Source organism: Apteryx mantelli, chromosome 1 (assembly GCF_036417845.1).
Source record: "Apteryx mantelli isolate bAptMan1 chromosome 1, bAptMan1.hap1, whole genome shotgun sequence".
NCBI lineage: Eukaryota > Metazoa > Chordata > Aves > Apterygiformes > Apterygidae > Apteryx > Apteryx mantelli.
The window spans coordinates 155,334,739-155,623,096 of record NC_089978.1 but is presented as its reverse complement, the minus strand read 5'-3'; the positions used below and the strand labels follow the sequence as shown (position 1 = coordinate 155,623,096).

Below are 288,358 nucleotides of genomic sequence, written 5' to 3'. Positions count from 1 at the left end.
TTTTTGTGGTGACTGCTTAAAATCTATTCATACAAAAGCAGTCACATGAGTTTAGAATAATGCATATTACTAGTTTGTGAAAAATAGAAAGAGAAATTAGTCTCCATTTTCTGTGTAAGATTTAAAAGTTTCATTTATAAAGCCAGTAACAGCATCTAAGTAACCAACAGCAGGCCTCACATACGCCTTGTTTTGAACTTTTGCCAATTTCTCATATCTGTTTTTCTAGTTTTACTAGAACAGCCTAGTAATTCATGAAAGTTATATCAAGTATATGTTACTGCCAGAGATACAGCAACAAAATACACCACTGATTTGTTCTAATACGGTATCACCTTTGTTTCTCTAAAGGAAAAGCATTATTAACTTTTCAACATGAGCCTGTGTTTTTAGTTAAAGTTTCTAATCAGGTGTAAAAGCTGTGCATCTCACTAACATTTGTATCATTGGACCAAAAGACCCCACAAAACAAAACAAAAAATTGATACCAGAATGTGACATAGGACTTTACAATACATAAGGGTACCTTAAATTCAGATGCTTGTTTCAAAAGGGGAGAAATATTTCTCCAGAGCTTCAGAAACAAGGTGAGACAGACTCATAATTTATTATCAGTAACAGTTTCAATATAATATGTGTATATTTCTTTTAACTTGACACCATCTGGTAATGAGGAAGTTCACTTTAAGGGAAGCAGGATGCCTGATTTTTTAAGAGTAGAAAAAACATTCTGTAGGCAACTGCAAGGGCTGAAACTCACCAAACTTCCTTGTACTTGTCTAGAACATAAAAACTCCCAAGAATTTAAGTTTTCCATGATCACCATAGAGGGGTTAAGGCCTCCACGCTCATCCTCAAAGATCCTTTTGTATGACAGACGTGCTCTTCTAGTCTTACCCATTTTTCTCCCAAATTAAAGGGCACTGTACTTCACAGAGAGAGAGAGAGAGAGCAATGAGTTAAATCTGCAACCAGGAAAAACTTCCTCAGCAGTATCTCTGCAGGTATGAAACAGCTGGACTTGCCGCATGGTTTCAGAGTCATTGACTTTCAACTGGCTGACACTTCCTCAAAGAAGGACACCTCCTTCACAAGTAACAAAACCGAATTACTTCTTCTTTCACACTGTGCTCCTGTAGGCTGGGAGTGTGTGCATGCTGGGTGTGGGAGAAGGGGCAGAGTGACTGTTTTGTTGTTGTTCTTAAGGCCACTGTTTAATTAAATAATATTAACGTTATGAGCAAAAGCCCCTCCAAAGTCTTACTGCTTGTAAAAACAGCATTCACAATATGAGGATGAGCTATCTCCTTCTCACCAGTTCAATGACTTTGACACTCTCTTCTCTGCAGCAAATCATTCTTCCAATGATTAAAACAGCTGTCTGTGTGGACGTCCATTTCTGTTGTCCCTTAATGATAGTTGTCAAAGAAACATGGACAGATTTCATACTAAGGTATCTTAGAGACCTACAAAGATTTGGTATAGAAATCTGAAAGTTATTCTTCTTTCTTAGGCTGCCCTCCAGAATCACTTTCAAGTAGAATTAAATACAGAAGGATATCTTACAGGAGGAGAAAAATAAGACTTCTGCTGTTATGTCTCCAAATATAGTCATTTTCAAATTAGGAGCAGCACCAGCCCAACACACTGAAACACTTATTTCATAAACTGGAATTACTTCAGTTTCCAAACACTTTCTTGTACCTCTCCTACTGAGCTGTATTAGCAGCAGCATCAACTTAGTAATGCCTGTAGGGAGGGACAGTGCTTTCTGTTTAAATCCAACAGCAGAGCATATCTACAGAATTGGCCAACTGTACTGATTAATGTCATTTCAAAATATTATGGAAAGTGGATTAAGCAAAATTTAATTAGAAGAAAATCCATCAATCTAAGGCCCTATATTACAACTCCTTTCCATGGTAGAGGAAAACCTCTTGGAAATACGGGGCACAAAGAAACAGTTACTCTAACAAGATATATATATATATTTAAACATTGAATTATTTTTACGTCAACAGAAAGTCATGCAAGGTAGAGGTGTTAAGGAAGATGCATGATAGCATAGCTTCCCTGAAGCGGACACCAAAGCTCCAGCCTTGCACGAAGAGCCTATAGGTATGAGACAGCACATATTGGTAGCACCAGAAGTAAGAGGTCTGGAGCTGGCTTTGCAAGATGTACATGAACAGAGGGAAAGGGACAGTAAACACTGAGGGGCTGACATTCCAATAGCAGGGTAAACTGTGACACTAATACCCATTAACATTCAAAAAAAGCAAGAGGGATGACAAAAAAGCAGAGTTGGATCTTAGTTGAAACTTCTGCTTATGAAAGTAAGACAATTCAATTCAGTGCCTCGAAGCATCCAACAACAGGGCACAGCAACCACCAGACAGGCTCAATTATTTCTGCAATTGCAGAGTGTTTCCATGGAAAGGAGGCAGCCTTCTAGGTTTGACACATTCAACGTCTGACAGCTGAGCCAGCCAGTGCTCAGCAGCAAAAGGCTCAAACAGAGATCACAGACAGTTCTTCAGACATTGTTCTGAACAATGCAAGAGGAAAACAAGGTCTGCAGGAGGCACAAACCCCAGGGGCTCTGCCCTGTGCTCTTTATTTACCAGTTAAAATTCCAGTGAAAGCAGAGCAGACATCAGAGTAGCACGGGGTGGGAATTGTGGCCATGGGGCCTTCCTCTCTCTTTAGGCTTCACGAAAGAGATTGAGAAGTCTGGACAGGAACCAGAGGATTGCTATTCTAGTCTGGCTTTGAGAACTCCAGACAAAATTTGTAGGCAAAGATATAAACAGAAAGATATGTTGGAAGAAGCACAGCCTCCCTCTATAAAATATCCTTCGATAAAAACCATGAACCATAAAAGAGTAATAAACCCTAAAGAAACCATGCTACTATAAAATAATTCAAGATGTTAAGAATACTAAGTGTGCTAGTTGCCTCAGTGCAGATATGGGAAGTTCTTGTTCTTTAAAACTTAAACTTGGGAAAAAAAAGATTGTTATAACTCAAGAACTTTAGCTGAGACTTCATAGAGGAAATCTAAGGTACAGCAGAAGTGATGATGTTTTGAGCTGCACTAAATTTTACATCAGCATCCTTGTGCTTAGGCCATTACAGGTGGCTAACATATTAGTATCAAAGAACCCAGAAAAATACTTAAAATGCATTTTGCAGACCCACCGACATTATATACTGATTCAATTTACATTCCTCTCCAAGCTCAGCAAGCACCACTTTGCCACAGATTTCTAAGATTTATAAACATCTGTGTTACATCCAACACAAACAGTTTTCTGAGCAGTCTACAACAGTTCTCTGCCAAAGTGACAGATTAATTTTGCAAAACATCTTCCTTTTTCCCTAGCCTGAAGCTCCTTCAACAGGTCAACAGATCAGCCAGAAGCAAGCCATATAAATAACTAGGTTTTGGCATTTGATCATGCAATTGCGGAGTGTGCCCCATTCATGCCTACAGATATTACCTCTATTGCTGAGTAGAAGGAAAAGCAGTATCACAAAATTTACTGGTAGCTGCCAAGGCCACACCAATGAATGAATGCTCAAGGGCAAACTGGAGACCATCAAGCAGGATTTCCGAGCTCTGGGGACGGTGGTCAAGGGTCTGGGAGCCCAGGTCATCTTCTCCTCAATCCTGCCAGTGAGGGGGATGGATGAGAGGAGGAGGAGACGGACTTTCCAGGTTAACGACTGGCTGTGCCGCTGGTGTTGGCAACAGGGTTTTGGTTTCTATGACCATGGGACCCTGTTTGAAGATCGACAACTGATGGCGAGAGATGGGATCCACCTCACGAGGCGGGGCACGCGGGTCTTTGCCAACAGGTTGGCCAACCTGGTAAGGAGGGCTTTAAACTAGGTATGATGGGGGAAGGGGAGAGTTATAGTGACAGGGTAGTTGGCAAAAGACTGCTCAAGTCAGGATGCCTCCAACAGGTGAATGCAGCCAGGGAAGCGTGCATGGGATGTGGCTATGGAGGACCCTCTTTTAGCCCTCCTGGGAAACCTGCATGCTCGATCACCTCCCTGAAATGCCTGTACACCAATGCACGCAGCTTGGGGAACAAACAGGAAGAACTAGAGATCTGTGTGCGGTCGCAGGGCCATGATCTCATTGCCATTACAGAGACATGGTGGGATAGCTCGCATGACTGGAGTGCTGTCATGGATGGCTACGTGCTTTTTAGGAAAGACAGGCCAGGAAAGCGAGGTGGTGGAGTTGCTCTTTAGGTGAGAGAGCAACTGGAATGTATTGAGCTGTGCCTAGGGGTGGATGAAGAGCGAGTTGAGAGCTTATGGGGAAGGATGAAAGGGCAGGCTAGCATGGGTGACACTGTTGTGGGTGTTTACTACAGGCCACCTGATCAGGAAGAGGAAGTTGATGAGGCCTTCTACAGTCAGCTGGAAGCAGCCTCATGATCCCAGGCCCTGGTTCCCATGGGGGACTTCAACCACCCCGATATCTGCTGGAAAGACAACACAGCTAGGCACAAACAGTCCTGGAGGTTCCTGCAGAGCATTGGTGACAACTTCTTGACGCAGGTGGTGGAGGAGCCAACAAGGAGAGGTGTGCTGCTGGACCTCGTACTAACAAACAAAGAAGGACTGGTTGAAGATGTGAAGGTTGGGGGCAGCCTTGGCTGCAGTGACCATGAGATGGTGGAGTTCAGGATCCTGCGAGGAGGCAGCAGGGCACTAAGAAGGATCGCAACCCTGGACTTCAGGAGAGCAAACTTTGGCCTCTTCAGGGACCTACTTGGAGGAATCCCATGGGTTAGGGCCCTAGAAGGAAGGGGCGTTCAAGAGAGCTGGTTAATATTCAAACATCGCTTCCTCCAGGCTCAAGAGCCATGCATCCCTATGAGTAGGAAGTCAAGCAAAGGAGGTAGGAGACCTGCATGGATGAGCAAGGAGCTCCTGGCAAAACTCAACCAGAAGAAGGAAGTATACAGAAAGTGGAAAGGGGGACAGGCCACTTGGGAGGAATATAGGAACGTTGTCAGAGTATGCAGGGATGTGACGAGGAAGGCTAAGGCCCATTTGGAATTAAATCTGGCTAGAGATGTCAAGGACAGCAAGAAGGGCTTCTTCAAATACATCAGCAGCAAGAGAAAGACTAGGGAAAATGTGGGCCCTTTGCTGAATGGGGTGGGTGCCCTGGTGACGAAGGATGCAGAGAAGGCAGAGTTACTGAATGCCTTCTTTGCTTCAGTCTTTACTGCTCAGGCCAGCCCTCAGGAACCCCAGACCCTGGAGGCAAGAGAGAAAGTCTGGAGAGAGGAAGACTTTCCCTTGGTGGAGGAGGATCGGGTTAGAGATCATTTAAGCAAACTTGACACCCACAAATCCATGGGCCCCGATGGGATGCACCCACGAGTGCTGAGGGAGCTGGCGGATGTCATTGCTAAGCCACTCTCCATCATCTTTGAAAGGTCCTGGAGAACAGGAGAGGTGCCTGAGGACTGGAAGAAAGCCAGTGTCACCCCAGTCTTCAAAAAGGGCAAGAAGGAGGACCCAGGGAACTACAGGCCAGTCAGCCTCACCTGCATCCCTGGAAAGGTGATGGAGCAGCTCACCCTGGAGGCCATCTCCAAGCATGTGGAGGACAAGAAGGTGATCAGGAGTAGTCAGCATGGCTTCACCAAGGGGAAATCATGCTGAACCAATCTGATAGCCTTCTATGATGGAATGACTGGCTGGGTAGATGAGGGGAGAGCAGTGGATGTTGTCTGCCTAGACTTCAGCAAGGCTTTTGACACTGTCTCCCATAACATCCTCATAGACAAGCTCAGGAAGTGTGGGCTAGATGAGTGGACAGTGAGGTGGATTGAGAACTGGCTGAATGGCAGAGCTCAGAGAGTTGTGATCAGCGGCGCAGAGTCTAGTTGGAGGCCTGTAGCTAGCGGTGTCCCCCAGGGGTCAGTACTGGGTCCAGTCTTGTTCAACTTCTTCATCAACGACCTGGATGAAGACACAGAGGGCACCCTCAGCAAGTTTGCTGACGATACAAAACTGGGAGGAGTGGCGGATACGCCAGAGGGCTGTGCTGCCATTCAGAGAGACCTGGACAGGCTGGAGAGGTGGACGGAGAGGAACCTCATGAAGTTCAACAAAGGCAAGTGCAGGGTCCTGCACCTGGGGAGGAATAACCCCATGCACCAGTACAGGTTGGGGGTTGACCTGCTGGAAAGCAGCTCTGCCAAGAAGGACCTGGGAGTGCTGGCGGACACCAAGTTAAGCATGAGGCAGCAATGTGCCCTTGTGGCCGAGAAGGCCAATGGTCTCCTGGGCTGCATCAGGAAGAGTGTTGCCAGCAGGTCGAGGGAGGTGATCCTCCCCCTCTACTCAGCCCTGGTGAGGCCACGTCTGGAGTACTGCGTCCAGTTCTGGGCTCCCCAGTACAAGAGGGATGTGGCACTACTGGAGCAAGTCCAGCAAAGGGCTACAAAGATGATTAGGGGACTGGAACATCTCTCTCATGAGGAAAGACTGAGAGAGCTGGGCCTGTTTAGCCTGGAGAAGAGAAGGCTGAGAGGGGATCTTATCAATGTGTACAAGTATCTGAAGGGAGGGTGTCGAGAGGATGGGACCAGACTCTTCTCAGTGGTGCCCAGCGACAGGACGCGAGGCGACAGGCACAAACTGAAACACAGACAGTTCCATCTGAACATGAGGAAAAACTTCTTTACTGTGAGGGTGACAGAGCACTGGGACAGGTTGCCCAGAGAGGTTGTGGAGTCTCCTTCTCTGGAGATATTCAAAACACGCCTGGACGCAATCCTGTGCAACGTGCCCTAGGTGACCCTGCTTGAGCAGGGGGGTTGGACTAGATGATCTCCAGAGGTCCCTTCCAACCTCAGCGATTCTGTGATTCTGTGAAATTCCACCTACACCCTGTGCCAGCTTACGCAAGTGAGTTAGCTTTTTTAAAACCCCACTTTAGAGTATTGTTTAAACACACAGTAACTGTGTGCTACGTTGGAGTCACCCAAACTACTTCCGTATTTTTAATTTGTATTTATTTCAATGGCTCAAATTTCCCTTTGCAGTGTACCTCCTCCCAAAAGGACGAGGAACCAGTTCCACAGCTGCAAAAATCTAGGTTTTGGCAAAGACTGTTTAGACAAGTCTGATAAGTATTTGGGGTCTTGACCACATCTGGGGCTTCCAGAAGGACCCATGATAAATATACTACATTAGACGCATACAGCATGAAATACAGGTAATCTCTTTTTCAAATTATTTTCAATACAAGTAATAGGCTCAGTACAGCCTATTACCGCACAGCATTTTGCTTACTTGAAAGGATATTGTGGAGATTTACATTATTATTAACATGCAAGTGCAACAAAAAGGGAGCCATGGCTTTCAAGGATTTTATTCTTTTGCCACAAAATGAAAAAAAAATAGATATTAGCACATGGGCTGGTCCAATATTGTGCATAACCTAGACTTTTTATAGCTTGCCTTTAATAGCAGAAGTGCTTACTACACATACATACACATACATTCAGAGAAGTTAGGTAGTGACTGATATGGATGTAAACAGCAGAACTAAAAAATACAAAAAACAAAAAACCCCCCACCTCACTCACTAAAAACAGTTTAGGAAATGTTTCTGGAGCATTAATTTTCTTTGCTGTAACACTGATGAGCTCACTGAATCAAAAGACCGTGCAGTACAAACAGGGATGTATATTGAACAGCATTTCTATGACCTTCAGGTAATATAATATAGTGCAAGTGTTATATATGTACACCATATACAATGTAGTGTTATACTCTCCGTCCAGTCTGTCTATACTTACATTTTAAACAGCCAGAATATAGGCTCACTAGTAGATACAAGTATTGTCTAAACTTCAATTTCAAGAAAATACAGAATATTTGAGGAGGCACTGCTAGCTTATGATGTGTGCTCTAGCAACGTGCACCACTCCCACCATCCATAGTCTAACAAAGGTAATCACTATTCTCAGGCTGCACGTGACAGAAGAATAGAAGGAAAAGTTAGGAAAGTATCAGTGAATTGGCTCAAATTTGAACACAAATCCACGGTGTGCTGTGAGGAAGGTCTCAAGATTCTACTTCTCTTTGCAGGGCTGTCTGTCTTTGATCAACGAACCCATGTCCTACCTCCTCCACTGGTCATCCAAGCAGTAAGAAGCAATTCAGTGCAACTGCCTCAGTATTCAAAGCCCTTGGGGGCTGACAGATGACTTCTGCTTCTTCAGCTACAGTAAGAAACACTTTTTTCTTGTTGGCATAGCAGAGAAATTAAATCTAGACTACAGAATACACTCCTGCATAGACAAGTTTGACCACAGGCTAATAAACTTATTTGACTCTTGCTTTCTTCTAATTCTTTGAGATGTATAAGCATATCAGCTACAGACCAGGATGAAAAAACTATTTTTATCTTTATTTTCAAATCATCAGGAGACTCTTACATAGGTCATTAATTTACTTCAAAAAATAGAGAACTATTAAAAAAGTCAGGCAAAAAGAAAAGAGAGGTTAACTTACAGCCACCCATGCCTCATATAGGAATGCCATTACTGTGAGCAGAACTCCTTACATACCAACATATCCAGGTAGTCCTTAAACTGGGCATAGAGTGAGCATTATCAACTCACCATGTAAAAAAGGAAGTTCTGAATTTCATAACTCACTGATGCATCTCAGGAAATACGCAGCAAGAAATATTTCAACACATACTAACAGAAGATTGTACTTATAAATATTGGACATATAAATTGAAGTAAATGTTTCTTTAAAAAGAGAAAATACCTCCATATTGGATAAGATCCACTGGACTCAGTACCACCAATAATCAGAATTCAACAGCTATGTTCCATTCCACATTATAATTCTAGCTGTATCTTTAAGAGTCCTTTAAGGGCCTCTATTTCTTAAGAAAATGATAGGTAACTCTGGCAATGCAGAATGACTGTCACTCATCATAAAAGAGTGGTTCTCTGTTTTAGTTTGTGAACAATGCGAAACATCTGAATGAATTCAGAGAAAGAATTTGTGCAAGTTGTTTCCACTTGTAGTTTTACTACTCTCTGCTGGCATTAAACTGGCTGGTAAGTTAAGTATTATCTTTCAATACCAGGAAACTGACAAAATGACAATCGTATAATCTACATTTTGTGCTCCTCCATTCTTGCTTTCCATTTGTATGAGAGCTGCACCCAACTTCAGCAGAAGCCATCCGAACCCTCTACTGCTACATGTTCCAGTCGTACAAAACTCAGCACAGAAACAAGCAAGCAGTGACTGCCAACACCTTCTGACTCTTCTGTGTAGACTATTACATTACTAAAGTTATACTAGAAAATTCTGAAGCAGACTGAATGACTTGACGTATCTCTGACATGCTAAGAGAGTAAAGCCTTATAAAATCCTATAGAATTAGGCAGAGCTGATGCCAGCAGCTTTCTTTAGAAATTGTTCTAGGCAGCCAGGCAGTTATCTGTCACACTATCCATTACATACAGCTTCTTTAGAAGTCTATTAAATACTCTGTAGCTCTTTTTAGGTACATTACATAGAGAAAGAAAAATCTATTTCAACAGATTTCTTAATAAATAAGGAGTAAGGTAGGTCATACAAACCTCTGCGTGTAACTAACTGCCTCTTTCAGGCAGTCGTCTTCCCTTGAAATTGTGATGTGTGAATCTCTTCACGAGCACCACTTAAAAGCAACAGCTGTAGTAAAGAATTACTTGGGTGACAAAAAAAAAAAGCAAACAATCACAAACAGTATTTTCAGCAGTCCTAATTCCTGGCAACAGAAGGATAATTAACGGCACATCTCAGGTTCCACATTAAACAACAGTTTCTCAGCCATCACAGTTGGGAAAAGTTTGGAATCATAAAAAGGTGACAAAGCAAATATGAAGAAATCTTTTACAGTTTTCTAGGTTTTGGGCTGAAGATTCCCTTGACTTTAGCAACAGAAAGATATACCCAAAGTGCAAAGCAGAAAACCAAATGGACAAATGCTTGCGAACTCAAGGTAAATTGCCCCATACATGCCAGGAAGACTCCAGGGATTCCCAGTGTCATTACCTCCTCCTCAAGTGTTTTTTTGAGAACAGGCAGCACCATGAGCTAAAACAAAAAACTGAGTGCGTGTCTACTGCACTACTGCTCTATTAAGCGTGAAAATTTAGATCTCAGAAAGCTGCCATTTCATGATTAACATGGCAACTATTACAGAAATAAATGACTGGAAGAAAACATAGGAGACTGCATAACTCAATGGTCAGCCCTGAAACATAATCGGTATACCTAACCCATCCTGGGAAGATGGCCATGACAAGACAACATCCGCAAACACACACCATACTTATCTCAGACTAACAGAAGAGAAAAAACATATAGCACAACCACACAGTTCAGCTGATGAATTTGCAATTTGTTTTTTAATGCTTCCTCACCAAGGAAGTCATTTGAAGCTGCTAACATAAGTCACCCATTTACTTGTTTTCTCCACTACTAGTTGGGCTCCACAGCACTCCTAGAAAAATGAAGTTTAAACACCATTTTCCCTATCGCTGTCCACTTTCTCACTCAGAAACACTCCCCACCCTTTCCCTCAAGCTCCAGGGCTAGTATTTGAAAACTGTAGGAATTATAACTACCATTTTGGTCATGTTAGTTCTGCCAACCTCCTGCCCCTTATAGAGCAGAGACAGTGAATGTTTACACTCTATTTCTTCCTACAATTTCAAGTTATAGAAAGAAGTGGTATCTGAAGACACATGAATGAAACCACCACAAAAACTCTGCTTTTCATTTTGCAGAGCTGCATTTCATTTCAGCACTGTAACCATTAGGAGTGATTGCTGTCATCAATAACAGGACGAATGTCTGTATGTGACAATCTACAGAGCACTCGTTCATCTGGACCACAATTACCTAGAACAGAGTAGCAATACATCATCTATTACACTGCCAGTACACTTTATTTAAACTTATATTAAACCTTCTATGACACTTAAACAATTAAGGCTGCACTGTAAGATGGTGACTTTTCTGTCTCTTCAAGTAATCCATTTTTATTGTTTCTGCAAGTAATAATCTAATTTTAAGGCATTCCCATGCTATGATGAGACACAATGTAGCAAAATCCTTAATTCTAGTCTTAAAGGTTTCAGACTAAGCTATTAATCAGTGAGTCTATTCTGTAACAAATAGAGACTTTAATAAAGTCTCTGACATTTATACCTGAAAGCTGGAAAACTGAGGCAGAGCACCCCAACTACATTTTTAATTCAATCCTACATGATGCAAAACAAACTAATCTCCACTCCTCAGTTCAACAAAGAAGATTTAGCACATCAAAATCTAAGACACTCAGTTATCAAACCCAAGACATCTGCATTTGAGATTGGTCAAAAGTAATGCTAAAAATGGACATAAACACTTCAGTTGACTTGACACAACATAAAAGCGGTGGGAGGTACTGCCAAATTGACCACCAGTTTATTTCCCTGAACACAATATACATCCTATACGTTTACCACATCCCTATAAACAAGCAGCTGGCAGCTGGAAACACTTCTATTGCTTGTTGAATAGAGGGAGAGACTGCTCAATATTTTCTTTTAAAGAGGAAAATTCAACCATTTTGTTTTCACCAAGAACCCAGGAAACATTAAAGAAATAGTTGAAAGGGACTCTAGTCATAGTTATTTAGACTATGAAGACACTGTAAACCACAAGAAGCCTTACTGTCTTCCTCCACAATCTCTCAGGAGATTTGAGGGATTATACTATTTAGATTTGTGAGCAGAAAGATCTGGGAAGTTCTCTTGGAATATGCAAGAAGTACAGCACAGAATGGTAAACATCTTTGCTATTTTCCCCTCCCTTTCGATAGCATACATCTTCACTGAACATGGAAACTGCAGGGTGCCAAGGAACTACATTTGAGAAAGACTACCAACCTCTAACACAAAACAAACAAAGTAGTTATGGAATTTTTCCCTGTTCAGACCACAGACTCTCCATTTCCAGGGATTAACAAAACAAAAGCCATATTTGATTATATTCAATAAACATCTTTTGGAAAAAATGAGAAAGAATGAGCATTTCCTTTTTTAGCTTCTGCTGCTCATGCATTACCCTGCAGCCAAAAGACAAAGCCTCAGGTATTCTGGAAACCGTGGCTTTGCAGAATTTTAGACTCATTTCCCCAACATCCAATTTAAGTAGAATAGCCACAGGAAGAAAATGTGAACTCTATAAAATAGAAAATTTTGGTAATATAAACACTGACGTTCACCCAGTCTCACATTTCACTAATAAATTTGTAAGAAAGAAAGCTAAAGGAAAAGAGCAGCTGGTATAGGTACACTGACATGTTCATAAGCCACACAAGTTTGTTTTTGTTTCAGAGGGTGATTTTTTTTCCACCCCTCTCTCTCTTCCCCCCCTCAAATCTGAAAACAAGCCAGACCTGCATGGTATCACTAATCATGTTCAAATCACATCAGGTTGCCAACATCTGTCCTTAGACTTTTACCTCCTGTACATGTCCTTCTGAATTAAAACAGTAAATTATATTTATCAGCAGTGGCACCACACAAGACAACTTCTTCATGTGATAAGAGCTAAGTAAATTGGAAAACAGCTTGCAGAGCTGAACAAGCACAAAAAGCTCTTTACTCTGTCAAAGTTTACTTCATGCCAAAACCTTCATGCTATCCACGCTACTATTTAGCAAATACATACTGGGAAGATTTTTTTAAATTTGTTTTTAAATACAGAAGTGTCTAGGTGATCAATATCATAAAAAGCCCCCAAAATAACAAAAAAAAAAAAAACCCCAACCCACACACTTTCATTTGGGTCCCTCTCTACTCCAAATTCTGAACAGAAGCCCTGACTTTTGCCAAGCCCTTAGCCACATACACCCATGACTGACTCACTATTTTAGAGTACAAACGTCACTACTTATTCTTTAGCTGCTTCCTACCATGTCTTTATGGTTTAAGACATTTCATCATGAATTTGAAACCAGCTACATTTACAAAAAAATATTCCTGTCTAGAAGAGCTCCACCTTCTATGCTAATACCAAAAAAAAAAAAAAAAAAAAAAAGTACAAAAAACATGACAGCTTTGCCTCTCTTCAAGAATTTCTTTAACCTTTTCTGTATGGAACTCAAATATGTTTATGGTAATGCAATATGTCCTGAGCATTGGTAAGAATAGATTGTTGATCTTTTCTATAAACTACCATGACTGACTGGAGCCTGAGGGGAAAAAAAGCTGATGACTTTTAAGTTCTTCCAGAACTTCTATTATTTGCCTGTATGACAATACTCATAAAAGATTTCTAAAGCAGATGATTGAAGTTGGGCAGTCAAGTCTTAGCGGGGCATTCAGCAGGAAGATTTTAGCAGACATGAGTATTTGCTGCTCCCCATTGAGGAATCCTCTTTTGCAAATTTTGGCTCATCTATCATCTAGAGCTCGCTATCACCTTGTCTAGCATTCTACTGTGTACCTGGACATCTAGGAGGCAAAATGAAAAAAATCATTTTTCAAGAAGAAGAATCTATGGTTCCATTCAGGAGGGATGATCACACCAACTAAAAAGCCAAGGAACATCTCTTAAAATATAATCACTGAATGCCTTTCTACAAAATGAAGATGTGGGAGGGGGAAAAAAAAAAATCACTATCCACAGGAGAAAAGTTCTTGCAGCTAAGGTGTTGGATCAAGGGGGCCTTGGTCCATGACCACATCCTTTTTTAAGATTTCTTTGCAATCCAAGACATAGGAGTTTGCACTTCTTTCCTGTTGGTAGGAGATGAGTAGAGCTACTTTATCCATCTTACCTAAAAGAGCAGCCAAAAGACATGACTATCTCAGGATTAGCTTTATTTCAGTCCAGCCCCTATTGTATTGCATATTCTTACTCTCTTACTGCTATAAGACAGTGATTGCTGAAAGCGTTACTGCATAACGTACGCAGTAAGAAAAGGGAAAGAGAGAAAAACTTTCTCTATGTGTAGGGCCACTTATATTTCCACCAAAGCATTCAGGCATCTATACTGTTACAGGAATAGCTGCCAATCAGCTGATCCAACAAATATGGTTCAGTCTCCCTGCCCACACACACACACACACACCCCACCCCACCACACACACCTCAGTTCCTAGAGTAATTTAGGTTTGAAGAGCCCTCTGGAGGTCATCTGGTCCAACTCCCATACAGTAGGGCCAGTTTAGATCAAGCTGCTCAGAGTCTCGTCCAGTTGAGTTCTGATACTCCCAAGGATGGAGGCTCTCCAGCCTCTCTGGGCACCTCTGCCAGCATTTGATTACCCTCATGATGAAAATTTTTTTCCTCATAGTGGGAACTTCCCTTGTGGTAAGTCATGTCTGTTGCCTCTTGTGCTATCACTGTGCATCTCTTCTGGCTCTATCTTCTCCAAACCCTCCCATTAGATAACAGAAAATAGTAGTAAGACTTCTCCTGCTTGTCCTATGAGAAGTCTCCTTTAGACTTCCCTTCTGGACAAACCCAGGTCTCTCAGGTTCTTATGTGATATGTTCCAGTCCCCAATTGTTTTAGTGGCCCTCTGCTGGACTTGTTCCAGTTCGTCAGTGTCTTCCCTGTACCAGGGAGCCCAGCACTGGACTCAGTAATCCAGATGTGATCTGTCAGGTGCAGAACAGAGAGAATAGTCACTCCCCTTGACCTGCTGACTAAACTTTTGCTAATACAGCCCAGTATGCAGTTAGTTCTGCTTCACCACAAGGGCACACTGCTGACTCACATTGTCTATTAGCTCCCCGCATCCTCTGCAGTTCTGATTTCTAGCCACCAGCCTGTACCACTGCATAGAGATGTTCCAGCTCAGATGCCAAACTTTGATTTGCTCGTGTTGAACTTCATGAGCTTTCTGTCAATCCATTTTTCCAGCCTGACAAGGTCCTACTGAATAGCATCCCTGCGGTACCTATATCACCTGCTTCTCCCAGCTGGTATTATCCATGAACTTACTATAGGTGCACTTCATTCTGCTGTCCTGGTAGTTAATGACAGCTCAAGTTAATGATCAACCCCACCACTAACCCAGGAAAATGGAGTTCCTCCCCTTCTCCTGTCTCCTAAGTAGTAACCATAATTTGGCTGGCCTGTCAATTGACCAGTGTTCTCCAGAGGATTAATAAAATTGCTTTGGAGGCCAGAACCATCCCCAGAAATCAGTGGCTGACCATTTTCTCCCTTCCCAAACAGCAACATTTCAAAAACATAAATATAGCAGGATAAGGTGACTTCTCCTCCAAACTCAAATACCACAATAGGTTAACGCCATGCAAACTGCTTTACCCTGAGCATAATTTAAAGCATCACAGGAATGTAATCTGTAACTGTTAGATGTTATCTTCCTTCATCTGCTGAGTTGCAAGGGTTCTAAGTTTTTCCTTACCCTGAATTGTTTGCATACGTGACAGGAAGAAAAACATAAACAAGAAAGAGTCAAGAAGAACCTTACAAAACTGTTGTGGTGGTTTTATTTCCCAAAAGGTCATTTTAAAAGTTTTAGAGTTCAGTAACCTTATAGAAGGGCAAGGATTTTTACATGTTTGATGTATGAAGGCATGACACAACAACTATCTGTATGACAAGTAAATGGCCATGCTAAAGGTCAGATTGACATTTTAGTTTTGGAATCTTTGTTTTTTGTTCATTCGTGGGGTGGGGGAAGGAGAAAACAGGAAGAAACAGGAAAGAGTAAATTTAACAATACCAATTTATCATTATTTACAGAAAATGAGTTTGCAAACAAGTTCCATGGATGAAATACACCACAACCTTGGACCTTAGCTCAAGTCACTAGCAAATTCTCTGGGATAACATGTGACATCAGTTTGGAAACTAACAATACTTGTATCTGCTAAAATATCCCACAGAACAAAGCAGTTCATACCTCAGGGAAAAAAAAGAAAAAGAAAAAAGAAAAAAGAAAAAAGAAAAAAGAAAAAAGAAAAAGGAAAAGAAAAAGAAAAAGGAAAAGAAAAAGAAAAAAGAAAAAGAAAAAGAAAAAAGAAAAAAGAAAAAGAAAAAAGAAAAAGAAAAAAGAAAAAGAAAAAAGAAAAAGAAAAAAGAAAAAGAAAAAAGAAAAAGAAAAAAGAAAAAGAAGAAAAAAGAAAAAGAAGAAAAAAGAAAAAGAAGAAAAAAGAAAAAGAAAAAAGAAAAAAGAAAAAAGAAAAAAGAAAAAGAAAAAAGAAAAAGAAAAACTACTTTTGTACCCTTCTTCACTTCTAGAATTTTTCGCTGTGTCTAACTATTAATGATTATATAGTTTATTTTGGGTAGAGAGAAATAACTTATTGGAGTAATATGGGGCAATGGAGTTAAAGCCTAAACAAGAGATCACAGAAGATCAAGACCATACCATATAAAAAAAAAGTTAGTTTGATGAACTTACTTATCAACTCAGAAAGGTGGCTTCACTTTCCCTAAGTGAGCTCCACTAAAAACTAAAACGGAACATAAGACATCTTAATCCTTAAGAAGAGAGCTCACTACAACACTGCATCCTCCTCCTATTCAAGGACACAAGCAGCTTACGAAAATCTCCATTCGTATTAGAGATGCTTTAGATTAAGAAAACAGAAAGCTCTCCATGACGAAACAGGGTAACACTGTAATGAAATAGGAAGTACTGAAAGAATTACTAAGTTATCTCCCAAATGATGGATTTAACATACCAAAATTGCATGGTGAAGGAGAACAGTCTGATGGTAAACTACTGAATCACTTTAAGAAACTTCAGTTCAAATTCACTGACTCTACAATTGATTTTTTGGCCTTAACTCATTCCTTAATTCTCCATGCAGACTTCTGCACGGGTAGCCACAGAGCTAATAATCTCACTGACTTTGAGGATATTAGGAGGTAACATTCATTACTTACTTGAGGTTATGCAGATATTTTAGAGCAGGGAATACAAACAAAGAAAACAAACACGCAGTTCTGGATGGTACCCATGGTATTTATAAGTAGCTACATGAGAAAAAAAAAGTGACCTAGAAATCAAAATAAAATTAGACTTTGTTCTAATATGGGATGGAGGAAACTGCTTCCCCATTACAGAACAAACAAATATCATCAAGGAGCTGACACAAAGGGGAAAAGGAAAACAACAGGAAAACTTGCTAGCTGGGAAAGGCAGTAATCAACTGCCAGGGATCACTTTTGGGTCGCAGCTGCTTGTGTCTGCCAAGTTTATAGAGTTAGCTGTTCTAAAAGTATATTAGAAAGAGGCTGCTAGGGAGTTACGTACTGACCTTGTAAGGAAAAGTTCCATGGAGAAGATTGAATTTCTGGGATACTGGGAATTCGGTTAAGAGTCATCTTGAGATTTCCCAGGTTCAACATAAAAACAGCTATTCCAAAAATCCAAACAATGTTGCTTTTTTGTTGTTGTTGTTGTTGTTCACATCCCTAGTGACAGGGTTGCCAGTTCCCCACATGCCCATCTAAATTCACTTTTGCACATTCCACTCCAAAGGAAACAACTTCTAGACTGAGAATGTTGCTACAACTATATCAGCACAAATCTGTTTTTACAGTGAAATGCATGGTGCTGCTGGGAAGAGGATGGATATTAATTTTTCCCTCAACATTTTAATATTGTTCATTTCTGTTTCCTTTTCAGTAAAGTAGTAGCAAAGATTGATTTTTTCAGACAGGTGCTGTAATTAGCATGTTAAGACACTTCATGCCATTTTATAAGTGGCAAAACCTTCCATTAATGATACTAGTTCAGGGCTCACTGCAATGCATCTCTTGAAATTTTTAGGGAAGCGCTGGTGATGAGCATACCGCTATGTATGTTTAGGACTTAAAAGGGTGGGGAGGAGGAATCTTATTCCACACTGAAGATAATTATATGCCAGGAAGACCATATGACTAGCATCAGTTATTGTTATAAAAGCTTAAATATCTATGTAAAGCATATTACAATAAGTAGAAGACACTTAGAAGCACATGACCTTATCTAAAAGAAAAAGGCAGGAGAATTCTACTGCTATCCAACACTTCATTGTTTTAAAGGATTCCTCTCAGACATTACAACAGAAGCAATAAAACTTTGGCCTCTTCAGGGACCTACTTGGAGGAATCCCATGGGTTAGGGCCCTAGAAGGAAGGGGCGTTCAAGAGAGCTGGTTAATATTCAAACATCGCTTCCTCCAGGCTCAAGAGCGGTGCATCCCTATGAGTAGGAAGTCAAGCAAAGGAGGTAGGAGACCTGCATGGATGAGCAAGGAGCTCCTGGCAAAACTCAACCAGAAGAAGGAAGTATACAGAAAGTGGAAAGGGGGACAGGCCACTTGGGAGGAATATAGGAACGTTGTCAGAGTATGCAGGGATGTGACGAGGAAGGCTAAGGCCCATTTGGAATTAAATCTGGCTAGAGATGTCAAGGACAGCAAGAAGGGCTTCTTCAAATACATCAGCAGCAAGAGAAAGACTAGGGAAAATGTGGGCCCTTTGCTGAATGGGGTGGGTGCCCTGGTGACGAAGGATGCAGAGAAGGCAGAGTTACTGAATGCCTTCTTTGCTTCAGTCTTTACTGCTCAGGCCAGCCCTCAGGAACCCCAGACCCTGGAGGCAAGAGAGAAAGTCTGGAGAGAGGAAGACTTTCCCTTGGTGGAGGAGGATCGGGTTAGAGATCATTTAAGCAAACTTGACACCCACAAATCCATGGGCCCCGATGGGATGCACCCACGAGTGCTGAGGGAGCTGGCGGATGTCATTGCTAAGCCACTCTCCATCATCTTTGAAAGGTCCTGGAGAACAGGAGAGGTGCCTGAGGACTGGAAGAAAGCCAGTGTCACCCCAGTCTTCAAAAAGGGCAAGAAGGAGGACCCAGGGAACTACAGGCCAGTCAGCCTCACCTGCATCCCTGGAAAGGTGATGGAGCAGCTCACCCTGGAGGCCATCTCCAAGCATGTGGAGGACAAGAAGGTGATCAGGAGTAGTCAGCATGGCTTCACCAAGGGGAAATCATGCTGAACCAATCTGATAGCCTTCTATGATGGAATGACTGGCTGGGTAGATGAGGGGAGAGCAGTGGATGTTGTCTGCCTAGACTTCAGCAAGGCTTTTGACACTGTCTCCCATAACATCCTCATAGACAAGCTCAGGAAGTGTGGGCTAGATGAGTGGACAGTGAGGTGGATTGAGAACTGGCTGAATGGCAGAGCTCAGAGAGTTGTGATCAGCGGCGCAGAGTCTAGTTGGAGGCCTGTAGCTAGCGGTGTCCCCCAGGGGTCAGTACTGGGTCCAGTCTTGTTCAACTTCTTCATCAACGACCTGGATGAAGACACAGAGGGCACCCTCAGCAAGTTTGCTGACGATACAAAACTGGGAGGAGTGGCGGATACGCCAGAGGGCTGTGCTGCCATTCAGAGAGACCTGGACAGGCTGGAGAGGTGGACGGAGAGGAACCTCATGAAGTTCAACAAAGGCAAGTGCAGGGTCCTGCACCTGGGGAGGAATAACCCCATGCACCAGTACAGGTTGGGGGTTGACCTGCTGGAAAGCAGCTCTGCCAAGAAGGACCTGGGAGTGCTGGCGGACACCAAGTTAAGCATGAGGCAGCAATGTGCCCTTGTGGCCGAGAAGGCCAATGGTCTCCTGGGCTGCATCAGGAAGAGTGTTGCCAGCAGGTCGAGGGAGGTGATCCTCCCCCTCTACTCAGCCCTGGTGAGGCCACGTCTGGAGTACTGCGTCCAGTTCTGGGCTCCCCAGTACAAGAGGGATGTGGCACTACTGGAGCAAGTCCAGCAAAGGGCTACAAAGATGATTAGGGGACTGGAACATCTCTCTCATGAGGAAAGACTGAGAGAGCTGGGCCTGTTTAGCCTGGAGAAGAGAAGGCTGAGAGGGGATCTTATCAATGTGTACAAGTATCTGAAGGGAGGGTGTCGAGAGGATGGGACCAGACTCTTCTCAGTGGTGCCCAGCGACAGGACGCGAGGCGACAGGCACAAACTGAAACACAGACAGTTCCATCTGAACATGAGGAAAAACTTCTTTACTGTGAGGGTGACAGAGCACTGGGACAGGTTGCCCAGAGAGGTTGTGGAGTCTCCTTCTCTGGAGATATTCAAAACACGCCTGGACGCAATCCTGTGCAACGTGCCCTAGGTGACCCTGCTTGAGCAGGGGGGTTGGACTAGATGATCTCCAGAGGTCCCTTCCAACCTCAGCGATTCTGTGTGATTCTGTGTGAAACCATGGTTATTGGATTTCACTGCCTTTTCAGATTGATCAGCATGGTTGATACTTCCAGCAGTGGTCAGACAAAATTCTAATGTTGCATATACTTCCTGCTGCAAAAGCAGCCAGCCAGCTATTTAGTTTTGTGCTTACAGAATAAACTGGCCCACAAAATAAGAACTTCAAAATCCTACCTGAGTCTCAAGAATTACATCTAGGGACACAGTACATTTAGTAGGAGGGAGGAAAACTTAAGACTGTGAACAGAAGACCAAAGAGGTTTGTCACAAATATTTTGAAAAGTGTAGAGTCATTGGACTGAATTCAACAGCAGTTTTAAAAGTCTTTAACATTCACACTGTACAAATCAGTACAAAATTGCCTTCTTAACAAAAGAAATGTTTCTAAGCCAATCCTGTCCTTTGGTATACATACATACACAACGATGATATTTAAAGATCAAGTCTCAAGATGAGTAAAAGCTCAAAGAAAGTTTTATCAAGTTTAAAGATATCTAGTAAATAAATAAATAGTAAAGTAATCAGTATCTTACTGAGGTATGAAGATAAGAATATGCATCTCGAATACATTTAAGAGAAGGAAAAAAAAAAAAAAAAGGAAGTTTCAAAAATAAACCTAACTGCACACAGGGTCATTGGCTCACCAGTTTCACTTTGACTAGTACAGGGAGATAAAGTATTATTGAGGAACATTTACTTTTTCTTTTTTTTCTAGACACAAGTTAAGCTTAATAAAGGATCAAGTTGTTCTCTTAGATACATATATGGTCACTGGGAACTTAGACTACATAAAGATTGTGTTTCATCAGAACCATTTTGCATTACACATATAGTGTTGTAGTCTTTCTGCTCCACAAATCTCACTGTTACAGTACAGTCTGATGGGGGGGGGGGGGGAGACCATAAGCTATTTCAAGGCAAACAGGATCCTAAGAGCAAGGAATAAAATTCACAGGAGGCTCACCTAACATGGGAATGGACAAAAAAGAGGGCTGGGACTTTGCAAACTGTGGCAGGCAACTTGGGTAAAAGGACTAATAGCCCCAGGAAGCCAGGAGAGAACAGTAACCTTAAGTGAGCTAGTGCCCTGCACAAAGCAACATCTAGTCAGCCCTGAAACAGATTGTTAAAGAAATCAAAAGAAAAAAATCTGGAAGATCTGGAAGATTGCATTCTACAAGGTGTTATTACCATGTTCTGTTTTTACTCAAGTCAGAGTCTATTCAAGAATTTTGATTTCTCATGTCTTTTCATATTGAGGAATCACTAATATTTTAGGCCTAAAGCTCTTTACCTTAGTAGACTAACTGTAAGAGGATACAACCTTTCAGAAAAGGATGCAACCTATAGGATAGCAGGCCTATCTTACATAGGTGATTCAGCTGCACGGAAGAATAATCAAGCTGCTTTAATGGATTCTGCAACAGTTTGGGGAAAAACTTAGTGAAAGCTGAGGGGGATACGGAAACTGAAAAGGCTTTGTGCTATAAGCAAGTCTAGAAACAACACTTTTCAGTACTTCCTATTACCAAACAAACTTGGCATGTTTATCATTGTGTGTAAGTTATTTAGAAACATAAGAATTTTTAAATTCCACATGACAGTCATTTGGGTTGTGGTAGCAGTGTGCAAAAACATTTAGCTGCTGAATTTAGTGAAAACAGGGTAGACACGTTCACATCCAAACCAAAATTCAAAGGAAAAAAACTTGTTTTATAAAGAACAGCCAATTCAAAACAAAAAAAACCTTTCACAAATATGTCCTTTCTTCCTTGACTTTTGCAATATCTTCTCTTTTTTCTATTATTCTCCTGTAAAGTAAAAGTATTTCCCCACTTTTTTTTCTGACATACTGTCCACCTCCTTTCCTATTTCACTTACCCTACAACCTCTCACAACCTTTTCTGTTCTCTTTCATCTTTTCTTTCAACTCAGTCTACCTCAATAACCCTTACTATGGGCCTGTATGAGTGTCAGTCTCATACAAATACATGCATAAGGACACCCACTCACTATATCCAACTTGCACTATATGATCTCTCACACCCCTTCTACTCTACATTAAGCAGTTCAATGAAAGAAAGGGTGGAAGAAGTATGGCAAAAAACAACACTTAAGCCTCTCAGGAAGACCTTGCTCAGCAGATTACAGATAGCACCACCCCCAAACCAGTGTAGCATCCATAATTTACTAGTTTCTTAAAACCTGCAATCTGCCTTTGCAAGGAACTTGCATTTTTCCTCTTCCCTCTCCCTTTCCTCCTTAAGGCATATTATGGCTGCAAATCACAGTTGACAACTGCGGTGTTTACAGTTTTACTGAGACCATTACATACCCTGGGGGTCATATAACTATAATACCAAAACTGAACATTTCTAGATTATCTCTCAAAAACTAATACATAAATAATGGGTGCTTTTTATTAGGAATCTTGAAATTCCCATTTGATAAAGTTTATGAAAGAACAGAGTAGAGGACTGGCACAAATTAACATTTTTGCAGTTTTCTGAACACAGGTGGTTTGGTTTGTCCTGGTTACATTAGACACATGAGAAGCAGCTTAGGAAGACAGGAAGGTTTTTTTGGGTGACAGACAACACTTCATCTAGAAATGATAAATGTATCAGTGTGGTATGCTTTGTTCTTTGGATTTTAAAATGGCAAAATTGAACTCTCTCTCTTCTCCCTGTGCCTGGGTTCCATAAGATCTACAGAACTGGAATTATCAATATAAATTTAATATATTTTCTTCTAAGCAAACATTTTTCCTTGAAAAAAATGCATGGATATTTCCCACTCAGAACATCAGTTCTTTCTGCTGTGTTCCCAGAACTGCTACAAGAACACAAACACCTTGTTTAAAGTATCATTTTCTTCTCTCCTTACTTCAAAGCCTACACAGTCTCTTCTATGGAGAAAGACTTCACAGTTCCATCAATGCAGAACAGAGGAAGCATCTAAATTTAAACAAGGTCTTTCATCTGTCAGACACAGTACAAACAGACAGATCCAGTACAGCTTACTCTTTAGGCATACAAAACTTGTGCTTTGACATTAAGCTTTTCCAAAAAAGACCTCAGTTTCATTTCAAGTTACATACTGTAAAAAGTTTTACCGGAGAGAGGAGGATTTAAAGAGGAAACGATAGGCCTAAAAGGCAACATGCAGTTTTGGTTCGGATCCTCTCAGTGGAGTCAGGTGTACTCAAAACCTTGAATTCCTGCTCTCTCTTCTTTCCCCGCTGCTATCACTGTAAAAGATACTACATCTCCTATGACCAAGTCTGGCTCAATTCATAAACCTGTGTTTATGAACATAGAAACATTACTGGCAATAGCCTCCACCTTAAAGTCAAGACCACACCGCACTAAGGTTAGCACAGAAAGAGTAAAGGATTGTAAACTCTAGAACACAAACCAGCTACAAAGAAAGCAATTGATAAACACAGATCTAGAACTGGTTTCAACTTACCAGAAGTTCAACCCACTAGGAAGTTTATGTAGGCATCCTGTAAACACCACAGCAAAGCAGTTTTAAATGTCTGTAGGATTAGGCTGACAATCTAAAGACCACCATTAGCACCAGTGGTCTGCCACTTTATCATCTTGCAACTATTAAGTTAGAGCAATCCTGACAGAAGTTACACCCAAAAAGTCTTTTCCATTATAATATTAGTAAGATCGGTCATTGTTTTCAGTGTTAACTGAGACAGAAAGTATCTTAAACATCTAAAGCTTTTATAAAGAATAAAGTAGTAAAGCCATATAGGTCGACATAGGCTTGCAAATGACAGATTCAGGAATCAAGAACACTCTAAGCCCAGGAGTCAGGCAAGGAACATTTTCCTTCTTGCATAGCCACTTTGGGAAAACAGCACTACGTGATGAGCTTACTCAGCATGCTTATGGGCTGCTACAAGAGTTTCTGAAAACAGCCTTGATCATTTCCAAGTCATGCTAATAAGCATAACAAGCATGATAAACTGAAGAAGCAGAATTAGTTTTTTGAACTAGTTTTTCTTGCTCATGGCAGTGCACCTACCTTGAATAAAAATGATTAAAATGAGCTATTAGTGTTTCATAGAGGAATTCCCAAAAGTTATCTATTTCATCACCTCGCTCCAAACCAAAAAAGTAATAGCTTTCCTCCTAAAAAAAAGGAAGGGCTATTTATCTTTGGTACTTTCTCTTGTAATTGTGAAATTAAATAGGATAACCAAGACCTCAATGACATGTTCTTTGTGATTTAGAAGAGCTTGAACAGAAACACTATGCAAAGACCCATTTTCTAATAGAAACTATTCACCAGCTTTGATCCTGGCAAACTTGCTCTGACAACTGCAGTAATGAAGAGGTTACTTCCATCATCTGTCTATTCTGATCACCTCCTAGAAGCTGGCATCCCAGGAGAAAGCAGTAAAACAGCTCATGGGAACTGCACAAATGAAGGAGTGGACACAGTGCAAATTAAAGTACGACAACATGCCTGGCTGCTACAGGGTCATCCCATACAGGGGCATTCCGTATAGTTAATGGAATTATGGGGTCTTTCAGAGGCAGGGAGGGTGTTTAAATCACTCAAAGAAGAATCTCTGAAGTTTGTCTGACAAAGACCTCATCTGTCATTCATCGTTCAGCAGCAGCAAGCAGTTCACAGACTAAGTGTCCCTCTTCAAAGTTATGAGGTATAAAACCCTGTGTTAGACTGACCTATTGAACAAAAAACAAAGCCACATAAAAAAAAGGTAAAAATTATTCTTAGAAGACAGCCATTGGAGCCTGTAAAACCCCTCATAATTGTGCACACAGATTAATACCCGGATGTATCCCATGCAGTCACAAAAGTCTTCCATTCTTCCTGAATTACTTACAGTTCTCTTGGAGAACAGATTATTTATTCTTAAAGGAAGCATGCCAATGCTTTTGTGGATGAGCCATGCAAGCAGACAGAAGCTGCTGGAGCAGGTCAGCAAGGGCACCACAGGAAGAGCAGTGTTGCTTTGCTCCTTTAAAGACCGCTCACAAGCCCTGGCTTTGTTAACAGGTATTGACTCCTCTCTCTAATTCCTGCATTTTAGACCTTACAATTTTACTGGACCATGAAACTCAGCAGTCTGTAGACGCCACTTGCCCAGGTTAGATTTTGCTCTTACTCACTATTTAAGACTCCAAAAAGGAGCAGGCAAACTTTTTCTAGAACATACATATTTGTCAAATTTCCAAAAATAGCCATAAGACCTAGGAATGTAGTTACTGATACCCATCAAAGTAAGTTCCCAGAATCTGTTGGTTTGCATGCCTAAAGTTAGAAAATACAAATCCAATATTTAGCCTTGCAAATTAGCAAACGGGTTTTCAGAAGAGTGCATGAACTCAGTACCTTGGAAAACCAGACTATTTAGCTATTAAAGCTGTATAGAAGATCCTGGCTATAGAAGTGAACACTTTCAGCCTTGTTCCCACAACTCTCTAATTAATCACACTGAGTAATACTTTTGCTTTCCTTATGCATGATTTATTTAGAAACAGACACTCGATCCTAATTAACTACAGGTGGGAATTTAAAGGCTTTAATTCTGAATAACATTGTCAGCAGGATAGAACACAGTTTAAATGCCTTTTATTTTTTTTTTTTTTTACCATTTTTCCCCATTGATGTTCCCAGGTAGACAAACCCCTGATTACTGCTTCACTCAAATTTTTACCACATTAAATATCTGCCTTAAAAAGAAGGCTCTATAGAATATTGTGATCCTCCATTCCCTTATTGTTCTGAAGCATTTTTGTCTAACTGAAGTAATTTATTAACTTACCAGGGAAGACATATAAAGCATTTGTTAAGAAATGTATGGATTCATTTCTTCTGCTTAAAGTCAAAACGTATTTATTTCTTCGACAAGCTCACTTCCTGTTCATATCCTCAATATCGACACCCAAGAAGGCTGTGCAGTTCTGAAGGGCTAGCTGTCTTTCACTTCCTTTTGAGGCTTTCAAGACCAAAAAAAAAAAGAGGGAGAGCTGTTGTTCACCAGAATACCACAGTTATAAAAAGCCAGCACGTTTATAAAATAACCAGCCAAACACATTTGCACAAAAGCCAAGTAAAGTGAGGGCCTCTTTTCTATCTTCTGGTATCTTTAACAGCAAAGTGGTCATCTAATTTTAAAGAGCACAGTTACTCTTCAGGAAGAAAAGTAAAACAGCCCTCCGGTCTGAAGTGCACTGCATTGCCAAATACAAATCAGGAACAACTGTTTGTTAACCTTCAGATAACAGTTAGGCTTATTGACAGTGAACCATCTGATTAACAGGTGACTAACACCCTATAGAGCAACAAAGACTTTGTCAGATACAAACGAACACCTGAATTTTATATATTGAATATCTGTTAGTATTCCCCAGAGATCTAGGCTCTCAGACTAATTTGCTCCTATCCAGGGACAAGTACCAGGATGGCAAGACTTAACACATGATCAGACTGCTTCCCCTGCATCCCTGCTGTTGCGCACTGCATGTTTAACTTGCAGTCAGGAAAGTACTTATCCAGTAATATTCACTTAAGTTAATATTAAAAGTCTGTCTAGATGAATGGAAAGCACATTACTGCAGCTACCAGAAGAATACCTAGTTAGGCTGCACTTCATTCCTTACAGAGTAATGTGGTTGCCTACTAAGCATTGCCTATTATTTGTATAGGAAAGCCTGACTCAACATCAATAGCAACAGTGGATTTTTGTCACCTGCCTGAGGGCCATCATATGTCTTAAAAAGACATCTTCTCAAATGGCAACACTCCTACATGTATATAAAATTAGTACTGATGAGTGAAATGCAAACCACCAAGCTACGCTGCCAACATACATAGACAGTTTAAAACAAGGTGTCTACACTGAAGATAATACAGGATTGCTGTAAATACTCCTTAGCTTACTCAAATTGTTTGGCTGGAGGGAGAAATCATTTCTGTAGGAGATCCAAAATAAAAGACATCACAGCTTCCAGTAGTTTCTGCTCAGTTTCACAAAGGTCGGAGTAAGAGGATCATATCAAACCATTCTGGTGTAGCCCTACACCTGGAACATTTTGTATTTATGTCATACAATGTCACTGCTTTTCAAGGACATCTGCCAAAGTGCTGCCGAAGCGTTCTGAACACCAGCAGCAGTCTCAGTGTAGTAACTAGCTAGGTAGCTCTGGTCTTCTCTACCCTGTAGTCTGTGATGTGAAAACAACCTTAGTTTGTATAGAGAAACACCACCTTTAATCTAGTGCAACATATTCTTTTGGAGTGGTTTATGCAGCAAACATGCAGCTTCAGCACCTATTTGTCCAAGTAAATGGATGTATCAATTAAATGAAACACAGTAACATATTTGTGGTTTTTTTGAGAGTAGTGGGAGGGTTAGCTTTTTCTTTCAGCAAGTAGACTTTGCATCTGATCCTTTCATATATCATTTACTTGGAAGACAGCTCTGGAGGTAAACAATACCCTTCATACATACTATAGTAAATGGGTCAGAGTATTTTATAAAAAGAAATACCTGCAAAACCTTTGAAGGCTGATAAATTGCTTCTGAGATAAAAAATACACATACAAATGAGAATATTCAAAATGGAAATGACCCTATTTTTGAAGATACAAGTTCTAAAGAGTCTCAATCTTTTCAAAATTGTATTATCTGCTATACAGAGCTGCTTGAAAACATATTCAAAGTTTAGAAATTATATTATTAAGACAAGTTTCAAGTGATTAAAACAGACCCAATATCTGGTCAAAATCCTGAATATGTGTAATAGGCTGGGCTTTTTTATTTTTTTTTTAAGAAAGGGAAAAAAAAAGCTTAAAACATGAATCATTTTCTGTTGGAAATATCAAGGCTTTTACTTTAATAAGACCTAAAAAATTACCATTTTCCATGAATACATTTCACTTGAAAAATACCCAATAGTGTTTACTTAAAATCCCAGAAATTTAAGAGCAGCCTGACAACCTCAAGCTGCATCTATGTTCTGTGGACATAAGATTTCAGTCTTCTGAAATGGTCAATCCAACAACATCCTCCATCTTACAGTACTGTGTGATACCACGTCTTAGAGAACTCCATGTCACCTTGAGAATCATGGTCACTGTACAGAGGGCTACTGCTGATCACTCAGTATAATAATTTAATAAAATTAGGATTGACTTTCCCAGTCAGGTCAATGATTTGAAGTGAGCAACAAGATATAGATGGGAGAGAGAAACTATTACTTTTAAGAGACTTCATATGGTGGCATAGGTAACAAGTAATTCAAAACCACAGGCCATTAGATGTTTTTACTAACAGTGGACACGATATAGTAAAGAATCCAATGTTTTGGCCTACAAAACAGTCCTATGGACCATTCGTTCTCATTTAGGGGAAAGAACACTTGACAAGTACAACATCTGCTTAAGTTGAAAATACAGCCATTAACATGTACATTATTCCTTTTGATGCTGCTCACCAGTAAGAAGGAAGGACAGGAAAGAGAGTTGCTGAGACCGTGTGAAAAAATGTACTCTGCCAACCATCAGCAGTTCAGAGCAGGGTTCACTAAAACTTTCAGCAAATACACGGGAAATTCTAAGTTACTTAAAACCTGGGAATATGAGAGGAAGGTTGAGTTCTCACCATTTTGTGTAAAGTCATCTACTGCCATGGAAGCAGAAAGCAAATTAAGTTTTTGAAAGGTTTTACTATTCTGGCATTGGTAACTGCAATTCACACATGAAAAGGACAGTACAGTAATGCTGAACATTAAAAGGTTAAGGGTCTTTTACAAGCATGTCATTACCTTTATCCAGTTCCACAGAAAGTTCATTTTCAATTCCAAATTTTTGTTGCTGTCCTGTCCCTTGAAATAAGGGCAGAAAACTACATGCTAAGCAACCACTTAGTATAAACATTTTATGATGCAACTACAATCTTTAACAAAAATGCAGTCCAAACAGATTTATCTAGAAAGGGAGATCTTTCAAAAAAAAAAAAAGAGAAGCCTTTACGAAACAGATCTATGGTCCACCTTGTTCACACTTCTTTCACCTTGAACACAAAAAAGACCAGGTTTGATTAGATATAAATATACAGCAGATTAAGCAGAAGTCCCTTTACCTTTCATATCACATGGCCAATGTACTCAACACAATCATTTCTATCGAATCACGGCATTACCAGGCGCAGAATATTTGCAAATGAGTCATAGTTAAACTAAACTGCAGAGAAACTAAACCCAATTTACTCATTATGGATCACTACTCAAAAGCTTCAGAGTTCAAAAAGTTTAACATATGAACACTGGTCTTGGATATGGTTCTTGTCTATGCCACTGAATTTTCTGACATGTTAAAACTGCACTGAATAAGGAGCTTGACTGGAACACATGGAAAAAAGGAAGGTATGGGGAAGCGTGCAAAACAGTCTCCTTTGATAACAAACAGACGGGATGACCACAGTGCTCAGCAACATATTCTGTAATGGATTACTACAGGTCCATATGTTCCTCAGTGTAGTCACAAGCACTTTGCATATGACCAGTACTGTCATCAGTATACCTTTTCCACTGGGTATGAAAAGCTTATAGTCTCAGAGGAGCTTTTCTGGCTTTTGAAGTTACACCCCTAGAAATTGCTAAATCAATACTACACAAAAATGCAATTTGTAGTCCAGGAACATAATGGCTAGTAGAAGTAAAAAAATAGACCAACTTTACTAAATCAAAGGTAGCTGCAAATACAGCAGTAGCCCCTAGCAGCAATATTTAGCACAACCCTCCCAGGTCTCCCAGTGATGGGAATGGACCACTGCCTGTAATTCTACAGAGTTAAAGCATACGAAGAATATGACTTTTTAAGTTCACCTTCCTGTTTTTCATGTGTATATAACCACTGTGGTAAAAATACTGAAAAGATAAGAAGAAAGGTTACAGCCTCTGCATTCTAGTTTCAATAAGGAAGCAATGTTTTATTGAAGTTAGTGAAGAATTCAGTAAGCTGCTATGAGGAAAATAAAGCTGTTTTAAATTCAAATATGAAGTCGAGGAAACTACTGTATCAGCTTTGCCTGCCTGGTCTGAGTCTAATAGTGCAGGATCCCTACCTAAGCCCATGTACTGGATCCAAGTTAAATATTTACCTTTCAAAACTTGCTTTTATATTATTGGACCTCATATAATGTTATATTAATGTTTATCAATAAAGAAAAATATACAGCTGCTCATATTTTAAGTCTCCATAGGTATTATGTACTAACATGGAGTTTTCAAATTTTCAGCATGGCAAAATAGAGCTCTACATGTTACCAAAATAGTTAAAGTTTTGAAAGAAACTGATAATCTTAAATTGAATAAAACTCAACTTCAGATTTCAAAATTAGATTTTTTGTCATAAGGTTAGAATATAACCTTACCTTCATTTTAGGCTCTGAGGATTCACAAAACACACTTTTTGTTTTTATAAACACCTAAATTGGAATAAGTAGAACAAGTACATACCTGTCTCCTATTTAGCATCAGATAGGTAAATCTGCAAGGACAGGCATACATTCTCCACAATCCACTAATCTGGAAACAAACATTATGCATCTTTTCAGAAAGTTATTTTGTCTGTGCATTACTAAGTGTCCCTGGTAAGTCTTAATTAGGGAATAGGATAAGAGAGAAAAAAAAAAATCACTTTCCAAGTTAGTAAGGAGCGAACAGTAGAAGAGCTGGCTTTACTCTTCATATGATGCTTTTTGCTGAGGGAAAGTAACCACAGGGAGTGATCAGTTAAAGGAATTATGCAAACCAGTCTAAGGTAACATCAAGGAAAACCTCTCACTGATTCGATATGCTATACAGATCTTCAACAGATTTCTTTTACATAATAATCACTGTAGGAACAACAATACTGGAATTAACAAAGGCAGCCTGTAGTAGTTTGCTGCTAAAGTAAATTCTTAGTAGTGAATTCTTTGATCATTTCCTGTTGCACTCAGATGGATTTGGATCTCACCATGCTACACAACATATAAACAAAGTAAGAGGCGATCATTCTGCAGAGTTTTCTGCAGTGTTTTCATTATTCATTCCATTTGCCGAGAACAGAAAGAGCTTGTTTTCTTTCTAAATAGTGCCGAGGAGTCAGGGCAGAAAGAAGGAGCAGAAAGCCAATCTCAGTGGACAAGGTTCCACTGCAACAAGAACTGCTGCCTCCTGTGCTGCTTCCTTGGGACCCTGGGGAAGGCAACAGCTCCCGCAGATACTGCTGTTCAGGACACCTAAAGAAAATCAGCCAAAGAGTATACTGTGTATTGCACTACTCTGATAAAAGTGCTGTTAAAATTATCATTTGAAAAAGGGAAAACTTCAACTCTGGACAACATTAAAGGGCCCAGAAATATTCCTATATTTGATTTCTGTAGTTATAAACAAATACAAGTCTCTCTGCTGAGTTAGGACAAAGATTTTTAATAAAGTGCATGGAAAAAACACACCCCACAAAACAGACATGAAAAATCTGACTGCTAGGAACTTTCCTAAGATCTATTAAGTTATCGTACAATAGCAGATATGCATCATCTATTAATTTCAACATTCATTCTGTTTATATTTCATAGACAAGCACACACATTTTCTAGTCAAATTCAATATGGTGTGTAAAAGAAAAATTGGTCTTTCTTTCACACTGTCATCAACAGAAAATATTTGAAAGCCTATACTAAAAAACTCACGGGTGAATTAGAACAGATTCCAGTTCATTGTGACACTGTTTGCTAATTTTGGCTTAATGCTTACAAAAGCCGCATTGCCAGCAGGGTGGGCAGACAGCATTATTTAAACATACATGAATGCAGATAATCCTAAAAATCAATCAGTCTTTGCAGCCCTTTTCCCTGTTACTCTATAAACATATGGCAGACATGATTATATTTAACATTAATTTTAGAAACCAATACAAGACAAAAAGCATTTGCTGAAAGCCTCTGAATGATCCAAAATTAAGATCACATTAAATGTGGCTAAGAGGCATTGCTCCTGACCTTTACTTGTTAATATGAAGAAGAGTAAGCCATGATTAATGTATGAAAATCTCATGCTCTACACTTGAAGGTTAATACTTGAAGGTATTGACCATATCCAAATGCAAAAAATAAATCCAAACTGTAGCCATATCCAACCACATCCAAATGCTTAGGTCAAGTTTAGTCTATCAAATTACAGCAGGGATTAGATTGGCCCACTGTTGTTTTAAACACAGGGCATTTTTTCAGATTACCAACAAAAGCTGCTTAGAAGAACTGCCTGAACTGCAGTGCCTTTGACAAAGCTGGCGCACTGAGAAATCACTCCCTTTGCTACAACAAGGCAGCGCGGCAGCTCCCTGAAGCAGCCTGGGTGATAAGAGCACTGGCCGACACCTAGCATTGGAAACATTCTCCTCTGAGATGTTTACATTTTCTTATTCATAGTTTTTGGTTCCTTATTTTCTACTTTAAGTTTTAAAGGTGTTCTTTATTGTCCAGGAACAGTTATTAGGTAACATCTGTGTACGTTGCCTTTATGTCATAAATGGTTAAACACTTACTCAATGTTGTTAAGAAAAAAAAAACCAACCACACACAGGTTTTTCTCTATGGTAGTTTTACGTCTGTGGGAAGTCACTTCCAGTCTTCTGAAGGAAAATATAGATATCACACTGCCTTATTTTATATAATACTAAAGATTCTATAGACTCTCACTATGCTTCAGCAATATATTTTAATAAAAGCAGGAGCTTTCATTTCACTTAACACAAGGACCACTAAAACATAAGCTTTCATTTCAGCCTACACAGTCATATTCATGCAAAAGGCATGCGTTTACAGAACAGTATTTTTTTTTAATATATATATTAAACCTCTCTCTCTCTCTCTCTCTCTCTCTCAAAATGCTAAAGTACTACCCACATCTACACTGCACATTCTCTGCTACTGCACGGTCCATTTGCTAAAAGATTTTAATTCAACTTTTAAAAAAACCACTGTTTTACATACAGGAATAATTATTCTTTTTACACTAACAGGAACCATGCTACAGTTAAAGATCACACTCAAACATAATTCAAACAGCATATCATTCGGTGTTCTAACATCCATATAAAGGAACAAAATAGGGGTTAAGATGCTAAAAAGTTAGTGCAAAGATTTGAGAGTATATATCCCCACAGAAACATGGATCATTTGCTCATATGCACTTGAATATGCATCATTCAAAGGTTTATGGTAAAAACGGAGATTCCTCTTCACTAGCGCTGGATTACCTAGTTTTATTTTGTGTGGCTTGTTAGCAGCTGCTGTAAACCTGTTTGATAGTTTACATTTGAAGTTTAACATGCTTACCAGTTACCAGAATTCTCCTGCCTCCCCTCAGAAATATCTTCAAATGTGAACCCACACACCAAGAAAAACAAAAAAGAAAAAAATCTCAGTATAAAGAGAGTTCTTCCAGCACCATGCAGTCAGCTTGCAGTCCTCTCTCCTTTCTTCCAGTCACTAAATTGTTCCTGCTTTCTACCTCCTTGTGTAGCATACCTGGAAAAATCCCCTTATCAGAAAGCTGATCCTGCTTCTACACCCACTGCCTGTGTAAACAATGTTAGGTTTTAACTTCAAACAAGCTGCTTTTCCACACTTACAAAAAAACCTTTCCAACTGTAATACTTCAGACATTTCAGTTCTGTGTATCCCCACGTCCAATTCTGCTAGCCTTACCCACATTTAGTGATTTAGTCTGTCATCTTGCCGATTATATGAGAAACTATACAGTACTACTCAATCTGAGCAAGAATGGCACGTTTGTGCTTTCGATATTTAAGAAGCGTTTTTCCTTCTCGGTGCTGAAGGTAACATTTGACAGTGAACAGCTACCTTGTTTGGTTTCTTGAGAAGGAATGGTGCCTAGAGAAATACAATGGGACTCCCTCCCTTTCCATCCCGAGCTATGGATTCAGGGTAGCAGGTGGGCCCAAAGGCAGCCCAAATATTAGTGCCATGAAAGTGTCCCTAAAACTGAACGTACAGGAAGCAGAGAAGGGGCAGGCATGTTTCTTCCTTCTGAGGTGTACTTTTAACTAGCAGAAGTGAACAGAGCAGTGTGCAAGACAGAAGACTACTAAATATATACACTTTGATAGCCTACAAAGAGCACAAGTCACCTACTTCTGCTCAGTTCTCTAATCTCCTTCCTTAGGACCAAAGGAAGGAAACAGTGAAAAAGGGGCTGGTTTTTGTTTTTTTTTTTTAATTTTAGGCCAGTATTGGTGTGAGCAAAAGCACTCTACATTGCAGGGCAGCAGACAGAAGCTGAATTTTCCTCTGCAGCAAACTCTCTCTGAAATGTTACTCTAATGGAGAACTCCTATAGTTTTTATGATCTGTAGTCCATCTCCAATGCACCTCCAAGTAAAAAGAAAACAATCAGAAAACCAGGCAGAGATGGCTGCAAAGTGGCACTTACTAGGCATGAGCAACATAGCTTGAGTTTTCATTTGCAGTGCTGTGAGCACAGCTAACAGAGGCAGCGAACAGACGCAGCAGTTTGCGCAGCAGTGTTTGGGCTCTGACTAGAACTTGAGGATCTTGTTGGAAGTTGTGGGCTTTCTGAGAACCCCTGAGGAACTAGAAGGTGATTGCTGTGAACAGGAAAGGGGAAGCTAGGCAAGGACAACTGCAGGAGGCCTTGACTTCTCCTGGGAAAAGCTCTAGCTAGGTGTAGCTAACGAGCTCTGTTGGTTGCTCCTGACCAGAGGGAGTTGGGGCCTTTGATCCAGGTGGCCCTTGATTAGGGCAGGTCAAGCACCCTCTTAGCCAGTGCTAGGGAGAGGCCTATATAAGAGCCAGGCCTAGAGTGCAGCTAACAGATGCAGCAGTTTATGTGTGAAGGTACCTTTGTTTCTGTTCTCTGTGGTGTATGCTTCCTCAAGTATGGTTGTGACAAACGACAGAGTGCGTTCCCCAGTGGCTGTTGGAGTTGCTGTGTCAGAGGCTTGGACCCAGACCGACCCTCTGACAGTAGATGCAGCTCTACAGGTCTCAGGCTGCAGGGAGTGCTTGGGGCCTCTCCGGGAGGCCTGGGCTGGCAGCCAGCTCTCCTGCAGGAGGTGTGCTGCTGTTGACGAGTTGTGTCATCAGGTAAGGGAGTTACGGGAGGAGGTCAGTAGGCTGCGCAGCTTCCGAGAAGCAGAGCAGGAGATAGGGTATTCTCGGAGACTGTACAGCTCCAGGAGTCCCAACCCCCTGCAGCAGTGGAGTTGCCAGAGGGCTCTGTGCCGTGTGAAACGGTACATCATAACATCACAGAAGAAGGCTGGAAACTGGTCACTGCTCGTGGGAGGAGAAAGGCTCCTACTCCTCCTGAAGACCTGAAGCTGAAGAACAGGTTCAGTGCCCTCCAGGATGAGGAGGAGATGGGCATGGCTGCCAGGGAAGTACCTGGGACAACAGACCCTGTGCCCTGCCGGAACACCCGGAAAAAGCGGCGGGTGATTGTTGTGGGGGACTCCCTGTTGCAGGGGACGGAGGCATCTATCTGCCAACCTGACCTCTTGTCTAGAGAGGTTTGTGGCCTGCCAGGGGCTCATGTGAGAGATGTCATGGAAAGACTGCCGAGGCTTGTCCACGCTTCAGACGATTACCCACTGCTGCTCTTCCATGTGGGTGCTAATGACACCAAGGGCAAACTGGAGACCATCAAGCAGGATTTCCGAGCTCTGGGGATGGTGGTCAAGGGTCTGGGAGCCCAGGTCATCTTCTCCTCAATCCTGCCAGTGAGGGGGATGGATGAGAGGAGGAGGAGACGGACTTTCCAGGTTAACGACTGGCTGCGCCGCTGGTGTTGGCAACAGGGTTTTGGTTTCTACGACCATGGGACCCTGTTTGAAGATCGACAACTGATGGCGAGAGATGGGATCCACCTCACGAGGCGGGGCACGCGGGTCTTTGCCAACAGGTTGGCCAACCTGGTAAGGAGGGCTTTAAACTAGGTATGATGGGGGAAGGGGAGAGTTATAGTGACAGGGTAGTTGGCAAAAGACTGCTCAAGTCAGGATGCCTCCAACAGGTGAATGCAGCCAGGGAAGCGTGCATGGGATGTGGCTATGGAGGACCCTCTTTTAGCCCTCCTGGGAAACCTGCATGCTCGATCACCTCCCTGAAATGCCTGTACACCAATGCACGCAGCTTGGGGAACAAACAGGAAGAACTAGAGATCTGTGTGCGGTCGCAGGGCCATGATCTCATTGCCATTACAGAGACATGGTGGGATAGCTCGCATGACTGGAGTGCTGTCATGGATGGCTACGTGCTTTTTAGGAAAGACAGGCCAGGAAAGCGAGGTGGTGGAGTTGCTCTTTAGGTGAGAGAGCAACTGGAATGTATTGAGCTGTGCCTAGGGGTGGATGAAGAGCGAGTTGAGAGCTTATGGGGAAGGATGAAAGGGCAGGCTAGCATGGGTGACACTGTTGTGGGTGTTTACTACAGGCCACCTGATCAGGAAGAGGAAGTTGATGAGGCCTTCTACAGTCAGCTGGAAGCAGCCTCACGATCCCAGGCCCTGGTTCCCATGGGGGACTTCAACCACCCCGATATCTGCTGGAAAGACAACACAGCTAGGCACAAACAGTCCTGGAGGTTCCTGCAGAGCATTGGTGACAACTTCTTGACACAGGTGGTGGAGGAGCCAACAAGGAGAGGTGTGCTGCTGGACCTCATACTAACAAACAAAGAAGGACTGGTTGAAGATGTGAAGGTCGGGGGCAGCCTTGGCTGCAGTGACCATGAGATGGTGGAGTTCAGGATCCTGCGAGGAGGCAGCAGGGCACTAAGAAGGATCGCAACCCTGGACTTCAGGAGAGCAAACTTTGGCCTCTTCAGGGACCTACTTGGAGGAATCCCATGGGTTAGGGCCCTAGAAGGAAGGGGCGTTCAAGAGAGCTGGTTAATATTCAAACATCGCTTCCTCCAGGCTCAAGAGCGGTGCATCCCTATGAGTAGGAAGTCAAGCAAAGGAGGTAGGAGACCTGCATGGATGAGCAAGGAGCTCCTGGCAAAACTCAACCAGAAGAAGGAAGTATACAGAAAGTGGAAAGGGGGACAGGCCACTTGGGAGGAATATAGGAACGTTGTCAGAGTATGCAGGGATGTGACGAGGAAGGCTAAGGCCCATTTGGAATTAAATCTGGCTAGAGATGTCAAGGACAGCAAGAAGGGCTTCTTCAAATACATCAGCAGCAAGAGAAAGACTAGGGAAAATGTGGGCCCTTTGCTGAATGGGGTGGGTGCCCTGGTGACGAAGGATGCAGAGAAGGCAGAGTTACTGAATGCCTTCTTTGCTTCAGTCTTTACTGCTCAGGCCAGCCCTCAGGAACCCCAGACCCTGGAGGCAAGAGAGAAAGTCTGGAGAGAGGAAGACTTTCCCTTGGTGGAGGAGGATCGGGTTAGAGATCATTTAAGCAAACTTGACACCCACAAATCCATGGGCCCCGATGGGATGCACCCACGAGTGCTGAGGGAGCTGGCGGATGTCATTGCTAAGCCACTCTCCATCATCTTTGAAAGGTCCTGGAGAACAGGAGAGGTGCCTGAGGACTGGAAGAAAGCCAGTGTCACCCCAGTCTTCAAAAAGGGCAAGAAGGAGGACCCAGGGAACTACAGGCCAGTCAGCCTCACCTGCATCCCTGGAAAGGTGATGGAGCAGCTCACCCTGGAGGCCATCTCCAAGCATGTGGAGGACAAGAAGGTGATCAGGAGTAGTCAGCATGGCTTCACCAAGGGGAAATCATGCTGAACCAATCTGATAGCCTTCTATGATGGAATGACTGGCTGGGTAGATGAGGGGAGAGCAGTGGATGTTGTCTGCCTAGACTTCAGCAAGGCTTTTGACACTGTCTCCCATAACATCCTCATAGACAAGCTCAGGAAGTGTGGGCTAGATGAGTGGACAGTGAGGTGGATTGAGAACTGGCTGAATGGCAGAGCTCAGAGAGTTGTGATCAGCGGCGCAGAGTCTAGTTGGAGGCCTGTAGCTAGCGGTGTCCCCCAGGGGTCAGTACTGGGTCCAGTCTTGTTCAACTTCTTCATCAACGACCTGGATGAAGACACAGAGGGCACCCTCAGCAAGTTTGCTGACGATACAAAACTGGGAGGAGTGGCGGATACGCCAGAGGGCTGTGCTGCCATTCAGAGAGACCTGGATAGGCTGGAGAGGTGGACGGAGAGGAACCTCATGAAGTTCAACAAAGGCAAGTGCAGGGTCCTGCACCTGGGGAGGAATAACCCCATGCACCAGTACAGGTTGGGGGTTGACCTGCTGGAAAGCAGCTCTGCCAAGAAGGACCTGGGAGTGCTGGCGGACACCAAGTTAAGCATGAGGCAGCAATGTGCCCTTGTGGCCGAGAAGGCCAATGGTCTCCTGGGCTGCATCAGGAAGAGTGTTGCCAGCAGGTCGAGGGAGGTGATCCTCCCCCTCTACTCAGCCCTGGTGAGGCCACGTCTGGAGTACTGCGTCCAGTTCTGGGCTCCCCAGTACAAGAGGGATGTGGCACTACTGGAGCAAGTCCAGCAAAGGGCTACAAAGATGATTAGGGGACTGGAACATCTCTCTCATGAGGAAAGACTGAGAGAGCTGGGCCTGTTTAGCCTGGAGAAGAGAAGGCTGAGAGGGGATCTTATCAACGTGTTCAAGTATCTGAAGGGAGGGTGTCGAGAGGATGGGACCAGACTCTTCTCAGTGGTGCCCAGCGACAGGACATGAGGCGACGGGCACAAACTGAAACACAGACAGTTCCATCTGAACATGAGGAAAAACTTCTTTACTGTGAGGGTGACAGAGCACTGGGACAGGTTGCCCAGAGAGGTTGTGGAGTCTTCTTCTCTGGAGACATTCAAAACCCGCCTGGATGTGATCCTGTGCAACGTGCCCTAGGTGACACTGCTTGAGCAGGGGGGTTAGACTAGATGATCTCCAGAGGTCCCTTCCAACCTCAACCATTCTGTGTGATTCTGTGAAATCTACTTCTCTACAAGTGAGAGTTTGGATTCTGTAATTTCACCATACTTAACTATTCATGACATAATGCCCAGACACATTATCTGGAAAAGAGTTGTGTTGAACTGCTGGATCCCAGATCCCTTCCCCCTGCTGATACTTCAGCAGCATTACCAGATCAGTCATGCTGACACTGGCCTTTTTTCTTAGTGTCAGCTCTAAAGCCATTTGCCTTTTTGAAAGGACTGCTTCAGTATTCTTCCACAAAGCACCAGTGAAAGTGGTGAGTTTTACAGAATGAGAGTCTGAATTATTTGTATCAAAGAAATTCTAGAAGACTCAAATGGCTTTCTGATGCCACATATAAAGAGGTTCATGGTCCTGCTCTCAGTTAGCATAAACTGCATATTATTCCACATGAATGCTGAATGCACACACCTTTATCCAAACCAACAGAACAGAAGCAATGAATAAGGGAATAAAAGCAAATGCCTTTTAACATCACTGTTTAACTGTGTGGGAACAAAAAAATAATCTGACAATTTGAGACTCATGAAACAAATTTAGGAAAAGGGCTTCAGTGATGTCATTGTACAGGTTTTATGACTTGCTGATTTAAATATTTACCCCATTTAGAAAACTGAAGTTTTTCTTTTTCATTTAGGACCTAAAAACCTTCCTACCTCAACATTTCTGTAAATTGTCAGACATTTAAAAGAAAAAAAAATTAGTTTGTCAGGATTCAGTCCAAAAGAACTGCTGAATGGTATTTAGGAAATAATGAAGAGGATAAAATATTAATGATGGTAAGATTCACATGTTTTATATCACATTTCAGCATATAGCTGAGAATCAGTTTCAAAAGGTAAGCGTACTTTTCTGTTGCAACTCAACTACATTTGCAGAAAACAGAAAAGCATATAATACCCGCTAACCACACAGTTGGCATTAGCCACATAAGAAAAGCAGAAATTATACAGTTACTGGTAAAAGTTACCAATTGTTAAAACCAGGAAGTTATAATTCTCCACAATTAAGATGAACAGACACTTGAATAAAATAAAGTGTTTATTTAAGCTATATAAAAATCCTTGGAAAAGGTAACTGGTTCATTTGGGTTCTGAAGTTCCTTTAAATTCCTTATTAATATGCACAATGTGAATATTGTTCTCACTTCCATGAAAAAAAGGCTTTTAATATCTTCCGCACACCAGCAGTAATGTCCTTATACAGAAACTAACATAGCACTTAAAGCGACATTCTTGGCACTGAAGTTGAATACCAAGAGCAGCTCATGCTAATACTGGCTAGGTCTCTTGCTAGCTATATACAGCACATGCTTTCTTTTTCTCTCTTTATTTTTTTTTCTTCTATTTGATTGCATGTTAGCAATGTTATTCTGAAGGTATCTTCTATACTTAACATGGAATGGGATTTAAGGAAGTTCAGAAACAGACTACCTGCACAGCCAACCACTAAACTCAGACTGTTGTGTTCTGACTTCCCTACATGACTTTAATACAACCTGACCACAAAACCACCGGAGTCCTACTGTAACTAGCTTTTGCTACCTGACCTAGCTCTAAACAGCATGTTAACAATGAGCTCAGTTGTTAGCATGCCCTTCATTTGTAAGCCTGGTGAGCATATTTGTTCATTGGATCAGATACAGATTAATAAATTATAAGGAACACTGTTTACTGCATTATCATTCATTACTTGAGAGAGTGCAAAGGTAATTACTGAGCAGCAGTTGACTCAGATTACCAGGAGAACCTTATGAAAGTCAACTTAAAAACCTTCTGTATTAATGACCACTTTATTTTCTAGTAGGGACAATTATTTTCATTGCTAAATAGATGCAACTTATCTGCATTTTAATAAAGCTCATACAGTTCTGTATTTAAAAGTTTAAACTGAAACACAAATGTTGAATGACCTCACACACTGATAACAATTCTCCTTTTATTGTATATACCACAAAATCTGGCGTTTCACAAAGCCTCCCCTAGAATCACGTCTTTACCTGAGAATTTCTAAGCTTTTGTTTTAAACAGAAAAAAAGCCTTTTTTAGACTTCATAAGTTACAGATATTCAAAGGGCAAATAAAAAGAATCCCCAACAAATCTTGAAAACCATCCTCAGGTATCAGCCACCCAACATAGCTTTCTTAAATGCCATAGTGTAGCTAGTCCACAGGAGAAGGGCTGAAGTAAGGAAGGATTCTGCCCTTATAGTCAGAAATGTAATTTCTTAGTGATGGGATGTCAGACTGAAAAAGGGGAGGGTAAAGTATGTCTATATGAAGATAGGGGTGTGGCAAGACTCAGCTGACGAAAGTCTAGAAGCATAATTCCATAAAATTACAAAAAGGTTTCAATTCAATCCAAACAATTTACTTTTCTGTATCAGTGGCTTTGTTTTGATTTTCAAATTCTGAAGATGATTCTCCCCAATTCTGAAGATGAATGTAATTAGCCAAATAGTTTTATTTCCTAATCATTTACATATATTAATAAAAATAATGAGTATCTTAATATTCAATTAATAAACTGAAGCATCACCAACAAGACAATGAACTGAAGTACATGAGGGCACAGGGAAAAATATTCTGATTACTCACTTCAAGAAGATACCATCAAGCCCTTCTGATACAAGAGAAAGCATTTAAATGGAAAGTTTTCTTAGAATAATATTATCTGCTTTAACAATGTGACAATTCAGGTCACAGAATCACACAGAATGGTTGAGGTTGGAAGGGACCTCTGGAGATCATCTAGTCCAACCCCCAGCTCAGGCAGGGTCATCTAGGGCACGTTGCACAGGATCACATCCAGGCGGGTTTTGAATGTCTCCAGAGAAGGAGACTCCACAACCTCTCTGGGCAGCCTGTCCCAGTGCTCTGTCACCCTCACAGTAAAGAAGTTTTTCCTCATGTTCAGATGGAACTGTCTGTGTTTCAGTTTGTGCCCATTGCCTCGCGTCTTGTTGCTGGGCACCACTGAAAAGAGTCTGGTCCCATCCTCTTGACACCCTCCCTTCAGATACTTGTACACGTTGATAAGATCCCCTCTCAGCCTTCTCTTCTCCAGGCTGAACAGGCCCAGCTCTCTCAGTCTTTCCTCATGAGAGAGATGCTCCAGTCCCCTCATCATCTTTGTAGCCCTTTGCTGGACTTGCTCCAGTAGTGCCACATCCCTCTTGTACTGGGGAGCCCAGAACTGGACGCAGTACTCCAGACGTGGCCTCACCAGGGCTGAGTAGAGGGGGAGGATCACCTCCCTCCACCTGCTGGCAACACTCTTCCTGATGCAGCCCAGGAGACCATTGGCCTTCTTGGCCACAAGGGCACATTGCTGCCTCACGCTTAACTTGGTGTCCACCAGCACTCCCAGGTCCTTCTCCGCAGAGCAGGTCATTTATCGGCAATTTTTTTTTAAGTCTATTTTAGACTCTAACTTTGGTTTTGGATTTAAAATTCCTGTTTTATAGCAGAAGCGAGCCTAGGAATCTGAAACAGAGTTAACTACTGCCTCAGCCTAGTGGACAAATAAAGGCTACCTGTGTAACCATTAACTTAAATAAATGAATAAAAAGCCACCCTTCCCCTGCCGTACTAGCTGGAGCTTAAAGAGCAGACAGTCCCCAGCAGGAACAGGCCTGACCAGCCAGGACCTGCAGCCAGGACCAGGAGGAGTGGCAGAGCACTGTACCTTCTCCCTCCCTCTTCACCTCCAGAAGTCACTGGGTGCTGTCAGGAGTGCAAAACTGCTCCCAGGTTTGCAGATTTGTCTAAATCTATACCTCTCATGCTTCATAGAAGCAGAGGATATGTGCACCAAAAATCTGTTTAGACAACTCTTGTTGACTCTTGCTTCAAGTGCTGCAAGGTCCCCAAAGAGATCACACAGAAGCTCAGACAAAAATCCAGTTGGTTCAGAGAAAGCAAACAAAGCTAATGCATAGATTAAAAGGGAGAGGTTGCACTGCTAATACCGGGCCTAGGACAACTGCCCACAACTAAGCCACTAGCAACCCTGAGAGAGACCTAGTATTGCAGCTCTAGGGGTAGCCCTCAGAGGCAGTTCAAACCCTGCAGGTTTGAAGTATGCAGGAATATAGTCATAACATAATTACAGTTATAAGGCTGGATATTATTTACAACAGCTGAAAGTCGAAACCTGAGGACTTGGTCACAGCTGTAACTAACAGAATCAAATAGCCTAGCATCAAAACATCACATGCCCAACTAACAAAAAGCCAAATCTTCAAAAAGGCCAGAGGAAATCCAGCCTCTAATTCAGTCAGAATTACTTTAGCAACAGCCAACAATTTCTCTCCCCAGTACTCCTCTATATCTGGGCACACTGGCATCAATTTGAAAGGGAGGTATGCTCCTGCAATTATTCATGAGGGGAAGGCTAAACCTATAAGTCTGACGCATTAATATCTATTCTGTTCAGAAGTCAAGAATAAATCCCAGGATTTCACATCTCAGATGAAATTTTGAGTTCCGCCCCATTTTTCCTTCTTTCTAGGCTATTTAACATATTTTACATTAACGTCTGTGACACACTTAGCAGTAATACTTAGTAACTAACACCATTTCATAGCTCTACTCTTGCCTCCAATTTTAATCCATTTTATGCTCCATGTTATTGCGTTCAGTGCAATCAGAGGCCTCAGTCAAATTGCTTTGAAGCTCAAAAAAAAAAATCTTTCTTTATAGGTCTCACTTTACAAACTACTGTATAATTTTTATTTTTTTCCCTTTTCTGCTTTTACAGATTTTTCAGTATCTTCTGATATTGCCTTAACTGTTGTATATTTGTGTCAGAGAAGACATCTCTGATTTTAAGGTTTACTTATTTGGTTCATCAACATCTCAGCACAGCCCCATCCTCCCCCTCCACATTAATTTCAGAAGTAGTTTCTTCTGCTAAAGCCATTTCTGTAAAAACACCACTTACAAGGCAGCCATTCAAGGAACCATTAAAATTTCCTCTTTCAATTTCCTCCACTCACTTGGGTTATTGACAAAACTACAGCTCTGTGGATGCCTCCTCAAAACAGAATTCTATCTCTAGTTGCCTAAAGTACCTAAGTTTGTTGATAAATTTGTTGAATATATAGAGATGTCCACAGCCACACGGGTTATTAAAAGGTTTCTACCATCAAGAGCTGGAGGCAAAAGTTTATTCACAGATTTTACAGGACAGGGGGGATCATTATGATCATCTAAGTGTAACTATACACCCTATATCGACTTATGGTCAGGAGAGATATTACATACAGTATCCAATAATGGAACAGGATGCCTGTTTTTTCCTCACAGAAAAGGAGTGTCACATACAAGATTTGCAGTCAATAATTTGATTAATCTAATCAAATTATTTGACAATACTGTTTTTCTCTTACATCAAAGACTAGAAGACAATCTACCCAGAGCTAATAGAGAACAAAACCCAAACATCTCATTTTAAAATTTGCTTCATATTTTTGCTCTCCCTCTGACAGATCTTTCCTCTTGGAAAGATAATTTGCCTTATACACCAGATACATACTACTACTTAAAGACATAACAGTGCAAAATACAGCAGTTAAAATACCTTTTCACAGATCACACTGTACTCAAGACGAACTGACAAAGAGCATCAGATAAAAACACTGCCCCAGTTATAAACAGGATTTTGACTGAAATGGTGTGACATTAGGTAGTCCATCACTATGATTTAAGAAGTGGGTGAAGCCTGACAACTGCAATTTTAAGAAACATAGATATTGACGGACATGTGACAAAAGACAAAATAAGAGCCCAAGTGAAAATCATTACTTTTTTGTATGAACAGCATGCTTTTTTTAATATTTGTTTTATTAGTTGCCAAAGGTGGGACATTCCCTGAGCGCATCCTTTCTCTCCAGTCCAAAATCTCAAGTCTATTTATCTGCAAAAGCAACCTGCTCCTGTGACTTTGCATAAAAACTGATTAGAAAAAGTAACAGCTTGCACACACAGTCCAGTTTCAGCTATGTCTAAAAGCACTTCAGGAATGGCAGTTACCAGCACCTCTCCAGCAAGGAGCATATTTATACTATTTTAGCACATCTGTGTCCAGCTGTAACCTTTCTTTGTAATCCTTTGTGTATTATCATTAGCAAGACAAGCAGTTATGAATACAAATTCTAATTTCTTTAAGAAAATTACCATCCTGATCTCCATGAAGTCAATGTTCCAAGATCAACAACAATTATTTGGTAAAGCAAGTGTTGTGTGACAAGGGCTAAATAGCCAAGCCAACCCAAAATATACACACACAGGGGACTTCCCTAGATAATCTATGAACCAAACAGTACTTTCTTACTGGCTTCAAGAATATTGTTTCAATCCTAAATATTTGGAGGAGAAGAGGGAGGAAAAAGGAATAAAGTAGTAGTAAAATTACATTCAGAAAGTTAAGTTTCGTTTCCCGGCATTTTTCACACAATACATTTACTTCAATAGAAGGCACATGGGATTAATTTGGCCCACAGAAACAGTAAATCAACTAATAATAACAGACAGGGAAATTTAACAGCTAATATATTTCCATGTGAGATCCTCATAAAGGAACTGTTTATACCTTACTTTCTCTCATTTTTGAAGTGAGAGGAATATTTAGAAGTAGTTTCCTATATACTCACCCTCCTCCCCCAATATTTTCAAGTATCAGGTCTCTTAGATAAATTGCAACTTCAGAAAAATTTTGAAAACACTGCATTCACTACAAAAATCAACAAGGCAACCAGTTTTCTTCTGCAGTGGTCTCTATTGCATCTCAAGGTTCCCGTTGCTGCCTAGATTAGCCCTAATGGTCATATAGGTTTTCCCCTAATACACTATATAGCAATCAGATATTCAGTCACTATGGTCCAGTCAGCAAAATGGAGCTGGTGACACAAAGCCAGGAGAGCTATACCCTGAAGTGAATTACTTTACCAATTTCCAAAAGTAAACCAAACAAAAAAAAAAATCATCACCAACAAAGAAAAACAGGCAGGGCATAGTTCTTGTTCAAGGTTTCAAAAATAAGAAAAATCCTGGACAATAAGGACATTTTTCAAATACCACAGCAGCATGCTATTAGAGTCTAATCTAGTTTATCTCCCACTGCAAGAAGCAAACCCAAAAAACTACTGTTTGCATAAACCCATAAAACCATATTCATTTAACAGGCAGAGATACAGCAGCAGAAGAGGGGACTTTTTTTTCCCCCTGTTAGTGTTTGCAGATACCTTGCTGCAGTGAATGCTGTCTTGAATGCAAATTACCTCAACTCTCTACAAGCCACACTGCAATGTCTGAGACTGCCAACATACAGTACAAGGGCAGAAGACATGTATTTGGGAAAAAGGGAGCAGGGGAAAAAAGTTTGGAAAGGGTGTAACTTGCCTTTAAAAGAACAAAGCCAAGGAACCTCTGCAAGGTTTGAATTTTTCACAAAAGGTTAACCTAGTCTATGTGTAGCAAGGAGAGAGCTGAACATACTAATAGCAGAAGGAAGCTATTTATTGATTGCTATGAAAACAAGTTACTGTGCCTGTATGTCCTGAATGATGCCTTACACAGCTAAACCAAGTCAACTAGTTGGAGGGCACAGCCTTCTTGGATAGCTTAACCTGGTGCAGAATCACAGCACTGCCAGCGCTCACACTTTGCAGAGCCATTGGCTTGTAAAAGGTGCAGAACAAGAAGCCCTACTTCTTGGCACGCAAGCTAATTTTGAGTTAAAGAGCATACTTGCATTTAAATTAAGGATTTGCATGTGTGGACAGGGCTTGAGTTGGTATCAACACTGAATTCTAACTAACAGCAGGAAAAACAAGTCTCTATTAGTTATTCCATGCATAAAACTGATTAATCATGCTGCTCCACTGAAATCTCTTCTCTAAATTGTCTCCAGTCCTGACATTTTCCAGCCATTTCAAAGTATCTCTGAAGATTCAAGTACTCTTTTGTCCAAGCCTTCAAATTAATGTCAACTTCTAATAGGAAGTTATTTCTGCTTGTTCCTGTAGGCAGTTAAACACAGCACACTTTTTTATGCTTCAACATTAACAGAATTTGATTGCAATTTTGCAAATGAAAATGACTGATGATTTGGTCTATAGTATGCTTAAGAGCAGAAAGATTTTCCATTAAGAGTCACACTCCTGGTTTTCAGTGCACAACAAAGACTGACACCATAACATAATCCTTAAGTAGCCCATTTCAGTATTACAAGGGTATGTCAAAGCAGCACCAAGAACAGAATACTCCCAGACTGCTAGACATCCATCAGCAATCTCATGTCTGCCAACCCAGATAAAACCTGTTGTATTCCCTAATTCAAAAGGCTGATGTCAAAGGTTGTGAGGGAACTATTGAATGTACAGAAATTACAGTAGGTCTTACTAAGTTTTCTCATAAGTAACACACAATTTACTAGTCTAAGAATTCTGATATACCTGCCATATACAAAATCCAGAATTTTTTCTAATGTATATTTAAGGAAAAAGAGCTCATATGTCTAGTTTCTTCAGTTGCTTGCCAGATACAGATCTGAGACAATCATAAGAGTTGTTCTGTCCTCAAACAGTAATGTAAATAACTAGCATATTTCACAAAACTTGGCAGAGAGTATTGTAGATGTGTGGGCTATGTTAATGCCTTCTCCCTTCCCCCAGAAATAAATTCAAACAGGTCAAAGGCATACTCCATCATTAAAAGACTCAGTTAGCATTTTATTAGCTGAAAACGGAAACATAAACCACCTGGAAAAATAGTATTTTTTTTATTTATTTCTTTTGCATGATAGGAGAAACAGCACACCCAAGTTTGCACCTGGGGATTAAGTTTATGCTTCCAGAATTGAAGCAGTCTGAATTATAAATCACTTATCAGCGACAGAAGCAAGTGCTGACTACAGAGGGGAGAGAGCAAGGCTAAAAAGCTATCTTCATATTATGGGACACAGAAGCACATGTCACAGCACCCACTGCCAACAGGAGGAGCAGATAGAGAGCTAGAGCCCTACTATGAGAAAATTAAGTTTCTACACACAAGGTTCCTTTATGTCATTTTATATGAGAAAAGGATTATGAGTGAAAAAAGGGAAGAATTTAGGTAGGTACCTACAAGAGAAAAGCCAAAGAGTAATCTCTGAGTCTCCCTTTTATTTCCCACAGCTCTTGACTTCATTTCTTCATCTTCAGTGTGCGAGTTCCTCATATTACAATCATATTTAGCAATCACAGTGCAAGAAAGTACTATGAAGTTGGCTACTGCAGTGCAGAGCCATTTGATAAGCAGCATGTTGCTCTTGTCATCGCCCTCATTATCGTCCTGCTACAAAAAGCCATCAGAACACTGAATGAATGCTCACACAGAAAGCTATGCATTGCATATACATTTAGTAAATACTAATCACCTTGTGGGTTTGGTGTGTGCATTTTGCACAAAGAACAGGAGGCTACAACAGAGAGCAGTGGATGAGCACAAAACTGTTACCCAGGAGTATGGGGTAATGGAGAGCGACTACAGAAGTCTAATGTAGTAATGAAAAGTAGTAACAGCGAACATAGGGTCCCTGTTCTAACTGCTCCTCTGGTAGGCAAGGATGACATCTGTTAAGCCTACTACTACAAAAACAGCTGCACATTCCTCTTTCCAGATGTATATAGGCAAGTGAAGCCTTGGGGGGAAAAAAAAAAAACCACATTAATAAAAAATTATGGATTCATGCACAGAACCAAAGTCACTACATACTAACACTAAAATAAAGCATGCTGTGGATGGCATCATGAGGATATATTCTTATCTGTGCATACCGATTTTTAAATTAAGCACGCCTCTTGCTTGGAAATTCATGAAAAGACAATCCCAGAGCAAAACATCCCCTCTCTTTCATTCAGCATGTACTCATTCCCAACAATATAACAAGAACACCTCAGAGATTTCAGGCTTTATCATTACCATTTTCTCCTACCCCATCCACTAAACCAAGCTGTTGTGATAGCATAAGCATGAGCATAGCATGTCATACTTGCTGGAGTCTTCACTGCTGTCATACCACAGGATCATGGGGGTTTATATACATATATATTTTAATATATTTTATATATATGTGTATATATATGGAGGTGGGGGGTTAATTTGTTCACAAACAATAACTTTTTGACGCTCCAGGGCACCACAGTAAGCCTGGAATTTATGATAGCTTATTTTTCAGGGTGGCCAAGGTAACACATGTAACCGGTCTAACTTGACTGCACCTTTTAACAGCAATGCTTCAACTTTATGGCAGCTGCCTTCTAAAGCATGACATGTCAAACAAGTCTAGCACAGGTTTGTTGCGGAAAGAGGCAAGGAAAAAGGCAGGGGGTAGGGACAGGCATAGGGCACGGGTATGCCTGTCACAGTGGGGAGACCGCTTTCCCGCAAGCCTAAGAGCTGTCGAGAGTATTACTTAATGAACACGGATAATCAGGTTTATCACGCCAGCATTTCCTACCCAGCCGGGGGCTCGGCGCACGCACCAAGCGTGTCCAGCCTGACGCCCCCGGCCAAGCAGGTGCCCTCTGCTCTGTGCCCACCCCACGAGGAGCAGCCGCCACTTGCCACCGCGGGGGCGTCTGGGCAAGCCCCAGGCTGCACCGCACAGGCGAGCCGGGCCAAAGTTTGCTAAGCAAGTGCCCTCGCGGACGTGGAAAAGGAAACGCCGCCGTCCGCCCCTTTAGCTCATACAAACAGCCCTGGAAAAGGCCCCCGGCCCCAGCGCGCCCGGGGCGCCCGGCGACGCCGGCCCCGCTCCGCCCGCGGCGGGCGCGGCCTCGGCTCCCTCCGGAGCGGGGCGCTGAGAGGGAGCCAGCCTCGCCCACGGCGGGGAAGGGCCAGGACGAGGGGGCAACTTCTGGGCGGCGTCCCCGGGGTGGGACGGGGGCGGCGGCGGCCGTTACCTGCGCGCACCCCGGGGCAGGGGGGCGGCCATTACCTGCGGGGGTCGGCGGCGGCAGCGGGGGGCCCGCGGGGCGGGGGCGCGCTGCTCCATGGGCCGCGGCGGCGGCGGGCAGGCCGGGGCTGGACTTCCTGCGGATGGCCGCCCGCCTGAAGGGGATGCCCTCGGCTCCGCTCATCCTCGCGGCGGCGGAGGGAGACGGGGTCAGCGCCGAGCCGCCCGTCCGCGGCCCCCGCGCCTCGGGCCGGCGTAGCCCCGGGGGCAGCGGCGGCGCTTCTGTCCCCGGCCCGCGCTGCGGCTCCGGCCGCCTCCCGCCCGGCCCCTCACCTGCCCGGCCGTCCCCGCCCCTTCCTCCCCCGCCGGCACCTCGCGGGGCGGGCGCCTCCCCGCCGCGCCTGCCCAGCGGCCGCCGGCCCCCTGCCCGGGGCCGGGCGGGGAGGAGGTCGCGTCGCGGCCCCGGCCCCGGCCCCGGCCCCGGCCCCGGCCCCGGCCCGGAGGGAGACGCCGGCGCCGCGGCCGCAGCACCTGCCTCGCTTCCTGCCGGCAGCCCGGGGCCTCACTCCCTGCACCTTCCCATGTCCTTGACAGGGTCTTCCCCCCCTACACTTTACGTCTGTGTGTTTCTCCTTGCAGCATGCTGCCTTCTGTCATCATTCACCTCTTCAAACGTCTTCCCTGGAAGGAGGCCCAATTCCTTTAGGATTTATCTGCCTATGTAAAAGAAATTGGATGCAACTTGTTACCCCTCTTCCAACAAGAAAATTCACAAAGGCATCTGAGTCCTGGCACTTGAAAGTGCTCACTTGAAAGTGAGTTTTGATGTCAGGGATGGAGCTGCAATACTTGCATCAATAATAATCCAAGCTAAGATGATTCTTTCAGACCAGAGCTGTTGTTTCTCCCTCTAAATTTTAATTAATGTTAACTGAGAAAAGCAATCAGATGGCTATGCTGCTGTGGGACCTGGGATTAGGGTGACTTACATAGCAACAGCTTCTGAAAGCACCTACTGTATTTACCTGCTTAATTGAGACATGATGTTTAGAGGCAGGACATCTGCACCTCTGCCACCATGAGACCTGGTAACCGCAGTCTGCTGTGTGCAGGATGAGAGCTTGTGAATTTATCAGGAAGCCTAATGTGGTGCACTCAGTGGCAAACCACTTGTGAAGTGGTGCTCTGACACTGCTGGGATTTCCCTGGGTTTGGAAACCCCAGGTTTTAGAGTTTCCTTAAGAGGTAGCTTCCTCCTCTGTACCTTGCTGCCTCATTTGCCACCAGCAAAGCTTGAACTGTTTGATGATAAAAGAGAGGGAGTGCAGCCGGAGTACACTTCGGGATGTCCTTCCCTTGGTGATGGTCCAGCACAACAATCCTTAGTGAAGCGCACGAATTGCTGGAACAAGACTGTCCTGGGGAAGTATTACTCTGCACTTGCACTGCTCTCATATCTTTTTGTGGCTACTGTCAGAAACAGGAAGTGGGCAAGAGAGACCTTTGGTGTGACCTGTACCGTTTGACCTAAGCCATTCTTACGTTCTTACATCTTCAGTAGTATGAGTTTATGGACCGCTCAGGCAAGTTGTTGACTTTGCAACTGTCTTGTTCCATTGCAACTTTCATCAGTGCGCACAGAGTGCTGCATGGGATGTGGCTACAGCGGCACATCGAATCACATGATGAGGCATCACCTTCCCCCCAAAGTCAGATCAGGTGGTAATTTGGCTATGGTGTGAGGCTCCTGCTGTGTCATCTCCAGCGGGCTTCCTTGGAGTGCAGGACCCCAAAGAGTAACACCCCTCATCATGATGCCAAGGGACTGCCTGCTTGGGGCTGCAGCTGGGTCTGGCCCATGGGAGACATGGAGGCAGAGAGGCCATGGTGGTACTGCATGTAGCACACATGCAGCAGCAAGGCATCATGAGGTGGAAGGCAACTGAGTGGGTCTCGTGCTTTAAAGAAGTCAGCAGCTAGCGGAGTGGGAACTGGCAGTGAGCCAACATGGTTATGGATAGGCCATCTACCACCACGTGTCAAGGATCTCGTTCTTTTGGTCTCTTTGTGATATTGTTCTTTTTCAGGAGAAGGTCAATGTCTTACAGACCCCTCTTTCATTTCATTTTCCATTAAAAATGAAGTATTCAGATCACCACCTGGATTTTATTTGTGTTCTTTCAAACAGCAGAATTTACTTCTGCAAACTAATAAAAAGGCTGTGACTTGGAGGTAAAAGACATATATTTATTTCCTGACTGCAGTCAGCTGACCTGACCTGACTTGAGCATATGAAGATGAATATACTTATGTTATAAAGAGCATGAGTACCTGCTGACTTTATTGCAACAGGACGGCTACAAGTTCTTGTAAACTGAGCTACAAACAGTTAATGGGTGTGTACGAAGGTTAGGTCGTGGAGCAGGAACAATCATTAACTTGTTCAGATAAAAATCTTCTTCCAGATCACTGGTGCATATTTGAATCTTCATCTGAACTTGTTCTGCTTCTTCTTTAAAGACTTGATAGTACTAAGTTATCTTAAATATTACTGATTTAAATGTGGAAAGAGCAAGAGAGGCAGAGAATGTTTCATTAATAATTCTCAGAGTACTTTACAAAGGAGACAAGTATTAGTCTCATTTGACAGAGAAGAAAAACGAGGTATTAGGGGGAGAAGTGATCTGCTCAAAGTTTGCTCAAGGTGCCTGTGGCAGAGCCAGCAATAGAATACAAAATGTTGACTTATAAGAACAAAAGTAAGCTTGAAAATAGAGGGCCTTTCCCTCTTTCTCTTATATACTATAACTTAACTGAGATCAAACCAAATAGAAGGCTGTTGCTCAACCACAAATCTTCAGCTAGACATATTTAATCACTTATTTTTAAACTTTGTACTTGCCTCTTTAAACTTGGAGTTCTGCTCCTGGAGATAAAATAAGGAAGCAAGGACAATGCACACATCCCACAGATTCTAACCAAGCGATATGGACTATGTTAATTTTGTTTTCTGTGACACAGTGATTTTCAGTGAGCAGTAATTTATTACAATGTCATTCTGGAAAATAGATGTCACCTTAGAAAAGTGAATTGTGATAACTCTGTGCTGTGGCATCAGGAGACTGGCACACAAAAGCTCATTTCCTTGAGAAAATCCTTTTGAAGCACATTGATGTATTTAAAGCAGTGAGGTGACATTCTGTAATAGAAGAAAGTCATGCAGTCAATGAATTTATGGAAATTTCATAGCATTTGTACACTTCAGTGCAGTGCAGGCTTCCCAGAGGAGCTAATGGTCTCACTTCCTTTCAGTTAGTTACAGTGCAGACCTGGACCAGCTGCTTCAAGCTGGCTCTGAACTGCTGTATGGCAGCAACAGGTCTGTTCTGCCTGCTTTAATGCAGTGACACTGGCCTCCCCTCCTGGAACGCCCTTCCTTCGTTTTTATATGCTGCTCTCAGTCTCTCTTGTTTTCCCTCTCCACCGAGAGACAGACTTTGGGCAATGTCAGCAAGAGCAACATTTGTCTAAGGCAATCTGAGATAGATACTACCTTGGAAAACATCAGCCTGAATGATTAAAATTTAGCATAATAATTGGAAACAGGATCTGAGAACAGAAAATATTGAATAAGCTTAAACATTGACAGTGCTGCCAATTCTGCTTAAAATATGTGAGTCAGCAAATCACACACATTCACTAATTGAATGGTCTTGCATGGTATCTCCCACTCCCAGCAAAGTGAGGGAACAGTTACTTACCTCTTTGTTTTATGATAACTGAGGTAACCACTAAGCAACAACTAGCCCACATTCAAGTGTGGGCAATAGCTGTGCCATCTGGCTCAAAAACTTTCTGTGGGAGTGGTGAGAAAGGCAGTGGTGGAGAACTCCTCTAATTATACCTATCTGTGTGCTGGAGAAGCAACAGGAACCTCACGGAAGCAGGCAGAGGTGCAGAAGAAAGTCAAGGACAGCCAGCAAAGTATGACCCCAAGAAAAAATTGAAAGCACACCTCTGGTAAGTAACAAGCTTGAAGCCACTCATTTCATCGCATGCTGTTGGATCCCCAAAGCTTTCAGGGAAACAAGACTTTATCGTCAATCTTTGTTTACTTTGTAAGAAAACAAATACTTCACTTTGTATGTAAAACAGATTGTTCCCCCTATAAACGTCTTTGTATTAACCATTTCTTCTCCTAATAGAAACAACCTTCAGAAGCCTTCATTTTGACTAACTGCTTGAGTAAGACTGTTTCTGTTGCTGCCTTTGGTCAAGCTTCTTTACTTCTGCAAGGGTTTGACTTTACTTTCAGCTCAGTTACAGTGTAACTCTGTTCTTGGATTCAGTTCATGGACTCTAGCTTTGGTTTCCCGGAGTACTATGCTGTGCTGTACCCCACAGTAAATTTGGATGAAATAATTTTTTCATATCTTTTTAGAGAGTTAATCTGCAGGACCCTGAGAAGGAAGATACATGAAACTCAGATAGTGCCTAGCACAATGCAAGTATAATGTTTCAAAAGATTCAGAATAGCTTATTTAGAGCTGACTTGGACAGTACCTTCATTGAGGCCCAACAGAAAAATGCCATTCTCTGTTAGATACAAAACTCCAAATAAAATCTAAAATTAAAATGCAACTTGCCATACACAAAACCCATACTTAACTACATAGCCAGCCAAGTCCTGCCTAAGTTAGGGTACATCATACGTTTTGAATCTTCTGTGAACAGAATACTGTGTAACCCACAAACCAGTTCTGCCAGCAGGGAAGTATAATGTAGAACAAGACATGATATATCAAAGGATAGAGTAGGATACTAATTAGAGAAGAATCTCTCTCATCTCAGGCATTCATGCACTTTCCAGATGAAAAGTCTCTCCCATGGCAGCCTCAGTACAATGCACAAAGCAACGGCAGTGTGTGCAACAGAGGTGCACAGAGCAAGCAAGTAAAGGCAAGAGAGAGAGATTTAACCTCAGTTAAATCAGCAGGCAAACACACAATCCAACATTCAAGGTCATTATGGGAATTTCAGCCTGAGGCTGCAGTCTTAGGCTTCTTAGTCTGGGGAATGGTTTACAGAGATCAGAGGGAGTCAAGCCTCTTCTTTTCCTCACACTTCTCCCCTGTGCAGCACCCACGGTGTATGGCAGAACAGGTCGGGGGTCACTGGATTTATAGCATTATGCTGACTTGCACCAAAAATGCACCCAGCTCTTTTGTTACTTGCTCCCCACCTCAAAGCACACTACACACATGATCCTGGGAATGGTTTTACTCCCAGGTGAGAAGGAGCTGCGGAGTCAATAGCATGAATTACAAGTCAAACATCAGGGGGAAAAAAAAAAGACAAATATTCTGCAGGGTATTTAGACAAATCCCAGGTATTAACTGCTGGACTAACCAATGATGGGTAGATAGCCATCAGAAGAAAATCCATGGAAGCTTCTTGTAACCCAAGCAATAGTGTTTCTAACATAGATTTCATGTTTTGTCCCACTTCGCTGTATTTATAAGATAGAATGCTGTCTTGTTTCAAGTTCCTCCTGTTGTCATTTTAACCCATGTTTTTCAGGAGAAACGATACATTTTGAACATTGCCCAGGTCAGATGACCCTATGTGCAGCTGGAAGGAGTATGAGAAAGATGAGTACTACAGAGAGGCTCATTTTGAATGATGGTGTGTACAAGCCTGTGTATTACCCAGGTCATATGCTTTTGTGGGGCTGTTCAGTTGGTTGTCCCTTCCAGAGCCGAGTGCTGCAGGACAGATGACCTGGAGCCACTAGACTTACTGTGGTGACTGATCACTGGGCTCTACCTAGCAGCAGGTTTCATCAGCTTCCAGCCACCTTAATAAAGAATCTTCTTTATACCCCTTACAGCCAGCATTTCTTTCTCCACCACAGAGAAGACCACCAGATGAATGCTAACATGTAGCTCTGCAAGAACGCAACAATAAAAAGACTAACCATTCCGGCTACATATTGCTCTGTGGCTAATTTTGTCTTACCCCTATTTTTCTGCATGGAGGTATTTTTTCTGTTGCAAGCAAGTTCTTGGAATTTATTGAAATCATGTCGAGATAAAGCTATCACACATATCCCTTAGTTTTACTGCAGGAATGCTGCTTAGAGGGAGGAATTACTACTTCATCAGTTTTGTTAGCTAAGTCTCCTAGGATGGTATTCATTTAACAGAGACTCTGATCACCTTCAAAAGTCTAGGAATGTTATCACTACCCTGGTTAATGAAACGTTTCACACTATCTCATTAATGTCAGGCGTTGAGATAGCATTAGTGACAGTGCTTTAGCTTTGGATTAACTACAGGTGAAAACAAACTTGCATAAGATCTTGTTAGCAAAAAGGAGAAAGAAAGCTGTGCTTGAGAAAAATGTCATACTCTCCTCCTGTTTCTTAGCTCCTTCTGCTGCAAGAGCTGACAGCCACTATGAAAGCCAGGTTAAAAACCAAGGTTGAAACTCCCCATTTGAGACATTTTAGTGGGCCTGATTCCCAGGAAAGGAGTGATCACTTTTTAAGGTGTGCCTCACATCCAAAATCAACAGTCACTCTGGCACTTCACCAGATCAAATTAAATTCACTGTTGGAAAAATGTGACAATATGTTAGCAAAGCTGCTAGGCCCACAGGTCACTTGTGGTCTGCCAGGAAAATACATGCCAGCGAGCTCCTGGGAGAGCTTTTCCGGGGATGGCTGGGAGCTGCCCGTGGGCTAGCTGCTCCATTGGGGGCAGCCAGCAGCTCCTTGCTGCCAGCTCTTCTGCACCCTGCAGCATCTCCCTTTTCTCAGAGGGACCCATGTCCGGTTATATGACTGGAAAGCTGGCAGCGGCTCCTGGGGAAAAGATGACAGGAGCTGGTGGCTGCTCTGAGCTCTTACTCCAGTGTGCCTCTGCCCAGGGCCTAGGATCCCCGGGGAGGGCTGCAGCTGGGAGCAGCTGCTCCGTCTGCATGGAAACGTGTGAATATGAAACAAGTGCTCCTTGCCATAGCCTGGCAATTATTCCCAAAGCTCAGCCTTAGCCCCACTTGCCTTCATTGGTGCAGTGATGTACGAGATGGTAAATTCATAGAAAAGGTGCTTTGTTTAAAGAGCCATTTACTGTTCAGGTGCTGCATACATTAAATATTAACTGTAGTCCCTCCATGAATGCTTAGCAAAACAGCAAAGCAAAATGTTGTAGTTCTCTCCTTAACAAATCATCATTTAAAGAGCAACAAGCTGATCAAACATGCTGTAAAAAGAAAGGCATAATTACTAGCCCCAGCTCTAGAACAGAATATACCAGTCTCAATATTGCTGGTAACTTTATTCCTACAATCTGCCAGCAGTTCTCCCTTAACTTTGTTTCATTTCCTTACTGTAAAAACCAAGCTGTCAGGTATTTAGCATTTCTTCTAATGAGGCATATGGTACATGCACAGGAGTTTCAACATGCTTATTAATAATTTATAATGACTTAAAACAGAGAGACTTCAAAGCAGTTGCTGCATTTGCAGACTCCTCTAAGTTAACTTCATCTGTTCTTGTTCTCATCCATTCTACTGCACATTCCACAGTCTCTCTTGGATATTTCTGGGCTGAAATTTGATTATTTGGAGCAAAAGCTGTGAAAAGGAAACAAATGCTGCTCCTGTTCCACTTAGACTCTCTCTTGCACCCTGAATCTCAAAAAGAGAACTCCATTCATATTTATAATTTTAAAAATGTGTTTTTGGATATGTCACAAACAGACCTTACCTCCATAGATCTAATGCTGTCTAATTTTGGAAGTCAGTACTTTAAGCTAGCTTTACTGCACGCACCCAAGGCTCCATGCACTGCAAATGGTTATGCCTTTATTGTACTGAAACATGCCATGCTTTTATATTCAAGCATAACTGCATAGGAAAGGGGTGCTCTGAGCATGGGTTGAGACTTCAGAAACCCCAAAATCTTAATTCGGGCTCTGGCATGGATTTATATCCATGAGTGTGACGTTTTTTTAAAGAGACACAGTAAATTTAAAGGAAATTCAAATTCTCTACCAGAGAAGAACAGTTGCATTTTACTGAGCTAACACTGTTGGTGGAAGAAACATTTTCCCATGTTTGGGCAGTGTTTTCATTTCAGCCTAATCAATCAATTTGCCTTTTAAATTGGCAGGTCTGGCACACAGTCAGAAGCTGGGCATAGGACTAAAGAAACTAAAACTAAAAAGTGGATGCTAAACCTCATTTTTTACCACTATTTATAGTGAGGCTCTATTAATACCAAGCACTGCAGACACAGAACTAGCTCTGAGCTCCCTCAAACACTAGAGACATGTAGAGTATGTAGCATGGTATACCACATGGACTAACACACCTTGCTGAGGGTACCTGGCTACTGCGTCTAAAACCACTTTGGTATTCCAGTGTGCGCAGTGTGGATGTATGTGGGGAGACAGAAGGTTACACATAATGGAACTTGGCTCATTTTATTGACTGCTGAGGATGTTTTCCAGGCTCTCCGTCTCAATTTGTCTATCTGTAGGTGAGAGATAACAGTACCCATTTTGCAGAGATGTTTCAGGATGGAATTAATATGCATAGAGTGCTCTGAAGATAAAAAGAGCTAATTTGCATTTTGCTTAGATAACAAGAACCTTTGAAAGCAGTGGTGTCTTAACAGAGACATTCCCTATTTCAGCAGTGTAGGACTTCATTAAGATTGCTGGTAATTTGCATGCAGTGAATTTATTTAAGTTCTAATTTTACATTTTGCATGGTGGCAGTTGAGTCACAAGTTGGTTACAAAAGCACTCGCCAGTCAGTTCTTCAAAATGCACTAGCTACTCCATGCTGTGCCAACAGTCTTGTAACGTGTTCTGTAGAGGTGAGTGCCCAGCATCCACATGGAGCCCTCTGAGGTCAGAGGAGCTTTGCTCTAACCCAGGCATCTCTCTGCATCAAATTACAAAGGAAGGAGCTGGATGCCGGGTCCAACATTCACTCAAGCTTCCCAACCAACTTTGAATCAGACTCTGTGTATGACATGGGTCAAACTCCACCTGGTTTCTAAAGCAGCCCCCTGTCCTAGTGCCCAATGGGAGCATCTGTATCACCATGGAGGAGAACTATCACTTCATCTTGGACAAGCAGAGCACTAACAAGTTGTGTTGCAGGGGAACAGCTACCTTGCACCGATCAGTATTGAGCCATCCAAGTTTACAGAGGTTGTCTAACCTCTATTAGCAAAGCCATTTAGTCCTGTATAGGCAGACAGAAGAAGATGCACTGCTGTAAACACAGTAACTGTTTTTCTCCCACAATCACTTTCTCACGTTGGGGGGGTGCAAAATGCAGGGCACATCCTCTGCATTCGGAAATCAATCTTCAAGGGAGCTCTGCACTCACGTAGCTTTCCGTATTATACTCCGAATCTGATTACATAGCCTCAGTTTTAATATCTTAACCAATATGATGGCATTAAACAGCAAAAGTCAATTTCCCTGACAGAGGTAATCAGCAGCCCTGTGAATTCATTTAACTGCACACAACTGTCTGCTTCCTCTTTTCCAAAGTTTCCTGGTAAGTCATTTGTAAGTCATTTGATCAAGGGGCTTCTTTTCCCCTCCTACGGCGTTTATTCACAAATAGCAATTTCTCAATAGTGCATGATTATAACAGTAATTTAAAAGTTATTTTTATTTCTTGCTACCAGCCATCAAACCTTATTACTCGAGTTAGATACCTCCAATATGATAAAAGAGAATTTATTAATAGCAATGAGTGAAATGCGTGTTTTCTAATTTACTGCTGTAGTCAAAAAGGAATCACTCTTACAAAGGTCAATTTTTTGTTACTGAGCTATTAAGTTTCTGCTGAATTGTCAGCTACAGTATTGAGCCTTAGTTTTGTGCAAAGTTAGTGCTTTCTCCTTTCATTCAAGCAATCACTCAAACCTTCCACTGAGTGGAAAGTTGTTGTATCTGTGCCGTTAACATACACAAATAGTTGAGATCTGGTCTTATTCCAATATTTTTTTCCCCCCAGGATTAATGTAATTATTATCTATTTTAACTCCTTTTTTCTCTGTTTTTTTTTGTCCTATATATAAAACCTCATTTATGTTTCTCAGTCACAGACTGTTAGAAGATGTGGATTTCAGGCGCTTTGATATGGCCCTCTTCATAATTAGGGCTTCTGTTCTTACTAACAGTCTGATGAAATCTGTGTTTCAACGTTGTTCAAAATTATGCAGCAATTCTGTGTGCTCGAGGTGCCAGTGGCCTGGTTTTGTATGCAGTCAGTATTTATAGTGTTTAGGCAGTCAAAATAAGGCTCCTGCTACCTTTGGGCACAACTGGGAGTGCTCTGCATCTGTCTACATACATCTGTGGGCTTTATCAAGGGAGGTACCCAAAAATGAATACATGCAATGCAGTGGTAGTCACCTGAAAACTTTAGCTTCAGGATCTTTCTGGCATATTTTATAGGAAAAACAGGAGTGCATTTGTCAGAAAATAACTTCTGTTCCAGAACAAGAGGTAATGGTGCTTCTCAAAGGAGACATTACACAGATATTTCTTTGGAAGCAGAAGATACATTTTTGATTTTCTTTTTTTAACCCAGACCACTTCAGTGACCTTACTCACAACATTGCCTCTCAGAGAGCTGCACAGGACCAGCTAAAGGGATGATACAGAGGAAGGGGCAGGAGCAATAAGGGTTAGAAGTCTCTTAAACCGACTTTGCCGTGAGACTGTTCACGCAAGCAGTAACTCTCTTTGAAACAGCTATCAAAACAAATATGCTGAGGAAGAAAAGCCTGTTTGCCCCTCAGTCTCAGAAACTTTTCATTAAAAATGTAAGGGGAGGAACACTCAGCATAAGAAAATTCTGTCTTGAGCAGTTCCACTTTTGCAAAAAATGATCATGCAAAGCTTTTCCCATTGGCACTTCCTGCGATGAAAACAGATGGTGGGCCGAGACAGCTCTCCCTGCTTGACAAGAAAAAGGAAGAAAATAGAGAAATGGGAAGAATTTAGACAAGCAACAACTTGTGGACTGCATTTCCACGTTCAGGCACAAGTCCTGTTACTATTCAAAGCCCCTCGCTCGTCAGCCAGCCCAAGCCAAAGATAGTCCTATTGCCTCCAATATTCCCCACTGAGTCAAACGTCACTGAGGCCGAGCAGGCTTGGGAGGCACAACCCCTGTCTAGGCTCTTCCTTCTTCCCAGCCACGTCCCCCGCAGGGACCCTGCCACCTCTAGGGTTTAGCGGAGCTGCCGCGGCGGTGCCTGCCTGCCATGGCCGCACTCCTGGGGACCTGAGAGCCCAGCTGCTGAGGGAGGACTGGGATGCCCTGGCTGGCAGGGCATGCATGGGCGCTTTGGCAAGGGAAACAGATGTTTCTTGCTTTGAGAAGCAGGTATGGTACGCTGTACTGTACACCGCACTCCTAACCCAATTTTCTGCCAACTTCAGCTCTTTCTTTGCTTCCTCATCCCCTGAGGCTGAAGATTTGCATCTTACACAGCAGTCTTGTACAGAGACCTTATTTAGATATTGGAGCATATCAGAGATTACTCAAATCTGTTGGAAACAGTACGTGGGGAATCAGCCCATATTTTATTATTCTCTCCAATCTCAGAAAAGAAAGGAAGCATCTTTCCTTTAATTCTGATTTCTTTTTCTTTTAATCTTGATTGCCTTTTTCAGTTTCCTTTCCTTTAATTCTGATACCTTTTAAACTTGCAATTATGTGTCTTTAAGAAATAAATAAATGTAAAAGCACAGGCCAAGACAACGCACTGCAAACTGACAGAGGCAGACCAGAGAGCACGGAATTAAATGAACAAAAATGGCCAGTTTATTCACTGGAACAGTTATGCATTACACTGTAATTTTAATTTGAACATAAAGATGTAAGAATCAGTATATTGGCTTCTTTTAATTATTTTCTTCAGCACTAGAGTGTTTTTCCCAACCATTTGACTGCATGATCATATTACACATGTACAAGCACAGACTTTATGAATCCCTCACAAGGCATTAACCTAGGATTGTCTACAAGGACAAGGAAGAGTTAACATGTGAATTACTTCAATTTTAAAAACAAATTATGCATTTTTTGGAAACAAGAATTATTTAACTTTTTTGCTTTTAGCATAAAGTAGCAACAAGAAGAGTTTCCAATATTCAGTCTTTAGCAAATGAACATATATACTTCCATATTCTTCACCACCTAGAAACACTCCATCATTTAACCCCAAGAAGGTAGGACAACATAATGTCAGTTCAACATAGGAGTAGCTGAGTTATTACAGCAGTAAACATACAGTATACAAATCTGTGTTTTTCCACAAACACCACCAATGTGAAAACTCTTCTGAAAGGAACACAGCAATCTGTATGGTTCATTAGATACAGAACATCATGCAAATGGAAACATTCAATAGATTACAAAAGTCACAAAACATCAGTTTTCCTTGTTTTAAATTGTTTACAAAGGATCAAGTTAATTAACCCTTTAACAGTCAAACCACAGGGCTTAAGTCAACAGGGCAATTACTAATAAAATGAACTTAAATTATCCACTGGCATGGCACACAAATGGCCATATCTGTGAACAGGAAAATAAAAAGCTAGATTACTTTTATTTCTTTTTCATAGCTGATGAAATAACAACTCAGCTATCAAACCAGTCTACTTGAAACTTGTATCAACCTCTTGTGTTCATTATTTTCCAAAATATTCTTGAAATCAAAACAACTGTAGCTTTTATAAAAAAACTGTCTATTTAATTCAGTTTACTAATGCTGAGAAAAAACATACACTCTTCTCCACTGTTTCTGCTACAGCTAATAATGGTGAGCAAAACCAACATAGATCTTCATAAAAAGACACTTTTTGAAACACAAGGCCCTATCACCCAGAGTCTACCTGCACATTATCTCCAGTCATGGAACACAGGATTTTTCCTTTACCTCTTGTCAGTCTGTCACTTGGGTGCTGTTAGATTTCATGGAGTGGATTTTCAAGAACTCCACAGGAAACAGATTAAAATCCAGTGAGGATTTAAGCCCTGTATCTCAGAATGAAAGATACAGACTCTGTGTGATAGTCTTCTTGCCTTTCTAACATGAGGAATATGCAGATCACACAATAAATAAGAATTTTCTAGCTTAATCATGGATACAGAAAAGCTACATGATGTTAAGAATCTCATGCACGCATTTTACATTGCATATTTAGATGCATTCGCGCCTTAAGGCGAAAGGCAATTGCTTTTTTGTTTCTTTCCCACAGGTGCTTAATTCTATTAAAAAAAAAACAAACTCTCAATGGTTAAAAAAGTCTGAATATTGTGTATCCCTTTCAGATGCACTGCACACACAACGAAAGAAAACTGAAGAAAAGCGATGACTGTAATTTTTTAAGAGGTAACTATAGCAATGATCATACTTCAAAGGTAAAACATCAGTCCCTGCCATTTTCAAACAAAGACTTCTGAAGTACAGAAAGAAGTAAGTTCACTGTAGCCTCTGTGGATGTGCATCTACTGCCAGAGAAAGGAAACAGACCTCCAAGGGGCTGATGTGATCTACACCTTGTGATGATCTCGATCCAGCTATACTGGAACGGGCAGCACAACTCCTACCGACTTCTGCGCTGCACACCGAGTAGCAAGGTTGGTATCAAAATATGGACCCAGACTTGTGGGGTCGTCCCCAGTGGGTCCCGCTTTCCTAACAGCTCTACTTAAGCATTTGCAACAGAATTATCATGAGCAGCCTTCAGAGATGAGGTCTAGACTGTATTTCATAATATAATCTCCTTTTTGTTTACACTTAAATATGGCAAATGGCTAAAACAATTTCAGAATCCTTTTTAATTGAAAATAAACTGAAAGTCATCTTGGCATTAAAACTTGCAGCGTTACCTTAATTCTAGCTTCATTCTATGAACCCTACTGTATGGCTATAATTACATTAATTTACTGGAAAAAATTTGGATGGAGCAAGCACAGAGATGCCAGCCTGTCAATCAGATCAAGCAGAAAGAATCTCACTATCGCCTCCATCTACAAGGCAGAAACTTCTGTATGGTTAGCATGAAAAATGACAGTATTTCCTCTTTCTGTGAAAGCCTCCATTTACCTTCTGACTGATAGAAAATATATTTTCCATACTATCACATTTTGCAATTTCTTGTTCATTCATCTTCTTCTCCCCTTATATTTTAATCTACACATTTGTTTTGTTATTTCACACATTTCCTATAAATTGGATTTCCAGAAGTGGATCATTTCATTGAACAAGGAATATTTTTTTTTACCTGTGTGATAAAATAAAGCCCAAAACAGACTGCCCCAGATCTGAACAGACTATTCCAAACCCAAAGAAATTTCAAGGCCCTCCTAGAGAACAAAAGCTGCATTGCAGACATGAAAGACAAAGCAGGATTTGAAAATTGCTTCTTTTCTGTGTAGGACACACTTCAGCATTTTTAAGTAAATCTGTCCTTTAGAAAATATATGCATCTTTTTTCTTATTTTTTTAATCTTTAAAAATCAAAATAGGTATCAACACACTGGAAATTAATTCTAAATGGGTGAAATACAGTATTTTGCAACTCTTGAAAAAACATGCTTTTGTTCGTTTTTGTCTGCATGTAAATACTTCCTTTGAAATCTCACACAAAGTTGTAAGTCATCAATCATAAAATAATAAAGAAGAGTTTGTCATCTCAAGTTCAAGATGTATATTTTATTTTGTACTGATTAACTGACAAAAGCTGTCCTGGGGACCTACACAGTTTTATAACTTACAATGCAGTAACTACAGTCATTTGTACATTTAAGCTGCTTTGTTTCTAGTTCTCTTAACTTTCCAACACTTATGTTTTATTATATTAAAAAAATATAAATTGAAAAATTAGAAATGAAGAGTTTAAAGTTTAAGAGAATAAAAAATTTAATAAACCCACTGATTTCTACAAAACATGGCCACAATCTCTAAACCACTGGATGCTGTTCTGTAACTCTTGATCCACATGGACGTACCAGCATAACGTTTCAATTTCCCAAAGTTGCTTTGCAAATCACAATTGGAAGCAAATACATTACTAAGCAAATGTTTCAATACAAGGAATTTTTTCCAATAAATTCATATGTAAAAAGGAAATGTATTTCACTGATTTTCTGGTCAATTTAACTTTTAAATTGAGGGAAAAATGTTTGGTTTGGATATGAAAATAGGTAAAAATATTCCAAGTAAAGCTTGCAGTAACTGTATTCAATGTGCAATGCAAATTCCTTTCCCACTGAACAATACACAGTAGCTGTCTTTGTTGGACATAGACATCACCACTGTAGAGTATTAATGCAGCAGTCTGACGAGGTCAGGAATTCGGAGATGCTTTTTAAAGGCAACATTTACCTCAGGCAAAACGTTTCTTTAGTGAAAATCAAAATAGCAGCTAATCTCAGTGCCAAAAACATGATAGAGCTAAACAAGTTTTACTTGACTTTCCTATGACAAGACAACATGTAGATTAAGTAGGATACTAAATAGTTATGTAAATGTATACAAGAATCATGTGAACTGCACAGAAACCTAAGCAGAAACACTGCCAAGTGTTGTCTTTGATCTGATCAGAATTTGATATCAGTTTGCTGCTGTTTTCTCCACCTCTGACTCTGAATGTTTCGTTACAATAGCTCAGCTGCTTTGCCAAGGTTACATTACATACACTGTTGATTACATAGAGTATTTCTATTTACAGCACCTTCATTACTGGTACTATGGTGATAAGGATAGTTAGGCACACTGATTGGTCACTGATTCTTTCCTCTGCTGATGCTCTGTGTATCACAACATTTGGTTAGCACTGTTAATAACAGACGACTGAGTTTGTTTTCTCAGATACAGGCAAAAATATGAAGGAATTATTCCAACCGTCTCTGCAGCAATTTTTTTCAACTGCTCTGCACTTTAGGCTGTACTGTCTTTCGAGCTTGTAGATCATACTTACGCTGCAGAGAAGGAACAGAGTGATGTGGAAAAACCTAAGCCTTTCATCTGTAAAGAAATTAAGGCCACCTGACAAAGAGCAAGGAGTCTGCTAATTACCAACAAGTGGGCAGTACTGAGGACTTCTTTTCTATTTGATAACCAGATGGGAAGCCCATAGATGCTAAAACATTACATCTTGCTTAGCCACTTGCCTTGCTGTCAGGTATTGTGCAAAATAAATTCTGCGTTCCTTGATTTTGTTCTGAAATTCACTATTTAAAAAAAAAAAGATTTATTCAGCTTTTGCAGGAAAGAATCTTTAACTAGGAACACTGTGCACTGTTGCAATAGAATCTGTGTAGCGTAGATCACCTGAGTATTTGTCATAAACTGACATGAGCTAAGGTTCTGTATCTGTCAATTTTTGGCAAGGAAAAAATGTACTACAGTAAAATCCTACTAACGTCGATCCACACCGTTAACCTCACCTGCAGGAGTTATTTTACCACAGAATACTTCACGCAAAATGCACACAACATCGCCATTCACGCTAGCCTTTCACGGTAAGGCCTCGAGCTAGTATCCTGAATATGGGAGCAGGAGGAAAGAATGTTTTTAATTAGCACACAACATTTAACTTGTTTTAGATATTCTTTCTCAGATACCAAATAGAAAGTAACTCCAAAAAACAGCACCAATTCATCTACTTGTCTGAAATGCAAAAATATAATTACGATGCAAGCAAACAGTTGAAAACAAATCAATACACCATCCTTCCATCTCCTTCTTAGGCTTAATAATTATCTTTCAGTGAAGAGCTACAACAAAACCAGAAGCTAGCGTAATAAGAATTAGAAAATAAGTGCATAAACAATATCAGTGCAGCAGCAAAATACACAGTCATTGTTAACTTTTCAGTTCAACCCATTTCCAACATTTTTGTGCAATACAAATTGGCCATATGCTGGCCAATGCAACAAGCCTCTCTTTTTAATATTAAACTCAGTCATTCTTCACTTAAGCTATTTCTGCTTGTTTTTTAAAAAATAAAATGAATTAAATACAACTCTCAAAAAAGACTGTATTTCATAAACGCAAAATTATGATGCAAATAAAGTAAGAAATAAATACCACACCCTTAATGACAAAAGGAAATTTGAACTGGTTCCTATGGCTGAACTTACAGGATGGGAGGGTAGGATTTTTGTAACATACTTTTTTAAATATTGGCTTAAGTCTCTCAGTATTCCAGAGGTAAAGCCAAGCAGCTGAGAGGAACATTTTGTCGGGATTTTAAATTTCACTACACTGTAATTGTGATAGCAAAGTTTGGATACAATCAGAGGAACCATAAAAAGTCTTCTTGATAGGTTGGGCTCTGTGCTTTGTGTTCTTCTTCTCAACCTTCCCTCCGTTGCCAGAACAGTGGATTTGAATCCAGGCTTGTCAACGCAGCAACAAGACAGGATTGTCTGCCGGCTCGCTGGGAACAACCCGACCCCTTGTTGCATCAACTCCGCTCTGTTTGCATTTTCTCTTACGCTGCATATGAAGATTAGGGGTAAGGAGGAGGCTTAGAGAGACAGTTGAGAGGGGCACACTGAGAGCTGGAATGTGGCTGCTCTTCTGGAAGAGCATTAGGACTGAAAATTAAAAAGAAAAGAGAAAAAGGGCTTAAAAAACACAACAAACTTTTCATGTGCACATAAACAGTACAGGGATGGAAATAAACTCCAAAAGGTGATGAAACCTCATCTCTAAATCTGCATCCTCAGATGCATAGTATGCATATAGTTTACATACATAGTATACATAAGGCAAATTCTCAGTGCACAAGTGTTCAGTGACACCTGGACATATACACGAAATGCTGCAGATATCCTGCTTGCCAATTCATGTATACAACTGCCGTTTGCATGCCCTGATGAAGAATGGAGAAATGAATGCACATGCAAAATCAGAGAGTGAATTTAAAGGGCAAAGTACAGGTGCCATTTTTAATGTGAGTGTTAAAGATTTTATATATGCAACCAATTAATTGTTCTAAATGAAGAAAAGTGCCAGTCTGGAAATCAGGTTTCATCACTTTGTGAAAACATGGTCTCTTACTGAATGCAATCTATCAACTAGTATGTCCATATAAATACAGGGCAAACTTCCTCAGCAGGCAACACAACCATTATACATCTTGTAATTCACCACTTCCAAAGGTTCCTAGTTTTTTCAATGTGCTCCTTGAATCCTCTTCAGTTCCGTAATATTGTTTGATTGTTTTTCCATAAACAATTGTTCTGAAAACAGCATTCACCCCTTAAACCTCTAAACATGCATATATGCATTTATAGGTGGTGCATACCATCATGTAATACAGAGAGGTCGGAACCAGCTTTCAGCAGGCTAGGTCTGGTACGAATAGCAGCCTAGCTGTGGCAGCACAAAGATAAGGGCCGGCTGCCATAAGCACACCTCACTTCTTGGTGCAGAGCTCCAGGATGCTCCTCCTAGAAAACTTCACTTTGGTTTGCTCATTTAAAGCTAGCTCAGTTATCCACACTACATTGCAATATGCAATGCAGGCCCAGCTTAAGCTCATCCCCCCCTATGATTCCTCAGCCTTGGGCTGCTCACTTTTACAAGGTTGAATTTCAGCTCATAGAGCTGGTGTCGAGCTGAGTGACAGCCACTAATCTTTCAAGGAAAGCATGCAGCAAACCAAAATGTCGAAACAGAATACAAGTAAACACAATTTATAAACAACTGCAGTACTTAAATGTGTCTGGGAAAAGTTTTTATTTTCTTAATGTCTCATATATTTTACAGTCTTGGAGTTATTCCAAGCTCAGCAGTGTATATATGATGAAGCACAATCATTTATGTTCCTGTCCTCAAGAAAACTTGCTTTTTCCATTTTCCTTCCTTTAGAAACCATGCTGTTACATATTATCTCTCCCATACAGACTATGGGAATGTTGAAAGGAAAGCAATTAATCTATTCCTGGAAATGAATCAATTTGAAATGCCAGAGGTATTTGAAAATCTGCAATTGGAAATGCCAGAGGTACTGCAAATGTCTGTAGTTACACATACAGCATTTAAAATTAGGAAAACAAAGAAATGACATTGCATTTATTTGAAGACAGAAACAAGTGTGTACCATCACTGTTAAGAAATTAGACAAGGATATCCATGCTTTCAAATCAGAGGAGCTTAAGAGATCATGACCACAAATAGATAGGTATTACAATTCAGCAGGAGTTAAGAGTCCTTGCACCTCTGACTTATTTGAAGATCATGAACTTGCACGCCTTAAGTTAGACTTTGTTTCACATTTATGCTCCTAAAGAGTAGCTGGCTGACTGCAAAATGCCTGGTCAGTGTGGGTTGTAGGTGTTCTGCACCTCAAGTTTTGCTTTATGCTCAGCTCTCTGAGTAGGTCGGTCACAAAGTATTTAGTGCTTTTTAGGACTATGACTCCTCAGTTTCTATACAGATTTAGAACACCTACATATAGGTGTTAAGACTAAATCTAAGCACCTAGATATAAATATTTAACCCAAAATGTTTTTTTGAAGCTTAGTAGTTGGACTGCTTTAAACAAAAATCCTGAGAGGACACCAAACGTGTCTTCTCCTGGTATTTCTTTCTGTGGTTGTAACCCTCCTTTTGTTCTGCTCTATTACACAACATACAGATGCAGATACAGCACCTAAAGTAGGATCTGAATGAGATCTTTGCCTACAGCACTCAAAAGAGTATGTCAGGAGTCACTGGAGAGGGACCTAAAGATTTTAGTTTACTCTAAAACTTATCCACCCATCAAGAGCCAGCTCCAGACTTTGGCACCTCTTACATTTTCAAGATAGACTTAGGAGAAGCGCTAGATTTCTTAAGTCCTTAAGAGAAATAAAAGCAAATCGCAACTTTAATGTGGCATTTGGGGAAGATGAAAAAGGTGGTGCTCATGTTACCCTACAAAGGCTGCCTTTCCCCTCCTTGCTCCCCCATCTCTTCTTTCGAGGGCTTCTGTGATTATCGGAAAGGAATGGAAAACTTGACATACATTTTCCTTGCTCATTAGCAGAAATATATTTGCCTTTTGGGGCTTCCATCCTAACTTTAAAAATAAACAACACAAGATGTTCATGCTTTGGGTGAGAGGACTGGTGAGGAAATGGCCATCATTAGGACTAATTATGTGCAGGAATGGCCTGAAACAGGGCCTCTTTGAAAGATAAGATTCACCTGTATACATATACGCCCACCCCTATTAAAGTTCTGGCATCACCTTCAGTACAAAAATCAGTGCTGACTGAAGATAATGTAATACAAACTGTCCCAGAATATGCTGAGATTAGGAAACACTCCGCTTATCACATTCGTTTTCTCAGTAATTCTGCATTGCTTCTCACTTTGAAATACAAGCACACTTCTACATGACAGAATAGATATAAAATTTGGTCTCACCATTCCCTTTTCAACCAATAATAAACATTAGGGGCATTAGGAAGAGAAGAAAAAATAAAATCACAAGGTTATCAGTACAGGCACCTTTGCAGCAACATATATATACACCCATCACTTGCAGTCCTAGTGGGTTTGACTCCATGGAGTATTTTCCCTAACACTCCATCGTTATACCATCCTCTCTCCAGAAAAACAATATATCCAGTTCAGTAGTACAGATTGCTATAGCAGTATAAGAACAGAAAATACATCATTCATCAGGCAGAATCAGCAAGTGACACACGGCATGCAGTGTGTGTGCTTTGTATGGCCGTACAGGTGATGGTGGCAGCAGGTCCTGGAGTTCAGCTATCAGGCATACCGAAGGCTGCAGGTCGTAGGGGGTGGCAGGTGGAGCAAGAACACGAAACAACAGAAAGACAAGGAGGAACCTGAAACTGTTGACTATTAACTGGGAATAAGTGAGAATACTGTTACAGTCCACACATAGAATACATGCCGCTCTTAAAGCATTTGGTTTTAACAAAAATTTTGTAAACCTTTGTTTAATGGCTGGTATCATTTGGGGAACCTATTCGTTCAGTTGATGAATGAGGTCCATGTAATTTCTGTGTTAGTACTATTGTCTGTTTTTAAGCCGTTCCCCCCCCCCTCACCCCCAGCACTCAAAATGCAAACACATATTTTTAAAATCAGTTGGACAGAACCATGCAAAGCCTTTCAGTGTTAGTAAGTGCTCTTTTCTTTCTTAAAGATGTCATTCACATGCAATATTGTCTAGCATAGATTGTAGCTATAACCACTCAGCATAGGGAAATATAAACAAATCAGTGATATTTTCAGAATGGAGCCATTTTGCATGCAGTAATATTTTATCTTATTTTTACTTTATTTCCTTTTTATATAAATAAAAGCACTATTTCTTATGAAATGATGAACATTCATTTTATCTACAGTATTGGTATTTTTTTTTATAGTTAACTTGCAACTACCTTTTGACTTCTGATAATGAACATGAGGTTTTCACTGGATTCAATAGAAGCCTGAATACAGCCCAAAGACACGTGCTTTTTAATTTTGGATTATGGTTAATATTTTAGTCTTGTCCAATATAACACATTGAACAAGAAACTACAAGTGATTGGGGGGGGGGGGGAGTGGAACATGACAACATTACCCAGTAATTTTCTGGATAGGCCTACATTTGGTTGCTTGCCACATGATCTTGGAACTAGAAATTGAGGTGATGCATGGAAGGCACAGTGAGATTTTCATGCAATGTCACATTAGAAAAATTTACTTAGAAAATCTCTTAAGAAAAGCTCTCATAGAATCCCCAGATCAAATTCTAATTTAAACATGCAGACACAAGTGAAAAGACTGAAATAAGTTGACTAGATGTTTCTCTAGCATCAGCATTGGGATTTGATTGGCTTGAATCTCTTCTTAGCTTAACCAGTGTGGTTCACCAAAACTTACACACTGGAACCACTGCACTTTCACAATTACCAGATAATCCATGGAGATACACAAGTCCCATTTAAAGTTTGGTATAGATAACAGATTAGGAAAAACTCTCTATACGTGATACATATAGAGTACAAAGTGAATTTATTTGTGTAATGGTCCAGCATATAAATCTAGTCTGAGCATGATTAGACACACCACAGGACAGAAAATATTTGTGTGAATTACAAGTCTTAGCATGCTGTTGTTTGATCCTCAGTGAAACACCACTGAGAGGTCACATTACTGCAAGAGTGATAATAGAGACTTAAAAAAACAAACATACCTCTCTCTCAAAATGGGTGACTTTAGGGCTGGGCATGGCTTTAATCTGCCTCATTTGGCATCATAACACAACTGAGAACGTGTGCATTATACCAGTAGGGACAATCAGAAGAGACAGAAGGGCATTACAATCTCCTGTCTTCCTCCTCTCCCAGATTTGGTAAATCTGAACCTCAGTTAAATCTAAGTGGTTCTTTAAATGCCTTTAGTTTTCACTCCAGATTTCAATTACTTGATTTAAAGCACTCACAAACTCATGCCATCATGCTGACTCCTATTAAATCTGTTGTTATGCTTCACTGCTTTATGAGGCTATGCAGCTATGTGGCTGACACAAGCAAGGCATCGTAGATAATACATCAAAAGCAGTGTGTGTTTTCACTTAACCAGAAGAGTATCAAGGTAGTGATACTGATAGCCATTTAAAGGTCAATAGTTAAGCTAAGTATACAGTACATATTGTGCATAGGATGACTGATCTGAATTTCTAAAGTATTGAACCATAATTTTAATTATCATTACTATTTCCTATATGCCATTCTTTTGGTTTGGAAATGTGGCAAGAAATGCTTCTTGAACATGACTCCCAGTTCTGGTTGTAGCTAATGATATCTCTCTAACAAAGGAAGAATTCAGGGACAAATCAGAAAATCCTGAAGCTTCCCTTTGGAACCTACCCCTTTCTGTGGGTTTGTTTGCTGAACAAAGTAATGCTTACAGACAAATATGTAGCAGTGGTAAATTAGCTAGGTCTTCCATTCTGACAAGAATCTCCAAAATTGCAGGAGCAACTGGTTGTTAGTATTCAGAGTGGGAAGGTAAAATAGCATTTTCCCTACAAGGAGAGCTGCTCTGGAAGGAGCACTCAAATAGGCTTTGTTTTTGTGATGCTAAATGAAATGGATTTAAAATAAGATTTGTAGATATTAAATCTCCATATACTCAAAGCACCTGTCTAATGATATTATCAAATTTTCATCATATCTAAGATATAGCAGAAAATGCTTTATAGGGATTTTAAATGGAACTAGTAACTTCTTTCATTGTGCTATAATACTCCAAACTGGTAAGTGGTACTTATTGCTTATAAAGAACTTTCACCAACTTTTTATTACAAATATTATTAAATATTTGTAATACCTGTATGTAGTAAAGAAGTTAATAATACTTCCACTTTACAGGCAATAAAAGAGAGGCACAAATTAAGGGGCTGTCTCAAGGTCACTGAGAGACTGCCCTGTGACCTAGCAGAATTCATGGCCAGCAGTGCTTGACCTGCAGCCTGAAAGCCGTACCACGACCATTCCCCAGCGTGCTTATTGCAGACTTCCATAAGCCGTAAGTTTACCACTGGGGAGGTGAGGGGGAATATCTTCATTATATGTAGGGCTTTAGAGCAACTCGGTCACTATACATCAAGCTAAAAATAATATAAGCTATTTCAAATGAGAGGGTATGGTCATAGATGAATATATGCACAGAACATACAGTGAACTGATTAAAAAAAGTACTGTGAAGTCTTTTTGCTTAGCTTGTTTTTTTGTGTACTTTGATTTACTCAACTGTCTGGGAAGCCTGATTTGGCCTTTGCACTGCCCATGAGCAAGGACACCAGCAGTTTACTTTTAACAACAAGGCTAAGAACCCACTGTGGTGGGACAGAGTTGCCAGCAGCAGGAGAGCTCTCTGCCTGCTAAAATCTCACCAGTGCCTTTAAAATACTATCTTACAAAAAGAGAACCTGCACCTAGCCCTAAAATCAAAAGCCCCCCCACTTAAGTAAATTTATCTAGCAAGAAAATAAAATCACTACTATTTTGACATCGTTGAGAAAGCGTCTGCATAAAAAGACCAAGTGAGGGTTGCAAGATTCAATTTTGCATTCTTGTCTATATTTTTACATAGATATAAGTGCATGAATTTTGTGATCCATGTCTATACTGTCACTGCAGAAATTATCACTGCTCCTCAAGCTGTTAAAAGGTGGCTGTTTGTGAAGACTCGTACAGATGGGAAGAACTTTTCTAAAAGGAAGGCAAGGGGAGTTGCAGACTTGCTATAACATGCAGCTATGTGCAAAGAAAAAAGAGTTAGTTAAGTTTACCTGACAGTCTGGCAATCTGGCCCCCTGGCTAGTTGTGAGCCGTGTGGCGGTATGGAGGCAGCAGGCTGCTGACAATCTACAAGAAACTGATAAATTAGACATATATACAGAGAGATTACAGAGCAAGGGGTTAGTAACAGTAATACACAGGCTATGCATCTGATGGAGAGATTTAGTGAGGAATGTTTGCTTGGTTCCTTATTTGACAGAAACACCTTTTTTTCCTGATAGTAGTAACAATAGTTGTTGGCTTTTTTCTTTCTGCAAGTAGCAGTGAAGACATTTTTGTCTTCCCTAAACACTGGCAAATGTTTTGTTTAAACTGACAGCAATAACGGGTCATATTCAGAATCTGGATTTAACTTTTGTACCCATCATTCTTCTGCAGGTGAGGAATGAAACTGTTTTGCTTACACCTAATATAAAAAGTGTCAACAAAGCTACTCAAAATTTCTCCAGAGATCTTATATCTTACAATTACAGATGTCATCTCATTATGGTCTTTGAGGAAAAGCTTGCAAGAAGTTTACATCTTCTAACTAGTGCCTGTGAGATTATTTTGTATAGAAAAAGAAGGGGGGAATTGATGCAGCTGGTTTTTACTGTTTTGTCTAGACTATTTTATCAATTCTCTGCCAAAGCAGTTTCCACACAAATCACTTGCAAAGCTGTATTCTAGTTCCCAATTTAATAAAAGTAAAGCCAAGTGATCCTTTGTTGCTATGTGTTTACTGTGACATTTCAAATATAAAAACAGTTTTAAACTCAGTATTATTTGGGGGACTTCAGAAAAGTAGCTGAACAAGACACAACCCTGCCTCCTAGCTCACTAGGTTCTAGTCAGATTTCCAGATCTCAACATTTGCCTAACTTCCCCCACATCAGTCTGGCCCTTCATGATAGCAATTATCTATACTTTCCATGGCCTGCAGGATTCAGCCTGTCAGACAGCACGGTTTTCAGGGTCCTTTAGGACATTAAAGTCTGTGGGTGAAATTCTAACTATCTGGAAATCAGGTGGAGATTACTTTTTGACTCCAGCCGCGTTTGCAGAGCTAGCGACCTCTCTGACTGCTACACCCTGATTCTCAACCTTACTCTTCAGGGGAAAGAAGTTACTTTCCCATGAATCTTAAAAATGAGTTCACTAGACCTCACGGACTAGGAGACAATTTGATAATTTGATTTTTTTTAATTTTTTTTTAAACTAGCTGCTACTTGAAGCTCAACACCAGTAATCATCTTTTCTCTTTCAAATATGTTTGCCTTTCAAAATTCACTTCTATTCTTTGCATAATTCAAGTGAAGGAACCTGTAATAATGTGCTGTAAAGATTTTTGAGATGACATCAGGTACAACGCAGAGCAACACACCTTCCTAGCAACACTGAATGTCATATCCAGTATTATGGTGTTTCCTTTTCAGACAGGCCCAGAATGCTACTTCCTAGGAAGATCTATGCTGACCTCCTGTGGGTGGAAGCAAGTGCACCCAAATCGCTTACTACTTCCTGCCTCAGCCAGTAGGCGATGATTTTGGACCTATTTCCAAGTGCACAGGTATCTACATCATAAAAAAAAAATATATATATATATACACACACACAGTTTGAGCTTACACCATTGTGTCAGGAGGCAGAAATGGAATAAGGAAGGACACTGCCATTCTTTCATATCCCAGGATGGTCACTCTTGTCCTTACTACATCTTTCAGCAGAGGAATGCAAGAGTTTACAACATATCTGAGCCACAAATAGAGAAGTCTATCACTTCAGCAAAAAGCTCAATTAAAAGAAAAGGTGCCTGAGGGGGACAGACAGAGCCAGCTAACTGCAGAAGGGAACTTAACGTTAAAAAAAATAATAATTTTTTTTTAAATTTCTTATTCTAAATAAACTAGTTTGCAGCAATCCAAAGCAAAGTTGTCCCTGACAGCTTATAGAAGGCAGTCAGTGAGAAAAGGAAGACAGAAGTCTGCGTGATGGAGAGGTTTGGACAGGTTTCATAAATGTAGAAGAAATTGTTCAGACAGGCTTTGCCAGAAAAAATGCAAACATTTGATTTATGATCCTATTCTAATATCTCAGCCATCCTGCAAACATTTTATGATACCTCCTCATCTGCTAGATTTAGCAGAGTGCATGAATAGGGAGCCAGATTCTGCAAGCATTATGCAACCTGAATAATGACTCTTCAATGTGAGCAAATTCCTTGGACTTCAAATGAAACAGTACTACTTAGCATCAGCAATACACACAATCTGGCTCAGAGTGAGTTACATCAGTATGAAAGCTAGTGATCCACATGACTTAAAATGGCTGAATTTTCCTCCTACATCCTCCAGGAGTGAAGTTCTTGAGGATTACGCTAGGAAGAGCTAAGCACAATGCATATGACTTAAACATATACATTGCAGATTCAGAGAGGCTCAGTTCTACTCATATTCAGGCAGCTGTGCCAGAGCTAGATTTATTCCTTTTATATTTAATCCTTCTAAAGTTTGAAGGACTTGTTCCCATCTTCTCTAATGACGTGACAGTCATAAAATGACTTCTTATATTGTGTTCAAAGGTGAAAACTGGAAAACTGCATTCGGTCCTTCTGTTCTGCTAAGGAATCCCTGCCTCTATCAAGTAAATGGTTGTTTCTTTCTGAAACATTCTGTTGAAGGTCAAAAGTTTCAAAGATGTCTTTTCTGAGTCTGTGGTCAATGTCACATACCATGAAGACAAGGAAGGAAAGACACGCTCTCTTGTACTAGAAAGAAAAAAAAAAGTGATTACACTGGAAGAGGCCTGTTCCCAATATTTTTCAACTCTGAGGGAGTGTCAGTCAAGCTATGAATGAAAGGACAGTTTGTCATTTGTGTAGAAGACGCTTGGGTAACAGATACAGACTGTAACTTCATGTATGTTTGTGCAGACGAACATCAACAAAATGGTTCATAAAGTTATTAAACAGACTATCTTATTTCTCTCATCTCCAGTTGCTGTGAGGAAATAAACTACTGTGGGGCAGGGGACATGGTAGCTATCTCTGAAGAACACTTTCATGATTCTGTGAACCTACAACAGAGACATGAAATTCAGTGACCACTGCAAGCACAAAGTGCAAAGAGGAGCTATTCTGCACAGAAGGGTCATATTCCAGGTTTCACTGAACTCAGCAGCACTTGAAGCTGTGCCAAGTCATGCAGCAGCAACCCACAAAAACTGTTCAGCGAAGCATCCTTCGGAGCTTTAGGTGCATAACTCATACTGCACATTGGGCCTGCCCAGATTATTCAGTTCTTTCCACTTTAGCCACTTGCTAGCGACAGAGATGTAAAGGGCTCAGAGATTTCCTCTCTCACAGATTAGCCTGTGCCAATTTTCCTTTGGCATTTCGTGCCCAGTCCTAATTCGGTTAATCAGCTCCTAATGTAAGACCATTAAAAATATCAAACTCGGTGAAGCTACATCTGTTGTTTACACAAGGACTGAATGCACTACTATAAACTTTTTGCTGAAAGCAAACCTCTTACAAAAACAAAACAACCCCCCCCCCCACACACACACACCAAGAAAACCACCCAGCTTTTCCTGTTCCTCCCTTTCGCTCAGCCCCCAGAACAATGTATTTCCCTAGTGTCACAAGGTGTGCTCTGCCCTCCAGTCTATGAGCTGGGCGACTCCCATCAGCACAGCCTTGCTTAACTGGGTTGCTAGTGTCAGAGAGATGGGCATGCCTTCTGCTGACATCAGCAATGTCCCCGGTGAAAATCCTATGTACAAGCATTTTTAGTCCCACCTGCTCTGGACCCAGCATAATGCACTGGAATGTTTCAGTATGTTTTGGCACTTAAACTTCTACTCTCTACTTACTGCTGTCAAAGTCCAAGAGTAGTAAGGATCCCAAGACAAACTAGTGGGGATGCTCTCAATGAGTAATTAACATATAACACACTTTTAACTGTGTCTAGTTATAACTGGTCAATACAGAGCTTTTTCTCTCTTATCTGAAAGGGTAAAATTGAAAGTCAAGCAACAAACCAATCAAACATGATTTTTTACAGGGATTGTTACATATTTGGCATCACTGATGTGAAATAAATATTGCGAAAATTGGTTCTTGATAAAAAAAGCTCTCAAGAAATGCTTATGGCAAAATTCAAGATTGAGACTTTGTCCAAGTCTTTTAAACCAAACTTTCCTCAGTATCCCACTGAATACCCCAGGCTGACAGAAAGGCCTTCCTTCCTAGCTAAAAGTTTTAGAGTATCTACAGCAATCACACTTTGTGTCATGCTACCCAGTGTCAATTGAATTTGCTGAATAAAGTCTGGGGAATTTGATAACATGCCCTATGAAGACGTTATTGACAATTTACTTGAAAAGAGAAGCTGTCTCCATTTACATGGTAATATATTGTTTGCTTCCTTGAGATGTCAAAGCAAAAACAACAAACATTTAATGGGAAAGAATGAATGGCTAACAGGATTATTCAAAGGTATCGGGCAAAAAACAAATCAGTAGTCTTCTGGTTGCGCAGAAACATGTTGCATCGCACTCTGCAAGTCCTATAAAGACGATCAATCAATTCTCACTACTAAAACATTGGAAAATGAGGAAAACTGTCAAACTCAAAAGACACACATGATATGTCAAGAAGAACAGGACAGGTGGCATTAAACACTTGCCCACTTTGCTGAGATGAGAGAGGTTTTTTTTAAGAGATGCCTTTAAATTGTAGTCTAACAGGCTGAGAAGAGTCTTTGAATTTTTTATGTCCAGGAAAAAAATAATTCATCTTTGCTACATATATTGTCTTCATACTTTGTGAAAAAATCTTTATGCTGTTATTTGACTAGCTGGTTTAATTTATCATCGTTTATCTCTGTTTTTCTATGGGATGCCAGAAAAACTTTGAACTTCTTCAAGGCTAAGAGGAACTTAAAGTGGTTAACGGTTATCACAGACAGTAGCTGGTGAGAGGAGAGCTGTGGTTTGCCTTCGAATAAAGGCATGAACAATGGTACAGGTCAAAGATTAGAAAAGTCTCTCCCTGCTCCTGCCTCCAGGGTCAGTTTGGGTCTGGAAATAACACAGTGACTTCTGCACATGCACAGCCCCAGCTAGCAAGTCTCTCAAATGCAAAGTGGGTGCAGCTCTGTGTTTCTGCAAGGAGCGAATATAGTGGAGTCACCGCACTGGTTGTGTCCTCCTCTTGGAGCAGGACTGACTCTGGTTGTCCTGGCAGCAAAGCCAACAGCATGAGGGTAGCATGGTACAGTGCCATTGCTCCGTGAGAGCCAGCCCCATCGCTCTGGTCCGGCTAGCACTCAGGGAGCAAAAAACAAAAAAACAAAAAACCCCCCCAACCAACCAACACCACCTTAGCCAGGTGCCAATTAGCTCCTGCACAGGCATTTTTCAGTACTCAGTGTCTCTGGGCTTTCCTAGCTGTCTGGGCTTTAACTCTGCTCCCATTAAGCGAATAATGGAGAGTTGATTGAAACTTGTTTGATAAATTTGTCTATCTACGCTTTTGGCATATTCAATGGTAAAGCTGACTTATTGTGAAATTTCTGTGTCAAGTCTTGCAAATATCCAGGTAAAACATATCTTAAATTTGCTGTTCAGAGAAATTTGGAAATTTGGTCCATTAGATTATCTCAGGTTGCAGTTGTTTCAGGAGTGAGCAGGGGGAAGGATTTATTTCATGGCACATATTTTAGTCTTCTAAAAAAATTATTTGAAGAATAAAGGTTAAGAGATGCGAGTGTGCTGCCGAACTCCCATTTGCACACACAGCTGAAGGAATCAGCAATATCTACATATTGCATCAATAAGCAATAGGTTAACGGGAGGATGTATCTCCGATCTCCAGTCACCTCCGCATGTTCTCCCTTTTTTTTTTTTCTCCAGAGACTGCTCAGGAAAGTCCAACTGTTCCTAACACTCCCAAACTTCTGACACAGGCCTCTTCCTCCTGTCAGTGGTTTACCTTCAGGAAGAGGCTAACCAGCTAGTTAAGCACATAAAAACCTCACATTTTTAGCCTGAATGCTTGGCCTGACAGCCACAACAGGTCCTTGCAGATGACTCATTTCTCAATACTCCAGCTTTCCAATAGTCCAGCCTCTCAGTATTCCATCATTGTGTGGTGGTCTTATAGGTAAATGATTTGAAACATTATATTTTAGGAAGTTTAGCATATGCCATTATTTATTTTGAAAAAAAATAAAGACTGTGAAGGGTCTCTTGCAGACTGGAATCAACCTATGCCAGAACTGCTACAGGGCCCAAGAACAAGGGAGTGAAAGGACTTTTTTTTTTTTTTTTTTTTTTTTTTTTAAATCTCACAGAACTGTACACCTTGCTTCTACAGGATGCCCAGACAGCATAAAACTATTTGGTTACCTCTGTAGCGTAGCTCAGCCTGCTTCCAGGCATATCTGCACCTGCTCTCATCCAGGTTCTTCACTACATATCATAGCTGAGGTTTAAAAATAATGCACATTTACTCATTTTCTGTGTTAAGGAAAACAGCATGTGGAAATTCTCAATATTGCCCAAATGCCTACAGGGTACACAATCTCAGAATAAATATAATAGAGAACAGTGTTAACTGCTTCTCAGGAGCAAGAGCAGGTGATCAAACTTATTGGAACAGCTAGAGTATTTAATTTCTATATCTTAAAGCATTTAGAGAAATGCTGTCTGTCCTACCTGATTTCCACAAAACAACTCATGGAGCACCACTAATGACTTCATGCACTGCCTGACACACAACACTCACAGGCATGTTTTAATAGGTCACCGATTTGGTTCCTTCCCAGCACACATCAGACTTCTTGCTATGTTATAGTGAACTACTTCATCTCTACAAGGGTAACAGTACAGAGTTTTTATCTCCCTCTTAGCATTTAAGCAGGTGAGTCTCCAGTGTTACAAAGGAGATCTGCTGATCTTAGGAGAAGGAGAACACCAGGTCCTTCTGTTCCACAGTACCAAGAGGATGTTGTGTGACAGGTACCTAGTGGATATGGATAAATAATGACCTCTGCTAAATACATGCACATGTCCCTTTTCCCCTCACTATGAAAGAGGTAAAAGATTATCTCTCAACAGTACTCAGAAGTTCATTTCCTGATCTGACACATGCTGCAGACGGGCAGGAGTAGTTAGCAAGTACATGACCATCCCCAGCCACCCCTATCCTGAGGTGTGGAGCGCACCACCTCCTTTGAGCAGAAATAAATTGGCATTCATGCAGTGGGGGCTACATCATCTTCCCTGCAGAGCTGAATTATTTTCCGAGATGAGTTTTGAACAGTCACTGTGCACAAGGAGAGTCTGAGGAGTGGGGGCAGACTGGCACTGTGTGTCAAGCCAGGGAACAGAAACCGAAGCAGGCAGGAAAGGGAGGGAAAAGGCTGCAGGAGCACCCCAGATAGGGGCAGAGCCTTCCCAGGGGGCAAACCTCCAGACTACAGGAGGAGGTCGGGAAGGTGAAGTAAATAGAAAGGCACTCAAGGGAAAACAGAGTGAATAGCCCATAACTGGGGAACAGGGGCTGGGCCAAAGGCTTGACCTCAAACAACATGGGCTAGGTCATGAGCTCGCAGAACTGGGTGCAGCTGGAAAGCCAGACCTGGAAATGAACATAACCCAAGAAGAAAAGCAAAGCATGAAAGGGACTAGCTGATCTTTTTTTTCCTCTAACAAACTTCTCCCTCTTTTTCTTTTGGTATGAAAAGCCTCACTTCTAACTGTACCACCTTCTTTGTACTATGCTCATAAAGTCTTGCCCACAGAAGCACTGTGAGTGATATACTTCCACAAAAATCACTAGTGCATCATCCCTAGTGTTTTCTCACAGACTTTCAAGTCTGTGTCACTAAGTCATTTTTATGTCCCCTCCCCTGACTTTTATCCCTTTTTAACCTACTGCCCCACAGTGGGGCACAAGACTGCTTTTTGCTTATTTTAATTGACTTGATTTTTACATTCTTTTTATACCTGAATTACCCTCAACCTAAGGGGCTGTCTCCCCCATCAGTCCCTGTGCTCCAGTGATAATGTGACTGATAGCTCAAAGTATTGCAGCAATGCTATATGTCAACCTTGTCCTTCGCTGTAGCTCATATTAAGGACAAAAAAAGATTTTTTCCTAGTCATTAACAAAACTAGTGAAATGCATTTTTTATTCCATTACAGACTAAGAACATGGAGATTTCTTGCCAGGTCTGTAGGTTTTTTCACACTTTTTATATCATGATGTGTTTATGTTATTTTCTCAAATGGTTTCTGTGAATGCTTTAAATAATTCCTCATTAAATCTACTTAGAAGCTAAACAATGGGTTAGTAAAATAGCAGAAATGGGAATGGGTAGAAGCAGAATATATATGTATTCAGTTCCTTTCTTTCATTATACATTTCACAAAAAGCACACTTAGAAAGGTCTGATGATTCACAAAGTACTTATTCATTAAAAGAAACACATTTTAAACATTTCAAAGGAGAAAAAGAAAGGTCTTATAAACATAGAAATCATCATACTTTTGTCTTTCTGATTATTCAACTTTGAAGGAAACATAAACGTCTAGGATACACATTAGATGCATTTTGGGCCACAAACATGGCCAAATCAAAAATACTTGCACTACTTCTAGGGTAAAGAAGGGCCTGATCCAAAACCTGAAGTCAGAGGGAACGGTACTTTAGTAGGCTTTGGAACAACCACCATAAGGTACCACTATAACATTTCACAGCCCTACAAAGTGCAGACAGAGAGATACTTACAATTAGGGATACTAGTCTTGATTAAAGAATTGCTGGTGAGCTTACTCCATAGATCACAACATCCCAAGGAACTGCTCTATTACAGAGCTAAAATATCAGCATGCCTAATTTAAAGAGGGACTCACTTCTGCTTTGCCTATTTTATGAGATGAGAAGCACGGTATTGAATATCCCTGTATATTTGATGGTAAAAATCAGTAAGTCACGAAACCACATTAAACCTTGTCATAAAAGAAGATAAAGACAAAAAACATTTGCTATCAACATTTTAAAAGGATTTAAATAGCTGTTTCAGTTAATTGAAAACAGTGGATTCCAAAGCCCAAAGTTTAATAGACTGCAGTAAATATCTGGTAACACAACCTAAATACGTTATGTGTCACCTGCATATCTATTTAGTTAGAAACAACCAGAAGTCTAATAGATTTTACTAGAGAAATTCAAAAAAATGATGGTACTTTTTGCCATTCCATCCAACAATGAGGTAATAGCTTGGATATGCAGGAAGAAAATGTCAATAACCTTTTGATGAATATATCCAACAGTAAGGCATGGATCTCACTGCAATCTTTTTTTAAAAAGTAACATTTAAATAAATGGTTTGGGGCTGCCATTAGAAACAAGTTTTATTTTGGAACTGTTTTCTTTACACAATGAAAAATACAAGTAGAAATTAAATGAACCCTGTAGCACTGCAGTGAATTCATGTCATAATAGCTAAATTATATTGTAGGAGCCAAATTATACTGATCAGCATGAAATGTATGTTTTTGGTCTCATCTGCGGTAACTGGAAAACTAAATGTAAGAGAGGAAAAGCACAGAGTGAAAAGGTCCTATTCACAGTGGCACCAAGAGGTAAAAGTACATTTAGCCAGCTGACTTCTGGATCAGTTACAGCCAACTAATGTCCTTGGCAAGGATACTGTTCTTCAGATTCAAAACGGCCTCCACAAGGACAATGTTCCATGCTTGAAATGGCGTAAATATGTAATGCTCATTAAGCTTAGTTAAATGAGCATATCAGATGCAGGAAATGGCCCCAAGGGCAGGAAGATATATACACATATCCGTATATATGCATTAATATCACTCATTAAACAATGAACATTTATATACACAGATATGGCATGTTACAAAACCCACAGAAAACAGAACTATGCAGAACAAAAAGCGAACACAAAAATTAATAATGACTGAATTACTATTTTTGAGAAGAGCGCCACATTCAGTTAAAACACCCGATTTTAAAAACTCTGCTAAAAACACAATAAAACCCAATTTTCATGAGCAGTACAAGACAAATTGCGTCAATACTGTACACGTCTTGTAATTGCCAGTAACCTGCCTGGTTATACAAACTCAAAGACAACTTCCACATATAGGTTTACCATAAACACAAGAACATTCTCCATAGACAAACATACAATATATTCATAGCTGAGGACTCAAAAAAAAAAAAATCCATGGTTCTCTAATAGGCAAGCGGCAATTTGCATTCAGGCAGTGAATTTGTTCTCCCTATATATTAGAAATATATAGAATTATCAAAATAAAGCTTTTTTTTTTTTTTTTTTTTTTTTAATAACAGGCTTGAAGATCTTTCACGCTCTAACTGCTTTGCATTGCTTGGATGAAGCAAGTCAAACTTATCCACCTGAACAATCAGAGCAGACTGACAGTCTGGCCTGTGCTTAAGGCTTGTTAAAAATTATATGGCTGCACATATATATTATTTAGCAGTGGTGACTGAGTTAACCACCTGCCCTGCTTTTCAAGCAGTTTCAAACTGTTTCCTTTAATGTACAGATAAATCCATATTGTAAATGAACTGGAATCCTGAATCACAGAATAAAATTATTTGTTAACATGAAATCATCATGGAAAGAGTTATCAATTCCTAGTCATATTAATTTTCTGTTTCATCAATCTGCAATATTTCTTAACAAAGAAGAAGTAAGAAATGCTAAAAACTGTTCACATCTGCTATTAAATTCATTCCAATAGATGACTGAAGCATTACAGTAATAGAGGCTGGATGACCCAGGTGATGATAAAGATCTACAAAGCACCCTCTCTGCAAAATATAGGTCTGAGCTGATAATTTTCCTCAAAGGCCTTACCCCATGATTATTTTTAAAAGAAGCTGCGCTTCCTTCAGCTTTCAGATTTCTAATAGCCTGCTGTTTCAAAAGCAAGAGGAGTTGCACATAAAAAAGCAAGGTTTAGGTACTGAAATAATGTTTACAGTAGCAGGATTTAGAAATCTGCAAGGAGCTTTGTGACATTGGCATTAAAGTTCAAAAGCAAAGCTGGGACCATTTTTGGCAAAATACTCCTAAACAAACAAAAAATGTGCACATCTACAGACCTTCAGCATAAAACCTATTCATCACACAATGAAAGAAGACACAAATTCGCTATCAAAAATGCTTTCCCCTACCTCTCCAATGTGCACAGGCTCATCTCTGGGAACAGGCTCCAGTGCAGACAGCGTCAGCCCAGGCCTCCCTCAGTCATTTTCCCAGCCCCTTCATGCACAAGGACAAAGCCAGCTCACCTCCTACCAAGACTTCCTATCCATAGGGTTCCCTCTGAAGATGCTTTCCTGTATCTTCCCACTACCTCAACAACGTGAAGAAGCAGGAGCGGAAGCCAAGAATCTTGTCTCACGGGGTAAGGCCACACAGAACACTTTTGATTTAGCATAATTTTAAGGAAAAACACACATGAGCTTTCAATTACAAGGAGAAAGACATTCTATACAATATTTCTGAAAAATCCTACCCTAAACAATGCCCTTTTGTGCAAAAAGGGCAAAACCCAGAACAACGAAATGAGAACAGCAGCAGTACATATTGCTCATCACTTGTGCCTTGTGCTGGAGGTGACTAAGCACCTCACAGCTCACACCAAAGGCTCTTCAATCAACCCCCCTTGACACTAAGGAGCACCCTACTCAGCAGACCCTCTTGCTCCATGTAGCATTAAACTGTGATTGAGCTATATCAAACAGATCAATGCATTCCCAGCTAAGTTAGCCTTCACAGGTGACACCTCTTCCAATTTAAAGGGCAATTAGCAAATTACTGTGAAGTAAGTTCTCTTGAGTCCTAACTTAAAGCATTAACTGGAAGACTTGTCAGGGCCTTCATGTTTGGTGATTGAGTTTTTTTGTTATCATTTTCCCTATCAGCTTAAGGAATTAATTTCTACCTACAGATGCTATCTCAGAGACTCTCTTAGGAACTCTCTATAGGAATTTCTTTCAAGACAGAATTTCTGCAAATAGAGTTAATTTTTATGGTAAGAATGCAAGTGAATGAACAAAACAAAAAACTAGTTCTGTAGACCTTTCCTAAAAAAATACAATTTTGTTTGTATCAAACTGTGATTCAAATTTGATTTGCATATAAGCATAGAGCTATTGCAGAAATCAATCTTGGATGATTTTATATTAAGAGTATATAGTATATACTCTTAATTATGTATGCATAGGTGGTGAGCTTAGTGCTTAAGCAGTTGCTGTATTATTAAATGGCTTTCCTTATGCTGTCTTTATCTTCCACATTAGTCTCTTCTTGTGAGAATTAAATGCCATTCTGTAAATCAACCTTGAAAGACACCTGAAAAGCAAGCAAACTTTCAGGTTTAATGTGCTTTCAGAAATGAGCAACTCCCTCCAACTACCTAATTTTGCAGTGGTTTTTATTTTCACAAGTTTTAGAGGCATCACTTTATGAAAAGGTCTTGTAACAGTGGAGAACAATAAAATCCAAAAGCTACACAACCAGCCTAGCTCTATCGAAACTAGTGGAGCAGGCCTGGGTTATGTCAACTAAAAATTTGACCTCAGCTAGGCTTTGAATTTGAGAGAAATATGTCACTTTTTATGGCTACTTCCCTCTTTCTTTTTTAATAAAGTAAAATATGACTGTACAGAATTCTCTAGAAGGAAAGGGATTATTCATTATGATTTAAGCAATTGCTTTTCTCAAGAAATAGGAAATATTTTACTATTCAAAGAGTTTTCTTGAATGGGATTTTAAACACTGGAAAGTGCCCTGTGGTATACACAAATGAAAACAACACAGAAAAGAAGTACCTACAACATTTTGTTTGGGTGTCATGTCAACCAAGGAGAGAACATAAGGCTAATTGTGGTTGACTCTTTAGCCACCTGTTTAAGGGTGAACATTGCAGGCATGATTCTCTGTCTCAAGAGCCTCTTACTTCAGCTGCATCACCCACACAAGGATCTTATTTGAGTTAATTTTAAGCTAGAATTAGGGCACTTTAAATCCAACATTGAGAATTTCCATGCTAACATAGTGGACAGGAGATAGAATCAGGTCATCTACGGTAGACTTTTTCTGTCTTGTTCTTTCCTTGAAGAAGTCAAGAGAAACATATTTCGTATTTGGGACTGTGGTATATTAAGAAGCATCTGGTCACTTCATTTTCAGGTCCTGTATATGAAACTCTGGAAGGAATTCAAATGCAATGGCAAAGGAAAGGTCACTTCTAATACAGTGTTACACACTGTGCAGCTGTCCAGTTCAGCCTCACGCTTTCTATACACCCTGACTTCTTCACATATTTAAGAAAACAGCCACATGCAAAAGAGGGCTGAAAGTGTGCTGCGCATATATTGGCTGGTTCTATCAGAAGAATAAATGTAAAAATAAGTGTAAAAATATGCATTAATAACAAAAGGAAAGGAGAAACAGGAAGGAGTAAAATCATAGGCCTAAACACCATCCATAAATTGCCATTCCAGCTTAGTGTACAGCAATACCACAGCAAAGCTAAATGCATACTATTACCTGGGGAAAATGAAACAAGACACTTTGGAAATGGACTGAGTGGTATTTCTAGCCACAGCAACTAGAAGCCATTAGTTCAATTAGAAAGTCATACTGCCGCAGCTTGATGTCAAAGGGACACACATGGTGATTTGAGTGGCAGTCAAGAGAAAACCAAGTAAGAAAGAGCAATCTCTTTCTTGAATGGTCTTTAATTCAGCTGGCCCTCACTAGTAAGCTTTCATGCTGGGATCCTCCTCTGAAGAAAGCAGTGAACAGCAATCCCAGTTTTCCATCTACCAGGGAGCCAGTAGCAGTCAAAGCTGGGGCCAGGGCAGCTGCTTCTTCCAAGCAGGAAATCTAGAAGAAAGTGCAACGAGAAGACAGGCAGAGCTGGCCTACTGCCTTGCAGCCTCCCAATGCTAGGAGCTAATGAAATGATAGGGAAGTCCACACATTGCATGGGTGAAGTTTTCACATGATGGGGAATTTTTCAGGACTTCAAAAAATCTGAAGGCATTTAATTTAGGCTTGCATCATTCTTCCTCCAATACTGAAGACACAGCTTCAAATCAAGTTGTCCTTTGCTCTGTAGTGTTAGATTTTGGACACTGTTCTTTTGCAGCCTATATGATGAAGAAGTAGGTGGTGGTTGCTACATGTCTTGATTATTTGCTTGACTCTGCAAATCATCAGGGGAAAGACACTCTTTCTCATACTAGGCTTTTAAAAATTCCCTACAAAAACAGTAGAATAACATCCATCGCTGTTCCTTGCTTTCAGAAAAAGACAGTTAGACAGATGGCAAAAAATCCTACTTGGTGCATCATTCATTTGATCTGTTAACAGTAATATGAAATCTTCCAGAAACTGCTAAGTACAGTGAGACTAACGTTGAACAACTCCCTGCCTCATCCTCAACCTGATTCTAACATGAACTCCCACTAATACTGGAGCCTGAGCGCTGAAAAAATCATTTGTTTGAACCTGTCAGTGTCACAGGTTGCCTGTTTGAGACTAAGGACATGTGAAGGCATAAAAATTCTGATAAACTGCATTCAGAAAGCTGGGACCGTTTTAGATTCATAAGGAAAATTAAAACATAAATCAGTAACACTGTCTTCAGACCCTTGTACTTTGAATATGTAGAGGTGTACCTAAAGCGTTGGGTGAGACGCTGGATAAATTTTTTCTGGATGATTCTACTTTTCAGGCTGCTTCATCCTTTGGCCTCTGTTAATGTAAAAGATCAGAGTCTATATCAATGCTTCTCAGTCTGTTGTCCATGAACCTGTGGTATTTCATGACACATCATAGTGGTCCATGAAAATAGTGAAAAATAATTTAATGCATGAAGACACTGTCAGCAGTCAAAGAGTTCCACATTCAAAGATTATATTATTTTATCATTAGTACTAACAATTTTGCAATGCAGTAAATTTGTGTTTACCTATTTGTTATAAGCACTCTTCTTTTTTAAATCATGACTTCTTCCTAACCGTCAATCTGCAGATACAATACACAGTCAAGGTTCTTCACACAAAGGTGAGCAAGTCCTTAGATTAAAAATTGATTCTCTTAGGCCTGACACTCTCTTATGAATTGTACATTAGAAGTAAAATTACAATTAGAAGAGTTTTGTAAATTGTACATGGGAAGATTGCCATGTTTGGGCATGTTAAGTGTCCATCAGAAAGAAAATGATCTTCATTCTGTCATAGGATGAAGAGGAAAGAAGACAAGAGACACCGCCAATGTTTAGGGAACGGATCCCTGTCTATAGGGTAGAGCACGTGGTCTTCCATTTCTTAGCACAATTCTGCCTTCTCCAAATCACAAAAAAATATTGCCATAACTGCTCACAGAGGCTTCTTCTGAAGTCAAGGGGGAATTACCTGCATATTTTAGAGTGTTGCCAGAAGAACAGAAAGGAATTGCTAAAAGACGATTATCATTTGTTTTATAAATTTTAAAGTCTTTGCTTCCCCCACCTCTTTTTTTTTCCCCCAGGAGCCGCCATTTGGTTTTCTGACTGCAGTATTCCTAACGAGAATGTCTTGTTGAGGCTCTCTGCAGTTCTACATTTGTCTGTCATTTCTTCATCTGTGTAGGTGTTACTTGCATGGCATTACTCAAAGCTGCTGTGATATTGCTGGCACTAACTGAGATGTAACATATTATGGGGTATTACTCAATTTTCCAGAATGGACATTTACTTCAGCAGAAACCGCTTTCTGGGGTTTAACTTCTACAGTTTCTACTTATGCCTTTTGTGTATAACAAATTTCAAAACAAAGAATGAAAAAAATTACCACCAGACAAGAGTGTGCACATGCAAAAGATAAAAGTTCTGCTCAAAAACAGATCATCCCCTACAGTTTTTTCCCCTAAGGAAAAAAAATATATATTAGCTTGTCTGTCAGGAAAAGAAAGATGATACCACCTTTGAAATGGCATTTCAGTTTGCATTTCCTTTTTACGCATTGTTCTAGGCAGATACTACAGTTTGGCAGGAAACGAAGAACAAAAACTTCCTGACAAGACGAACGTCATGACTCAACTTATTTAAGCCCAACCTATCATGAGCTTAATATTACACTTCAGAAAACACTGACTGAATACTCAAGTGTGAGCAGGAGATGGTTATCACAGGTTTGTGCATATTGCTAGCTGTTCTGTCATCGGTCCTCACACATCCGACTCCTCTGTTACGTTAGATTTGTTTTCAGTAGGGACTACCAACACAACCACCACACCAAGTACTGCCTGGGGCACAGGGGTGCAGCCTTTCTGGATGGCAGTGGGAGCTGCACCCACCTACTCCATGGATGGACTTTCCCCACTGCATCTGGAACCAGTTTGGATCACTGCTGGCACAATGTCAGCTCCTGCCACATGTGTCACAGGAGACGACATTTTGCTTTTCATGTCACAATAAGGTGCCCAAATTAGATTGCATGTGCAGTGTGGGAAGGGTCCCCTGCTCTGCTAACCACTCAGCACCACATGCACCCAAGGAAAAAATGTTTACCTGGTGTGGCCACGGTTAACCTTTTTTCCTTGCTGAGACGGTGCCCATGGATGAATTCACTCATGGAAGGGGGGCCCCTCAGAAGATATGATTCTGTGGAGGCGGGATGAGGGGGGGCTCTTAATAATTTCTGTAGGTAGGTCCCTGAAGTCCTGGGATGGCTCTGATCACAAAGGGAAGGTGAGAATAGTCTTGCAGGAGATCCAAGAAAAATACATATGGAAACAAAAGAGTTTTACTTTAATTACCTTTCAAAGCCTCATGTATGACAATATCATGTTAATTTGCTTAACACGTAAAAACCAACCAGTGTTGCCACCCCTTGTCATTTCCACAGCAGGACACCTTGCCTGCCTAGGAAATTCTCGTTCATATTAGGGGAGGAGGAGATGAGGTTGACTTATACCTCAGCATCCTGGAGTCGACATATATAAGGCTCCCGGGTTGTTCTCTTATCTTTTGCATTGTGACTAGAACATACAGGAAAAGGGAATGATTATCTAGGACTTCCCTAGCAGAGAAGTCATCAGAACCACGGAGATCCCCCCAGCTATAGAGCTTTGGCAGGACAGTCACAAGACAAGATGAGAACTCACTGCTTGAACAGCAAAATATTTGCATTATGTTCTGAATGGCAGCCATCCCCCTTCAAAAAGTTGTTTGTCCATATGCAGAAAAATTGATCTGAGTGAACACATCCATATTTTTTTTGCACTGATGAAGAAAAAGTGAACATCAGAGCTTAACAAAGAGAGGCTATTTCTTTTGTGTTAAACACTGAAATGCTCATAGAACACAATCCCTTCTTCTTGTTTCAGATGCTCATTTTACCATATGCAATACCTTAACTTGTTATGGAAAACTTGTTAAAGAAATTACGTTCACACTAATATTAAAGACATACAAGATGCACTGAGACACTGACAGAATATAGTTCAAAAAACTGCATTAAGGAGGAGGAAATAACAATGTGAGTAGGTGGATCAGAACCACATGTAGCCAGGCTTTGAACTCCGTAGTCATATCCTCCCCACCTCCTTCTCCCCAGTCAAAATAGAAAAAAAATATATAATGTTTACAATTCAGTGAAAGACTTTAATAAAGTCTGGCCACTGCACTGTACTATAAAGATCACTGCATGCATACCTTTTCCTCTGAGTGCCACTGCTGACCAGTAAGTTTGGTTGCTGTGGGCCCTGACTATGCAGGAGGAAAGTGTCTATGGTTGGCACGGTGGCTGATGCCTCCTCACTTACTTTAGGGCTGCCGATCTTGCTCTTTCCAAGCTTGCCTTTGCTGCGTCGGGACTGCTCATGGTCGAACTCTAAATCCTCCAGTCGCTGGGTGAGGGCAAGTTTTTGCTGGATAGCCATGCGCAACAGAGAGTTTAGGGTCTTCTTCTCATCCTCTGCAGCTGCTAACTGCCTTTGCATCTCATCTAGCTGCGTGACGTACTCATCACACCTGGGAAAACAAACAATACAGAAATCTGGGGAACTGGTGCAAGAACCAACCCTGGCAGGGAGAGCATTCCAGGGCCTCTGTTACAGAGACAGGTTTGGGTCAAAGCTTTGCTGAACGTAATCCTGGAAGCAGACAGCCTTAATTTTTCTATCCCCACTTTGAACAAATTTGGACTTGGATCTGCATGTTGAGGCTTCCCATTCAGCAGGAGAACCTGCATCTGGAATATCAGAGTAGTCTATGACAATGTAATGCGTTTCTAATGCAGATAATGAGCAATTGGAGAGTAGGTTTGGGACTGTTTCTAAGTCAGACCACAAGTAACAATTTTGGAGACTGGCTCATCTAATAACACACCATGGATAACAGTATCTACTAATTAGATAATATTATTTACCATAGACAACAATATCTACTTAAGCAAAGTATTACATAAAAAATAAAAAAAAGACTGCAAGTACTCTGAACACTTGACACTTCAGATTTTGTGAAATGAGAAGCCCTCACTTACTTGCTATTGTTAACTGGTTAAAGACAAGTTGTTCAAGAAACCCCACACCTGGAAATGATTTCACATTTAATGACAAGTCTCTTGGAGGTGTGCTCAGATATCACCAGCTGCTTTTTAACCCTCAACCTCTTTTATCTGTATGAAAAACTGCCCTGATTTCATTCTCTAGATCTCTGAGACAGATTTTGAAATGCACTACCTTTCTCATATGATTTTGTTACTATTTAAGAAGCAATTCAATTTAGTCCTGCTTTAAACAATGAGTGCTAAAGTTAACAGGAAGAGCAAGACATTTCAGTATGGTCTTAGTCACTTTTTGAAGTGAAACAGATTCAGTTTATTAAAAATAGTACCATCTATTCAATAAGAACCACGACTCATAAAAGTATACCAGTAGTGAAATGATTCACAGGTAGCAGTACTGTCTGACCATTAGGCATTTGTAGCAACATCAGATGCTATGCATAAGACTTTTTCACTTGAAATAATGCAGCTTTTGCCAAATCCTCTCTCATATGTGATCTGTATAAATCTAAATAACTTTGCAATGTAATTACAATAGTGCAATGGGTGACAATTTAGCTTAATCAGTATTATCCACAGAAAACAAACATCAAGAAAAACATTTTACTTTTCCTTTTCAAAATACATGACTCAATAAATCTTTGAATTACTGCACACTGAGTGATGAAATTTATTTGTCTGTAACTTTAATCTTCTCCTTGAGAAGCTGAAATAAACTGTATTCGAAGACTCTTAATCATTCTTCACACATAAATCACTTGTATATATTGCACTCTCCTTTTGAATAATTTAGGCATTTTAACTGGAAGCAAAATGACTAAGCCAGCCATAGGTTCAGCTACAGTTTCAGTAACAACTTGCTTCTGCAGAACCTTAACAGGCATGACTGTCTTTATTTAAGCTGTGAGGAAGAGAGATATTTCTGAAATGTTGGTTGGCTCAAAATCATCTTGCGCACCTCTTTCTGCTGCAAGCTTTGTAATGTTTATGGATGTTTTAGCCAGTTTCTTTGACAGAAACCCTAGAAGGAAACCAGCATCCTGGAGACTAAATTCAATCCATTTGAAATAGGAATGACTATAAGATCTGTGTTATCAAAGTTTAAAATTCTCTTTCTTGCAACCACATGTGTACAGTTTCTACCCCCACCTCTCTCTCTCCCACTTTCCTCTTTAATTTGTCTAGAAGAAACAGATACTTTTTTTTTTTCAAATGCATTTCCTGTTGGAAATTAAAACAAAAACAAGTAACACCTGCAGCAAAACCTGCAGCATAGTGCCACTAGAGGAACTGACTACCTTGCTTTAGTAAAGCAATGAGCCAATTTTCTTTCTGGAAAAAGATTGGTTTTCCTCAGGCCCTAGGATGTGTAGGCAACTAGACATCTATTTTGTAAAACAGTGTAATCGAGCAGTTAAGAAACATAAAGCTTCACAAAGATGGATATTACTAAAGGAGGTTTAGACAAACCTGCTTTTCATTGCCTGCTGTAAACAATAATATGCTGGCCCTAGAAATATGGATACATTAGATGCTGTCAGGCTGGCCTCATGCTCAAGACAAAAACAAACTAGTTAATACAACGTTTTCCAATTGTTCTGATTAATTATATGCCCTTTCTAGAGGTCTCCCCATAACAGCAATACAGCATTCTTGGCAGTTCATTGCAGTGTTTGGGTGGTTCCAGTCATCTGACCTCCACCACGACTCAAAGTTTCCTTTTATTTTTCACAAACACACAGCCCATTGTGCCTGTGTTTTGTTGCTCAAGCATATATATTTTTTTGAGAAACTGTTCAGAAAGGTTAAGCCTAAATCAGTCAAGTAAAGGCCATAATTAACTTTAGAAATTGCTGAATCAACAGCCTCAAAGCTCCTTGAAGTCTGCAGCAGTGAAGTTTGTTCCGTATAGTGGGAGGTAGCTACTGCCTGCAGCCACGGCATTTCCCTTCACTGAAATATGCCCTGTTATGTGCAAGGGTGGGATGAAAAGAGAAGTGTTTCCAATTAAAAAAGAAAAAAAAGCAGGATGCATATCCATATTGCCTTTTGCCCACACATTTTATAAACATTTGAGAAGTCTCAGCATACTGAGGAACAAAAAGGTTAAGAGCTCTTAAGAGAGAGGACTTCTGGCAGGGGGCTGACCATTGCGGGTGGGGAAGCTGGGCTCCACGATGCACCAGGGCTCCGAATGGGGGTTTCAGAAGTGCTCAAACACCGAATAACAAAAGTTGTCCTGTCCCCCGCTGAGTCAGAGCTCTTTCCCAGTTTGTCCCTTGCCCCAGGATGGGTGCAAGCAGCTGGTGACTATTACATAAACATCACCGTTACTCTGTTGTCTGGTGATCTACTGATTGTCAGAGCAGGAGCCAAGATTTCACCTACTTCTCATTTCTCTTGTCTTGGAAAGGAAGCAGACAGACACATAACCCCTCTTATTTTGTATAAACTGATCCAAGAAGCTTATATAGGAGTCTAAGGGATTTCTGGTTCCATCTTACTCTCTTGTTTAGGCATGCAAACCAAATGCTAAGGCAGGCCTCTGCATAATTTAGGTCACATAAATCAGTAGCAGAGCATGAACTAAAACTCAAAGACACTGACACTGACAGATCCCTGCTCTAGCCATATAAGCATAATTCTCTTCTGCTGCAGCAACCCTTTCTCATCTAAGTTACCTCCAGGATCTTTCCCTACTTCCTAGTCCATCTCTTCAGTGCATTTTTTTCCCCCAGATATTAAACATAAGAAAACATCTTGATGGATGAAGAATAAAATCAGTTCATGAAGTGTCAGGACTGTGGCAATATCATGAGTAATATTTCTTGCTCTCTCCTTCTGACTATCTCTATTTAGACTGGGAAAACAAACATATTTAGGGACTCAATAAAGTTAGCTTTCTAAATACCTTATGACCCTGCTTTAAAAGTAGTTCCTTCTCTCCTTCAGCACTACACTTTTCTTCTCTCCCAATGCCTACTGTAGATGGTAAAACTAATATTTTAAAGAATATATTTTTAATTTGTCCTCCAGACGTGTGCTGGCCCTCAGTGTCACTACTTCACACTTGCACAGCTCACAGCCTGCATCAGTGACTTGGGGTTGGCGTGAGGGGAAATGACAGGAGAAGCAGAAAAGGCTCATGCCATTTTCCTGGTCTGGGACTATGAGAAGCAGCATAGGACAGAATAAGCAGGCTTACGACAGGAGCCGAGAACTGAAATTCTGCTCTGCCAACTACATGCACCTCACCTGTGCGTACAGCGACCTCCCCAGCCAAAGCTGCAGCAGCAGACTTAACACCCCATTAAAATGCCCCAACAAAAATGCCTTTATGAAAGAGTTCTTGCAGAGCAGTACTGTCAGTGGAGCCTACCTAGTGCCCCATATCATCACCACCGATAAAAGACATTGCCTTTAAAAAGCAGAAAAGGTAGAATGCTTGCAAATGAACAATTATTGTGTTTAACAGTTAGCTACTCTTCTCCATTGCCAGATAACTTTAATTATCCCAATCGAGTGCACCCTGCCAATCTTCTGCAGCTCTCTCAACTATACAAATAGTGGAGGTCATAAGGAGAGCCTAGGAAATGGATCCTCCTTTGACCAGAAAGTGTGTTGGATTTTTTGCGGTTTTGAGATCCGAAAGGATTGGTGTGAGAATGGAGAAACCCTTCATTTTGCTGTACTGCTTGTATGGTGTAAGTGGTAACAAGGCAGCTCTGTCAAGGGTTTGTTCACAGAAAAGAAGGTTTTGTACTCTATGCAGTTTTATTCTTCTTTCAAACTGTAATGAGGACACACTCTTGACAGGTTTGAAGTAAATCCAGAACAGAATCAAGGGATCAACAAAGAGGGAAGGAAGAAGCTGTAGAGATCAGAAGCACAGAGATTTTGGATTGGGAAAAAAAAACAGTTGGGAAAGAAAAAGAGCAAAAGTAGAGGAACAAGCAGACTGCTATTTGAGGGGGAGGACAGAAGAACTGAATGAAGAATTTAAGGAAAGGAGGGATACACAAGCGTCAGGGGAAAACACAGAAAAAAAGGTTCACTTGCTCTTGCTTTCTGTATAAGATCTTTGGAGAAAACTTCCTTCTTTGCTGTTCAGACCAGAAACAGGTCTGCTGTGCTCTTCTTATAATGTGGCACCAGCTTTATCCAGCGTATTTGACAGTAGAAGAAACCATACAGTTCAGCACCAGAATGAACATCCATTTGTGAACCAAATGAACAGAAAAGAATGGTTTATGAAAGAGAAAGAATATTACCCTATCAAACAGTATATGAAACCATTTTCAGATCTATAATATAATTCTAGTATTAGAGGGATGTTCTTCCTATAATACAAATTCAGTAGTTAGTACGATGTGATGCAGGATTACCATGGAAACCACTGTTTTATTTAACAGAAGACTAAACAATTGTTTTTCTGTGCTATTCCATTGAACTGTTACTGCACGGAGAATCTTACATTCTTCCATTTCCAAACAGGTTTCTCTTCTTGAACAGACAGCTATAGTATATCAGCTATCTGTCATTTAGACGAATGCTATTCCAAATGGAGTACTCAGAATGAGTCAACCATTTGAACGTTTAGGAAAATTGATTTAATTATAAAGGCCATTAGATTCTGGAGTAGAGAAAGAAAAGGAATTTTTCACAACAGGAAAACCTATAGGAGCACACTGATATGACAGACTTTGCAGTGATTTTTTGTAAAGAAAATACTGGGCAAAATTCTTATGGGATACTTTTTGTAGGCTATGCAGTATGTTTTTAATCACTACTGCATAGAGTTTACCAACAGTAGAAGATGCTATAGGTGAAAATCATCTCTACTAACACTAGACATTTACAAGGTAGACATCTATAACTCAGCAAGTCACCCAGAATCCCCTTATAGTTCATAGAAGAGAAACAAAAATTTTATTGCATCTTACACATGACGTCTCGAATAGGTGAAATGAATGGCCCCCTTTAATTCTCACAGAAGACTCTGCCATCTCCCAGCAGCTTTAGCATATGCCTTAAATCCAACAGAAGTGTTCAGTCAGGATGCCTCAGTTGGGTAAAGAGCATTCAGTACGCCAACAAGCTAACATGACCTTTAAATAACAACTTTTAAAGCTTTTCAGAACTGTTCTGCCTCATAGGTTGTTGATTTATGCTCCATGCAAAGACCCTTTGCTTTATGCTCATGATGCCACCCCTCTCCTCAGAAGTTAGCAGGTAGACTTATGAAATTAGTTCATTCATGTATCTCCTAGAGTAACAAGCTTGTAAAAAGATTTACATATGCATTTCCAAAATACACACAAAACTGCTTTCCTGAAGACAATCTCTAGACACCATTGAAATCAATGGAGTTACCTTGGTTCACATCACCTGATGAGCTGGTGCTTTATTTCTGCTATGGCCCTACCTGTACTCTTCTGACAATGAAGCTACGACAAATTCATACACAGCACCAATGTCAGGGCATGTAAATGGCCCCTTCTCCTTCCTTCCTACCTCTCCCAGTTGCCACAGCCACTGTCACTAAGCACCCAGGGACTGCAGGAGGCTGGAAGAGGTGAGATGGCACCTGCATACTAAAGGGAGCACTGGAGAGATGTTGGCATGAGGCATGAAGAAGGCTCATCACTTATGGACTAAAGCACAAGCAAGCCATCTGCACTGTGTTTGACCAAAAGGGGAAACAGAGCAATTTCCTGAGGCTACTACTTTCCTTGATTATTTGGGAGTTAAGAATTTATTGATGAAAGTGTTGGATCTTTAAAAAAAAATTATTCATAGGTCACTTTTAAAAAAGCTGCTGAAATCAAAAGGTGTCCTGAAGAATGTATGGCAGCAGGAAAGGAGAGAGATGATTAATTACTGTCCTGGCAGGAAAAAACTATGCTGCAGAAGATATGTGACACTTTTAAACCTAAAAAGGAGAAGATAATAAGTCAAACACCACAGCTGTAGAAAATAAGAATTCACAGCGGAGTGGGAAATTGCAGTGGTCTCACAATTATATGTGCTGCATTACGGCATAGAATAGTTGATGAAATAGATTTTTCCAGTGGTAAGTAATAAATCTTGTAATAATGAAAACATAGGGTTTTAAAGATTATCATTAACCATATAGTAGCTTTATGTGAGAGAATCACTGTGCATTTCTGAATCTGACCATCAGCCAAATAAATCTAGTATTTATTTTCCACTTTAAAAAACCCTATAAATGCAAATAAACTGGAGATTGATATCGGCCTTTATAACACTTTACTCAGGGTTGTATTGACATTACCATTCTCTGGCTTTATCTTCCAACGGCATGCATCTCAGTAGCATTTCAAAGCTTGCAAGTTTTGCACAGTGTGCAGTACAAGACTCATTCACCTTCATTCAGCAAAGCTCTGCCTTTGCAGAAAATAATTTCCATATCTCCTCCTAAGCACCCAACATAGACAGCTCAGTCTGTTCTCATTTAGCACACATATTTCCTTTTCCAAGGTTGAGTCAGACTGTAAAACCATTTCCCTTACCTGGTTGCAAACATTGCTCGCAAGGATGAGAAGGTTGCTGCATCTTCCTTCAAAGCCTTCAGCTCATTTCGTAGTTTGGTCATGGTTTCAGTCACCATTGCTTTTTCATTTTCGTATTTATTCTTCAAATTGGCTAATGCCACTTCAGCTGTCTGAAAACACAAAGATATATGCTTATGAGACAGCTATCTGATAACAGCTAAGATGCCATGTTTGATTTTACTTCTGATTTCCTTCTTCATTCACACATAAAAGAATACTAGACCTGAGCTCCATTGCACTGTCCCTTTACATGACTTCTTTTAAATTATACACCTCAAAGCCAGGAAAAAGAGAAAGCAGTTGAAAGAACAAAGCCAATTTCAATGCACTGGGCAACAACTGGAAACCTTAAATCTCACTACAGAACAGTGCAGCTATACATTGAGGGCTCAGCCATGTGAGCAAATTACTACTGCTTAAGATCATTCAAACTGCAGCAACCAACCACACGGGTACTCTTAACCCACTGCAAACAGGACACGCAGCACGTTAGACTCAGCTTCTGTAGCTGAGTGTGAACTAACGTGTTTTCTCTTGTGCCTTCTGCCAGCTGAGAATCCCCTTACCTTCGGTCACTGAAGCCGACCTTGTGTAAGGTAATGGCTAGGACTTGACACCTCCTTTTGTGTGTGAGCCATGGAAATACTTACTGTTGTACAAAATTACTTTATTTTGTCAGTTTTAACCACTATAAAAAAGAACAAAAAATTGTGTAAATTACAATTTTCACTTAAAAGAAAAGCAAGGAATTATAGTCATCCTATTCCTTGATTTTTCTGCTTCATTCTTTTTTCCATTTCCTCCATTAAATTGCTTTAATTTCCTGCCCTACTGCTTATAAAATTGTTAGGTGTGTCTTATTTTTGGAAATGAATTGAATCTTGCCTGTTTTATTTATGAAGTGTAGTATCGTTTTGAAGTTATTCAAAATACATATTTTTATAGACGCTTTATGCCTACTGCTGCTATGAGACTTATTTAAAATTATTACCATTGAAGGACATTAAGAAAAAATGTTTCCTTTTACATTTTCTCAGGGCGCTTTATTGTTGGTTTTTTACTTCATTTACTGCATAATAAGTTGCAGCATTTCATAGAGACGATCAATTTTCCCTGTTGATTTTGTGCATTCTTGAGACATCAGTAGGGGAGAAAATTGTAGAAAAACATGATTTTACGGTAACCAGCAAGGGGAAATGGCAAAAGAGAGTAATGGCCAAACAGCTGGAAATCTATTTTAAACTCAGTTTTCTGAAACTCACTAGATTTCACACTAACAATGTCTCTTAAGAAAAAGACCTATTAACATCTGCTAAAATACAACTCCATTCATTTGTGTCTGGCGAAACAGTACAGTAACAAATTGCAGTACTAAAATAAAAATTCTATCAAAATTGTCTTCAATTGTACACCCATCAGTAATATTTTTCCTACTTTCACACTATTTCACATAGAGAGAAGAGATTTTAAAATTCACTACTAACTATCTGTAATTTTAAATAGATGGATTTCTATGTCAAATTTGAAATCATCAGCAACACATGGTAAAAAAGCACTTAGTGATATATTCAAATAAATGCAGCTTTTATCAGTCTTAATGACATATGCCTTGATATCATGTAGGATGGGAAACACCATCCTAAGCTTTGGCAGGATAAAGCAGAAATCATCAGCTTCCTATCTGTTTCCAGGCATGAGCAAAAGTGTACATTCATAAATTAACATGGAGAAAAGGGATTAATCATGTTTAATAAAATAACTTTTTTGAAGGAAATAGTAAGCCAGGAGACAAATTCATTTTAACAAATATGATTAAATCAGATTTATTTAAGAATCTTCAGGTTGCTAGCCAGGCAAAAGTGATTTATGAGAGCACAAACAGACTCTATAGCTCCAGCTAAGTTCTGCTTTGGCCCTAAAGCAGAAATTCAGATGTCTTTGTTTTGTAAGAAAAATACAGCCCACAGTCCATAAATTTATCGTGCTTAGTTTTGAATATTTGAGTATTTTTCTTACAAAACAAAGACAGCTGAATTCATGTGAAGCTTTTCCTTAATTTAAGCATCAAAATGAGTTAAATACATGTACTACCTAATTCCAGATTAGAAAAAAAAATGTTTGATGGTTTCAGCAGTGGGATTACATATTCCTTGTAAATCCAACAATTTACACATTGTTAAAATTGCTTGCAAGGACTAGACAGAAATAGTTAATTCCCTTTCATGCTGTCCTTCCAGTTATTCTTCATAACTGAAATTCTCTCCCTGTCTCAACAGGGAGTGAAGGGCACAATATCCTGTTCTGGAGAATTTCCTGAAGTGTATCTATTTTGCCGAAACTCATCTTTGTATTCTGGCTGGGTAGGCTGACTGAGCAAAACAAACTATCAGCGACTCATTTGAACTGACTGGTTTGCTCTGGCTGCTTTGCACTACCAGAGAAGAGGGCTGGAAAGTCTGAGCAACAGATTAAAAACTTGGCAATGTTTTATCACTGCCTTTTTTCTGGAAAATGAATAAAAACATGATCTTGGTATTCTTAAGTAAGAAAGGTTGAAATTAATTCATTACGTCTACTTTCCATGACTACTGATAATTTATTATCCAGTAGCTGAAAATTATTGTCTAGATACGGTAGAACCTTGAGGTTTTTGTCACCAATGCCTTAATTTAATTGTATTACATTAAAAAGTGAAAACATGTAGAATACATGTAGAAAATGTGTTTTATGGTAAGATAAGAAAGACTTTAACAGTTGTTTCTTGTTATTAACTATTTTAACAAGTTTCTTATATGGCTTCATGAGGTCCGATTTTGACCAGCCTGGGACAGCTGCTACACTTCCCCCACCCCAGTTTTCAGGAGTATTTCCAGGGCTGTCTTTGAGGTCTTTGGTACCTCTCCTACAGACTCAGTGATTTCAAGGAGTCTTCCAGATTTTCTGGCGTGGCCCTGAAAAAACACCTGTTGTGCAGATAGCAGTACGAAACCACTCCTCTTCACTCAGGCAGGCTCCCCAGCATGCCACCAAGGTGGCTGTGCCCCTCCGGCATGCACGCCCTCACGGCCTCGCCAGGACCTCCTGCGCCAGAGTAGCTCTGCCACCCGGACTCACCAAGGAAAAGGTGGGTTGCGGAGGGACAGCGGTGCCCTGCAGAAGCCGCATGGGGTAAAAGACACTTCCCTTAACTGCAGGCTGCCCTTGCGGCCACTCCTGCCACGTGACGTTGGTGCAAGTGAGGATGCTGCCCTCGCATTACCCAACGTGCAGGCACGTCGCCTGTCTCACCCTCAAGTGAGAGATTTTCTTACTTGTGTTTATGTTTTCTATGAGGCTCTGAGCTTTGCAACTTCAAGCATGGGTGTTCACTTAATATGTGCAGATTTTTCTTCAGACTTATGATTAATAAGAAACAGGAGCTAGCTAGGTCCATCTCCTCACAGTGAGCACTGGAGTGAGTTAATCTGGCATTTCCCTTACTGCAGCTAAACACCTTCCCTCTAAGGAACAGACTACCAGGCTTACAAAATAGTCACAACCCTACCGGCTCTTCTGGCGTGATTTCCCAAGGATGTCCTTCCTTATGCACCTAGCAACAGCAAACCACATCACAATAGACTCGCTTGACTAGGATGCAGTGATTTCTTGAACTATGTCACCATTTCTGCTGGTAATTCAGAAATCAGGCTGAATTTCACCAAAGTGATCCATACATTTTAGCCTCAATGTCAATATAAGTTTATAAATGGACTTGAAATACTACAGGATGAAAAACAACTTATAAATGTAATTTAGGTAATGAATAAAGGTAATATATCCAGATCTTCAAGCCTTTTTTACTTCCTATTTTAGTTTTCTATAAAACGACATTTAGAAAATAAAGCACAAATTTGAAAACCTATCGGAAGTGCCTGGTAGCTCTCAACTCACCAAACAAGCTTTCCAGCATGCTTGTGTTTGCAGGCAGTTAAAGGTCTCCCTTCTGAGGGTCTCCTAAGCGAAGAATGAATGGGCACAAGTGCTCTACCAGGAAAGCAAACAAAACTAGGAAAAATATATTTTTAATAGGCAAGACGAAGAAGAAGGAAGAAAGTCGGGGGAGCTTCTATCAGGAATCCACAGACATAGAGTAAAGGCCACCACGGCAGAAGTGCGCTGCTTTAACATGAGGCTCAGTATGTTCAATAGGTTCTTGTAAGAGCTGGTGGGTGCCAGACCACGCAGACGCTCAAGTTACCCAGTGCATATCATTTTAGGACCGAGATGCTGATTGAAGCAGATTCCTGTCAGGCTCCTTGGCTCTGAGGATGCCAGTTTACAATGCAGCTCAATCAATCTATATTGGCTAGCTGCCACCAAAACAATAACTATCCAGCCTTTCCCCCTCCCTACCCTTTGCAACCCGCACAGTACTCCTCTAAGCTTACGGTGAGTCAGGTTGGGGAGCTGAACTGGCAGAAAACTAGCCTGAACATCCTGGAGAGGGGATGTGTGATGAGGAGCAAGGCTCAGGGGACACTTCCTCCTTCAGTGGTCTGGTCACCTTTACTGTTACCCTGAGGGACGTACTCAAGGACAAAGCAAACCAAAGGCATAGTTTCATGTTGCTCCTCCTGCAGCAACAGCTCTGGTTTAAATTATTCATATTTGTTCCCATTCTCAGCTGACCTCCAAAATTGTGCCCACCAAACCATCTGTGTGGCTGTGTCCTAAAGCAGTGCTGGGGAATAATCTAGCTTTTAAAAACTTCCTTTCCCCTCTTCAAAAAAAAAAAAAAAAAAAAGTGTTTCTTTTATCCCAGGTTATTTCAGAGATCTGGTTTACAGTAGAGCCACATCAACTGTTCAAGTTTTTTACAGCTTATTCTGAAGCATTTGATTTTAAGCTGTGGTCAACTACAAAACTATCAGAGAAACTAGAGAACATCGCTTCAAATAAAAATGCAACCTCTGAGCATTAGGCATTAAAATGGAGAGTATAAGAAAAAGAGGAAAACACATAAAAATGTGTGAATACTCTGCAGAGAGGCAAATAATGCAGGAGGTCAGGAGAAGGGCTAATTACATTCCTGACAGAAGACCAGGTCATGCCGAGGAACTGGAAAAACAAACTATCCAGCCGCTCACTGAGACGCCTGGAGACAGAATTCATCACTCACAGCACAGCTAGCATTTACTATGTCAAGAAAGTCTCCAAGACTTGAACGTCTGAAGAGCGTGAACTGCTACAGAGGAGGAGAGCGCTGAGGTGCACAGTGCTCAGCACCTCTGTCCCCCCAGACCCAGCCAAAGAGGACCAGAGACACTGCCAGAACTAATGACATTCTCTGACATCATCCTTCTTATCCTCACAGAAGAGATGTGTGCCCAAACTCAGCATCTTAAAGGTTGCCACCTTAATCCTGAAATCCATGAGCAAACCTCATCTCCTTAACGGAGACTTCACATTCTAAGATGACTTTGCATCTCATTTACTTTATGTTAACAGTGCAGAGAAGCAGCCCAAGTAAAATTTTGTTGCTGAAAAAATATTAAATCTTACAATGTAATTCCTTCAATTTTGCACACAATAAAAGGAGAATAGTAGCCTGTTACTTTTGTGCAGAAGCTGTACGTGGTACTGAATCTTTCCACTCAGCTTCACTTTCCAAGTACAAATTCCACTGCTTTGTGTTTGTGTAACATCAGGCTTTTTGCTAATAGATCAGGCACTGTATGGCTAAAGTTCTCAAGTGATTTCTCTGAAGATTTTTACTGGCATCTCAGATTTGGACGCTGGAGACACCACAGTGCTGCCAATACAGGTGTGACAGTTGTGCCGACTGGACTCCTTCCCCCAAACCACTTACCCAGGAGAACAACGGGCTGTTTTTCAGCCAGAATTCCACGATGTTAAATTCCCCTTACAGGCAGGTTTGCTTTCAGTATGTTATTAGAAATCAAAATCAAAACCATTACTAAACTGATCCTAAAAGTTATTCTAACATTAATTTAATATTACTCTACAATGTAACAATGCTACTTGTTGTTGATCCACAAAACCACTGTTGACACAGTAGTTAAAGCTATGAATAAATAGGTACATAAATCAAAACAAAGTATGCAAGCAAGGCAGCAAGATATATATGCATTGCTATCTTGAGCACTGGTTTGTTCAATAATCCAGTTTCCTGTGTTGAGGTTTGCAGCTTCTGAAAGCAAACCTTGCCCTTTTTTCTGCATTACAGTGTTTTGTGTATTTTACTTCTGGCTCAGCTTAGCACTAAAATGCTTATTTGAAAATATTACTATGGAAAAGAATTACAACTAGAACAAAATGAAATACTTTATCATCAAAAGTTGCCAAATGCATTAAACTCGGCAAAGGCTTGTCAGCTTCAAACAGAAATATATTGCGTGCTGTTAAAGATTTAAAAGGTATAACTGCACTGCCAGACTGACAGGCCCACTGCAACAGAAATAAAAAGAAACATGTATTCCGTCAGTGCTTTCTGCAGGTGGGCAATTTACGGCGAAGAGAAATGAATACAACTCAAGGCAGAAGGCAGAAATTGTTTGCTTTTTTTCTTGCAATGAACCATTTGCCACTGTACCTGGATAACAGAGGGTGCCAGCGCACTGAAGTGAAGCGTTTCACCAGGAACATGGTACAAATGTGTTTTTAATACGATGCTGCAGTACTTCTTGTGGTCACTAGATAGCCCCCGCGTTTTCCTGGTTAAGGGTGTGACTTCCTTACCCGAAGGAGAGCCTCAAACCCCAGCCTTAGGGGCCTGCTGCCGGTCTCCCCCCTAGATATGAACGGTAAGACCTCCTAGGAAGGCTGGTTCTCCTCACAGAATTTTTTTTCTTTCTTTCTTTCCATTTTTAAAGTGCATTTGATTGTGCTCATTTTGCTCTCCAATATTATTCCAACAAAAAAACTTAATTGAGAGTGTAGGTCTGGTTAGACTGCTAACAATACAGGTTTTTTCGTGAGAGTATTTCTACAAAGCACGACATTTAAAATACGGAGGGGAATTCAGCAAGAACAAAAGGTCCCTCCTGATCACTTGTCTGTGCAAAGTATAAAATTCCCAAAAGGCAGCAAGATGTTTCCCACCCGGGCAGTGGAGGAAGACTGCTCCGAGTTGGGGGACCCCTTTCATTTCTTGCTGGGGGCCTGGCTTCATCCAGCTCAAAGGTCTGAACAGGCTGAGGCAGATCATGGAGCATGCCACAGCCTTGAGCAAGACACACTTATTTAACCCGCTGGAAACTGGGGTCCTTTTTTTAAGCAATTGACAAAATTCCTTACACTGCTCATGTCTGTTTCATAATTACCCAAACTGAGTTGCCACATCAAAGACCTTAATGAAAGACCTGGTGATGTTTAAGGCTCTCTAGATCTTGCAGCCCAGGAAAGGGCTGCTTTAATCTGCCCCGTCGGCAAGCTGAGAGCAGAGCCGCTACACCTAGCTGCCTCGTCGGCGGTGACCTTGCCTCTCCTGGTGGCCTGCCCGCAGCTCTGCATTCAGAGCTGCAGCACTGCAACTGTCTTGTATTAATATATGAATGACGAAAAGTCCTTGTTTCATACTAGTATCAGCCTTGTTAGGACCTGAGGAAGGGTTTTAACAAATCAAAATTCCAGCTCTTGTGGTTTTAAAGAAAATGTGCAAAACCAAACCGTTTGTCCTGTATAGGCTCATCTCCTAAGCTAAAACCCACAGAGAAAAAAATCACCAGCCTATGGCTGCTTAAATCTTATTATTTTGGAAGGGAAGAACTAGAGGGGTGACTCATGTTTGACTCATGTTTTTTTGAACATGAAGTGTGCTTTGGGTACTTAGGATACACCCATCATTTCTGGCTGGCAGTACTGCTATTAGCGTAATAAAAAATCACCCCCCTCCTCCGTCTCTGTAACTTTTAATTTATCTTTTCCTTTTATATTATTATGCCTCTTAACTTGAAAGTTTCAGGATGCTGGTATTTGGTTTGCATGAATGGTATTGCAAGAGTCTACACCCAGTTATACAGTTACCAGTATTTGTGCTTTTATCCAATAGATAAAAGTTTACTTAATATCTTCTTCTTATGCAACAAATCTATCTCTCCCATTTTAGTGAACATGTTTTAGATGATGTTTTATTTCTGATAGTAATAAAAAAACTATGGAAAGAGCAAGACTGAGCTAGATTCTCTTGTAATATTATAAAATAAATGATAGCTCTATGCTAATGGAAAAAATCTTTAACTTGGAATCTAAAGTCATGCCTCAAATACATCTTAATTACATGGCAAATATACATATATTGGCTCAGAACTACTATTGCTTAGCTACTACAGTGAGAGATAGCATTTAATTAAATTAATAATGAATGTATATTATAGTTGGGGGGAAAATGCTATAAAATACTCCAGTGTGTATTGAAATATTGCTCCAATTTTTAAATCCCCAGTCTAGAAATCCAGCTAAAGATCCAACAACCAATTTTAATTTGAAACTTAGACTTCAGATTACTTGACTATTGGGAATTTTAACACTGAAACAGCATCACTGTCATCAGATAACAGCAGTCTAAGCTGTTAATCAAGATTCATGCCCCCGTGTGGTGATCACTGCACTTTTTTAGATGAAAAAATTCCTAGGCAATCTGGTTTGATGACTCTTCCCCTGCAGCCTTTTACATTCCTACTTAATTCAGGGTATAAAGAGATGCAACAGAGTAAATAAAACCATTTGCATGCTTAAATTTAACTTTTTAAAGTGTTTGCAGACCTGGAATCTATGGGATACAAAGGGTTTGAGAGGATATAATGTGCAAATAAATGTACAGTCTGCCCAACTACATCCCACAAGTGGGGTTGCCTGCAGCTCCTGAGGTGCTGGGGGTGCTGGCCCAGGTGGTCTCTTCTGTCCTTGTGTTCCTAATCCCTACAAGAACACCCCGGATTAGCAAGGGTTCAGTGTACTCCAGAGCCTCTCCAGAGACGGCCTGTTTCATTTTCCAGTTTTGGTGATCTTTTCATTTTGCAGTAATAATGATTTGTCCCCCTGTTAGAATGTGCTGATGAATCCAGTCATTTAAATACTGTTGATCCTCTAGAGGTAAATCATTGAATCTGTTTAGCAGAAAGCACTCTCCATTGAAAGAACAATGAGGTAGTAAGCATCAGACTGGTTATGGAAGGAGTACAGAAGAATGAAGAACTTGGATCTAATCTTAAGGGTCACTGATAACATCACAGCTTTGGACAAATCACTTAACAGTGTGAAAATCAAGTCTAACATGGGAAAAGATCTACTTTTGCAGAGTGTTTTGAGGTGTCCTGGTTAAGCAATGCCATATAAATCCAATGCGTCACACTTCAACCGTTGGCACTTGAGGGCTGTGCACTCTCTGGAGCCTATGGCACCTCATGTTCCCGCTAAAGCCCTGCACATCAGGGTGGATTCTGGCTGACCCCCTCCCTGCCCCTCGTCTTTCATCTTGTGCTACAGGAAAAGCTCTTCTGCCTGTTCACTTGATGAATGCTGGGTCAAGCACTCAAAGAGCAGCTGGGGTGTGAGGGAAGAAAGGTCTAAGCTCGCCATGATTGAGTGAGAGCATAAATAATCTGTGAGTAAAATCTCTCCCCCAAAAATACTTCTGGGAAGGCATGTAAGTAGTCGGTAGAAATAACAGTCAGCCCTGACCAACTGTTTTATTAGCATCTTACCTGCTTGTTGGCTTTCAGCACTGCCCTCAGGGTTGCTATCTGCTCCCGCTTTGTACTCAGGAGTGATTTCAGTTTCAGTATCTCTTCCATTAAGGCCTCCTTGTCTTTGTCAATCATGGGCGCCAGCTCCCGAGCTGCTGCACGCTGGCGCGACAGCTGCAGTGACCGATCTACAGCCTTCTGCAAGTGCTTGATTTGGTCCCTTATTATGGCATTGAGGTTGTAGATGTTCATCGGCTCTTTGCGAATGTCACTAGTATCAGAGACTGGGGAGGAAGGAGGGGCTGTGATGACAGGAGAAATTGTAGGTGTTTTTGTTGGGCTCTGTTCCTTGCCAGGCTCTGTGCCCTCTTTTGTCACCTGTTCGGTCGGGGTCCTGGCTTCTACTGGTGATGCCATTCCCCTTCTGGCGAGCCGTGGAGAAAGGAGACCTCGAGGGTCATCCGGTCCCTTCAGGCTTCCACTGCGGGTGACTCTGCTTTGCCTGTAATAGTCCAACATGACCCTGTTTGGTGTCTCGTTGTTGCACAGGCAGACGTGATGGTAGAGCTGAGCCAACTCCTCGCTAAAGGTCACCAGCTCGTCCTGGGCGGTGTTGAGGGTGTTATGGTTTTCGTTTGCTATGCTTGTCATCCGTTGTAATTCCTTCTCCATGTGGACCATTTTTTCCTGGCTTTCCTTGGTTGATTTCTCCAGGTTTGTCACCTGCTCATCATACGTCTGGATTCTGCTCTCATACTTGGCCTTTTCTTCAGTGTAGTTTTCCACATACTTATTATATTTCTCCTTTAAGGCTTTGATTTCAGCTTTAAGGTCAATCACCTCAGTAACTGCTACTTTGTATTTACATTCTAGGATCTCCAAGCCATTGATGTCCACTTCATAGTCGTGTGCTTCCTCCCCAGGGTCTCGGCCCTTCTCACAGTCAAGCTCTGCTTTCAGCTCCTTGTTGCTCTGCAGCCCCCTCATGGCATTGACATGCTCTGTGAGCCTGTGGACTCGCTCGTGTTGCTCAGTCAGCGCTCCCTTGGTGTGCTCCAGCTGTGTCTGAGACTCCTGAAGGTTGGCCAGGAGAATAGCCTTCTCTCTTTCCACCTGCAACAGAGACAAAGTAAGAGATTTCATCCTACCTGTACTTTTCTGCCGAACACCAAACTCTGCCAATCACATCCATCTCTTCCACTCCCCCACTTTGCACACACGATTTGAGGGCTTCAAAGTCTTCAAGGAGATTTTGAAGTACCTGTACCCCTCATCCATAAAATTAAGTCCCAGAGATATCTTGATCTTGTAGGGAGTTATGCAGTCTCACTCCTTGCTACCATTTGCAATGTCACAAGGTTGTGATTTTTTACACATTGCCCAGTAAAGAATTACTTGGTGCCCAAGCAATTCTGCCTAGTCACCTAAAATAGTGATAATACTGAATTTATTAGAACAGATATATCCTGAATTTTAATAGGCAGAAACTGCAATAATGTCAACTATAACATGTTACACTGATACATACACATTTGTCAATGGAGTTTGAATTTACATTTCCCATTAATAGCTCTACCACTCATTCAAAATCTTTATTTATATATTTGGACTTTTGCAAACACTCATAAAGGAGTGCTTGATTGCTGAGTGCAAATACAGTAAATAAATGCCTGTCTACATTTCCATAGATTAGATTAAATTGCTACCATGTGTGAATATAACACAGATTGGGACACTGAGCACATGCAGCTCCCAGGACTGCCCTTCTCCAACATTTAACTGTATGCAAAATCCATCCATTTAAGGACAAGGGAGAAAAAGCAGGATTTGTGGTATAACTAACAAACCACTGGCTCTGACCTGATAAGTTCCCTCTGAAATCTGGATTTTGAACAGCAGAAGATGTCATGGAGCACTCCTCTAGAGTTTTTAATAAACAGCATCTTAAAGCAAGTGAGTAAGAATAACTGTTTTAAGTTTGGTCTGTTTAGGTACTTACTACTTTCAGGTAATACCCCTGAAAGACTTCCAGTTTAACTTCTAAATTTAATGCTCCATGCTTTTTTTTTTCTGTGCCTTTGTCCAGTTCTGAATTGGGAACCAGAGGAAGGCAAAAATATATGGGATCCTTCTTGTTTTCATGGCTTTTGCAGCAGGATCAGGGTGTCTGTGGAAATCCTGAACCCAGGTTTACTGCTCTTTCTCTCCCACGGCTGCAATACCTCAGCCCTGTGTTCACACATGCAGTGAAATTGGCAGTTCCACGTTCCCTTTATAGGTAACTGAATTACTAATTCAGAGAAATCAAAGCTGTCAGTTGTGAAAAACCCTTTAAAAAAAGATTTTCTTTGCTATCGGCATCTCCCCAGCTAGTGTTTGGAAGACTCAAACCAGCCATCGTGAAACTTGCCAAAGGGAAAAAAAAGTCTTTTAGAGACTTAAGAGAATATTAATGCTGTCTCAGAAAATGTTCCAGCAGTAGTTCAGAATCCTGTTATCTCATAACTAGGAATCCAGTGGCTGCTGCTGAAACGTATTATGGTACTGAAGCATATGCTGATCCCCTGGTTTTATAGACAGGCTTTCAAAACATGGCTTTTATTAGAACCTTTAATCATTTGCAGCCACCAAATCCTAGGAACAAAAATAGAAACCATGTTAAAAACCTTTAAAAAATTGGCCTAGTTTTCTTCTGTACAGGTGAGTGACGACTTGCAAAGAAAAAACAGGGCCAAACCTCATCATTATTTAATGATTTAGGAAAAGTCTGACTCCTTAGATAGTGAGAGCTCCATTTTAGGTGCTACATAACCTGTGCTGCAACATGGAAGAGGACAGCCAAGCGCCACGAGCACAGTGGTACCTTTCTCTGACGTTGTTCCCCGGTTGCTGTCTGAGCTTCCCTCTCTTCCCCATTACTGCTCATTCCCAGTGTCAGCGTACTCTTTCTGAATTTGGTTTATTAACAGAAAGTCCAAAATAGCGTGACCTTCTTCTCTGCCAAGACCGTCTTGTTAAAAGGTGACTGCTCTCCACAGATCTCTCTGTCAGACCTGCCCCAGGGAGCCTCGGAGAGTTATTTGGTAAAAGCTTTTTCACTAGCTTTCCCCTGTTTTTCTTTTTCAGCAACCAGTCTCCCGCAGGTCTACTCTCCCTGGAAACTTTCAGCTGAACTCTGGTTGTTACCACCTGGTATAGCAGGCTTGGGTGTTAACTGCGTTATTCTCATCAGATAATGAAGGTATTTGTTCCTTCAGCCTGATAAGGTGGGCTAAACCTTGCATGAAAATATGAGTTTCAGTTAATTTAAAGGACCATCTCACCTTATGACTGAAACAGCATGTATAACATCAAAGGCAGTTGGCTTTTTAAGGTTTTTAGTTGCACTGGGGGTATGCTCAAAGCCTTGGAAGCACGCAAATAACAGTCGACTCCACTAGTGTAAAAACAAATACACAGCTTACAGCCAGAGAGCCGTTCCTTCGATACAGCAAGCTGGTGTTAATGGCTTCCACATTGGCTTTCAGTGACTGCTTAAAAAGTTGGACAGAATTGACGCCGACAGATTATTGATCTCAGCTGTCATATTCTACGATGAAGGAAAATTATAATAGAACTAACAGGGATCTTTATGATCATTTCTTTCTCTGCTGAACAGAAATGGGTTCTGGAAACAAATATTTCTTTTCAGGGTTTCAGACTGGTATAATAGACGAAGAGCTTAAAAAGAAAGGATCGTTTCCAGAGAAAAGATCTGACATCTAAAACCCATACACCAACTTTGACAGTAGGCAAAATGAAATACATATACCTACTGACTTTCACTTATTATAGTCCAGTAATAATGGATGAAGCTAATCTACTTCTGTTTGAAGGTATAAGTACGTGCTTCTACTTTCAAGGGGGGAAAAAAAACAAAGCTCAAACTGAGCCCTGAGGACACCATCTGAATACTAACGACTCTCTGCTGGTTTTAAGTACAGTAATTATATTTCTTGTTCTAGACAACACTGTGTATTATTTCCATCCACAGCAAACTTTTGGGAATAGGCTGTTATTTTTGGTGTATCCTTCAAGGATTTCAGTTTGGGGAGATTTCCTTCCCAATTTGTTCTATAGTTTGCAATTATGGGAACCAATTTAACCATTGCAATTTATCATCCCCCCCACCTTTTATTAATATGAGTAGCTCAGCGAACAATTCCTGTGGAGGAATGCACCAAATGAACAGGAAATTCACTTCAAGGACCCTGAATCTCAGCCTTATCTTTTTTATCAGAGAGTACTAGACAGTTGCAGAAGAGAATCTGTGCTACTTGACCTTTTTTTGTTTTTTAAGAGAATTTAATCTAATTTTTTCAAATAAGACAGTGAGGATGTTGGCCTCAAGAATATGGAAAGCAACACCGTGGAAGGAAAAGAAGAATACTAGGCTCTAAAAATGAGACAACTGATTCTTCCCACAGAATAACAGACAGGGAAGCAGAGCAGAGGATTCCTTGAGCAAACGGAATATAAGAATTTTCAGCCAGACTTTTGTTTCCTCCCGGGCTTAAAAGATCCAGGTAGGGAAAATGAGCACTTGCAATTACACCTCTTCTGGGGATGAACACAGATCATGGAGCAGCAGAGTCCCAAAAGTTGCTGAAGGAATTATATTTGTGGTGTACAATAATTTTTTTTAGCGTGGGCTTCTTCCTGAGATTAAAGAGTGAAAAAGCTTCCCACACACATGTACAAAATAGCAAAGTTTTCTTCTCTCAAAAAAAGGAGTCTGTTGTCCTATAGATATAAAAATGTTTCCCAAGAGATGTACAGTTTCTTCAGCAACTCTGCCACAGCCTCTTCAGAGAAAACAGGAGGAATATATACCAGATGTTGAGATGTGACAGACTGAACAACACATGGCAGAAACACCACTAAAGAGAGCAAATCCAGTTTTGCTGAAGAATTACTTTTTGCCAGCTTGAACCCAATTAAATCCCCAAATCGACTATGCAGAAAAATCTTGGAGGAAATTTTCACATTTAATTTGTGTGACCCCAGGTAAGCTGATATGACTAAACAGAGACGACCACTTTAAAAAACTGCACATCAGTGTTTTGCAGTAAGCCTTTTCAGTATCTAAGGAAATCAGGTTTCTTACTGGGTCTATTCTTTCTTTTTTAGATCTCTTACCATGACTGGCACACTGAGCAATGGTAGCTGCTATTTGTGTGAGGTTTTCACAGCCCAGCAAAGCCATTGTGACTGAGAAACAGTTTTATTTCTTTTCTAGGGCGCTACAGTCTTACGATGGACAGTTTGTGGCTAGTCCCTTTCAGAAGGCTGTTTCTTAAAAAGGTGTAAAACAAGTATGTAATGTTAAAATTAAAGATGATTGAGACAACTTTCACTCCAAATTTATATTGCATAAATTTCATTGTATATTATGCTTGAAAATGTTTAAACCGTATATTAAAATGTGAACATTTCAAAGCATTTTTTCTGAAGCTGTTCTAATTTTTCATATTGTGTTTCTAAATGAAATCAAAAGCTGCATATAATAAACACGTATAAATATATGTGTATATTATATATGTATTCATCCATACATCTGTGTGTGTATATATATGCATACACACACAAAAATGCACAAAATTTATATTTGAATATTGGGACAGTTTCTGACAGAATTTTCCACAGAAATAAAATTCCAAATTTCAAGAGTTTCCAGATAAATTACGTATGTGTTGTATCAAAGATATTTGTACAAAGCACTAGATATCATGTAATCAGTGTTTTCCATGTCATAGCTCAGATCAAACCTTCCCACAGTGCATTTGGTAATGAAGCAAATAAAACATTTAATTCTTCAGCAAATACAGAACATACCATGTAGGATTTTATTGCTCTCTAGCAAGCACTGAAGGGAGGGTTTGCTCAACTTAACTTCCAGGTCATCTTTCACATTTTAGGCAGGTCTCCCTTTAGAAGAGGCATTTTTTGGAAGCCCACAGCTAGAAAATGCTGGATGTTTCCCTGAAGGTGCCAAAACCTTTCAGTTCCTATGGCATGGAAGACGCTCAACAGCTTGGGCAGCTGTTGATAAATCCGTGTTGTATTTTACCCCTTCTAAGATGATGTCAACATTGGGGCTGGCAACTTGAGTTTTTATCCGGATCGCTCCCAAGCTCTGATTCTGATTATGCCCAGTTTGGGCTTGGACAAATAGACAACGAACCGCTCGCTGCCTGCTCCCCAGAGGCGCTCCCTGCAGCGTGCACCTCTGCCGGGAAAGCCAGCGTGGCCAGCGCCACTCTTTGACATCTCACACGCCACACGCTCTCTGAGTTAACATTTATTAAGAAGAACATCCCTCTCCTTTTGTTCTCTTTTGATGGTATGCCAAATCCTGTTCAAACTGAAGTTAATGGCAAAAACTCCCTCTGAGCTGCAGGGGGCATAACTGAGTCTGTCTATATTTCAGTGTTTTTTTCAGATAGCTTTGCTCACATTGAAGAGTGCTTTACTCCACTTGCAATCTGAGGAACATTTCCTGTTATTAAACCAGGAAAATGACACCAAAATCCGACCATCAGCAACTACAGTATCTCAGTCCCTTTCTCCTCTTCCCACTAAACATCAACTCAGATCACACTGTGTTCACACAGAGGTATTCTGTTTCTAGAGGTATTTCAATCAAAAACAGGACATGAAGAAAACACCAAAGCAGAGAGTGGAGAATAGAACATACATGGTCAAGAACATCACTGGGGGCAATCAAGGTCACTGCAAAAGCTGGTACTCAACTCCATAAGATGTGTCTAATCAGGACATTAAATTAAGCTCTTACCTGCATGAGCTGCTGCTTCAGCTTCTGTATTTCTGATATGTTGAGCTCACTAAAGAGGTCCGAGACTGGGTGCAGAGATTCCCCTTTCCTAACCACGGGAGTTCGGAAGTCACCGTTGAGTTTCACAAGAGGCCCGTGGATATGTCCGTTCATTTTGTCGTCATTGTTGGGCTCGCTCCCATCCTCTGCAAACTTTAATCCATCTACTGATATATTAATATGGTTATTATACATACTATCATTGAGGTTGATATACTGGGAGAGTTCCTTCCTCAGATTGTTCTTTTGCTCCCTTTCATTTTTTAAAGTTTCCAGGGCTTCCTCCAGCTGATGCTCAGCAATCTCCTTCAACCGGATGGCATCTTCTAGCTGACTATTAAGCAACACTGTCTCCTCCTCAAAGCGTTTAATCTCATGCTTTAAGCCTTCGTATTCAACCTGAATTAGACAAGACAAAGAACATTCATAATACTAAAACTTGAGTCATGAAAACCTGCCATTCATTAGCCTTATTGAAATAGGTGCTACAGAAAATACAATTTGAAATACCAGGCACTGCCTATGGCTGCAAAAACAGGCTGCACAGAAAACGCAAGTGGACCTCTCTATTGAATACTGCACTGCTCGTTTTTTCAGCAGGTGAGAATCAAGAAATAAAACCCCTTTTCCAAGTAGCTTAAAAAAAATAAAAAAATGTATTTCATGGAAAGAAGGTTATTTAGTAGCAGGTGTCCTGGTATTCAGAGATTTATTATGAGTTGCCATAAGCAGTGTTGGTATATCATGATATGTATCGATCTTAAGTTAATATGGTTTGAGCTATTAATTGTCAGTATTCTGAAGATGACTGTAATCTTCATATCTAAATTCTTATCGGATATAAGTCACTCAGGCATGGATACTCTAAAGTATCTTGGTGTCTTAGTAGTGCTGAAATCTATGGATGGAAGGTACAAAACTCTTAGGAGAGGCCCAACAGCCTTCTCTGTATGTGTCGCACAAGCTTCTCCATTATTTGAGAAACATTTAATTTTAAAAACGAAACAGCAGACTAATCACACAATCAATTCAAATTACAAGTTGCTCCAAACTGTTAGAGATTTTAAACTACCAGGGAAATGTAATAACTAGCTCGTTCAGCCACACAGTGCTTGAACTGTGCGTATGGATGCCATTTCCAAGCACTTGGCAACCTGTTGCTGAAATGCTTTCCCCAGTGAACTGGTCAGGCTTGGAGGGACTAACTGGTCTCTCGCCTTCCCAGAGCACAGGCACCCAGCCCCACACCTAGGTGCAGTATTTTATCAATATATTTATTGGCAGTGTGTGCGGAAGAAAACAGCTTCTTCTCTAATCTGTGAAGACAGCTCCCGTGTTTATAGAAGGAGACATGTGCAAGCCTCTGTGTTGCACCTAACACAAAGCAAAGCACAGGGAAACCAGTCTAGCTGTAAATCAGGTGCTCAGCAATGTCTAGAGGGTGCAGGAGATCCCCGCAGCAGAATGCTTCATCTTGCTGCCCCTCATCTTCTTTTCCGCTGCTAGAAAATCCCACAACAACCAAAAGGAAGACCTTTGTTTATATGGTTACATGTCCATTCCTGACCAGCTCTCCCAGTAAAAATTATCACTCTTTGATTTTTAATTTATTTCTATCCATGTAACTTATCCACATTTTAATTTCTAAATGGAAAATTTCCCAATATCAGAAGAAATTTTGCAGTAGTTTCGTGAAAGAGAAAAGGAAATATTGAATTTTCATGCTTTTATAAAAATCTTTTCTGTTGAGACATTTCTAATTCTAATGAATTTATATGCATTACTATCTGCTATTTTTAGGCACAGGCCAATCTATTTTTCATTTGACATTTATATTTTTATATATGTATGTATATTTTTAAATGAACTATAATAAGGTTCTGGTAAAAACAGAAACATCAACCATTCCTTTTGGAGTAGAATATTTATCAACCTGTCAGAAGTCTTGTACTTGTAAGCCTTTGCAAAGGCAAACTTAAAAACTGAAGCACTAATCTTCAAACTCAGAGAATGGAAAAACATCAAACAACAAAGAAAGTTCCTATGTTATATTGGGAAACATTAAAAAGAAAAGGAAAATCTAGGGTATTTTGAAATCTGCATTTAGAAACTTGAAATCTTTTTAGACTGGAGATGTCCATCTAAAACATTATAAAATCCAACCTAGTAGCTACGTTTATAACCTAAGGACACAAAAACACCTAACTTCTTGCATTTAAATTCTGCGTGAAAACCAGAGGTTAATATTATCCATATGGTAACCATCTCATGGATCCTTGCTTTCAAAAGTTACAAGAAAACAAGTTACAAAAAAGACCAGCACAGATAATCACAGTTTATCACTAAGACTAATAACATATGGTTTTATTAATTAAAGTATTAAAGAATAAAATGCTCTTGAAATTTTCTCTTGTAGATCAAAGCTATTTTAGGAATTACAAGAGCATGGAAATGTGAGAGAAAATGACTGATTTTTTAAGTCATTCAAAATGTGGCAATGCTTCTTTTCTCCACACACAGCTGGTATTTGGATGCATTATGAATGAAAGACTATGACAGACAGTACTGCAAACATTTGCAAACAGATTTTCTTCTGGTGGAAACAGGTGGACAGTCCAAAAAGGGGTCTTTACATTTTTTCCTGATAGCATGAAAATGCCCCCTGTGAGGCTAGTGAGGAAAAAATATATGCCTCAAAGGGAGAATTTGCTGGCCTGGTAAATAACTCTGACACAGAGATGATCGGCTAGAAATTTACTTTCGGGGTGCAAAAGTCATGATATCTTCATAATCAGGGAAATGATGTACCGGTTTCTATTACCTGTATATTCCCCTACTGTTCTAAATGTTTCAATCATCTTGTTTGTGCTAGAAGTGTAAAATATCAGTAAAAATAAATAAAATAGAGTACTGCATATTCCTACAGGAATAAGACAGTTTTGTTAACAGGCTCCCATTAGAAACCATGACAATCTTAGATATTTATTTTTATGTTATAAATAAATATTTATTATATTTATTTTTGATTAAAGCCCTAATTGAGCCACTCAGTAGCTTAAGACATAAAACAGGCACTGCAAAGCAGTGCTACAATCTGTTAGAAGTGAAGGAAATGGTGTTACACATATAATCTTATGCTGGTCTGGGAGGCGTCTAAAAAGATAAAACCTGTTTCGTCATCCAACTTGGATACTTACTTATTTATCATGGCAAATTAACTTTTCTGACATGAGAACAAATCTCTTTTGTTCAATTTGAAAGACAACTGTGTTCTTGCTAACTTCCTCAGCAGTATTTACATCCAGCGGCAAAGGAAGCTGTGCTTTCGCAAGGGGGAAGAGAACAGACCCAGCTACTGTTTGCATCTGCATGTAACGGGGCTTTGCGACATCATGGTTCCTCAGGGCACGTTCTGCACTGCAGGGAGAAGTACAGTGCGTTGGCTTGCTGTCAGCTGCAAATCGCCGTAATGGGGGAAAGTTAAGAGACAAACCGGGAGCATCTGACATCCCTACTCCTGTTTTTGAAGCTTGCCAAACTTGCAGGTTAGCATTGCTGAGAAGAGAGCAATATTGGTGCAGGAGGAGAAAAAAGGGAGAACAGGGAGAACATTATTCCTCTTTTCTCCACTTCAGAAGAGGAAACAGAGTGCAGAAAACAAAAAGAGAGGAAACAGAGGGCTAAACTCCACAGTTAGGCATTGAGTTCAGAGTATAAGGATGGAGGAGAGGAAAAGCAGAAAGCGAAAAGCTACAGTTCTACCTATTTTCAATAATTATTCTGCTATTACTAAGTTCTGTGTAGATATATGCCATCAGGATTTTCCTAAAACTGAGGGAAATGCCTCCCCATATCTCAAAAATGGCCAATAACATTGTTGCAGAATAAGTGTGTAGCAAAAACCCAACTGAAAACATACAAAGAAACTTCTATTAAAGTGCTCTGATAGATCATGTTATGGAAATTTGGGAAAATGGTGTCATTTTTCAGCATAGCACCTGGACTCTTTTGATGCTTACTTGATTCTGTTTCAGCGTGGACACCAGTTTCTGTAAAGTGATATTTTCTTCTTCAAGTTCAGTGTAGTCCTGTAGAAGTCTCGCCTCTCGAAACTTGTATTCTCGAATTTCGTCTTTCATTCGTATCCTCTGTAGTTCCACCATTTCATTATTCTGATGAGAGAAAATGCAAGTATGTCACCACTCATTCATGGCCACTTTAATGATAAACACTGCCTGGAGAAAAGGCCACACAAAAAAATAATCCTAAAATAGAAATGATTTAATAGTGCATATTGAAACAGCATCACCATTTTATTTCAGGCAAAACTGTAATTTCAGGTGTATACTGGCAATGCCTAAATGAGAACATATGATAAGGAAGCTTGATTAAAACAGTTCCAAGATTAGATGCTTATTGAAATGGAAAACCTGGCAAGGCTTTATCATCTCATTAGTTTTATTTGCTATACGACATGGTTGCGTCCAAATACAATTACCTCCTGTTTTCCACCAAAGGACACTTTCTGCATTCACACAGAAGAGCAATGAATAACGGCATCTGTTCTGTAATGACATCTGTTACTGAGCAGGATGCACTCACATGTTTGTATCTGCAGGTATTAAAGAGAAATATAGGTATGTGTGTGTCTGGTGCAGGGGGAACCTTGCCATGCAGACTGCTGTAAAGCAGTCCTCAAAAAACGGAAAAATCCATTGCTCTGTGGAGCTCATCAGCCAGTAAAGATGGAGAAGAATTAAAGCCAGAATGTCTGAGAATACACAAGGTCATTGTTTCAATTTTCCCATTAGCAAGTGCAGTTCCTGCACAACCTTATAAGAGAGGTCACAAGGGATGAATTTCACCAAAAATTACTTCTATCAGATTCCCAGTGTGTCTCATTTTTTACATCAAGAGTCTGGCCTTTCTGGAAAGACCTGGATCTTCCTAGAAGCTCTAATGACATGACCCTGAATTAAAACACCCGACATGAACACGGAATTCAAACACAGCTGGAAGAGACTGGTGACTGCTATGGCCAGTAAGTGTCTCCACCCCTGCTTTAAACAGAAGCCTATATTTTCCTGATTAATAGGAATAGGCATAATCGGTCACATCTCCCTCTTGCCTCCAGGAAGAACATGAGCGCTGTGGCAGCGGCAGCAGCAGCTCCACCTGGGGAGATGACCAAACGTAATGCGGAGAGATAAGCTCCCGCATCTTTAATGATGGGGCAGACCCTCATCGTTGCTGGGATGTCAGGAAGAGCATGCCGGGGAAGCTGCCACCGATTGCTGCAAGAGACTTCTGTGCGGAGGCAGAGCCCTGTACCTACCTGAAAAGTGAATTACTAAAGAAGTCATTACAGCAGAAATTGCAGTCAGTGAGTTCTAAATACTTCTATCTACACAGCTCGCCTGCTAGTGTATACAAGATAAAACAATACGATCTGAATTGAGGATACACAGAATTGTGCTTAGCACCAGGTTAAACAATGATAAAATCCTGGAAAATAACACTGCGAAGCAGGAAAAAAATATATGTTGATGTAGCAGTTAGGAAGGGTGACAAACAAGCAATTTTTTAAATGAAGCTTGTTAAGGAAAAATCCCTCCCTGCCCCAAGCTAATTAAGAAGAAATAAAGAAACTTTAGGATTTCTTAACAGAAAGCACGCCTTTGGTTTAAAAGATGACTCTTCTGCTCAGTAGTCTGAGTGAACTGTAATAGCACTACAGCTCATTTCACAAGGTAAAGACGTTTTATCCCACAGAGCTGCCTTTACGCATGTTGTTTCTGTCAGCACGCCTGCAGCTGCGGCGGCCGCTGAAGCTTGCTGTGCGTGGGTGTCCGTGCAAGCCCCCAGCACCGTGTGCCCACCACCAACACCCCCACTCCTCTACATCAAACGTAATTAAGTCTCCTGGTGTTTGGAAGATGATCAGCCCAGGAAATGAGGAGCAAGGGGCTGGCACCCGGCTCGCCCGTGGCCGTGGGGAAGGCGAGGGTGCGCTGCAGAGCTCTCCCCACCTCGCTCCCCAGCCCTTCCCGGCAGCTGCCCCAAAGGGGCTGGGCATTGTATCCCGCTGGGGGGAATTCCCCATGACCACGCCGGGAAGGTAGCGGCAGAGCCTCTGCCCATCTTCCAAACAGGCTTTGCCATCACAAGGAAGACCCCGTAGAAAAGGGAGGAAGAAAAAAACAGCAGCCAGAGATGGAGGACCTGGGTAAAATCTTTTGCTGAATCACAATATATTACTTCCCTGATGGACTACAAGGCACACTACTTCTAAAAAGCCTCTGAAATTAACCCTGCAAGATTGAAGTACTCTTTTCTAGTGTTGCAAACAGCAACAGAAGACTTGAGCTATCATCTTGCTGGAGTGATCACCACTGTTTTAAGAAGACAGAAAACACATTCCTGCGTCATGTGTAACTGCTTCTCCCACATAACCTTGGAAGTATAAACAGAACCATTTATAGCACTTCTCTTCTTTCACACACAGAAACTATTTCTACAGAGCAACCTCTCTTTCTCATTATTCATGGTATTCGGTCAAACAAAAAACAGAATGAAAAGGGAAGAGTCACCAGCCAAAGCCTCCCATCTGCCATGCCTGCCACAGCTCTGCCCACAGTGATCCTTCCGCCTGTACCTGAAGGGTCTACGTCGGGTGGACGCAATCCTACCACTCTGGCACAACGGCAAAACAAACTCAGCATGTCAGCTTCAAAAGATGATACAATATTTTTCTCATGTAAAATGTGCATTTCTTCACTGAAAATGCCATAGCATTATTCTCCATGCTCTGGGCTCCCTTATTTATGAAAGTCTGCATTACGCTGGCAAAGATCCAGCTGCAAAGTGCTCTATTGCTTTCACTGCTTTATATGAAAGGCAGGGCTTTAAGAGCAATGCAAAATCTTAGCATTATCAAGACTTACAAGTGAGTAGCCACAGGACATGCTGGAGTGATACACTGTTTCCATTCATGTGAGATCTCTATTTGTTCTATTTTGTGGAAGTAAACTACTATTCACCCATTGAAAAAATTTCATGCTGCGTTTGTACTTTTTCCTTTCAGGAAGCACAATATATTTGTTTCCATCAGATGCTCTTATTAAAGACAGTACCTTCTCAAAAAATGTCTATTGTTATTTATAACTGTTTAAAATAAAAATTTATTCAGCAGACACTATATGGTTATAGAGGACAGAGCTTGCTGTACTGATACACTGGCAGTATGATGCAAACTTCATATTTGGTCATTGTACCGGTCCTCTCTGGAGGTGACTTGGACTTGTATGAAAACTGTACGAGAAGATAAAAAAATGCAAGCCAAAAGGAGTCTGCCAGCAGGGCAGTTATCTACATGAGCCACTAGAGGACAATGCAGCCCAAATTATTCTCCAATCTGCAAAATGATTCATAATTAAACCGTACCAGTAGTCAAGTATTGAACATTAAACTTCCAGGATAAGACAACTGGTCCAGATACTTTTATTAGGGCATCAGTATTATTTTACATCTCCAGAGAGGTTTCCCCTATGAACTACTGTATCTGTGAAAACCAGTTTAATCCAAGAGGTGGAGCTAATGATACATGAGAAATGTTTTAATGGCTGGAAGTTATTTTCAATCCCAGTCACTAGAAGAACATGGTGCCACAGTTTCAATGGATTTGTGCCAAAAAAGACGGAAAAGGCCTTTCCGTGAAACTATAGCAGACAAGAGAGTCCTTGTCAGCATTGCATCTAATTATACACGAGCACTAATTGTGGAAGACGTCAGTCATGTTGTTCAATGCACTACTAATGGACCTATACACAACAGAATAAATCATAAGAAATGAAAAACAGAAGGCCCCAGTTGTGATAAAGTTTGTTTAGGTCACCTATCCAGAGATACTTAGATATATTTTCAAACTTGCCATGTATGAAAAGTGAAAGACATCTCCAGGCTTTACAGGGGCAAATGTCTTTATAGTATGAGCAGCACTTTAATCCTCACAGATCTCTGAGCATCAGCAGAATTAAGCATTAAATAATAAACTTCTGCAGTTCTCACAGAATTTAATGCAATATATTGGAGTTCTGTTCATTTTTGATTCAACTTAGACTTTTAAAATGCTGTATACTATATGCTAGGTACAGAGCATGTTGTATTAATTGTGTGTGCAGACACACTATAACGTATTGTGTTGGCTCAAATAATTCAAAGTGAAAAGGTTCGTCAAAATGAAAGAACGGAAGCATTTCATCTTGCACACGATGAGAAAGGACTACGAAAAAAACCATAATTTCCCCATGGCCATTTTCAATTTGGAACACCCTCACCCAAGGAAGCAGCTTGCCTCTTGTGGCATGTCAATAAACCTATGGAGAGCAAATTGGCCAAGGGACAGTGGCCCAGTGTCGGGTATTCTCCATTCCAAGATGAGAAGTCAGCTCTGGTAGCTTTGATTTCTTGAACGATGGACCCACAGACCAAGACATATGAACTTCTTTGAAACTGGTGCAGTTTTGAAGCTTTCTTTTTAAAGTGAATGCCCTTCCGTCAGCTCATTTTCAATCTCCCTAGGACTACAAAAAGGACATTTTTTAGTTTAGTTCTGGTTTTCCTCTCTTGGTTCTTGTCCGTCCCCCCCAACCCCCCAAAAAATGTTGAACTAGTGCTTTCTCCCTACATTTTTTTCATGTAAATTTTAATGAAAAGACTTCCAGTCCTTACTGCAATAAAACATACTATTTTCCACACTGCAGAACAGCCTTGCAATCAGAAACTAATTAGACAGATGCTTCAAACTACCCTGATTTAATCACAACTTATCTGCTAGAAAATGCATGCAATATCATGATGTTGTGTGTGATTTTATAACCTTTATAATTCATGAATAAGGACAACAGTGGAAAAATTATATACTTCAGATCTAATGGCACTATATTATGGCTGATGCAGTACAAAACCCTATTTGATCTGGTGACAGTTTTATTGCACTAGCAGTAAATTGAATGTAATTGAAAATTTATGCTTAGACTAATATCTTTGATCTCATGTGTTTGCAGACATGTCTTACTGTAAAATTCAAGTGCCATACTTACCTCACTCATCAGAGAAAAATACAAGGCATATGTTTTATTAATAGCAATAATAAGCAAACCATATAAAAATTAAAGTTGGGTACAAATTTAATTACAAACAGGCTAATTTTGCATGGGGGAGGTCCTAGAGCACTGCCAGCACACTAATACCTTTGCTCAAAAACAGGTTTAGTACCTCCTTTAGGACCATTCCAAAAGAGAATTAACTCTAATCATAAATAATTCTGGTTTCTTTTTAAATTTATGGGCTATATCTATTTGGCCTCATGACAGTATAAATAAATTCCTGAAAAACTAATGAGGAAGAAATAACAAAACCCTAAAGCATCTTTAATTCATTGCCTTTAGAAAATAAGGGTATATCCTTACAAAATTTATAGCCTAATTATACCTTGTAGTGGCTAGCCTGGAAGACTATTGTATGAGGAGTTAGTGATCCACATAATGGCTGGCCTAAGTGTACGCCTATTGTGAATGCTGTACGCCTCAGGAGATGTGCATGCGATTTTAAGCACTTGTGCTATGTGTTGTTCTGGCCACTTGAAATATTATACAACTTTGTCCACTGTATGTACCATTCCCAGAACTTGTAGGTTTATTTAATGTGATAGGGACATTAGGGCGTATTACCCAAGGGATTTTTTTAAAGCTAAGTTCACAGTCCAGACCTGATTTGCTACCAGTGCCTGATGAATCTGCATTGTGAGTGAGGCTCTATAAAAGTGCAGGTGAACGGAGAGGTGATGAACCTCAGCACAGATGGGATCTGCGCACCATGCCGTGCCCTGACCAGAGGTCCATCCAATGCTGTGTCATCCCAGAGTTCCCAGTGTCAGAAGGGCTGTAAGATTTAATAGCTTGCTATAACCTTTTCTGGGATATTAACAAATAGTTATCTGTCTTGAAAATGTTTCTACCTGTCTTGTTAGGATTTGAAAAGAACCAGCACCTCTTGGAACAAAACATACCTCCTCTTTAGAAGCCTCTGAATATAGGTGGTGGGTATGTTTTTGTTTTCCGTAAAAGAAAAAAAGTCAGAATATAAAGGAAAATCTATTTTTGCATCATATAGAAAATTCTTCTCCCTAGCACAATGTAGGAAGAAGTAACAGGATATCACTGAAAAGCCATGCTTCCTCCTTCCTACTGACGGAAATGAGGAAAACACTACAATGAAAAGACCTGCAGTCTAGAAAGATACGGGGAGGAAGAGGCCAGAGAGCACTTACTTCACAGAGCTTCACACCCTCAAAGGACAACAGGCTTCCAAAGAAATAAGGGAGCGAACTCAGCTCTCCATTATCTGGGAGGAAGAGGAGGCCAGGGTTACCCTGGAAGATCCTGGGTGATATACAGCAGCTTCTGGCTCTGTGGGAAAGCAGAGCACAGACATACCTGCCTGCACAGTCCCTGTGCCCCGACTCTGCCTCCGGCACGCATCGTGACACCAAGGAGCTGAGGAATAGAGCTCTCCGGAGACCCTGTGAAGATGCCATGGCTCATTGTGGAGATTTGTCCTCTTCCTTTCTCATAAACTCTTCCAACCAGGTCACAAGGTTCAAAAAGGTCTTTGTTTTGTTTTTTTTTCCCAATTCTCATTTGTAACCCCATCTGCAACTGTGGGTGACCTGAGCCTCCCCCGAGACAGAAGTACACCTAGCCAAGGTGAAAACTGGGGGAGAGGAAAGACAAGGGTTCAGCTGGAACAGTGAGTGAGAAAAGGGCATAGACAAAATATGTTGTCAGGTGGAATACAGGAATAGTATTGTGCAACATGGAGAGGGGAAGGCGCAGGTATAGCCTTGTTAACTGTGTCAGCTGAGCTGGCAGAGCTATGAAGCACCTGGAAGTGTTGGAAAACCAGTAATGGTCTGCTGAGATACCCAGCTTGCCCTTGGCAAGTCCCGATTTTTCATTCTGAAGGGAAAGAGGAAGTTGAGAGAAGAAAGTAAGAAAGGGGGAATGGAAGAAGCGAGCACCATTTTCTCATATCTACTTTTTTTTTTTTTTTTTAAGTCCTCCAAAGGATGTCCTCTAGACTCCCCTTAAAATTTCCCTATCTCCTGTATAGGAATACTCACCTTGAACTGAAAGAATGACATCTTCCTTGTTTCCATAGATATTTAAGACCATAACGGGATTTTGAGGATGACCTAGTCTGACTCTTTCACAGAATTTGCAACCCTGATCCTCCCGATGACACCTAAATGTAGACATCCTAGCAGACTGGGACCAAGCATCTCTTAAAGAACCAGTTTTTCTTCCCTTTCAATAAACAAATCTCTGTCTCCCAGAATACACTATTTCAAAGATTTTCCTCAATGTTAAAAGTTTGCATCCCTCTTTTTAATCTGAATTTATCTGATTTCATCTTTCAAAAAGTTTCATCCAGACGGCATCATTAGGGTCCATGATAGTTGGTGTACTACCTTAAGAGCAAGAATGGTGCTCCTATTGTCCAAAAGCAGAAATCACTAACTTTTGAAATTGTGTGTGTTTGATTCTGACACAAAAACAAACTCCTTAGCTTTCCTATCATTCATTAATCTCAAAAACAGAAAAAAGCAGACAGGCAGTGCTGTGCACAAGGTATTTAGATTTTTGAAAATATAGCTGTAAAATAATTTAAGTACCTATAATCTTTCCCTTACATGGATTTACTTACAAAATGATAGCACTATCACAGATAAGGTTGAAAAGAGCCACATCTTCATTAGCTATAATATATTGAATAGAAGCCAAATCAAGATAATGGGTGTATATTTCAAGTTCCTTTGCCTGCAGCAGTTCTTGAATAAAGCATTTACAGTACACCAAATAATTGCATCACGTTAGATTTTCAAGACATTTAATTAGATAGCTAAATCTAAAGAAGTAAGGTGAACTTCTACCAAAGGCAATTAAACGGTCAATGTAGGTATTTATTACCGAGTTTGAAACCCATAGTATTTAATGTTGTAAATCCTGCTACATATAAATCTCATATCAATTTTATTAACATTCATATATAAGTATATATAAAAAGAGAGAATTAAGGATTGTTCTGGTTATGTAGGTATTTAATTTTTCTGCTGAATACCACAGTCACATAATATTATGAGCACTGTTTCTTTTATAAACTGACTAGAAAGTATAAACCTCTAATACCGTATTTATATGTAACTGTCTGGGGAACACATGAAAAAATAATGGTTTGATCTTGATTGCATTAACAGCAAACCATATTTTATATTAGAACCCTGTAACAAATATTGTTGTAATATTCCTCACTAATTCTCTTGAAGAAAGAGAAATTACATTGAACTAAGCTGTATTAAAATAGCATGAGAGGAAATTCAGACTTAAGTGATATAGCAGAGTTCAGTTAATGCGATCCTTCGCCATATCTGCACATTCAAAATCAAGTCATACATTACAATATGGTCATTGAAAACAGCAAAATATTCTGTATCAATTGGCTGGAAAAATTTTTACCCAGAAGAGGACATTGTGGAGGTCATTTTGTTTAAACTTAAAATTCTGCTGCTCATCTGCCTTTTGCAGCTCCAGTGGCATTAAACATTTCTAAGTGGGAAAATTTATTCTGAAATGCCACACTGACTGTCTAAAAGAAGGATAATGAAAATACCTGTGCCCTGGAACAGGCTGATAATAACATCTTGCACAAGAAGAGTAGGAAATGGAGCACTCTTCACAGAGAGTCTTGAGAGGAATGTTATGGCTAGGACACACGTGTGGAAGAAAATATATTGTGCTCTTCACCGCTCTTTGCTCAAGATTTTGCCACAGCATGACTGATACCATATTAAAAACAGTGGTATGGAAACCACCAGGTGCTGGCTGACACTGTCCCCCATTGAGCAAGGCCCACGTTTTCAGTTTTGTTCGATAATTTTTTCTCTTCTGCTGTAGTTGCTAAACCCATCCGCCTACCAATGCTAAACTACCTGAAAGGCCTCTTTCTTTAAAGCTCTCATTTCTTGTAGTATTTGTGCTCTGAAAACGCTACCATTTCCCTCCAGGAACGTCCTTCTTCAGCATCCTCAGTAACTCTGTTTGCTTCCCTTTTCTCACTTTTGAAAAACACACAGCCCCAGTACGCAGGCACAGGCACAGACACAGCATCTGCAGACCTGCAGCCACAGCAGGTCACCTGCCTGCTCCCGCAGCTCTCTTTCAAAAGCGTGTCCTGTGCCCCGTCCCACAGGGGCTTCCAGGCCCATCCTGCTCTCTACATTTCTACAGGCACATATGGACAAAGCCATGTCCCCACAGCAGCTGGGTACCAGCCCAAAGGCCAGTTTCACCTCACTTCGCCCAGTGCAGGGGATGGAGTGGGAGCAGGCGGGGATGGCCTCTGCCATCATGCTCGGGCCGAATTGTCTCGCCGCATTCTCGCTATTCCTCCCGCTCTGAGTTGGGTGTCTCATGCAGGTGACATTAAACTCAGGCAGGTGAAGCTAAACACAGGTGGTAGCACTTGAGCAATAACTACTTAAGACACAAACTCCTTGCAGGAGGGCTGTTGCCCATCTGTAGACCACTTACTATTCTGTGCCTGACTCGGACTCCTAGGCACTATTATAAAGATGTTAAAAACTAATTACTCTGACCAAATTAGCTCAGGAAAAAAAGGGGGCTTTTGGAGCATTTTGGACTGAACTGCATTTTTTTTTTCTTTGCCCAATTACAACTTTTACTGTGAATGTCGTCAATGCCTAACCACTGTTTAACAAACTAACAGCAGTGATTCTACATGACAATGCCTCAAGGCAGGCTTTTTTTGATGGAGGATTCATGCAGGCCTTTTCAAGCTCATCAAGAAACCAAAAGCTGCTTTTAAAGCCTAACTGATCACTTGGGGGAGACATCTGCCAGTGACACGTATCTCTTTGAGAGGCCATCTGTCTGGTGCAAAGTGCCAAATTTCTTTCTAGACCCGCAGGGGCACTGGGTAGCCAACAAAAGAAAAGTTGTGCTAACAGGGTGTGGTTTCTGCAATCAGTTTAAGCTTAGTTGTATGACAGCTGCTGCTCCCAGGGCCCTGACCCTCCCTGGGGCCAGCACTAGCTTTCTTCACATAATCAGCGAGATCAAGGGGCTGCAGTCCATCCCAGAAGAAAAAGAACAGCAAAGACAAAAGTCAGCTTTTAAAAAACAAAGTTAGTTTTCAGTGGTACTTCCTGATACTGCTGACGAGGTGGACACACAGACACTGGCACTATCAGAAGGTAGGCAATACGAACACATGCTGTTTCTCTTCTGGATATTCTTGCTGCTCAGCACAAAATCCATGATCTACTCTAAGCTCCAGAGGTGGAAACCCAGCCCTACCAATGTAAATTGTAAAATTTATAGGGCCTCCAGTAGGACTACGATTTCACTGTATGCATTCAAACGTTGGAGAGCGGGGAGCAGTACAGTGAGTTCCTGAAGATGGAAAGGGGGAAAAGAAAGGCCTTGAGGTGGCAGGCTACAAGCACCTGAGTAAGAGGGTGAGCTTGATTATTTTAGCACTCATCACGCTTGGTTGATATGGAAAAATATCCTCCTATTTACTTTATTGCTTGCTTTTGCATAACTCTCTGCTTATATTACTTTAATTTTTGATGGTGGGATGGTTTCAGAGTTCTTTGTTGTACCCTGTCTCTGAACGTGCTGGGCAGCTATTGCATTCCCCCATGTTTCAGGCACAGTCCAGCTAGGCTGCTTGTAAGCTTCCCATTCCCCATGGCAACTGGCTCCCTCCTTAGGACTCGGAGCTATTCTAATTACAGCTCGTTGCTAGCTCAATCCTACATTCTGTATTTCAGCAACCAGGCTGTACTGCCAAGAGATGCATGGGACAGGACGGGGCTCCCAGCTCAGCCTCACCTCCTGCCCTGGCTGGCAATACTATCCAAGCTCTGCTGCTTTCAGTTTGCATGCTGACCAATCTTCGGTCTTGTAAATACTAGCTAAAAGTTGCAATGTCTGTGAACAAGTGCCTCTGCCTTCTTCAATTCAGCAGAATCACTTGCTGTGGGGAGGTCGCCACTGTAAAGCTGCGTTAGAGCTCAGGAAACTAGCTGGGAGTACGCTGATGCACAGACCCAGGCTGCACAGCACCCTTAGGCTGGTCCTTAGGACAGTACAGCTAAATTAGCAGGCGGCTGAGTTCAAGTTCATCAGACAGGTAATTAACCCTGATACTCAGCTCACAGAAGATCATAGAAAGATGGATCTCAAAGGGGGCCCAGGGGAGCATCCAGTCCATTCTTCTTTCCCAAGAGAGAAGCAACTGTATCTATGTCATTCCCGGGTATTTGCCTAGTCCCTTCGTGAACACTTCTAATGACAGAGATTTCATCACCTTTCCCCTAAACTTGTTTCCCAACTTCACTTCTGCCTTTGTCAGACACCTCTTTTGCATGTCTAATCCGAAGCTGTCTTTCATGCTGCAACTGAAAAAGAGTATTTCTTTTTCTACTTGCAAAATGCAGTAAAACAAAGGCATCTGTTATTCTCTGCAGGAGTCTTCTATTTACATACCATATCCACCTTCAGCCACCTCTTTCTTAAAAAAAGAAGAGCGTAGGAGAAGTGAGGACTCCAGATAGCTTCTACGATAGAGAAAACTTGTAAGACATCCTTGCATGAGATACAGTGGAAAAGTAGGGAGCTGGCTGATGCTGACAATGGTAACTTGATGATGAGAAAAATAAGTAGAAGACCCCAATTAACGTTCTACATTCCTTCTAATACATGGTTCCTCACAGTGGACTGAGAGTCCAGAAATATATTAAAAAAAACAAAGATGCAACTGTTAATACTTATTAGAAAGTAGTGTGAATAAATAGCTAAAGGATACCAAGAAACTATTCACCAGTAAAAATATATTTCAAATAGTCATCTAGTGGGACAGTTTCTGTCATACTGCAGGGAAGCTGCAAGAGCTCAGCATCAAAAAAACTCTGTAAAAGCACATGCTCGTACAAAGCTTCCCTCGTTAAAAATTATTCTTGCGGATTGCCAGGTGCAGAGGTGTTTTAAAAGCTCTTCAGGAATCTGCTCATACTTCCCTCTCAATGACAACAGACTACAGAGAGTTCTCCTTGAAAAACTTATCAATATGGTATAAAAGGTTGCTAAGAGGGAAGGAACAACATGGAAGTAAAACTTCAGTAATTCTCCTTCTTCTCCAGAAGGACACAGAGGCATGGCATCTTTAAATAAACACATCTGTGCCACAAAATCCAAATGTTATCTTGTGGCCAATTCTGTCATTATTAAGGCACAGTATTTCCTCAAAGTCAGGAGTAATTTCAGTAATTAAAATCCATGTAAATTTATCCATCTGCTGTAAGAATAAGCATAGCATTCTGCAATTTATTTGACCTTGTGTGCAGAACAGCCATCCACCCACACTTATTTTTCTGTGACATGATCAGAAACATCAATTCAGAAATATTTGTTGATTAATATTAAAAAGATGAAAACGACTTGATGACTAACGCCTTTTTCTCAAAGACTTGGCATTTTTATTTTAGGCAATATATTTGAGTGACTTAGGTGGTGAATATAGGCAAAGATATGTTTCTCTTCTGTCTGTAAACTACATCCTTCATGACTGAATTTTGTGCATACTTTTTATTCATTAGAGCACACATGGTAATTCATGAATACAAATGCCTAAACAGAGGATTGGATAAAATAAACTACACTAAAGGTTACTTGTTTTTCTTGATAGTTAATGGTGAAAAATACCTGCACTCCAAAAGTGTCTCTGTAACGTTGTATTATTCTTGAGAGTTCAACATAAAATAGTTTTAAACCTTATCTTGGCTACTATAATCTGCCCTTTCCTTTATTTATTTTAATACAGACTGCATGTTTCACGGATTTACTTTATATCTATTAAAGTCAATGCTAGTAACTTTTACACTGACAGTTTTATAGCTAGTCCTCAAAAGGCTGATCAAGGAAGACTCCTGCCTTTTGGCACACAGGACAGAAATACAAATGTAACACCTTCCATAGGAATACAATGTAAGGACTGAATACTAATGATATAATCCCTGTGAGAGATACTCGAGCATGTTGTTCATGGCAGCACAACCTTAGGATTAAATTATCCTCTTGGAAATTGAATAAACACTGAATATTATTCAGTGCCTGCAATGCATCAGAACAAAACAAAACAAAATGCTGTCTTTACTTGAGTAAAATATTAGTCAAGCTATTGGATTATTGAACTGTAGATTTTTAAATCCATTTTTTCCATTTATATCCCTCTGAAAACATTGCTGTTTTCCCTTCCACTGGACTTTCATACAGGCTTATTGTGGTTGTTGGTCTGATAACAGGAGTCTTCTGATGAATAAGATTACTGAATCCTAAGAAGATACAGTTAAAAGAACTGAACTGGGAATGCCCCCAAAAACTTAAGACATCCCTTTATTTACATGAAGATAATATTTATTACAGCGCTGATTATTTTATATAAACTCCTCATGGCATGAAGAGCAGAATACCCTATGGCAAATACTGAGTGATCTCTATGATCGTTAAAGCACACATGAGCAAAGGGACACAGCAGCTCTGGGAGCTGGACAGTGAAGCCACTCGTTCAGCAAGACAGCAGAGCAGTTTGTCTTCGCTGAAGTTGTGCTCAAGAATCTTGATGAATGAAAAACTATTATTTTTCCAGATTTATGGAAATCCAGAAAGATTTCCATATCTTTATGGAGAAAGACATGCTCAGAGGAGAAGCAGATAGGAAAACATGTTTTTGAAAGGTAGGTGTATCTGGGCCTTACCTATTTTAGCACTGGGGTTTCCAATTTCTGCGCTCATGCTTCACTCAAGCCTTCACATGTGCCGGCAACGGCTGTGTGAAATGAGAGTGCCAGACTGCCTCCACAAGCCGGCTTGGGCAGGCGCCGGAGCCCCTCCAGGCTCCCTGCCAGATGCAAAGGTGCCCACGGGTAACACCACACAGTGAGCCACCAAAGCACCAGCCTACAGCTCCAGATACAGAGAAGCAACATCCATGGCAGTAAAGGATTGCGTGCCACAGTTTTAATTGCTACCTCTACTTTTCTAACTTGGACTCTTTTTAATCTCAAATATAACAAAACATTAGGGGACTGCTGCAAGTTCATTACAGCATTCTTAAATTTCCTCTGAGTTTTTGAAGTACTCAACCAAGATCTCGGTGTAACAATATTACTAATGAAATCCAATGACAGTTTCAGCAAATAACTATTTAAACGCTAGTTTTTCAATTCTTATTTTGTTGTGTGCTCCATGGCTTGATACAGCCCAACTGAATTCAGTTATATACTACAAAAAAAACCCCAGCAGAATAATCAGTCTAAAGTGACTGCCTTCCTCAGGAGGAAAAGAACAACATCGCACTCGAACTAGGTCAGGATTCAGACAAGGAACATGAAAAAGATGAGATTTATGAACTTCCCTTTCTTTACTGATCAATATATTCCCTGTCATATACCTATATAGCTATGGATCACTGCTGAGTTTTTCATCTTTGAAATATTGCTACCAATGTCTATAGGGAAGACAATCCAAATTGCTAACAATTCCTTCTGCTTTTAATTATTATACTGAATATGCAACTAGAACAGAGAATTAGCTTTTCATCTTCCTGACCATTGCATACCTACATTGTATACCTACATAAAAATATATATCATGGAATACGCATCATATCTACATACTTGTACCATGCTCTTTGTGCAGTGTAAAGTATGACTGCCAAATACAACAGCATAAGAGGAAAACCCTCCAAACGGAAATTAAGATGTAATGCATTACCCCTGTCAGAAACTGCACACTTGTTTAATAGCCTCTACCTTTTGCCTTTGATCAAATGCAAATTTCTGTGGCACAAGAATTTTGCTTCAGCTTGTACAGTGTGGGGGGTACCTGGTATGAAAGACCATAATTACAAACAGGAAAAATTAACCCTCAAGAGTAACTGTTCTGCCCCAAACTCACCTCCACTGTAGGAACAGGTTAGCTTCTTTTAATGGAGAGGCCAAACTGCCACTGTATGAGCCCAATGTATGAAATTAAACTGGTACCCATTTTGGTGTTCTGTAATATGTCAGACATTAATTCATAGCAATTTGGCATCTCCTAAGCTCCAGCACACACAGGGAAGACACCTGAGCTAGTTTAGGAAAACAGTGGTCCTACTTATGAATTGGAGACCTTAATGGTACATGAGGCATTAAGTCAAAATCCCTAGCTTTCCATAATGCACGGGTTTCTTTTTAGGCACAATTCAAAGGCTCAAGTTGAAGCTATAAATCCATTCCTGGCTTCGGTCCTGAGAAAGCAGGAACCATTTCTTTCCCTGCGGACCTTTCCAGCTGCCATCACTAAACAGGAAGCTTTTGGAGACAGCTCCCATACAGCAACAGAGGGATGAGTAGGAAATCAGCCTTCAAATCTGAAATGTTTCCCCCAATCCCATTCTGAGCCTCTCAGAGATCATGTTTGTTGCATTTCAGGAGTATCAAGACAGAATCCAGGTATATTCTTTATTATTAGTCTAGCACACTATAATATCACAACTGCTTCTTCTAGTAGGACCTTTTTAGCTTGCTCATAAATAAATGTACTGCAAAGCCTAAATGTTTTCCTCAGCCGGTCTCACTAAGGGACTGCCCCTGCTTTAGCCCTGTTCTGAGGGGCTGCCGTTTGATGTTGACCAAGCTGGTATTTTATTTAGAAAGTGTTTTACTCAGTAGCCTATATACTTAAGAGCAGGCATGCTAGTTTCTTAACTGAAGAGAAACATTTCAAACAAAACTAAACATTCCTGTTCTAAACTGACCTTGATTTCTTTTCTTCGTATGCCCTTGGAGGAGTGTTGTTGGGGACCCACGGAAAGCCTTGTGGGTCTTTGCCAATCATTTCATGCAAATGTAAATGTCCTACTGAAGGCTTCTCCTGCCCTGAACTTGTTCTAAGCTCAGCAGTAAAAATCTCCTGCCCTGCCTAATAACACCAACACTTCCAAGTTCCCAAAAAACTACCTCTCCCCACTACCATTTGTGGTCCTTTTTCTCCTTGCTGAAGATTGCCAAATTAATCTTTCCTCTGCCTCTCCAAACCTGTCTCCTTCTTCTCCAGTTCTTTGATTAAGAGCACAAGAGTGCTCAACGTGGAACAAAGATTAATTTCTCAAATATCTGTCACTTGATTTAAACAGGGGTTAACAAAAGACATACAAATATCACGTATAATAGCTAAATTTCAAGTGGCAAGAAAAAAAAAATCTCGCAGGCTGCTTATTTGCCAAACTTCAAAGTGCATTAGTACCCAAGTGGTGACATATGTCTCAAGTTGTTATTTGCCAAAAAAAAGTAAAAAATATCACACCCTAGTGACAACAAACAGAAACAGAAATCTGCACCAAGAACAGTCTATCCCATTGTGCTGTCTGTCTCTCGTGGACAGAGGGACAGGCTGGTGTTTCTAATGATGTTTTCCCCGGAAGCTTTACGAAACTGAGGATACCTTGCAGAAATCAAAGTCTTTCTTTTTTAATTAAAATTTCCTCCCAAGTTCCCCCTTCATCTTGAGGTCACATTCCTGGGAAAAGCTTAGTTACGGAAAAAAAACAAAACAAAAGCAACATTTTGAAAAAGAAAAACTGAGCATCAGTAAAATAGTTACAATATTCTTGGCTCCCAGCTTGCACAAAAGAGAGGCTGGGAGAATGCTGGGGACAGCATTCTCATTTTCCATCTGAACATGAGGAAATTCCATCTGAACATGAGGAAAAACTTTTTCACTGTGAGGGTGACAGAGCACCGGAACAGGTTGCCCAGAGAGGTGGTGGAGTCTCCTTCTCTGGAGATATTCAAAACCCGCCTGGATGCAATCCTGTGCAATGTGCTCTAGGTGACCCTGCTTGAGCAGGGGGGTTGGACTAGATGATCTCCAGAGGTCCCTTCCAACCTCAGTGATTCTGTGACATAAATTTTTGTCTCAACAGTTCTGAAGGCCTACGAAGATGACCTACCTAGGTGAAAACATGTGTTTTAACATATATTAGCCAGTGTATATTAATTAGCCTGCATTAAAACCATGCAGTGAAGAGACTAAATAATGGTATCCCTGCATGTTACTTGGCTGAGTTTAGCCTTATCAGGTGTTAACAATGTAACATGTTAGCATAAGAATGGAAAAAAATCTGGTTTTTGTTAAAGTTTGACAAAGCCCTAAATGTTTGTTTAAAATTGAGAAGAGTAGTCAAGGTTATTGACATTTTGACTAGTCATACCTGAATCTGCGTTTCCTCCTCCTAAAGAATCACGTTCACACATTTTACTTAGATGCAACAGACTGAGGTAAGAGATGTCACCCCTCATATGAATTAGGAGAAAGGCAGTAGGTAAACTTTCTTAGTTTGGTCAGATACCTGTTGACTCAGGATTGCTCCCATGTGAAAGGCTTCCTTTTTCTTTAGGCCAGGTAAGTCTTTCCTGGGAGAGTCTGTTCACATGCCACAAGCCCTAGCAACAGCCCTTTTCTGCTCCAGAGAAATCCTAAATCTCATCCAAATTTGGCATAATCAGCGGAAGAATGTGGATGGGAAATGTTAAAATTTTGTCAGTCTGGTGAGCTTTGAATACATTTCTGGCAGTCGTGGGACTGGAAGGGAGAGGTACGGCAGCAGCAGAGTGCAAGGCATATGCCAGCCTGTGGCACAGCCATTTGCTTGCAGTGATGTTGAGGTTAAGCTCCAGCAAAGTGGCTCCACTTGTCCCAGCCCTGTGAAACAGCTTGGAGATGGGTCGGCTCCTCCAGACTGCACCACGTATTTTGTCACGTCATTGCGGGCGCTGAGAGTGCATTGCTCTGTCAAGGAGGACTGCAAAGGCTCTGGATAAAGCATCCGTGGGCTCACTGCAGCTCTTTGAAACCACTGAAATGCCACAGTATTTGTTTCGCACAGGAACTCCTCTTTGTTCTCAAAGGTGAAAGGGGACCGCTTTATATAAGGCGGCCCTGCTAATATGGGCTTTCACAGAAGAACAAAAGACAGTGATGCAGTTTTGCCTGCTTAGAATCTCAATTAGAAACTTGGATGTAGCAACAGTAGGCAGCTTTGAAAGTAGCTGGAAAGTGGGAAATAGGCAATGCAGAAGAAGGAATTTTCTTAAAATGAAAAAGCCCTTTCTTTAAAAAAGAAATCCAATTGGAGCTTTAGGATGCAACACAAACTTCCTCCATCACCTTAGATAGATCACTAAGTACCAAAGGCACCTAAAATTCAACAGGCCCTCAGTTATTAAAAAATGGGGATATTAGCTTCTGTGCCTCAACTGCCCCATTTGGAGAAAAAAGAAACTTGTCTAATCATAGTAAATTTGTGCAAATTATACACCTTAAGTACTTAGAATATGAGCAGTTAGAATACAGTGCACAAATTTGATTATCAGGTAAACTATAAATAATTCTATACAAAGAGGTGGTAAATTTTTAAAATACATCTTGTTAAAAAAAAAAAATCTTACTGCAGACAGAATTTATTTCCATAGTAACTTATCTCTCATATGAATATGACTAATGTGTGCTGTAAGAACAGACTGGTTAAATTATCTCTCCAAGTATGCAGGGAGCTGAACAGATGGCAGCAACACTGAGGTAGCAACAGTAATCTAGTCCTTGCTTATCCAGATGATCTTTATCATTTCCATAAGATGAAAAAATGATTCACCTATGAAATAGAACATTCTGTGGATGAGGCAGAAAAGTTGCCTTTTTTCCCCTGGAATGGAAGATTATGAAATGCTTAGACATCAACATTAAATCATTACAATTTCTAAAAACAAATCACAAAAAGAGATACCTCATTTCTGCTAATCAGTGGGCTTTTTTTTTTTAATTACTTATGAGATACATTCTAAATAAATAGTCTCTCAGTAAACTGGTAGTTACCTCTTTTTTTTTGTTTGTTTCTTTGTTTTTGTGCTAAGATTATCTTGAACTTGAAGGAGAAAAAGAAAGACTGAAGATGCACCTTTATCTTGCCCTTAAGGAAGACTTGTTTATAGCATGGTAAGTATGCACAGCCAAAATATATATGAAAACATTTGGTAATTTTTAATAGTAATTTGAGGATAAAGAGGCAAATGTATACTAAATACAGTTCAGCTGAGGTCAACAGTGATGCATTAGGAATTAACTTTGGCCAGGATCTATAAACATACTAGGTAGGTAAACAGGTCTGATGCATCTTGGTACCTAGATGAAACCACTTCCTCAAAAAGAGGAGGCAGGGAGAGGGAAAGCACTTAAGGTCTCAGAAACTTGTCCATCACATAAACAATTGAAGAGAGTAAATTAAATTAGGCCACAGACTGGAACAAAGCTTCACAGAGCTTTTAAAGTCTGATCGGCACCATGAAAGATGCTTCTTGCAGCCAGCTGCCTGTACCTTATTAAAAAAAAAATAATAAAGCCTCCTAGGGTAACTTTCTTGCAGAAACAGGATAAGAAGGTACAAAATGTTCTGTGTGTTACAAAACTTTGTTCCAGCACGAATCCTGCCTTAATTTTTCACAGTTACTATAAGGTTTACTGTCCCTGGATCAGGACAGGACAAGTGCACAAAGCTGAGAGAACATGACCTTTCTACAATGGCACAGTGCTGGACAGTAGAAACACTGCACTTCCTTAATCTTACAAGGGATTCCTTAACTTAATTGAAGAAGGAATACATACATGATACACCAAACAGTTGTTCTGCCATTCAGAGGGACCTGGACAGGCTGGGCAGAGAGGAATCTCATGAAGTTCAACAAAGGCAAGTGCAGGGTCCTGCACCTAGGGAGGAATAACCCCATGCACCAGTACAGGTTGGGGGCTGACCAGCTGGAAAGCAGCTCTGCGGAGAAGGCCCTGGGAGTGCTGGCAGACAACAAGCTGGCCATGAGCCAGCAATGTGCCCTCACAGCAAAGAAGGCCAATGGTCTCCTGGGGTGCATTAGGAAGAGCATTGCCAGCAGGTTGAGGGAGGTGATCCTTCCCCTCTGCTCAGCCCTGGTGAGGCCGCATCTGGAGTACTGCGTCCAGTGCTGGGCTCCCCAGTACAAGGGAGACATGGAGCTACTTGGAGTGAGTCCAGTGAAGGGTCATGAAGATGATTAAGGGACTAGAGCATCTCTCGTACAGGGAGAGGCTGAGACAGCTGGGACTGTCCAGCCTGGAGAAGAGAAGGCTCAGGGTGATCTTATCAAATGTGTGTAAATACCTGATAGAAGGGTGCAAAGAAGACAGAGCCAGACTCTTCTCAGTGCTGCCCAGAGACAGGCCAAGACGCAATGGCACAAACTGAAATACAGGAAATTCCTCCTGAACGTAAGAAAAAAATATTTTTACTGTGCGAGCGATCAAACACTGTTACAGGTTGCCCAGAGAGGTTGTGGAATTTCCGTCCTTGGTGATATTCAAAACCCAACTGGACATGGTCCTGGGCAGCCTGCTCTAGGTGATGCTGGGGGGTTGGACTAGATGACCTCCAGAGGTGCCTTCCAATTGCAACCGTTCTGCAAATCTGAGTCTGCCTTCTGCCTATTTTTGACACTGAGGACAGTTGAAACATGGGTATATGGGTTGAGTAAGGCACAAGGTTATAAAAAATATAAGGCTACCAAATATACTGGAAGAAAATAATGCACAAGTAAGGTAGGAAAATAGTCTTCCTGGGAGATGATGCAAGGAAAAGAAGCTTGAGTGCACATAGGAAAACATATCTGTAGTTCTCCCTTTTCTCTGAAATAGCAGAGAGTAAGATTTGCAAGAGCCATTTTCTGGCTGAAAAAAGAAAAATTGGTGGTATCAGCTCTGGAATTTTTTTTCCATTATTTGCTCTTATTTAAAAAGCAAACACCAGTTCTGCTTACCTTATACAGCAGTGATATTGGCAAACAAACGAGACTACCAATGCACCAATACATACACAAACACATCTACAGAAGGCCCAGATGCGACCCCGTGATGCTCATTATATTAGACAGGGAAGTTAAACTGCCAGTACTTTGGTTGTTCTTCTATATATACACATGTATCCCTGCATAACCTGATTGCTGTCCCACTTGTCTGCTCCCAGAAAAGCTGCACTGGAGACACAGAAAATCCATCTATCTCTGTTATGAGAAAAATCCTCTTCGAACAAACTGAGTGCTAACCCTAGCTTCCAGCCATATACCTGGCAACATGGAAAATCTCCACAAAGACCACTTTTATTGCAGTTGGCATGGTCTGAAATCCCAGTGAGGAAAAAGAGAGCTCAACACCCACTGAAGAGCACTCATCTCCACTAGGTCAAACTAACGTAAAACATGCTAGTGAGAAAACATGTTATCTGACATTAAGCTAAAGATGACCCACTGGTCATCAAAAACAGGCAGATCTCCACCATCACTTTTAAACTTCCCAGTACAATTACATCTTAAATCCAGCCAGAGAAGGAATGAGACCTGACTCACAGCATTCCACAATAATATGTGATAAATACTTCCTTTTAAAAGAGGATCAAGACCTCTATATGAAAAGAATAAAGTAAATAAACACAGAAAACTTTTCACTTTGGTTAAACTATCTCTGCTATTAAGAGAATTTGTTTAGTTGTTACCTATTTTGCATGACATATCAGAAGTTCTTTAAATAAATTACTTCTTAATTTTTGAGTGAAGCTTTTCACATCCAGGTGTGTGAAAATGAAAGATACTGCTACTGACTGGACTTGCTGCTTGGCTGACCACCTGAGAGAACAAGGTATACACAGATATAGTCTATGTTGTAGAAGCTGCAGCACAGATGAAAGCTGGGAAAGAGAGCCTTCATATTACAGATGCATTTTGCTGAAGGGCCAAATCTAAGACTTCAGTGCTTGTTGTTCACCTTTTTTTCTTAAAAAAAAAGAAAAGTGAAAACTCTAGGAAAATACTGCAAAAAAAGCTATAAAACTTATGTTCTGAAGAAGATTTTGTTTCCAAAACAATTGACAGAAAAATGTCAATTCCATTTAAAATCTCCCTCAGACCAAATTATTTTTCCCCGTCCTTGGTTGAACAGTAATAGGTTATCGACTTTTTGCAATAAAACCCCACACTACAAAGGGAAATTTAGTGCAACAAAATAAAAGTCTGAATCTTACTGGAGAACAGCTTAGCTGAAAACATCTCTGCATTCATGAGAGAAGTCTATGATAAATCAGTTTAAAAGTTAGCCCTGCTTACACTGAAATAATAACATTTTCTAAGGAATTACAAAAAGGAGACGCAATGCAGAAAGCCAGAGGAGGAGAAGGTCCAAGCCTCCAGACAATGACCCGAACAAGTCCTGAGTTATGTGCTTCACTGGAGGAAGTGGCATGCGTTTATTTTACTTCACTATTGTTTTCACAACCCATTTTACCACACCACTGAATGACACCATTATAGGGCCTGAACTGTGTTTCAACTGCAGCAGTAGCTGTAAAAATTTGACCTTTCAAAACTCAGACGGGAACGATGCTTGGTGCTGCTTCCACTATTTCAAGGCCCAACTAAAAGGGTAATTTTCTTTAGAGAGAGCCTACAGCATACAAAACTATTAAACAAAACTGCTTAAATACCTGTAACGAAAGCTTACTGAGATTTTCACAGTTTCAGTAGCATACAAGCTTTGATACCTCAAACACTGAAAGACTCACACTGCAATTTTGCTGCAGTGGTGGCCAGGGAAGAAGTAGCCATGGCTAAGTTCCCTTAAGCACTGAGATGTAATAAAGATGAAACCAGACAGTTTGGGTTTTACCCTCCTGGGCTTGCCTACAATCTCCTGGGAGAAGGTCCATGCAATATGATATGAAAAACACAATGACAATCCAGTCTTTGTGTTTGGTTCTTGATGGAAAGAAAGATTAATTCCTGAATTCATTATCTCCCTAAGTTATTGCCATGGTTTTTAATGAAATGACAAAGGGCTGAAAGCAATCCCTAATTAAGTTGCAACCTTCAGAAGCAAGAAGTCTTTTAGTTTAAGTCAAAGAACAAAATTTTTGTTAACTATCCTGCCTTTAAATTGATGATCATGGCTCTTCCTGCCTCAAGGCATGAAGTTAGTCTCTGTAGCACCATTATTATGAATACGCAAAGAACCTGCATCTCTGACACTTCACAGTTCAACTAAGAACAACAACAATGTAGGCTATGTTCAGGGAACTCAAGAGCTTGAGTTTGTAGCAAATAAATATCAGTTGTGAAAAGGAAACATGGCTCCCTAAAGTAAAGGTGTACAAAAAAATGATTAATCTACATTCAGAAACAGTGCTGAAGTAGAGCTGGTAGCTGGTTCATTATTACCTTCTAATTGCTGCAATGTGAAGCTAGGTAATAGTATTCATTGAATTCCTGCAAACTAGTCCTTAGGTCACCCATGCAATTCCCAGCTTGTATTCAGCAAGAGGCAGGTGGTGTAGTTGCCCTATATTAGAACTCATGATACATGGAGAATTTATTGCTAACATGCTAAATGGCGAAGGATTTCCTAAACAGAAACACCAGCAGGGTCTTTTATTATTTTATGTTTCCAGACTGAAGTAGCTTTTTTTTTTCCTTCCAATTGGTCTGAAACCTTTTTAAAACTTCAGAACACATACTATTATTTTTCCCTTGAAGATGTTAATAAAATTTCAAGTAGAGTAACAATAAAACAGTATTTTTAAACTCTTTCAGCAACTTAAGATTCAATTTCATTTATATCATATAGAGTGATTTATTTCAAAACAGAGTTAGAGCTCTAGTGTACAACTCCATTTCATAACAAATTTGGTGGAAAGAAATTATGTAGTCAGCAGGAAGAGTCATTCATAATTTTTAGAGGGCAAGAGAAGTGGTAATGGAAAATTCATAGTTGTTTTTTTAAAAGGGATTGCAGGAGATAAAAACATAAAACAATGTGAAAAGCTAATACACAAAAGCTGTCAGGAGACTGACCGTTCAAATTACCGTGTACATATATATATCAGGGGCAAATTAAGCTGTATAAAAAACTGCTGTACCTTCTAGCCTCCAAAATAAAATTATTCTGATGATATCTCAGAGATCTGCAATAAAATGCATTCCAAAAACACACTAACCAAGTAAATCTACATCTATATCTTTATTTCTTACCTGATTAACCATTTACTGCACAGTAAAATGCTTATTCCAATCGCTGTGAAACAAGACGAGCACCAGTTCCTCAAGGTGCCTATGCACCTGCCTGTTCATATGCTTTCTTAGACATTTTTCATGTTTCTGTTTAAAACCTGCTTAGATATATGTCTTCATGAGTTGGAACTCCTATCGCCTTGAGAAGGTCTGTAGATGTGGTTCTTCTTTCTGACCATAGATATTCGTAGAATCGGGGACAAAGACGCAAAGCCTTCCTTTTTCTCTTGGGTATTTAGAGAGAACCAAATCAGAATGAGTTTGTGGAACCTTGATGTTGACTTGATATAAGCCAGAAGACTGAAGTTCTTTCTTTAATGTATTCCTAGTTACTTGTTGTCTACAACAGCTGTCTACAGCTATTCTTTAAATATTTCCCTTTTACCTCCCGGCTTTTCTTATCTCCCTTCAAATCTATGCATGTCTGATTTGAGACTTGCAGATATTCACCACATGTGAAACACCACTTGAGAAAATCCGTTTGGGAAAGCAGCATTTTGTTCTCTCCACACCAACCAGAATTTTGCCCTTGCCTTTTTAATCAAAAACAGCTACTAAGCACAAAACCAGAATCTGGTATCTTCTCACTGCTGTTTTGTCACTTCCCTTGCGAAATGAGATAGGAAGGAATACGAGCAACAAATGTTAACTACTCTGTATCATTATGCCACAACTCACAGTATTGCACTAGCAAACAATATTTTTAATGGGACTCCAGTGGCCTTTGAGTCCCATTTTCACAGCTAGGCATGCAAGACTGCTGGGACGTGGCCCATTTTTAACTGACCTCAGTCTAAACTGATACTGTAACGCCACCGTGATTCTTTGCATGCAACTCACAGCCAGTATCAGCACAGACATCCTGACTGTTTCGCTGAAGTGAAAAAATACAATATTTTAAATGGGACTCCAATGACCTTTTTTAATGCCTTCAAGACATATTTGGCTGAAAGAGCTGACGTACTACACTTCAAAAGGAGCAGAAAGGCTAGAAAGACTGAATGAATGAATGCTGAAGATAAAAATTGCATTCATATCTATTTCTACCTACTTGATGTATTTTGAAACAATAACATTACAGAAGCGGACAAGCTCCGATTATGTATGAGCATCTGCACGTACACATCTAAAGCATTTGCCAACAAAAGGGCATTTCTCTCAATCCTGAAGCTTAAAAGTGGATTTGACCATCACAATGAAAGGGTGATAACACTGTCTGACCTCTGCTTGACTCGCTGCCCTCCTCATGGCTGCTGACTGGCAATGGCTGTTGAGAATGACTAAAAATAACCAGCTTGTCTCATATACTGTAATAAGGGCAAAGGGAGAAAAAGAAGAAGTGGCATACTTGAGTTTCTTGCTGTTCACCCTCCTGTCATCTTCCTCTTATATTTTTCCCCTTGAGAACAGAGTTTGTTGCAGAAAGTACAATTAGAACGGATTATGAAAGCCAAGAACTTATTAGCAATTTCATAGCAGTGCCAAACTGGTAACGAGCTTGGGGTTTTCAGGCAGAAGAGGGAATTGAGCAGGAGAACCTACTCTATGGAGGACCATACATAAGGGGGGAATCACATTGCCACCTGGAGCAGGCTTCAGTTTTGTAAGCTGCACACTGAATGAATCCAAAAGAGAAGACACCATAATATAGAGCACAAAAATATAAGCCCCAAAGATGTTTCCTTTTTTCATATTGGGGGGGTTTCATGAGCTTTGGTTCCACATGGTTTCTTTGTTTTTATTGGTTTGGTGGGAGTTTTTTTGCCAAGGAAACTATTACTAGTGGTTGACTATCCAAAAGATAGGTATTAGATGTGTCATGTTCAGCCTCAATCTGATTGCATCTAACAAATCATCCCTTTGTACCCTGGTATCTAAGACATTTCCCTAGGACTCAGCTGGTAAATCCCAGGAGAGACCCTTGCAAATAAATCAGTATCAATTAAAGGACAAGAAAAAAATACATTAAAAAAAAATACATATTTTTTTTAAACACAAGTTAGAGCAGATGCAGAGCATCTAATCTGAAGCTCAAGTACCTTGATTGATAACTGTTGTTCATTTGTGATCAGCATGCATGAGTTTCTCTCAGGCTCCAAGTACTAATCACAGCATTAAAAGAGTTGTCAGGTTTTTTGGTTTTGCTAGGTGGATCTCATCACCAAATCAATAGCTCCTCAGTGCAGTCAGTTCTGCACTGCTTAATCATGAACAATGTCAAAAGTTAAGGAGGCAGTAGGTGAGGAAAGCAGGCAGTGATACATCCATATGCAGTGAGCGCGAGACAGTCAGCAACAGAAGGCAAAGTTAGGCAGAGCTACAGTGCACATGCAGACTCCCAGGAGAAGGGAAAAATGACTGCACGGTTTGTGTACTGACTATTGGGAATACACCAAGTTTAGTGTTCTGTAACCCAAAAGAGTCCTTAAGGGATAAAACATCTGATAATCGCCAGGCACATTCTAATATTGAATGACTGTTAAGAACAGCATCAGTCTCTCAGAGAAGTTTTAACCTTTTTTTTCTTAATTGGAAACTCTCAGGATATTTTGAATGTCAATCAAAGGGAATTTATTGGAACAAGGAAAACAAACTTATTTTCTTTCTTTGTTTAATATTCTTTATCAGTGGCACATGTCATGAAGACTTATACTCCATTCGCTTATGCACTCGGGGGTGAGGACTTTTAGCAAATATTTCTCCTTCTCCTGTTATTCCTCTATTTTTTCCTCAAACAGTGCTTAAATTGTTGGACTTGAGCTTCAGAATTTCTGGCAACCAGGGTAACTCTTCCTTTCCTGATTAATCCCAAGCAAATGAATGAAGTCACGAGGCGCAAGTCAGCATAGCTCCTGAGCTACAGCTCATGAAGAGTCCAGATCATACTGCAAGGATTCTTTAAAAACTGGCAACACAGCTAACCCAAGCGCTGCCAACAACTGCCTTATCCCACACCACTTGAATGGACAAAAGCCCAAGTTATTCTTAACCAGCAAATTAATAGTGAAAAGAATGAATTAGCACAAGTAGTTCTTATGAGGACTTCCTCATCTAGAAACAAAAACATGTCAGCAAACTTACACATTAAGAAAAAAAACAGAGAAGGCACAAAACTAACATTTTCACAGTTCAGAGAGTTTCTAGTCCAATATCCTGCTTCTGACAGTGGCCACTCACACACACGTAAGCCATGAGAAACAGGGCCGTTACGTCACGATCCTTTCCCTGGCGCCCACTCCCAACTCCTGTGTCAGTGAGCCGAGGAATTTTCCGAGCTGGATACTAGGTCTGGATCTTCAGGTATAATAAGCACTGATGGGCCCATCCTCCATGAAATTTGTCCAACTCCTTTTCAACCCACTAATATTTGGCCTCCACAGCTGTCCTCTCAGTATGTACTTACAGACTACCTTGTACAGCGATGCACATAGAAGGCTTGGAAATGCTACCACAACACAAATAACAGGTAATTATTTCACCAGAACTTATATAAGAATGTTCCCTGTCACACCCTGATTTGACTAATCAGTGCCTAGAGATTAAGGAGCGAAGCTGAAAGCACATGCTCTTTCATTTTGTATTTGAGGCCCTGTAAATGACCCTTTTGGAAAAAAGAAGCTGGGAATTTGAGTGTTTATAATAAGGCACTCTGTATTTATGCAACGGTCTCTTGGTTATGCTCCATTATCCTGCCTGGCCTTTTTTTGACCTCTCTACTGTCCATTGTCCGACTTTTATTCACAGCAGAGCTAAATGTCTAACATTGCCATGCATGTGTCAGATCCTAAGTTTGCATCCCAAGTCATTGTTCCAGGCTCATTAACAGGAAACAAGACTGGCCAAATCTCATTTGGGGGAGCTTGCAGGTACATCTGAGTACTACAACAGCCAAACAATGAGCTGAAGATTACCCTTAGAAAAATAAGGATGTCACAACAAAATATATTTATCCTGCACTGTTGTTGTTCTTATTCTATTACACTTGTTGCTTATGAGGAGTATGTGCTTAGAAACAAAATAATTTTATGAGCAACTGTACGATTATAAACTAGGTTTCAGCAAATATAAGGGTGCATCTTAAAAGGCCACATTAGGTTTCACATGCAGGAGTGAGTGATTTGTCAGCCAATGTGTGAAACAAGAACCACAAGAAAGTGTATAGTGATAACTAAGTGGATGAAGTTAAATGGCAGATTCATAATTAACTCTATATCTATTAATAAGAGTACTCAGCAGCAGTCTAAGCAAGCTAACCAGACATGGACAAGTTTTGCTGCCTATACTCAGAGCTCCTGCAATGGATAGACAATCTCAGCTACTAGTACAACAGTCCCTTTCACAGCATGAGGAGAGATTCAGTAGGGCTCATGTCAAAACCATATCTATTTCTCTGTCTCCAAGAAAAAGAAAGCCGTTTTGTCTCTTTTCACAAATAAAGCTGTGTGAACAGGGAAAGTGAATGCACAGGACCGAGCATGCCTTTAACAAGCATCAATATTTAATTCTACAAAATAAGGCCTGCACAAAACCTTCATACAAATTTGGTCAAAGTCAGTAAAAAAGCTTTGCCAGCAAACACTATTGAGGAAGACCTCCAGTTTTGTACCTTCCAGACTGCCTTGTGCAGCAAAACCTGGTTTTGCACTTCAGCGTGGTCCACTACTATCTCTTTCCCTTGGAGCCTGTGGCTACAGCTGTCTTGCAGACCTAACTGGACACTACATTTATTGTCTGCAAGGGAAACTCTACCGCAGACCTCTTTCTTTTAGAGGGATTACATCTTGGTTCTTGTCAGTCTGAATTGAGCAGATGTAGTGACTTACTCAGAGACTGAGAGACTGGTACAAACAAAGGATGAATGGCAATGTGTGTGTAAGCATTAAAAAGGAGAAGCAGAACAAGGGTTAAAGAAATAGCCTGCATTGATAGTGAAGGACACCATTCGCAGTCAGTCAGACCCAGGAACACGTCATTTCTGTCAAGCCCAGAAGACCCGCACTCTAGCAAGACACAGCACAGACAGCTCCAACCCAGCAGGAGAAGACACCGCTCTGACAACAGTGGGATGGCAACAAGGTCACAGCACGTCATATATGCCATTCCCTTTTCTGTTAGTCCAGCAGGAAAATACACTGCAAAGGACCACGCTTATAGCAGCTGTTGACTTCCAAAAGACATAAAGGTCTGTCCAAAAACTAGCTGGCTGTCACCAGTCAAGAACCAAGAGACATGGGGAGGACACAATAGCTGCCCTTCTTATCCTCTGATCCGCTACCTTACAAACCCACTACCTGAGGCTGCTGTCACCTTCCCTAAAGCAGGGACAACCCTGGACAGGTCCCTCCTTGCTGGAAGGCCTCAGACTTCAGGTAAGTGGGGAGGCTCCTGTGTCCACTCCCATTAGGTTTCACGGCTAACATCAGGGCTCATGCAGCAAGGCATAATGCTGGCAAACATATTGAACAGGATTTTATTCTAGGCCTTCTGATGGTGTTAGCTCACAGACATACACGGCTGATTTTCCAGAGGACAGGAATTCAGAGCAAGGACAGGCTCAATCCCCACCCTGTTCAGCCTAACATCCTGACAGGCCATGGAGCTCAGACAAGTGCAGACAAGCAAGTGCCTTTAACAGGAAAAGTTTTAACACCTGACTGCTTACAGAAGATGTTATCATGTTTTTAAAGAGGTCTAGACAAGACACAAGCGTACACTGGAATTTGATTTTAAGCAGGTCCACAACATCTAATAACATTTCCTGTGTTACATAACACTATTATATAATACTTAGGAATTTATATTAAGGTTGATCTGAAAACGTTTCCTGAAAGCAGAAGGAAACAACACATTTTTAGCAAACTTTTCAACCTTGGTTAAAACAAAAAAATATTAGCACTGTGAGTTAGCAAAGGAAGGAGGAAAATTTATGAGGGTGGCTAGGCACCAGCAAGCTGGGAAATCTCCCTTCGGCAGGCTTTTCTAAGAACAGGAGAGAGAAAAGGAAAGCACCTCCCAGTGGGCAAAGTAATACATTTATATTCTAAGCCTATTTAGAGCAGGTTCTAGTCAGTTGAAGGAAACTTCCAAAACAAAGGAATGTAAATATAGTCAGTTAGAGTGACTATGCTAATACTGCCCTAAGTTGTGATGAAAAAGATCTCTTGACACAAAACAAACAACCCCCCCCCCCCACACACACACACATTTCTGCTGTCTCTCTATCACTCCTCAGCTGCATCTCATTTCTCAGGCAGCTCTGACCTCTAGAGTAATCTCTGTGGGCTGCTCTGGCATCACACTTACACAGCTTCTTTTCAAAAAGCAGTGTTTGCAGGAAGGCACATTAAGATGGAGAAACCATTAGTGAGAGCCTCACTGAATACTTCACCGCATTTCCTTTCTTCCTCTCCCTATAGAAATGAAGCCATTCCTGCAAACACGTGCATCATGTCAGGAAGACGACAAATACATTTATAACGCAGCCTTGATTTCATCAGTTCAAAGGCCAAAATAAGCTACTCTTCTTCAGTAGATTGAGCAGGATGGCTCATCGAGGTGACTGCCAGGAAGCACAGGACATCAGGGAGCAAGGAGAGATCACAGAAGGACCATTCGCCTTGCATGCGTCATAGTCAATGCTGCAGTAACTTAAACCACTGCACTGCCTAGGATAGTTGTCAAATCACATTCACAGGTTCCCTACGCAGCATGTGAAGAAAGTGAGGCAGCTAAGAGCGGAAGCGAGCTAACGCCATTGAAGAGAGAGCGTTGCTCTCCACCTGTGAGAGTTACCTCACTACGGCCAGGCTGCTAAAATTTGCTTCCCACACTACACAGCAGCGATTCCTCTCCTGGACTCAGCCATCTTATCCAGTTCTTTCTTCAACACAGAGTTGGAGAAAGTTACTTCACTTAGCAACGTGGAGTTACCTCACTCCAAGAGCTCAGTAGTTAAGCCACTAATTGCGGACATAGGAGATCTAGACCTGAGGCCTTGCTCTGCCTGAGGGATGAGACAGGGAGCCTCCACTGAGGGCTGTCACCTCACAGAAGAGAGGCTGGGGTTCTGGTCTCTGCTCCAATTAATATTTAAGTACTTCTTATCAAACGTTAATTGAAACAGGGACTAGAACTAGTTCCCTATTCCCAGCAGGGTGCCTTAGCCTTTAGGCTACAGAGCCATTCTTATGAGCTTGCTCACTCTCGCTCTCCCTGACCCACAAAACACTTAACTATCCCCCAGCAAAGTGGAACTGCTTTAGCTGAAGGAATGAAGGATCCTCACCCCCAAACAGCCTGCTGCTCGAGTCTTAGGGCACCTTCCTCAGGGGAAGAAGTGGATTGGCATTCCCTCAGGCAGACAAGAAACCAGAGGGCAGAAGGAAGGAAATCACTAGCACTCACTCCTCCTCCAGCAGGTTTGCTCAGAAAACACACACAGATGAGTTCAGCTGGGGAAATACCCTCAGTGAGATCAGCTGGGGAAACAGCTCCTTGGGGCATCCCAGTGGCACCAACAGCAGTGCTCCATGTCCACTAACAAGGAACCAACAGATCTCAGTCCAAGCAAGAGGTGCTCCTGAGCATGCCTAGGAACAGACCACTAAATGTGTAGAAAACCTCATAGGTGAAAACTTAGACACCTATTGACTGTTGCAACTTTCAGGAATAGACAGCAATTGAACAAATCTTTTAAGCATCACAGTTTTGGACATACCTACATCCTACATTAGTTAGGAAGCACTAAATATTTAAATTCTTTCATGGGTCTAACCCCAACGCAACCAAACAAGAACCTGAAACTGAGGCAGGTATTTACTTAGAGATGTGCTCACATTTAAAGCTTTTAAGTTTTATTTTGCATTGTCAAAAATGAGAGAAAAGGTTAACTCTTGTGACTTTTCAAGCTGAAAAGGTACCATTTCTAAATAGAAAATAGCCCAGTAGGAATTTTTAAAAGGTATGTTCGAAATATAAAAATGCCAACTCTGATTTTTTTTTCTTTAGATAAAAGTCAACTTGAATGCAATGCCTGTAACTTTTTTTCCCCACTTCTGATGTGTTTTGTATGGTCGCTTAGCATAAAGCTGTTTCTGAAATGGCCATAACTAGCAGTGGTAGCTCTTCACCAAGCTAAAGTGCTCAGGCTTTGCAATCACACGCATTCTCCATAGAAAAAAGTCCAAACCATCACTGCCACACCCTCCATGATCAGCATGAAGTACAAGATCTTTGTACTACTGAAGTGAGTAAAAGTTTAGCTATTGATTTCAAGGGCAGGGGGTGTCATGATTTCATCCTCGAATTTCTTTCATCTGGTTTCTGTATGTATTCCCTCACTTATTTGTTCTTTTTCCCTATCCACTTTTCCCTTGCTTGCATCCCTTCTTTTGCCTTTCTCTCTTCTGCCCTCCAGAAGCCCAGGTGTGCAGTGTTGCACTCATTAACATTATCATCACATAAATCTCACTATTCATCTGTTATCTCCTGGACTGCAGGTACCCAGATGCCGATTTCTTTCTGCAAGTCCAGCAGCTGCTGCAGGGACATTTAGTCACACAGACTACCCTTTGCTTCCCAACACTGATAGGTTATTCCTCCTCCTTTTCACTAGTCCCGTTTCATATATGCAAGAGGGTTGGGAATAAAGAGCTGACCAACACCTGCCAGCCTCTTTGACTGCAGAAGCATTCATTTACCTGCCTTGTACTGATTCCTAATCCCAGTCTCATAACACCTACAAAACTCAAACCATACTGACATCTTTCATCTCCATTTTCTACAACTACACTTGCTCCCTTCCTTCAGGCTTTTTCCCCTTTAGCTGCCACATGTTTTGAGTCAGATGCACAGGTCCAAGGCATTCAGCCTCCTTCTGAAGATGATCCCATCACAAGAACTTTCTGATCCAACTTCTGACCTGGATTATTTGTGCTTCCATAATCACCACTCTCAATAGGTTATCCACTTCTCAGGACAGTGATTTCATCTTCTTTATCCTTCTATAAATTGTGGTTATGGTTACCATACGGAAAGATCTTTCAACGGCACAAATGGAAGAACCAGTCACTCAGTTCCCCACTATAAATAAATATGGTGTTTTTAAATAGGAGAAAAAACACAATCACTGGAGAATTAGAAAACAAAAAAAGATTATATATTTTTAAATACGCATTACAGAGTTTCTTTCTTTAACATTTATAATAAAGGTAGGCAGTTCATAAGCAGTTACAAAAGGTTAAATGAGCTGATAACCATACTGATCTCTTCAGATACAGAAGCCAGCTACCATAAACTATGTGATTCGTAAAATATATGAATCTGACCTCTGACTACTAAAAATGATCTCTCTGGCCTCATTTATGAAATCAGTATAATTTCTGATTCATATTACAGCAGTTTTAAAAATCTCCTAATAATGTTCCATGTCCCATGGCAGGTGTCTTGGTGGGAGGGCAGAATGAAAGAGTCCACCCATTTTCCAAAAGGTGTATTTTACTTAATTAGATGATAATTAATAATATTCCTATTCAAAGCTCTAACGGCTCTTATCAGATCATAAATAATAGTGCTGGTGTTTCAACCATTTTAACACGAACCTAGAAAACCATCCACTTCCAGAGATTCCTCATCCATTCTTCACCATCAAGGTTAAGCAAATGCTCAAGTACTCCAAAAATGTGTCTTTTCCTGGTGACAAGCATTGAAATCAGTTTGTTTGCTTTCCCAAATTGAGATGCATAATCTCTAGAGACCTGAGCCTGATACATTCTCTTTCATAACAAGAGGGATCCAGGTCAAGCCACTCTGCAGACATCAGCTGTGACAATATGGCACATGCTTACAAAAAGGCATGAATTTTTAAACTCCAGGGCTACTGAATTCCCAGGATTCATAAAAGCTATCAGTATGCATTCAAGTGTATTCTGATGGTTCACAAAATGCTCACATGCATTCATATGACTATGGATTTCTGTGCAAATTCAGAAAGAGGAACCTATTCAGAAGGGAACTCCCAGGACAGATTACAGAATGGAGGAGCACTGACTGTGTTATTTAGGGATGCGGTACCTAAAACAGGGGCAATATTTTGAAAATCTCACAATCTGCCTTCAGTATCATAGGGCACTAGTTGAGTGCATGACTAAAATACCATCAGTTTCTGTTATCTATGCAAAAATGCTATTTCCAGAACCACAGAGTAGTGTTTAATTTTTTTAAAATCAAGTGTGAAGGTGAAAGTGATTAGTTTTGGGTTTAGTTAGATGTTTTAGTATGGTTGTTCAAAAAACAACTATAAAGCATCCTCTGTTGGGGGGCAAGGAGAGACAGGGTACAGTCAAGCAACTTAAATCCAGAATCTATCTTTACATCACTCAGTACAGTTGCTCACATAAGGATCATCCTTTCTTCTTCAAACTTTTTCTATAACTAGATTTTCAAATATACTGGTTAAAGAGACAAATGAATTTCTTATTGCAGTGATTCTCCTGTGGCAGCTTCTAATGACTGCCTTCACCCCAAAATGTGCTAGACATTTTGTAAGCAATCAAACAAAAAAACCTCCAAACACCCCCAAAAGACCTTAGTAGTTTTCAAGATTTGGAGTGAGCTAAATCTGCCTTTTCATATTAGCAGGAGAAAGAATGAAGCAAGGTTCATACAAACTTACAGTAGCAGAGCACCTCATTTCTGCAGGGACTCAGATATTACTGTCTTGGGATTTACATGGTTGGACCAATATTGAGCTGGGTAAGTGTCAGTCATCCTATCTCTATTATTATTTTCAAGTGATTAATCATAATAGTGTCTGGTGTCAGCTCAATAATGAACTGAATGCACTAATCCCATTTATGTTTAAATAAATTGATCGTAGTTATATAAAGTTCAACATACTGAAGGACTTTATACTCAGGTTCCAACATCATCTTACAAATAAAGAACACTATCAGCCTGGTTTTTATTCAGGCAAATTCTTTTCTCATACTTTAATTAACTACTAGGACTTGTTTCTGTTTAGCATTAGAACAGGAAATAACTGCAGCTGGCCTCACACTGAGGACTACTATTATCTCCAAAGAAGTGAGGACAATCAATATTCTAGGGAGAACGAGTATTGAAACTGCCTCCTGAATAACTTACAGGTCAATAATCATGACAGAAAACGGAAGGGAGATTTGCATTTGAAGGAATCCCAAGGAGACCCCTGAGGAAAGAACTGAGCACAAAGATGAACATGTATCCTCTAACTTAGTTCTTCTTCTGCGACTGAGCCCAAGGTCACAGGGTTTCTGCTCTCCTGCAAGTTTTAACAAAATGGGTTTCAGTAGTTTATTGACTGCATAGCAGAGAGTAAGAGAAGCTTTTAGGATATTATTTTAGGATAAGTGGATATAAACTTGTATTTATTTCTGTTAACCACCTCAGTGGTATTTATAACCACACGGTTTATATTTGTATTATGTAAATAACATATATTTACTTCTTGTTCAAACCTGACTTGCATTAAGGGCAAGTTCAGTGCAACCACTACACAAGAACGTACCATCCTTTTGTCTATGGCAATCCTTAAACCCAGAATAAAGGACCATGTCCATGGAGCCTGGTAACCAGAGAAATTTCTCAGGTGTTTCTGTAGATTAAGAGGATGCCATTCCACTCAACTACAGAAAAAAATGGTAATGTCTGTTAATTTGTTAAGTTCACGTGAAAGAAGTGCCTTCCAGAATCATCTAGGAAAGCTCTTTGCCAGCAGCCAGATAGTGACGAGAGTCCCTACATCTAAGCATGCCTGGGGGAAGCAGGTATGATGTGAGGTTACTTGTCTGCTTAGGAAAGTGAATCTGTAGAGGTCTGTAATAAAAACATTAGGATTGGTATGAACGAAGTGTGAATGGAAATATGTGTATGTGTAAGTATTAGAAGAAAGGTAAGAAGAAGGATAAAAGAACAGTGTGCATTGATGGCACCTCGATGAACAGGTCATCAAGATCATACATAGTACACTGATGTGCAACTTCTCAGACACCAAGATTGGAAAAATAGCCTACACTGAGGGAAGGAGACTGAAGAACAAAGATTAAATCCGCAGTGTCACATAATGACTCACAGAATTGGGACAAGATGAAGAGACAAAAGATCTCAGTACATGTCAGCTCTTAAAAGGTACCAAAGGCACATCCAAAATGATCACATGGTTGCCAGTCTGAGAGGAACCCAGGATATGCGATGAGGACTTGATATTCAGCATCCCTTATTCTCCATGTCATCACAATTAATGTTGGTCAGATTGGCTGGACAAACGCAAACACATCTTAGTGCTTATATAAGAATGTGAGCCGGAGCCAATCTGCTAGTAAAGCTGAATGAAATAAAATCACCTTCCTTTCTTTTATGGTCTCCCATTGAGTGCTGCTACATAAGTTGTACAGATGAACCATCAATAGAGAAAGAATAAATCAGTAAAAATAGATCAGTTTTCCTCCACTAACTGGTATATGGAAGCAGTAATAAGTAAAGGAACTTCAGTCCAAACTTCCAAATTTCAGGGAACAACAACAAATTATTAAACCTTACTAATATTTTCATTGAAAATAATCAATGACTACTGTCAGTCACATTTAGTTTCATTACTATTGCCCATTTTCTAAACATGAGCATGCCCTTGAATTTTACTCCCGAGTAGGACAAAAATGGTGAAAGCTTTAGCTAACACTAGCCAATCCAAAATACTTGAGAAATGATGTAAAAGGTGAGAAGAAGAGAAGGAGCTGCATGAATGAGAAGAATGCAAAAAAGATATTTCTGTAAAATGCACCTACCTGTAGGAACTGTACAATAAAATGCAAAACCCTACAGTACTTTGAAAATTATAACTTCCTGAAGTGGGCTTTAAGGTATTTGAAGATTGTTTTGGTTTTGGGTGGAGTGGTTCTTTTTTTTTAGTTGCTTTTTTTCCTTTCTAAATCCCAAACCTCTCATGCCATAAAGTCTCTGACGGTCATCGACTGGCAGGTGTGTGTTTTTATGTCCTGTACTATTTCATAACTCAGTGCCATGCCATCCATCATACTCCATGAAAATTCACCCCATTGCTCCATCCACAAACCCAATTACCTCTTTCAGATCCTGGACAATAGCAGTGAGTCTCTCATTCTCTGCCTGCACGTTGGTGACCACTGCTCTGCTCTGTTTCAGCTCATTCTGCATCTCCAAAATCTTCCCTAGGTAATAAGCTTCCTTTGATGCAGACTCCTGAAGGAGAGTCTCTTCACGTGTTTCACCATCTTCAGCCACTTTGCGGTGAATTGAGAAGGATTGTCCAAATGCCTGCAACAGTAAAACAATGCACAGTATAAAACCACTGAAGTCCTAAAAAAACATCAACAGTAACGAGCACCTGCATAGCTAGAGGGAATGGACTAGATCTGTGAGTCCCAAACTCTGACCTAATAAATACTGTCTTAGCAGCTTCCTAGCAGCAGAGGGTCACCGTCTTATTTAGCTGAAATGAAGCATCTTGAAGTTGTTCTCATTTGCAGTACCGAAATATGGCCCATATCCAGGCAGCCTGCACTGAGATCAAGATGGTGCATTGCTAACTAGCCATTAATTACCGCCTGTGGTTAACTCTCTTGAATGAGGTGAACTGATATTCATCAATTCCTTCATTCTCTAGTTCCGCAAACTGTGCTCCTTTTTGCCTTTTTTTTTCCCCTAAGCATAAATAGCTGGCAAATCTCTCTAAATTGCTTTCCATTCTCAATGTTCTTTTATGCTGGGAGCTGACCTCATGGTAATGAGAGACAGTGCAAAAAAGCTTCCCATAACTTGAAAGAAAGATAAATGAGCCAAGTACCAAGCAGTGGCCACCTACATGACCGGTAGGCTAAACACCGAGTTTGACAGTTCCTTTCTTTCATTCCTTTCATTTGTACTTAATGTTCTCTGCTTCTGCTTTTGTTCCTTTTTCCATAGGGAAATAACCAAAATATTTAAGTGTTCAGGAAGTTCATGAATAAATAGGTAATTTTCAGTGATTCTCTTACTCCTCTTGTTACCGGCTTAGAGGGATCAGCTTAATAAGGTAGTTTTTCTCAGGGACAGTATCTGAAGGGATGTTATTCTGGACAGCTCAGAAGCAACTTGGAAGAAAACAAAGTACAAGCCATGACAGTAGAAATGATGGAGATATCACTTAGCTATCAAAGACAGAAGAAAAAACTACAGATACATAAAAGCGAGATCTTTCTGTTTTGTCTGTGTTAGCTTTAAAAACAGATACCTGGTTGCAAATCATATGGCCTAACTCAGGAGAAAGCCTAAACAAGTAAGCAAATATTAAGAAGACCTAACATAGGAAAAAACTCTCTCATATCTTAACTCAGAGAATAGATGTGCCTTGAAAGACCGTGATTTTATTTTTCCAATTTAGGAGAGAGGTATAAGTCATGGTAGTATCTATTCATTCAGCGGGGAATTAATTTCTGCCCAGACCTACCAAACCACACAGCACAGAATACATTTGTTCCCACTGGCACCACTGATCTCCTTTGCCTTCCCATCAATAAGAACCATTTACCAAATGAAATTCTTTGTTTTACTGTCAGTATTTATAGCCTTTCAGAACATGTTCAAAGTTTTACTGGCACCAGAACTGAAACAGTCCCTTAAAAACTTCAAAGCAAAACCCTGCTCAGAACTTTGCAGCTTTTAAGTCCACTCTACTTGGAGAATTCTGTGAACTCAGCATTAAAGGATTCTAAAAATATTCAATAATGTATTAACCCAGCTGTCTTCCTGAAAGACTGCAAATTACTGAAATAGCAAGCATCAGCAACTTGCTGGATAGGATTTTCCAAATAACAAGAAACTCAATTTAATGAAACTGTTATCCACTGATTCAGTCACTATACCTGTGACTCAGAAGACTGTTTCAGGAACACTGCTAATAAATTATATCTCACAATATATATTTATATTAAATGGCTCACTGTGCCTAATTTGAGACCTAAGCAAAAAGCACTAGTCTATTACAAGACACTATAAGATAAACGTAAAAGGCCGCTGGTACCAGGGGAAAATCAAAACACATAACAGAATAGCAGGTGGGACTGAAATGGCTAGAGAATCTCATCACCCATGAAGAAATGGGACCTGGAGCCCTTTCTATCAGAGGACTGGACAGTTAAAACCCCATACATAAATACAAGTACATAGTAATGATGGCCTTCCAGGTACGTACTATGTTTTCCTGAAAAGATTTCTCTTTACTTTGGACCATGGTCCCTTTCGATTTGCAAAAAAAGCAAACAAATAAAAATCCTATGTTCTATTTATTAAACTGCTCTGGGAAGCAACAGAATATAAGACAAGAAAAGATTTATCCAAACAACTCTGTAATTATTATTTATACATCAAATCTAATAATTTCTTTGTTTAGCAAGGGTCTATAATAGCACTGAGGATGTTTTCCAGAATCATTGCAACAGCTAGCACATGAAGCCTGAAAAAAAAGGAAACATCATTAATTAACCAAACATTTTTCTCCATTTCTCTCCTCCCCATAATCTCAGGAACAAATATATATTTCTAAAAGGAGAGTAGGACAACTGACTGTCAAAAGTATCTGAACTTCTTAGTAGGTTAGTGAAGTCACAGAATTCTAGTTGCACCATACCAGAACTATCCATATGATCTTTTACCTAAGGTAAATCATTTAATTATGCCATCTGTTTTGCAAAATATTTTAAAAAGCAATTATGAACTGTGTTGATTCTGTTTTGGAATTCTGTGCTGATCTTCAAAGCTGTAATATACTTTTCGTGCTATATACTTGCTCTTACACAATATAACCTCACCCCATTGTCTAAATCCTCACCTCTGACAGACATGAGCACTATATAAGAAGGAAAAGGGAAAGTGCAAATATAATGCACATACAATGCATAAAAGCATAACCAAATTGCCAAGCTTTTAAATATAATTTTTACATTACAAAGTTTGACAGAAAATTACTGTGTACTTTCTTAACATTTCCTTGTACTGCAGAAAATATATGAAAATCATTTAGGAATTTTTTCCTATGAAACCAAATTTGAATACTACCACACATTATACCATTTTAATTGTTTCTTAAACTCCTATCAATATGTTAAAGTTTTGAGGAAGGAAAGAAAGGAAGCATAATTCTCTTCCCATATGAATGGAAATTATGTAAATCCATGCATCATGAGGAGGAACACAAGGCATGTCTTTTAATTAAAATGTAAGCAAAAAGTCCAGCTTCTGCTTCTAATGGTCTCTTTGGAACGCCAAGAAGTTAAAACTTTCCAGACATACCCATTTAAGGACTTCCATGGCATTACTCACTTTTATATTAAACCATACATCAATATTTTTAAGCTTGTAGCCAGGTGTTTGTTCTACTTTAAATTTATATTTTAGTAATTGGCTTAGTATGCTTACTGATTTACAAAACCTCATAACCTTGCTACGATATAGGTACGCCCAGATATTTCAAATAACTGCTCACACCTACTTCACTGAAGTCATCCCCGCAGTAAGGCAAGCCAGCCACCTTAAAATCCGTTCAGCTCAACAAACCTTGTAATTGGCACAACTGTCTTCCAGCAACTGCCCATTTCCAACCTGGAAGCGACAACACACCTCACACCAGCACTTCACACGGACACTCACACTCGGCCAACAGCACAAACAGGCTGCAGCCTCGCATGGCCGAACGTTCTTTGCAGTCTCCACAACCACCTCATGAATGTGTCAGCCAGGAAAGAGCCAAAAGGTGAGCAGGAGCTAGGAAGTTCATATTGCGGTGAGGGCCAGCAATGGATTAGATCTAAACTGGGGGGCATTTGGCACCAACAGAGGCATTTACTGTGGCGACCTAGATGCAAATGGCACCTGCATTGGGTATGGAAGGAAGACGAAGCAGACGAATCTCTTTCAAATTGTGATAAGGTTGCAACCTGGACTGCAAGCTAAAGAAAAGCTCATTTGGATTTAAGTCAAGAGTGGGATACAAACTGGCCTGATGAACATATCCAAGGCTATTCTATATGAGAACATAACACCATGTTATGGAAATCTGATTGGGGAAATAGCTTTGCTTTGATACCACATGATGCTGCGGGCAAGGCTGAAGTACCATGCAAATGCACATCAGATGTTCCCTGCCCTCACCATTGAGAAATAGTCAATATTTTTGTCAGATATTTACAGTGAGGGGATATCTTTACAGCCAGGTTGGCTCCTGGTGAGATGCTGTTCCTGCCTAGAAATACCATGTCACCTGCATTGGTACCACAGCTGTCCATATGGGTTTCTTCCTAAACCAAATTCTAGGTGTTGCCAGGGTGGCAAGAGTGGGGCCACGCTCTTCCATGCTTTTCCACCTTTTCAACTGGATTAGGACAAGTGCATTAATGTATGCCATATAGCTCTCTGAGCTAACACTGAAGAAGTTACCTGCAGAAGCAAAGCACTCGGTTGTAACCAAAGGAATGGTGCCCAAACTAACTGGTTTGTATTGTTTCTGTGATAGTATTTCCAATTGGTGCTATACTGTGCCTTGGAGATATATTACTTAATTACCTCAGTTATCTTTAGTATGATGCTGCCTTGCTTGGTGTAGATATATACTGTCACTCGTGATTACTCATGGAAACCTCTTAGAATTCACTACTGGTCCCATGGTGGCTTTTAGTTTCAGCAGTCACATTGCAGGGTATTTTTGACAAGCGCGTTGTCTTCCAAAGTCAAATCAGGACTCAGACAGGGCTGTACAAATCCACGTATAAAACGTACAAGCCACGTATATGGCTTCTGTCCTCTTGAGAACTCTCCTCCCAGTGCAGGCACAACAGCTGAAATCAGCCATGAACACCGAGATATATTTAACATTTCGACAAGGACTATCCTAACAGAGACCCCTCTGAATTTCACATTATGATATTTCAACACTTTGCTTGAAAGATGCTGTTGACTGAGGTAGGAGATTTTTTTTTTAATTTGATCATAAAAGCTGAGTTACATGATGCCACTAAGCATTATATATGTATATTGAGAACTGAGAATCGCACACCAATATGATGACTTTTCAGGGATATCTTAAAATTTAAACTTTGAAAACTATGAAACAACAAGCCTTAAACAATGATCAATATTAGTTTGAGTGCATCACAAAGGATAGCAACAGTGGACAAGACAGGAAAACGGGTCAATGAGAACACAGAAAGGGGTATAAGTTTCAGGAAAAGGCCCTTTGTCACTGAACTCAGAATAACCCCTGATGGAAATTTTAACCTCAGAATAAAACTGGCATAAAAAAAATATGAGTAAGATGGACACAGATTTTTGAAAGAGCAATTGAAAAATATGACTGATCCAAACAAATAATATATGTATGAATAAATTATTTATATGTCAAATATTAACAGCAATGAAAAGCTAGTGTGCAGTGAGTGACATGAATAATCACTGTAAAGTGAAAATTATATTTAGCACTTGAAAAAAACAAGAGAAGAGAAGCTAAAAGTCTGATTTGGGTGTACAATGCAGCACATACGCAAAAGATCATCTAAAAACAGAATCAGGTAATGAAGGATGCTATTTCTGAGTTTCAGATTTATTTTTACTAGCCACCTGCTGGGGCAGGAATTCTTAAGTATTTGCATAGAAATGTACTCTTCTAGACTGTGATGATTAATAAGCAATAAAACATGAGTTGACTGCTACCAAGATGAACAGGCAAACAATCAGCTTACCTTTATGACACTTAATGTAGTTTCCCTGATGCATAATGCAACAGCACTGAACTTGTTCACATGCTTACCTGTTTCAGCTGTGAACTTGCTGCAAGGCAGCATGCATTATGTATTAGTTACCTCCACATTGCTAACACGGGGCAAGGAAGAAGCAGGCTGGGATTATCCAAGAGAGCCACTTACATCCTAAGCAGACTTCAGTGGTACACCAAGATGGAAGTCTTTGCCAGAGATGCCTCACTGGGGTTATTCACAGGGACAGGCCTTATTTTGTGGCACAACTTGAATACCCGCTTATCACTTAATATTCACTCAGTCACTTGCAATTTTTTTTTTAATTAAGCTTACTGTATATTTTTGTCCTTTCTTCGCACCTCATTAACCAAAGCTCAGGGTTCTGTGACATTTTCCTGCTAAAGAGTAATCAGTGACAGACGTAGGTCTATGATGAAACCGTCTCTATGCAAACTAAGCAGGTCTGAGCCCCTCCCTCAAAACCAGCTGGTACAATAGTGCCCCCCTGGCAAGATGTGATGTGGCAGCAGCTGTACTAGTGCTCCATTTAGGTGTGCTATCTTCTTTACTTACCTCTAGCATTTTACATCCTATTTATCCGAACGCTGCTAAAATCAACCTACAAGTAGCACTTCCTTCGCTAGCTAATCCAAGCCAGCATGCAGTCTAACTGTGAATCTCTCTTCCCACGGGCTTTCCCACAACCATGTGCCCAGCACTTGCTTTTGATCACCTGGCTGTTTGTTACTCCCTGCTCCCTCACCCTTTGGGTATGTAGATTGTCCAAGGTCTTAGACAAGGACTGCAACTTATTCCTGAAGAATACAGTAAGTAACCCAGAGGGCTCCAAACCTGACTAGTATTTCTTGGCACTATTACAAAGCAAACAAACAGCAGTGCCCTTGCAGAAGTGACTGATGGTCTCAAGTCATATTATATGTATTTTTCTTAAAAAATGGGAAAGCTTTAAGCCTCTAAAATTTATTCATAATTTAGGTTAAACCTTCATGTAGTTGGCATGTCCTGTTGTTTTTCATTTAAGACGGCTGGGAGAGGTCAAGAGACTTTCTTTTGGAAGCCGACACTGAAAGTAATAAGAGGCTCCAAATGCAAATCATAGGCATATCGCTATCAAAACAAAGACAGATGCATATTTAGTCAGAGTGGTGTAAGAAGAAAGAGATTTATTAGGTATTGACTGGATAGCGCATGTGAGATAGACAGCCCATGCAGAGAAGCAGACTGAAAACTCAGAAACAGATTGAGAATACAAGCTGAATCAGCATGTGCATACACACAAGAAAACTAGACAATGAACTTTTGGGTTTACAGGCTTGCTGAAAAAAGCTTGGTGTGGTAGCTACAGAAGTGCCCCATTTGTCTGATTCCTCCCGCATTCAAGAAAGCAGGATGCTGAATGCTCCTACAGAGGGACAGAAGATAAAAGATGCTGGATCCTATCTCCAATTTCTCTTTCAACTCAGAATACTGAACAAGATTCCTAGACTTTACTAGTCAGTAGTCAACAGAAATACTAGAGAACTGATCAAAATTCAGTTATACCCAAGCAACTGTCTAAGCACAGGTCATTTCATAATTTCCAGACTCAAGAAGATTATTCATTTTTCTCTTAAGCCACACACATCGACAGGGTTTTTCTTGCTTTTTTGTTTAACTTAACAACACGTCTTTTACTTGATATACCCCAACCGCTGGAGAAAACTGCTAAATGTTTTGCAAAACAGTTGGAAGTAAGCTGAAATAAAGTGGGGTTTCCTTACTAGTTCTTTGTTCTCATGAGATCGGACAGCTTTGTGAAAAAAGTGAAAACTAAACTTTAAAAGACAGTTTCAATTTGTGCTTTGCTACAGGCATTCGATATGACCTTAAGCAAGTTGTTCCTCAACTTCCCATTTGAAAATGTAGATGACTAGCTACGACACAGTGAAAAGGACTTTTATGATACAGCCATTCATGATCCAAGATACAATATGCTATAGTTATGAGCACAGGATAAGTAACTGCAATAAACCTGCAAACAGTACCTGAATAAGCTGTTTTATTACCTTATAAACACAAAAAAAGCATTTAAGCTTATTTCCAAATACCAGCATACTTAATCTATGCCATCAATAACGATGTTGGTGCAATGGTAAAGTCGTGTAATTTAGTATCTTCATGAAGTATTTAACTTGCTAAAAGGACTTGCATACCAATATGCTAGAGGTTTTATCTATGCCAGAAATACTGAGGATATCAGTGGAAAACATATGCAATATGCAAACTGTTTACAAATGCAGAACTGTAGCACAAGATATAAACAGTTCATAGTATTTTCCCCAAGGAAGCTTTGGATAAAAGTGTGAGCAATGTGGACATCTTCTGTTTGTTCTCAATAGATCCTTACAGTGTCTATAAGCCTGTTGAAATTCATATATCAGCTGCTAATCAACAAAGCCTTCAGAAAGTACTGGGGAAACAGGCATTTACATTCAACTCAGCTACAGACATTGCCATGCTTCTGCAGTCCCAGTACATATTGTGCTGATTTCAATCAATATGACATGGTGTGAGGCCCTAGGCACCCAGGCAGAATTTCCAGCTTCTTTTTTTTTTTTTTTTATAAATAAAGAACAAAAATATTCCTAAATGTGTCAGTCAGGAAACATTTATAGACAACAAAAGGAAAGCACTACTATGAAAATGAACATTCAAATACTATCTCCATTGTTCATCAGCAATCCCATAAACGGGGAATGAATAAGAATCTCCATTTAATTGCCTTTAACAGCACTCGAGGATATAAATTCCCTTCCTGAGAAATCCCTCCAGGCACAGAAAACACAAGAAAGGGAAAGCTCGCAACAAAGAAAACCACTTATCTACAACACAACTAATTAGGTTTGATTGTAGTTTTAAAGCAGCTCAATTCAAAATGAATATGGTCAATAATAAAGTTATTTCTATAAACAACATAATTCACACATTAATAAACCACAAAATGATTTTAAAATTTGCACCAATGTCTAGACTAGTACTTATAGTTCACACCATCATCTGGCCAACTTCTTCATCTCCAACTATTAAAAATACGCCAATTTAAACCAGTAGAAGCATTGCCAGAATAAAAATAACCTTAACAAACTCCCATTTTTAACAAAATGCATTTGAAGTCTGAGATGGAACATGCCTTTCATGGAAGCTCTTTTACCTTTGTCATAAATGGCAAAGTCCCAACTTTAACTGAAGCTTAGTATTTTTCTATTTTCTGTTTTTCTAAGTATGGGATAGCCGAGGTAATTGCACTTCCTTCCCTTTTTTGTTTGAATGTGGCTGCAAGGAAAGTGTGCTGTAATTCAGTTCCTTATGAGTTGTGGGCCTGCCTGGAAACACTAGTTATTTCACACTAGCTCCCCATATGTAAAGTCATATTTCATACTAAAAGCGCTTTTTTTTTTAGTCCATTTTGGACGTGTATTAAGCAAAGTCATGTTGCTAGGGAATAGCAAGAGCAACCTGTGAAGAACAGTAATTGCACTCCACATTGTTGCTACTAATTTTGCAGTAGTTTTCTTCTGGAGAGAAGTTTCAAGGGCAGAATTATATAGAAAAGGATCACTTCCAGCTGCAAAGGCAGAACAGCAGAAGTTGGATGCAGCAAAGAAACAGAAAGCTACTTCTTTAAAAAAAAAAAAAAAAAGTTCTTTTTTGCACATTAGAGTAAGAAAAGGAACAGAGGAATCCTGTTCCAGTGCCCGCTGCAGATGTAAGGAATATGCCTCAACACAGATGCAAAAAAGTGATGAGTAGAAAATTGCAGTTTTATTACCATAAAATTGTCTGTACTAACTTTCCAGTGCATTCATGGAATTTAAATAAATAACTATCATTACTTTCCAATACACCCTCCCTGGAGAACAGGACTACTTACACACTGGTAGCTTACCTGCTTATTGAATCACCTGAACCATTTAATTCAGCTGAGCCTCACTCTAGGAGGGATTTTGGCATTTGGACTCAGATTTTGAGGGAAAGAGTATTTTTACACTGCAAAACGCCTACATGTGTCTACATATAGCCTGGAAGTAACTCCAAATATCTACCTTATTTAGACCCTCTTCTTTTAATAGCTTGCACTATTTTCTTTTACTAAAAAAGGTACGGGCCTGAAACAATATATTCTGCGTGTATGGTAAATGGTAGAAATTTTGTCAAATAGGAAAATATTAAAAAAATTTCTCTAATAACAGAAATTCTTCTGGAATAAGAAAACAAGTGGTACAGATACAATCCTGTCTTCAAAATACTGTAAGATGCCATCCTTGGTAGAAGTTATAAGGCTCAGAATACTTTCTATTTGCGATACAAACAGAAGAATTTAGATGCTAGAGCAGGCATTTCTACCATCCACATTTTCACGGAGAAGGACAAGATATCTTCTTCAAGGTATTCTTTGGGCCCATAGGAAAGTCTCAAATGATCAAAGCAGAAGTATCTTATCCCTGAATAGACATTCAGAGACAAGCATAAAGATTTAGCCTACTCTTCTTTGTGTTTCTCAAACTTTTTAAAATAAGACCTTGTGGCTTGTTTCCTCAGCCCCGAGTCACTAGACAGCTGAGGTCCCCAAAGGCAGGAGGAGAAGAGAATTGACTGTAATCAGCACGTACAGCAGTAAACCCTAATGTCCCCACCCTCACGAACACTATTTTTCCCCATCAATTTGCAATCCTCTTTGAATCCTTTCATGCCTCCCTCAAAGGATTGGTTTCCACAGATTTTATAAGCAGAATGGGAGAAAAGAGGGGGATTACTTGTCACTCTGGAAGAAACATCTCTTGATGCCCTTCCCCTCTCCCCAACAGGCTGTGCCTAACAGCTCCAGCTCTGGGATGGAAAAGGCCAAACTGGCTGGGACTCCTTCTTCATTATACTGCTTGTAATGCAACTCAAGCACAGACCTGCAGAGCTATCTGTGTTCAGGTGGGGCTCTCAGGATTCCCCCTCAGCACACATAAGAGCTTACACTACAGAGCCATCCAGTAGCATGTTGCTCAGGGTGCTAAAGAAGTAAACCCGACTGTGAAGAGCTGCAGAAGGTTCCTGCAGCTCGGGTGATAAAAGAGCAAATGAAAACCAATGTTGATAAATGCAAAGCAACGCATGGGAGGAGAGGGGAGCAGACCTAACCCCATTTTAGGCTCATCGCCCATAGCTCTATGAAAAGAGCAGCCTGGGAGGGGAGCAGCAGCCAAGAAAGCACAACAAGTTGCAGTGCTGGGGCAGCTTGAAAGGCTCCCCTGGGAGGAACAGCACTGTTGTCTGCCCTCCTCCTACTCCTTTTCTCTAAGTGTCTACAAGGGACCACTGCCTGAGAAAGAATTGACATTTGGACTAGTCCCAACATACTCTGTCATTTTTATTTTGCACTGATGCTTGGGTCTGAGATCTTTGATGCTGAAGTACATACTTTATGGTCAGATTCAGACAGTTCAATGGCTAAGTTGTTTGGGAAACTAGAGCACATGACATACAAGGAGGGGCTGAGAGAACTGGGTTTGTCTGGAATAAGAAGAAAATGTCAAGGAAGGAGGAGACCTACTTGCATTCTTCTGTCACCTAAAAGGGAATAGAGAAGACAGAGCCAGACCCCTCTCACGGGTGCACAGGGAAAGGACAAGAGGCAACAGTCACAAACTGCAACTGGGAAAATTCTCACAGGACACAAGGAAAATTCACCCTGAGAGTGGCACAGCACTAGAACAACTGTCTGGAGAGGCTGGGGAATCTCCATTCTTGGAGACTTTCAAAACTCACCTGGACAAGACTCTAAGCAACATCTAACTCTGAAGTTAGCCCTGGTTCAAGCAGGGGGGTGGTCAAGGTGATCTTCAGAAATCCCTTTCAAACTAAATTATGTTATGATTAAGGGAGTAATTCTATATGTTAGAAGGACTGGTAGGCACTACCCTTCTCCTGGGTTATAGTTTGAAAGACCTCTGACTCATAGCTGACCATGTTGTTAGATATCTTCAACACTCATCTAAAAATGAAGTACAAGACTGTTGTGATTTTATTGTATAAACAAGTCTGACCATTTAAGTAAAATTGAGTGTATAAAGACAGGAAATGCCAACATTAGGAAAGTTGATTTCAAATGTAAATGGACCTTTGTTTTATTTTATTTTAACTTGGAGCACCAGCACTCTCAAACAGTTTTATTGCAGCAGTCAAAAATCAGTCTCTGAGAAAGGGGCTCAATCTGAGCCAAAGTCCCAGTAACTAGGCAAAACTTAGCTCAAGTTTATAGCAACTAAAGTAGCAAACAATGATCTTCCAAACTGCTAAAACCTCATGAACAACTATACTTACAAAATAATGCATGTTTCTTGTATAAATTTAATAAGCACAAGTACTTTAGTGAGATAAAGTCTTAATTTACCTGTTGCCATTTATACTCCTATTGCCTGCAATTCTTTCTCCTAATTGACAGCACAGCAGTTCTGACTGCTCCATGGGTGATTAATAGGAATGCACTTTCTCCTTGTGATCGCACACAACATGCTTAATGTCAGCACAGGGCAACTGGAGCTGGGTTTAGCACAAGTGGCTTGGACAATGGAGAGCAAGGAAAAAGCTACACATTCTAGTTCCTAAAGCTGTAGTATTTAAGCTGCTGTAGGGGGCACACATTAACTTTTAGAGTAATAATATTTAAACCAAAGGTTTAATAGGAGAAAGAAAGAAAGATCTTTCAGGCATTTCTGCTGCATCAGGGGATTATAAAATCTTTTAAAATTTTAAGTTAGAAAAAAATCTAAACAAAAGCATGTCTTGGAGAACAAAGAACAAAATGATAGACTTCACATTTATTTCCAAAGCAAAGTGTAACTGGAGTGCTGCCAGGTACAGATTTGCTGTGGGGAACTTTGTGCCTCCATTAGCCTTGGTCAATGCAGCACACACACCTGTTTTACACAATCCTACTGCAGCTGGGTGCTTACTGCAAATGCTGGATAATCTCATGCCGCTAGAGCAAATGAGATTGCCTACTTAACACAAAAAGAAGAACAAGAATCAAAAGATGGGGTTGCAGTAGGTTGTCCCCGCTGTAATCCATACAGGTCTTCAATTCATTCAGAAGAGCGTAAAAAACCCTGCTGTTTTAGCCACCCAAAGTGAAGATGGTGAGGAAAGGAGTTTGGTATACACTGCTGAGCAGAGGATCTGCTAACGAGGAAAAGGAAAGGGACTTGTCTGACATATGAGGTTGTGTGAGACGGTAGGCAGCCTGGCACTCCTCTCAATATTACTACATTTGCACCAGATGTGCCTGTCTAAAGCCAACGTGATGCTAAACTGATGAAGGCAGACCACGCCCCACGGTCTCTATTTGTATACCTACATGTCTGAGTACAGCAGGGCTCCACAGTGATCAGGCTCCCACAGGCCACTCCAACATAAGCAAAAAGATAAGCAAGCTTTATGAACAAAAGGCAAGAAAAATCTGCAGTCTAAGCCATTTGTCCCAGCATAGCTGTCCCAGTGCTTTTGCCTAGGGACTCAACTGTCCCTAGCACTAGTTTCCTTTTACTATATGAACATGGAGGAAGGTGGCTGTAGTGATGATGGGATTTAAAAAACACATGCAGCCCAGGGAGATCAGGAATAAGTAGCCAGCTTCTTGGGTTGCAAGCACATTTATAGAATACACCCGTCTTGTCTCAGTCAAAATCTGAATCTTAAATATTTCTCAGCCTTGTTCTCTGACACAGTGTTAGATGTATGATACTGCCTAGTGATAAAAACTTCCATTTGTGAAATGAATTGTCTCCCAGTAAGCAATTTGCAAGGGATGACAAATTTAAAAGGATAATATGCTTTTGCTTTGTCAGCAGCTTTGTCTCAGGGTGACCTGTCTTTCAGATTGTAAAATAATTGCATAAGAATATGCAAACCAAGCACCCATGACTTATCCCATTCTACTGAGAAAATACCAGAGCTTTCATTGGCTTCAGCAGAGCCAACATTTCACCCCTAGGTATTTATTTCTGGATAGTATACAGTATTCTGGCTCCTGATTCACTTTATTTGATCATGAGAAAATTACAAGCTGAAATTGTAAGTAGTTTAAACAACTGTAACTTCTTTTAAAAAAAAATCAGAAAAACCTGTCAATCTCAGCTCTCTCAGATGTAGTCTTATTTCGAACAACTTCACAAGCATCATCAGAATTTTTCTTTTAGATTCTTCCTTCTCACAACAGCAGTTTTCATGGAATTGAAAGTCTTCTTTCCTCACTTATCCCATGCCCTGGGGAGCAATGCCCACACTCCTGCTGAACAGCGGATCAGCAGCACAGACAGGAAAACACTATCATCAGCAGCCAGTGAGAGAGTGCTTAGCTAGCAAGATAAATCTGTTGTGATACTGGACATCAGAGCTTTCCTTTTCTCTTTCAGAATGGAAGCTTTCACTTGTCTCTGAACTCGATACTTAGAAAATAGTAGAAGTAATGTATCCAGCACAAGTCAGAAGGCCACCTGCACAGTTGAGATGGCAGAATACAAATGTCAATGCCTTCCACAGTATTTCAGGTGAATTATATCTCTACCTTTTGGCAAAGAAATACGTAACAGAAATACTGAGATTGGTTTAAATGAAATCTAAACAGAAGTGTGTTTGTGTATGCATGAGCACACTGTAAGTAACAGCAGACTACGGGTTAAAAGGAAAGACAGCAATTATTTGCTACAGAGCACCATATGCGTGATTTCATGCAAATGAAAAGGAAGAACAAACTGACCTGAAGATAAGGTGTCAAGATGAAGAAGAACAGAACTGGGGCCATAAAATATCCAGATAAGAGAACTGAAACTTTGCCTAAGATGTATAAGGGGTGAAACAAAATAATGAGGCACAATATTAAAATTAGCATCCACTCCTAACACACACAGTTAAACAACAGTTTGTCATTACCGGTCAAGAAGAACCCAAGACACATGATGAGGCTCAGTACCTGATGTCCCCTGTCTCATGTCACACACTGATCCTGGCCTGACTACTTGGGCATACGTTCATGCCTTGGCCCTTGTAACTATGTGGGTATGCGAGTGTGAGGGAATAAAACCTGAGAGAATGTGTGGGAGGGGGTAAAAAATCAGCCAACTCAGAGATTTTGTAAAATAAATACCACCTTCCCCTTTCATAAGGCCTCCAGAAGGCACTAGCAGTTTGCCTAGCTTTTGAGATAGCATTTTTTACAGTATGCCTCTCAGATTAAGATCTCATTACAAGACCTCTTCATACCACCTACACTACAATTGGCTCGTTTGCCCAGTGAAACCTAACACATCTGGAAGTTTGCTGAAAGGCATATATCACAATTCACAAGTTTCAGTCCGTTCTTCCACTTTCATAAGCGGCTTCCATTTATTGTTAGTCTCTCATACTCTGTTACGAAATTTCAATTATATGAAGAGCATTTCTAATTTACACTGAATCATAGTTGATGATTCATTAAATGAAAAAAAATCCTATCACAACATGACATCTGACAGAACTGAAACAACAGCATACAGGGATGTGTTTTCCATTCATTATTTTATGGACAGAGAGCCTTTGAAGAATGTCAGACAAATCCACATTGGGAAGATTTCTCACTTAATTGAAGGATTTGCAACATCAGAAGGAGACAAAGATCTCCCTATTGACTCCATCTTTCAGGTAGCTCCTGAGAAGGCTGGTGGTTTAATTTTCTTTTTTTTAAACCAGCATGAGCATGAAACATCTTGAAAAACCTGAACTTCTGAACTACAGCACATCTACAACTGCATTTGTCAGAAACACGCACCCATAGAAAAGGATACACAAACTGAAAAATGCACTGTATCAGGGAAGAACATGTTTCTTCTGCAGTGAGTTCACAGATACACCCTTGTGCCAGAACAAAGATATTTATAACTTTCTTTGTTGCTGGGAATCTATAAACCAGCCTTTTAAACACAGCAGTTACTCCATATGAAAGCTATACAGATAAAGTTTAAGTCAAGCTTCATGACTCTGAAGGACGTGGGCAGCGGTGAACCAGAACAAGTCCTGCCAGACCTGACTGCTGCAGCTCCAGCTGGCTAAGTCTGCACCACATTTCTTAGCACTTCAGGTTTTCCACTGGCTGATTAGTTAGGCAAAAAGGACATGGAAGCTCCATGAAGCATGAGCTTACATTCAAACCGACAAATGCCTTGAGCCTTGGGCTGCACCGTACGGGCAAAAGGCTCTGCAAAAGTCAACAGAACTTCTTCACACTGATTCAACGCCAGTCAAGCCAACCCACACTGTCTTTGTAGAAAGCTAATCAAGTGTCTCTGTACCAAGTTGTCCAGCACTACTGATTTCTGAGCTGGCTGCACACTGCAGGAGCCTGCAGACAGCAGCAGCGTAGCTTGTAATGTCTGCCAGCAGTTTAACCCCTTTCGCACAAAGCGCTGTCTTAAGTTGATGAATTCGAGCCACATCCAAGGGTTTCTCAAATGTTGGTTTCCCTTTACAGGATGAATTGCAAACCTCCATAAACTGCTAATACATTACTGGGAGCTATGGAGAGATTTTATAAATCATGGCTTGGAAGGAAAAAAAAAAATGGTGAAAGAATGGATGGAATATTTTTGTTAAATTTTCAGTGTTAAGCTACCATACCTACCTACGCTACCACCCTACAAACTAAAAAAGGCTAGCAACATACAGAACCCAGAGGTTTAGAATACTATCCATCTTAAGAGAAATGGAAATGGAATAGGACAGAGTTCAAAAAAAATAAGACAAACAACTCATGTCACTGCTGTCACTGCTGTTTATTACACAGATCGCATCAAGACATTATGTGTTGTGTATATACACAAACACACCCACCCCCCACTGTTGAATATCTCAGAACACTCCAGGAAATGTAGATGGATTTTTGATTTAAAAAGCTGTCCAAACCCCTTAGGCTGCTTTGAAAATAGTAACTCATAGGTTTATTTCAGGGATATTCAATCCATTTTTGCTGACACGTTCAAAGCAATTTTCTGAAGGTCTGTTCAGCAGGAGCAGGCTCCACTGGGCATGCCATTTTGCAGCTGATAATTGCAGAACCATACTGAAACTGCTCCCAGAGAGATCAGAAGAAAAGTGAAGTGAGAGAGAGCAAATATCTGGAACCTCATCACGGCCAGATCTGGGTAAAATACACCACTTACGCAGCCCTGATTGTACACGTAGCACATGTATTCACATGTGCTAATACAGAGAGGTGATAAAGGTAAATAAAAATGGAATAAAAGAACTAATGATGTAGTCTAACAGAAAATATTTGACTCTGTGCCAGCGAAAAGTTCTCCCAGATATTAGCTGGCATGCCATAATTCATTAGTATAAAATCTGTATAGATACTACACAAGACTCAGAAGTCTAACACACACTTAGGTTTACTGAGCTGGGTTACAAAGAGATCATGGGGGAGAAGAAAATGAAGTGCAAAATGTTAAATGTTTAAAACATTTGACATTTTGAAAATGCAGCAAACAACTGAGACAGACCTGCTGTCATAGCAGAGTATTTATTAGGAGGCCAGTCCCAATGGGTCAAAAGGTTAAATGTCTGAACCACTGGGAGAATTACAAAAGGCAGGAAACTATTTCATTAGATCCCAGGATAATCATGTTTCACTGCTGACCTTGCCAAAACAATGTAGAATACCAATAATATTAGAATGACAGCACACAGCAACCTTTGGTTTCAAAGAATAGGCATATTTGGGAACAAAATCAGTGACCTAGACCTCCAACTTCTGCAAAACATCACAGAGGAAGGTATGGGGTTTTGGAAAGGTCAGAGTACGAAGATGACCCGTATTCCATAGAAAAAGAATAATGATATTTGGTGAAAGTACTGATGAGTCAGGCTTCTCAGGACAAAAAGCACTGAAAATAACCATGGAGAAAGGGTCCAGCTTTCATCTCAAGATACCATCGTAATATTTGCTATTGTTCAGAATGAGGTTATGCGCTCAGTGTAAAACAAGGCTGCATGTCCTGCATTATCCAGGAGATTAGATCAAATTGTTGCAAAAGTTATTAAAACTGGTGAATGATTATTAGTTATAACAAACTGATGGAAATATAAAAGATTTTAAATGGTGGCAGAAAGACATAGACCTCTAACAAATGCTTTTCATGAAACAATCACTTTTTAGCTACCTTGTAGACGGGTCACCTATGACTGACATCCTAATTTTAGGAATATTGATTTCTTGCTGTGAAAAACAGCAGAGTTAAGGACTCAGAAACATATTACCCACCTGACATCTTTCAGCAGGAGCAGCACTGCATGTTAGCTACCAACCTGCTTCAGCGTGGACCTGGCCAATCCTCCTCCAGGAGACTGAGAATCACTCAGGTCCAGTGACTGCCAGCTTCTTTGACCATCTCCCCTCTGGAAGAAATCCACACTTCAGTGCTGTGGACTCTTTTCAGTTGCATTGTGACCAACACCGTGTTAAGCGGGGGGGGACCCCAAACATGCCAGTTTTCTGTTGCACTAAGTAAAATTGAACTAAAACTACCCTTCAAATTGCACAAGGGGAACACACTTCTGCCCTTTCATTTCTGTTTATAGGAATGACCACTTATAAACTTTCCATTTTATTTTAAACACAAAGGTCCTTAACTAGTTTGTCTAACAAAAAAGAGATATCAGTTAACAAGAGTTGAAGACCCATTTCAAGAGTAGAAAATACCATGCAACAAGAACTATTTAATCCAAAAGAGAAAGATGATAAGTTAAGGCTAGACAAGTACAAATGAGAAATAAGGTGCATATTTTAAAAAGCAAGAGTGATAGAACAAATCACTAGCAAAAACAGTAACTTCATCACGATTACCAAGGCCCTATTTGAAACACCCCTTCCCGCCCCAAAAGCGGGAAGTCACTGCATTAGAATCCAAAAACAACAAAATATAAACCATATAAACCCATACCAGTATTTAGACAGAAGTCATCAACAGGTTGTTAGAAAGAATCTCTCTCTATGTACATATAGGTACACGTATCTCTATGTACATAAAAATATATTTAATACTGCTGTCTAACATGAATTTCCAGGGAAACCTGAGAAATCTGGGAATCCAGAAAGAGGAATGTATACGGTATTAAGGATATCTTGAACCAAACCTGGAAAAACATGCCTCAAAACAATGTTAATCTGCATCTGAAGAAAATTAGCTATGTTATCTTAGCTATGTTAACTTGATTAGCAAATACATCTGAAGAGAATAGAAATAGCTGTCTTTACAGATCTGTAATAGAAATATTAAGACTGGTATGAATGAGGTATGAATGAAAGTATGTGTGTAAGCACCATAAGTAGAAAAAGAATTAGAAGACTGACTGTACTGATAAGTAGCAACACAGTTCATAGCAAGAAAATTGAGGAACATGTTGTTTCCATCAGGCCCAGACGACTTGCTCTCTCATAAGACCACAGCACAGAGGACTTGTGGGGGGAAGATCCTGCGCCCTGACAACACAACAATGGCAACGAGGCTGCAGCCCATCACACAGGCCATCCCTTTCTCCCTAGCCCAGCCATAAGACAGACTCCATCTCAGAAGGAAGAAACAAACAAGCAGCAGCAAATGCCCCTAAAGGTTATGGAGGCTGAAGTAAGCAAGAGTCTGAAGTAAAAGGATCATGCCATAGTAACTATTGGTCTCCAGAGGGTATAAAAGACCTGACTAAAAAACAGCTCACTGACACCAATCACAGAACCCAATAGACATGATGAGGACTCAAACAATAGCCGGAGTCCCTTGTCTTCCATGTCACACACAAATGTCCTTGCCACACCACTTGGGCACACACATCTGGGCATACCCATCATGGGGGTATGAGAGCATGAGTGAATGAAATCTATGAAGGAGTGAGTGCAAGCGGGTAAAATCAACTACGTTAATTTTGTAACATACGTATCAGCCTCCCCTTCCATAAGGTCTCTCATGGAGTTTTGTTACAGTAAGTTCCTGCCCTGTGGTGGGTGGTCTACAGACAAACAGCATGCCAAGTTGAAGAAAATAGGAACCTCTGTGAGAAAAATCAAGCACTCTCATGGCAAAGGTGGAGTTGCACCCAGACTGTCTGTATGAAACTGCAAGAAACATTGCTCCAATGCCCTTTTCTTCAGAACTGGGTATGCAGAATGGTTCACCGATATCCTGGTCTGTAGTGGTATATATGATAGTATTGACCTATTATCATTAAAAACAGAAACATATTTAAAGTATTTGGTCTAATGTTTTGCTGGGTTTGCTTCATTGGTCTGGTTACCTAACTTAGAAGACTAGCTGTGAAGTCTGGATGCAACAATGATGAAGAATATGGGCAATCTGAGCAATGACGACTGCTGAAAATCTGAGGGCAGGAGAGAAATGCTTGTATCGCTGTCACAGTCTGGCTGCAACGGTGTCAAAAGCCCAAGCAATTAACAGAAGGGAAGTTGTTTCCCTTTCACCTTTTAGCTGCAAAGCAGTTTCAAATATCTGAATAATCTACGTGACTGAGAATTACTGTATTACCCAAGGGGCAGTGAACAGCGATACAGAGAAACTGGAGAGACTGATTGAAAGGATCGCCACCTTTGTCTTGTCATCTCACAAACAGGGCAAAAACAGATTCTCACTTAGAAGCACAGGGCTCTTAGAGGGGTCCCAGACCATGGACAGATGATATTTTCCAAGAGCAGTTAGGAAATGCAGGATGAATTTTTGAGAGTATTAATGTTAACATGAAGTGGTGAATTAAGCTAGGAGCATCGAAAGAGCCTAAGACCGTGTCGTTGAACACTGTGATGTGTGAGAAAAGGAGACAAAAATAGAATAGTAGGAGCTAGAAAATAGGATAAAGAAAGGCTGAAAACAGCATAAGAGGCAGCAAAAATAGGACACAAGCCTAGAACAGGAACTGTGGAAGTTGAAACAGAAAGTAGAGGAATACATGTCAAAAACATAATACAATAGCAGAAAGATTACAAAAAGCAGCTATGCTAAGAGATTTCTACAAAAAGAAGGCTTAAGCGGAACAAGGGGTAGCCATCTTTTTTAAAGGGAAGACACAAGAATTAAATAGGAAATGAAGTGAACCACAGGTTGCTGTTTGAGTCATGTTGGGGATGAAGAGGAATCTAAGGAAGAATGCTGATCACATATTGGGCAATCAGCAAACAGCAGCTTTAAAAAGTTAGAAGCAAAAGCAGGTACAGTAGCAACTACAAAAGTGGGGGGAAATTCAAACAACTGGAATGGAGACATCCAGTTTGATTTTGTAGGCCTTCATTGGGTCCTGAAGCACATAGCACATGCTCTCCCTGCACTCCATTAGAAAAGAAATAAACCAAATGCAAAAACTTTATAATCAAAGACTACAAAGCGCATTACTGAAACAGAGACAGCAGGCGATTATGAGCAAAGCAGAAATGAGCAAGTTATTTTTTATATATATACATATACATACATATACATACATATATATATATGTAATATGAGCAAATGAAATTAGATGCCAGTCAAGTTAGAACTCCAGTGAAAGATGTTAGACCCTTAAACAGGGAGACATGAATGATTTGCAATGCAGAGGTAAGATATACATCAAAATCAAATTGCTCAGGCAACCACAATAGCAGATGACAGACTTGTGCTCAATTCAGAAATGCAAGCTAATCCAATAACTAAAAATGAGCTAATAAGATGGACTTGATGAGCTCTGCAGTGCTTTAAAGGCTTTGCTATGTTATCAAGATTGCTTTTGTGTGCATCCTTCAGAGCTCTCATTTTCTTTTTGCTCTTCACAGTGAAGCAACTACTGGAGGCTGCAGCCAGGTTTGTGCTCAAGGACAAGAGCAAGTATAATTATAATGAATATGGTTTCAAACTAGCAGTATATGAAGGATTAAGTTACCTCTCAAAGGTGATTACGGGCCTAGGAAACCTAGCAGAAACTAGGTTGGGTGAGCTTGTAGATAATATCTGAAGGGCTGAAAATTTTTACAGGAAAACTGTGAGGTGAACCTTACCATGCTTTTTTAAAAGAGAACAAAGAAGAGCCTGTTTAAGTGGCAATGTATTAAAATTAAGGACTAGACGGTCAAACAAGATTCATGGGTAACTGGTAGCTTGTGCTAAACACTGACCCTGTCCTTAAAGGATACCATACAGAGAAACAGCAGGGGGCACAAAAAGCAGGAACAGAATGGAGTCTGGGAATATTTAGAAGGATGGGGAGAAGATATGGCTATCTGAGATAGGAAACCCGCTTTCTGAAAACTATGAGGAAAATGAAGTAGCTCAGCCCGTGGCTTCAATAACCCCCCCCCCCCCCCCCCAATGATCAGATTAGGGGAACCTGATCTCCTTGGCCTCCCTCGGTAAAGCGCTATGTTGAGAGGGCAGGAAAATCATTAAAAAAAAAAAAACAAAACTAATCAAAAGCACCCCAATATGTTAACTGTTTCCAGAGCCAGAGTAAATAGCATTTAACAGACTTTGGTACCAAAGGGAATCAGAGGGACTGCACAGATAGTATATTTAGTACCACATGTGGGAGCAAATGTAAAAGAAAAGAAAAAAAGAAAAAAGTAATTAGCAAGGAAAATGACTATTTTGTGTTCAAATGAAGATGGACCCAAAGGAGCAGAGCAAGATATAGTAGACAGCTTGTTTTTAAGAAACAAGCTTGGTGTTAGATTTAGCTAATGAATGTCTATGGAGTAGCTTGAATGGGGCCAGTGATAATTGGATTTCCATGGTTCACCTGTGTTAGGCAGTGAAATTGCCTAGCCCAGAAGAAAACTGAATGTGAGAATAGTCAAGTGAAAGTACTTATTACAGTTCAGTCCTAACACCACTGTGCCAATACAGATATCTGCCAGAAGCTGAAGAGGGACTGCAGTCTATCATCGATAATTTAGATCAGTAACAGGTATGTGTGTAGTATGTATGTATGCTATATAGTGATACAGCAACCCTGCAGGATACACAGCTCTCCGGTTTGGCCAGTGCTGAAGAGCAGACAATAAATGGTATCCTAAACACAGAGAACAGTCCTGAATCCAACAGAATGAGCCTTAAATCTTTTAACCCCACAAACAGTTCCAGCTGTAGCCAAAATGCCAGACATTTGCTACAACTGTTGGAGGGGCAAAGTGGTATTCAGCAATAGATTTACTGTATATATTTTTGCAGTCTCTTCAGCAGAATAATGCTGCTCTAAGTTTGCTTTTATGTTCCAAGGGAAGCAGCGCAGCTTTTACTAATGTGCCCCAGGGGTTCCATAAAGCACCTGCTCTTTCATCTACCATGCTGCTATTATACTCCCACAGATAACTTTTTAAGTGATTCCTGCCCATAACACCAGCTGGAAATATGCTGAGTTGGTTAAAAATCGGCAGGCTAACTGGACCATAAAAATTGATAAGGGAACCCTGCAAATTCTGATTCAATCTGAATTTAGAAAGCAAAATCCAGATAGTGAACAGTCCCCACTGTTGGTGTTATAAAACAAAAATTATGGAATTACCTGCTAAAACCCTTTCAAACAGATTGAAGATGAAGTAGCAACATAAGCAACAATTCCCAGGACACCTTTTATCTCTCTGTTATAGTAGATCAAGGGTAGCAACTTTGGTGAGAACCCACATGGTAGCCACAACTACTCACAATATCCATTGAAGCTACAGGAATTAAACAGTTGCTCTAGAAGGAAGATTAAATTTCTGGAGAGAAGCCCATTACTCAAAACCACCATGGAGAGTTGAAAGTTATGTTTGATTTGGAGTTCAGTTACGTATGATACAAATCAGCTTGAGCTCCACTGAGTACAAGTTTCCAAACAGTTCAACTAGAACTCTCACATATGCCAGGCAAAGACTATTCAAACAGTGGACTGAGAAATATTGAAATAATATTGAAATAATATTGAAATAATATTGAAATATTGAAGTAAAATGGAGAGGTAAGGACCTAAATTCTTTATTAGGAAGTTTGGGAGTTGTGAGAAGACCATCAACAAGAACAGATCTCAAATCCATTTGAAATAATTGAACACTGAAGAGCAGTCACGTGCTGAAAGCTTTCTTATGAGGGAATGAAAAGTTACAAGTCCTAGTACATAACCAAGTTGAATCATTCTTCCTTCAAAAGGCTACGTCCTCATTAGTTTCAAATATTATACAAACAGCAAAAGAACGTCTGAAATATGACCTGTGGTCTATGTAGTGAGACCTGGTCTCAGCTTTTTATGAAATACAATATTTAGAGTATTACAAGAAGCAAAACTAAACCCAGTAAGTATAGAAGTGTCCATCCTGATAAACTGTATCGGTGGAGAACTGCAAAGGAGGTGAAGTGTTAAGACTGGTGTGAAGGGAGAAGAGGAATGTCTGGGTGTGGGAGCAGCAGAAGGAGCAAGTGGCAGGAGAAGGGCCATGGTCTGGTACGTGCTGACAGCACCTAGATTAGCAGGACATCAAGATCCTAGTACTTCTAAACACACCTTCTCAGGACACCTAGTTGGGGAAGACAAGGGACATGCAGACAAAAACAAAGACTCAAGCCTACTGGCTTGATAAAGATGGGGTGGGCACCTCCAGACATAAAGATGCAAAAGGCGGCAAGTAAATCCTAACAGTTACAGACAGAAGTTAGGATGTTGTCTCTCCAACAGAATGGAGAGAAAAAAAGACTCTAGTCACAGCTACAGCTCCTAAAGGATACAAAAGGTACATCCAAAACCAGCACATCACCACCAACCTAAGGAGAACTGTGGGGATGTGATGAAGATTTGACAGGGGGTATTCCTTGTCCTCTGAGATTTGACAGCCCTTGTCCTCTGTGACACCGGGAGGAACAAGGAACCCTGACAGATCACTTGAACACACATTTGTCCCGGTGCTTGCGAGAATGTGGGTATGAAAGTGTGAGAGTGAGCGAAGTCAGTTTTGTTTCAGAATAAAATCAACTTCTCATCCTATAAATAATGAATTAACTTTTATGGAATATATTTGTATATTAGAGCAAGGTTATTTGCAACTGATCATCTGGGCAAGCCCAGAGCATTCAAAATAGACTGCCCTATCAAGAGACCAGTAGTGATAACCAATGGTTACCTGAATGGGTCTCCATTAAGAAGTTTGTTTTAACTTGAAAAGAACCAAGTTTAAACCAATGCCAGTAACATTACTGCAATTTGATAAGTGTTAACAAGCCAATAGAGAGAAATTATGTATATTCTTTTATCATTGTTATGTATTTCTGGCCACCCTAAGTAGTCTGGGAACCCAAAAGTAAGAACATAACTATAATACCTTATTGATCATGTGCATCTTGAACATTTAGGGGGAAGGAAGGAGGGAAAAAACAAACAAACAAAACCCCCCAAACTCTATACACCTCAACCATTCTGATAGCAGAGGTGAAGCTGCCTCTAGACCATCCATATGAGACTACAAGAAATACCACTGTGTTGCCCCTTTTCATCAGAACTGGGTATGTGAATTTGATCACTTGATATCCTGGTGTATAGCTACGTATGTAAGTATTGTCCTAATATCATAAAAGGAAAATATATGTCTAGTATTTAGCTAAGTTTGCCTGATCAGTTTGTTCACCTGCCTCTGAGGACTAGTTGTAAAGTTTGGATGCAACTGCATTCGGCGAACGTAAGCTCTTGGGCTCAATAGAAAAATAACTCCGTGAAATTTTATAGCCTTTTCACACAGCAAATTAAGCTAGTTAATATAATGGTCTCTTCTGGCCTTCAGATTTATTCTTAATAGTCCCACTCTCTTTAAAACACATCTGAAAGCAGCTCATTAGCCCTTCTCTTTTCATAAATTTAACATCGAAAATACTACACTGGTAACTACTGAGTTGACCTCAGTTAACTGAAAGCAGTGTTTTAATATCACAGCTATGACAGACACTGTCATTCCCCTCAAGAGCCTACCTTTTAACTTAGATATTCACAGCATTCATCAGGTAAAGAATACTTCAGGAGTAGAAGTTAGGAATCATCAACAGGTTTCACAGGAAAACATTGGAAAGGAGTTACAAGTTAGGCAAAAAAGAGAACAAGAAACAATCTGTTAAATTCAAGACAGCTTCCTATGTGACCATGGTCATTTCACATTACGTCTCTGTACATCATCCTCCTTTTTTCATTATTTGGCTCAACTAATTACTCATTAACTAATACAGGTAATCTTTGTCCTAGATAGCTGGAACACTTCCATATGATCAAATAATAGCATGCGTCCAGGAACAGGGTATTCATTTGGTCAGAAGGATGGTGGGAGATAGTTCAACATTCACTCTATTCAGTAAGTAGATACCACAGTGATCACAGCTTTAATCCTCACCACATCATTCTGGTAATGTTTTTGCAACACTGAAGACACTACCTGACATTTTTCAAAGAGAATACACCTCAAGTATCAAGTACCTACTTTTATACACCTCAAAGGCCTTTGAATTTTAAAAGGTAGGAGGTCAGTGCTTTCTAAATATCAAGTCCCTTGCAACCTGATTTCAAACTGGGCACTTATAAGTAATTTATTGCTGTTATTTTGGAAACTTCCTGGAAGGATTAATTCTAGTTAGTATTCCCCCTCAAAAAGGGAGCAGAGAGCCTTCTCTAGTTCTAGGGCATTTCATATTTTTAAATGTGAAAAAACCCACCATTTTGATTTGAAAAGCAAGTCTGGGATCTGATAAAGGGAAGGAATGAAGTCCTTCCTCTACACTCACCTTGGTAATCAAGGGCTGTTTAACCAGGCAAGTGAATAAACTGGTATATTTCATTCTTCAGTTTTGATTAATTTATTAAATTGGACCTTTCACTCTTACTATCTTCTACTTGCCTGCTTTAATTTTTTAAGGGAACATTTTGTAAGGGCAGCCCTAGAAGAAAACAGTTTTTGTTTTGTTTTTAAATAGAGGCACACTATAAATATTATTACTGGTGTAATTACAAATTTTTACACTTTAAAAGAGATAGTTATATGCTCTTTATAAAGGAGATGACAGAAAACATTGAGCATAAAGAAAATAAAGCCAGAAACTTCAATTTCCTATTTCTCTTTGACTAGCGTTTAATAATGTTCCCTGCTTCTGACTGATTTTAAACTGAACTCTACTTACTAAATTGTGTATGTATAAATCATCAGGTAATGCTGCAGTTGTGTATTTTTACAGACTAGTCAGACTGTTTCAGAAAATGCACATAAGCGTTTAAGGCAAATCCTGTAGCAGAAAGGACAGAAATGCTACCATATTTCTGCTATTAAAACAACTGTGGTCCAAGCAAGCAAAACCATAACATTAAAATTAGAGAGCCAATTTTAGTGCTGCTGAAATAACCTCCCAATTTGAAGAAAATATCCACATTTTTCACCCTAGGTAGCGTGGATGTCAACTGTGACTATTTCTCAGATCATAAACGTTAGTGCATTTCTGTACACAGAATTTAAATAGGCAAATCCCTATTATAAAGGGCAGTTTTGAGATAAACTAATTTGATTTTGAGCTGTTAAAACACTGACAGTGAGTGATAGCCTGGCTGCCTGCTTCATTATTTCTGCTGAACCAGAAAGAAACCCTTACGTTAATAACAGTCCATTACTAGAAGCATTTTAAGATAAAACACTACCTATAAGGAGGAACATGCATTAGCACAATCTGAAAGCACTTTACAGTGATCACTGAACAATCAGTGGACAGTGGTGCACTAAAAACCACTACTGGTGACATTCAAGCTGGGGTTTACTCTAAAGGACAGCGTTAAAGTAACGAGGCTTCTTTTTTACATAACTTAGATAAAAATATGTTCAATCACAACCAATGTGATTGGTACAAAAATCCAAATACAAAACAAACACAAGTTTGAAAAGGGCTAGATTGGACATATGTCTGTTCCTCCTTTTCATTATGGTCCCACATGCTTTTACACAACTATTATTCACAGATAAATATTTATCTCAGAAATCAGATTTTGAAGGACCAGGCAGTTTCCCTAAAATTTAGTCTAATGCACTTACCAGGAGTGGCTTGCCCCATGCGGTATTTTTGCTATTTTTTAAATAGGGCAGTTCTCCATTTAGCAGTGGAGTTTCCATAAAAGAACTTTGGGCATTATTCTGCAAGTTACGAACAGACTCCCCCCCCCCCCCCAATTTCTCTAGGATAAGCTTTCTTTGTGTAAGTTTCAAGTGCATCACTCAGCAAAAGATAGGAGGTAGCAGCCACTAGGAAAGCAGAATGAGGAGAAACAAATGGTATCTTGCACTTGAATGTTTTACCACAGGCTGCTGTCATGATTTTCACTGGTCATAAAATCATAGCCAAAAAAAAAACAAACAAACAGAAGATCTGTCCTATTATTGCATAGAGGTTTTCATGCCTGCTCAGCCTGTATTTTCACTTCAAAAGTTAGCTTATTCTGAATCATGTACAGAAAACTACATTTACAGAAGCAGAAACTAAGTCACAAAAAGGCCAAAAGCCTGAATCCATTGACAAGTCTGAGTTCCAGAGGTGCCAGCCTTAGATTGACCTCACTTTCTTCACTAGGACTGTAGGTAATTAACTCCTTCTAAAAAAAAAAGCAGCCTACTTGTCTAAGCATATATATTTTAACTGTTGGTCTCTACCTCTTGATAGCCAAGATCAATAGCATTGGCCAAAATTTCTTGCCATGGACACCCAAGCTGGAGAAAGAACTCAGATCTCCTGGTCTTAATGAAATGATGTAGCAGTATGGTTGTAACATCATGTGCCACCAAGATGACAGAGGAAGAAGTAAGAAGTGCCATGGGCAATGGGAGAGAACAGAAGAAGAGAAGGATACAAGCATGGTAAGACAGGCCCAGCAGAGTTCCTTCTATATCCTTACCTTCCCATCACTCACTAATGGCGTACCTAACACTCATTTCACGAGAAGAGAGAACTGCCTACCCAGAATCTATAAATTATAACGCTGCAATTGTAATTCATCCAACAACATGACAAATAGCAGCATATTTGTGCATCTTTAACAGCTTGATCCATTTATAAAACAAGGCTGCCGCCCATTCCAAAAGCTTCTGTAAGAAACATCCTTGATCACTTCTTTTACCTAAGTTCAATCAACGCTGAATATGTCAGAAACCTCTTCAAAAATGATGAAAAATGTATTCTGAAGTGGAAACAGGGGTGAAGCTCAAACATTTAAAATCATATTTCTTCATTCACAAAAACATCCTCGTCTTTTCAGAGAGACAAAGAGTTAGGGAGCTTCTTATAAGCATTTGAGATACTGACACACACAATTAGAAGGAAATTCACATTCAAGGCCAGTTAGGTTTTAACTTAAAGCCTACTTAAAGGAACTGAAGAACCACATTTCTAAAGACATGTGAAAGGAAAAGTAAATGGAAAAACACACAATAATTTTAGGTGCATATGGTCACAATGTCTGTATGGTGGGCAAAGGAGCCTGCAATCTGTCTTTTTCACAATAACAAATCTCTAATTGCTGAAAAACATTTCAGTAATTCAGCTTTCCATTTCCTGTCCCTTCTTTCCTGTCTAAGAGCTAACTGGAGACCCATCAATTACATTTTCAGGCTGCTTTATAATACATGTACATCCACACCTAATTATCAGGTAAAAAACATCTCATTTCCTTTCACAGGTACCCTCTGGTTTTACTCACAATACCTTCTGTAAAGATCTGGGACAGAATTCATCTTCCCCAAATAAACAAGCTATTTTCCATCACCTATCATTTCCTACGCTTTACTTCAGAAGATCTGTCCTATTACTCCATAGAGGTTTTCATGCCTGCTCAGCCTGTATTTTCATGACAGTATCAAATACTGCATGATTTTTTGATTTTTTTTCTTGTATACAGCTGCTTCCTCCTAGGAAGACCATCACAAGTAGCTGTTTTATGACAGTGGTAAGGAACATTTTTAATACTTTTAAAACCTAATATATGTGAATATATATGTATATGAAGTAATTATAAAGAACAGGAATATTTACTGGAATGAGAGCATGAAAACATTTATATTGTTAGATTTTGTACTCTACTGAGCTTGATTGCTGGTGGGGGGGTTAAGGGTGGCAGAGGCAGGGTTAGACAGATACAGGGACCACTTATAAGAACTACTCCCTTCTCTGGACTGGATTTTGCCCAAGTTGACAGCCTGTGATACAGAGTAGCCTAACAAAATAATAAAGATTATTTTCCACACATATATTAAGGATGGACTACTTTTAACTTCTTTTGAAAAACTGTATGCCTTATCTGCAGAACAACCACATTCAGCATTTATACCCTTGCACATTGCAGACTGATTTTATAGTTGGTGCTGCCCACTTTTAGAGTTGATTTGCTTCACTTTCCATTTTAGAGAAAACAATTTTCATTAAAGAGGAAAAAAAAAATAGAAAAGAAACATTTCTCTTCCCACTCACACCCACACACAATTTATTCATTGAGCAGTCCTGGAAATTCAGCAGGGAATTTGTCAGCCTTCTGTTCAGCGATACCAACCAGCTCCAGGGAGAAGAGCAGAAAAAGCTGTGAATTGTGGCTGCCATCAACACCAAATCTGACCAAATGCCCTCCTGCTAAATTACAGTAAAGGGCACAGGACAGAAAGAAAATGGTTTTCTTTATTTTCTTCTATAAAATATGGAGACAAAGATAACCTGACACATCCGTGAATAAGTCAGTTCAATAAAAGGCGCTCTGTGTGGCTTAAGTGATCAAAGCAATTGTCCTGAACTAAACAAGTTAGGAGTGACTATCTGAAGTGTGTTTGTGAGGTTAGCCCTGCTAAGGGAAGGCAGAGCAGTGTTGCCTCCTACAGCAGGAGGCAGGCAGGCTACCCTGCGCTGCCCATAACCACGCAGCTGCCCCTGCCGCCTTGGCTGCTGAGGAACTAGAGGAGCGCAGGCATGGGCGAGAGGTTCTTAAAAACTCATGGCACATAAGAGGCACAATAAAGAGTATTTTTCCCTCCTCCATGTTGTCACAATAAGAACAAAATCCAAACCTTTGCTCGGTCTGTGCATCTCATGAAAGTTTTTGCTACAGTTTTGGGGACATTATGAACCAAAGAAGGTTGTCCTGAAGAAGTCAGGTCATGAGTCAGTTCTGAGAAGGCACGACGCCTAGTCCCTAAAGATGGGTACGCTTGCAGTATTTCTTCCTTTATCCTGCTAAAGAGAATAGGGATATAATCTATTTTCAACTTTGCTTGGTGTATTGTTCCCCTCCATACTTACACATATTTCCGGGCTCTTGGATAAAGTAGTTTTAAAATGAATCCTAAATTGTACAGTCTTGGCCACCTACAGCTCACCTTCTTATAGGGGTAAGGGAGATACAGACTGCAAGGAGCCTAACCTTAGAAAAGGAAATGCACTGGATAATTGGTGTTACAGGGCAGCAGAATGTAGTGACAAAAGAAAAAAAGAGAGAGAGAGAGAGAGAGAGAATGAATATGAATATTTTGGATGGTGTAATTACATTTCAAACAAATCTTCTCCAACTAGTTGCACAAAAGCAAGACAGAAGGAAAGAATTAAGCCAACTGAGCACTTGTTGTCCCTGTATGGGAAAACATCCCTGATTAATGATGGATTTCATAGTCATACAAGAACTTATATAACAGAAGAAAATAGAACATCCGCTTACACTTTAAGTATCTTTGTTGCTCATTCAGTGCTATTTTTATTATCCCCTGTATATTGCTGTCCTGCAACAGGAGATTTACCCATATGGTTCATAAATTTCTGAGAATCAATCTACATAAGCTATTTCCTGCCTTTTCTTCTTCCAGATGCCTAGAAGAACTTTGTTATAAAGTGAATTTAAGTCTGTTGAAAATAGACTTGCTTCTTTAATACCTCCTATGCATCCCTTCAGAGGAGTCATTTCAGAGGTGCTAGACATTGCTGGATCACACACTGAAAGCCACTCACAGGCTCCCACCTACATAGCTGGATTACACAAAACATTACCACACTAATCTTTAAAAGTTACTCAGCTTCAGATTTTCTCTTCCTATATTTTCCTTTGGATCATGCAATAAAGTTCAACTATGAATAACTGCAAGACGAAACAACCCAATTTAAGGTATGATTAATACTTTTCCCGAGGTATGATATAAAAACAAAACAAAACAAAAAGCTATCAGATAATTTTCTATTAAAGATGTTTCTTTTCTACAAGAGAAACAGGTACTTCATTTTTGTTCACTCCCTGGCCATGATGTCCAGAAATACTTTTTCCCTGGAGGCAGGGGCCTCATTCTAAAAGCAAGTCAGAGGCAACAAATATTGTACTCAGTATTAAAATAAAATAACACACACACACACAAAAAGAGAAAAAAAAAAATCACACTGATAAAATTCTTTAGTGGGAACCGGATTCATTCCACTGGCTTGGGCCTAACATTAATCACAGGCCAGGTCACCTACACTGTTGGAAACCCTGATTAGTAACTCTGCTTATGCTTTGCATTTCCACAGTGAAGCAGCTGCTCAATTTAAAGTCCGCAGTGGTTCAAGGTGCAAGAACTAGGGCCTCGTACATATGCAACATTAAACCAGGAGCTATCTTGCTTCTTCAGATATTTTTTTGTACATTAGAAAACATCATCATTCTCTCTCTTCATCTCCTCCCCACACCTTTTTTTTTTTTTTTACGGCTAATGTTTTTGTCAAACATGATTCCTATCTTAAGCTGGACATGGAGAACCTCAGCTACACTGAAGTGTCCGATAACTGGAACTAAATTAAGATTTTAAAACTGCCAAATATAAATGGAAGCTTGAGTCATCTCAGTAGATATTTTAAGATGCAGTTCTGCTCTCCTAACTCATAAAATATATAAACTTAATGGTCATACGACATGCTGCTGATTTAGTTTTTATTCAGCATGCAAGGTGAATGAAAAAAATCCAAAACTATTTGCATCTAATGGTTAACTGAATAGGATATCAGTCAAACTCATTGGTTCACTCCAGGCCCTTTCTTAGGGCTGTTGAGCAAAATATTCCTATCCAAGCTCCTACCATCGATGATGGCTCCTGCCATCAGCACCCTCATCCTTCAAATCAGAGAGAGGATTTCACCCTTAGGTATTAGGAGATAGAAAAGAGGAAAAGGATTCATTTCAGGCAGGGAAGAATAATAAAAGCAGTGCAGAAGAGAGTCAACATTAAGCAAGAAAGACAGTAGCACTGCAAGCCCAGTTTTAGGAGTTAAAAAGGCAACAAGATTGATCTAGATGTTCTGCAAGTGGATTTTCAATAAAGATGCAAAAGAGGCCTCAGTGAAGCAAAGCACTTAAGCACATGATAACCTTAAGCATGTAAATAGGCCTCCTGGTTTCTACGGAATTAATAACAGAGAAGGTGTTTCATTGGATTAGGACAATACTCCTTATTTCCTCTTTGCAGCTACTCAGATAATTATTTCAGGCTGAATAAGGTCTGGGATATCCACAACAGATTCAACGTTAACTGGAGAAAAGAAAAACAAACAAACAAATCCTCCCTTGCCCCAAAACACCCCCCCCCCCAAAAAAAAACCCCAACCACCCAGTCAGATATACAAAACAAAATATTTCCTGGGCATACTTAGCAGTCCTAAAACTGTGAAGATTTCCCAATCATTAAACTCTCAGGGAAAATTTCATAAACTCCCAATACACAATAAGTAATACAATATCATCTATAAATGACCTCTTTTAAATAGTTAAATAAAAGGTGATATACCACAGACTTTGGGGTATTTTAATTAAATTTAGACTCCCATTGCCAGTAAGTGTTTTGGAAGGACCAGATAATTGTTTAACTTGGACTTTTTCTGAAAAAGTCCATCTTTCAACTACCATTTAGAGATAGTAATATACCATAATGAATATTTCACAGAAAAAAAAAATGGGAATAGGTTCTTGGTGTATTCCCCCAAGCGAGGCTTAGCATTCAGTTTCATAGAAATTAATTCACACCTGCTTTTTAACAAAACTTCATGCTATCAGTAAAGCAGTGAAAGCAAATACCCTTCTGAGTGCACAGCACTGTCTGTTGAGATAGGAATTTGAATCACAATTCAATTCCTGCTCCACAGAATTATTTTTCATGAACACTGGAATCTATCCCAGACAGCCACATATTCATTGCAAAAGCTGCATTTTGCATACTTCTCTACCAGTAACATGTTTCTTTTTAAAGATGTGCCAACTCGTTGGCATCACATAGCAACATATTCAGAACTGTATACTTGCCCGATAATCTCATTTTTGTGGTTCTGCTTCTGCTGCTTGTTAGAATCAAGTTTAATAACATCTCACTGAAATTCTAGATGATCTTATAAGATTATAGTATCTTTCTGGGCTAATTCAGTTTTATTTGCCATCTGCAGTAGTATCAAAGGCATAACCTGGTCCAGTTCAATTGAAAGAAAAAATTATAATTATGCAAAGCTCAAAATCCAAAACAAATCAACTTGTTTTGTTCTGTGGGAGCAGCATCACATTTTGGAAATAATCTATCCTGAGCAAAACACATATTCAAATTTCTACTCAGTCAATACTACTGTTATTATAGCCATGGCCAGACACTATTGCAAGATGCTCAGCCTCCATGCAGTCCTCTTCCACAAGCTCTGCAAGACTAGATAAGCAAGACAAAAATAAAAGTGAAATAGACTGTGACACCCACAACAGATTAGCCATCTCATCTGACATGAGTCACGTGGAGACACATTAGGCCAGCCTGGTTCCAGCACTGCAGGCAAGGATACCCCAAATCAAGAACTTTGTCCAGTAGAACACAGAGGTTCCCCATGCCTTCCTCTTAACTACTTACTTCTCGGAGCTGAGATATATGATTCCAGGCTGTTACAATCCTTCTATTTCTATTTGCTTAATCCAGGATAATAAATTTGCAGATTTTTTTTTTTCTGACAAGAGATTGTCGTTAACAACAAAATCTAGAACAGCTTGCTTTTTCCAATGCATGAAAGGTTGCGTTACCCTCTGTACCCTCTATCAGCTTAAGAGTAGCTAAGATCTAGCCTCTTTACCTTCTTCTAGTGATAATAACAAGAAAAAGCAAATAAAGAAATTTTTAAATGTAGATGAACAAAGCAAAAGAATTAAATTTGAAGCATAATATTTGACATAAACAATCCCAAACACCATACTACGGTTAAAAAAGAAAAACAGTATTTGTATTATGTCTTTATTGGGCTGATCCAGAATAAATCCCTAGAATAAAAGCCATCTCAATACAGCTGATGAATATTTTATGTTTCTTATGTAATCCAAGCTTGTTTATCTCATGAAACTTCCTGTTGTTTTCCATACATATCCTGAAATGGCAAGTTTTGCTTCTCCTGTAATAAGATTCAGAATAGCATCAAGCTCCCTGTTTTGTACAATGATCCATTTAGTTCTCATACAGATCAAAGTACAGATTTAAAATGAGCAATGTGGAAAATGTAATAGCTCTGTGAATCAAGAAGGGAATTCAAAAACATAGAGAATGGCATAAATGAAGCAACGGTCTGCATAACACACAGTCTAAGGACTCTTTCTACTATACTACTCAGTTACCAAATACCTACCTGCAATGAGATCTTTTTTCCACCCCTCCACGTTATACTCTGTAATGACTAGTGCTTTGCCAAATAGCAGACTGGTTTATTTTGCTGCAATTTCACTGGTGTTAGAGTCGGCTGAATTATAGAACTTGAGGCTAGCAGACAGAATTGCATGAGAAATATTTGCATTGATTTTACCAATGTACATTCAATGGAGGCTGACAATGTTTTGGTCGGCTGGCAGAAATCTCTTACCTAACTCTCCCACACATTCGGCACATCTCTAGATTTCCCCTTCCCCCTCCTTTATTAAAAATGCAAAAAAAAAAAAAAAAAAAAAAAAAAAAAAAGAAGAAAGCAAATTCTTTTGGCAGTGGCCTAATCTGAAAAGCTTTCTCTTCAGAAGCCACTTCATGAATCAGAACCCCTTGGTATTTCCAAGGAGGCATGGGCAGATTACTTTGGCATCTTTAATTAATTCCAGAGTCGAGAGCAAGCAACAAGAGAGTTGCAGTTGCTGCCTATGCATGTATTTCGCCCATTTGGAAGTAACATGCTCTCTAAGAGTATCCAATTATATTTTACATATTCCTTTATGCTTCACCATTCTGACTCACAGAAATTTGAAAAATCTGTTTTATTCAGTTATTAATAACAACTAATATTCTATGTAATATTAATGCCATAGCTTGTGGAGGGGAATCAAAATCTATACTAAGATTGTTTAGCTCCTTTTGAATTCTGACCTAAGGTTACACCCAGCTCCAGCACAGGCAGTGGGTTTGCGTGCGTAGCAGGGAGAACTCACCTGCTGTTACGTACCCAGAAAGGGTGATCCATTCTGGCTCACATGTCTAATACTTCATCACCACCTCATTAAACAAACTGTTACTTACATTTTATTCATCTGTCACTTATTATACAATTAAATCTGGGCCTTATCAAAGCCCAGTGGAAACACTCCCATTCATTTCAGTCAGTTCTGGGTATGGCACTAAATTGATGGGTCTATGTGATATGAAGCAGAAAACAGTCTAAATTTCTTCAGGAAGGCAACTTACAAAAAATAAAATAAAAAATAAAGGGAAAGGGTGGTGAGAAGGAAAAGGCCAAAGTATATCCAATTGCCCAAAACCTTTGTGTCATGTTACAATGCATTAAAATACCTCTGCCATGGATGCATCCCATCCTTTTGAACACAGAACAGTGTACTTAGCACACTGAACATGTGCATATTTTTTGGAATTTAAATGATGACTTATGAGCAAAATATTCAGCTGACAATCAGCTTCTCCTTTGACCCATCTCCTATTCATCCTGTAAAGTAAGACTATTTATTCATTTCTCCCTTTATTTCTTAGAAAAATGCAAGAATGTTTCTGGATTTGATTGTATAAAACAAAAAAAAAGCCAGCCCTTAACCAAAAAAACCCAAAGAAACAAAAACAAACAAAAAAAACCAAGCAAATCCAGCCTCAAATCCTAACAAAACAAAACAACCCCAAAGAACCCCCGCTCACGCACCTTATTCCAACTAGGATGGAAAGACTGGTCACAACTAAACTGTGGGATTATGACATTCTTGAGATTAAACAGGAATTACTCAAATCTTAACTTTTGATGCTAAACAGAATTGTAACTTTTTCAAAAAAAAGTCTAACTTCAAAGTGAAAAAGGCTAATCCCTTATCAACCCAAGTGTACTATGTGCTTTGAAGAAATTAGTCTTCTGCATTTGAAGTGATCCACATCTGTATTAGCATCCAATTTAGAAAGCAAAGGAAACTGTTATAAAAAGTTAATCTTTCAAGTAAGATGCTAGGAACATGAGAGGTTAAATAAGCAAGTGACTATATTCTGTTTGTGTAAATAATATGAGACATATTCAATATGGTCCCTGTTTATTGAATGGAACAAAAATTCCTTTCCATTACAGTTACTTCATGATGACAGAATGCTATTACAGTCATAAACAACAACAGCAGCAATCACTTTGAAAGCGAGAACTGGAATTTAATGGAGTAGGAAAAACAATAGCAAAAAACATAATAGCCATGTGCAAGGATAAACATCTGTGTTTTTATTTATTTCCCTAAAAGTTATCAGAACAATTACCCAGCTATTGTTCTGTTTTTACAATTAAAAGATCAAGCTACAAAGAATATTAAGTAGAATTCACACTCCTCACACTGTCCTCTGTCGGAATCTTTCTTCTACAGTCACAAAGTAATAAAGTCTCACAGAAAGAAAAAAAAATGAGCAGAAGTAATATTCAGAATTCTGTCCAGAGCAAAATATCCATCCAACTGAACTGTTACCGAGACTATGGAATTTCTGCATCTTTGAGCTGATCACATATCACCCTGCTAACTTTAAACTCTATTAGCACTGAGTATTTCTAACATTGCCCAAGTATTTGTAACAAATTTAAGTGCCACCATCTTTGGGCTGAGAGATACGATGAAGGTAACACTGAGCCAGTTAAGAGAGCCGAATGCCAGACCTTCCACCTGGGCTAGTGTTCTCCTAGGCAAAACCAAGAAAAAGCTGGTCTTAGGTCTATTTTACTGGCCTAACTAAAAAAGCTGGCAAAGGCTATTAAATGTTCAGTGGAACTGAAGTGGCTTCATAACCTGCACCTGGTTGGAGCCCTCCCCTACAGGGCCATCCAGATGCAGCACTGTACAGGTGATGCTCCCTTCCAGAGTATGTTTTAGTCAACTAAACATTTTTAGCAAACAAAGTCTAGAACAGTGGATGCCATTAGCTGAGAACTTCATGCGTGGGAAATCCCAGCTAACCTGACTGAACACCTTGAAGGCTACTTTGCTTGACAATCACAGTGATGATCCAGGACCACTAAAGAAACCCAGAATAAAATAAAGGGGTTTGAGCTGACAAAAACATGCAAAGAAATCTGCGGCTAAGACACCTGCATCTCTGACTTGGCCCACAGCACTAGGCTTATTACAAAGCTCATGAGTCCATCTACAGTAAAAAATGATCTCTTGACTACCTGTCACTAGTCAGAAGTCCTTATTTACAGCTCTAAAGGGAGACTTCCTACTACTGACCCAGTACTAATATCTAAACTGATCCTTAAGACTTGTGGAAATAAGTACGGCATGGAAACATGCTGTAAATCCTTTGAGTTCCAAGGCCTGTGCTGGATGGTGCATATAAAGAGGTTAGCCACATCTTTCTGTATTTAACCTTGCTGCTCCCCAGGGGCGGGGGACCAGGTGCCCTTTGCCTGTCAGATTTTTCTGTGATCTGCCTGATCACTAGACAAAAAACAAGGACGGAAACATGGTTAATTCTTGCAAATAAAAAGGTTTTGATTACAGCATCCAAAGCTCTTTTAACAGATGTAGGTATAAACCTTGGTCTAATTAGCATAAATGACTGTCTTAGCTGTTGAAGCGCTCAGATATAAGAAGCCTGCAGGAAAAATACACAGATGTAAAATGAAGGACTCACAGGTACTGCTTTTGCCTCTAAGAACACAAAATAAGATATTGAATTATAAGCCTGTTACCTAAGTTTTGACAGATTACTCCAGTTATTGGAGTGATATTTATAATATATTTAACAAACTTAAACCAATTGCCAATAGATTCGCAAGTAGAGAACAAGAAGGAAACAGTGCAGTAAGGGTTACATGGCACAAGCTAAGTTCTTTGGCATAGCCTGAACTACTCCAACAGTGAGCATGCAAGAGAGAAACCCCGCAGTCTTTGCTGCAAGGACAGAGTGGTGCCCTGACTGATGGAAGGGCTGATCAATAGGGGGTTCACTCCTATAATCATGGTGCTGATGGGCCAGAGCTCATGCATATTCTCTGGAATTAACTTCTGCCTTGTTAAGCAGGTTGCAGTCTGATGCATCTTGAAGCTGAAAGGTTGTACTTGAATGGTTAAGCCTGGAGTAAAGCAGACAAGAAAATAAAACATACTGCTAGGACATTCTTATTCAAAAGTTTCTCCTTAGTTGCTCGTGTAGATCAGTTAGTTTAGGGATGAGGAGCTGGCTATTTAATTCTCCCCTCTTCTGCCACATGCCTCAAAGGTTCATGGCAATGGAGTATACCTGAAGTTACTTCTAGCCTGCTCCTTTCTTAAAGGGATCCCCCTTCACTGCACTATTAATTCTGTCTATTCATTCTGTCCCTTTCTCTTACTGTTGTCATGTGCTTGATCTCTCTCATTTAATTTATCTAACAGAAATGCATGAGTTTATACTAACTACAGCTCTGATTAGTCAGTTTTTCTCTCACTCAGAAGAGGAAATTTAAGTTTCCTTCCCACTCTTAGGATCTTCCGAGAACTGAAATTCCCAGTGTATGCCTTAACACGAATTCTTTCTAAATAGAGGCTTTAGTGCAAGTTACAAGATTTTCCATATAGCAAATACAGCTTATAATATCAGATTTGTTAGGAGAAATGTTCACAGTACATGCATCATATCAGATGGGTAATCCCCAGCATGACTGGAATTTTCAGTAAACATAGAAAGTGACACATTAATAAAGCAGATGACAGACTTGGCACTTAGAGGGCTGCCTTTTTTTTTTTTTTAATCACTTCTTCCTTCTCCCAAATTGTTAATGCACTGGCAACCTTCCCTTAAAGACTGTAATATCAGACTGAGGAAAGTCAAAACGCCTTACCAAGGACTGTTCAAGGACATGGGCAGGCCTCCACCTGGCTCTTAGTAGTCAGTCTTTCCTTGATCCCTCAGTAAACAAGGTTAATTAGTTACTAGCACTATCATGGAAAACCATTTCAAAGACTAGGCTAAAATTCAACCATTTCATTATTTAGGGAGCATTCTTTAAGATTTCTTAAGCAATAGTCCTCTGCACCCTTCTCTATACCCAAAATATCAGACATCCTCTCTCTTCTTTGAAGTACTGCTATGCAAAGCAAATGCAATCCTACAATAACCCCAAAAGACAAAATGCCAATCTAATTTTAGGTCCTGAGGCTCCGCAACGATGGCTTCTGACAAGGTAATCCAGGCATGGTATCTTTTCCAGTTGCTAGCTTTGAGGTGGCAGCCCTGAGTAACTTTAGCCCTGCTGCTCTAAGCATCCTTCCCTTGGTATCCTTCTGGCCCCACACTACTCTGGGCTTTCCTTGATTTTATCCTTCCCAGTGCTGCCTATATTTGTTCTTTGCATTGGCTACAGATCTCCACAATAGCTAACTTGTGTCTGGGTTTGAAACCTGCACTAAAGCTTGCCTGGGGTATCCAACTTTAAGGATTTCTCTCTTGTGACAATGACATCTCAACCACTTCTGCTGTTTCCATTCATGCTCTCCATAGTAGCCTCAGTTCTGTCACCCTGTCTTTCCCTTTATAGAAGCGTCTGTGACAGAACTCAGGGAAAAATAATTTTAATTAAAAAGGGCAGGAGAGATGAATATCAGCAATTCGTGCTTGCTCAAACCTGCTTCAGCCTGAAACTGGGACTCTGATGAAAATCAGTTTGCTTCTTTCTAGATTTACAGATTCACTTTTGTCCTTCAAGGCTACGGTAAGGAGTATTCTTCCTCTTTCTTTTAACCATCAAGAAACCACTGCTGAAATCTGAAATAGAGAGGAGGGTGGCAGAGCTATGGGACATACTTATTCAATGTAAAAACATTTTTAACCACTTGCAGCTGGTTCAGTTTAGAGGGTATTCAGACCTGCAGCAGTACCTGTATAAACACACAGTAATATACACAGAAAAACAAACTTCAGCTATATGGAATAAGGCATAGATCAAATCGTCCCTGAAGTCAAAATGCTGATTCCACTTAAATCTGGGGCACATCCTACATCACCAGCCCTTCTGCACACCCTGATCAAGAGAGCACGGATGCCGGTTGGAGGCCCTCAATTGACTTCAGTGGCTCTTGACTCAGGTCGGCAGCGTCATGTTCCCCTTACGAATGTCCATGCCTGCTGGCTCCAGCCGGCAGGTGAGCGTGAAATGGAGAATTCTGGAGATCAAATGACAGGTTTAAAAAAAAAAAAAAAAAAAATCCATTCAAGATACACTGAAAATTGATCTAATAGAATTTATCATGTTTAAAGCATAACAACCTGCAAAAAATGCATGTTCACCTACAGTTAGAGTCTCCTGTAACTTCCAGCTTTCCCTTAATTTTCTCCTCTATTTTCCCTGAAGGAATCATTTCCATCTGCTTTAACAGTCTCTGAGATCAAAGGCTGGCTTGATTATATCTTTCAGCATAACAATATTGTGACATATGCAAGAAAAAAAGTCCTATTTGCATTTGCAACCTAAAATAACTGAGAAATCACTGAAGTCAGGAAGGCTGGCTTTACCTCATTCGCATCTTCTGAAGCTGTCCTCAGAGCTACACCAGTGGGGGGTTACTCAAGTCCAGGCCAATATTCCCGCAGAATTAGAGAGGAGAGGAAGGAAGGCAGGCAGAAGTTTTCTAGATGTTTCCTTACTTGACCACTTCAAACTTACTTGAAGCCCTCAGACAGCGTTATTGTCGGCTGTACCAAAAGACAAGTGATTCCACACTGCATAATAATCCAAACAAATCTGCCATGCATCTTTGTTTAGATGGAATGATTTCCCATTGATTTTATTATTTACCACTGCAGCTTTAAGTCAAGGACTGCTTCTGCTTAGAAGGGCTAAAAAAATTAAGGGCATGCATTGAGCTTGCTAGTAAAACAGTTAATTGCCAAGAATGATGGCGATGAACTTGACCATAGAGGAAAGAAGAGGAAAACATGAAAGACAAACATTTAAAAAGTTCGTAACTGCAGGAAGAACAGCTCCTCATGTTTATCCAAGGATACCAAGTTTGAAGTAGCAATGCAATAAATAAATAAATAAATAAGAGACCTCCATCAACCACACAGTTAAAATGCAGTAACCACGCCACAGTAGAGATAAAAAGCTGCAGCTCACCAGTGAGACCTATGCAGATAACTAAATGGGCTCAAGTTTCTCATTTTACCTTACCCATGAATCGTGTGGACATACCTTCCCATATTTCACTATGGCTCAAATACTAGTTCAAGAAATCGGAATATAGCATTACACGGTTTCTGACAATATGTCAAGATATCAGTTCTGTCATGACTTGCTTCTTGTATATGTCTATCTGAATCAGTCATTGATAGAGTTAAGAAGATGCAAACAACAAACAAACAAAAAAAACACCAAAAAGGAACAAATAAAGGAATATTTTGCTTATGAGATTTATCTTCCATTTGCTTTCACAGATGCAGGACCAGTCCCTATTTCAAGAGATTTCTTGCACCATTAGATTTGAACCAGTTACATAGGCAGTGGGAAAAAAAAAAAAAATCTGAGCCAATTTTTCTTAAATGACTTGCAGTACCATGTAGAAGAAAGCCAGCATTCCTCCAGCACGTTCCCGAGGCTTATTAGAATAAGCCCAGATCTCCATCAGTCCTACATCTGTCTTCCTCATCTCACACCATCTGTGCATGTTAGTTCTTTTGCTTATGGGAGGGCAGGGGAAATCAACAATGAAGTATTAAATCAGCATTATATTCCCCATATAACTTCCATTCCATGCTTTTTTCAAGGTGGAAAAATGCAGCAAGTCTGCCAAACACCAGACTGCTCAGTTACAGACTTTCTGCCTGGGCCCACCTGTAAGTCCCAACAGACACTAACGCAGTGTTCTCCCAAAACGTTTACTGGAGAACCCTCCCTGGCACTGTTTCCAAGGACGCTGCAGCACCTATGACATGCACACGTTCCTCCACTGGTCCTTCCAAGAAGGGATGGGGTGCTGGGAAGTCCTCCCACCACCTAGCTAGGAAACCACATAAAGGGAGTTACAAAGGGAAGGACTAGACAGATGTGGAAAGCAGGTCCTAGCATCATCCAGAGCATCAGCCTGCTCTGCACCTCTGATAAGGCAAGGTGGTGAATCCCAGGGAAGAGTATTCATATACCTTCCCCTCCCCTTCAGCTGCCACCCGTTCTGGATGTTTCCCAGGTAACAGCCTTCTTTTCAAGAGCTTAAATCAGCTGTTTACAAACAAAATTATCCTGTCAGCTTAGTGCGGCTTAAAAGGACACAGCCAAATAGAAACAAAAAAATAAAATAAAATAAACGCATCAACAATCAGAGATGCCAATAGTATGGATGTTTGCTTTGACATAGTGCTTGCCGAATTTAAGACCGTCTAAGGAGGAGATATTGAAAGCAAGGTTAAATTTGCAAAAGCCAATAATTTTACCCTTCTCTCTCACCTTATGAATTCTGAACTAATGTTGTGTCTCTGAAACCTTATGCAGACTCTCTTTCCTATCGCACTAGAAGCAAGGACAATAAAGGGAGAAAAGATATCGGCTCCTTTTAGAAAACATCATCTTCAGTTCTCCAAATAGACTGTTTAGTGCTATGTTCAGCAGCTGGATATCTCCTTTGCATCAATAAACTCCAATTTTCTTCTTCTTAAATGGGTACTCAGTGAAACAGGCTAAGACCACAGCAGCATAACTTCTTGGTTAAAGTCTGCAGAGAGCTGTAGCATCACCAGTCATCAGAGACCTGACAAGTGGAAACAGTCCCACTAAAGCTGTCACTGCAGCACAGTATATGATGTGCAACCACGAACAGAGAGCACCTTGAGAAAATGGAGTTTCATTTTGTGATGTGTGTGCACATGAGGCAAACTCACATACTGGTGAATTAATTTGGTGTTACGGGAGGTGTCATAGGGCTCCTTCATGTGAGGTGTTACATATTAAATTAATTTACAAAGCAGTTTGAACCAAGTTTATCCCTGTTACGTGCTGCATACTGACATTTTTGTTCTTGTAATGAACAACCTGTCATTAAAAGAGCACCTAAGACAGTAATAACAGAAAAGTATTTCAGCTATGAAACTTCCATGCTTGGCAAATTAAAAGTATAAGCTTGCCTTTTCCAAAAGAAATCTTTCTGTCTTTTTATTTCTTTTATTTTGCCTGTACCGACTCTCTCTTTCAGAGAGTCAACAAGATTTATTTTCTGCCTACTACCCACAGTTATAAAAAAAAAAAAGGTTAAAGAAAAGTTTGATTATGTTAAAAGTTCCCCTCAATTAAATATTAGTTTACAGATGCTGATGTCGTTTGTACCTTCAAATTAATTGCATCAGGGACTGCAGAAAATGCAACACAATATCAGACTGTGGACAAAAAAAGGGTACATTAGCATCACAGAGCTAAGCCAAAAAAATAAGCGTAGGTGGTTATTTAGCATAGCTTGTCAGGTACTTGTTAAAGAACAGCAAAGCACAGTCCTATGCAATTGTTCCAATACTGGATTTCTTGAGGCCAATGCTGAAACTTTCACTCAGGAACAGATATTTTTCCTTTCTCCAATGGTCAGCCATAGCAGTTCTTGAATCTTTTTCATATCTTCGTTGTCTTCTAGCATACAAAAATAACTATTATGCTCTTTATTGTTTTATCATATGTAAATGGAAAAATACTTGAAAATAGGTGGATAAAATTCTCTGAGTTTGTCAAAAATAGGAAGGACTTGGTTCCATTTTTTATGTTGAAGAGGAGGACTGTAATTAAAAAAAAGGCTAAATCTCACAGACAAAAAGGATTTAAACAGATGACAGCAAGTGCTGTCAATCAAAGCAGTGAACCTCAGATAAGAACTAGACTGGGCTCAGCTCAAGGGACTAGCTTTATACACCTCAACTGTCCCCAAGCAACACCCCTTTACATTCAGTGCTGGAATAAAGATCAGCTATCCCTAAATCCAGATTTTAAAATTCATGCTATGAAATAATCTATTACTTGCATTAGCAGGGGATCAAAAAGGAATTTCCCAGAAAAGAACAGTTGACTGGGGTCAAATTTCACATTCAAGAGGAGAAAAATGTAACAAAAAGCTGTTGTGCCTTTAAGATGGCCAAAAAAAAGTCCATAATTGGATATGGACCAGAGGACAGCGCCCCTCTCATCAGTATTCATGTGGCTGTGTCCAGTCTGGGGCTCCCCAGTACAAGAAAGCCATTGACAAACTAGGGTCAGTCCAGCAGGCAGCCACCAACGGAGTTCGGCCCCTGGAGCACGTGTCGTACAAGGAGATGCCAAGGGAGCTGGGTTTGCCCAGCCTGCAGAAGAGAAGGTAAAGTGTGTGTGGTGTGAGGGGAGAAATATAATTGCTGTCTCCAGCTACCCAAAGGGGGGTTACAGGGAAAACCGCCAGACTCTCAGAGATCTACAGGGAAAAGGACAACAGGCAACAGTCACAAACTGCAGGAAGAAATTCTGATATAGCATAAGGAAAAAAAACTTCACCATGAGAGTGGTGCAGCACCAGAAGAGGTTGCCCAGAGGGGCTGCACAATCCCTGTCTTAGGAGATGGTCGAAATTCAGCTGGGCAAGGCCCTGAGCAACCTGATTTGCCTTGGAAGTTGGTCTTGGTTTGTGCAGGGGCTGGAGTGAGTGACCTTCAGAAGATCCTTCCAACCTAAATTATTCAATGTTTCTGTACTAAAGGTGGAATATGCTGGTTCAACATTACCTTTGAGAAAAAAAAGATGCAAACTTCTGTATCTGTACGGACATGATCTCCTTTCTCTATTTCCAATTATGTTTCACTGAAGACCAGGGACCAGATGAATTCCAGTCATTGCTTGTAAAGCAAAAGCCGGCATCCAAATGTTGATGTTATAAATAAAGTTGGGACTGCCATTTAAATCCGATTTCACAACATGCCATCCTTTACCTCAGTGCCTGATTCAGCAAAAGCAAAAAAGTTAATTTGATTAACTCTTGTAACATTACAGACTGAAGCTGCAGAAAATAGCCATTTTTGAGATAAGAAATCGGCAACCTATGTCCTTAAACAGTACGTGAGAAAACTGATTAAAATCTCTGTATGTGGAACACAGGCAGTCTTGAGAAACTGATAACCTGTGAAAGACCCCGGTCTCAAGCGCAGTGTATTTATGTGTGAATGTCTGAAACACAAATATCAACAGAATCGGTCAGAAATCAGGACAGAGGTGTTGGGACAGCCATCGTTTGCCAAGCACCAATACAGCTGTGAACTGTAACCTTAGGGAGTTAGATGATCTAGTGCCACGGTCATCGACCTGATCAGCGGTCTGTAAATCTGTGCATCTTCCCAGCCCTGTGATTCAGTCTCTACATCAGTTTTGGATTCTGATGGGAAAGAGACGGGGAATTTTGTTCATTTGCCAAAACCACTGTTTTGTTTCTGCAGGGGGTACAGAAGGCAGTGGAAGTATTTGTCTATATCAGGAACCAGGCTGCACTGAGGAAGAAATGCAAAGGGCATTAAAACATGAGTCTCTTACCAATTCCTTCAATAATAGAGCCAAGCCCAGGAAGACAGGGAACATCAACTTTAGGAAGCAATATCTGCAATTTAAATTAGAGAAGGTAACTGCTTACAGGCAGACAGAGCAGGGTAGCTTCAGCTCAACGGTCAAAGCACAGACTCAGATGGACACACATTGTATTTTAATACCATGAAAAATTGCCTTGAGGCAATTGTATCAAATAATTTTTCAAACCACAACACCTGGAGATAAACCAAGCTCCCAGCTATTAGTTATGTGAATTTCTAGGATGAGTCAAGCTGAACTTTATTAAGTGAATGAGACTGAAAATTGAAATTCCTTTCCAACTGTGCCCTGATGTAATTAGGATATAGTTCAAAATTAGTCTAAGCTCAGCCAGACCATAACTAGTAAGCAAAGCAAGTATATATTCCCACAGTCACACTGTTGGGTTCTATTGCCAGCATTGCCCCCATTTCTTATGCAAGTGTACAACTCTACCTGGAAAGGTTTTAAATCTTTGCTTGCTTACAGCTAGCTCCAAGTTTCCAAAAGCATATTATAATTCCCATTGACTTATCTTCAAAAATCAGAAGTATCAATAAGCCAAAATACTAATCCCCAAACCATGTTGTTAGTTTTTCCTTTACTGAAAATTCTAAATGTCTATCAGAAGAAGGAGGAAAGAAAAGGGGGAGGGGGGGGTCATCATTTTTGGTACAACAGAAAATCCTTTGCTAACCCCCGCCAAAAACAGTCAACTAAAGATCACCAGAAGTTTCATAAGACCTTGCATCTGTTACCCGAGATCATAACAATATACAGTTATGTTATAACTTGATTTTAGCAACTTAAAACAAACATGTAGGTAAAAGCAAAGGCCAGCAGAGTCAGGGGAAGTCATCAGCTTTTCCATGCCTGCTTCCCCTCTATCTTCAGTTTGCCTTGCTTATTCAGTTCCTGTCTTGAAGAGTTTTGTTTTTTTTTAATACAGTGCCATAATCTTTCACAAAGCCTCCAGGTTCCACTGAAAAATAAACCCATCAATAATAATTAAATGAAAAGTTATATCAGAGTCAGAACATGTCTCCATCTGAGGAATTTTCAACCTTTTTTATGCAGGAATTAAAACATAGTGTGTGTGTGAGTATGTTTATGGATATATATATATAAATAAAAATAATACCTACATACACACACATGCTTGGCCCATATATCCCATGCTAAACAGGAGGAACATGAAGATAAATGAGTACTCAGTTCTTTGCAGATATGCAAAGGAAATTTTGACCGGTCACCTGCTTTCTTTCTGACTGTCAAAGCTATCTCTCTGTAAAGCAATGATCATTTTCCAAGAGAAAGATAAAAATAGCAGAAATAGAAGGTAAGGGAAGAGTCCAGAAGAAGAGAAAGGAAGCAGCAATACTGATTCAACCTTCCAACAGCACAGGCGCAGCAGGCTAGGGGCAGAGGGAGAGGAGGCCTGAAGCAGAGCGCCCTGAGTGATGCCCCTGGGGAGGCACCTGCATGGAAAGCGCTACCGCTGCTAGAAACCTCAGCGCTTGCCCCTCCACGCTGAGGAGGGCTGGCATGCCTGCAACAGTCAGGGAACGTCTTCAGGCAGACTATCAGAAAAAGTTCAAAATGGATCACTCCAGAAGGGAAATGCTGTTCTTCTACCTATGCAAGATCCCTGTGGGATGATGGCTGTTCTTTGCGCCTCCTCTGTACACAGGTCACTTAGAGCAAGTTGTTTGCTGCAAGTCTAAGTCCTCTGCTCCTCCTGCCCCTCTGACCCCAGCTGGACCATTGCTCAGAGTTGACTTTAGCAGCAGTGAATTTGACTCCAGCCTTGATAACTTCCTTACCAAACTTGCTGCTTCATAAATCAGAACTGAAGCACTGAAATAATGTGTCGGCAGACTCAATAATGTTGCATAAGCTTATAACTGAGCAGATTTTATGACTGCAAGCCATTTGTATCGATTTATTTACTTCATTAGTGAGGGGAAGATGAAATTCTTCATTCATGGAGAATCAAACTGAACAGGGAGTAGCTGATTAGACATTTTTAAAATCACATTTTAAAATAAAAATTTAGAATGATGTTTCCAGAAGTAGAGCCAAGTAAGATAGAGTTAAATAACCTAAATCTATAGTTAGGCTTAAATCACTAATCTTATTTGTAGATGATGGAGATATGCAACTGCTTTTACAAACTGGCACATTACTTCCCTATTTCATAAAGCTTTACACGATCTGCTAATGTAATTATAAAAGTCTTAAATTGCACATACAGCTTTGCAAGTTTTTACTCCTGGGCTTTGAAGGAACTGTGTTAATGGAGATCCACAGTTTTCTAAAAGTACAGCTGAGTACTCAATAAAGGAAGTTGCTTACTACCAGCCACTGCACACAATACACTAAAGATTATGCCTTTGAAATTCAGACCATTTTGTCATTTTTCTTTGATGTATCCTCCCCAGCAGAGCATTGGTACAATTATCACTAAAGCAATAATGTGGCAAGCATGAAAGAACATCTGCTTTAAGTGAGAAATTAATCTTCCCAGAATAAGATATGTAAATATTTAATTTCAACATACAAAAATTACTAAGGGAAATGAAAAAGAGAGCCAAGTAACAACTCTATGAATAATAATACTTACCAACTTTCCATTGGGCATCCCGAAGCACCATAAAAAGATAAATAAGCATTATTGTCCTGATCTACATGGAAAAAGAAGAAAGCAAATTGCTCAAGGCCACAAAGTGAGCCAGTGACATAACTGAAAAGAGAAGCTGGGGCTTTTTTGTCCCAATCCAGTATCCTGCTGTTGCACCACACGTTACCATGCAAATAAGTACAGAAACTGCAATGAAGACATTCACTCTCCTGTTGACCTCCCCACCACCACCATTCCTTTGAGGGCTTTCTGCAGACCACTTCCAACCTACCTGCTTCACCTTTTGGGTAATGTGGCCCCCTGGCTAGGCCTGTAAGGACCGCCTCGAGCATCCCAGCCAGCGCAAAGCCCAGGGACCAGCGGCAGCGCTAGAACATCCAGCTGGCCGCAGGGCAGGCTGCAGCCTCCGCCACGATTACCGGGAGACCGCTCTGGGAGGGACGGCGCCGCACAAGTGCAAGTGAGGGTCTCCCAAGAGGCTGAAGGTCTCACTAATGCTGAGCAAGCAGTAGCGCTCCCTCGTGAAGATCCAGGAACATACGCAACCAAAGAATGACATCAGCACTCACTGAAAATAGTCTCTCATATCAACTTAATGGAGCCTGAATCTTTAACGTGGTATTGATTTTGCTAATGTTCTTCCACGCTGTCATCTGGAGGCAAAATACCTATTTGCTATACAGTAAACTATACTCGGGTTCATGCAGTACAATAGCCAACATGAAGTTTTGGTCTCTCTTTTTTCCCCTCCCTCTTTTTCTTTTAAACCAACAAAAGGTCTTTAAAGTTTTGTATCCAAAGGCAGTCACTAACATTATTTGCACTAAGAGGAAAATGGGCCATGCCTAATTCTAGACACTGTATTTTGCATCTTCTAGGAAGAATACATCTGAATGTAGCAGGAGCGTCTTGAGCAAAAACAGTTAAGGCCAGCACAGCTGAGGGAGCTACCGAACTAGGAACTACAGCACTGAACCAACACTTTAATGCTCAGATGGGAAGGCTTTTGTGGTTAGTATTCCCCAGCTGCCCCTCCTTCTATTCTTACTGGGCAAGTCATATACAATTTTTTCCAAAATGGCTTTCTAACAGTATGTCCTGTTTAAGTGCCAAGGTTGACCACTTTAAATCAACATTTGAACATTCATCAGCTCCGACTGACTTCAGCAGAGCTATACGATTTCTATTACCCAGGTATGGACACTCAGCATTTACTGGAATGGTTAGGGAAAAGGGGCCTCTCCTGGCAAAAGCCTTTGCTACTAGACTTCTTCACTGAACCTTGACCCTTTCTTTGGTCTTTTCTTCTTCCCCATCTCCTGTAAGACACTGACAAGCCCTGATCCCATTCCTTCCCCCCTCCCTAAAATCACAGCCAGCTCTGATCTGCCATTTCACACCTCCTTGTATTATCATGAACGAATAATGGAATCACATTTCTGATAATGGAATAAGAAACAGCAAACATCTTCATTTTTAGGGTGCATCCCTACCAGGTGTCCAAAGAATTGAGTTTAGTCCAGGCTTTGAAAACCATAACATTCGTACATGCTTATTCACCATTTTTTGCCTGGTCTATACCATAACTGCAGGCATATGAGCTGATAAAACTGAAAATATGGTGAACAATCATGTATGAATGTTGAAGAACCTACCTGGATGCATCTTGCAATAGGATAACCACATGGCACTCCATGGAGGGCAATAAACACAAAGAACATAACTACTTTTGAATTTAACCCACCATCATTTGAATTAATAGCCAAAAATAATATTTTATCATATCTTAAAACAATGCCTCTTACTCTGATAGGACTGGGAGAATTGAGCAGTGCAAGGAACATGCTCCTAGATGCTGCTTCAGCTTCAACTTGGTAGCGCTCCATCATATATTGCAGTGTGATGTATTGAGGATATCCCTCTTCCTCCCCTATGTGCTTGACACATACTACCATAGAAGGGCCAAGTGCCTTCTAAGCAAGCAGCAGCGACTCAGCAGGTGTAGAGAGGTAACACAACGAGAAATCCACCTTTGGTCCATCTACTTCTTTTTTCCATCCAGCGTGGTCTCTGAGCAGGACCCTGCTTAAAGGACTAGTTGCCTGCTTTTGAAGTGTTGCAAAAGCGTTCACCCTGCAATTTACAAATTCAGACAGCTGGGAGAGCTTGTGTCAGTGACTAAATTATGGAATGCCTTTCAAAATGTTATAACTATAGTTAGAATATCTGAGATGAATCATATTCCTGAAAAATGACACCCCCATCTGTCAGAATTGCAAAGCCAGGAACTTTATATAGAAACCATACAACTTTCCTTCAGATAAAATCCTCCTGCCAAAACCGTATCTTTTCTAACAGTAGTCTACCTTGTTCTTGTGCAGAGAATGCTCCATTTTTTGGATGATATCATGCTACAAATGAGGACTGCTCTAGCAAGCTGCTCTAGCCAGCAGCAAACAGGTAAAAGCCTTGGAAAAAAGAAATCATGATTCTTCAGTAAAAGAACCTCTGCCAGATGGCTGAAAGGACCATATTTCATCTCTGAAGAAAGTTAACTGTGCACAGTAAAGCTATGGAGTTCTACAGGAAATTATATACCCATTAAAAAAGAGTTTTCCTCATATTTTCTAAAGAAAATTCCTATTTTCTAAAGAAATATTTATGCAGAAAAGTCATTTCTATCATTACTAGTCAAACATAGTCAAACTCTAATATGTATTCACATACAGATCATGGGTTTTGTGTTATCACAGGGAAGCAATATTTTTTTTAAAAAAAGACAGCAAATATTCTCTATTAAAGAATAACTTGTGGACATGAAATCTTCACAGATGTCAGGAATTTCTACTGACAACTTCCAAGGCACTCGCTTCCAATGTAAAAGTAACTGTATTGATGCTTTTCACTAAGAAATCAAAAAATATCTTTTGCTGTCTAAACACTACCTGATTAACCACATTATCATTGAACTGGACATATTATAGGGAAGATTCATATGAAAAAAAAGTTGTCCGAGTTGTAAGCGTAAGAATGCTATCTTAGGTATAACAATCAAGGACTTTCTCATGATGTTCAGAATAACTTATTTTACTGAGCTGTTTCACTCATTGCATTACATGTAATTATCTTTTTTCAGTAAAAAAAAGTCTAAATCACACACTGTAAAATTTGAAGAGCAGCATCTCTTCTTCCAAGTACTTAAAACCTGAGGTGATCTTAAAGTGAATTGGAGCTTGTTTAGGAGGTTTCCCCCTGCTTCCCCTCCCCCCCCCCCCAATGCCAGAACAGGAGATATAAGCACAGAATCCACAGATACACTTTAACTTGTCACTTTAAGTTGTTTAGATTTGTTCCTGTTTTGTATCACAACTCAAGTGTTTTGGCAAGGAGTTTGTTCCTTTTTCACTAAAGTGAACACAGCAAGAGAAGAGAAAACAAAAATCTTTTGCACAAGATTTTGCCTGGGTCATCACAGAACCAGAGCACATATCGGAAAATGAATTTAGACACCATAAAATAAGAATCTTTGTTCAAGAAAATACCCTAAGCTGCTTCTCTCTTTATGATTTACAAAGTTGGGTCACAGTGCTTCTATGGTAAAGGAAGCTTAATGCTTCATGAAATGTAATAAAAAAAGAATCTGTGTAGTGCAGCATCACTGGCTCCACTCTTGCTCTTTAATGTCTCAGAGATTTGACTCTTTCCAATCTTCCTGGCATCTTGCAAGCTTAAATCACATGCAAAAATAAGTCAGTCTCCCCCCACCACGAACATCAATGATGCTACAGAAACTAAGCAAGCAGAGGGGAAACTGTCATTCCCTAAAGCCCAGAGAACACAGCCCAGGAAGCAAGGATTTTAGTGCTAACACCCAGCTGAAAGATGGAAAGTTTCTCTAGCATTTTTGGCTCATAAAAGACTGCAGCAGCATGCATGGTACAGCTACTGACGGCAGTATCCCCTCAACTTACTACGTCATGGTAATAGTTTAAGCTATGAGTGTCAAACTGCTGTCATGCACAGAATTAATACAGGAGACTTCCATCCTTCCATGCAAGGATGAAGATGACTGTCATCTTTAGTACTGCAGGAATCGGGTAGCTCCTGCCATGCAGCCCTTACATTTTTCCCCTCCTCCACCTGAGACCACAAGATCAAAAATAAATAAATAAAATAATAATAATAATAAAAAAACACAAATTGGGAGGGCAACCCCCCCCAAACCAAAAAAGTTCAACAACAAACCAGCAAAAACTGAAAACATTTCTAGTAGTTTTATAGGACAGCTGAAAAAGAACAGAAAATACTTGCATAGACAGAAATGTAAGTAATGTAATTCAATCAAGATGTACTTTGTGGTTCAAATAGATTTCAGGGCACCTTGCAGCATTCCCTTGTGAAAAGCAAAGGAGCTCCCTCACATTCCAACTCAATGTAAAGCACTTCATAGACCTTTACCATGAGTAAATTTGATAAAAGAAACTATATTAGCCATGTTACCTGAATTAAATATACACAAAACAACACTAGAAGAAGTAGTAGAAAAGCTACAGCTACAGAACTGATTCTGTTATGCATTAACTAAGAATGTTAATTTTATGAATTATTATAATGAATACTTTAAACCTGGACAACTTATATTTTGGTCTGTAGGTATTAATCATTAGGTATCACCTTCACAGAAAAGCTGCCAGCATTTTTACTTTTAACTTTTTTTTTTAATCAAAAAATGTAGGCTCTTTGAAGAAAAAAGTACTATTTTGATTTGTTTTAACTTAAAAAAAAAAAAGATACTGTGTTTGGTTACACGTGCTCAAGAAGATTTTAAGTTATCTGTTTCGCACATGCACATCCCACACAGGCCACTTTCCAGTGCCCCATAGCACAAGGGACCACAAACCTCCAGCTCCCATGTGCCATAGGAAGAGAGCAGCAGAGAGCAAAAACATTGATACAGGTTTAAAAAAAAAAAAAAAAAGCCGGGGGCAGGGGGGAGGATGCAGGGAAGAGAGGAAGATTCACCAACAGGAATAGACTTTCACCACATCTAGAAGTGTGAGGGAAGGCAGGAGGCTCTTCTAGGCTGAACTTGAAAATGTTTTGCTATAAAAACCTGGCTTCAGAGTTCATCATTTCTAATTAGCTGCTGCCAATATTGCATGATTTAAAGCTGCTTCTCACACTGCTTATGTGAGTGTTAACCAAGCACAGACTTTTTTTTTTTTTAAACTGCTATAGGGTTCAGCACATCATACTTTTCCATAGAATAGTTTCTTTTAGCTAACCAACAAACCTCCAACACCCACTATTCATCCTCAGATGAATCCCCTATTTCTCAGTCACCTCCCTCCTTCAGCCAAGAGGGGCATGCCAAGTTTCCACTCCACGACCCATCTGTAGCTGATGTAAATGCTGCAGAGCCGAGAGATAACTCCTGGCTGTGGGGAACATTGACCTATTTGCACAAAATGCCTGTCTCTTCCTGTATTTCCTGGTGCCAGTCTTCTCTTACGCTCTAACACCATCCAGTACAGAAGTCATTTAAAGCAGCCAACTAACTTCACTGGCTTCTGGGTCACATTACCAATGAAAAAAACTTGAAAGATTTCTAAAGCTTTCCTGAGACTTCTGAGCACAGTTGTAATACAGATGTGGCAAAGAATTTGCAGCTTAACCTAAAAACATCTTTTTTTTTTATTTTTAAACTCCTGTTGTGAAACTGCTGTAAAACCTGTTTTCATTAATTACAATCTGGTTAGCAACAATGTAATTTAAATGCATTTTTTTGCTAATGCAGGCTAATTTATTAACCAGCAGGATTAAATACATTCATGAAACTCTACCTGGGACTTGATACTAGTTTCTATGCTTTTATTTGAAATGCAATTTTAATTAAACAAACGCAACTAGACACAAAGACTAGCTATGCCAGCCTCCCACAAGCAGGCCAAGGTGCACGGCTTGGCAATCTAAGCCCAGCACAGGCTGCTTCCTCAGAGAGCACTCTTTCCCTTCCCCGTTCCTCCTGACCATGCACGCCCACTTTCACACCTGTGTCTGCTCTTGTATCTGTGCAACTGTGTTGGCAGCCAAACCAGGGAGCCAACATGCTCAAAAGCCAACCCATTACAAAACTCCAAACAGAACCCAAACAGAACACCACTTATTTCACTTTCACTCGCCAGTGATGCTGTCTACTCTTTGGTGAGCTCCCTCTAGGTCCACAAGTACGTGATGCAGAATTCTGCCTTGCTCCTTTCACTGCAGCATAGAAATACATAGCCATAGAAATAAAAGGGATGAAGAGAGGATTCATTCATAAATATTATTTTTTTAAAAGCTATAAGATTAATGTAACTTACAGATACTTGACCATCCATGCACTTGTTTTCTATTTTCAGTGATGTAAGACAAACTGTACCAGTCAGGCCAAGGCCCACCAGTTGCCTCCAACAGTCCTAGGGAAGCTCCTGAGGATGCGGCAAAGCACCCAGCAAGGCTTCCGCAGAATATACACCAGTCTGCACATTTGGGACTTGCCAAGACAGAAACGGCATCCTTGTATTTAACAGCCCTCAGCAGATTTTTTCTAAAACACGTTCTGACATTTTGTGAAACAATGCAACAAAATGCCACGCGACACGTTCCACTGCTTAACTACATCATACAGAAAAGGATTCCTTTTATTTGCTTTACCTATAGCCTGTTGCCCCTAGTTCTTGTGCTGGAAGACACAGTGAACAGTCATTCCCTAGGCAACTCCACCCTGACAATCACAAACGTGCAGACCTCCATCACATTTCCCCCTCCAAAGCCCCTTTCCAGACTGAAAATATATATGTATATATAATCGTACTGTAGTCAAATCATTCTTCATTCAGAGGTCACTCTGTGCCTTTAATCACCCTTGTCACTCGCGTATCTATTCCAGTTCAGCTATATCATTTTTGAAATGGCAGGTAGAAAAAGGAGGCCAGAATTTCACGCTGTATTCAAGACGTGGGTGCACCATCGACCTACAGAGGAGCCTTATGAAATCTTCTGCTGGTCCTTCATCCCCTCCCTAATAATTCTTACCATTTGATTTGGTTTCTTTGACCCCTACTGAGATGGTGTTTTCATGAGAATATCTTTTATAAACCTTCAGTCATCACTCCTGAAGTGAAACTGTCAGCTCAAACCCTGCCACATATATACCCAGTTAGAACCGTTTACTTATATTCATTGGTTTACATTTATCTACATCGATTTTCATTTGCCCTTCTTTTGCCCAGTTGCTCAATCTTCCAAAGCCTGTATGCAATTTTTTGGTGAGATCTCAGCCTGACTACCCTACCTGAGCATCATCAGCAACTTGATCACCTCACTGTTCAACCCCCTTTTCCAAGTTATTCGTCAATATATTGAGCACCACAGGCTCCATCAGACCGCTCACCCCCTTTTCCAAGTTATACATCAATATATTGAGCAGCCCAGGCTCCAGCAGAGATCCCTGAAGACCTTTCCCGGTGATTTCCCACCACTGCAAGACTCGCCCATTTTACTTGTATCTGCAGTTCACAACTTTTCATCCATTATTAATCCATATGAAAATTTACTCTTTCAGTCCATTATAGCCCAGAAGTTTTCTTTGGTCTCTTCCCCCCCCCCCCCCCCCAGTTAAGACTGGTGGGGGATTTTGTCAAAAACCTTTGGAAAAATCCAAGTATATCACATCACCTGGGTTGTCTTTGTTGACATGTTCATCATGTGCTTTAAAGAACTCCCACAGTTTACTTAGGTGCAACAGCCATATTGACTGTTCCTCTCTCTGTCATGCTTATCCATAGGTTAATTATATTCTTGAAAGTAGTGTTAATTAATCCCCCACATACAGACAGCGGGCTTCTGGTTTTCCCTGGAAGATTTTGAAACATCAGTCCCTCTCTATCATCCTTTCAGTATTCTGGTTCTGAATCATATTCAAGTGAGAGGTTACTCATCAGAATTAGTTGTTCAGCTCTTTGATGCATACCTTATCATTATGATGACTTGCTATTATCCATTTCATTCATTTGTTCCTCTAGCCATCTCTTCCACTGACATCAAGACAAGTCCTTTGATTACCCCCTGCCCCCAATAAAGAAGGCTTGTGGCACATAAGCCTCCCAAACCTTTTTTCATTGGAAAGACAAAGGTCAAAAAAAAAAAATTTGCTTTTCCTAATACGGTCTATCTTCTCTGAACACTTTTACTCTTTTTTTCTTGTTTGTTTTTAAAACTATAATGGTCTGCTGGCCCTGGAAACTCACTGGTAGTTTTCCAACTTCCAGTGTATTTGCAAAAAAATTATTTATTTATGATTTTTACAAGCTCTTTCTCAAATTTTTTTAAGCCTTTTTTTATATGTAACCTGCTAGGTTTCTGATACTTCCTATGCTACTCATTTGGATCCAACCTCAGCTTTTCAAAGGAGGCTTTAGTTTTAGTGTTTGTTTAATAAATAAATACAAACCAGTTCCTTTTCTGTTGTCTTAATATTGTTATACTTAGCTCCTGAAAGGAAGTCTTCTGGCTTTTGTTGCTTCTGCAGAGACGTCGAATTTAAGCACACTGCAGTTACTTTTACAAGTCAGTTTTTCTACTGTGGCATTTTGAAACTGGTCCTGCATACACAGCTCAGGAACCAAATGTTGCCTTTCCTCTTGTGAATCCCCTTGCTAGTAGGTCCATAAAGCTGTTATTGACCATGTCTAAAGTTTAGTTACAACATCACAACCCAACATCACAACCCAAAACAACAGGTACCCAAACTACATAGAGATAAAAGACATCACCCATTGCTACTGAACCTCATCCCTCTACGGTCTCTCCCATCTTCCTCAGTGTCCTTGTGGGTGTAACAAAGCTGGTCATTATAATACAGTCCTACAACCAAGTTTTCTTTTTTGTGCCTAAAATCTGAACCTATTGGGATTTTACACTACCTATGACAGGCTGCTAATCTGACTTTAAGCTTTAGCATACAGCACAATTTCTCTGTCAGCTCAGCCTGTTCTGTCTTTCCCTGCACTTTAATACTATATTATCCCACCAGTTGTCTTCCTCCTACAAAGTTTAAGACATGTATTATGCTAATATCCTCTTTTAAAGATAAGCATTCAGTTCCCCTGTTTTACTTCTTAGATTTCTGGCATTAGTGCAGAAACATGTATACCATGTTCTGGTTTTCTTTTCCTCTGTGCATGCTTACATGACACTCCATTCGTTCCCACCCGTCTTTTCCATTCCCCATCTAACTACCGCTAAGCCCTCTTCTGTCATTTGCAGAGGACACAGTAGGAGTTAGCCTGAGCTTTGTTTCTGGAACCTCTGGATTCACTGTACCAAGGATATGGGCAAGAGGCCTTGACCACTGGACCATCTGTCCTGTTTCCTATGAACCTGTCCAAACACTTTGTGATGCCCACCACCTCTACAGTCAACAGACAAGTCACTGAGCAGTCCTTCTTTAACTAACAGAACCAGTTTTTAATACATCCCTCATAATTCAATAACTTCCCCTACTCTTTCAACAGCCAAAGTCCTGGGAGAACATTTTCAGCACAAGGGGACACATTGCTATGTGGAGGACTCATTACTGCAACCAGTTTCCTCATCACCAAGTCACTGCTCTCCTGCCCTGCAACTGGGGCTGATAGTTTAGAGATGGGACCACCTTAGTCCCTGGCATGCTCTTCATTGCCTCTTCCTCAGCACCAGTGTTGCTCAGCTAGAAGTGAACCTGCTCAGTAAGAAGCCTCAGAAGAACTTTGTTCTGAGAAGCTTAAGCTGTTTGTATGCCAGGACCCCATAAACTGTATTTAGGATACTAAGAGCAGTAAATTGAGAACCTACTTCTCCCTTGGTGAACTTCTACTTACATTTATTTTATTTATTTGAGGGCATTGTTGCTATTTTATTGTTGCATCTACATCCAGATGGTCCTTTTAACTTTTTCTTTTGTGATTCATTGACAATGCTGGGAAGGGAGAACTTACTGGCCTCTGTTCATGCAATGTAATTGGATTCTACAGGCTTTCTACTTGGATTATACATCTGAGCTACAGACCTTACCTGAGCCTAGCATGTTAGTATGCAAGGAGAATGCTGAAGACAGGCGAACTGATAACATCCCCACAGGTTTCCTATAGTCACTTAATAATATAGTCACTGCTAGAAACATGTATCACATTTTCGGTAGCTCAGGGACTGCAACATAGATACACAGCATCTGTGGGACCACGGAAAGATTCATTGTCACCATGTTGGTTCCCTTGAGCAATATTCACTTACTTAGATTTGAGCAAGATTCTCATCCCTTAATATACAGCTGGTTCCCTCCCTCCTTTCTTTTCCTGCACCAAGACAGGCACTGGACTTTGGTGATGGTACTTCACCCAGACAAATTATTGGCTCATGGAAGATTTCTCACTGTTTCAAGAGAAGCTGGAAAGTACAAACATGAAAGATTAAACAGCCCTACTTCTGTCTGGGAACTGATACACCTAAATCCCTAATAACTCCCTATGCTGAATTTTTCACAAAAATTATAGTCCCATTCCATCACTGGGAACAATATAAAACCACCTCAAAAATGTAAGGCAACATGTCTTCCACAAGCAATTCAGAATAGCAAGGTACAAAAAGAGATGAGCTGCTAGGAGAGAAATCACAGCCTCTGAAATAGCATAAACACTTCAGAGAACAAACATGGTGAAGTGTAGTGCAGTTCCCACCACTACACTTCCTTCTTTGCAACTTGTACAGTGCAATGACATTATCATTAAGGAAGGACTTCAGCTCTCTATATATGCTCCCCTGCCAAAATAATGTAAGAGCTCATAATGCAATTTGGAGGAGGGAAGAGAGGAAGACAAGTCCACACAAAGGCTAGAAAGTTAATGTAAAGCAAGCTTTGAAAATAGTTCTTACTGACATTACCAAGAAGCTAAATTATTCATATTACCAAGCGCAGAAAAAAGGTGCTGACATAGGAAATTGTCTGGATGAAGAGCTTCTCAGTCTCCACTAGCTACACTGAATTCATGCTTTTAAAAATATGCAAAAGGTCTTACTCTTTGATATGTGTTAAATTCAATGAAGTGATTACTGATCTACTTTACATCTAAATTGCTTAGAATTAAATTTTTGAATTCCTCCAAGACTGTCTGCCTATCCAATAAACACAGCGTAGTTTGGCAGTTGTTAGACAGTTCTTTCCTTCATCTCTGATATTTAATAATATCCCCCCGGTATCAAAAGATACATGTATACTGAAGCAGAAGTTTCTTTATTGATTTATCCCAGACCTTTGATCCAGTAAGCCATTTATCACTGCCATATGGACAGTCACAAATACACTTAACATAATGTGTCAAACACAGAGGTTATAAAAGGAATAAACCACATTTTCCACAGAACTTCTGCTCAACTTCTTTCTCTTCTGCTAAAATCTGAGAGCACAGATTTTTATATCCTATAATTGCACCTACACTTTTTCAGACATAGTTTTTTGCATGCACCGTACCAGAAACTTTTTTTAATTAAATGGGCCAAAATGTCTTGGTAAGGTACTTCCAGTGTTAGCCAAAATCCATTTCTTCCAAAGTCTATTTTTTGCAGATCGGTGTGTTACAGCTTCAAAAATAACTCAGGAATGGTCTTGTTTGCAATTTTTCAATTTCATAAATTATATTTACTTGTGCCAGAGGTGTTAAACCACTGGCATCTAGAAATACCTCTTATTGTCATCTGTGGCTTATATTTTTCATAGAAATTACAGCTTGCTTTCTATCCAAGATTCATCACACTCATAAGCAAGGAATCTTTTGTGCTAGTTCCCAAAATTTCACTTAGAAACCACCACAAATTTCCAATCCAGAGCAATCTTGGGGATCCCCATTTTGTTACAAGCCTAGAGATAACCCAGATTACCCCATTCACTGACAGTCATCATGGGAAGCGTGACAGAAATCAAAACAAATTCTACCAAAAACTTCCTAGGAAAATTGTGATGATACCCACAAAATACTTCCATTTTGTTAAATCTACGTATTTTTAGGGGAAAAAAAAAAATTGTTCTATGGGTATTCGGCTACTGCTGTCAACAGATTTGATGCCCCATGAAGGCGCTCTACAATATAGTGTGGAGCACAGCTCCCTGTTTTGTTAGGCCAGTAAGAATTATTGCCAGATGTTACACATTGATTCCTTTTTTGTAGGTAGGAAGCACATGCTGTTAGCTCCTATTGCAACATGACGGGATGCTGAGAGATGATACTTTAATTAAACAGAAGGCAACTGCTCTCAGTTGGGAGTTTGCCCAAAGTTAGTGCTTGTTTCAGACTTCAGGAAAGCCTTGGGTCCTGGAAAGCTTGTTTGCTTTTATCACTTTTCCATTCAGTCTAAATAAAAGCTATTGCACTTCCTTCCAAACCTCACTTCCGAGAGCCTTATTAATATTACTGTAACGGTGATGACCTCCTTTGCAACCTTACTGAAATAAGTCCTTTCCTGCTATGAAGCAGCTTCCAAATCCAAATATACTGGAGTGGCTATGCTATAGAGAGAGTGCCTAGATATCTAATTCAGGAAACACGAGCAATGCTTTTTGTGTTTTTTTGTTGTTGTGGGGTTTTTTTGTTTTGTTTTTTTTTAAAGAATTCTTCAGCAATGCTTCCTGAAAATTAGTAGAATTTGATAAAATTTCATCCAGCTTATTACAATTTTTAATAAATAACTGAACACGTGGACAAATGGACCACATCACCTGCTGCTGCAAATCAGCATACATCCATCAAGCCAAACATTTGGGTTGGCCACACACACAACTAGGCTGAATGAAAACCAGCAGTCCCTAATTTGTTGGGCCAAGCCATTTGCTACTGACTCAAAATTACCTGATACTTGCCTAATTCAAAAAAGGTCAGGAAAAAAAGAAATGGAAGATGAAGTACAGTGGAAATTTTACAGCAGGAAGTGTTTTGGGTTTTGCTTATAACACAAAGGTAGCTCATTTGGAATAATCAATGCCCAAGCAAAAGTAAATTAGGTGTATCGCACTAGGGCATAAAAGTTTATTTTTTGTTTTCAAATACTTACTGCTCTTAAATTGACCTAAAGACAATAAAGGTCACTGGGAAATAATCCAATCATGCAAATCTTGAATGGATTAGTCACGCTAACATGCTTCAGATAAGAGGGGGAAATCTAATTGTATGTTATTTCTCTATGTTTTTTTTGTATGTTTTAATTTAAAATGCTGGTGTGTATCAAACCTTAAAATCCAAACACCCCAGATGTTGCAGACATTCAGATTTTGATAGCAAATTAAATCACACGTTATCAGCAGGGCTTCTGCCCCTTTTTGATGGCCATGTTTCACTTCAGCAAAACCATCTCTTACCAAAAACAACCTAACCGCAGATCAGATGGAGCAGCTTACCCAAAACTGTTTCAACAGTTTATTCCATAGCCCCAACAAAAATCAGGTAACTGCAATGGCATATTAGGATGAAAAACAGCAGTATAGGGAGACGCTCTGCATTACGCTGAGTTTTTAAAAGGCTCAGTGCCTCAAGGCGATTTTCTGACAGAAGCCCAGGAAGTTATTAATTGCGGCTAATTGTATCATTGTTAACACAAAGAAGCCCTTGCTACATGCTAGGTGCTGTTTTCAGATACAAAAGCAAGCAACAAGTTACAGTAAAACAAGGGACAACAGATAGATGCAGACAGATGGGGGAAGAATAAAGCAACAATAAAATTGTATTTAGTCCAAGAAGGCTCACTGAGCAGGATTTTTAAATATATCAACACCTCCCTTCTACACACTGAATCTTGTCTAAAGAGACCATACAAGTTCCTAAGAGTAAACTGGCTGCCTTACACAATCTACTGTAGGTAGAACAAAGTTACAAAGAAAACCTTGGAGATGCTTTAAAGTGGCACTGTTAAGGGCTATTTCCAAAAGGCAAGTGTTTCACTGATTGCTAATTTAATGATCAAGTTCTAAAAGAAGATGTGTTTTCTAAGATTAATTCAATGAATGAACTATATCTGTCCTTTTGGTCAGCTTTGTGGGGTAAGAGCATGCAGGCACTAAAGCAACGAGCAATCACGACCCACCTCTGCAGCTAGCAGGCATTACAAGAGAGACCCTCGAAGGCTCCAAAACAGTTGAGTTGGCTTGGCTGGTGTCTTCACAGTGGCTGTAGAGAGTATTTTTGCAGCTCAGACACCAAGACCAATTGCTAAGGAGCTGACTGTGAACCAGAGATGACCACAAGGGCTGCTGTGCAAGAAAGCAATGCAATTAAAACCACTCTTGAGCGTCTCAGCCAACACTTCAGCATCCCCTCCTCAGCACCCAGCAGTCCAGCCCAAGGCTCATCTCATGCACTGCACGTGCAGCAAAACCCTTATTCGAATGGGATTGTGGTGGTGCAGTAGAAAGATCTGGATGTTTCCTTACGACTCAGCAGCCACCCCGTCTGCATGATTTTGAGGGTTAATATTTTCGCTGTTTTCTTAAGCTCTCACTCTTATGAGCCGACTGAGATGGTTCAAGCTCACAGCATCAGCTGAGCAGAGCAGGACTATGGGGTTTGTAGGCAGAGGGCCAGGCACTTAAATTGCCTTTTCCACCAGAGCTAGTGATTCTTGTAAACAACTCTGAGAAGCTCTGTTCAAAGAGGCATGGTTAGGTAGGCCTTGGCCCAGATTTTCAGCTCAACCTTCAGATATTAGGATTTGGTTTTCTTTTTGGAAAATCCTTATCACAAAGTTCCCAAAGAAACCAGACATTATACCCAGATGACTTTGATTCCCACCTCCAGATCAGCCTGGGAGAGATGCATGTGATAGTAACTGTAGGCACAAATAACTGACATTTATCCTCCAAATCAGATCGGTAATAAAACCAGGATTAGTAAAAAGACCAGGATTCTAAATACCCAGTATGATGGGGTTTTGTAGAAAAGATAAATTAGCAGTGACGATAAACCATTAACATCACCGATTATTTTCCACTGTTGTCTTGTCTCCTAAAACACGACACAGGAAAGAGTCCCTTACTATGAGGGACAGTCTTGGAATATTATCCAGCACTGTGGTATGACCAAAGCTATTGAACAGAGAGCAACAAAAGAACTAATTCAGATGTCTTCCTTCCTAACCTCCCCTTTCTATCCAATGTCCCCAAACCCACCAATCCCCAGAAATACTTTCTCAAATCACTTCTAAATGCTCACAGATACTTCTGCCGTCAGTAAAGGGGGCAAAAAGGATCAATCTCATAAAGACTCAGCACATTTGTCTCTTGGCCTCTGTCATTTCGTAATGAGCATTGCTCATTCAACAAGTATTCACCTACCTACAATGCAGAGACCATCCAAATACACTTTTAAGATTTTTTACACCAAAGGCTTTAAAAAACAACAAAAAAAATCCCCCTAAGGCTAAAAATAAAGCTTGCCTCTTTGGGTAAATTCCCGGGCAAACACATTAGTCCAGAGATCTGCGGTGTGAAACACTACACAGCTTTCGCAGACAGCTCTCTTCCTCCGGGCTCACAGCTACTTTCTCCCCAGCGCTGATCACTGCTTGCAGGATCCGGCAGTCCGCTGACCCTGCTGGAGACTGCAGCAACTCTGTCCTGCCTCCATCTGCCTCTTCCTGCCCATGCTGCCACACAGGAAGAAAGGACTGGCACAACACCGTGGCAACTTTGCTGATCCATACTGGGATTTTACTTTCATTTTCTGAGGCCAAAAGGTTTATTTTTTTAGCCCATTGTTTTAAAAGTATTGAAGTGCTAGCAAGGCAGACAGGGGGCTAGCTTTAAATATCTGGCCCTTACAGTACCAAGTACCCAAGTATCCAGATACCCAATGTGTGAGCACAAACAAATATTTGTGCAACTGTTTTCCTGACTGCTTTTTCATTGCTTAGGCATTCAAAAAGGGAGCAACGTCACTAAAACTAGAGCAAAGACTGAAATAAAAACAAAAACAACCCTCACACACTTCAGACCCTATATACTGGAAATGCAGAAGTACTATCAGTAATTTTAACAAACTGTTTCTTCTCCCACATGGAGATAAATCATATCACAATATCTACCGTATAAGAACCATTTTCAGATTACATAGGTTTTTGATTCCTGCTCATGTGGTATAAAGACACTTTAAACAATGAAAATAAAAAACATCCATACTTTGAGAAACATGCACCAAAACCGCATTCATTATTTCTCAAATAGCAGAAGTTATTTTGTATATTATGAAGTAAATTCTGCAGAGATTTACATAAGATATTGCCATGGGCTTCAGAAGTCCTCTGCCTCCTCACTGGAACTGCCTTGCTGGTATTCTAAAATGCTATTGTCAGAAGACGGAAATACCGAACATTTCCAGATAATAGCAGATAATAATATTGACATTTTAGTGTGGTAAACAAATTTCAGCTGAACAATGTAGCTAGCATAAATTAAGCATCCTCCTTTAAATAATGCACTCACACATTGTTCCTAAATAGCTTAAATAGCTAGCTACACAAATACTTTCTGTTAGCACTAGAAACAAGAAGGCAACTGCTACATTCTCCTCCTTTATATAAGCCAGTCTGTAATGAAGAAAAGGGAAGCACATGCTTCATGGAAGAAGCTGTTGCTATGAAACAGAAGCTGAATTACTTCTTCATGTAATCCCGCGACCATCACTCTCAACCTGCTTAACTGGACTACAGTCACTGGGCTACTCCAAACTAAAGACTTTGATCTGGTTTACACAGGTAGAAAGCCAGTCCTTCACCTGGCAGAAATAAGCAAAACCTCGCTGAAGCTGCTGGAACCCAGACCAGCGATCCCTACTGCCAATAAGTATTAACCAAAATGTTGGCTTAAGTGCTTGCTGAGCATTCACAGCATAGGGCTCTTCAAGAAGTCTCCAAGCAAGAGGGCTGGGAGAGGCTGGAGTCGAATATGAGGAGTTTTCAGGAAATCAGCTGTTCAGACGATGAACAAAGACATCCAGGCAGGGCTAGACAGTGATCCAGGAAATGCAGAAATAGAAAGCCTACAAATGGGGTAGGTTCTCATGGTTGCCTTGCCCTCCTTCATTTCTGTTACCCCATATAGATATACAAAACCACTAGCACTGGCATCAGGACAAGCCTCCACAGTTTCATAAGAAGAGCAGTAAGCACATTCACTCCTGTGTCTCACAAATTCAGGCTATTTCTTCCTTCCTATTTTATCCCTCTCACACCATTTGCGCAGGCAAAGATAGAGCGGGTGCACTTGTCGCAGAGGTGATGAAGCTAGCTGGAGCCGGCCCAGGCAGGAAGTATTCCTCCTGCTGACACCAGAGCACCCAACAGGGTCTTAGGGAACAAGTGAAAAAGGGGAAAAGAGTGAGGTTATTTTCCCAGGTGGACGAAGAGCACAAGGCTGTGCTTCCACATCTCTGTCCTTCCACATCTATCCTTCCATCACCGAACAGACAGAAGTCTCTGACACTGTCTGCAGCTGTGCCCCCTCCAGCTCGTCGCTCCCAGGGAGCACTGCTGCCAGCGCTGCTCTGATTCAGCCGTTCAGATGGCTGTGTCCTAACCTGCATCAGAGAAAACACCTCCCCTGAGAAGTGTTTGTAAACCCAGATCTTTGTGCAGACCCTCCCTGAAAGCATGCCCATGGAAACAGTTGAATTGGCACACTGGTGGGAGTAGCGATCTTTTAAAGGAGGACAGGGGGAGTGGGACCTCTCAACTGCGAATGATCACCAGCAAAAAGTAACACTGAACCTCAGAGTCTGGCAAATACTGCATTGTACCAGGGTGTGAATTTGGGGAAAGTACAGGAGAGCATGCTCCATCACTTTCAGAGAGAGGAACCTTCTCCCCTCTAATGCAAAAGGTATCCAACAGACCTATTACGGTCTCCCCAGGAAAGCACTAAGCTGGGCAGAACCAGCATGCATGCAGGCCCTGTGCTAAAGCACAGCAAGTCAGTCATCTGAAAGGCAGATCACATCACTATGCACAGCCAGGACCAGGACTGCTGAGGGTGTTACTTTCCACGCCTCAGGAGAGGGATTTCCTCATGCAAAGCAATTATCATCAACACACCAGTTAATTAAGAAACTATGCTGAGTGGTCAAAAAGAAGTTCTGTCCTGTTTTCTTTAGCTGGAGAAATAAAGCATCCACACTTTCAAAGGTGCCCAGTGTGGGATAAACTATCAGAGAGATGAGACCTAAACTAATGAGGGTTACAATTCCACATATCTTTTTCTCATCTTTTCCATATCCTGATAGAAGGAGAAATTGTATTTCAAGAACAGCTGTTACAGATTCTGGCTTTCCCACAACAAATCTGAACTCAGGTCACAAGCATTCAGATTCCCATTATGTCTTCTTAATGTAAGCATTACAAGGGTTCTCCTTCACATAGACACGTAAGGACTTTCTGCCTAGCAATGATGCAACATGACTAACATAAATAAATAGAGATTAGCAACTTTATGATCTGTCCCGATTAAGGGAAAGCCTATAAACCAGTTTGAGCATTCCTCATTCAGTCCTGTTACCTTCCATTTGACTTGATTCATGCCACCACTCAGAACAGAGTCGCTGCCTAGCCTCACCAAACACAGGCATTTCTAATACTGACAAAGATTTCCACCTGCATGATCATGACAGCAGTGTCCAGTCCTCATGGGTTAAAAAAAAAGGTCAATCTTGATTGAAGCCTGAAGGAAGGATGGTCAGGCCTTGAGCTCTATGCATACCTGCTAGTATAGATTTTTCCCCCCTCCCCATACCTGTGCTTGATCCATTTTTTGGACTCAATGTTGCACAGTAGGAAAGTCTTCGCTTGCTCCACAGTCTGTTTTGAATAATTTATAGTATGCTTTTTCAGATGTAGTTGCTTTAATACTTTATTTCCATATTTTTGTATATTCTGTCTCCAGTATATTCAACACTGATTTAAACAAAAGCCAACTTTTAAGCAGATAAGTAGTCCCAACTGAACTTACTATAACAGCTTACAATACTACATGGACATTTTGATAATACCACTGAATGCACTTTGTCACAGCATGGCAGCAAGAGTAAGCTCATGGCAGTTTTGTTTAGCAAGTAGTAGTAACATTAGCCATGATTATGAAAATCTGTCAAATAACCAAGTTCTGTACTTAACATCATATTGGATAAGTAACATTTTTTTCCATACAAAGAAAAAAAAAAATCAAATTTACTTTAAGAAGTAATAATAAAATGCCTTCCATTGTCACCTTCTGTCTCTGCCTGACTTCAGTGTTTAAACTGATGGGACAGTAAATGTAAAAAATGTCTGCACATCATATAGAATAAATAAATATCCAAGAGCTGCTGGAAAGGAACTAATTACTGCTGGTGGAAGCAGTATGCTTTAGATGTCCTCTGACTTGAGCTGAGCTAATGATCTAGAAATTCAGGTAATAAAGATTCAGTCAATTGCTCTTCCCAAATCATCAACAATCTATTATGATACCTCAAAAATGGCAATTCTGCAGCCAGTATTAACTAAAATAATATTAATGATAATAATACTAACTACGCTTGGAAGACATAACGAAACAGGTCCTTTATCATTACTCAAAGAAAAAAAAAGAAAAGAAAAAGAAAAGACCCAGAGAAAAACATTTCTGTATTATGTAAATATCTGCAGCTATAATTTCAGACACTTATTTCCCTTTTGTTTGTGGTCAGCCAAGTGTCTCAGCACTGCCTGGGCTGTTTGAGTCATACTCCTTAAGTCCTATTGGAAGCTGGCTGTACTACCTACTAACAGTTATTGGGAATGGGACCCTAAAGAAAAGGCACATTTAAGCCAATGTTTCTGGCTTCCTCATCCTCAGCTGAGGTCAGACCTTAAACATAACTTAGAGCAGCCTAAGAGTAATATCCCAGAGGGCACACTGTCAGAGCAAGGTAACAGGAATGAAATGGAAGCTATGATCTCACCCACCACTTCCAACATGTTTAAAATGCAAGTTTTCTGCCATTTTTTGTTCTTCTGCGTAGGTAGCTTAAACTGCCCTGGAGAGGAGGTTGCCAATACCACTCAAAATAAGAACATGCCTATACAGACAAGATTTCTAAGAAGAAAAAGCGTTCGCCACACAATTGATAGTGACACTTTCCAAGAGCCTCACAGGGACCATAACAAAGATCAGCTGTGGCCGTAGTCAAGACACAGTGAAGGAACTCAGCACCTTTCAGAAGAGGCACGGCACCTTGCACAGACAGGTCTTTCAATAGCAGTCTTGATATCTAGCAGCACTATGGCTTGTGGGTACCACTCTAGGATCTGCTTCTGGTCACAAGGAAACAGTTAGTGTTCAAGAGGGGAAATCCTTTCCCAAAAGCCCATGTGAGCTCCCTCCACCTCTACTCACCCTCCCCTGGCCCTGGCACCTCTGAACAAGTCTAGGAGTTTAGCTTTTTCTGGGTAGCCTGTGCTCCCTGCTCTCTATCGATGATCTGGACCACAGACACTGGCTGTCCTAAGTTTACTCAACTACTAAGAACAGGTTGGTTTCTGCAGGAGTCTGGGATGATGTGCATCTTATCTGCCCAATGAATTACTTCATGCTATAGGTGAAACATAGTGGGCATTTATGCAGATCAGATCCAGATTATTGATGCATTTACACTTTTAGGACTTTTTTTTTTTTTCCAAAAGTGTTTCATAAAAAAGGTCATATTCTGCAGAATTGAACTGTTAGCTCCAGAAGTATCACTTTACAGCGATAATACTAGGCAGCGTGATTTTTTTCTGCAGTTTCAGTGTTTTTATTTGAAGTAATGTATCATGCATTGCTATTAACCACCGAAATAACCATATTATTTTAAGAACATTATAGGAAACTGCTTGTTAGTATTGGGGAACCATTACATCTGTCAAAATGAGAACCAAATCAGAATATTCTCAAGTTTTGTTAAACCTATAACAAACAGAGGTGAAAACAATTTGAGGTGCAGCTGAACCAAATTGGAAGTGTACTACTTCCACTTGAGATAATCTTAGTTACAAATTCAAGATGCCTCCTTTTTGTCACAACGAAGAGTTAGATATACATCAAAACATCCGTTTGTGTTATCGGAGAAACACTTTGATGCTTTGTTATACAAACTACTTCATGAACACACATACACAAAAAGAGTATTTGTTTTTTCCATTCAGCATTAATATTTTTTAAGTTTTAACTAAATGCAAACAATAGCCACCTGTAAAAAAGATATTTCGAAAATGGTGCAGTATTCTGGGGAAGAGATGTGGAATTACTAGTGCTAAAACATTTGCTTTCTGCATGACCTACAGCCAACCTCTGGGAAGTAAGGGACTGAAATACAAAGAAACAATAGCGATTAGATTTCTAACCGATGAACAGTGCATGACCCCAGAAACTAATAACTAATTAGTTTTCAATTAAGCTACTTTTGTCCTTTCTGAAACAAAACAGCCATATTTTATCTTGTTTTGGCAGAAATAATCATCACCAAGCAATAAGAGACGGCATTATAGTTACACTGCAAGTTTAATTCAATGACAGATTTGAGATTTAAAACAAAACAAAACAAAAAAACCACACACACACAAAACATCTTGTTTACATGATTTACACTGCTCTAGCCTGATTGCAAAGCTCATTAGCTGCAAAGATCACAGCATACCAGGATTTCCACACTCCATGGTTATCAAATTAGGCAGGTATCTTCTTAAACTCATGGGCTAAATTCTACCCTCATTCAATGGATAATATTCAAATAACATTGTTATGTGAATTTACTGTGCTGTTAAAAAGCAGCAAGGTTAGCCACTCCAGAGATGTGTCAGATGTATTTAATAAAAGCAGGTTACATCTTAGGGAGAATGATTGCTGGTCTTACTGTTCACATCAGCACTGAGCGATGCACAGTGGCAGTGGCATCCAGGCACACCAACAGCACTTGCTTTCAATGGATTATAAATTCCATGGGATTGGTAGGTCATAACAGACCATTAAATCTAGTACCTTCCCTTGAAGGGGTGGGGGGGAGAAAGAGAGCGAGTGAGAGAAAAGATTCAAGCAAGACTTAACCAGCTGCCAGCCAAACTCCTTCCCTGAGCTGTCTGAGTATACAACTACTAGTATCCAAAGCAATAAATAAAGCAATCATAGGCTAGTAAATTTTACAGATTTTGCTCTGCTTCCACCCCATTTTGCAATTCAGGCAGGGAAGCAATTGCTCACATGCAAACAGTTGCTTAGAGAAGATCTTCCCAAAGGACCCTTAGCACTTTCCGATTAATTGTTCTGTCCCAAACACCTCATGGGCAATTCCCCTTGAGCCAAATTGCAAACCTTGGCTGTATTTTTTCTTCCTTTCTGTGCCAGTCTGTCAACAGAAAGCACAACAGCACTGTTATCCCTTCAGTATGGCTGAAAGGGAATTTCCTAAAGCATGAACAAGTTTATTGTCCACTTGTTTAAGTACACTTATGCTTTGGCCAGTGATGACTGTCACAAGTCTAAGTCTAGAGAAACTGTTTTCTAACCCTACAAAAGAATTTGCCATCCTTCTTCCTCCTGCAGCACACTGTGCAGCACCCAAAGTGGGTTTGTTTGTAAAGAGACTTCCCTCAGCCTGTCTATACCAGAGTTGATATCACAAATTCACCACACCCTGTTTAAGGAAGTCTGTATGGCGAGGGAAAGACACCTCAGTGGAATTCCCAAAACAACATGAAAAACTTCTTTCTCATAACTTGTAATGAGGTGTGATCCCCTTAGCAACCTCTCTTTATTTCTTGGGAGCCAACAGTATGACTAGAACTAGACAATGGCGGGAGGAAGTGGTAAAATTTTAATGAAAATGTCATTTTGAATAGGTGAAAAAGCTTTTTCAACAAAATACCAAACCTCTGTGTGCTATATAAAGATATTTAGTCTGTTACTAAAGTCAAATGTATATTTGAATTTGTTCCCAAATAAATAGTACTTTTATATTTTAAAGCCTACATTTTGTAATATCAGAGAAACTGTGAACCGAAAACTGTATTTCAACAAAAATTAAATGTTTTCATACAAAAAACCCTGAGTCCAGTTACCTTAGCAGCTTTCACTCAGCTCACTCCCTGCATAGGTGCTCAGATGCCAGGGAGAGTGGTTGTCTTCTGGTTCTGCACCTGCACAACGTTCAGATCAGTGAGGCCCTACTCCGTTACTGAGACTCACAAGGTCCACAGTAACACAGAAAATAGATGGCAGTGATGATGACGTATACCTTTTCAGGTAGGAACTGGTAGGTGGGAAAAGAGGACATGTGCTGAACTATGGCAGAGATGGGTGACCTCCCAGTCACATGACCCCTAACAGATAATCTCTACGCAGAGAACAGCGAATTAGCCCTGTCATGCTGCTGACATCCTGCTCATATACCCCAGGTGAAGTGCAGAACAGCAACAGCATCTCCTCCAGGAGATGATTACACAACATTAGGGCAATAATGTGCTCAGTCTCAGAAAAGCTGCATTATTGGCCATATTGAGCTCCTAATCACTTAGCTAATGCAGTGGGCAGAGCAGCTACATCATCCTCGCCACCGCGGTCTGTCAAACCGATTTAGCTGCGGGGACACAACTGCTGATCAGACCACTCAGCAGCTGACGCACCATGGAAATGACATTACGCCACCAGGAGCCAGCACATCGGACCACCATCAGCCAGGGAGCAGGGCTCCAAAAGCACATGCTGGCAAGAGAGGTGCCACCACCCAGGCTGGGCCTTCTCGAGCGGAAAGGTGCATTTTCACCAGCAGTTAGCTTCCATTTTTTATTTGCACATCATGATACCTATCTGCAGAAAAAGTCCTGAGGTTTTTCTCCAAGACAGAGTAGGTAAAGCATATAGTGACAGGTTATTACCTAGCAGTAACATTCATAAAGGCTCTTCTCTCAGAATCTCATAGTGTCCTGTGGATCACCTTAGTGATCATCTTACTTTAATTTTTATTTAAAGTTGGCCACCCTAGACTGTTCAGGTAAGGTTAGGGAAGAGTGAAGGCTGCACTGCACTCTCCTAAGAAATTAGCAGTCAAATGCCAAGGCTTCAAGGTAAAGTAATTCAATGTAAATATAATGCAAGTCTTGCTGCAATTTATTTCTCCTCAGCTCCCTTAATAGAAAAGGGCTGTTTTGCACATTATACACAAGTGCTTAAATTGCATGTGTAAGTACCATGATTTTCAGCTTGGGCAGACTTGATTCACAACAGATAAGGCTCCAATTCAAATTATTTTGCAGTTAATTTTTTTCTATTTCTTTTGAAGAACAATTTAAAATTCACAGAACTTGTCAAAGTCTTTATTTTTCCTTAATTTTACAGCTTAATCCAGATAAAGTTGTATATCTACAGGCAGATATTATGAAATACAAGAGAGATGACAAAACAGTGTCAAATACGCATTTTAATTAAACCTCTGCCACCAATTTCTGTTGAAGACCAGAGACTGTAGAGACATAACTCAGAAAGCTTTTTTTAATTTAATAAAGTCCAGATCTGATGCTATTCAGTATTTTTATCAATAATGTTGGTAACTACAAGAACCCTCAAAAGTTAGGCATCATAGAGGATAAGCAACTCAGTGCAATTCCCGGTATGATTCTACATCATAAAAGAGCAAATGCAATCCTCAGATGCATAAAAAGGAATCAAGGAGCAGACAGATGATTCTTCTCTCAGAGTAAGGTGTTATCTCTACAGATACTAGATTAACTGAGAGTTTCAATATCCAGTTTCTTTTAGAAGACAGTGAAGAATAAGATGCAGAGAATTACAACATTGTCTCAGGGTGATAAGAAAACTCAAAGCTGAAAGAAGTAAAGAGCTCACTCCGTTTAGCATATGACAGGCAATGGCCAGGTGACTTGTTTACAGCATCTAAAAATCACATCAAGCAGAAATTGCCAGGTCTTTAGGGCTTCCCCCCCCCCCTCCCAAAGCAGAGAAAAGTATACCACATCCCCCACCCTATCCCCAGCTGGAATTTTAAAATCAACAAATTCAAAACTGAACATAGGCACAGATTTTTTAGATACCTGAGAAATTTACAATTTCCTTGGCAATAGGTTTTAATGGTTAAGTCCATCTCTTGACATTGTCACACCCAGACTGAATACCTTTTTCAGAAAATGCCCATAAGATAAACACAAACTGTGGTGTTCAGTGCAGAACTAACAGGATATTTAGATATCAGCTGTTACTCAGGAGGTCAAGACTAGAGAAACCCTTAGTGCTCTTCAACCCTAAATAAACTGAATTTATTCATCCAGCCTAAAGTAAATCCAAAAAGTGCAGTTGTAAGCATTTTGGATGCGATATACCTTCCCTAGCATCAAGCTATCTAACAGTTTGGTGTCAAATCTAATTAGCCATTAGGTCCTGTCCATGCGGGACATCCAGAAGTGCCCTTCTGCTGCCAGCCAGTCTGTCCCTCTCCCTCTGTCAGGTACAGAGGGAGCCCAGAAGCCCAGCTGCTCAACGCTCGGGTGGCAGAAGGTCAGCGAGATGATCCCAGCTTTCTCTGTAGCATGTAAGGCTTTTGAAGGCAAGAATAAGAAACAGTACTCAGTTACTCTGAGAGGCTGAGAATGAAACCCCAGCCTGATTCAAGTCAATGGGAGGTTAGCCTTTGACTTCAGTGAACGTAGGACTTTCATCCCCATCATTAATTAGTTGTATGGTAGTAGCACCTACTAGCTTTTTAGTCAATGCACAGGATCCCATTGGACTAGGTGCTCCTCAGAGTGGAAGGACAGTCCCCTGCTCCAGGAACTTTACAGTCTAAATAGACCGTAGATATAAAAGAAATAGCAGAGAGATACCCCCCCCAAAAAACAAACAAAAACAATTAAAAAAAGGAAACAACTGGATGGTTTTTGTCAGAACTGATTGCTGGTATGTTAGACATACTGTTTAATCAGACAGCACTGGGGTTTCTGTAGACCAAGAAGTGTTCTGTGAAAAGAACTGAAAGGAAGACAATGAGATTCTTTACTGAGGTTTACAGAACGTCTCTCAAATGTGCAAGGTGAATTCATCTTACCCTTTAAAGCAAAAATAATACTTCACTGTCATACAATTTGACTCTCTTTTCCAATGACAGACTTAAATATTTGATGTGTGTAGCAGAGTAGAGTGAAAAGAAAGTGCTTTCTTATGAAAGAAATTCACAGCAGTAATCTATAATAATGTTGCAACGTGACAGCTCATCTTCTTATGTACTATCACTGTAGCTTAGATTCCTAGCTTAACTGCCAGACAGTTTTTTCTTCTTAAACCAACCAAAAAAAAAAAACAAAAACAAACAAACAAACAAACCACCCAATGCAAGAGAACTACAGGAAATTCTGATCATTTTCATTTTTTCTTCCTTGCTGTTTCTAGCCTTAGTGAAATAACTAATTGCTATAAGAACTTACAAATATTAATATAATCCTAAATTTTAAATGTGTCTTTATGTATATAGAAATAGCTAGTGACTAAATAAATGCTTTCTCTTCTGAAGTAATCCCATAAATTTATCTGCCAATAAAATAGTCTCTGAATGTAAGCCAAAGAAATATTTTTAAGAGTCTAGACAGCTGTGCATGATGCAGTGTTTCAGAAATACACCTCATATACTGGGGAGAGAAGAGCCTAGTAACCACAAAAACATGGCAGCACCACTGATGAACAAGAAATTAAGAAAGAAAAGCAACATAACAGGAAATAAGGACAAATAACACATACGCACCAGCAATTATCTGTGATTTAAATCTAAATAAGAAAAATGTGATCACTGGAGATCTTTTACATGTCGGATACAGGGCATTGTGAGTTTGAAAAAAGGACATGCTAAATAACTTTTGCAGATTAAAAAAAAAAAGACAAGTGAAACAGGGTCTTAAAACCTGAGAATTACTGTTTTCTATTAAAGACAGTTCTGTTACAGCCACAGCATGTCTGATATCGTGGGGCACATCTCCACATTCATGCAGGGAGTCTCCTTTAATTCTAGTCCCTCAGCTTTGGGATACAGCTACAACTAAGAAAAACAAAACACAACAGAACAAATGGGGGGGGGGAAAACAACACCACACACCCCAAACTCACATTCTTTTCCACCGAGTCCTTTCAAGCTACAAGTTTATTTTGCTTTTTCAAAGGATGGTAAGTTGGCACTGGCCAGGTGATCTCTCATCTCACCTTCTGTTACCTGTAGTAACAGAAGTGGAAAAACAGGATGACTTTTTATTCAATTCAAGCTTCCAGTATTAAAAAAATTTTTTTTGACATTTTTCAAAATCTAAACAAAGTAACTATTTGGAAGATCAGTTACACTTTAGGTTTATTTTAGGTGTTTGATGCATACCATGAAAGCTTTGGTTTTTAGTGCACATAGACGAGTAAGAGCAGGACTCAGGTTTCAAGCTTTGCTATAGACTGGTCCAAAACACCGCTTTCACTGAGGCAAAGGCATAGCCTGGTAGTATTACTTCTATGAAGAATATCCTGTCTTATCAATGATTAATTTTTTAATAAATGTGTTGACATGACTGCACAAAAGTCTCTTAAGCCTGTTCTCCATTTAATCACAGCCACTAGGGCAGAGTTCTGTAGCTGGTCAATCACTCACCAAGTATTTGTAAGCATCCACCCCTTTCTCCTTTTGCAGAAACCACAACCCCAACAGCTCTTGAAGCAAGCCTTACAGATCTATTAAATGCAGCCAGGTGGGAAAAAAAATGTAATAATCCTATACATAAAATAAAGAGGTTAAAACATAAAAACAAAACCATTTTATGACTTTAATAGACTTTTCATTCTAAAGTATTTTAACTCTCTTATCCATCCACAATGGATTGCAAAAAGCTGCTTTCAGCTCCTCTTTCAGTCAAGAAGTGCATAACACTAAACCTATGCATAGCCTCTTTGATCAGCTCATCAGGCACCTTATGGAATACAAGAGTCTCATCTATAGGATTAAGACAAGAAATATATATATATGTATATATACAAACACACACGCACGCCATGCAGAAGGAAAGTGAGCAGGGAACATGGATTCATCAAAATATTTGGCTTCATACATTCAGCCTTGTGAAAAGGGCTATGAATGTTCAAATTAATGCACTGTCTGACACAGAAAGTATCACCCACTAAATTATCAGCTAACAAGTAGGGAAGTCTCAGCTCTACCACATTTGACACTTTGTTAGCCAGTGCAATCCATCAACACTGCAGTCAAACTAATAAAGGCCCAATTTTGTGCTGAATTATCAAGTCTTTTCGTTTTCTTCCTCCTTCCATCTCTCCCACCCCCGCAAGGATAGTAGGGGGGAAAAAAAAAAATGAAATTTTAGGATTCCACACTTATTAGTTTTATGGTAGAGCAACAGCAAATGTGCTCGAGTTACCAATAAAAAAGAAAAAGCTGAAGACTTTCCTAAATGTCACTTTGAAATACTGGCTGTTAAATATGAAAGCCATGCTGAGTTCACAGTTTCTCACACACCCTCAGGAGAAAGGGTTCCACAAGCCCAGCTACAGCCTCAGTTACATTTCTACAGCTAAGCTACAAAAAACTGAGGAAAAGATGAAGAAAAAGCATTATATGAAACATTATTTACCCAAACACGACTAAGAAGATTCTGATGTATTTCAGGACACATCTGCAAAAGCAGCAGATTTCATACAGTTACACAGCAAAGAGAAGCTCTTTGTATGGCTACGCAGTTGCCATACTCCTGCAGCTTGCCACCGAAATATTTCTAACTGCTCTGGAAGCGGCGTGAACCCAGACAAACCCATACGTACTGACAAAAACGCAGAATTTCCTCCCAAGGTGGACATGAGCTGCAGCCCAGAGCGGGCAGGACCCCGGTCAGGCATTCAGCAGGCTGCTCCGCGTGCATCCCACCCACCTAACCACACTGCTCCAACACTCACCAGCTGTGAGTGAAACCCAGGGCTGCCACTTGCCACAGGCACCGCTTCCTCTCTTACACAGAAATTGGTCTTTACAGCTCAGGTGCAGGTAAGGCAGCATTGCTGTCTTAAAAACCCGAGCAGCCCAGCACTAGTAAACAAGCAGCCCCAGCAACTTCCCCCGCAAGGGGCAGCAAAAATTCACACCGGGGTATTAGTGTAAACCCATTTTCACCTGCAATGTGAGCCAATACTCTGGAGTGCAGCTCCCTGCCACCACCGCACAGGGAGGCTGAAGTCCTGCAGAGAAGCAAGGCAGGCAGCTGGGAGCTAGTTTTTCTCATTTCTCTATTGCAAACACGGCAGGATTGTTTTTTGGTTTTTTTTTAACCTCCCTGGAGCAGCAACAACCTCCAGAATAAACATCAACAGACCCTGAGCCAAAGCACACCCTTCATCACAGCTCTTGCACTATCAGCTGGCCTACATTGAGCTGGCCTAGCCTTCAGGGATGCACAGCTGAAGCAGATGGATTGTGTGAAGGTTCCAAAAACAGTTGTTTTTTACATTGCATAGCACCAGAAACATACAGATCTAGGCAAAGGAGTAGTTACCAACTCTGGTGTGAAAACTGAGACAGGGAAATAGCTTCTTGAATACTGCTTAGGCTCAATGTATAGCTTTTAAATCAATTCAGGATCCACGTGCCTCCTCTGCTGTAAAGACAGGATGCTCCTACCCCTCAAGACCCACCTTCTTTCCTTTCTCCTTTACAGCCTATTTCTTCATTTCCCAGCTGATCCTGCCGAGCCCATAAAAAAGGAATCCCTTTCATTTCTTTCTTCTACACAATATTCCTAAAAGTCTGTGAACTATACTAAGGACTGGAAACCTTCCTTTCCACGTGCATTTTCCAGAACTGCCTTAAGGAACAATCAGGGGCAGTGAGCACTGGGGAAGGAGACGGGATGTGCAGCTTAAGGCAGCGATCCTTCACTCCGGCAAAACAACAACTGGAATAGTTTATATGACCGCAAGCTTAATTTCTCCTGTTCTCACGTAGTGGGATTTCAGGGACAATGAGAGTATCTGGTCTCTTTGGACTGCTGTAAATTCATTCCTGCAAACCCCAATTGTGCAGAAAAACTGGGTCAGCCTGGTTTTCTTAAACCTCATCAGAGGAGGCTCTTATCCTGAGGTCTGCTCTCTAGAAAAAAAGCCATCAAAATTCAACCACTCCCTAGACCTTGCTTCATCTGTAAGATGGGTGATCCTTTCCCAACAGCATATGAATGACTTGCCTTCCAGTAAGGCACTCAGCAGTGCAGCAATTTCACAGCCACTACCAGATTTCATATATAGCATGTAGGCACATTCCCCAGATCATCTCCCTGTATGTTTGGCACTAAAAGCTGTCACTTTATGCAATACTGGCTACAGATTCACACGAATTCACACGAATTAAAAATGAGCTTCTTCATGACTGCCTGGGTATACCTGTAATAAACTACTTTGGTATTCAGAACTTGTGGGAATGGGAGAGTAACTCATAAATTATGCACAGGACTTCTTTAAACTGTCATAATTACTATAGGTATATAGCACTACGCAGAAATGTAATATTTACATAGAAATTCCTTATGAAAATATCAATAGTATAGTCTACAAAAACTGATTTCATTATTTTGGACAAGAACTTTAGCAGATATGAAACAGCCCTTTTGATGCCGTCAGAAGCAATCCAATTTACCAAATGTAAATTATACCTATTGTTATGCTACCAACTAGTCCTCTGTTGCATGCATCACAAAGCAGGATTACCTGCACATCTTATGAAGACTATCATAAAAAATTAAAATCTTGCAACGCAGTTCACTTTCATTTACAAGTCATTAAAAATATTTACAGACAGGGAAAATATTTCAGAAATATTTTTAGAACTTCCAATGATATTATGGCCAAAAGAAACAAACAAAAAAATTAGTTACACATGATAAAAATCATATTCTAATTTGAAATGAACAATTAATGCAGGCTTTCTTTTTCCCCCCCTCCATGCTCTGTCAAACTACTTTGTATCAGTGCTACAAAGGAGGTAAAAAGCTGCCTCCTCCAAATGATGCACAAATATAGATAAAATTGAGAGAATGTCTGGGAAATAAAACAGACTTCCATTTGGAACTGAAAGGAAATATCGTGAGTTATTTTAAATTGTTTTAGCTAAATTTAGAACATGTTTTATTTCAGCCAGTTACAGATGCAAGTTTAATCTCTACATCACAACAATATTATTGTGATCACAAATACAGCAATGATTGCTGGAAATAGTAAGATTTGTACATGCATGGTTGTACGTGAAGCCATCTAATCCCAGTTCTTATTGACTTTTATATACTTATATAAATATATGCACAAGTGATATAAGTATACACACACACACACACACATACACTCACATACATTAGTCCCTGTACATAGACAAGACAGGGGAGTTGCTTGGTGGCTGGAGAGGAGGTTGAGAGAGAAAGGGTTGATAACATTAAGCTTAAACTCTGCAGCCCTACAATAAGAAAAATTTATGTTAAAAATATACTTTAGTGGTTGAGAGTCCTATTATAGATTGGCCAATTAGTGGGTGATTTGGGAGCATGAGCTCTTTGATGGTTCTTCTGGTGTTACAGCACCAACATTCCCAGTTTTCCCTCCCTCTGCTGTTGGCTAGAGAGGTCCTGGCTAACAGATGCTGTAGAAGATCTCTGTTTACAGACATGGTACATGCAATCCGTTGCAGCCTGGTGGAAAGGATGCGTCCTAACTTCCAACACAGTTCAGGGGAACTGCTGTTGCCTAAGTATCTAACTCCTTAATGTTGTCTGTTCCTGTGAGATCAGAGGGCTGCATATGTAGAAGCTTCATATATAGAGTATACTTATTACCGGATAATGTTAAGAGAAAAATAACAAGCCAAGCTCATATAATACTTACATGCCAGTTTTAGCTAGTTCAGGAGGTCTTCCACAGGATTACAAAGCTAATCCTGCTGGGGGCCAAACCAATGTGAAGCCTGCCCTGGTGAGATGCTCCTTCTGGAAATCTGATATCTTTCTTTGGTTATAGTCTATTTGGTTTCCTTTATTTTATTTTTATGAAAGTGATGAGGGAATTCAAATAGAGAAGCAAAGATCCTCCATGGTTTTCACAAATGCACTTGAAGTTTTAAGGTCAGTTTAAAGAACTCCTTTATTTCTTTGCTAACTTAAGGGTTTTCTGTACGTTGCTTTAAGCAGTTTGGCTTCTGTAAGACTGTTAAAGGAGTCTTAGTCTATTTGAGAACTTTGGGGGTAAAGCGGGTCTCTAAAATGCTGACTTTCTTACCCCTGTTTGCTTCTCCCCTCAATAGGTCAACTGGATTTCAGACATAAACTGTAAAATAATCTTTCACAAATGAGAGACCATAAAAGTTCCTTAGCCCTCACCCAGCTGGCATGACCTAAAATTAGATCTTTTTAATAATTTCATAATAACTGACAATATACATATTAGGAAAAAAAAGATTACCTACACAAGATTTCTGGTGGCTCCTTAGGCCAAGGTATGTTGCATGAATCCTGAAAGATGTACTGCAACATACTAATAGGTGATTAATTTGGGGACTGATTTGCCCACATTTCCTTCTTATGTCAGAGTTAGAAATTTGACTGTCACACCTAGGCTGAGCAGTAACACATAGATTTGCTTATTTGGAGTTTTAAAGTGTATTAGCTAAGTTTTTCAGCTAACATTTGCAAAGAGGAACAACTTTAGACTAGCCATAAGGACCAGATTGCGCTCTTATTTCTTCCAGTGTAAGAGGCTGCCTCCTTTATAAAAGCTGACACTTGTACTGCTGCCCTTTTCCTTCCACACTGCATCACTGCAAAAGCCTTCTAACTCACTTACGGTGTAACTACCATAGAAGAAAATCTCCTTTCTGCAAACAGATCCTAAATCTGGAAAACTCCATAAAAATCTGGATTCTTACTGAAGTCAATAGGATACCTTAGGACTTGCAGCAGTGCACCTGAGAATGCAATTTGGCTTTGATCCTCATTAGGAAGGATGTCAGCCCAGGAAGGTGCCCAGGACAAGTTCAGTAGTGCAAGTTTAGATCTAACTATCCAAGTGTAACTAACAACAGACAGCAATTCTTAGCCTCTTTCCTATGGGCTTTTAAAGTTTCACCTTCTCCAATAATTTTTGAATCTGTTGGCTAATTACAATCAAACTTGACAGAGGGAAAAGTATTCCAAAGATGATTCATCTTCTACCAGATCTGTAAAAATAGACTGACGGGCGAGTGAAGAGTTAACAGGACTGAAGTTTGTCAATTGATATGCAGAAGAACTGAGAGCACAAGAGCTGAGGTGCACAAAGCTGTTGAACAGAGGACTTAACAGGACTAAAGTCGTCTACCAACCGATATGCGCAAGGACTGACATGCGCAAGGCTGCGGAATGGCAGCATTAACAAGACTGGAGAGGTCTGCCACCTGGAACCTGCACGGACCCCCGGGGAGGGGAGAAGCGATACGGAGGTGTTGGGGTCTTGCCTCGCTAGCAGGGTCCTCCCAAGCAGACAAACAAACAGTCCTGTGATTGCGAAACTTGCTAAAAGTCAGCGAAAGCAGTGTTTGCCCAGAGCCCCAGCTGTATGAAAAGAGACTTGGGAGCTAGGAGAGTTTGAGCAGGGACGGGAACGTGACCTGACCATCCTCTCCGGCTGGACCGTGAGTATCCCCCCCCCCCTCCCCTTTTCCTGGGACGCTGGGTTAAGGTAACTCCTCGAGGCTGAGAGCCCTCTCACTAGGAGAGTGAACAAGAAAGCTTTCAAGTAGGGATAAGCAGTCCTTCCAATTAATAGTGCAGTAATCGACGGTTTCAGGTTATCCTTTCTAAATTAGTAACTGATGGTTTTGTGTTATCCTTTCTAAATTAGTAATCGCGTTATTTTAATGGATGTTAGTGTGTGAGGAAATAAACATCTTTTTTATTATTATTATTATATTACTGTCTCAGTCATTGCTATCGAACCTTCATAGCATGACAGTGTGACATAGACAGCTAAGGAGAGAAGAGATGCAGTTTAAAGTCACACATTTGCTCCTATTTTTTTTTATTCTATAGGTAAATTTTTACAATCAAATGCACAAGGTTGGATGCCACTTTTGACATTCTTTCAGGAAAAGCACAGGGAGAAGGAAAGGAAAGAATTTTTAAAGGTGGAAGTGGAAAATACAGAAAACGGGTCTCTCAGCCAAGTAACACAAAACAGTGGGGAACTAGGCACAGAACAACATGTTCCTTCTTCCCAAAGGCTTCCAGAATGATTACAGGCTTGATTTTGAAAGATGTCCTGTACCCATTACATCCACTGACTTAGAGGCCCCCATGTGTCTCTGAAAACTGCCTCCTTCTAAACAGAAATCACTTCATCCCTGCAAAATGCAGACAATGTTGAATGGAAACAGGGTAGTTATTCTCACCCATTAATTCAACCCACTATTTTAGAATTGTTTCTTTTTCCCAGGGCAGAAAGTGATGAAGAATAACTCATCCAGTTTGTTACTACAAAGAGTGAACTCATCACCAGAAGTGGCTATCTTGTAGTAATTTACAAAAAAGCATCAAGAACAGCAGTTCTGCTCCTTCAAAAGTAATATGCAACAATTTTATGACAACAGATGGGTTTGCCTCTCATAAAGAGGGAAACAAAAACCAAACTACAAACTGCATTGCTGGAGCACTGGTTCATTACTGACTCAGAAGTCAGCGTGTTGCCTACTGAGTCACCAATGCTTGGATTCTGCCACCAAGTCCTCCCATCAAAACACCTTATAGTTTTGGGAACATTGTCATGACAGTTGCTATTAGTGTTGTGTGATTTAACACTACAAAGGGCCAAAAACTTTGCTAGTTTAATTCTATTGATTTCAGGAGAGATGCAGCAGCAGAGAATTCAGATCCTAATTCACACAGTGTTGTCATGAAGTCCAATTTTTTTATAAAAAATAAATTGAAAAAATACTTACTGTACCTGGCTCTATGTAGCTTATGAGAACAGCTAAAATCATATTTTGTATTAGTACCAATGTCTTTGACTGCAGGCCAGATCTGGTCACCAGAGAGGTTTTGGTCATGGAAGGATTAGAACAACAACATTGTAGCATAATTACTATGCTTACCAGAGTGGAAATGGAGGGGGAGAGGGGGAGGGAAGGAAGTTGGAGCACATGTCTACATTTAAGAAATGACTAACTTCTTCATTAGCAACAGTCTACTGAAGTTGTGCTTTCATTGCTTGCTGAGAGACCAATACTCTAAAACTCTGAATTACAATATGACATTCTCAGTCATACTCATCGTCACTACCATGTCACCAGCTGTCAGCTTCCTGAAAAAAAGTCAGGCTTGCATTCACTGGAGGAACATTTTTTTTAGTAGTAGTAAATAATCTGGAGGAATAAAGTACATTTTGGATACTTAACTTTAAATGTAGGGGGTCACCAATACCTTTCTGGGAAATGTTCTGATAAAGGCTACAAAGGAGACTGTGGAAGAGGCTCCTGAAGGCCTGCATGGTCCAGCTCCCCCCAGAAATGGGGAAGATGATGGACAGAGGAGCCTTCAGACTGCTGATGAACCCGGAGGACAGGAAGACTGATGTCTACTTTTTATGCTGTGGCACCATTCACCAACTCATCTAAACAGCAGCCTGTGGGACAGATGGCTCGGACTCTCCTGTGAAGGGGATGAAGAATGCCTGTTGAAGGACTGTGACCTGCCAAAGCAACCAAATGCATTATCCTGCCTTCAGGCCCAAGCTGCTGCATGGGTGAATGGCAGAATTCAGGGTCACCACTACCATAAATCTGGAAAGAAGAGTCAACTCTTGCAGCTCCAGCAGCTGGATCACCCTGACAGTAGTACAACGTCAGTACATAACACAGCGAAATCCATAGAGTGACACAGGGCGCTCCTGTGAGTGAAACAGATGCAGAGCAATAGAGGATCAGTGGTTCGCTTTACACGCTTTTGCTGCTTCTCCCCTTAGAAGAAATAGTGATCGTTGAAGCCCACTATTATTGAGAATGGTCTTTAATCAAACAAGGGTACACTGTATAACAGCTCAATGCTGTAACAAAACAGACACAAACCAATGAGCCATTAGGCAATTTAGTTTAAAGAATTTCTGTCACTGCCAACATAAACAAAGCTAAAGATTTGTGACAGCTGCTGGTGTTTTCATTATCTCTTTCGGGTTCTCCGAGTTCAAAAGCACATTCTAGAGAAGCAACTGGCAGAAGGAAATTATTTCTAATAGTCTATCTACAGAAGAGGCCCTGTTATTATTATTAATTACTCATATTGCCACAGAACCTAATTGTCCCAACCAAGAATAGAGCCTCACTGTATTACATTCAATACAAACAGATGGGCAGGCCTTGCCCCACAGAGCTCGCTGCCTACAGCTTCTCAGTCCAAGCTCCCCATTAACTATTGCCAGCTCTCCCAGAAGCCTGAGCTGGTGCTGAACAGACCCTGTGAGGTTTTGGCCAGCCGGAGCTCCCAAGGAAACGGCAAAAGTCATGCCTCGCAGAATTAAGCGCACATTTCCCCCGCGCTGCCGTTGCAAAGGGCATCCCACGTTCCAGAGCCCAGCGCAGGGAACACTGTTATTTAACTTTTTTCGCACACAGCAGTACCAACAATGGATACGTTGTGGTGAGAGCTGAATGGGGCTAGATGGAGACAGTGGATGAGGAGAGGCGTGAGGCATTCTTTATAGGGAGAGGTGGCTGGAATTTTTTCTCCCCTTGCAATGAACATTTAGGCTTTTAGGAAAGAACAAAAAAATGAAGTCTTTCAGACAGCTCTAGGGATTAGCAAATGTTGAAGTGAAAATCTCAGTCATAGCAGAGAAGAGTCCTGTTTTGGAAAGGGATGAGTGGGAAGGAGTGGGAAGACTGTTACAAATACTGGAATGGCAGCCAGAAAATGGTCAATTGCCAGAGGCAGGGAGGGCAAAGTGGAAGCCAAAAGTGGCAGAACAAAAAGAGCAGCTGGGAAAGAGAAAGAGGGCTGAGATCACTGGAATACATGGGAGAGGGACCATAAAAGGCTTGTAAGGTGAAGAGGGCAATTCCACAGGAGGCAGAGATACAGGTGGAGAGCTATTGAAAGTCTTTGATGACAAGGACTTCACCACTGAAACACTGTCAAATAATGAATTAAGAAACCAAAGAAGCTTCCATAAATTTTTCATCCTCATTTTTCATCAAGTGTTGATTGTGTAACAGTAGCAAAACAACCATTGAAACCATTCCTAACTAGCCTAACTGGTCTCACTAGTATCAGTGGAAGCTATTGCCAATGCATATATGCTGGTCAGTGAACACTCAAGGACTTCACATCTGGTGAGTACAGGTCAATTGATTGCTTCAGCTTTTTGGTTGATTGGCTTTTTAATATGGAGGGATCTTTGGCAAATAAATCACTGGACTGGAGCTGAGAAAATCTGTGTTTTCTTCATGATTTAGCCATAGATTTCTTATGAGATTATGGCTGAGCAACCTATTACTCCACAGCTTCTGGGCCTCCATTTCTCATCTATAAATTCCCCTTATTATTCCTTAAGACCAAACCCCTGGCAACCATGCCTGTTTCCACTGTAAGATCTCTGGGGTTTTATTATTTATATGCTTGAAAGTCATTGGGCTTGGCGTCGTGGAATCCCCAGGTACTACTGTCATGCAATAAGGAACAATTTATCCCACCCTGCTGAGATCCAGTGGGCAAAACAGAAGCTTGTGAAACAAGCAGTATTTTGATTTTTCAGAATGTTTCTGCTTTACACAGAGCAGTCTGTGTTCTTTCACAGTGTATGAAAGAATTCGATCTGTTTACCAATGAAGCTACTTTTTTAAAGTATAGACTGTTTTATGCTGATGCACATTTTCCTTACCACTATATGCATCTCATCCCTTTCACCTGTCAGACATGTCCCATCAGTGGTTAATCTAGTGAATTTTATTTCACCATAGGCTCTTCCTGCTAAACACCCCAACCAATGTCAAGCACTGCTTAGGCTAGATGCATTACCCATCACTGGCGGCAGCCAAGGTCATGCTGACTCACTCTCTCTGGCTTTTCCCCTGCATCCACTGCCAGTGCTCCGGTAAGTGCCTGACTACTCTTAACGCTGTCACTTGCAAAGCTGCAATTCCATTCTCTATAGAGAGCACAAAGCATTGAATTGCAAGCTCCTAAAAATTTCGCTTATCAGATTTCTGACTCCTTTTCAGACAGCTGATTACTTTCTACCTTAAAAAAAAAAAAGTGATAAAACACTTGAAATAGAGGTTTCTTACTCTAAACCAGACAACATTCCTAAGGAAAGAGCTGAGCTGCAGAAGCTAGTAGGAGAAGAATCTCTGCCACAGGTTTTGGGGGTAGAATTTAGGTTCCCCTTTTCCAAACCTACTCCTGCTGAGTGGAATGATTAGTGTATTAGTTTCTCTCAACAAGCTGATCCTTGAGTAATAGCAAGAAAGTGACAACTGTCTGTATCCAGACTTAACAGCCAGCATGAATTATGGGTCTCTAATAGATGTTCTCACTGGTAGAGAAACCAGAGGCCCCCTTTCAAGAAGCATCTTGCAAACAGGAAGCTTTACAGAACAAAAGCGTATAAAGCAAGATCTTTAACTACTAACTCTTCTTATTATACACTAGGAAAGAGTTATTTATACCCAAACAAGGTTCATATGCTCAATTTAGATTCTTCTCATCAGTCTAATCTGCTAGAAAAACAAATTCAACAGCAATAAAACATAGAAATGATTCTGAATGTACGTAATCTCAGCCCAAAGAATGGAGAGTAAAGCAGAGTAAAGTACTTTCCAAACATCAAGTGCCAAAGCTATACTCAAGGTGTCATTTCATTTCCTGTACTTCAATGTATCGTTCCACACTACTGCAAACAAGAAGACAGAAAATGCTTGAAATCACAAATCATGAAGCAGTGTTAAGCAGATTACAGCAAAAAAGTTTAAATGCGGCAGCCTAAATATGTGTCTCTAAATCTACAAATAGTCACCCAACTAGATATGTGTACTTTCAAAGTATGTGAGCAAAAGGAAGTCATATAGGTTTCAATATAAGGTTGCTCAGCCTGCTTATTAAAGCAAAAATAATGCTTTCCATGAGACAACTAAAATAAAGATTTTAGGGCATGAACTTCCAGGTATCAAAGTTTGATAATCCAGTCATATCACTTCAATATGGACTTTATTTTAGGATCTAATATAAAGCATCATTGTAACTCCAAATTCTACAAATTTGGAAAAATGCAATCCCTCAACTGTGTTATTCCAGATATGCTGCTATTTTTATACAGCTGAGCTTACATCATGTTAAAAGAAGGTTTTGTTATTATCAGATTGCAACCATCAGCCCTTAACCAGCAGAAAAAATAAGAAATTACCTAATGCCCTAGAAATGGAATTACCTAATGCCCAAAGTACTGAACTCGTAACAGTTGTCATTTGCCTCCAACTTCCATATTAGTATACACAGTTTCCTCTTACATACAGTAATATATCATACATTTTATATCACAAAGGAGTCTTTGTGACCATATCCTTAAATTTTTCTTAAAAATTTGTCAGTAAAGACCCAGGTTTATGACTGAGATTTTACAGATTAGTAAGTAATTGATCTTCTGCACATTTTTAGCTCACTGCAGATATAAGATAAAACATGTTGGCTGAAATCTCTTTCCTTGAGGTTTCTGCTATTTTTTTTACCTTACCCTTACCCATTTGCAGCAAGCCAAGTGTACACACATGGTCAGTTATTGAAGTTCGGCTGAGTTATGACAACTCATTTAGCTGCAATAATAAGATCACGTTTGAGACCTAGAAATGATGGTTATTCCAGTTCTGCCTTCTTTGATAGGAACAACTCTGAATTCTCAAGTTTATAACATTTTACCATTTGCATCTTGCTGACAATGCTGTTTTCCAGCAGGTGATGGGCACAAACTCAACAATTAAATCATTGTCCCATTGATAATTTTACCTTTGACTTACCCACGTAGCCAGGACTTGAATGTAGGTCTTCAAATCATACCTACTGTAAATGACCCTGAGGCACAATCCTGAATACAGGGTAAATTGTTAGGAATAGCACTCTTCACACAAAATGCTTTAAATAAAACCTTTTCTATCTATCCATAGGTGGAAATTACATGCAGTTACCAAAGAAAGTAAGAAATGAATGCAAATATTCCCATTACCTAGACTTGGACCAGCTCTGCATGTTTGCAATTGCTGTGCAGATGCCTAGTTTTATTCAGAACAGCGCAACCTTTTAATATATTGTAAAAACTCTATGATGTATTCTGGGTATGAGAAAAACTTTTCCCACCCAATTAAAAAAAAAAGAATCTTGTCTTTATTAAAGTAATGAATTATATAAACTACAAGTTATTGAGACTACATTTTAATAAAATTTGAATCACAGATTCAAACTGGGCAATAATTGTTAAGTATGCTGGATTATGCATAAAATTTGAAACCAGTCTACACAGTTTAACCCAGTTGTGAACTCCCCATGCATCCTCATATGAAATGTTCTAGCTCTCTTAGAACGTGAGTGGCAAAGGTTGAGAGCTCTGCCTTGCTGGAAATATGGGGCCAGGACTCTGCAGGGTTTGGCATCCTGCATCTTGCCATGTGGATGTGGGAAGTAGACAGTGCTCCAGTCCTGAGTAAAACTAAATCCAAATAAATGCTGTGTTCATGTCTGGCCAATAGCCAAACTTTCACAAATGAGTTATTTCACCAAGCCACCTATTCCCTTTGCCTGACCTCGTAACTGACCCAAATTCCTACCTTCACTCCTAGAGGTTTGCCAATTCTTTTCAGTCCTCCTATCCGAGCTTCGCCTCTACTAAGAGCTGTTTTTTCTCCTCTCAGTATTCAAAATAGAAGTTACAATGGCAACTGTTACCAAACTCCAGCTTCCCTCCATGGATGTGCCCAGTAGTCAGTGATGACAAACAGCACTTCACAGTTCGCTACCATTACACTGGCACTTGGATCTATCCAGAGTAACTAGGGAAACCAAGGAAAGGCTGTTTTGCATGGATAAACTTCCCAGCATGCACACTGAATCATGGCATTATCCTGATAGCTGTGTGTCACCTGTGATCTCTGAGAGCACAAAATTAAAAATAAGCAAACACAGACCAAAAGGAACAAAAAGGAAAGACGCAGTTTATACCATTTAGCTGAAATGTCCCCAGAACCGACGGACTGAAGTGAAAGGTGACTACCCTGTGGTAACTCTGATGGCTTCTTTCATTCTTCTTGGTTAAATATAGTGTTGTATATATTACTGCTAGCACTACAGTACTACTTGCTGTATACATAGGCTTAACACAGACATACAGCACAGAGGCAACTGAGTATGATTCAAAGGAAAAAGGAAGATTGAGAGCATACGGCATGACTGTGTGGCTAATAGATTCCACATCCAGCTCAGATCACAAGGACTTGACTGCATTATTTAACCTCATTATGCATCAGTTTTCCTACCTGGGGGTCAAACAAGTAAATAACCCCAGAAACGGAGCAATGAAACTTTCCTGTTCAATAGGTCACAGAAAACGTTATTTTTTGTAAAACTTTATGAAAAGGTATCTTCCTGTGCACTCTCTTAGCCAATCCAATTTTAAAACTCCCTTAAAGATGATCTTTCTACGGGAGATCAGAACGGTGTGGCTGCTACAAAGCAGAGCTGACAAATCCTCTGCTGCTCCATTTGCAGCCCTTGTTAAAACAGCATCATGAAGAATTTCTGTGATCCCCTGTCATTGCAACATCCAGGCACAGTGTGGAAGGTCTAGTCTGTCCTAAATGGCCAGACTTTTTTACATGCAGACAATGACAAAAAGGGTCTCTAATATAAAGTATTCAGCTCAGTGTCTTATGAAGTGGCAAATCAACATAAATTAAGATATAGGGCAGAGACTGGCAAAAAGGAAGATAAAAGAGTGCATACACCATCATGGACAGGAGACGAATGCTGTACAAGAATGAAATGCAGAAAATGAAATGCTGCAGACAGAGAGAAAGGAATCACAAGAGATATGCAGAAAACAGGAATGGACCAAATTCAGTCTTGTGAAAACCTTTTTACATTTAAATAGGCTTAATAGGTGTGTCCCAAAACCATAGATTTAGGACAGAGTGCCTTGCTTTTTCTTTTAGCTATTATGTTTTATTAACTTTGATAGTGAAAGAAATTCAGAATTAGAATCCTGAAATTATTTTTAATATTACCCTCCACAGAGAAATTGAGTTCCCATTAAAGCACTCATCTGCAATCTAGCTTAATTTCTACCTGCTTACTTCAGCCTTAGACACCTACCCTTGCTGAGATGCATTTTTCACCTTTTGAATAGTTCTAACTACTTCCATGTGTAGCCGGTCTGTACTCACAGACTGTTTTCACAATACTGTTTGAAAGAATTGCTGTATTCTCCTCATAGTCATCTGCTGCTAGTGATGCAAGCAGACCCGGGTCAAGGGACAAATGGAACATTCATGTCTTTACATGCCATATCAATTCCTCTAAATTAGGAATATACTCTCTCCTCCCCCATAAAATAAAGTGTTGTTGACTTCACAAGGAAAAGAGGAAAGAGGGAAATGGAAATCATGCCACAAATATAAGACAGTGCAGCAAAAATGAATGCGTGTTTTTCATGCTGCCATTTTAAATTAAAACCATCCAAAAAAAGAAAGGTATGGTGCAGAACCATAGTGAGTTAAACATTACCACATCAGCTATCAGACAAGTATGGAAGGGAAATACATAGCAAAGGCAACTTTGAAACAGAGACCTACAATGCAGCAGAGCTATGAGGGACACAGCAAAAATTAGAAACAAGTGGTGAGTCAGATTTTATTCCCATTGTCCATATGAAGAAGAAAACACCAATGCAAAAACATGCCAGAAAATGAGGTGCTGAAGAATGAATATGTTTGAGTTTGTTTGAAAAACTGAGAGGTTGTTCAAGAATAAAAGCTCTTTTTCTAGAGGCTCTCAATACAGCCAGAAAAATGCATGATGATGTTGCATGTATTTTCCTCCAAGTGCCATTTGAATAAAATTTGTAGAAGAGGATCAGGCACAAATTTAATCTATGCATCTGACTTTGAGAATCCTCCTCATTTTACTTTGATGAACGTTCATAAATTAGTTTTATGCCAAATCTTATTTTCTCCATCCCAGTTTTGCACCCAGTTGCACTTTCAATACAGCCAGGTGTTCAATCTGACTGCCATCTTGCATACTACCTACTGCACACACCACATCTTGAAAGGAAAAATGCTACAACACAATACAAAGGGGAAGGGAATATATTTCATATAAAGGAAGATGAAAAGATGGTAGCAAATTAATTTTTTTAATCCAATACAAAAGGCCTAATTCCAAACAGATGTGGACCTTTAGATTAAAATCTATTCAATGAGCTATCATTTTTACATTCTCATGTCTTAAACGGGAAGTACTTCACAATAATAATGCCTGGCTCACCCATTAACACTTCAGTAGGTCATTTCAGATTTGGTACTAACTCAATATTTTATAGAAAATCTATGGAAAACTAACTTTTCCCTAACATAAAATCCAGTTGCAACTCCCAGTTATCTCAGAGGAGTCCAATGCAGATGACTGGTTCAGTCAGAATCCCCCAGATTAAAGAGGGATTTCATAGAAGGTTTCTTAGAAGAAAGAGTGAAAGTCAGAAAATAATTTAACTAAGGAGAAAAAAGAAACTGAACTCTATTTAGATTTATTTTATGAGGATGAGAACCCCAGTTGTTTAAAGACGACCATCACTGGGCTCCAACAATAGCCCTCATTTCCCTTAAGATGATCTCAGCTGCTTAGGTTTTCTGTAGGCTAATGCACAGCATCTATTTCCCTTTAGAGGAAGCAATCTTGCCATAATTTGATGAGTGTCTCTTTTAACAACGGTACCTGTTTAAGCAGTTCATCCCATCCCCTCTTCCCCCGGCATTCTTTCCTCTCCTCACGTTGACCTTTCGGCAATGCAGGTAAAACAGTTTATGGGAACATACTGTGAACCAGATCGTGTAACCAGTCCGGGTTACAGACAGCATACACCCCCCTCCTCAGTTATTTTTAACCTAGGTCAGTTCTCTACCCTGGTATGGCAGTATAAACAGTTGTACAACTGACAGCCAGAAAAGGGGCAGGAATGACAAAGGGAGATGCAGGCTGGTCTTGCTGAGAGAAAAGCACATCAAACCATACCCTTCGTAACTCTAGGTCAATGCAAGCTTAATGATACGCAGAAGAAAGTGAAATTCAGGCATGAAGTGAGACTATGGCCCTGCTAATGAACACTGTTTCTGGAAAGCATGCTGTTATGTATTGCGTAACTCACAGCAAGGTGCTACTGGAGTTTAACTACACATGGTGAGTGCTCTCAGAGACCCTGCCAATATTGGTCAACGTCCCTCGCTGTCCACCTGCTTTCTTCTCTGATCCAGCCTCCTGCTCAAAGCAGGGGCAGCTCTGAGCTCAGTCTGCATTGCTCAGGGCATTAACCAGTTAGAACTTGAAAACCTCCAGAGAAGGAGACTGTACCACCCCTCTGGGCAACCTGTTCCATTGCCAGGCTGTCCTCATGGTGAAACAGGTCTTCCTGAAGTCCAGTCCAAACCTGTCTTGTTTCAAATTAGGGCCCTTGTCCTCCCACCATGGACTGCTTTGAAGAGCCTGGCTCTGTCTTCTCAGTAACTTCCTCCTAGGTACAGGCAGGCTGCTGCTAGGTCCCCCTGAAGCCTTCTCTTCTGCAGACTGAACAAGCCCAGCTCCCTCAGCCTCTCCTCACAAGGCAAGTTCTTCACCTGCAGACCATCTTGGTGGTCCTCTGCTGAACATGGTCCAGTTTATCCACATCTTTCTTGTATTGGGGGCCCAGAACTGGATGCAGTATTCCAGATGTGGTTTAAGAAGTACCAATTTTAGGGGGATAATCATTTCTCTCAACCTACTGGCTATGCTCCTGTTAATACAGCCCAGGATGATGTTAGCCTTTTGAAGCCAGGGCACGCTGCTGGCTCACATTCAATTTGCTGTCCACCAGAATCCCCAAATCCTTTTCCACAGAGTTGCTCCCCAGCCAGTCAGTCCCCAGCCTGTAATAATCACAGGAAAGTTTTGCAGGCTGCTGCTAGATTTTGTTAAGACAGTCCTTACAAGCACAGCTCCCAAAACAAACTGCTCAAAGCATCTTCAGATTCATTTTTGTCGCAGACCTCTGCTTACGAAGGAAAGTATAGAGAAATGAAGAGTTGGAGGGATACCCAGTCTTTCCCACTTCAGGCTGTTCTGGATCCAGCTGCTGTACAAGCCTCTGGATAATGGCTTTATCACTGAAGTTTTTAAGTTCTTAAATATTGCCTTCCACTCTTCTTTCTGCAGGTAACTGTTTCCCATATTCTCCTGCTCTCTTGCCCTAACCAGGCCAGCTGAAAAGGAATGGGGTAAGATGTCTTCCATTAGCAGTGTATGTCTTAGAGACAAAGATAGTGCTAGCTGGGCTCCGGAGGAGATAGCACTGCAGAGAGTGTCTGACTCAGTCTGCCCCTCCAGGTCTGCAGCCCAATCACCCTTTCTCTGTCCTCATCTTTGAGCTGGGTGTTAGGCAATGCTGCTTTTCTGAGCGACACAACATGAACAAGCACCAAGAACAAAGTGTTGAGGCCAGGATGAGGTGCTGAAAATGCTCAACCTCATCTGGCCCAAGCCCACAAATCCTGTCACCAAAAGAAGGTGAAAACATGTACTGAAATGGCAGCAGTTCACAGCTCTCAAGAATTATGTATTTAGGACACATTCATCTCTGGGGAATATTCAAAATGTCTCATTGGGATGTATGAGCCAATTCACACTTTCCTAAGCATCCTGTGCTGCAGACAGTTGTGTAGAGCAATTCCCCATTTAACACGGCTGTATTTGGGATAAGGTGTCTCCCTCTCCAGCATTCTGCCCTTTTTTTGGACCCAGAGAGGTCCCACCAAGAGCACACTTCAAAGATGGAAGAGGTAGAAAAGTGACTCCAGCAGCAGGCATGTAAGAGGAGGAAACTGCAAATACAAGGCTTTGGAGAGCAGTGGGGGAGTCAGAGGGACCGATACTGGGTCAGAAGAGTGGGGAACTGGATCTTGAGTGACCTGGGTTAAAGCAATGCAGGGAACAGCAGAACAGCAAAGAAGCCACTGAAAGCTTCAGCTTTATTCCTCAAAAACCCTTTTTTGTCAGAAACCAAGAATCATTTGTGGAAGCCCCATTACTAAACTGACTAAGCACTTCATAATGATTGATACAACATCTCTGTGAGTAAAAGAAACATAAATTTTCCACCTGACAAGGATAGGGCTGTTCATCAATAGCCTGGTTTCCAACAGTTTACCAACTATAATTAGGTTTAAAATAACAGAAACACCAAAGTGCATCTTCAACCTGAAAATCAGGTAGCCAGCTCTATGTGCAACTCAGGAGAAGAGTTTGTGAGAAATTGCTTGAATTAGTCAGTTGGAGAGGGAGCCAAGGAGATCTATTTACCATAGGCCTCTATGCTCATAATCTGATTCCCAAAGAGAAATCTCTGTCTGCTTGGGATTTCCAGCCCATAATGTCTTGCAAGAGTTGGTCACCAAAGCTGCCTCAGCCTTCTTCACATAGTTTCATGACTGGAGGTGAATGATATGTCTCCCCTCTAAAGACATTACAGGCTACCTCTCCACAATAACTAGTCAACATGAAGCTATTTTTATACTTCATTAAAAGAATGAAAACTAAAACAAACATTATCCTTACAGCAAATGCAATGTCAGACCGCAAATACTAAAACCACTGGAAAATGGTTTCTGTAGAAATGCTGGTAATTAAATTCCCACCTCAGTAAGACAGTGAAAACAGGCTACCTTCACGTGCCTGAGTAATAGCAATGAGTCTTATTGACTGCACTCCTATTCACTGCAGTTTAAAAGGTACCTCTGCTAAAGTAACTTTCTGAACAGGGGTCCTAAAAGTATAGTGTTTTTACTGCAGGGGGCAAAATTCCTCTGGTTTGAGATGTAATTGCATGAGGCACAGAAGCATTATTTACAGAATGAAAAAAACTATGATGAAAATTAATAAAGCTTTTAAAGCAATAATGTTTTGTTTGTAACTCTATTCCTATAATCCTGTCTAGCATCAGGACTATCACTACTCCATCTCATAACACTGAAAGCTGTTAAAAATTGACACAACAGAATATACCTTTTCACACTCCTACTATTCAGTCCAGTTTTTGAAAACATAAGGTCGATAGCTGATAGATGCCTCAAGTCTTTCCTGGACAGCTGATACATATAATAACTGCTCTATTTTGGAAGACAGTAGTCCATACTAGGTCACTGATTAAAACTTCAAGGCTTTTGTAATGTAGATCAATCTTATACCAAAACATCAAAGCCTTAGTTTAAAGTAGAGACCTCTGAATAAAGCACAAGAAACACCAGAGGTTACTAAAACAATTCATATTGCATGGTAGATGGCATATATTCTACGTACAAGTATTAATATTTAATGTAATATACTGCAACTTGCTTTTCCTTCTACATAATGGGCTTACCTACCCATCTCATTGACCAACAATGGTCAGCTACTGTGCAGCTGAGGCTCTGCATTGCAATCTAGATTTGAAGTTCACTGGGGTTTTGAATTGCCAAGGTGTACAGGATAAGACTTCAGATCCTAGATTACTAAGCCATCTGCTGAACAATAAGCACAGTGAGTTCCTAACAGCAAAACATAAGAATTTAATAATGAAATAGTTCAGAAATGAAGACTTGCCTCAATACAAATACAGGTGAGATTCAACCCCAGTAAATTAATCTGTGCAAAGAAGGCCCACACAGAGAGGTAATAATCCTAAACATAACCCTGCCCACAAACTCACACCTACTGTTCCTTATGAATGGATAAACTACTCATTCCAGTACAAACCTGAGGCCTAAATTTTACTCCACTACGACTTCAGAATGGGTACAAATACAGAGAGCAGCACAGATGTTCACTGACAAACTAGGAGTTTTCCTAAATCCTATTTTTCAGTCATGGCATTTTGATACCCAGGTATGCAGTCCACACCCCAGGCACATAGCCCAGGATATCCCCTGCAGTGCCTGCTGGAGAGGACACACAAAGACCATTCTCAGCACATGTTGAAGGGATCCTTAATGAAATAGCTGGCTTTGGGCTTACCCTGCCACTTTTTCTGAGAGCTTTCAGACAGAACCCTACAACCCAAAAAGCCCCCAAATCACCACCATGCAGTTTGCCCGAACCACCTCAGGCTAAATTCTACCTAGATAATGTTGTTAGAGGCACCATTTGCTTACTTTTCACAGTTATGAATCTGCATTCAAGGAATGGTCCTAATGGAAGTGTTAACAGATAAAAATCAGAAAATAGATTACAGTGACAAGAAGGTATATGAGCAAATTCTCCTTCGCAGGGCTGCATGTGACATAAAAAAAATCAGTGCAGTTTTTCCCATAAAGATTGGAAAGGAGAAAAGAAACCTCCCCATAGTCTACACAGGGGATGGAAATACCCTATCCACAACTATGGAGAGGTCTGGAATTGAGAGCCCTAGTGGTTCCACTGTTGCTTGCTGTTGGACAAGCCACAGGATTTTCCTCTTCCTCTCTCCACGGATATCCTCCATGCCCAGGCTATGGCTGGCACAGAACAAAGGCATGGCCCCATGGGACAAATTCTGGGCTGCAGAGCATGCAATCCCATTGACTTCAAGAGGGCATAAACAGGAATAGAATTTGTGCCCATCTTTGATTTCAGTTAATCATGTTGCCTAATCCCTCTAGTTTAATAATTTAAACTCAATTCCTCACATTATCCATTGTATCTGTGGCCATGCACACGCATGTGTTCTCCCTAGTTACGGATCAGTCCTCTTTTGTACGTTATTATGATGTGATAACAGCTACCTCTGCTTATCTCTTTTTTTTCATAGAAATTGCATTGCACAATTCCCTCTTGATTCTGTTCCTCTATTACTGCTGGGTCATTTCAAATAGCACCACCTTCATGCCAGTGCAAGTTATATATCCCCATCCCTGCACCTATGATTACGGGTTTCAGAAATCCTGAGCCTACTGCACAGTCTCAGCAGTGGTTGGGGAAGCAGATATCAAGTTTAAGGAGATCGATAGGTTTTTCTGAAAATTAGCTCTCTTCCTCATCAAAAAACAATTTTTAAACCTCTTCTGGTCACTGAACCAAGTCTGTAGCAAAACACATTTACCTGCAAGTAAAAATCAAGCCTTTATCTTTACAAAAAATATTTCTAAAAGTCCCTCAAAGCTAGTATTCTAAAGAATAGATTTATATATAATCTAAGTTTGATTATTAAGTGACTTCCCTCAGTATAGAATGTGTTCATGATTTCTGACTCAATAGAATTTCTGTAATTATATATAGCAATATAATTTTATAGCCAAAACAAGAAGATATTTTTAAAATTTTGAAAAATATGTTTTATCCTTTACCTTCTCTTTGCCAAATATGTAACAGTTTACATTGTGATATAGCGTAAAAATACTACGAAATGTGGAGATTGGATGAGTACTGCACATATGTGTACACACACCCCTTCCATAGGTCCTGTGTATGTGCACTGTATCAATTTCAAGTTACTTCCCTTAATGATGAACACAGGAACAATGATGATATTTAAGAGTCATGTTTAGTAAAGCTAAAAGGTTAGGGGTAGCACTCACCTACTTTGTACTTCGGCTGTTACAAAAGCTCATTTAAAAGATAATCCAAAACCACCTCTCAGACCAAATATTTTAATGCTTCGGCATGATGCAGAAGTTTAATTTCCACTGACTGGGGTGACCTCAGGACTACTGTAGGGCTACTTTATCCTTCTTGAACGGCAGTGAGTCCCCTGACTGGCAAAATAAAACAGGTCTATAAATAACTTCAAGAGGAATTGTCTCTCTCCCCATATATTGCAGAGAACCATCTACATAGATTCTATGTGTGTGTGTATATATATGTATCTATGAGTGTATATATATACATGGCATCTATGTAAATATATACGTATATATAGTAGGCTTCCTCAGCTCTCATCTACGTGCTGCTCAATCTCCTCTTCCTAAAGGAGCTCTGGACAATGCAGGCATGACTGGAGGAAGCCTCCAGCGCTGCAAATGCCTGTTGGCAGAAGTTGCGGCTCCCCAGCGCTGCCGCCCTGCTCGGGCTGCCGGCGGCAGAGGGGTGCGCAACGCGCAGCGCAGCCGGCGGCCGCGGGCAGAGACAAAAGCCGCCGCCGCCGCCGCCGCTCACCTCCTTGAGCTGCTCCAGCTCCTGCTTGAGGCCGTCATACTCCGCCTCCAGCTCGTCGTACTGCTGCTTGAGGGTGAGCTTCTCCTCCAGCACCACCAGCCCATACTCCGCCGCCTGGATCTTCTCGTGGGTGGTCTCCGAGAGCTCGCGGGTCAGCCGCTCGATCTCGCTCTTGTAGTGCTCGGCGCCCTGCAGCACCTCCTCCGCAGCCATAGCCCTGCCGGCAGTGCCGAGCCGCCGCGCGGCCCCGCGCCCAGCCGCGCAGCCCCGCGGGCGCAGGGGGTGGGGGCGGCCGAGGGGCGGCGCCGCCGCCGCCGCCGCCGCCGCGCAGCCCCGCGCAGGCCGCCGGGGCCGGCTGCGCGCTCGGCCGCCGCCGTGCGCGGGGGCGGGCAGCCGCGGCCCCCGCCGCAGTGCCCGCGCTGCGCTGCGCTGCGCGGCCCTGCGCCGGCGCCGGGCTGGCGGGCGGCGGCGGCGCGGCGGCAGCGGCAGCGGCAGCGGCAGCGGCAGCGGCAGCGGCAGCGGCAGCGGCAGCGGCGCGGCGCGGCGCGGCCGGAGGCTGCGGCTGCAGCTGCAGCGCGTGTGGCAGCAGCGCGGCTCGGCGCCGGGGACGCTGCTGCTTCCCGCCCGCCGCCGCTCCGCGGGGAGCGGGCACCTCCGCCTCCTCGCCGCGCAGCCGGTCCCTCCCCTGCGCTCCTGAAGATGACGGCGTCCCGAGATCTCCACTAATGAATAGGAGAAGGGGGAGAGCGTTAAAACACACACACGCATGCACACACGCACAGTGATGGATGCACTCCGCGCCTGCGGCCCTTCGTTCCTAGAAGATTACGCCTTGCGTTCGTGGCTACGATGCCCAGCAGTGTCTCTGCGCTGGCGAATTTTGCAGCCTTTCCTGGACATTGTCCAGTGCACTCCCGACCGCGGAGCAGGGCTGGGGAGCTGTGATGCAATTTGAGCGCCTCTTGGTTTTCTGAGCGTATTGCAGCGAGGGCCACATTACTGGCAGTGCTGTTAAAAATAGAATCTGAGATGCAGCCAGTGAACTGCAGGAGCAGGAGCACAGCCTCGAGCATTCACCTGCCATTTCAGAAAATTGTGGCTGCTCCATCCCCTGTCCCCAGTGAGTGCACATGGGAATGTGCAGGAAACCTGCAGGTGAAACAACCGCGGGAGCAGGGCATTACGCTAAAGCCACACTTCCATGACTGTTAGTGCAAGATCTCTGTACTACTGATTAGACCGCAGTACAAATTTGACCCAGATCAGATGCGGTCACACCATTGTTCTTCTGTCAAATTAACCAGAGAATCTGATGCATAGATTATGTCAGTTTTATGCTGGCTGCAGAAAGACAGATGATACTTGTCCAGCATAAAATTAGAGTGGTGCAGATGGACAGTAACTGATCTCATACAAAGTCTGCCAGTACAAAGTTAACACATCAAATTAGGGGGTTCTATGTATTTGAACTGGAAGAGTGAGTCCATGCTGGATCAATGTCTTGATTTGTCATTGTCACACCCTTTTTCATTTGGTACTAGGCGTCTGGAACCCAAATTTACTGTTTCTTCAAACTACAGCTTAGAAACAAAGACCTGATCATATTGATATCGACTGAGTTTCGCCATAAGTACTGATGGGATCAAGTTTTCACTCTTGACAAACATTTTTTTAAAAATACTAGCAAAATTGGGTCTTTATGCTATAATGTTTAACAATTGGGTTATAATTTCCAGGAAAAGGAAGATGGTTTGTTTAAAAAAAGATGCTACATGTAGAAGATGGATATCACTGTCCACCAGTGGAGCACTGTATTGGAAATCAAAGACATGAATTCCCTTTCTTGCTGACTTGTTATGCAGTTTCAGACAAGTCACATCATTTTTCTACCTCAGCTTCCCCATCTTCTAAGAAAGAGGTAATAATATTTAGACTGCTCAGTAAGGTGTTTTGAGATCTGCAAATAAAAGCATTAACACTAATCATACAATATATGCATATACTATATAACACATATATTATATATATATATATGCATGCATGCATAACTCTAACACTGTTGTAATCTGGTCTCTGCATAAACATTACTTCTTGTTGCCTGGAGAACACAAACAGGATGAGCATGCAAAGTAATAGATGTTCTGTCAGCAGGGCTGACAGGGTTTGGGGGGCTTGAAAGCAGTTTCCAAAAATGCACATTTTCAATAAATTCAGATGTGGAAACAAGAGTGAATATAAATAGGAAAGAAACAAGAGTGAATAATAACAGGAAAGGAAAGCAAGTGGCTCTCATGAATGACTGAATCTCAAAGCAGAGGGGAAAAAAGACAATACTCCAACTGTAATCCCAACTGTACTCCTATCCTCAACATCCTTTTCTTAAAAGAGGATGAAAGATTCTACAAGCCACAGCAAAAAAAAAAGGGACAAAATGTTGTCTTAAGAGTTTTTGCAGCTTCTAGGAAGAGCTCTCTTCTTCAGCTTTCGATCTAGGCCACTATGAAAGCAAGTCTTCTGTGAACAGTCATTCAAGAATGGATTGGAAAACACACAGTTTAGGATCAGTGCTGAAAATGAGCAGTTGTTTCAAGGACGATGTGGAAATCGGCTGAAGCAACTGGTTGCCTATACATGACCTATCCTTGGTATAACTCCACTTCATCCTTTTGCTGATAATCTCACTCATAACCCATGGGCAGCCTCACCACATCTCTGAACATCTGTGCCTCAGTGAGTAAATCCAGCTCTTTAAAATGCATCCTTTTTCTGCAATACCTCACACAGAAGGCTTAGAAGAATCTCTCTTTTTAAAATTGGAAGGAGGAATGAATTCCAGCTATTAGGGACTGTGCAGAAGTTCACAGTAACTATGGGAAAGTTTTCCTAAACTAGAAGTCTTGTAGCTACTCTAAATTGAAAACCCCCAATGTGCCTGTGATTTGCTATCATTAGCACTGATTTATTTTGCACAGTGCCTTCTATACATATGCAGTACCAAATCTGGTTCCTTTGATGAGATTCATCTCGACTACCTTTTGATATCTCATTTTAGAAGTCTACTATTTTAGACATCTACTTTAGGGTGAAATGAATCATGCCTTAGAGTTGGCAGTTTCTCTCCATTGACCTGGAGCTAGGGTGACCAGCTCAGTCATGGATGTCTACGTTCAGACTTCTCTGTTTAATCAAATGAATCCCACCTATTGTATCTATATACATTTTCTTGGGTCTTGAAACTGAAACCCACACTCTAGTTTCCCAAAACCACCTTTATTTTTAATGGACTACTAAGGTTGCTGATGGAGCTAAAAAGTATTCAAGCTCCTTTCACCAGTATAGGGAGCTCTGATCACCTCATTCCTGACTCTGGGGAGATGAGAGAGGATGGATGAGCCTACGAATAGCATGTTAGTCATAGGGAATGACATTATTAAAGAAGGAAGCATTGCAGCATGACCCGAAGGTGGCCTTTCTCTAGTGAATGTCTCATAACTGAAACAGCAGGGTCTCCTTTGATGGAGATTTCTTGCTATCTCGACTGCCTATAATAATATATGGATGAAAGTGACTGCACGGTGGTGCCAACGAAGTGCTGGTCTCAAGTCATGGCTCTGGTACCTTTAGGAGCATACTTATTAGCGTATATAATCCTGAACAATGGTGTGGGTACTTTAAATAATTTCACCGCACAAATATGCATCATCTCATGCTGGTTTGAGCCTTGCTACAATGCTCTTATGTTTTCCACCTTTCCCAGCTCAAAACCCATGTCTCCACCTTATTAAAGATTAGTATATCACACTACATCGTTGTTCCTCCTTCTTTTTACCCTGCTGCAGTCCCTGCACATGAATATTTCAAAACAGTTTATAGTCATTTAGTGACATTCGAAACACCCTTGTAAAGCAAGCCTCATTATGATTGCATCCATTTTATGAGCAAAAATTGCCCTTTGAATTCCTGGCATGTGACACTGCTAGACTCTAAACTGAGGATACTAGGTTCCAGTACCAAAAAATGCTGTTCTAATTACATGTTTTTTGATACAATCAGATATTCAACAACAGGCAAAATGCTATAGTTCAAATCTTGCTCAGGATGATGTTATCAAAATTCCAAAACATTTAAAAAGCATTTAATGATCTATATGAAATGAACTACAGGTTCTACATTGTAGTGGAAAACACATCTGTAAAAGCCGTCTGGTACTATATTACAGATGGCTGAATCACTGGACCTACAGAGTACACAGAAATCACTTTGAGCCCATTTGTATGGAGCATCTCACAGGACTGGAGCCCAAATCTAACAACTGCTAATTAGTAGTGTTTGGCAGGCTCACCAGAGTGTCCAAAGACTAAAAAAAAAAAGGAGGAGGGTGGGGGTATGAGGACCAGTCTGTCCTTGTTAGTAGGAATGGGATTGATTTCCTGAAAGTGAAAAGAGGGAAAAAGCACTGATGGAAGCCAGTACAATAACTGTGCTGTATCTGTTTTGGAAATAAACAAGTAGCTGTCATACTGCCAAACCTTCATCTTTCTTGAGCACTGAATATACACAACACTTTTGTAATGAGTGATTGGCCTAGAGATAAAAGGGAGGCACTCAGAAGAAAATGAAATTTAAGAAGAAATTTAAAGCTCGTAGTGCAGTAGAAATGGTAATAGTTTTTAAGACAATTAGTTTATAGAGAACATTAAGAAAAACTAAACACAAAAGTTAATAAGAAATACTGTATATAATAAAAAGTAATGGTATTATACTGATTAACATGAGTGTCAGTATTCAGAAGAAAGGTTTCTGAACAGTCGTGACCTCATCTGAGTTCTCCATAAACTACCTCTGAGATCTGCAAAGGTAAATAAAAAAACAAGCCTATATTCAAGTAGGCTAAAATTTAGTGTATGGGAACCTGTATCTCCACCAGAACAATTCTGGGTCCTCCAAACCTGGAAAGGTTTAAAACTACTTATGTAAAATATACAGTATCCAAAAAGGAGAACAGAATAAAACAAAACACTTCAGCAAGGAAGTCACAACAAAGGACCATACAAACATGGTCGTCAGGAAGTTTTGTATGTAATGGGCAGGAGTCAGAGAACAAAAAACGATTTTTACCAAAAAAACTGCCAAAAAAAAGCACAATGACGGAACACAGCAAGAATTAAACAACAAAGCAATTCTTGCAGTATAGAAAAACTATAGACCATAGCAAAGAATGTGATATTGTTCCATTAAACTGAGTAATATCACCTCAGCCTGACAGGATGTTGCTTTCAGCCAGTGTTGTACAAGGATCTTCATTCAGCTTCACAGATGTCAGCTTATTCTTTTAATTAACAGCATTGTCCTTAGCCTCAGGACCTAGGACACAACTCTTCCATTCTATGCAGAGTCTTATAGCACAAAAACATCCCCTAAAGAAGCACAGAAAGGATTATTATTTATGTTAAAACTACTAGGCACTTTCCTGTGACACGAGGAGGACCTGTCCATTTAGAAGACATTGTCTAAGCAGCTTTTCAGCAATTTAATATAGATTAATTAGTGTCATAGTGCTGTTTTTTACTGGACAGATTTAAAACCAGAAAGAAAAGGGAGAATGCAGTCTATTGCAGGTGAACGGCAGAAGCGCCCTTTGCTTGGAGAACCACTACAATTATGGCTCAGACAAAATGCAAAGTAGGCGGTTGTCTAGGGCAGCAGATTGTTATGAGACAGAAGGGCAAAATAACCATATACTGAAACTCCTTTTTATTTTTGCCAGAGCCTTGGGAAACCAGGTACTGAGAGAGCAGGTCATATGGAGGGGCATGGCAACTTGCATTTGGGAGATGGGATCCTCCCAGCAGCAACAATTTCACCTTCACTCCCCCCCTCTGAGCTCCAGCAGAGCTGCTGGCCTGTCTCCCCACCACGCTCTGTTTGTGCTTTGCCCCTTCCTCCTGCGGTCTCCCCTCGGCATCTTCCCCCGCCACTCCTGAGAAGTCTTGAGCTGCTCTGCCTCTACACTAAAATCAGAGAAGTGGAGGAACAGAAGGTGTCTTAGGGGGACATCTAGTCCAATCCCATGTGTAGGTGGGGATGAAATCTATCTAGACCATTCGTGGTAGAGATTTACCTAATATCTTCTTAAAACTCTCAGTGACAGAGCTACTACAACATCCCTACAAACCTTATTCCAGTATTTCACCAGCATCACAAATGGAAACTTTTCTAATGTAGACTTTTAACTTTTTTCACCACATATCGGGGTGATCTATTTCAGTTCTTTGGTAAACACCGTGCCTGTAACAGCAGTCTTTTAAATGTTTGAAGGCTGTTCCCCTACAGCTGATGGTTGCCTTGATCTGCATTAAGCAGATCTCCACCTTTTCCTCAGAGCCCTCACGCTGTCCCTGTAAATCACCCCCTCTAAATCGCTCATAATTCTTGATGCTCTTTTCTGAACTCTCTCATTTTTTGGCCTCCCGAAAGCCAGAAGGGAAACTCCTGAAGGGGGCCATGCCCCGGCCCCCACCAGGCCCTGCACCCAGGTGGGGGCCATGGGCAGAGGCCCCGTCCCCGGGGCGGCTGTCGCAGCCCTTGGTGCTGGCACCCTGGCTTCCTCCCTGGCGGGGCTGGGGTCGAACCGGTGACCACCCGGGCACCCTCCTACCGCCACGAAAGCAGCCGGCGAAATCAGGCAATTACGTAGACCCTGCGTTTCCGGTGGAAGCTGACTCTGAAAACAGCAGCAAACTACAGCTTGTGATCCTGTTTTAATTGATTTTTCTCCTCGCGAGTGATTAGTGTGGGAAGGGGAACAGACTCATATTTAACACCATGCCTTTTCTTGAAACTGAAAGCTGCAGTGCACCTATAAAATGCAGCTCAAAAAAGCACTGATTTCTACAGAAGTTAACATTCACTTTGCAATCCTTATCGTGCATCAGTGTCTAAAAACATTCACAGACAATGATGGCTGAGAGAGAAATTGAAATTTTTGTGGGGAATCTGATTAGAATGCTGTGTTGACAATATTAGGAAAAATTGATTCAGATACTAAATAAGGCACACATTTGAACATATTTTGTAGAGAGATGTAGTCTAATATTTGAGCTCTCAGGAATGGGTTGACGGTGGCCTTCTCTCAAATGCAGCTGCTAAACACACATCACAACAGATGCAGAACACACAGCACAAAGAAAATTATATTATGCTTACATTAAGTGAGTGTAGCATTTGGGAAAGGTGCCAGATTTATGACACCATCCTGTAAACTTGCGTTTTATTAGATACTTGTCAAAACATCTAATACAGAACATGTGGTATGTATTTCAAACACAGAATGAAGGCTTACAAAGAAGGCATCTGAATTAAAGCTACACTTATTTTCCTTGGGTAACAGAGAAGTCAAGCACAGTTAAGAAATTAAGACCTAGGTATGAACTGGAGATGACTTCAGTGTGAATATTCCCACTCACACTTTGCAGGTCTTGGACCAAATGATTTATCTGTCATACCTCAGGTTGATCTGTCATATAGCAGGGTATCACAGGCATAACTACTTTAAAACCTCTCTAGAACTTTTTTTCCCCCACAATAACTGGAATTATATTATAAAACCTTTTTTTCCCCTAATAACTGTGTTATTCAACACACAGAAAAGGACTGGAATGGCTGAAATGTATATTACATAAAGTTTTTTCATGTGTGTTCTGTATTGTCAAGACCATTCAAAAATGATGAAATTCATTAAAAATATTAGGGATTTTTCTTTCTGGTTTTGGTTTGTTGGGGTGCAATATTTTAGGCTATTTTCATTTTTTCTCTGCTTTCTGAGCCAGGTCAAAACCAACTGGTATCTGGTTCCAGCTTTTCCTTACAACCAAGAGATTTGGGGTTTTTTTGAACAGATCCTGACATTCTTGAATAAGCTTTTGAGGCCCAAGAGAGATGGTCTGTAACAAAACCTGCAAATTAGCAAGATATGATAAGAATGCAGCAGTTATAAATCTTGACCTTACAGAGCAGAATACATGCCTGAATTCTTAGTGCTGTCCTGGTAGGAGACATGGTAAGGATTTGGGGTGGAACATTTTTATTTCTAGAGCAAGTCTCATCAACAGGCAGATGTGGAAAGATCCTGTGTTATAGTTTAACAATAGCTATCTATATGTATGCAGCTGGGAAACAATAATATGGTGTAAGAGTAGAGTAAAACAATACCATGGTGCCAGAGTCCCTCCTGACATGTAATACCTCTTTGGAGGGGGCTAAAGTTAATTTGCAGTTTCTGCAAAGTTGTCTCCTGAGATTTTTACATTTTTTCTTGGATGATTAGGAGTTTCTGAAAGTGCAGCAGATGAAGCGTGGCGTGGGGAGTCTGTGAAGTGTGGGCATAATCACCTTTGGGTGCCAAATGTTACAGCTGCTTATGGGAGTTCCTGTTATAAATAGGGGAAAAGGCAAGAGATGCTGCTATTTGCCTACCGTTGTTTGCCCAACTGGGCAGCAAAGAATCAAGGGAGACTAGGGGAAACAATCAAATCCATGCCAGCCTTGCACAAAATTGGGAACCGAAATAACAGATGGTAATTCCTTTGATGCAAGTTACCCATCTGTCTGCTACCACTTCCCCCAGGAGCTCCTGGAGCTACTACATGGAAAAGCTTCAGAAACATCTTGTGAATGGCAAATGTAAATGTGGGGTGTATAGGAGAACATGGCAGAGAGAGTGTAATTCTGCTCTTGGAAGGGGCCTGACGAGAAGGGTTGCTATATCCTGCACTATACCTAGCTCAGTTATTTGCAAGTGCCCAAATAGGAGTGTCAGATCAGAAATAACTTGGCTATATAGGAGAGCATACAAAATAACTATTTTGCTATGTCCCACATTGAAAAAGAAAGATGAGTGATAATATCTTCCAAAAACCCAGTCACAATCAAAAGTCCACACAAATATCATACTATAGTTCTGATAAGACTACGCAGTTCTGCAGAACATCTAAGTTCTATCAACATTGTATCTGATCACAGCTCTCTTTTTTGCCTGCTTTGATGAGCAAAGAGATAACAAATCATGATAGTATTTAACTTTGATGCTTAATGATTACAGTTTATTATTTCCTTTATGATGAATAAGGACGGTTCATGAATCTTTCTGTTTATCAGGCTGTCTGAAAACTCAGGCAGCTATCATCTTCTCATTTATTTACATGATGTGAACGGAACAATCTCTGCAAACACAAAGCTGGAGACACAAGCTTCCCTCAAAGAAAGATGGTATTTTGGAGTGTAAAATATAACCATGGGAAAATAAATGTGGGCACCTGATCATTCTCTTCCTTCTGCCCGACTTCCAGCTGCTCTGCTGCCTGCTGCCAATCATTCAAAGCCTTTGTTCACAAGCAACTGAATAAGTAGGAAACATCCTTCAAGGAAGAAATTGGCTACAATGGAGAAAACAATACAAGCACGATTCAAACAATACGACCCAGATAACAGGAGAAACCCAAATATTAAGCCCCTCTCCTCTCTAGTTTTCTATGAGTGAATTACCTCTCCTTAATATAGTGAGAAGATGGCAGCTGCTACATTTTAAGAGATTTGGCAATTCACTGATGTTAGATGCAGAAGGGAAGGTTGATTTGCAAACTTGTCACAGATTCTCTCTGCAAGGGATCTGTCGGAGTAGAAACATGTTTTGAAAATGAATTAGCAGGATGAGGGACTTGTTTTGAACAAGGGATTCCTAGTAGGAATGGTCAGAAGAGATATATCACTTGGCTGACCTGGCATGACAGTTAGCTGGCATCCTTTGACTCCAATCCATGGAAAGCTGGAACAGACGTGCACTCACACACATGCTGCGGGGTTATCCAGAGAAGAGGGCAAGCAGAATTTTTTTTCCCATTCTCTTTTACAGTATCTTTCATACACCAAGCTGTTAAGGTTTGTTGCTAAGCAAACACAAAACACGAATTAAGCACAGATCTGTGTATTTTTATAATGATGTCACAGGAGCACCATGATATTGCCTTGATCAAGGGTTGAGCAACTATAGCGAGCCGTGGGACAGGCCATGCATCGACAAATAGAGGAGAACAATACCTGAAACTGCTGGGAAGGTGGTATCATTGTGGACTGGTTTGACTGGTGGCCTGTGTCATCCTCTGGCTCTAAATCTCCCAGCGTTATCGGGTAATAGAGACTGGGGGGAGGCGGGGGGGGATAGACATTGTTATGGAAATGTCCAACACTACGTAGAAGCAGATTGCTCGAGGTGGAACCACTGCACGTTGGTGCCAAGCCGCTTCATGAGTCTGATGCTGAAACAGGTCAGACAGAGCAAGCATCTGCCCTGGACTTGACTGGGCCGACTCACTGTGCACAGCAAAGCCTCAGTGAACTCTGTGTGTGTGTGTGTGTGTGTGTGTGTGTGTGTGTGTGTGTATATACACGCAGCCTTTCCTGATACAGGCTATCCCTCATTTGCCTTAGTAAGCTGAGCTTGGCAGTGTCACATTGTCTGGTGTTCCTTTTCCACCCATGACAAATGAGAATCAGGAAAAAGAGGGGTAAGAGGGTGATGGAAGGATGACTTTGGCAATAGGAGGAAAAGAAAAAGAAAATAAAGAAATGTATGGGGAAAAAAGTGAGACTTCTCTGGCTGAGAAGGGAGCAAACTACAGGTATCAGGGGAGCAGAGGCAGAACTGAGGATAGAAAGGATTAGCCTGCCTGGTATAATCTTCAGAGATGGCAACCTGCCACTCTGATCCTTGTCACCAATGTCTTGGGATATGACCAAAACAGAAGAAGGCCCTTCAGGAAAAGTGGCCAAAAGTACATTGCTGCTGCCACTCTCACAGAAGACAAACAGTTTGACAGCTACCATCCAGCAGCCTTCTCCAGTACACTGCTTTCACCTCACTCTGGGGCTTCATGCGCTCCAGACTCTACTATCTTGATAGAGAGAATTGCATAAAAATGTCAAGAGAAAACTTACTTAGGTGTCTAAACATTAAAAAATTGGAGAGAGATGCATATTACGGCCAGTCTGGTAGATGAAACCTGATGTTGAAAAATGACATTATATATTGCAAAGTTATTTGTACCCTAAGGGGAAAAGAAACCCCACTGTTAAGCAAAGTTCCTCTTAAGCTGTTGCTATTAGTCGTCTGTGGTTGTACTGACTGGATGTAATAAATGTAGGCAGAGAGCACATTAGCTGCTCTAAGACTCTTGATTTCCTTTTTAACCAGTGATCTGCTTAAAGAGAAAAGCCAAAAATATTACAGGTGGCCCAAATTCCCCAGTGGATCACTTCCCTGATCCCATGTGGCGCAGAGCATCACAAGCCGCCCAGCTGGCATAGGGAAGCAGGGCCAGGGAAGGAGGAGCAGCCGGCTGGGACTCTGCAAGCTGGCACTGCCCCTGAAACCCTGCGTACCAAACGCCCACCCACCCAAGCCCAACAGACTGTTGCAATTCAAGATTACTTTAGCATGACTAAACTGCTTTCTCTGACTGGAGTTAATCTCTACACAACTAAATACTTAAATCTTAGGAATGTGAAGTACTGACTGGCAGTATGAACTTAGAAAAAGCCTCTAAAAGTCTCTTGTCTTCTGTTTCATTTTCTCCTCATTACACAGATCTGATGATTTCACTGAATGACTCCCTATTAATGGCCTATACTTCCTTGAATTAAGAATTGTATCTGAAACAAGACAGCACTTCTCTAAACAATACTTAATGCTGAATTATGCAGACCTGCTTATATACGTGAACATCACATTTACCTGTTACACAAGCCAACATGACATCTCACCATCTAAAACCATTAAAACGGCTCCATGCCCATGCAGAGGGACAGTAGAACTGTAAGACACCTAGTGTCAGTGTTTATTCCTTCAAATGAGGAAGGTAGGATTCTGACAAGCTTATGATGGGAAATTCCAGATGTGTTTCTGCGCTTCCCACTGCATCATTTTTGCAGACTTTTCTTAACAACAGTGAGAAACAGGCAGGGACACCTCACGCCCATTAGAAGAATTATTTGCCATAGGCATCAATTCTTTACATTTCTGCTCTTTATTCTTCCTTGTGGGTTTATATGTCAACAGTTCTCAAACAACTTCAGTCTGTTCCCTGGGAGACAAAAAATCTGCTTATTTGGTCTTTGAGCAGTTTTATTTTTTTTTAATCCCCCCCTATGTAGCACTCCTCTGTATATTCCTCTTCTTTTTGTCCTCTCTGTTCCCTTTACACTCCTGGCTTTCCTCAGGCTGCAAGGGTATGTGCAGTGTGAGAGCATCTGCTTCATTAAGGTTATCTGAGCTGTTAATAAAGTGAAACTTCAAAGCATTTTTATATATAAGTAATCTAAATAATACTGTCATCACTGCTATGTTCAGCTGTTATGTACTGACGTGATACTAATACATACATCACATACCTGTGATGTATGCCCCATCCTTAAAAACACATACAAAAGAACTATAAGCCAATGAGACCAATTATTTTTCACTCAGTATAATGAAATGTGCCAAACCCAGCAAGGTCTCATTGTGAGTGTATTGATCCCAAGTCTAAGGCTATTCTACAATCATCACTTTAGAAGAGATCTCGTACAGACGTGAAGTTCATCTGCCCAGGACAGGAGTTGTTCTGCTCTTCTTTACAGCTTTTTGTCTAGGCTGTTCTTGAAAATTTTACTGATGGAGACTCCACAATCAGGAAACCTGCCTGTAGTCTCTGCCTTCAGTTTATAACTGAAGGAAATGGTTTGCCTGATAATTTGGGAGACAAAACAAGTTGAAAAAAATTTTGTATTTTGTTTGTTTCTTTTATTCTTGTCTGTTTAACAACTGGAAACAAGCACAAGAAGCAACCTTTTTGTACAATTTGACATAAAACTCTCTATAATTTTTGTTCAGTTTTTCTCAGAATGGACAGTGCTTTAGAGAGACAGAACTGCAATTGCCAATCAGGAGTTACAGAAGGATCTCCCAGTACTGAGGGGCTAACAAGGTGGTAGGAGAAATTCTGCACTGACAAATGTAAAGCAGTGCACATGGGGAAGAGTGACACTAACCATATGTTCGCAGTAATGAACTCTCACGTTAGCTTTTATCACCAAGAAAAGAGTTTTTTGTATGTCATTGTAAGTAGTTCTCTGAAAGCTGAAGCTTCCTGCTCCCTAACCATCAAAAAGGCCAGGAAAGAAATAGAAACTATCACTTGGTACTCTATAAAGCTATGGTGTACCCAATTTTGTGCGATGCTTCGGTCACTTTACTTCAGAAAGGATATTTTACAACCAGAAAATATACAGGGAAGGAGGATCAGAACGGTCAGAAGTATTTCCACTGGTGGAGACAGTAAAGAGATTTGAGTTCCTCAGTTGGGAAAAGAGATGACTGAAGGCATAATAGAGGTCTAGAAAATCATAAATCACACGGAGTAGGTGACTAGGGAATGATTAGTCATTATTTTTCATGTGACAAGAACTAGGGGGCGCTAAATGAAATCATCGGGCAGCAGGTCAAAGACAAAAAGCACTTCTACACACAGCATCTAATTACATTGCAGGACATATCATCCTGTTTTGTTTGGATGCCCAAAATATAAATAAATTCCAAAAGCAACTAGACAAGTTCATAGAAGAAAGGTCTGTCAAGGGCAACTAGACAAGATGATGTAGATGCAATCTGTAGATCAGAAAGTCACTAAATCAGAAATTGATGGAAACTGGGAGAGTATCTTGGAAAAAATATGAGTCCAAGATTTCCCTGCTTTTATCCCTTTTTCTTCATTGTCTACTACTGGATGCAGTAGAGATATAATTATCAAATAGGATATACGCACCTTTGTTCTGATATTGTACAGCTGTTCTGCTATTTAGTCAGGATGACTGTTTTTGAGCGCTATATAGTCATCAATGAGAAATCATATTAAAATAAATTATGTCAATTGTTTCAAGTAGTCCATCAAACATGCAGAAGCAAATTATATTTCCCTTACAGAAAATATACATCTCTCAAGTAATAAAAGAATGAAAATCTTAAAGTTGGAGGGTTGGAGACAAGACAACTATAGAAACATGTACCAACAAGAAAATGAGAATATAAGGAAGTAGATATCCTCTGTGGAAAGGAGTAGAAATGATAAAGTGAGTTAAAAACTGGAGCTCCCATGTCTAACCCAGTATTTTTTTCACATCGTTTGTGAATGTGATGCCAAGGGATTTGAGATACCTAAACCAAAGTACAGCTGTAAGTATTGTTATTTAACTTACTTTCTAGGTCACATCCCAGTCAGCCCCAAAGATGTATTAGGAAATCGATCTTTCAGATTAGAAATTCCATTCTGATGAGGAATGATAATTACTAGGACCATCTTGACAGATAGGTACCGTAAGAAATTAGTATTACCAGAAGAGAAATCCATTTCCTCAGCTAAAACAGTAAACTGTTCTACATCATTGACTCCCTAGCAGATTTAGAGAAAATATTCTTCAAATAATAAATGCCTAGGAAAGATGTTAATATTCATATCCCTTCACAGGACACCTAGGATTAATTATTTCAATCTAAAAAATTTTTTTTTAATTATTCAGGTACATAATAGTGATTCTTTATGCCCTCACCAGGCCTTGCAATTTATTCCATAATTTAGAGAGAGCAACTCTTTATCATCTTTCTTATTATTATTGAAGCTTAAATCAAATTACTATGTATAAAGATCTAAGTAGTATCTTGATACAGTGCAATGTCAACTTAATTAGTCTAGATATAGCGGAAAGTTTTGCTTCCATTTAGTTTGTGTATTTCCTTAGATTCTTTCAGAGTCTAAAACTTAGGATCAGGTGATAGACATTTTATTTGGGCTTATAAGCAAGACAGGAATGTTTCAGTATATTTTCTTGGGAGTGGGACAGTTTATATTTTCTTTAGAGGGAATCCTAATAGATGCCATTAGCATCTTTTCATGGGATTCTCCTGCCCTCGTAGACTTGTAGCCCTAGTGTCAGTTCCTGCACAGAACCAGGGTAGATATGTTCAAAAGATAGCTGGGAAAGGAAGAGCATCATCTCAGAGAGCTCTTTTCAGCTGTATTTTTCTATGCTTCTGTGATTTGCATTGTTATCAAACCTCACTGCTGTCAGAAAAGCAGCATGATCGAATTTGATTTTTCAACAGAAATTTCCATATAGGTCAACCTTTTTCATCCCATAATATTTTGCAGCACTGCAGAACAAACTCAGTCAAGTTCTCTTCAAAACGTGGAAGCTGGATATAGAATACTGGATGTTTTGTCCCCATTTTTCCTCTTATTCAGCCCAAACTGCTTTAGTTTTAGAATTCTGCCAAGGTGCTTAACATTATGCCACTTTGTATCCCTTCCATAAATACTCCATCTTTTCATTTTGATGGCAAGTTCATAATTAATTTATATTAACGTATTTGAACCCAGAACAGGCACACATGGCATGATTTGCAGATTTTAATAGTTTGCCATCTCCTGTCTCCTCTGCCACATGTCATCTACTCCCACAGCTTCATACCAGAATGAATAAACTTTAATCCAACTGTCAGAAGCCTGAATAAGCTTCATCTGCATAAGCTACAAAGCTGACCCCAAACTTTGGTTTTTGTGCATCTAGTGCAACTGGGGCAGGTTCTTCTCTTCCTCAACATGGTATGCTTCACATCCAGGGCTCTCAATTCCCATTCCCCCAAAATATTCTGTACCTGACACACCTATCCACAACTTAATGTGACCTGTCTGGTTTTGCTGCTCATGGACAATGTGATAGAGCAAGAACTCATGGCGTCTGCAAAGAAGGATCTACGCGCAAGTTTAAAGACAGGTCAAGAGATTGTACAAAGCTAAGGAAAAACAGCAAAACCTGCAAGCAATTACGTTCCTCAGCTTTCCACAACATCCCACCCAGCCAGTTTTTACCTTTCCAAATAGCCTTTTTTTCTTAGCATTCACTGATTCCAGGCCAGATCTCCTGCCTTCTTACTCGCTCCAGAAATGGATCCTCAAAGAATTCCCTTTTAAAAATTTCCTGTCCGCTTGCAGCAGATGATTTTCCTCAGGGACTTCTACCCCTTGCTGGATGACTCAATGCTTGTTACACACTCAGATAATTGAATAGGTTCCTCGCACAGGAGCCAAAATTCTTCTGATTACTTGAAGTAGCTGTTGCTTATTTCCTTTTTCAGAAAGTCCTAAAACAACACGCAAAGGTCTATGGTTGTAGTTAAAAGTAATTCATATTATGTCTCCCTCTGTTTTTACTGGTATACATTTTTCATCAAGCAGATCAATTTGCAGATAATATACTTCTGATTTTTTTAGTCCATTAGAATAGCATAGTTACTACCTGCTAGTTTCTGAACTCACCTGCATGACTTGTGTTACACCAGCCTGACTTTGATTTTTTCAGTTCATATGGAGAAGTACCTTTTGATAACTGGCTCAATTGGAGGACAGAGTTTGATTGCAGTTTAGAGTAGTCTTGGTCATATAATTCCTTCTTTCTGATGAAACCCAAATAAGATCTAAGACAAAGGGTCATATTTTCTCCTGCAATATAGGAGGAACAGTCAATTGAAAAGTCTTTTGTGCACTGAATAGCTAGCTCATTTGCTAATAGAAAAGTAACTTCTGCAGAATTAAAATCCTCCCTTAGGAAAAAAATTTCAGTTTACAACTGGAATCATTGAAATTAAATACTTTGTAGGTTGCACTCAAGACAGAATATACTTAAGTTGAAGTAGAGTTCAATATTCTTCCAAGTAGCCCAAAATGTCTCATTCTGAAGCACTGTACAATAAACTGCCATTGCTGACTGTAGTGTATTTTATCATACAAATTGTAAGCCTCCATTCTTTCTTAATGGTTTGGTTTCCATGCCACAATGTATGCTACATAATTCAGTGTAGTCTCTATTTAAACAAAGTGCACAGTGCTTTGTTGGAGCCACAGGACTCTCAGCACACTATGGGGAATTTATCTGATGAGAAAACTCTGCCTATAGCAAGCATCAGGTTTCTCAGAAACAACATCCAAGAGTCAATGCACAATACTGGAAAAGCTATATAGTGATGAATTACTCTAAACAAAACATCTGTACAATCAAGAAATATTTTTCAAATAATATGACTTGGTCCTGAATTTATTCACCTGGTTATTATGAAGTGCAACAATTTTCATTATTTGTTAAAAAGCCAAGTTCTGCTATCAGTCACAAGAAATTGATTTTAAGTGGGATTGCAAAGTTTACATAAAACCAGAATTTGGTCTCTGTTACCATGACTTCTTGGTACTTAGCACTACAGCAACATGAATTCCAATTTCAGGAATGTCAGGCTGATTTCTTTTGATGCAATTTGTGAGCACTTCTAGATCCAAATCTTGGGGAAAAATGTTTCATATTTGCATTCTAATTTAGGTCAAAACAAACAATGCATTATCAGGTTTTCTTGATCTATTCTTCATCTAGCTCTAGAAATTACTTCTTACAATCTTGAAACCTGCCATGTGAGTTGAACTAGGCAAGTACCAACATCCCTGCCAGCACATTTACTTTAGAGCCACCACTAACACCAAGAATACAGTCAGCTTCTCCTGAGATTATAGCTGCTGTTTGTCTCCTCTTCACTAGAGCATGCTTTTTATGGGACTCCTCTTTTGTGTTATAATGCTGTTTCTCTTACCACAGTTTGTCTTACTCTTTCTACTACAGCTTACAAATAAAATAATTTTCAAAAATAGCAATCCAATGGTTCTCACTTCTGTACCAAGAGACGCTTCAGTACCAAGAGACAGTATATGCAGCTTTATTAAAATAAACTCAATATATTTCTAGAAAGAACCAAAAAGCAATAAAAATGACTAAAAATTGTATATGGATCTGACGCATATTTAACGTGAATAATTCTTCTTCTGAGTAAATTAAATGAGATGTTTCTTCAAGAACCAAGATTTTATGGATTCTTATTTAATTTTTTGTTCTGCTGACCAGCTAAAAATTCTTTTGGTAGTACTGTGCAGTCAAGAAGTATTTGCAGCTTCATATGTGATAGGTGCTGCACAGGCAAGTGTGGGACTCAGGATGGCGCAGCCCAGAGAAGAGGGTTTTGCTCTGGGGTGCTCCCCAAGAGTTAAGAAACCCCAGGTGCACCACGGCCAGAGTCACCACACTTAGAGATTGCTGTTGACCATACTGTTGACCATACTGTTATCGGCTGAGGCCATCTGTTCTGTTGTGTAACTGTGGTCTAGCATCATTCAAATGGATAATGAACTAAGCCCAGGAGAGACGAAAGAAAGTAAGCCACATACCTCTGTGTGGACTCGGACTCACCTTCAGCTGGCCTGCGGATCCAACAACCCACCTATCAGTGGGGGCGCCCCTGATGCCGACTGCCAGGGAGAACAAGAATCATCCTAGCATAGCTCAAGCATGGTGAGAACTATCCAGGGAAACCTGTAGTGGAGGGGTGGCCCGTAACGACAAGGAAAGGATGAGAATGGTCATTATACCGTGCATCCGTGGCTTAACCATAGAGCTCTGATATGTATATATATTTTTATTTCTGTTATATTTCTAGCTTTACTGTACTTCTTAGCTTTGTTATATTTGTAGATTGTCTGGTGTTAATTGTTTAGTGTTGTTCAGTGTCCGTCTCATGTGTAGAACCGCTTAGCTCTAATAAATTCTTACACTTGACAAATGATGACCTCTCGAGTTCAGTGCGACTAATTCTGGAATCTGAAAGAATCCCAGATGCCCCTCGAGTGGTACCTCACAATATGTCAATGCACTACAATAGGACATGCCTTGCAATGTCAAGAGTACCCAAAATTAAGCATGTGTACATTCAGGAAGTACTTTAATGTGATAGTTTTTGATTCATAAATACCAAGAGGTTTTACCATGTGGAATTTTCATTTGTTAAAGGGTCATATTCTGTTCCTGCTTACAGACAACTGAGGCATGCATGAAACTAGACATTGGCCTAACTGTGCTCTTGTAACTCTTAGCAGTGCAGACCTCACAAGTCCTCTACTCTGAGTATGACACACAAACTTGACTCCAGTCCATCACTCACCAGGGAAATGCTCCTCAAGCGTTTCTAAAACAGCCCTGTGATTTCTCTCCTGTTCCCCTGTTATCTTCCAGAATGAGCTCTGAGTTATATTTAGAGTTGTTTGATACAATGAGAAGTCTTCCACAACCAGTCTCTAGGCAAGTTCATCATTGGTTTCTGCATAAGAAACAATTGCACAGGCAAGAAGGAGATGCCTTTTCCAATCACAGTTACCCTGAACAGGAAGACCAGTTGTTCTTCAGCTAAGGGACATATGATTTATGTGCCAATGCAGCACAACCCACCTTTTTCTGCCAAGCGAAGATGCCAAGGAATCCTGTAGGGTTTTTTTTATCTATACTAGACATACATGGTAGGACATGAGCATCAAGTGATCATGCCAGTAAAATCATGCTAACTGGTCTTGATGGCTTGTTCCGTGTGACACCCTCACCCTTCCACTGACATTACAAATGTAGCAAATTTTAAAACATCAAACCACCTCATACAGTTTAACATCTTTCATCTATATGAACCTGAAAGTGGCATCTAACTAACCACAAAACCAAAGCAGTTTAGTGAACTGCTTGCTCCATGCGTGGAACTGACAGTGTTAAAGCTACTACGCTTAGCTAGACCATATGGGCAGGACCCAGCTTCAAAGTCTGGCTCTGCTAGGGACACACTTGACACTGCATGTCACGCTGTCCCATGGCTCCCTTTGCCTAACATCTGCAGCTGGTGCATGGGGTTGAGACATGGGCAGGCAGCAGCATTTCAGTTCTGCGGGCAGTACCTGTGCCTTGCCCCAGGCTCACAGGAATTCAGCTCCAAGGCACAGCCTTGCACTGGAAAATAAAAACATGCAAACTACCCCTTTTAACAGTCCAGGTCATGAGACCTGAGTTTGCCTAATCCAGAAGCAGGTAAACACCTCTTACTCTTGACTGCAGAACCACAGATATCCCATATACAGATCACCTCCTGCCTTTCCCTCCTCAAACAGCCCGCCAGGCACAACTCTTGCTCCCACCATCAGACACAAGGCTGGGGATGTTGTTTGTCAAAAGGCACAAGGAAAGAGAGGCTAACGTACCCCCAGAGCGCACTGCTTGGTTAGTGTTGCTGCTAGTTGGCTTGTTGGCAAATTGAATCTTTGCTGCGTTTAAACGCTGCCTTGCCGACCTCCTGTGTGAGCTGGGCAGAGAGGGCAGGACGCCTTTCAAGTCTCCAGTTATTTCACTCACCAAATGGCAGAGCTATAAACTATTATAAAGACCCATTGCACCATGTTCTCTTGATCTAAGGCAAAGCAAGATTACAAATGCCCTGCCTTGTGTCCAACACAGTTTTAAATGTGCCAGGCTCTGAGGCCCTCCTAGCTTCCCTTGGTGTCTACTTCACCGGTGGAAAGATGAGGCTAGCTAATGTAAAACAAATGTTTTCCCTCTAAGGCCCATCAAAACCTCATCCTCTGAGATTATGTCTCTTATCATTACTGTTTCAGTTATAAAAACTTGTAAAATTCCTCTCATTGCTACAGGAGGAAGGCATTTTATGCTATCATTATGCTATCATGCCTATCATTTTATGCTAGACATGATAACTCACCACACAGTTACAAACTGGGAACAATGGCTTTCCTGGGGCTTATCACACTCTCCGTACGCTCCACCGACAAAACGAATATACAATGCAGGCATTTACAGACATCTCACCACAAAAATAAAAAGAGGGAGTCTGCCATGTGACAAACCATGCAGGAAAGCTGGGCAGCTCCAGGCCGTTCCCATGATGACCCCTTGGCTCATTTCCCCTTCTGGAAGGCACTGGAAGAAGGGATGTCCTGAGGCTATTTAAGAGGATGTCATGTTGGAATATTCCCAGTAGAAAATAAAGGACTGTCTCCACCTGCAATTTCATCACCACAGGTGTCCCAGAGGACTGCTTGCTTTTGGGTTTGCTAGGCTGGAAGCAGATGGCCTTTCAGGGGCAGAGTTTGCTTTGGCAGTGTGGGCACGGTAACACTACACAATGGCACATGGTGCAGCCGTGCTCCTGGCAGCACCAGGTGAGCAACTGGGGGAACTGAAAGCAGATCAGCTGTGTTTTGGGGGCTGCACTGCTTTTGGGAGCCTGGCTCATCCCTCCACGCAGCTCTGCGGTGTGCCATTTGTTTTTGTTGGTTGGAACACAGTTTTCCCAGGCATCTCTGTACTGGATGCTGTTGCGCAAGGTGGATGTATCCCATGCTGGCCCAGCAAATAAGTAAAGCTAATTCCCCAAATCGCACTGCTGCAGAGGCAATGCTGGTCCTCAGAAACAGCGTCAAAGGTGTGAAGCATTCATCAGTGGTTCTCTCTTCCATCCTACTTAGAAACCTTCAAACCAAGGACCATACATAACTCACAGAGGACCCAATTTTATGCTTGCTTTTGGTGCCTGATCTGTGGTCCACTGACAGCTCACCGAGATGTGATCAGTCAGTAAAACCTTGCTCAGTCCCCCTCCCTCCCTCCCACAGTTTAAGAGTTGCAGAAGCAGACCCCAAATGTTTGACAATTTAAAAAATAACAAGGTTACTTGTTTTCCATCCTAATTTTTCATTGCTTAGGCTTCTCTGCTGGCAGGCAATTTTATGAAGATATGGTCTGATAAACTGACTTTGAACACTGAATCAATTGCATGATTTAAAGTAAGAGCCCAAACTCAGTGAGCAAGTCATAAAGCAAAAAATTCATTAGAAAGAGAGCTGCAGTAAGCCAGTCTAATAAAGGGCATCCTAATAGTTTTACGTTCAAAGCAGCCTTTAATGATAAATAATACTGAGTTGAGAAGTAAAGAGACTGAAATAATTGTTCATGAAATTGCAATATAAAGTTAATTTAGAAAGAAAAGACGATCACAAAGGTCCTGATTTTAAATTCTTCTTCACCGAGCTGCCTGATCCAAAGGCCATGAAAGACTCACGGATTGGTGGTTATTAAGTGAGATCACTCACAGTATTTCTTTTCCTCTATCTCCTTACAGAAAGGGTGGTAAGGAAAATTAGACTGGCAAGTCTTCCCTAAATGGTAAGAAAAAGCAGAGCAAAAGAAAGTCCGTTTGTTCTCACTTGTGGAATTTCATATTATCCCATATAAGGACATGTTTCTCCAGCACATGAAACAGAAATCCTGAAACCCTGGGTGTTATAAAATCTCTGGGACAAGTGCCAAATGCCAATTGCAAGGCATACATATCCAGCAGTGCTGTGGCTGAGAGAGAATGAGGGCACTTTGGGATTCCAGTGGATGATAAGCTGCGCTACAATAAATGGCATAAACAGATTAATATTTCATGTCTCTCGAGCGAAGCCATTTTTTAGTAGGGAAGAGACAGAAGGGAAGGGGGCGATCACCTCATCCCCACAGCAGCACAGCTAGCGCTCAGAGGGTTCATGCCCAACGCGGTGCTCCTGCCCCCAGGGAGGCCCCATGGGGGGACGCTACTGTAACCCATCAGGGGGAGCTGAGATGCAGGAGCGCGACCGAAAACCGGATGGGCATAACCGCCTTCAACTTGCCAGTTCAGGTGGGAGCTAGCAGTGGGATGGCGCTGGGCTTCAGAGGGAGAGTATTATCTCTGGTCCCAACCGCGTTTGCGCAGCTTCTTTTGACATCCCAGCTAACCTTCACCCCCCTCAAACTTTTAGACAGAGCACACTCATATTCCCCTTTTCAAGGGGCGCATGAGTTGTTTGTGCCTCGCTCCATACTCTTCTCATTAGTGCACAGCTCCCAAAGCTGCCCTCTGGGTGTCCTGCTCTCTGACACAGGCACGTTTCCACATTAATGTTGCAGGAGGAGGCAGAGCAGCACATGGAGCCAGTGTGAAACCTGGACGACCTTGGGATGACAACGGGTGATGCCCTACAAAATGAAGGGTATTTGAGAGGGTTAAACAATAAAGATCACATCTATCAGCTTATAGCAAGGCTAATCACAACAACCAGGATTTGCAGACTCAGGTTATATTTTGCCTGAATAATGATGGCACATTTTCAAAACAGATAGTGTTGCCATAAAAATTACATTACATATATATAGCATGATTTACATTAACTTGCTTTGTACTGATTTTGAACCACATACAGTCTTTGTTTCTATTTTCTTTTTCTTGTAATTCTAAATCTCAGTTGGGTATTAAATATTCAATAGTAACTTTTAGTGGTCCTCCACGCTACAGCTGCAGTGATACTATCTGTACATGGGGTCACTAGCTAGAAAGAGGCCATGTGGCAATACCAGTTCTGTGAAAGGACACCTGCTTTGCTCATTACCTCTTGCAAAACTGAAGCCAAAATCATAGTCCTTGTCACCTCACTGACCTCTGGTCCCTTCCTTCCAGCTTTTTCTTTGCTGTATCGGTCAGCGGTCCCTGGCGGACTGCTGGGTAAGGCATCGCGCACTGTGGGAATGCACCGAGGGAGCGAGGGGGAGAGCTCATAGTGTGCCAAAAAGGGCAGAATTATCTGCAAAGCTGCAAGGCACAGCAGAAGGATGGTGGTTGTCCATTAACTTACTTTCCATCATCACTCCCCAATTTAATCCAAGCCCCCAAATCTCTAGGCTAAAGGAAAAACAGCCAGTGCTAAAGAAGCAACAATCCTTTCTCCAATGCCAATGTTACATTTGGTACCAGTACCTACCAAGTTCCTCTTCTCTCCATAGATGACAGTATAAACCCAGGTATGAGAGGGGGCATGTTTCAAGCTTTGATTTTAAAGCAGTGTAGTGAGACAACGGCAACAGGCCCATAAAAAACAGGACAGATGTTGCTGCAGCGCAGAATGCAATCTCCACACTGTCATCTAGTGGATTTAATGGTTATATCCAGAGCTCAGCCTAACACTACATTGCAATTTCAGTGAACATAACACAACTAAATCATTTCTTTCTACACACTTTCTGCCTTTTCAATCAGTTCTCTTGGGATTGCTCCTTTTTGACTTCACTTTTTAAAATAACTTCATTTTCTCCATTTTAAACCCCTTGTCCGATAATCCCTTTTTCTTTGGGTTAGTGTGGCTCCCAGCAAGGCTAGTTCCCCATTGGCAGCCAGTGACTGTAGGATGTGTCTTTTCCTTTCTTTTCGGAAAATGCTTCTACCTTACAATAAGGAAAAGAGAGAAGTTCCTTGGCTGTGACAGATGCAGAATAAATGTCCTTAAGGGTTTACTGTACGTGATGCAGGTGTCCTCTGACACCCCTCCAGTTTTCAAAGACAGCTCTAACAGGCTAAGCACGCTGGCTGCTTTTCTTCCTTTCCATATGGCATCTCCGCCTCTTCAGGCTCTGGCCCCACACTGTTTGGAGGTTCCTGCTCTGAGAAATTGCCCCATAAACTCAAGTACTACAGGGTTAAGGAAATTATGACATACAATTGTGTCAGTTATGCTCACCTAACCTTAACAGTATGTAACAATGATAAACTTAGCAGCATACGGGTATGATGAATATTAGCAGAATGGTGTTATAATCATGAGAAACACTCTCAAAATCCTGAGTTCTCCCTGTACATTAAGGTCTGCAAGATGCATTTGTTGGCCCTTATGGTCCACGCTTGTGGCATGGCAGGCCCAGAGGTGTCCCACCTCATGTGTGGAGGTAGCCTGGAGGAGTTTGCCTCTGTATCTGTTGATTCCCAGCCAGTGGGGTCTTCAACACTGATCCTGTTCTGCTGGGCCTACCTCTTAGTCTTTGATTTTCCCTTTCATCGCCTCAGTTTCTGTGACCTGTGGCTTCCTGTACTTCCTCGTTTACACAGCCAGATTGCTGATTGTCCCTGGGGTGTCAGCTCTGAATCTGGCCCAAAGATAAGGGGTCACTCCACCTGCATCCTGCAGCTGCCTTCCTGAGCATCAGCTCCTCAGAGGACCCAGAGATAACTGGTCACTTCATCCTTGCTCTGCAGCTGTTTTAACCACAGTGTTATTACAGTATCTTCCCTATGGCCTAGTAGTTGTTAAATCAGCAATTTGCTAAATATATTAATGTCAGACCAGCAATTAGTATTATTAAAACTGTAAAGCAGTAACCTAAGTCAGTGATCTGGTTAATTCTGTCTCATCAGAAGAAATACTAAACGTGTTTGTACTAGGTTGGCAATTTGATTACTGGTCTATCTTAGCTCAGTTGTCCCCTTTTTCTATCATGGGCTTTTGACCTCTCGCTGCCTTCAGATTTTCTGTTACAAAAACTGAGGAAGAAGGAAAAATGACTTATCAGAAGACGTAAAGGAGGAATATGAGGCCATTGACATACAACAGAAAGGGTGAGTGAGGCCTTAAACATTGTTTAGTTTGCAAATAACCAGCAGATTATGCACACCAGCTTTTCTTCATTAACTGTGCTTCTGCATTTACATCAAAGGCTCTATCAAAAAGCTTTTGTAAGATTGCATTGCAAGGTTGTTTCTAACAGAAATCTCCATTTTAATAACCATTTTAATGACCCTCTGCCAGAAATTCAGAGGAAAAAAGCTTTTCCATAGGCTACAGTATTCATCTAGCTGGAAAAGAAAACGACTGTCATATTCAGAACTGTCCAGTTCTGGGCTCCCCAGTACAAGAGGGATGTGGCACTACTGGAGCAAGTCCAGCAAAGGGCTACAAAGATGATTAGGGGACTGGAGCATCTCTCTTATGAGGAAAGGCTGAGAGAGCTTGGCCTGTTCAGCCTGGAGAAGAGAAGGCTGAGAGGGGATCTTATCAACGTGTTCAAGTATCTGAAGGGAGGGTGTCAAGAGGATGGAGCCAGACTCTTTTCAGTGGTGCCCAGCGACAGGACGTGAGGCGACGGGCACAAACTGAAACACAGACAGTTCCATCTGAACATGAGGAAAAACTTTTTCACTGTGAGGGTGACAGAGCACTGGAACAGGTTGCCCAGAGAGGTGGTGGAGTCTCCTTCTCTGGAGATATTCAAAACGCGCCTGGATGCAATCCTGTGCAATGTGCTCTAGGTGACCCTGCTTGAGCAGGGGGGTTGGACTAGATGATCTCCAGAGGTCCCTTCCAACCTCAACCATTCTGTGATTCTGTGATTCTGTGATTCTGTGATTCATGGTTGACTCCTAGGCATAAGCTGGGAGTGCAGAGTTCAACCAACCTGCCCTAGAGAAATCTGGTGTTTGCAGCAATTAATTTTCCAGAATTTTAATTGACTTGAGTTATGGTAAGTAAATAATATATGATACACAAAGCGTGAAGGGATGTTACAAGGGCCGCCACCTCCAGTGGGATCTAGGACACGGGGATCCTTCCTGCCCAGCCACTGGAGCCCAACCTGGAGACCTGGAGGTCTCTCCCTCCCAGGCTGATGAACACAGCTGCTGCTCTCCTGTTTAAAAGTTCAACCAGTAGCAAGGCTGAGCTTGTATCCCAGGGGCACATGCACAGAGGACACTAACACGGCTGGTTACACAGGCTGTCACAGGCAAGGGATTGCCTTCAACAACACCCACATATAACACTACCAGAACTCAAACAAACGTCAGTACAGACAGCCAAGTCCCCGTCCTTCTCTCCTACTCTCTGGCTAGTGAAGATTGAAGTTCATCAGTGAAAGTGCACATGCCCTCACTTGCTGCTTCACACACACATGCACATTTGTGGATCCCATGGATACCCGCTGCCTAGTCCAGTTTGAAGTTTGCTAGCAAATTACACCCCCACACACACCAGGTTAGGGGAAATTACAAACATTCTGGCCCTACCGTAGCCAGCACCCTGGTACATGGGCCCTATGAGCCTGGTCCTGTGCCAGCTGCCAGCGCCAGGACCCCTCTCGCCCCTGCTGCTGGCATCATGGACACAAGGGCCACCATCGCCCAAGCTCTGACTCCAGGAGCTGGCCCCAAATTCACCCGCTCGTGTCTCTCCAGGTGCTGGCACCTGGGCCTTACAGCACTCGCATAGGGGACAGGGAGTGAGATCACACAGAAAGTCAGTTAAAAAATAATTTAGTAAGTGGATAGGGTAGGCTGCAGTGCTCAGGCGCAGGGCTCGGTCAGACAAGCGAGCTGAGCAGCCTCGGCTTGCATGTGACCGGTGCCTTTCACACACCTCCTCCCTACTCCACCCTCCTTGATCCTCCTGGATCCCCTTCCCCACACATCCCTGAGAAAGGGATCCTACAGGCCCCCCTCAAATATCCCAAATCCTCATCCTCATGTTCAGCTTCTTCCTCCCTTCATATCAGTTACAAAGTCCAGGTTGGCCCTCTCCAGAACTGTCCCTGCAGTTTCCTAATGGTCCAGCAATTAGTGACTGGAGACTTTCGGTCTTCATAATTGTCTCTGTTATCCCCTGTCTATTAGTTTTGTGTCTCTGTGTGTTTTGGTTTTGGCTTCCCCCTTTATTTATTATCCCTTCCACACTGAAAAGGTCCTTGATTATTTAACCTGAATGAAGCAGATGTTCTCACATTGCACGTACCCTTCCGCACGGGACACAAGGAATTCAGAAACTGGGGAATGTGGTAGATACAACTTAGGAGCTACAAATGACAGCTGGAGCTGTACAAATGACAGGACAGCTGTGTTAGTGACCATGCTAACAGGTGGCCATCTCTCACAAAAGACAACTTACTCAATCTACCTCTGAGCTCTTAATAGAAACCCTGTTCCCCGTTGAAGGGACCAGTGGAGGAACAGAATTCAGCACCAGAGAAAAATTATTTCAGAGCAGAATTCTCTTTCTGTAATCTTAACATGAATATATACACCAAGTATCCCAAGTAGGCATGTGGATATACTTAGTTGTTTGTGATTAAGCTCATTTTATTGGGAAGTTCTGGTCCATTTCTCACGTCCGTTATGTCCCCTTTCGGAGCTCTGTTCTGCCGTGCTTTTTCCTATTGATGTGATCTGGTCTAATTTAGTCAAGGTGGTGCTTCTGTAAAGAACCGGGAGTGTAGGTAGTAATGCTCTAAGTGTCTAATTCACTCTATTGCAAAACCTTAAGGCTCACAGGCCTTGTGTATATAACAAAAAAAAAAAACCTTCAATTTTAGGCATCCTAACAAAAGAAACTTAAATGTTTTTCACATAGGGATAACTGAATGTAATAGGAAGCTTCAAACACAGCAATTTAAGGCATGTAAGCCTATGCTAATAAGCTGATGGGTCTTCTTAACACTAGTCACAAAACAGGAGCCATGGGACTGAGTGGATGGAGTCTGGTGTAGCTGACCCTGGAAGTCAGTAGAAAATAAGAGCAAGAAATCAGCAAGAAATACAAGAAGTGGTAAACACAGCCCTGGGAGGAAACCAAACCTGAAGTTTCTTTTGGACGAATTGCTTGCCAGAAGAATGGACTGTCAACAGCTGAAATAGAAACTCCCTTTGCCTCCTGCTGCTAGAGATTTCTCTCCTGCTAAATGATAAAACCTTGAGAGCAGCAAAACCACACATGAGCTCAGGGTGTGGGAACTACAGTCAGGTGTTACTGGGGGCTTTCTGTGCTCTGCTTGTGAAACAGTCTCAACAACCCTTGAACAGATACGGTCACATGATGAGTTTTCTTGCTGTACTTCTGCTATCATTTCTCTGTCTCTTTCCCACGGTTTAGATATGTTACTGACGTCACAGCTTGTAGGCATCCCAGGAGATAAAGCTTGCCTACATTTCAAGGACATGGACTATGTGGTAATGTAACATCCTGGCCCTGGGCTAGAAGGGGATTTTATGTTCCTCACCTCCTCATGCACTACTCATGCAAAAAAGCTTTCTGCTCCCTCAGGGTGAAGTGATTTTCCGCTTTAAATTATATATCTGTTACCAGAACAAAATTCACACTTGCAGCTTATTAATCAAATAAGAAAGCATTAGTAGGCTGTTACCATGTTCTACCCTCAAGATATTTTACCAGACTCTCTCTCATTAAAACATTGTCTAGAGTCAGAACTAAAAGGACATCTCAGCCTGACTAAGTCAAGGACTCCTCTAAAAATATACCTACTTGCTAATTTCAAGTTTTTTCACCAAGAGTTGACCTCTCACTCACTGCTGATTTTTCAAAATGGAAGCTACAAGCAGTAAAACAGCACATTTTCAATCCACATTTTGCTTTCCACAAACTGTATCCACGTCAGAATTAAGAATAAATGTTCGTAACAACCAAGGAAGACTTATAAAGCAGATGAGGCTACAGAAAGACAGTGTCTTCTGATGAAATCTGAAAACAACCCTATGAAGAAGTCCGACCGACCCAAGAGAAGGAGCAGCACTTGCAGCTACATAATCCATACGTCAAGCCACTGTCTGTGTTAACATACCTCTGCTTGACACTCCTCCTGTTGCCAACAAACAGACCAATGGAGTGTGCTTGGTGATAGTCACAACATTACAGAAAAATCCCTGCAGTTTCATATCTCAGTTGGAGCAAAACATCCCAGAAGCACAGCAAAGCTTAAAGCCATTTGTATTCACCCAGTACAAAATGCATTCTTACCGGACAGCAGTAGGACTCATCATTTTACTCCTTTTTTTCCCCCAAGAGCCTTTCTTTACATTGCATGTGGAAACCTGTCATCCCAGTGCCAAATTAATACAAGTTAAAAGCATTTTAGAACTAGTGTTCACAAGTTAATCTAGTACAAGTATCTTCAGGATACAGTCATTTACTAAATATCTCTTTCTTATTGCCCTGCTCATTATAACAGGGTGAAGCTTTTTCTCAGTTCATTTATGCAAGAGATGACAGTGCTTTACCCAGAATATATACTGTTACAGCAGAGTATAAAAATGTCATTTGACATTAATGCCCCAAAATTAACAGCATTTACAAAACCATTAAATCCTTAGTACTAACCTTAGTTATACATTAAAATGAGTATTCCTAAGTTACCTCCATATATTAAAGCATGTCAGGATTTTGTGGTTTATTCACACTATTGCTTATTTCTATAAGGAAAATATCTTTTTGTCATAACACCATTTTAAAATTTAAGATTGGGGGACTCATGTGCATGCTTAAGTCTTGTAGGTAGCGATCTAAGCTCATACCAGAGATGAAACTCACTTAGGATGTGCCTGCAGCTCAGAAAATGTTCAACCACAGTTAGCTGCATGAGATGCAGAACAGAAATGCAGAGGAGCAACATTAGGTTTCCCTATGGAAAGTTTTTCTTGTTGGTTATTCTGCTGTACTGCTTATTTATATTGTAGCTGCTGGAGATGCCCACAGGTGAAGCAAACAGCACTGTAATGGTCAGCCCTCTGCTATGCAGGTCGATGTCAAGTCAGGCTGACCACAATAAGAGATTTGATGTTAACTTGTGACATTTATGTGTATATCAAGACTGCTGCTATGGAGCAGATGGTCTTCAGGCTTTTTATTCTGCTCCCTGTAGCTACTCCGTGTAGCCACAATGCTGCTCCTTGCAGGTATTTTCCTCTTAGCAGCTGTCTGAATGGACAGTGGC

General features: G+C 40.5%; 1 protein-coding gene across 1 annotated transcript; it reads right to left on the bottom strand.

Moving 5' to 3' along the window:
• Positions 1-67,804: 67,804 nt before the first annotated feature.
• On the bottom strand, positions 67,805-258,007 carry BICD1 (BICD cargo adaptor 1). The gene is made up of 10 exons (XM_013947444.2): positions 257,795-258,007; positions 157,878-158,090; positions 120,460-120,612; positions 116,402-116,839; positions 109,585-110,679; positions 99,839-99,990; positions 92,453-92,770; positions 91,307-91,497; positions 74,686-74,761; positions 67,805-67,969 (listed from the first exon to the last, which is right to left on the bottom strand). Exons 1-10 carry the CDS (start codon positions 258,005-258,007, stop codon positions 67,882-67,884), a joined length of 2,937 nt encoding a protein of 978 aa, XP_013802898.2. The 3' UTR covers positions 67,805-67,881.
• Positions 258,008-288,358: the final 30,351 nt, after the last annotated feature.

What these genes read in the sequence shown, in the direction of transcription:
- BICD1 (XM_013947444.2), bottom strand. Translation starts at nt 258,007, where the DNA reads ATGGCTGCGGAGGAGGTGCTGCAGGGCGCCGAGCACTACAAGAGCGAG. An exon ending in TGCTGAAAGCCAACAAGCAG is followed by an intron (nt 99,991 to 109,584) that starts GTAAGATGCTAA and finishes TTGTGTTTTCAG; the next exon opens with ACAGCTGAAGTGGCATTAGC. An exon ending in AGTGGCACTCAGAGGAAAAG is followed by an intron (nt 91,498 to 92,452) that starts GTATGCATGCAG and finishes ATCTCCTGCAAG; the next exon opens with ACTATTCTCACCTTCCCTTT.